We start from the raw sequence: 244,256 nt of genomic DNA, 5'->3' as shown, positions 1-244,256 counted from the left end.
AAATGCACTAATATCTTCTTAAAATTTGTTCCTAATGAAGCATAAAAATAAAATCTCCTAAAAAGGTAATTTGTGGACAGTAACACCAACCCTTATCTTTAAACTGGGCTCTTGATGTTTGTTATAAATAAACAATGACATTTTTTTGTTTAAAACCTAACATTTTCTCCGGATACTGCTTAAAATGTTGATTTATTCGAATAAGCCGCAATTTATTTATTGATGTATTTATTACTGTTCACAGCAAAATAAGATCGCTCCACTCAGACAATTATAAAACACCTTTTCTTTTATTATTTCAGTTGTTTTTGTCACAACATGTCTCTTCTTGACTTTCACATTTTAAATTACACTCATTCTGCATACAGGAATAATTTACTGGACACATTTTTTGATAGGATGTACAACAGTATAGAGGTGACACAGAAGGTAATCGTTTAGGAGCTCCGACTGCTGCATTTTTTTTTTTTTAATAATAAACGCTTTCTTTAGGATTGTCTCTGTGGAGTCGGTGAGCCTGTAGTTTGCTCCCCTCCTTTTCTGAGCTGCTCAGTTGTGGAAAAAAGCGTTCAGGTCTTCATATGGCGGCGCCCTGTCGTGGTGCAGGTGGACGTCGTGGAAAGGTGGGATGTTTTCTGAATGCGCGCCTCCGCTGCGCGCTCCCGATGGTCCAAAATGTAGGCCGTGATTAGGCCGGGATGTGGTCAGTCCGGAGTAATGCATAGAGTAATGATAGCTCCTGTCTGTGTCTGAGGACTCCTGCTGTTTCCCGGACAGGCCGCCGTTCAGGCACACCGGCGGGCTGTGCTGGCCCTCATACTCCGGGCTGTTGTAGTCTGGGGACGTCCCGCCCGGCATGTACACGGACTCATACCCGGAGCCGCTGTAGGAATGGGCCCGCATATTGAGAGCTCCGGCTCCGGGCTGGTAGTGAGGGCTAGAAAGGCGGGAGCAGCGGTAGGGGTAGGGATGCACTGAGAACGGAGAACTGGGCATGTGGAAGCGGGCTCCGTCCGCGCACTGCTCGGTCAGGAAGTTCCTGGTGTTGAGCTGCAGGCAGCCCGCCACCAGGTTGGTGGTAGGCTGGGACAGGCCCTTGCACAACATCTGCACGTAGGTCACCACATCTGGACGTTTCCCGTTGCGTAAAATCTCCCCGAGGGCTAGAATGTAATTCTTGGCCAACCGCAGAGTCTCTATTTTGGAGAGTTTCTGGGTTTTGGAGTAGCACGGCACCACTTTGCGCAAGTTGTCCAGCGCCGAGTTCAGATCGTGCATGCGCGTGCGCTCCCGCGCGTTGGCCTTTACGCGCCGCAGCTTGGAGCGCTCCATGCGCGCCGCCGTCATTTTGCGCTTCTTCGGGCCGCGCTTCTTGGGTTTATCCCCGCCGTTTTCGTCCCCGCACTCTTCTTCCTCGCCATCGTCGTCCTCGTCGTCGTCGTCCCCGGCCATCTCGGACTCTGCCCGGCTGCTGCCCTCCCGCGGCTCGTCCAAATCGTCCTCTTCGAGGTGGCACGGCTCGCGTTCCTCCTTCACCTTGCATCCGTCGCTGTCGGTGTCCTGCACCCAGTCCGCCGCCAACCGCTGGACGTCCGGCAGCACCTCGCTGAACAGACGGCTCAACATTGTGGCAGACAACCTGTAAGATACGGATACAATTCGTCAGCTGGACGATCCGTTTCTTACTTCATTTATCTTATTACAAACAAACCATCTTGTTCACATACCTGAACTGTATATGAAACTATTTGTTTTCTTTTGGGGTGCTGGTCATTTCAACTCTTAACCACTTTGTATCGTCTTGGGTGGTGTTGAACTTGACTTTTCGGTTGCTAAATTGTTTCTAGCAACAATGTGTGAACTCGTATTCATCTTGGCAACCAGCTAGAGTCATTTTCTGTAGGCATCAGGTAAAATATGTAATTCGTAACCATTTGGTATCCATTTCCGCCTCTCCTGCCTTCGTTTTCCTGCAAACAAACAGGACATTTCATAACCACGCACCTCAAAATCATTGAACATTTTTTGGAAAGGATCTCTCTATGAATCATTAAAAGAATGCCTCACACATATACTTGCATTAAACTGTTTATTATTTCCTGTAAATTTGTTTTAATGTATTTCTATTTCAAACTAGGAAGCCAATGAACGAACTGGTCGTTTCCCCTCTTGGCCATTTTCTAATTTTTGTAGTTTTGGTCCTTTATTTAACTGTTTCTTTTGCAATTTCATTCCTTTTTCTTATAAAATTGAGCTACCTTCCACACCTCTTGACGATTTACAGCAATTTTATCATTTCTACTGATTGTCTAATGTCAGGAAATTTAAATGACTCTAATAAAAATATCTACCAATAGAGATCAAAACAAGAATACATGGAAATAGATCTTCAGACAAAAATACTCAGATAGGCAAAGAAAACTAAACTGCTGTTTGGCTTGCATGCACCACCCCCAGGCCAGCAGGGGTCGACCAAGAGCACTGGACTATAAAGAAAAATTTAAAGCTTTCTAATCTGTTATTTTAATTAACAATGCGCCAGATTTTTTTTTAAATTGATGAGTAGCATTTTTCCCCCACTTAAGTCTTAAGATGTTTAAAATAAAAAAAATATATAGGGTTCTATGAATTGAAAAATGTATTAGTTGTGAGAGAAACATATTTCTCTATTATCTGTAATGTTATTAGTCATACATTAATCTCACTATAGTTCAAAGTTTCATCTGTCTTCCTGCTTGGGTTTGTGCTGGTGTCTTTACTGCTGTCTTTACAAATGTTAAAGACCTGTGTTTAGTTTGATAATTTGTGCTTCAAATTATTTTTTCTGTTGTAAAAATTGATTTGAATCAAACAGCCAAGTGTGGACAGTTTCAAAGACATGTTACTGCAGCTGATGTAGTGGGTTGTAGGTGAGAGTGGGGCCCGAACTGCAATTCTGCACGAGGCCCCATACAACCTTGGGATCGGCTCTGTCATTAGGACAGAAAAATATAAACTGATAGATAGATAGATAGATAGATAGATAGATAGATAGATAGATAGATAGATAGATAGATAGATAGATAGATAGATAGATAATAAATTTAACAATGTGGCTTATTGAGATTTTTTTTAACAATAAAAATGAGATGGTACGAAATGGTTTGTTAACAGGTACTAAACAAAACTAGATTTGTTAACATAAACGTTAACCAATTAACCCACAGGGTACAATATCAACCTCACTTGTCAATGAGTTTCGTTTCGTACCTGAAAAGTCTGGTACGAAACGACCAAAACTAAGTGCCGAAGGGAAAAGCACCTTTTATTGGCTAATTCTCGTTTGCGCCAATGGACTCCATTGTGACCTATAAGCAAAGTTAAAACGTCTTTCCTTGTTGGCTGTCAAAGTGGGTGTAAAATCCTCTCCATCCGGGCCACCAATTGACTCTCAGTCGTCCTTGAAAGTCCCGCAGAAAAAGGATTTCTAACCCGAAGAACCGGGTACAAAACGATCATCGGCTTAGCTACGAAATAATCGACCAGCACCGACTATGACGCTGCGGCCCTGTGGCTGTTGACGCACTCACGTGTGTTGTGCAAAAAGAGACGACACGTTTTAATGAGCTCTATTCTCACCAGAGGCCAAGACGAGGATTGGCCTGCCCGAAAAAGAGGAAAAAGTCAGAAAGTGTTATGAGTTTATAGCCTCAAGGTGTGTCTCCGACTTATTCCACCAATAATAATAAAACTGTAAAATAGTTTGGCTATTTTGTTCAGAAATACAGTTGGGAACGATTTAAAATATTTATGGCAAATCTTAAATCCAAACGAAGCTACGCGTCTTGATGATTTTGTCAAAGATATTGGAAATGTAATTAAACCTGACTGCTTTTCACCCCATAGGGTGTTTGTTATTCTTATTTAATGTCTCCATTCAAATTCGATAAAAGGTTAATATTTAATTGCTTTCAGCGTAAGCCTCGGACTCTCCTCGGCCTAAACCTGTGTGAGGAGACTTGTCGGGCAGCATAAGCTTATTCCCGAGGGACGCACTCGAGGTACGGATATCTGCTGCAGGAAAAGTGACATCCCTTAGAAATTCCTGCACAGCAAGGCCTCAGAATAAAACGAGATCCAAAACATTGTTTTTATTTTTTATTTTTTTGCGCATAAACGCATTCTTAGGGGATTAAACAAAAAAAGCTTTCTCGAGATTCCTCATTTGCTTAAATTATTTGTGAAATTCCAAACAAGCTCGCAAGAGATACTAAAAATATAAGGATTAGCGCATTAGAGCAACTTGAGTAGGATTATATTTATAAGCCATTTTCTAATTTGATTCTCAATATCTTAGGAAAATTAAATAAATTTTAAAGATAGGAAGGCATCTCCATTACGCACAGCATGCGGGGCAAAATGAATCCGTACACGAAGTACGTTGCTCTGATACACAGACTTGTAAGTCGGGCTCAACAGGAAAGTTGTGCATTTAAATAAAAAATTAATCCCTAAAATTCTCGGATCTTCTCAAATGTTTTTGAGCTCAGCTGTGCTTGTGGAGTCCAAGGGTGTATTTTTTTTCCCTCCCTAATCTTGTAAGCACAATGTAATTAATGCCAACCAATACCTTGTCAATTAGCCCGTGTATCTCTGTGGAGAATTCAACCCCCACGGCTCTGACGAGCGTCGTGCACGAACACACACACACACACACACACACACACACACACACACACACACACACACACACACACACACACACACACACACACGCACCCATGCAGCCACAAATAAATTACAGATCCGATGCTCATTTTCTATAAGAAAATAAAAAATGCTATTTGGGATGTATTTCTAATTGTGTTGATTTATTCAACTGCAATCTTTTCATTTAAACATGCAAGAATGCATAAAGAGCAGCTCTGAAGGGGGTTTAAATGAGTTTAGGATCTAGTCTGATTTCATCAGAGAGAAAGAGCAAACTGAGGCATTGAATTATCTTCAGGTATTTTTTTTTTTTTTTTTTTGCTTTGAGACATTAATATTCTCCGTCGCTGCAGGAGTAACAAGCACAAAGGCAGAGCAGAACAGGAGATGGTTAACCTACCTCCGCGGTGGAGCTCAGTGACGGGGCAAAGCTGGTTTGTTTACACCATCTCTCTCCGGGTGGGCATCACATCCACACGCCCTGCGCGGATTCTGCGGGGATGCTGCGTGGATGCTCTCACGCCTGTTTCCTGCCACTCCGTTTCTGTCTGGATCCTCTGCTGCCGCCGCCGCCGCCGCTGCTACTGATCTGTCTGTATCTGCTGCACAAGCCGTGCGGAGAGGGAGCCGTGTGCCACCTCAGAGGCGGGACCGGGTGGGTTACATAGCAGCTCTGATGCCAGGCCCATATGGCTGGCACGTCATTGGCAGGAACCATCACATGAGAACCGGTGATTGACATGCGGCCGCATTCACAGAGACTGCCCCCCTCCAGCTCCCCCACTCCCCCGGGGGAGAAGGACTCGCCATCTGTCACTGAGCTGAAAGGAAAAATGGAATAAGAGCGAGATGGCACAAATAAAAATGCTTCTTTTAGCCGCTATCATTGGGGAAAACGGGGTTAATCTCAAATATGGGGTGTAGGAAAACAATCCCCTTACTAGAAATAATTATAGTAAGCCTATAAAAACATTTCTGATTGATCCTGTGCAGCTACAGCAAAACAAAGAGCACCGTTAGATAGTGACAACTCCAGGGTTACTGTGGATTAATAATGTAGAATGAAAAATCAACTCACTTTTGTCTTGGGGGAGAAAAAAATTGTAAACTGTAAGATTCAAGCAATAAATTTAAAACCACAATTTTGTCCAAAAGTATGGCAGTCCATGAGAGGTAAATTTATTGCAAAGAAAAAACAAAGAACGAAAGAAATTGTCAAGATGTAGTTGAACATTTAAACAAATAAATGCTTCAATAAATATTTAGCTAAAAAGCATGCTATTAATAAATATTTTGTAACTCATAAAAACAGCAGGTGTATGGAAGTGCAAAAGTGCCACAAGTATATCACAAACTATTACATAATTGTAACAATATGGTAAACAATTACAAAATATTTTAATAAACAGTTAAACTATTGTGTCATGTAAAAAATATATAGTTTTACTGACTAAAAGTTTGGAGTAGTAAGGTGGTCCAAAAATTTCAGTAAGTCATTAAAAAGTGAAATGACAGAATTAGTTTACAAATATTTAATAAGATAAATGTATCATTAATAAATATGTGAAGTAGATGCAATTATTTCACTATGTATTCAATCATTATATTGGCACAATGCAGATTTATGGACGTCCATAAAGGTCAGAATTTCCTAAATGAAAATTAATAATTACATGACTGCCTAAAGGTGTCATTTAAACAAATGCAAATATTCAAATGAACATACAAAAATACAGATGTCATTAATAAATGTTTTGTTTTGATAAATACGTTGTATTTCTGATAAAAAAAAGTAAATACTTGTGAATATATTTGATTAGTTTGCAATTGTGAATGGTGTTTGGAGGCCTAAAAGTGCTACAATTTAATTTTTAAATTTATTTTTAAAAACAATTAAAAATATTTTAGTTCAATTTTTAACTTAATGAGCAATTTCAAACAACCAAATACGATAATTTTACTACATCCTTTGAATATGGAAGTCTGGAGGTTCAAGTGTCCCACGTTTCAATAAATCCATTTATCCATCAAAGTGAGAATCCATAATATGGAGACACACAAAACAAACAACCGTGCACAAACACCTAAATACAGTATAGAGAGACCAATTAACTGGGCATGTTGTTGGACTGTGGGGGGAAGCCAGAGTGCATGCGCTGGAGAACATGTAAACCATGCAGAAAGAAGTCAGACTGGGATCTGAACCCAGGATTAGAACCCAACTGTGTCACTGTGAAGCCATTCAAAAAAATAATATGTAAATGATTACCTTAATATGCCAGTATGCTAAAAAAATAAAAAATAAAAAACTGGAAGAAAATACAGAAGTATTTTAAAAAATGCTGCAGGTCTGTGGTGCAGTTGTTATTGATGTTGCCTTGCAGCAAAAAGGCTGTGGGTTCAGACCCTGGCCTGGGGTCACTCTGGGTACTCCAACTTCCTCTCAGTCCAAAAATCTGACTGTTAGGTTAATTACTCTAAATTGCCCTTAGGTGTGAGCATGTAATTGCTTGTCAGTGTTGGCCTTTGATTGACTGGTGACCTGTCCAGAGCCGACCCCGACTTTCATTCCCTGACGGCGGGAGACAGGCACCAGATGTGACCCTACAAGGGTAACCATGTATAGACAATGGATGGATGGACGGATAGAACATCCAATTGGATAACCAATCAAATGTTGTTGTAAATTTGACAAGTCCAAAATTTTCGCTGGTGCACCTGCAGCTGAGAAAACATGAAATAATTGAATGAAGCTTGAAAAACAACAATGTATGATTTTAGCTTATGGAATGTAATCAAGCATACATTACATATTTGCGCTACTGTATGATCTCATATGTGATTTTTTATTAATCCCCGTATCAAATAATCATCAAGTAAGACTGAGGCAGCAGTCACTTAAACCCAGTGTTTTGGGTCAATTTTGAGAGAAATTTGAAGTAAAAATCTGCAGATTCTGTGTGAATTTTACAGATTTGTGAAATACTGGAGGGATTTATTGATGTAATTTGGAGTCCATAGGGCCACATAAACAGCTATGGCGGGCCAGATTTGGCCCCCAGGCCTTGAGTTTGACACATGTGCTACACAACATCCACCTGCACCATAGACATTATTAAATAATATAAATACACAGTGTATTATAAGCCTGGCGGGTCACTAGGCTTTACTTGTGCCCCCACCAGGCTTAACATTGCTTTTTTTTAAAGTCTGCATTTTTTAAGACTTTATCGTAGGTATTCAGATATTAATCTTCCAATAACACATAATATCTAGTGATATTTTCAAAATTTCTGTTAACTTTAAACATTTTTTAACTCAAAAACACAGCAGGCTGCTGGATGAACGACTGCCGAGCGCCACAAGCTTTCTGCGGGAAACCTTCAAAAAAATCTATTCACATGTAACACATTTAGTTATTTAATTATGGATGAATTTCTTTAATTATGCAGTTTGAAATCAACATACATGAAATTTATTGTTTATAGAAATATTTTTTATTTTGGTACTTTTGGCACTTGATTAAAAAAAAATCTATCAATACATAAAATAAAAATCATGATCTTAAAGGGGAAGAAAACTCCACGATGTCCACTCAAAGGCTAAGGATGAAAAAAATATCCGGGCAGCGACTGAGATCAGAGTCAGGGTGCAATTGCCTAAACGAGTCAATTGAACTGAGCTAAGCAGAGCGTCCCGTTTGTGCTGCCAGGCTTGGCACAGGTGCCATGTGGGTGGATGGTGCCAAAGGTGGCAGAGGCACAGATTGCAGAGAGGGAGCAGAAGTCAAGGAATAAGAAAGGGAATGAATAATAAGCGAGAAAGCCAGGGGGACCGGGCTTATCATCCCCATCATATTACTGATGCACAGTTTAGTAACCAAGGAGCAAGTTCTCTCTATTTTTACTGAAAAAGACAAAATGTTGTTCCCTATCCTCTGATAAAAATGTAGCCAAGGCCAAAGTGGAACAGGTTTCACACAAATGTGAAGAATCAGCGCAGAGACTTTGCTTAGATTTATTGAATTAGCATACTTTCTTAAGGAACAAGCTCCAGTCATCGTTTGGTCTACAGTTAACCCAATAACGTTCTTTCTTCTATTAAACAGACAGAAACCAAAAATAAGCAGATGATGATTTGTATAACTGTGGGGACTGGTGGCCTTTTCTTTGGAGCCACAGAACCCATCTCCCTGTTGAAGAAATGCATGATACTGATGACACATGATGCTGCCACTACCAGTTTCACCGCAGGGAAACTGGTAGTGGGAAAGAAATATTTTCTTTGTGATATTTTTCTGTCAGCTTTCATAACTAAATAGTTGTCCTGATTTCTCCACCTGAGCTGGCGATGTCAGCAGCTCCTGCAGAGTAACTAAAAGCCGCCTGTAGTTTTCCCATACGGTTTCCATATTGATTTCTAACCACCCTCCTGTAACACTTCACAACTTTATCCCAGTAATAATAAAAATGTCCATGTCATCTCCCATTTAATTTATTGTTAAATATGAATGTTTCGTATTTGATAAACATGAAACGTTTTTATTATGGCTTATAATTGGCTTTGTTTACAAAGAACCTTTCTAGGTTGTCATTTTAGGACTTTAATATTTTTGATGTGGGTGACATCTGCTGGTAACAAGAAGCTATTACAATTTGACTGGTGAGATCTATTCATAACGATACAACATTCCCCGCAAGCGATGACTGGCGGTCGAGCGACATGCGATTTGTTTTGCTGATAATAACAAACAGCTAAGTGTTTTCGTAGCTTTATGATTCTACACTGAGGAACCTTTTAACATTTTTCAGCATCACGCCTTGCTGTTACACCAGCGTTTTTAACTATAAGTGTAAAATGAAGATACTGAGATAAACATCAACAGTAAAAAAGTAAATAACAAACCGTTGCCTTTTGGCGCCCTCTCGTGGCGACTTGCTATAAATACAAATTGACTAAAGAAATGTGCGTAGTGTCACGGTTTTTATTGCTCCTTAACAGGTTAAAGAGTTAACTATGATTATGAGAAATGCAGTTATTAGTCAATTTTTTCCCCCAATTTGATTTAAGTTTTGGAGTTTGGTGATCAGCATGACCTCCCTCTAGAATATCTGCAGCATCTTTCTGCAAATACTGACGGGTCTGAGCTTCCACATGAAGAAAAGTTAAACTAATGTTCTCTATGAGGCCTTCACAGAACAGCTGGATTGATATTATACACAGCTGGGCTTTATTGACATCAAAAAACAGCTGGAAAGAACTAGATTTTACTGAGGGGTATCAGAGTAAAAGGGGCAAAACATCACTATGTTGGTCTCTCTCACAAAATCAAAATAAAATACTTTTGAAGTTTATAAAAAAAATGTAGAAAAGCTCGCAACTGGAGTGTTATCAGTCCCTATTTGTGAAAATTTTTCTTGAAAAACAAAATAATAACTAAACATAATAATAAATGTACAGATATTTGAAGAAAAGGCATAATAATAATAATAATAATAATAATAATAATAATAATAATAATAATAATAATCGGCTCACGACATTTCTGGTTCGTCCACTTTGAATTTTGAATTTCCGACGGCAGCTGAAGGCATCACAGAGCTCGGTTTCTCCTCGTTATGTAGAACAGGTCGGCAATCACAGCGGGACAGGCATATGGTCAGAGAGTGGGAGAGGGGAGGGCAGAAAAAGCGCCAGAGAGTGAGATGAAGCTGGAGAATCTGTCACTTTCAGAGAGACTCAGATATTTTTATTCACCCGCATCTGCTTCAATTTGACCGCCGGACAGTTAACAACAAACTGCGCCGATAGTTAAATCGCTGCTGCTGCTTCTTCCGACTGGGTTTTAAAGCCGGACATTGGTGCGCTCGGCTGCGGGGAGGTGACAGGCTGGATGCCATGGACCCGCTGCTGCCCACAGACCCGGAGATGATGGAGCGAGAGGCGGACAAGGATGCGCGGAGGAAGATCCAGTTCTCGGTCCCGTCCTCCATCTCTCTGCAGCTGGATCCGCGACAGGTGGAGATGGTGAGACCCCACAGCGTGATAAACCTGTGCTTAACACCTCCAGGGACGTTTAAATGTTTAAATGTTTAAAGTGTAGATTTTGAAAGATAGTGGACCAATGTAAAGTTTACCGTGATAATATTAAATTAAACGCAATATAAGCGCATCTTAGTCAATTAAAATATCATTAAAAAGTTTCAATATTTTAGAAATTCAGTTCAAAAAGTTCACATTTTAAGTTGTAGAAGTTGTACATAAAACTGTACACATGCCAGTTTTTTATTTTATTTTACTTTTTTGATATTTGACATGTTTTCACTACAAACCAAACCAAATAGCTGGAGAAAAACAAACAAAAAAGTTGCAATAAACCTTGTATCTAATTCTTTGTTGAGGCTCAGTTCACCTTGGTCATTTGGCTCCTTTAGCTAACGTCAGATGTTGCAGAGAGGTTACAACAAATCAAAATGATCTCAAAGGTATCAGTCAGGTGAAACTGGTTCATTTAATTCAGATATGCTGGAGAAGGGATGCATCTAAATGTTGCAGAATAGCAGCTCTTGGGGAGTGGAGTTATTTCAAAGAAAACATTCAGTCCTGGCTAAAATCGCCTAAAATCTTTTGCAAAAATGTGTTGTGGCTGGATGAAGCAAAATGTAAACTTTTGGGCCACATTTCCATAACCTATGACTCCCAACTGTACACCCAAATCACTTAATCGTAGTAAAATTTAACTTTTGGCTTTGCCGAATCAGAGTCCAGGACAAATTCAGACAGAAAATCACCTGAAGACGAATGTGGACGATACATTTGGAGAACTTCTGCAAAATATAGTTAAGTCAAGGTGATACACAAGTCAAGATGGCATTTTAATAAGGGTGTGTGATTGAGTCTGCAACATTTTAATTTAATAATAGTTACAAAGTAACTCCGCGAGCAGTACTGCTACACAGCCGTTAGAAAAACAAGCACCGTTGCACAACCGTCGTCTCCTAGCAACGGCGGAGTGACGCTGACCCCCTTCCACAGCCACGTCAAACTGCGACACAACTAGTAAATAACACACACAAAAACACACAAAACAGTATTAATTTACCTCCATGTACACCACTATAGACTCATTGCACACAGAGTAAACTATTCTAAGCCAAACTTTTTCCTTCCATTCAACTTTCTGTTGTTATGGTAGGATAAAACGCCTAGTAGTTTCTTTAGCAATGACCTCAAAAGAACAAATGTGTATTTGTGACATGGAGAGGTCAGATCAAGGTCATAATGGTGGACATTTAATGATAACTTCTGTTGGTAGTTTCAGATACTTTGCTGCTTTTTTTGTTTTTGCCGACATATTCCTGGCGCATGAGACTTTTATAGAAGTTTGAGGTTAAAATGCTCTTGCATAACAAGACTTCGCCAAACTCCATTTCGCTCCACATTACCCTGTGGGCAGCAGCTCTAGGATTAAGCTGAGCTGTGCTGCCTTATAGTTTTGGAGCCTTTAAAAGTAATGAGGGTTGTCTGCCCTTCAAAAGAGTGGAGGATGAGGAGGAAGTGAGGGATAAAGCAGCCATCTGTAAAGCCGAAAATGAGATTTGTCTGAGCATAACAGAAGCAGCAGAAGCACATATGTGAAAGGAAAGAAGGTCACGTTTTTACTCATGTAAAGGGAGGAGGTGCCCTGTGTGTGTTTGTTATGTAAAAGGAGCCTTGAGCCTGAGGCTGAATCTTTCTAAATCAAGTGCAGGTGAAACATGCAGACAATTGTGAAGCGAATTGTATATTTTTCTTTTGCATCAAATAGTCCTAAGATTGCATTCTGCTGCCTGGAGCGAAACCCTTACTGGATGGAGACAGGTGCCATGTCAAAGATCCGAATAATTTTCCCCAAGTGGACGATGAGAAACTTTTCAATAAAACATCTGTTTGGAAAGCTTGTTCTTTCCTGGAATGCATAAATAAACTAATAAATCAATCATCACCAGCCACTCAAATACTTCTTGCACATCTGCTGTTTATAGCTCTCTTGTCCCCAGAGCGTCGGACTACTTTCTATGCCCCGTCTAGAGCAGAAGCGTATCATCGTTTGCTTCAGCACCCCCAGTTACAGAGGCTCGCAAAAGTGGCTTCAGTTAGTCCTCGGACTTTTTCACATGTTGTCACATTGAAACCAGAAATAACAACGTCATCTTATTGGGATTTTAAATGATAGACACAAAGTAGTGCATAGCTGAAATGTAAGGAAGTGTACCTTTTACATGAACTCTATATAAGGTCAACTGGAAATAATAACCGGCAGAACTAACCTAATTAGAAAACAGAGTCGATCTGTGTGTGATTGTTCTGTAAAGGCTAACATCAGAAAACCAAAAAACACAGTTATCCTCTCCAAAGATCGCTTAAAATTTGCCACAAGTCCTGAAGGAAGTACAGGAAACTTGGGAAGGAATTTGGCTTTTGCTCATAGAATAGAAAAGTATTACATTTTTGTTCATCTTTTTTTTTTATAGCAAAAACTAATGCTCATCACCTTGATTTTTTTTTTTAAAAAGAACAGTTACACATGGATGGTGGTGGCTGCATCATGCTGTGGGAAGCTGATCAGTGTTGAAATATGGATACAGATAAATGCAAATCAGTGCAGGAAGAACAGCAGTTAGATATGTAGAGTTAAAACTAAAACCATGTAATGAATAGGAATGAACTCATATTCATGGGTTAAAATGGTCTAATCCAAGGGTGTCAAACTCATTTTCAGTTTGGGCCAAATCAAAATCATGAATGCTCTTAAAGGGCCTGTTGTGCCAGAATGTATTGATAAAACCTGTCTACAAACTGTTACAATATCAATGAATTATTAACATTAAATAATGTTATTGAACATCTTTTCAGTCCCTCCAGGATTTCATGATTTCTTAAAGGATTTTTGTAATTAAAATCAAATATTGCAAATATTTGTGCTTATTTTTGACGGTAAATGTGACTTTTTATTACTCACTGTGTAGATCATGGATTATAATCTGACATCAGTTGTACAAATAAGACAGGTTTAACAATTTTTGAGAAAAATCCGCAATAAACTCCCAATTATGTATTAGCGCAAAAAAGTGCGGTGATTTGTTGATTTTGTGTGAATTTCCACAATAATTATCAAGAAACTGAAGGGACTGATTGATATAATTTGGCAGTAAACAGATAATATTATGTTATTTGATTGATAACATAATATTTGAACAGACTTAGTGTTTATCTACAATCTAGAGTGCGACATAAAAAGCTATGACGGGCCGGATTTGGCCCACGAACCTTGAGTTTGACACATGTGGTCTAATCAAAGTCCAGACCTGAGTTGATGACATGAATGCTGCCCATCCAATCAAAAAGAACTATAAAGATATCAGTTACCAGACTGTGATTGCAGTATTGGAGTCTGAATATTACACAGTAAATCATTTCTTTTTACTATCAGTTCATTACATGAAGTCCTATTAAAAGAAAACATTAGAAAATGTAAAAACAATTAGCATGAACACTTTTGTCAGGCACCATGTTGTTATTTGGATCCCTGATTGAAATATCTGAACCTGATCTTTGGTTCTGTTTACATTCTCACATGCATGCGGTTCAGATTCAGTTGTTTCTTTTCCCCTTGTTAGTATTCATTTAGTCTTTCTAAGCAGATATTTCCGCCAATCACTCAAGCCAGTTTTCCTTCCAAGAAAACCATTTTGGCGGTTTTTCAGCTTCACATCATAATTGTTTGCTTCTGTTTTTAGTTTTCTACATTTCTTTTTGTATCTTCTACTACATAAGTTGCTTGAACTTCTGGTTTTCCTAGTTCTACGTGTTGATATGGCTCACTACCTTGTCTTTCCCTCTGGGCTGAGAATTGCCATCACCTGTGTTTCATTAGTTTTGACTTCTGGGCCTCCGTTGTTCAGAGTTGGTTCATTAACATCATGGTTCGTTAACTCTGCTTCTCTGCTAAGTCTTGTTGTGTTACCTTAAGCTTTGGGCGTTTCGTTGATCCATCTAAGTCAGGAGTCAAACTCATTTTCTTTTTGCCCCAAATCAAGATCATGAATGTTCTTAAAGGACCGGTTGTGCCAGAATGTTTTTTTTTGTTTTTGTGATCTTTTTGGAAAATAAAAGTGTTTGTGGTAGTAATTTGGAAATATTTTCACTTATGTATGATGGTAATTGTGACCTTTCATAACTCGCTGCATCGTTATGAATTATAACTCATCATTAAGTTGTTTAGTGGAAGCAATAAATACTGCCACCTGCAGGTGGGAGTAAACTGTCATTTAGATGCAAAGTTTCATTTTTGTGAAAAATCTGCAATAATCTCACAATTATGCAATAGCCTGAAAAAATACAGGAATTTGTTGATTTTGCATGAATTTCCACTGTAATTCACAAGAACCTGGAGGGACTGACTCAGCCTAATTGATTCAATTTAGCAGTAAACCGATAAGAGCTGCTTTGAATTGATTGATAAAATAATATTTAAGCACATTGATATTCTGACGGTTCTATTTATGTGTCACTTTAGAGTCTAGAAGGCCACATAAAAAACTGTGGCGGGCCATATTTGGCCCCCGGACCTTGAGTTTGACACGTCATCTAAGAGATTGAGGCCTACCTGTACAGGTCATTTATGCTTCAAACTCCAACAGTTAGGGGCCAAAAACATTTCTGGATTGTTCTCCTGAAGCAAGTCCAGAGGTCATGGAGTACGGCCATGTTCAAGTGCATTCAAGTCACTCAACTGGATGAAGTAACATAGCAGTTCCAGGAATCTGGTCATTGTTTAACGTCTAGAAATGGAGCTCAGCAGTTTAAGCACCCCTGTGACCTTCTTATTTTCCAATATATCCCAGCTTTCTAGTAGGACAGTTAACTATTACAATATTTAGAAAAAGAAAAAGCATTAAAAGCTGAGGAAGAATCAACCAAGGATGGAGGCTACAGATTAAAAAAAGATTAGCTGAGGACTGAATTAAGGGCAAGGGCAGTTAAAGCCAAGAACTAAATTTCATCCCAGAGCTCCAAACACAAACTGACGGGAAGTTATTTAATTTACAGGAATGACAGAGTATTTGCTCAGTTATCAATTAATAAGTATGGCATTTTGCATGCAGCAGAAATTATACGAAATATTGAACAGTTTTAGCCAGAAGTTCTGGAAGTGGGAATAATGCTTAGGTTTTCATTTTAGCTGAGTCTTTGATAATTAAAGCAGGTCACATGTTCAAGGAATTTTAAAGGTAAGTAAATAAATAAATGCAAAGACTGAATACTTACAGAGCTGATCCCTTTCCTTCATTAACACTTCTAGGAATTAAGTGAGAATTGTTAATCACAAACGGAGAAAACATGACGAACCTTTCAGTCTACCAAAATGACTTCAGAGTGCAGAAAAGACCACAACCAGAGACATTATTCAACAAAATGCCTCACGCATATTCAGAAAGTTATCTTACTGGTGCAACATTACAGGTTAAATACAAATTATATGCTTTTTTTCATCTGTTCTTCAACAGGTTGCAGGCTAACTGGACTAGACACAGGATTACTAAGAGTATAAAATAAAAGCATTATATGAACCCAACAAGGGATTTATGGCTCCACCCTCTGATCTTTACGGCTAAAGGGATTGAGAATCTGTCTAAAAGCCTCTTTAGGAACCAGTTCTGACCCCACACTGCATTTATAGCTTATAAATGTTGTGATTTTAGACTCTAGAGGTTAAATGTTACTCTTAATTATTAACTAACTCTTACTTGTAGCACACAGTGTGGAAGTTTGATTTTTAGTTAACAGGAAAAGAAATAAAAACTGCAAAAAGTTTGATTAATTGTGTACAAAAACATGTAACGAAATGTCTTTGGTCCAACTGTCTTTACTTCAACCAACAACAGAATAGTGATGGTGATGCACAGCATGTCAAAACTCAAAGCAGATGGGCTAAAGCGTAGGAAGACCACACGGGGAGCCACCTCCTGTCAGATAACGACAAAAAACTGAGGCTATTTGTTCACAGACTGCAAAAAACTTTACCAATTTTCAGCTGCAACATCCAGATCATTGGGTCAGAATTGGGTGTAAACAACATGAAGTAACACTGGCTGGCTGTGTTTCCATTGAAAATGTGCGTAAAACTTTACAGTCGGAAAAAACACAAAATGTGCTGTTTCCATTAAAAAAGAAATGCAATTGAAATCACGCATTAAGACATTAAAAAACATGTCGTGCCATGATCCTTCTACCGCTTCTTGTCGTCTTCTTCGTCTATTCTGCCAGTAGTAGCATCCGATTTTTGATCGCATGACTTGTGCGATGCGAATTAAGAGATAACGTTACAGTTTTGTGAAGTACACTAATTTTGATACTGCCAAAAACCCACCTCTTTCTAGTTCCAAAACTTTACATTGAAAAATTGACATTTTTTCCGTTAAGCAAATTTATTTTCAAAATGTGAAATTGCACGATTTTAAGGCTAATGAAAATGTTGTTATTGTCTCTATAGTTCAACAATTTTTGACCAAATCCTGGATATGTCAGCAATGGATCCCATAGTCCATGCCTTGGAATCTAAAACAATCTCTTGAATAGATTTTAATTCTCAGTTTTCCCAATAAATGTTTGTACACTTATTTTATTTCGCTCAATCTTCCATTTCTTTGCTCGGAAAAAATCAGCTTCTTTACCCATAACCTTTTTTTTTGTCAGAGACTGTCTGCTGGTTGACTGTAAAGTCATCAGTCTTTTCATTGACTGTGCTGCCAGAAGATAACATTACAGTATCACGGTTTCCCCTTGAAAACTTGCTAAGCCTGGCGGTTTATTCATCCAGCGTAAAACTGCGTGTTTTTGAGTTAAACCTTTTTAAAGGTTGACAGAAAATTTGAAAATATCACTTGATAATTATGTGTTATTAAAAGATTGGAAGATTAATACCTGAAAACCAACTATAAAGTCTTAAGAAATGCAATCATTTTAAAAAGACTTAAATAAAAAAGCAATACTAAGCCTGGTGGCCCGCCAGGCTTCTAATACAGTGGGGGAAACCATGAGTATTATACGTTTTTTATTTGTCTACTGTCAATTTCTAATAATAAAAAAAAAAGCTGAACTTTTGGTTTTCATCGGGCAGAAATATTGACAGAGTTGGGCAGTTTTGGAAATCAAGAAACACATTCAGGTGTAGAAAGGAGAACACAGGAAAACCCCTGAAGGTCAGCAGGATCCGTACCATAACCTTGTTTCTGTGAGGTGATACTACATGGAAATCCAATGTGCTGAATTTCTAAAACCAAGGAAAAAATCCCACTTCCTGCTGTGTACATGTGTAAAAAAACACTTTACACAGCTCTAACCTCCCACTGGTGTTTTTGTATCTCAGATTTTCATAACAACAACATTCAGTATGAGCTTGACCTTCTGCCTCCACTTGCAACAAAGGTCTACATCTCAAAAGCTCTCAAACAGGCGCCTAGGTTCTGATTTTCACTGAGATTTCTGTCTATTTCTTTCTGTGATGCTTTTAAATCATATTCTCAAATATCAGCAGTATATTAGGTTGAAGAGATAAATTTTCCAAACGGAGGGAAGCAGAGGCAGTAGGAGGAGCCGCCCACATGTATTTTGCCTACGCTGCTGTCCTTCCTTCTGCAGGTGCTCCAATAATAAAATAATACTCATAGTAACATGCTAGAACCTGAAAAGGTATAATTACAAAAATAAATATTTCCTGAAAAGCAGAAATAATATATTTGAAAATAAAAGCCTTTAAATGTTTCCAAAGTGCAAATGTTATAGTAATAAAAGTAATGTTTTAAATGTGAAAATATTTTAAATTGAAAGCATTTCATGGATGTTGCAGCAATGCACTGAATCACTAAAGTGGGGGAAACTTTACCTGGTTTATAGAGTTTGGGGTGCCTCTGCTAGGAACTATTTTTGGACAAGTTGCTAAGAAAGCTGGATCTTTGTTCTGCACTTCATAAGTTGCATAACTTTTGTAGCCGATGACTCACGCTGCTTTGTAAATAACAAATAGCTGTTACGCATCTCATAGCAAGAAAAAAAGGACAATAAAGGTACAAATCTAAATTTCACCATTGATAAAAAAACATACAATGAAGCAAAACTTGTGTAGTGTTGGAAAGAACAAGATATTTACATTTACATTTTTCTCATCGTCTAACATTAAATCAGACAAATGTCTCCTGTTTTACATCAGGATTACCCAAGCTGGTTAATTTGTTATATGCCAGACTAAAGAACACATTTTTAGATATTTTAAAAAAATATATTTTAAAGATTGGTGTGTATTAAAATATTCGGGAGACGGCAGTAGGTTTAATTAAACATTTTTATTTAAAAAAAAAAATCACATCTGTAGATGAGTTTTAGGGTTTTACCCTTTCTAGTGAGACGTCATGGCAAAAATCCAGAAAAACATCTGTGAACCTCAACATGTCTGATCAATCCTTGGGTAGAAATGCATAAAGATCACCAAGTCATTCGTTCAAACAATTATATGCATCACGGACGACACGAGAGGCCATGGCAGCATTTAGGAAAGAAACAAGTTTAGTGTGTTGGTGTGAAACGAGATCCCCAACTCCAGAACAAAAGCAAAAGGTCCTGGTTGCAAACTCATAAAAAATGGAAATGTACGCAGCCTTACACACTGCAGTTTGATACAAGCAAATACAGACAGAAAATTCTCTTTTTGTCTTTGCAAAGATTCGACGCCGGAGGCCAACACCTGCCACTCTCTTCAAACTGACAGACCCGCCATCACCAGAGGAAGACAGCAGCTCGCGTCAGGTACCACCGAGGAGTTACAAGTCAAACCAGAGAACTTTTATATCAAACTTTAATCTTCTTTCATGATGAAGTGCCAGACTTTATTTTTTTTTGCTACTCTTTTTTTATTACACCATTACACAGTGTGGAAATTGGGTGTTTTATAAAGAAAGTGTGTAAATGACAGACAGTTTTTTTCCCCCTAAATTTAACCTACTCTCAAGTTGTAAAGATGCAAACATTTTTTAAGGAATGAACATAGCTGTTTTCAGTTGAAAAGATTGCACTAGAATATTTGAAAATCATATTTAAATAATTTTTTATATTAAAACTAGCAAGAGTTTTTCATGTAACAAATACAATCTAATGTAATTTATGCTGTTGATGTTAAAATATTGTTCTGTTGTTTCCATATGTATGCAGGGCCTTGTAAAAGTATTCACACCCCTTGAACTTTCTCTTTTTCTTGAACTTTGTCGCATTAAAAACACAAACATCAGATTTTATTTAACAGATCAACACAAAGTGAAGTGGATAAAAATAATGTTCAAAATATTTTGCACATGAAGATCTAAAAATGTGACATTTGCATTCAGCTTCTTTACTCTGACACCATTTGGTAAAATGTGGTGCAAGCATTTAACTTCAGAAAGGAGAAATAGAAAATGCATTGAAAAAGATGCTCTCTTTAAATTAAACTAAGGCTAATTTTATTTTATCTTTTGGCGTCTGAAGTGGAAAAAGGTTTAGATCACGGCATTTGTAAGAGCTGGAATTACTTATAGTTAAAAAATTGTGAAAATAATTTCAAATAAATTCCCAGAATTCAGAAAAGACTAACTGGTGGAAACTTTCAGAAGCAGCTCTAATTTCAGTGGAAATATATAATATTTAAAGTGTTTACTTAGAGAGGCTGAATACAGGCCACACTTTTCAGATAGTAATTTGTTGGGGGAAAAAAATCTGAAAATCATTCATCCGGCAGTACTTTGTGTTGGTTCTACCTCATAAAAGCCCAACTAAATACAAGTGAATTTTGTGGTTACAACGTGAAAAAAGTTAGAGAGATTTGCAAACTTTTGTAAGTGTTCATCTCCGAGAAAGTAGACCAGCTCTGCTATAAGATAAGTTGACTAACTCCTTTTAAATCCTCGTTTTAATTTCTGTTTACCTGCAAATTTAAAATATAAAAAGATTAGTAAGTAAAATGGTTAAAAAAAAAAGTTCGAGTTGCTTTCTCTGCCAGACACATCCCGACAAAACTCCAAAAATATTCTTTCTTTCTGTTGTTTTACGACAGTAACAACCTTTCTGTGTCATCTTTTCTTCTACTTTTTATTCCAGCCGTCAGTTACAAATAAAACACATCTCTGTTTTAATTTTCATTTTTTGCATGAAATACTAAAACAAGATAATGTTGGGCTGTCTTAGTCCCCTCCCCAGATGTCAATTGAAACATCTGTCTGCTGCGAACAGTGATTCTCATTCATTGCTTCCACAGTGGGTTCTGGGTGAAAATGGATCCACGAAAGCCAAACTGGTTCACATGGCAACCTACCAGCCACCCTCACTTAAAGGTAAATGCCTTTTTTTTTAATTATCTTGCAAATGTGTCCTCATTCTTTTATCACATACCACAAACATGAATGGAGAATCCAATGCTGAGTTGGAACATGTCCGTCAAAATCCAGACATTTGTATCCACAGTCTGATTTGTTGGTTTCTGTGTCGCCTATGAGTGTGGATCAGTGTGCCATGTCAGATTAGGAGCAAAAACAGCTGTGGGTCCGTTCTGGATCATCCTGGATTAGGGGCTGCAGCTGCAACATGCTCTCTTTCACATATTCAGACATGCTGCTGCTAATGCTAGCAAAAATATTTCTCTGTTTGTTCGTGGGGGAGCAAGTTTAAGTTTACTTTTAAAGTATCTAAAAGACAGCATATTGGTCTCTGTAACCTGCTGCTCTGTTGCTGGATGTTAATAATTTTGGCCAGAGATGATAAAAGAATTGGGTCATGATTTTAAATATGAAGGTACCATTTTCATGAGGTTTTTTTGCTTCTTTAATTTCCCCATAAAACTAAGAAATTGATTAAAAAAAACTTTTAAATGGACTGTGGACTTGAGGATATTAGGAAATCTTGCTCACCCAACATGAGCAGAAATACTGACAGAAATGTTGCCAGATGCAGCACTTTTACAGCAGAAGACAAATGAAAAAATACAGAATTTCTACTTTTTGCTTCCACAAAGTAGAATTAGCACTGCGGTACAGCAAGCTGTCACAGGAAGCTAGAAAGGAAGCTTAAAGGTAGATTTTGGCTCAAAAGTCTTCAAATTCTTTGAGATAAGTTTTCTTTTCTCTCTCTTTCTGTTTGGTGGCCATTTTAGCAGATAATTGATGAGCATGTATGGAGGACCAGAGTTAGAAATAAATGCAGTAATACATTTATTTGGAGAAGGTCCACAAATGCACTAAAACACTGAAACAATTTAATAATTTATTCATATATCAGTAGGACAGTTTTTCCAACCATGCTGTTGGCCCAGGTTTTGTCCCTCGGGTTTATTTCATGATCTAAGCTCTGCTGTTTTGGAAAGTACAGCTGGAGAACCAAATGAAATGACTAGCTTACCTAGTGACACTGCAAATGAAAATAAATCGTTTCATAAGACGTTAACGCTGTCAATGATGAGTAATCACTGCTGATATGGATGGCTTAATGAAGATAAGGTATTCTAACTTTAAGTTCCTCCAGCAACCCATGTAGAAATTTAAATAATCATTTTATATTTAATATGTAGGGGAGTATCGCTAAGGTCACTCCCAGCTCCCTCTGGAAAGGTCAAACTCCCTTGTGCCTGACCTGGTCAGATGAATCATGGTCTGGATTACGTCATATAGGCAGACGGTTGGTTTTGTTATTTATCTGTGACAGAAAACGGCAGCACTACCGAACAAAGACAAGTGATGTTTTAGCATTAGTTCCCTGACCATGTTAGCTAAAAAGGAAGTTTTGAGAACAGAAAAATTGTAGATAAGGAGGTCAGTGTGTTGATTCAGTCCCTAAACGATGTGATCTGCGTCTTATTGAGCAATCAAACATGGTGAATTCACCATCTTTCTTCTTCCTCTTTTGTAAGTTAAACACTTTTAGCCCAAACGTCAAAGACATTAACCCTTCCATCTGTTTGAGTTTCTGTTTTACTAATTTGTGTTTCCAGCTGTCCAGATGTTGGCGGCAGCACACCTGAAGTCTCTGGACAGAGAAGCGCCCTCTTCTGGAGAGGAAGAGGAGCAACCCGATGATGAGGAAAAGCAGCAGGCGGCATCGACTTCAAGTGGGTGGTGCACAGTTTCCCCTCTAATACTGAAGCTTTTTCTGAATAGGAAGTGATTTTCCATTTAAAACTTCTTTCACAGCGGACTTAAGAGAAAAAAGCGAACCTTCAACGGATCTTTGTGAGATGCTGGGAAGTTCAGACGCAAGAGCCGAGACCACAGAACTGGAGGAAGGAAAGGGGGAATGACAAAAAGAAGACAAACTGGCCAAGAGAGTTTGCAGAGAACGCGCCTGTGCAGCACATGCGTGGACATTTTTTGCGTGTACATATGTGCTTTTTAGGTCTGCAGGTGTGTGCATGCATGCAACAATAAAGCTGGAGGTGGAAAAAGAAAGAGCAGAGGAAACATACAATCATCTGGGAAGAATATAAATGAGCAGATATGGGTTAAAGTTTAACCCGAAACAGCCGAGAAAGCTGGAGAAATATTCCATGTCAGCATCAAAACAGGAGTAAGAATTTTAGCTGTAGTTTACTTTCTTGGCTACAAATTGTAAATTAAGATGTTAGACCACATGCACCAAAGTGCCACATAAAAATAAAACTAACATTTACATCAACTACAATAATTGCTACATATACATGTTTGGTGGTAGATTATCAGAATTTCACTCGTTTCACTCTGAAGATGCAAACTTTGTTGAATATTTGCACACAAGGTCAATGGAGGAAAGAGGATAAATAACAGATGATCGCATCTGCACAGCTGCCATCTTAATAATTATGGGAACTAATCCAACTAATCGTGATAATGTAGCCATGTTTATGTGCTGGGACATTATGAACAGGCTTTTGTAAGATGGTCACTGTAGCAAATGTGATCGAGTTGAGAAAGCACTTTTAACTGGCATCGGTAGTCTTGCACAGTTAAATAAATTACCTGGTCATTTATTAATCTTTATATAATATATTAACCTGTGTATATAACTAATGCATTCATTCTTAATAAACCTATTCAAACAGGTTGTTGCTTTAAGTGGGATTGAACAATCTGCCTGTAAAAATTACGCAATAAAATATTTTCCTTTGTGTATCTAACGGGTTAGGTGGTCCAGAATGTGTCACTTTTAAGAATGTCACATATTAATTTTAAGAGAATAAAATGGGTTGTATATTTAGTCTGGTATAATTAACTTTTGATTATCTAAAACGCATGTGTCAAACTCGAGGCCCGCGGGCCAAATGTGGCCCACCACAGCTTTTTATGTAGCCCTCTAAACTCCAATTTACATGAATAAGTCCCTCCGGTTTTTCAATAAATGTGCAAAATTCACTCAATGTTCACACAAAATCTACAAATTCCCACATTTTCTCTGATTTTTACTGCAATTGTTTCTCAAAATTAGCCAAAATCTTTGGGCTTAAGTGACTACTGCCTCAGCCTTACTTGATGTCAAATTATAGACCGCAATCGATATGGCCATTAATAAAAAGATGTGTTTAACATCACACATTAGTACAAATATCATAAAAATTCTTCACAAATATTTATGAAATAGCGGCACAAAATCTGTGATTTTGGTTGTTAAAAAACCCACAAATTCTTTTTTTTTATTTTTAATATCCAGGTTATTTTAATCCTGGATATTTTTAATATCCAGGATTTTTACGTTCAATCAGAACGTAAAAAGACTATTATTTTATTTTAAGAAACACTTATTGGGTGCTGAGACAAAAAGCTTTTTATTGATATTTTTACAGTTGAATTGGTTTTATGAATACATTCTGGCACAACTGGCCCTTTAAGAACATTCAGATTTTTGACATGGGCCAAAATGAACATGAGTTCAAAACCCCTGATCTAAAACACTTAAGTATGGCAAACCAGAAGAAATCTACAGTGAAGTAAAGATTTTATCTCAGTATGCCATGCTGCAGTCTTAGCTCTTTCTCAGATGGTTCTACAACCACTGACTTTTTGAAACATGTGAAATATTTCACGTTTTTCTGGACCAGGAACTCAGGATGCAGTAGGTCAGGAACTTATGATCCCAAAACGACATAATAATCCAAAGCCATTGTGACAATCTGAAGAAGCCTTTTGGATAAGAGGTGAAGGAAAACAAGAAGTGCAGTCACTTTCTGTCTGTCTGTATTCCAGCACTTCAGGATTGTTACGTACTGACTGTGGGTCTGTAGGTGGAACAGGAGTGATCACACCAGGAAGTACCGTAGGCTCCCATTAGTCTTCATTGTTTGAGTTTGACTTACAGGTATAAGTAGCCGTAAAGTGACATCTAGTGCTTAATTTATCCAATTGCACAACATCACACACCAGAAATGCAGATAAATTTCACCACACAGATGAGTAAAACATACTTTTTTTAAAATATTTTGCTCTAAATTATATATTTTTTAGGCTTTTCACATCATGTTATGCTTTCTCAATATAATATATAAACATATATAGAGCATATTTATATAAGCGAACAAGACAGACATTGTTGTTTTATTTTTATAAGGATATAACATAGAATAGATAGATAAAACTTTTACAAATGACAAAATGTTTTGACTACTAGAGGTTTCTGTGTCAGCTGTAGTAGCCGTATTTCACCACTAGGGGTCAGTCTTTAACTGCGTTCCTCACAGCTAAAGCCCGAGAAACTTGGAAAACATTTTTACTTTGGAGGATAAATTCTTTCTCCAATTACATTTAAACTAACTTCTCATTCAAAGAAAAAAAAAACGAGTGTGAATTTATTTGACTGCTCAACTTATATTTGACTAATAAGCAGCAAATGCCAGTGACCTCAATTAATCCTTCTTCGCCTTTACGAAAAACACCCCAGTCACATCATCGACTCCAACCCGCATATCCTGAGGCAGAGTGTAGACTTCAAGCCTGATCAGGGTGTAACCGGTTTCCCTCAAACTCTCACAGACCTGGGCTTCATTCAGGGGGACCACGGGGATCCTCACCCCTGGACCACCGAAATAATAACTCTCTCCCAGGGCTCCGATCAGCATCAGGTGGCCTCCGGGACGAAGCAGCTTCCCGATGTGACCCAGCGCCCTGGTGAAGGCGGGGAGGTCGGGGCTGACGCTCTCCAGGCAGAAGCAGGACACCAGGCAGTCGGCCCCGGTTGACGGAAGCGAGTCCGGAGCCACAGGCTGGGAACAGTGCACGTCAACCGGAAGGATGTCCGACACGACCTGACGCAGCCGGTTAGCCTTCTCAGGCCAAGCTGAGGACCTGGTAAAAACAGCGCTGAACAATCATCAACTTACATGCAATCAGGCAACAAATAGAGTGTCGTTTAAGTATTCAGACACCTTGAATGTGTTTTATCGTGATTATACGTGTTAGAGGAGAGACCCAAACTCCGTGACTCATTGTTCTACTGCTTCGAAACACTTAAGTCAAATTATTGGATCATTAGCAGGACTTTGTAAAACTTGACAGTACTAGAAGTTAAAACATGAGTTTTATTCAGGTTTTTAGCACCCCTCTCTATGTTAAAGTAGCACAATAATTAAGCTAAAAGTTACCCTATGCACACAATTCCTTGCTACTGGTAGCATCACCCTGTGAGGATGCTTTTGTTCAGTCGTATTTAGCCAAATTTTAACCACAAATTTATGGTATTTTACTATTTTATAGTTCAACTCAAAGTGGTGCATCATATTGAAGTGGAAAGAAAAAATATCCAAAGCACTTTTGTATTTGTATTCAGTCCCAAAATAAGTGTTTTGGGATACGTCTCTACCATCTTGGCACATCTAATGCCCAAAACTGTTGGCCAGGGTTATTTGTAAATTTCCTAAAGCTCAGTCCAAAAGGATGCTGAACATCTGTGAGCGCGATTTATAGTCTTAACACACATTCTCAATTGGAATGGACTTTGATTGGACCATTCCGACACATTAATATGCTTTACATACATATAAATAGCACACTTTCAGAGTTTCTCTGAGTTTGACAACCATTTTTCCCTTCAGTTCCTTACAATGCACTACTTTGTGCTGGTCTGCCGCATTTAAATTTGAGGTAGTAGTCTGTCAAAATATGCAAATCATTTCTTTTTATCAAGACACTTTCATACCGTCGGCCCTCCAGCTTGCAGACATGCTCCAGGTAGGGAGTCCAGTCCAGGCTGCATCCTCCCTCATCCTGAAGCCAGCGCCGCAGCTCCCGTCGGTTGATCTCCAAGAAATCTGTCAGGATCAGTTTGTTGAAAACTTCACAGCCACTCATCACCTGATAAAAAGTGGGACCTGATCCGATGTCCACCAGGAGTTCACCGCTCACATCCCCTGGGAGAAATGGGGAGAAGAAAAAAGAAGTAAAGTTGCAGCAGAGACGCTTTAGAGTAGCACAAAAGTTCAACATTTCTTAAACACGTCAGATATGATTTTAGGTAAGCTCTGATCAAACCGTAACAACAGGTTCACTTGAGTGTTTCCATTCGGACAAAAAAAAAATACAAAGACGCTGCACTAAAACTTTTGACAGTACACAAAAGTTACTGGTTATAGTGAGATGGTAGCACATCCGTTCTATGGAAATTACTTTATGACAAACATATTACCTTCGGTGAAAGCTCTGTGTAAACAGTCCAGTTTCCAAGGCACGATGCTGTCTTTTCTTGCAAAATCAGCGCGTGGTGGAGTGTAGTTGTACTGCAAATATGCTGCGGGATCAAATTTCTGGTAGCAGGCTGCCATAGCTGCTATGCCGTTTTCTTTCCCCTTTTCCTCCATCATGTTTCCTCACCTCTGTCTTTGCAGTAGGTCAGTGTTCAGGTGTGCTGCTGCCGCTTGAACGTTGACTTTTATACCTGCGTGTGTCGGTGTATCTGTGCTATTATGTGTGCGTATGTGCTTCGGGCCACTCTTGCAGAGATAGCGATCCTGTTTGTTTTCTTTTTGGCCAATGCTGATAGCATTTGTTCACTTGCTCTGTTTTCTGCCCTGCAGCATTGATGCCATCATATCAGGGGCTTTTCTCCAACACGACACCCATTAATGCAGTACTCTTATGGCCCTTCAGGTCCTTCTCTGCAGTCTAGGATGTACCTTCATAAGACAAATCGCTCATTTCTTTCTCAGTGAGACATTATATTTGATATTCAGGTACAATATGTAGAATAAACAGTAAGTTCTCCTTGATGCAAATACATTTGACAACACCAAACAGTGTGCATCTGTTATTTTTATTTTTTTTAAATCACTGAAAAAAGTTAAAACTTCATTGCACATGTATTTTCAAGCCATGATCTATACAGGTAGATTTTTAGAACATGTTTGAATTTGATTTCTTCTTTGTCTATCAACATGCCACATCTTGACTTGGCAATATTTGCACACGCTGCCTTGCAAATGTTCTCCAACTCTACAAGACTGAGAGGGAAAGTCTGGTCTCATCAGCTAACCAAGCAGTTTGATGAGGACTTGAAGGCCAAAGGTGTCAGATTAACATGAAAAAAGCAACATAATTTCAAAATTCAATAATATTCCATCTTGTTTTCATTTAAGGTAAGAAAATTATTTCACAGCCTCTGCTTTCTTTGTTCTGCTCAACAGAGGTTATATGTTTAAGAGAAATATATTTGAATGTCATTAGCATAACAATACAAATATTAGACCACAAAAGACCAAAACATTTCTCAAGAATGTCAAGTTTCTCATTCTTTATATCTATACTTCTAAAACAAAAAAACAAACAAAAAAAACACACTTTCTACCTTTTACATCAAGGGGAAGGACATGCCAGCCCTTCCCCTTGATGTTTGGTTTGGACAGAACTTTTCCACACACAAATGGTATTTCTCACCAGGAACAGTATGGTTGCTCTGATTTTTTTCAGTTATTATCAGTGTAACTGGTCAGTTTTACCTCATCTGGGCTGAGAATGGGGGTGTTAGTTCTGCCCCCGTGGCAGTTTTATTACAGCCTTGTTCCCACCTGCATAGTTACTTTAGGAAAAAACAAACAGTTGAGAAAATGCTCAGATTCTGTAAAACAGATACACAGCTGGCTCAAGCTAAGATTTATTATGTTTGTTTCATACTTAACTTTAAAACTACTCAATCATTTCTGATTTTTGTATTAACACGTTGCGTTGAAACATTTGCTGTAAATCTTTAATCGTCGTCTTGAATCATTGTTTTTGGAGAGTGAAGTGATTACACAACTCATGTATTCAGATTTGAGATTTGATTATTCCTAAACCATTTTGGCTGTTTTCTGATGGAATACTGTCCACAGTAAAGCACTGTTTACTGACCTTGGCCAAGAAAAAAGCCCCTGCTTCTAGCCTGGCACCTTTCAACCAGATGGCCAATACTCTTCTGGAGACAATTTTTTTCACAATGATCCGGTTTTTATGTTTTGAGTTATTCCTGCATTTTGTTATTTAGCTCCGTGTTTCTTGAGCATTTATTTTGCTCTAGTTGCATTAATTTTTTATTTCTCTATGTTAAAGAAATTATTTTTTGCTGTGTTTTTCTGTCTCCCTGGGTGCCTCAGCCCTCTGCTGCTCCTCATTCAGTAACTCTCTTCTGTTCCTGTTGCCTCTCTGGTTTCACCGTGTTGACTTGCTCTCTTCCTGACATACCACCTGCTTGATAAGTCCAAGTTTTTATTTTTAATAAATCACGCCTTGCATTCATCACTAAGCTGAATCTTGGTCCAGTTTTAATGTGGGACAAGACAGAAATTGAAATATTTCGCAATAGGAAGTATGTTTGGAGCTGTCAAATGAGGGTTCATATCTGAAGATGATGAACTGTCAAGCATAATGATCAAAGTGAGCATAGATCTGTAAGTTACCCTATTATTGAACACTAACTTATAACTCTTATTAAATCACAACCTGTGATTTAATAAGAGGTTGAAATAAGAAATTTGTTCATTTCCATGAACAAATTTGCTCCAATTTGTTCATGGAGCAAATTTAAGTACACAGTCTCAGAAAATGTATATTTCACCACTCCACTGCAAATGTATTCATCTTTATATTATGAATATTCTTCGTAAGCAGGTGTGATACATTTCTGTTTGTTCACATTCAGTGTTAAGACTGATTGTATTCAGGGGATCAGAGAACAAGTAATGATGAATATATGAACACATAATTACAGATAAATGAATGATCTCATTCTAAAGGAGGCTTAAAAACAAAGAAAATTACCAACCAATCCAGCATCAAAATGGACAAACCTGCAGGTAAACTTTGTGCAAGAAGAACGCACGACTTGGCTGCGTGCGCAGTCACACGGACGCGGACCTTCATAAACAAATGCAGTTAGTAGATTAGAAAGAGGCAGCAGAAAGGTGCAGGGCAGTTCCTTCCCATGAGTCAGATGAAGAGATAAAAGAGCAAAGAGGATCACAGAAGAACAGATAAAGGGTAAAAGCAGGGAGCAGAAAAAAGGAGCAGGGCTCATATAATGGAATAACACACATTTAACCAGAGCCAGTGGAGCCAATTTAGTTATCTGTGGTCCCAGGGGCAGTGGGTGGGGGGGGGTTCAGCTGTGTCAGTCAACCCTGCTCCGGGTTACTTTTCATGTAGCCGCAGCAGGATGGTGCAGGTACACACGAAACTTTGATCAATTTGACTTCTTCATCGCCACACAGAGGAAATGAAAGATGGCCAGTTTCTAAAAGAACTAATCAGGATGACGGGCCTGAGGTTCTGACTTTATTTTAAAGTTTATTTCAGCGAGCATAAGTGCACTTTTGAGAGGGAAAAGTTGTTTAAAACAAAAATACGGCAAGCTAGAAGTGTGAAAAGGTGGTGGAAACTTTGAGACTAAAGATTTAAGTAATCTAAACAAACTTGAGGTTCAGTGCAAAGTACTTTTGCAAACTTCATTTTTTCTGATAGAACAACACAATGTAGAACTTAACGGGGGAGTGGGGAAATACAGTTTTACAGTTTTTCTACAAAGTTTTAAGAAAGTGTTTTCGTGGATTTGCATTCAGCCTTCCTGAAGTAACATTTAGTGGAAACACCTTTCACTGCGGTTACACCAGAAGGTCTTTTGAAGATACAGAATCTGTTGAATTTAAGACTTTGACTGGACCATTCTTAAACTTTAATGTTATTTAATCTGAAGCATTGCATTGTGGCATTGCTGAGTTGTTGGGTGAACCGTTGCACCAGTCACAGGTATTTTCATCCTCCAAGAGTTTTTTTTTTTTCAATTACAAAGTAATTTTCATATTGAACTTAAATTACACACAAAAAGGTGATTTGTGTTGTACTTTATTTTAATGCACAACACACTTTTCAGATTTTACTTTTCATTTTCATTCCACCTTTTAATTGTCTTCTGCTTCGAATTGACCTTTCATACAATCCAATTATAAATACATTTCTGTTAACTTTTATATCTATAAACTCAAAACTATTGAACTTCATCACATTTTGAACATTCAAAATGTGATGCAAGTCACCATAACATCCTCTTGCATCTTGCAAGTATTGTGCACAGAAGCAGTAACTCACTGGAAAGACTGAATCATAAAGCAAAGGACAAAATTAATATCTCCATAAACAAGAACTTAATATCTTGTACTTGATCCTGTACACACCAACCCAATAAAAGTTACATTGTCAAGCAAATCTTTATTGAGTCTGAAAGACATTATTTCAATTGAATAAAGTTGATTTATATTGCACCAATTATGAAGAAATGTTATCTCAAGAGAAACAAACAGATCCAATTCATATCCAGTTACATAAACACACAACATTCAGTTGCTCTGCTTTCTGTTTCCGAGAGTACCCTAAAATATTGTTTTTCTTTTATCTGGGTGTTTTTCAAAATGCTGCTTTTTTCTCCTTTCTTTGGTTTTTTAAAATACATTCCTGCTCTTTTTACCTTGTTAATAAAACATAATTACTGATTACATAGAAATTATGAATGATGATATCATCATTCATTTCCAATAAACAGGGTTAAAACATGTAAAGAATATTTTCTAAACGGTTAGGCAACGTTCACACTGCAGCCTGAAGTGACCCAGTTCCGATTTTTTTTCACACTTCCAAATATGTGCGACCTGTATTATGTGATCGCCAGTGTGAACTGCAAACGACCTGAAAGTGTCCCGCATGCGCAGTAGAGGGCGCAATAACGTCACACATAGGGTGCTCAGCAGTGGTGGAGAAAGTACTCAAAAAATGTACTTAAGTAAAAGTACAAATACACAGACAAAAATGTACTCAAGTAAAAGTAAAACTACCACATTAACATTTGTACTTAAGTAAAAGTAAAAAAGTACTGGCATTTAAAAATACTTAAGTATTAAAAGTAAAAGTACTTGCTGAATGCATTACCTAATCCCTAATACAATATCATTAAGTGTACCGATTGTATAAAATGTGACATTTTAATGAACAATGCCACAGATAAAGCATGTTTTATTTGTGTTTACTCTGTAACATAGTTTAGACTTAGATATGTGATTCTATGCATCATAATTTCAGGGATGGAAACATCTTGTCTCCTGTCCTAACATAGCATGAACTTCACTTTTTTTGCCACTATTGGCATTTATTTTGAAAGACATCCAACAGAAAGGGGATGTAAAGAAGGTGGGTGGGGGAGGACATGCAACCAAAGAGCCAGTAGCAGAGTTGTAGTCAAGACCAGCACCCCGCGCTACGTGACACAAAAAAATTAAGTTTTACCTTCAAAATTACTTCTCAAATTGATCTGAAAAATCCACATTCCCATAAAACACCTAGATATTAAATACTTAGAGCTGAAATAAATTTAATCAGTAAAGATCCGTCCAGAAGAATCGGATCGTTCCTGAATGTCATATCAATTCCGACTTTGGTCACATCGTTGTCCCATATATGCGACACCTCAGTCAACACCTCCACACAATAATTCAGCGCAGGAGTGACAACTTTTTTTCATCGCAGATGCAACGTGTCTCAGTCAGTACAGCTAGCTTTGCTAGCAACACGTCCACATATCTTACCTTTCTTTAAGCTTTCCTTCCAAGTGACGCTAAAAGTTGGACGAAGTCCCCACCGTCTGTGAAAGCGAAGAGCTGCTTATTTTACATGTCGCCATATCTTATGATTTATGCAGCGCTATTTTAATACTGACGATCAGACAGACATCTTCTCCCGCTCAGAGGAAACCACTGCGCATGTCTGGAGCACTGCGTGCGAGTAAAGGTGGAGGCCATGGGTGACAACAGACACGTAAGTCACGTTATTGCTCGGATTTTACGGCGCCACCTTAAGACCCTGAACTTCACATGTTAACGGACAAAAAGAGCAACACGACTTGGATGTAACGAGTAACGCGACACTTTTGTAGAAATGTAGTGAAGTAGAAAGTACAGATACTTACTGTAAAATGTAGTGGAGTAAAAGTAGAAAGTATCCATTATTAAATCTACTTAAGTAAAGTACAGATACACGAAAATTGTACTTAAGTACAGTAACGAGTACTTGTACTTCGTTACTTCCCACCACTGGTGCTCAGTGATTTGCCAACCGGCATAAAGAAGAATGTTTGCGGAAGTAAACGTGGATGCTAACAGTGGAGCATAGCTTGCGATTTTGAGGTTATTGTCCAACCGGAGCCAGCATATTAACATCTTAATCCTCATTATAGTCTGCCGTGGTTGTTGTTTTTATTTCCGCTTGCGCGTATTAGGACGCAGAATAGTGACGTCTGTCGAGTATCAGTGACATTCAAATCGGATGAATTCGACCTGGACGTTCGGTCACATTTGAATCAGATACGTATCGGATATCTATGGAGCTAATTATGAGACCGTTTTAGCTCCATAAATCAGCAGCTCGGATTGTTATAGGGAGGAGTCACTGACATGTGGCGCTCTGCTCTGCTGCTCACTCATCACTGTCAGTCATGGAGAGAGAAATAAATGGTTAAAGAAGATGAAGAAGGTTTTATAGAACCTACAACAGGAACACAATTTCTATAGTGGAACTTCAGAGGTTTAAAGTAAGAAAAAAATCCTTACTTATTTGCACTTTATTCATAAAACAAGTCTTTAAAGTGTTACATCATTAATGTGTTATCTTCATTTTTAATAAACACATTTTTTATTAATTTTCATTATATGATTTCTTATTTTAAATTGCTGTATATCTGTTTATTTCTCAGATAAAAGGGAAGCTGAACATGCTGCTACAAAAGCTGAAACTGTGCTCAAAAATCTCACCACAGAGATTCCAGTTTCTCACCAAACATCTGACTCAAGGCAAGACTGCACTTCTTTACCTAATGTTGCAATCATCTGTTAAATATGTGTGAACATTATCACAGCAAAATGGGACAACAACAATCAGATAAAACACAAACAAAAAGAAAACAGCTATTTTAAATAATTACTTAATAAATCCGATTTATTAAGTTTGGTTTCTAGTTTGTCAGATATTGTTGGCTTAAGAAATTTTATATAAAATGATGATCTTGAACTTATCAGTTGCAGTCTAAAAGGTTTTAGCAGTGTATTTTCAGTATTTAAATTCTAAAAAATTCAACATTAGTCTCTGTAAAAGGATATTGTGTAATGTACATATTTCAGAATATACTGACATTTTCTGGAAGAAATACTAAGTGATGTTAAACTAGAAGATTAGAAAACATGTCTTTTTTTATGAAAATGGATAAACAGACTGGTGCAGTTACATTTAAATCATGCACTTTTATAAAAGCTCTTAAGGTTTTTGTGTCCACAGAAAGATTTCTGATAAAATGTGCCCTGGGTTTGTCCCTCGTCCACTCAGGCACCTCATTGGTGCAGAAAGATGTGTGGTGTCAGCAAAGGCTTTCTGTCTGCTTGCACTGCTGATGTGGCAGTCGCAAGGCCATTATTCCCAGTTTCCCTTGGATACAAAAAGATTTAAAACAAGACCTTCACTCTCCTAGCCTCATTTATAGAAAAGAGCGATACTATCCAGTAAAGTATTCACATTTTACAGAGTGAAGTAAAGTAACTTTAGTGATAAATTGGTAACTTTAAGGTTTTTTTTTTTAGTTTTAAATTAGTATCTTAATAAAACCAGGTCTTTCAACTTGTCATTAATGGTGATATTATGGAACAAGGCAGCTAAAATACTAGCAGAGAGCTAAGTTTCATGCCATCCTCATTGATAAAATTCAATAAATAAGCAAAAATGTTTGTATGTCTGATCTGAAAATCTCAGATTTCCTTATTGTTTACAGAATTCAGTAATAGAGTTCATGGCAGCTCGTTTGCACATCGCGGCAAACTGCGTAAGGCCAAGAGGATTGTGGTTAAACTAGGAAGCGCTGTGGTCACCCGTAACGATGAATGTGGTCTGGCTCTTGGGCGACTGGCTTCAATTGTGGAGCAGGTGAGTCTCCAGTTACTAAAGTTACATTTTTGTACTATAAAATCAGCATAAAATTCACTTTATTGTCTTTTTTTTCATCCAAAACATATATTGATACCTTATATCATATTTTGATACAATTAATACCTTCCATCTAACGATATATATTGTTAGATGGAAGGTATCAGTTGTATTTTTAACTGGTTGTATTGCTGTTCAGGTGGCCATGCTGCAGAATCAGGGCAGGGAGATGATGATCGTCACCAGTGGAGCCGTGGCTTTTGGCAAGCAGAGGTTAAGACATGAGATCCTTCTGTCTCAAAGCGTCCGACAGGCGCTACATTCAGGAAACGGTCAACATAAAGAGATGGTAAAGGAAAGACTAGGAATGTTGTGGACCGTGTTAAAGTTTAAAACTGGGATGTAATGCAAAGAAAGCTGAGGTTTTTGTTTCTCCCTGCATTCAGTGGGCAGCGCAGATCGATAGTAGCCACACAGGCTCACCCTCTAGAAGGAAACAAACGCACCCAGTGTAACACTTTCGTTCTATTGGCTGAGAGGTTGCCAGGAGACGGTGCTTTTCCGTTCCAAGCGCGTGCAGAAAATGATTTGCAAGCGAGCAGAGAGGTTAGCAAGCGGAGATTTGACAAGTTTTGAGCGTAAGGAGAAAAGTTTGAGAAAGCACAGTGAATATTTGAAAGAGAGCAGAAGTTTTGAGTACAAGTACTACTAGTTTTGAGAAGAAAGGCATGAAGTCCTGCTTTCAAACTGAAAATATAAGCACAAGTATTAAAAGTTTTGAGAACAAAAGATATGAAATCCAGCTTTCAGACTGAAAATGTGTCTTCTCGAATTATGGCAGAAAAATTCACCCATAAATCTACAATAAAATGAACTTTGCACACTAATTCTTGCTTTTACAAGATGGGTGTCATTTTGGTTGCAGTTTGTCCCAGCTCTGGAGGCCCGAGCCTGCGCTGCGGCTGGACAGAGTGGGCTGATGGCTCTGTATGAAGCCATGTTCACTCAGTACAGCACATGCACTGCACAGGTACTCATATAAACTTAATTAGTTGGCTCAAACATTTAAGAACTTTTATTTTCTTTACCCTTTCTTTCTCTTAAATCCTTTTTGTTTCCTCAGGTTCTTGTGACGAATCTGGATTTCCACGATGATGAGAAGAGGCAGAACCTCAACAGCACACTGCAGGAGCTGCTGCACATGAACATCGTTCCCATCATCAACACCAATGATGCAGTGGTACCTCCACCAGAACCCAACAGTGACCTGCAGGGGGTAAATGTACAGGCAGCATGGGGCGACCAATGGAAATGCAACCATCTGTTACCATAATACAGATGGAAAATGAACCAGTTATTAGTTTAAGTGTCAATTATTAGTTTAATACACTGGGGGAAACCCTGCTGTATGTGTTATGTGTATATATTTACATATACATATCTATGATGGAAGATTTTGTGTCTGGCCAACCGTTTCTGTCTTAATTTGTGCTAACTGTCCCTGATTAATTTAATTTAAAGTTTGCTTCTAGAGTCAAACTTAATTTAAGGTTGGATTGTTTTCATTACAAAATTCTGCTACTCCAATGAAAAGATTACTTTAGTCTTAGTTACTCATCTTTATTAGCGTGTGCTGTGCTTCTTATTGTTTGTTAGATTATTTCTAGATTCTCAGAAAACATCTGAGAGTCTAGAAATAATCTAGACTCTCAGATGAGTCTAGATTCAACTTTGAAATTCACTAGAAAGTTGAATCTAGATGATTCTGGTTCTCCAGGTTATCAGCATTAAGGACAACGACAGTCTGGCAGCGCGGCTGGCCGTGGAGATGAAGGCTGACCTGCTCATAGCGCTGTCTGACGTTGAAGGTATGAACGTCTCCGCCACAATTTGGGGTTGTAGTTAAATAATAACACAGTCTGACTTTGCAACTCTGTGTCATTTGGAAACAGCAAATACAAATCAGAATTTTCTATTTTCTATTCACCTTGATGATACATTAGAATTGGGATTTTAATCCTCTTTTGTTCTGATTGGTTGTCCCACATGAACGCATAGATCATCTTTAAAGCCTCATTTAATGCCTTAGAAATCTTTTAAATGCTGCTCTGGAAAAAGCTAAGTAAATTGTTTTTTTTTAATTAATTTAAATGTCTTCCAATTCTAATAGTGAGCTCTAAAGTTCACTTTGGTGTAAAAAATGCACATAGAAGTATTTATAAAACTTCACACTTCAATATAAGCTATTGGGGTTAGAAAGTATTGCAGAGTTGTTAAGTGAACGTGGTTTACTAGTGTGATATGCATTCATATTCTTCCCTTTTACCCTTATGCCTCTCAATAAAATCCATCTTTTCTGGTAAAATGTCTCTACTGAAACTTTATTTACCCCCTGGATTGAAATGGCAGCTCTGAGCTCTGACTGTTTCAGATTCATTGGTTTGGAAGAGTACAGTTTGAATTAGATTGTTTGTTTTTCAGGGCTGTTCAATAGCCCACCTGGAACAGACGATGCTAAACTCCTAGACATTTTCTACCCTGGAGACCAGCAGTCCATCACCTACGGGACAAAGTCCAGAGTTGGGATTGGAGGCATGGAGGCCAAGGTTTGTTACAAGTCTCTCCATCATTTGTACACATAAAATTATTGGCAGGTTATTTCTGCTTATGAGAAAATGGAAATGCTAAAAGTATTGTTTTTTCTATGAGGACTTTAAGTGACCAGTTGCATTTCAAACAAGGAAAAAAAAGTGTGGTGCTGAAAAGATCACATGGTTAATACCAAAGGTGCTCTTAATTTATCGCGTTTTATCTAACTCCTTATTTTTATCTTTCTTATGAGAAAGTAAAACTCTTTTAGCATTTGTGTAACTGTGTTGCAGGTTAAGGCAGCTCTTTGGGCGCTGCAAGGAGGCACCTCAGTGGTCATTGCAAATGGCACAAACCCCAAAGTAACCGGCCAAGTAATCACTGACATAGTGGAGGGGAAGAAAGTGGGAACCTTCTTCTCTGAGGTCAAACCTGCTGGTGTGTTTGAATAAGATCTTTTCCAAGCCAATACCTGGTTTTCTTTGAGGTTTGATCTTTTGATTCTAGTTTCATTTTTCCAATAAAAGAGTAAATAAATGCTTAGTTTGTTGCGTTAAAAATATTTGCCTCATTTGTGCAATGCAGCACATATCCATGAACATGTAGGAAATTGGGATTCCTAGTTTTGATCCAAAAGTGAATACAAAAAAAAAGAAGTTATATTTCAGCATTTGACCTGCCAGTTACCAATCAGAAATGACAACAAGAAAATGTACTCCAGTTTCTGGCAGATTTATTGGTGCATCCCGGTATCAGATCAGAGATTTTACATGACTGTCAGTCTGTCTCATCCTGGACTCTGTTCTCGGTTCCAGGTCCGTCTGTGGAGGAGCAAACAGAAATGGCCAGAAACTCAGGACGAATCCTGGCATCTCTTCATCCAGACCAGGTGATGAACGGATCTCAATCACAACATGTCATCTTGTTGTTTCTATGTGCCACTTTGCGGGTTGTAAACCTTCATTATTTGTAATTTTACTTGCTTTCCTACCTTGTCAGCTACAGAGAAACTCTGAACTTTAGCAGACAGATCTGCCCCATGCTGAGCCTGTACTCTGTCTGTGTTTTGTTATCTGCAATGTCAGAGAAGCAAGATCATCTGCCATCTAGCAGAGCTGCTGACGGAAAAGAAAGATGAAATTCTGGCTGCAAACAAGATGGACATGGAGATGGCTGTCAGCGCAGGTAACAGGACCAGAGTTTTCCATTTAGTGCCGACCAAGAGCTCACATTAAAGTAAAACTTTAAGTCTCTACATATCTGTTCTTTTTGCTGACCAAAATAATTCTAGATATACTAATTTAGAGTCATCAACAGGTTTTCATCAAATTTGTCAGGTCCTTCTGTTTTTTTTCTGCATTTATTTTATATTTTTTTTGCACCTACCAACAGGACAACATGCCTGTAGTGCTTTATATCTATTTATGTGAGCATACTACATCTGTTATTTCAGTTTTTTAACTGATGAAGCTGGTTTAAAGCAGTACAGTGACTCTACGGTTGAAAACTGAACCAGCTCTTTCAAGCCTTTTTCAGTTCATTTTGGTAAAATTATTAGTACAGGAATCGACTGAAACATCAATGTAGCTGCACTTTCACTTTGGGTTTCAGTGGGCAACAGTGTCGTAGCAGCTCTGTGAAAAAACATGGTTTGATTTGTTGGATTTTATACCAGAAAAGAAGAAATCTTTCAAAAAAACACATCTTGAGTTTCTAGCAGGTTTGATCCTTGTAAAATCCAGGGTATTTCGGTGGCATATTGTGCATAAAACATTCTGTTTGTCAGCCAAAGTGTCTGTATTGTGCCATAAAGCCGCCAAATTCAACATTTAATTTTGATGCAAAAATTTGAAAAACTTCAGCAACTTCAACAACATACCTAATCTGACCACAGTTTCCCTTTTCCCCATGATTTGACGTTTTTCCAGGACGTTTGCCTCCAGCCATGTTGAAGCGTCTCAGCCTGTCATCGGCTAAACTAAGTAGTTTAGCCGTCGGTCTGCGTCAGATCGCCACGGCGGCTCAGGACAGCGTTGGGCGTGTGGTGCGAAGAACCAGGGTGGCTCCCGGTTTAGAGCTGGAGCAGGTCACAGTTCCCATCGGGGTTCTTCTGGTCATCTTTGAAGCCCGTCCTGACTGCCTGCCGCAGGTAAAGTTATAGGACAAAGTTGAGTGTCTTAAGAAACAATGTGGAAAGACAAAAAAGGCGTGAGGTCCAGACTTGGTTCTCTGTTGCAAGCGAGCAATCTGAACTGTATTCTGATATTTTTAAAGCGACAAAGGCCTGTGTTTGGAATGTTGCACCTTTTTTCTTTATCAAGGTATCTGCTCTGGCAGTAGCCAGTGGGAATGCTCTTCTGCTGAAGGGCGGCAAAGAAGCTGCCAACACCAACCGTGTCCTGCACCAGCTCACTCAGGAAGCCCTTTCTCTGCATGGAGTCAGAGAGGCGGTACAGATGGTAAAACTGTTTCTATTCATCTATTAATGGCGTGTATAAACCCTGTGCAGTCATTATATGTAGAGGAGAGGGATTTATGGGTCCATGTCTGCCATATTCAGTGGCTAAAAATCTGAACTTTTTGTTCATGCATTTGTGTTCAGCCTTCTTCAGTCATTACTTTGTAGAACCGATTTTTGCTCCAGTTACATGCTGCATGGTTATTGTTTTGTAACCTAATCCACAACTTCATCCCTGCCCTGTCTGCTGTGTTTCTTGGTGGCAATGATGCCGTTTGTTCATTAATGTTCTCCTGTAAACCTCTGAAGCCTTCAGAGAACATCTGCGATGGTCTTTTTGCTAACTAGATTACTTCTGGATTTTATTTAGGGGTATCAGTATAGCTGAAAACAAAAGGAATACACAGTTTTTAGATTTTCATTAGTTAAAAATATACTGCTTCATTGAGATACAATGATGAGATACGACTCTTTTGTTCTGTAGCGTAATCTGACGACATTTTAAAACAGAGGAGTTGGAAAACATTTGCATGGCACTATAAACGTTCATCTTCTGGTGCTTCTTTCCAGGTGAACACTCATGAGGAAGTAGAGGATCTTTGCCGACTGGACAAGACGATTGACTTGATCGTCCCCCGAGGTTCGTCAGAGCTAGTGCGGGACATTCAGCGAGCAGCCAAGGGCATCCCAGTCCTGGGCCACAGCGAGGGAATCTGCCACGTCTACGTTGATGCAGACGCTAATGTTGATAAAGTCATAAAAATCGGTCTGTAAATCCAGCTCACAAAGTCTGAAGTTCATGTGCATGTTCCCTTTTTATTCTCACAAACTAATACTGTTTCTAACGTTACTCAGGAGTAGTAGATTCAGAGTTTAGTGCACCTGAAATGCAGTTTTCCCGTCTGTTTTTCCCGATCAGTGAGAGACTCCAAGTGTGACTACCCAGCTGCATGCAATTCAATGGAAACTTTGCTAATTCACCGAGAAATCCTCAGGACTCCAATGTTTGACAAGATAATTGAAATACTGCGCAATGAACAGGTAAGAGAAATATTATACATCCTGTGGAGAACCTGTGGGGTGAACTGAAGAAATCATAGCTTACGACTCAGGACAATCCAAAGAGGAGCATTTAAAATTGGTGATTTTGGAAAAAACATGTATTTTTGACCAGCTTTTTTTCCCCCACTTAGTAAATATACGTACATTAAAAGTTGAGGATTTTGTTGGAGGGTATTGTAAAGATAAAGATACACATATATTCCATTAAATCTCCCTTAAGTGTGTGTGTTTTTATATTTGCAAACAGAGAGGGTCTTTAGTCAGAAATCAAATTCAAAGAACTTTTCATATCTGGATGGGAACAATTCATGTTTAAATATTTGATGAATAAGTAAAATCAGTCTCTAGACATTTGTGCTTCTGTTTTTTATGTTCAACGTAGCTCACATTTGCAATATAAATGTAGCATATCCTGATTTTTTAACCTACTTTATTCCAAAATTGATCAAAAACTAACTGTGTTACTAACTAGTGAAGTAACGTTTTGTGTGGTTTTATCAGGTGAAGATTCATTCAGGCCCACGCTTTGCTTCCTACCTGACCTTCAGTCCGTCAGAAGCCAGCTCCCTACGCACCGAGTACAGTGACTTGGAGTGTTGCTTGGAGGTGGTGGACGGCCTGCAGGAGGCTGTGGAGCATATACACAAGTACGGAAGCTCCCACACTGATGTTATCGTCACAGAAAACAGTGAGTGGAGCAGTGATTTTACTGTTACGTGCATTTTACGTCAGCCTGACTGCGTAAAGCTACACTAGCTCTTCAAGAAGGGAATATTACTTTCTAGCTAATGAATAAACTCTCCCTTACATGTCACTTAATGAGCAGTGATTGTCTCTTGTTAGGATGAATGCACACATTCACTGTGTGGGTCCAACATCGGATATTCTTATGTGAATATTTTAGTTGGTTTTAACAAAAGCAGCTCTATTTTTCTTTTAGTATCAACAAACATTTCTACTTTGATGATCAACTGATGGAGAGGAGGATGAATTGCTGCCATCTAGTGGCCAAAAAAGATTCTGCACTCCAACTGAAACTTCATTGCTTTCAGTATAAAGATGATAAATTAGACTTCCAGTAAAAACTTCAAATTCATATTCATATATTGATTTGTTACTAAGAATTGTATATTTTAAATGTTTATTTCTGTTCATTTTTTTTAATATAATTCTGCATCTCAGCTAATGAAAACCCAAACTTACTTACTGATAAATCTAGAAAAACACATAAAACCAATAAAATAAATATATTTTTTATGTGAGAATAGTTCTCTTTTGAACAGTACACCCAGGAACTGTACAGTGTATGTCATCACTGATTGCTGAAACTTCACACTGGACCTAAAACAAATTGGATTCTGTGCATCGTCATATCTCCTCCAATTTGTTGGACTCTGATTTCCAAATTGTTTGCTGAGTAACAGCAGTAGCACCTCTTTTTCACCTTTCTATTCCAAAACATTACTCTTATGGTTGTGGTTGTTACTATTGCCTGTGCACACTTCTTCCTTCCACTAAACTTCCTATTTCTATGCTTAAATGCCAAACTCAATGACCAGTCACCTTCTTTAACAACAACAACAGGAATGTAAGTTGAGTAATTTAGTTTATTAGACATAAACAAACTACATCACTCTGTGTGTATGTAATATACTAACTTTAATTTAGTTACTGTAAAAACGTATTTTAAGAATATTCAAATTTATTAAGATGCACTTATGCTATAATAAACTCACGAAGAATGGATGTCTAAAAGGTTAGCTGGATCAAATCAGTCATTTATGTCACTGTCATGAGATGCTTATGGCAAATTTACAGTTAAGTTAGCTTTAAGTACTATTTCAAATTTTATTCAGTTCTACAGTTTTTGCTGCTTGCTTTCACCAAAATGAGCTTTCTGTGTTAAAACCTAATTTTCTGCAGACGTCGGGTCTACTTTTCGTTATTGTCCATATTTTTTTACTTTTCGTGATTCTCGTGATACCATGAAATGTAGCTTTATGCATGTTAGTGAATTCAGTGTTTTACCTGAAATAGGTGTGATATCTTCTGCTTAGACGTTGAAATCCAGGAAGTAGGGTTGTTTCAGCAAATGTTCTTTTTTTTTTTTCCAGAGGAGACGGCTGAGCGGTTCCTGCAGCAGCTGGACAGCGCTTGTGTTTTCTGGAATGCCAGCTCTCGTTTTGCTGATGGATATCGCTTTGGACTCGGTTGGTAACTTTTAATCTTTTACAAATTCAATCTGAAGGTTTGTTTTGAATTGTGGGAAAGATGGTTTATTTGTATTAGAATTGCAGAATTGTCGGTCTGCAATAATTTTCAGCACTTTGTTAAACTGTTTAAACATTTTTTTTTAGTTAGACATCAGATGCTTACGAATTGTAGTTTAAGAATTGTTTTGTTCTCACTTAAACCTCGAATTGCCATGAATTTAAGTGGTAATTGGCTTAAAACTGCCAAATCAGAACCTGACTTGAGCCTTTTTTAAAAATATAATTTGTGGAGAACATAATGGAAATAAAACAAGTGATGATAAAACCCAACTGTACTCTGTTATAAAAACTATCAAGAAAAACCTAAATATTAAAGAAAACTTTTTACTTATAACTGATGTGAAAGGTTGTACTAGCTCCTGAAGACATTGCCTTTCCATGTTGACTTTGAAATGTGTTTTTGTACATTTGGTTTTTTAATCATTTCTGACGCAAGTTTCAAATCTCCGCCTGGATATTTTTTGCTTTTTTTTAATTGTACACAGTTCTTCAAATGTCCTCTGACTAAATATATTTGCCCATTTCTCCATAACAACAGGAACTTTCAATATCAGGCAAGTTATTTTCACAATTTACCGTCTATTAAAAGAGAGCTCCTCAGATTAATTTCACTCCCTGCTACAGCGGGAGTGAAATTACCGTAATAACTCGATATTGGCTGGAAAGTCTCCCCTCTCAGAAACCATTGGAATATTTCAGATAGCGCAACGTGTGGCGGAATTACGGTACTGCAAATTTGGCTGGATCGTCGCCGACACGTTCGGACTGGAAGGGTTAAACTGGCAAAGAGCAGATCAGTGACCTAATATTTAAAACTGCAAAGCATTGACAAAAAGTGAACATTTCCTCCTGCAGCTGTCGTTCCATCAGTACAGTTTGTTTTGTTGCCGTTGTGTTTGTTTTGCTGTACAGGAGCAGAGGTCGGCATTAGCACGGCCCGTATTCACGCCCGGGGCCCTGTGGGCCTTGAGGGACTCCTCACCACCAAGTGGGTCCTGAGAGGCGATGGTCACACGGTGGCTGATTTCTCTGAGAGTGGCAGCATGAAGTATCTCCATGAAAACATCCCTGTTGAGCAGAATTTAACCGGACAGCAACTAGCGTTCATGTTAGCTTCGTTTTTGTGTCCTGTCTCAAAAGCTCTAATTGATGTTTTATGAGCTGCTGCACCAAAACTATTCATTTTTTGTTCACATACCGGTAATTCTCATTCAAGGGCAGAGTTTATAAATGTTTTATTTTTTCCGTTGATTCCATGACAATTTAGCAGCAGGCTAAATTACCAAAGTGCCTAAATGAAGAATAAACAAGGTTATTTTTGGAGTGCCACAAGGTTCAGTGCCTGGGCCAATTCCCTTTATTATGTTCTTCCACTTGGTAAAATCATTAAATACATTTAAATATAGCTGATGATACTTTGCTTTGTTTATTTATATATATATATTTATTCTTAATCGAAAAAGACAGTAATAAAGTGAATGAAACAGGCAAGCATTTTGTCTGGTTTAATTTTCAGACTCTGAAAATTGGTTTCAACTACACTTTTCCATGCAAATATTCTTTCACTTGCTTCGTATCCAGCTTAAAAATTCAGATCTGTGAATTTTTTTAAGCAATTTTGGAAAAATTAGACACCAGATAATTTCAGGTATGAAAAATCTGAAATAAACTGTGCAAACTGATTGTTTTTACATGTCTTTTTTTTTTTAACAAAATACTGTGACAAGGACAAATAATCGTGGATTTTTTTCACATTTATATTTTTATTTATTTGTTGTTGCCAGCTGTGCTCATTTTTGAATGTTTTGCTGCTTTCCTGCTTGTTCCTCGCGGTGCCCAGAGCCTCTGTCAGAGCTGGGAAGGCTAACTGACAAGCCTTCCTCTCTAAAGCTGCAGGGCTGAATGAGACTGCTGTTAAGTGAAGCTCTGTAACGCTTCGGCTTCTGAGCTCCTTTGTGATGTCTCCGCGATGCACGTTTAAGGTTTGGTTTTTGGTTCTTTAATGAGAGTAATGTAGAATAAAAAAAAAAGTTGAGGAGGAATATTTGGGGTTTCTTTTTCCTACTTTCTTTGATTTCCTTTTGTTCCTGCTGTTGAAGTGTTGAGGATTTTTACATGTATGCTCATTGCTGTCCTGGCTCCAGTCTTTCTACTTTTACAAAGAACACAAATTAACGCGAAGGAGGGGGTAGAGACGTCATGCTGATCAGAAAAACAGATGTCTAAAAGGGGGCCTTTTTAAAGTTGCCCATAGGGAAATTTGCGTTGCTGGAAGTGGGGCAAAGGAAGATGGAAGACAATACTACAGAGGTTTAATTATCCAGCCATCAGAAATGAAAAGAGAGACGAGGAGAACTGAGACTAATAATGGAATCACAGACTTATGTTCTGGGTTTCTTCTGTTTCTACCCCCATCTTTCTCTCTTTTCTATCATCTAAAGAATTCATTCTCCAAAATGCACTACTTACCCTTCAATCAGCTTCCTGTCATAAGTCCAAAGGGTTCAGAGATGAAGAAGAGGAGGAAACTCGGATCTCACTTTTTTTGGCCTTTTTATGTGCGAAGCGATTGAAAACATCATGACTGGAGGTAGAGAAGGAACAATGCAGGGACAATGAGGATTAGCTCTTTGGTGCATTGTGTTTTATCTTACCCAATCTGATGAATCAAAGTTAGCTGCAGCTCCAGCTCACGCAGTTTAGGTGTGAGTGTATACATTCAGTGTTTTCAGCACAAAACCCTGTGATGTATTTTGAAAAGAAATAAAAAATAAATCACGTTTTATTAGCAGTGAGATAATTTAAACAATGAGTCATAGCTTTGGTTTTGTCTCCTTAAAGTGTTTATATGATTGTATAACAAGCAAAGCAGCAGATTTTCATGTGCAGTGATTTCAAAACTTTCCCCAGCTTTACTGGAACATGTGGACAACTCACCAGACAACCAAAGAAAAAGAAACAAAGGAAACCAAATGGGAAAGTTTGTTTGTTGCAACTTTTGGATCTAAATTCACACCTGCCATAAATAATATCAAATCTGATTAATTGGTAATAAAGTTAAGCCATTCTATGAGATTTTTCCCTGACATCTCTAAAGGTATCAGACAGGACAAGGGCACCTAGAATCCATCTCATTATTTTTCTTTTTTTATCCATGAACACACAAATACTTGTCCGTACACTGTAGTTCCTCCATCCTTATTCTAATCTCCCTTAAAATTGATCTATTTACACTAAATGTCTGTGAATCACAGTCAAATTCCTTGTCAACTAATTTAATTAATATCATAAACCACTGCCTCACATCTGCTTAAACAACCTCACAGTTTCGTCTCTGGACATCCTCTGTCATCTCTAACCATCGGTGCCCTGAGAACTCGGCACAACCGTTCCCCTGCTGAACCCTGTTGACGTTTTTCTGTCCACTGGGCATTGTTGTTCGAGGATGTAAAAATAACACGATCGGCAAATCACTGCACTCCTTTAATTGAACATTACTCAAGGCCAAAACTCATATTACTTGTTTAGCTTGATCTTAAGGCACTCAAATGCTTTCCCTGCTGGGCTTCAAATTTTTTAAATCAATAATTAATGGTCAAAGTTACTTATTCATGTGTATCTTCTCCAATTACGCGGCGTCTAATTAACAATTTCAATAATTGATATTTATTTCTGAAAGGGCTCAGTATCTGGGTGTGATGAAAAATGCATGAGCGGAGGATGTGGACGGGGTTTTGTTTTTGTTCTGAGAGAGCTTCATGCTTGGGGCTAATAACAGGCCACTTTGACTCTGGCTCTTTGAGTTGGCACTGGTCTTGTGATGTTGATCTAACACGGGCAACTTTCATGGACCCGAAGCACTCACTCTGTACCATGTGATCTCATAAAGACTCCAACATGCCCATCCTCAGATACGCTTTGTCTTTAAGAGCAAACTTCAAAGAATAAGCTTCTGTTTCCTTGATAATTTCTCTCTGTTTGTGTGTAATGACACTATAGACAATTGCAAACTCTTGGTCTTCCAAGGACCTCAATGGTTACTCTTTATGTTTGCATTCATATTTGCTTTTAAAGTTTAAGAGAAGATCATCTGACAATGACAGCTGTGATGGTGAACGAAAAATAGAAAAGTCCCTCTTGTTGATTTTCATCAAGTTTTCATTTATTGTGATTTCAGTAGGACAGAAGTTTCAGGACCTGCGGGAAAAATCTTTTTCACGATGGGACAACCAAAGCGAAAATGATTAATATTCTGTGTGAGCTTTGTTTGAGCACTGAGCTGGAGAACAACTTCAATGCAAAGCGACCAAGCAAAGCCACAAGGCCACCTCAGATAAACCATCATTAAAGTGTTTGATTGCAGGTTTGGAGACCACATAGCTGAGACCACGCTCCAACAGAGCTGGCACCTGAGAAACAAAAGGGGGAAGGGTTAAAGAGTGGGGCTCAGAGGGGGTAAAAAAAGAAAAATGAACTATAAATCAGTTGATCTCTGTGACACGTCTCAGAGAGCCAAAGGTAGCGCTGGTGCTTCCCCACTCGCTGTGCCTTCTGTACTCTCCCGGACGCAAGAAGTACTGGCGCCCCCTGTAGTTGGTGTGTTCGTGCAGCATCCAGTAGCCCTCCATGACGTTGGCGGAGGAGATGTCACGGGTGTGGAAGCGCTCGTGGAGATCTGGGCAGTCTTCCACCAGCTCTAGATTTTGTCCGGCAAAGTCAGAACGCTCAAAGATCTTCATCCTGTAGTTGCCCTTGTACTGCAGAGGAAAGTGTGACAGTTTCAGTGCTGCACGATTAGAGAAAACCTGACTGCAAACAGGATAGAGTAGCTATTAATAACTCACAGGAGGCACCATGCGGCATGAGCGGATGCAGTCGTTGAACCCGGCCCAACGCTGGTAGTCGGGATACTCTCCCTTGTGCAGCATGTACTGGTAGCCGGAGTAGTTGGGCTTCTCGTAGGCCACCCAACAGCCGCTGTCGACCTTTATGGAGTTGCAGCGGCTGAAGAAGCTTTGCATCTCGGGGCAGTCGCTGCTGCACTCATAGTTACGGCCCTGGAAGTTCCTGTCTTCATAGAAGATAATCTGCATTCGAAAGAAAAGTATCACCACCGTTCTCTGAGCTCTCTCTGGTTGTTCATAAAATACCAATAAATTTGGCATTGCAGAACCGAAGGAGGCTTGGATTTGAACTCCAAGACCAGTAAAAAGTCAATGAAACATTTCATATGAAATGTATGTTGAAAACTGCAAATTCTAGAGGGTTAAACACATCAGTGCCTATCACTGACATGGTTTTTGTTTTCTATTTTTAGGATCACTAATAATGAAGAATCTGCCCCCCTGGCTGAAACGCAGTGATCTGTTCTGTCCTACCCAATGAGTGTTAGGAGCATCTCAGTACATTAAAGTATCCCCTATGACCTAATGTATTTCAGCAGTTTGAAGGAATTTAAAGCTCATACAGACTCAACACACAAATAGTGATATATCTCAAGTATGCAATTATTTCCCCTTATTTATAATGAAAACTGAAAGTTCAGTTTCCTCCGTAAATCTAAATACAGAAAATACAGAAATGTTATATTTCATATACACTCATGGGAAAAACTGCTGAACTAGAAGTTATACATGAGTCATGACACCATCCACAAACAATCAATGCAAAAAAAAAAAAACCCAGACTGTTCACAGAGTGTGCTAAGTGCATTAATGGAAAGTTGAGTGTAAGGAAAAAGTGTGGCATGTGCAATGCAACAGGGATAACTGCAGGGTTGGAGTAAGTCTGACTTTATGGTTCGAAGCCCAAATTTAAGATAAAATCACGTTTCCAAGACTTGGTAGGTATTTGGTAGGCAATACGGTATTTTCAAGAGAAAGACGAGAGTCATCAGACCACAAAACCTGTAATTAAGGCTGCAATGAAAGCAATCTGGGGTTCTTGAATACTTAAGCAGAGCCACAGACTGATCACCGCCATGCAACACATCACACTACGTCACGCAATGCACCGTAATGCCGCGTGACGCCATGAGACGCCACTGAATTGATTTAATCTTTTTAACAAAAATCTAAGTTAACTTCTGGAGTACTTTGTGAAAAAGAGAGAATGATTTAAGTCATGTCCTTTAACAAAAGGTGGATACGTTCTCTACACTGAATGGTTCTTAAATCTGTACTATTCTGAGCCAGGTTTGAAAAATCAGGTTAATTATTGAATATCTTTTTATGACTGTTAAGTTTTGAAAAGACTGGCAGTAGTACATCTAGTGCCTGAAGGAAAGTTGAACAGAAAATCAAAGAGCCAATTAAAAGGAGAATAAAAGTCTGATTCTGAACGGAAAATAAGTAGAAACTGGTATTTTGCTACTTGTTTTTGCATTTTAATTTACATTCTTTTACTTTATGTATTGATAGTTTACATTGCAGCTTTTTTTTATTCCAAATTATTGATCGGTACATAGCCGCAGTTTCATTTGTGATTATTCTAAACCACAAACTACAAATCAAGTATTTGCATTTCAGTAACTCTACCGAACTTAAAAACTCAAGCTTACCTTGCCCATTGTGACTTTGTTCAGTTAAGTTCAGACCAGATCGGGTGCAAAGCTTCTGACCGGTCCTCTTTATAGATCCTGCTGGGATCAGGCCTTTGTGAGCCTGACACAAAGCTTTGTCATGTCAGCACAGTGCGCTCTATACAAGGTAGGACACAATAGGAATGGTAAGCTGCAGCAGCTGCTTTGTCTCTCAAAGCTCTGCCTGTCTGTAGAAAAATACTGTACAACTGCATTTTTTCCCCTGAGGCCCTCAGTAAGAGTTGCAGTATCTGCATGAATGCCAGAAATGCACGATTTTGTAATTGCATAGACTTCTTCAAATAACAATACCAAAACAAAAGACATTTGTGTTTTAGAGTTGCATGTTTATTGTTCATTTGATGCTTGCATGGGTGGAGTGTTACATGTTAGTCCTCATCCTCCTGAAAGAGCCGATCATGGGGTTGAAGCCGCCCCAGTCCCCGCAGGACCTGTACATTCCTGGGCGCATGAAGTACTGCCGTCCTCTATAGTTGGGATGCTCGTAGAAGATCCAGTAGCCCTCCATGACGTTGCAGGAGTAGACGTCTCGGTGGTGGAAGCGCTCGTACACGTTGGGGCAGTCGTCCATGAACTCCATCATGTGCCCCATCATCTCGGGCCTGTTGTAGAGCCTCATCCTGTAGGATCCTCTATACTGCAAGTGAAAGACATCAGAGTTTGATTATTATGCCGTTTTAATATCCGTGAAAGGACTTTTACAAATATACCTTTAGTGTGTCAATCCGGTCTGCCATAGCTCTTTATGTGGCCCTCTAGATTCTAGACTAAACATTACGTGTGCTTAAATATTATGTTATCAATCAAATCAATGCAGTTCTTATCTGCTTGCTCCTGCTCTTGATCTATATCAATCAGTTCCTCCAGTTGCCTGAGAATTATTATGGAAATTCACGCAAAATCAACATATTGCGCTAACAATTGGGAGTTTATTACACATTTTTCTCAAAAATGATCAAAAATGTTCTTAATTGTACTAAACGGCTGCCTCAGTCTTAATTGATGTCAGATTATAGTCCACAATCTATACAGCGAGTAATAAAAGGTTGTGTTTACCGTCATAAATAGGCGCAAATATTTCCAAATTAGTACCACAAATACTTTGATTTTTATTGCAAAAATTTACAAAAAGAATCATGACATCCTGGAGGGACTGAAAAGATGCTAAATAATATTATTTAATTTTAAGAATTTGTTGATATTTTAACGATGTTTTCTGGCACAACCGGCCCTTTATGATCTTGATTTGGCCCAAAACGAAAATGAGTTTGACACCCCTGATTTAGGGGTGTGGGATGTCACTGATCTGATAAACTTACGGGGGGGAACATCTGGCAGGAGCGGATGCAGCTGTTGAAGCCCATCCAGGAGTGGTAGTCCGGGTAGTCGCCAGGGCCGAGGATGTACTGGTAGCCCATGTAGTGAGGCTTCTCGTAGGCCACCCAGTGGCCGCCGCTGACGCGCATGGAGTTGCAGCAGTTGAAGTGCCGGAAGGTGTCCATGCAGTCACTGCTGCACTCCCAGTGGCGGCCCATGTAGTTTCGGCCCTCGTAAAACACAATCTAAGGAAAGGAAGGCAAGGACGTTAACTCAAATTTATACATTTGAACTGAAATTTTATTGCTTGATGGGTGAAAAGTTGTTTATTCTGTGTATATTTTTGTATTCATTTTAGGTCAGTCTTTTACTACCTGGAAAAAACAGATTTAAGCTCCTACTTCATACCTAACCTTCCTCCATTTTATACACAAAAAACAAACCATTCATATTGCTGTTCCTAACCACTGCATACCAGTACATTTTTAAGTTGTTGAGTGTTTTTTTTTTTTTTTACAATTTCCATGAAAAGGAATGAAAAAATTCTCAAACTTCACTCATAATTAAACTTAATTGCATTTTTTTTCCAATTCTGAAATAGTTTCCATTGTTGCCAGACTACATCTTTTTACAGCTGAAGAAGTTAGATAAGACTGAAAAATTGCAAAAGTACAAAATGGCAAAGGAGAAAAATGATTGGAACCCCGTAGTTTGTAACTTTTCTCCCTTTTTTTGTTTCTGTTGCTCCAACACAGAATACATTTTTCCTTTTCTGCTTTTTTGCCCTGGTTCCTTCCTGCATGAGGAGCTCATACCTTTCCCATGGCTGAAGGGCTGTGGATGTTTTCGCACCGTAGCCCTGCGCTCACCTACAGGTCCTTTTATACTCTCCTGCTGACCATGAGGCCTTTGACGCGTCAGGGACTACTACTCTTTACTTTTTCAGATGTCGACCACTGTTTCCTTTGTGTGTGAGCCCAGGGTTAACTTACCTCCTTTCTGCTAGAGTTTACCTATAGAATTGGCAACCCCCCCCACCCCGTCGTCAAAAAGAAAAACAAAAAAATGAACAGCACACAAGTGTTATTCTGTGTTTGCATGATCCTTGTTCCACCGTGTGATGCTTCCTTTTGAAATGTCACACAAAGCTCTTTTGGTTATGTGGCCCCCCAGAAACAAAGCATTTGAGGTGCACAGGTCATTTTTTTGAGGCCCACTCACCAAACTAGGTCTGATTTTTTGCTTTAAGTTTTCCTTAGATGGGAAACTGTAAACGTTTCCAGCTTTAAATGACTACAAAGAGGCAGTTTACTGGAGTGTTCTGGATGAAAGCCTAAGTATTGCTTAGCTTCTGTTGAAGGAAAGTGGTGATGATACTTTGGGCCGAGTGAAGTTCTGCGTTGATGTAATCTGCAGTGATCCACTCCCGCTTTTCTGCTTCCATAGCCTGCAGTTGCACTGTGATGCCAGACGGGACTGGTCTGTTTGCAGATATACAGAACTTTGTGGTGTGTGAGCGCCTCTGTGATATAAAAAAAGGAGGGGGTTCGGGGCATCAGTGTGTTTGAGTCTTTGTGCAAAATGATAGATGTTTGGACTTGAGTGTTTGGCTTGTAAGTGTAGCCCAGAGCTGAAGGGGGAAAATGCCAGAAAGAGTTGCCGCCGTGCATTGTGCTCCCAAAGCCCAGCTGGTGCCAGAAAGGTCAGTCCCATCTTTTAGCCTTTCATCGTGATAAAGACCCCGCGCACCCCCACCGGCCCCATCTACACTTTACTGGCTTTTCACAGCACATAAAAACAAACACAGCCATTATGTTCCTGGGTGAAACCGCAGCTATCCTGGCTGTGTTTCCAAAGCCATATGACACTGCTTAAATGTTGAGAAACAGTGTTGATAAGCTTCATGCTCTTTTGATCACTGATCCTCCCCAAACTCCCATATGGCTTCAGCTGGTTTCATGTATGAAGTGCTGCTCTTTTCTTGTGACATAAGTAGTTCATTGATATCCTTTCATCACGCTGTGCAACGTAATTGTAGTAGATGATCAAATGGGATGTTTTGTTTTGTTTTGCGAGTTTCTGGAGCAAAGGTTTACTTTGGAATGAAATGTTCTATCAGAATCTATTAAGATATTTACATTTTTCATGTGTTCATAAATTAAGGATTTTCTTCATCGTTTTTATCAAATGTGAAATACAACTCACAAGAGGGAAACAGTATTACAAAAAAGTTGAGCTTGTTCGATGCTCTGACAGTCAGTCTGATGGATGAGGGAGATAGGCCGCTACTTAGGGCATCCAGGCCAGCAGGGGGCTCCAAAGAGCCCTAAAAATCCATAGAAATACATACTTTAATAGCTAAAACACTAAACATACCTTACTATACATAACTAGAGTAAACTGTCTTGACACAACAGCAGAAACTAACGTCCACAGTCGTCTTTACCGCTGCTTTTGAGGTTCAGCCAATCAGCGCTTAACAATGGGAATCCCGCTCTAGGATTGGCTGCATTGCAAATACCAGCCAAAGACATTGTGCCTGGGTATTTCAGCTTCCCAAACTGCATTGTAGATATGATGGTGAGGACAGTGGCAGGAGTTTATTCTGTTATGGAGTTCCATTGGCAAAATCCATAAATAACTGGTTGGTTCTCTATCCCCAAATTTGAGGGGATAGAGAAACTCTAGTCTGGGCAAAAAAATGAACTAAATCCCCTCCATTTTTTTTTTTACTGTCGGTGGTCACAACGCCGTCTAATGAGTGTTACCGCTGAGCGAGTGAAGTTTCCAGAAGCAGGAGAGTCTAGCATTCATGAATCCAAGGATGACGCTGAGAGACTGGCGCTGTACTACATCATGAATAGGAGCTTAAATAATAAAAAAGAAAAAGGGGACTGGAAAAATTACTTAAATCTTCTCATTTCCGCTGTTATTGAATTTAAGGCCGAGGGCATTCAGATGATAGACAGAAAAACCTTGAGTTAAAACAGTCTGCAAAGTGATGAGACAATATTAGTTTCTCCTCACAACAAAAAACTTAAATAAGCTTTATTTGTAACAGAAAATGCTGGGTTATTCTAATGTATTCTTTCAAATTAACTGAACTTTTTCTTTATTTCTTATCCCAGTAATGGTTTTCTCTGAATACCTTAAAGCTTACCATTGACTTTCCCCTGCAAAGTTTTTTAAACGAACAATCGAGAATGACTGATGTGACTGTTAAACAGTTAATTCAGGGAATTTTTGGTTGACCCACCTTCTGCTTTTAAAAATAAGTCAAAATGAAGTTTGTGGTGGCTGGTGGATGATGTTACCTAAATCAAATTCAGGCCCAACCCTGAGCTCTGCTACTTTCAGTTCCTCTTAAAGCTGACCTCTCCTGACCTTTAACATTTTCACAGAGAGAGGGTAAAAAAAAAAACACTAAAAGTTTGTTCAGGAGGAACCGATTGCCACATTTACCACTGTCGTTGTTGTAATTTGCATCATGGAGGAGCATCAGCTCACCCCGACTCCCACTATGCTCCTGCAGCTTCCAGGGGAAAGGGGAGCCTTGTTTCTCGGGATCTCAAGCGATCATCTTTAGCTGCGCTACAAGACGTCTCCTCCCCACCCTGAAGGGAAACTGACATCACAGAGGCCCTCGCCTGCTTTCTCAGTTCCCCTCAGGAGGAGAAGAAAGCCACCCGCTGCGGGAGCTTTCCACTCTTCATCTCAGGATGATGGAAGAGAGGGAAAGGGGTAGGGGGGAAACCGAGCAATGGGCTATTTGTAGCTCCACTGTGTCCGAGGAGCTCAATGTGAATTGGGTGTAATCGCGTGGGAGATGATGCCACGGTTAGCCTGCGGAATGGCTGCCGGTGATTGATGTGCGCCCCACGGAGAGAGGAGAAACTTTGACAAAAAGCAATCAGAGTGGAAACATCCAGCCTGCCAAAGAAAAATCCATTGGGCTGGGTGATGTGTAATTAGAATGAGGAATTCACTCAGTAAAAACCACATTTCAGGTCAGACGAGACTTCTTTCAATATAAAAGACTTCCCATTCCCTTAATCTAAATCATGCTTTCTCTGTCCCAGCTATATACAATAGGTCTCACCTCTAAAATGTTGTGCAGGGAGATAGGAGAGCAGCTGCGATTGCAGTGCCTGCAACGTGCCCTTTTACAGAACAGTCATTACAAAAAACATTATGGTACTGAGGTGTAAACAAGGGAGGCTGTGTGCGAGTTTTGCTCCTGAGAGCTGGCTAATCTGGTAGCTGAAAATGTGGTATGATGAGAAAGTGCTTTGCCAAAAAAAAAAAAAAAGAGAAAAAGCCTCCCACGCCGGGAGGAGAATGAGGACCTCTCTGTTTTGCCGAGAGATCATCCTCTCAATTCTTCCCGTCAGAAAATCTCCAGGCGACCCTCCACTTCTCTTGTCGCTGCCAGCGCGCAGGCTCTATCGGGAATGCCAGACGCGGGAGCCACTATGAGGCCGTGCCAGGCCCGGGATTTACCGCGATGCGTCTGATGTGCTCCATCTTTTTTTTTTCTTGTGGGGGGGGGGGGATAATTAAAAGAGGAAATGGTGTTGGAAGAACAGAGTGGAGACGTAGGGATTGGACGGAGCAAATGGATGCAGCTGTCAATTATGTTGAATTGTTGATGTGTGTTTTTTTTTTCACTTTCTCTTAAGTTTTTTGTTGAACAGTTTCTCATCTGGGTTTATTTTTTAAAAGTTTTGTTAAATTTGCACTCAGAACATGCCATGAGAAAATATTTCAACAAAGTACAGACCATGTTGTAAAAAAAAGTATTTAAAGAAAGTACAATCTGTAATTATTTTAAGTATATCTTATGTAAGATACCTTAAATCACATTTTTCCTTTTCTTTCTCATAGGTTATGTTGTGTGGAGATTTTGTTTAAAACAACACAGTGGCACAAGAATGGGGAAAAAACAAACAAACACAGAAAGCTACAACCCAGATAGGTTTGTGTTGCTAAACTGCTTGATCAGTGTTTGAGATTTGCACCGGCATGGGGCCGATGATGTTTAAGTACTAAATTAAAGGGCTATTTCGCTGCTTTTCTCTGAAATCTGAAATGTTTTGTCTGGCGTCTTTAGTCAAAATAAGCTTGCTTGTTAGCTTCTTAACCCTGAAACAGTTATTGCCAATTAAAGATTCATCGCACCTTGTTGCAGATTTATTTTATTCGATTGAAAGGGGCTCGTCATGCAAACTACTTCCCAGCACAACACTCCTAATAAACGGCATAATGGAAAAGCATTTTTGTATGACGAGCTGAAAGAGCAGGAACTTCTTAAAGAGACATAGACCAAATTTTAAGGCATCAAATTGCAAAGTCAGATTTCTTTTAAGTTGCATACAGAATTTTTATAACAACTCAAGTTGACATTGTTATTTGATTCTGCTGTAAAATGGCACTACGTGCCTGGAAAATATGTAATATCACTCATTTAACAAGTGATTTTTCTCATTACTTCAGTCACATTTTACAAATAGATTAGGTGGATTTTATTTAAGGTAAAACAGTAAAGACTAAATACATGTACATGCTTCAATTTTCAACTTTTCAAATGCTTAAATCACATGTCCTCTTCCTGTCACTGAAAATGAAAAACCCAAAGGGCCCTTAATACTTCATAAGACACTCTCTGCATATACAGCTGAAACAAGATATTTACATACACTGTACAAATCTGACTGTGAATCAGACACAACTAATTTCACATTTCAAGCAATTACGAACATGTTTTGGTTTGAAATGTTTGCATCAACCCCAGAACAAAAGCAAAAAGGTGTCAGTATTTGTTGTACCAACATGAGCTGGAAAGCCGCTCTCAGAGGAAGAAGCCGTCACTCCTAAAGCTAAAACGCATAAAACGCCAGATAAAAGCAAAAGACTTTAATGTCCTGTAAATTAAATCACATAAATATTTGACCATAATGGCTATTTTTATGTTGAGCAAACATAGAGGGAAGTACAGGAGGAATCATGTTGTGTTTTTGCTGCAGGAGGGACTGGTGCACTTCTAGATGACACCATGAATAAAGAGATTAATGTGGAGATGTCTATGTCAAGAGATGATCCTAAGATTAAAGCCGAATTAATTACAACAAAATAAAATGGAGGGGCCTAAACAAAATCCTGATTTTTATACCAAAGACAATTTGAGGGGTGTGAGGAAAGGTCAGAAGAAATGGGCCAGAATTTCAGCTAAGTACTTAAGAATGCTTGACCCAAGTTATGCAGTTAAAAAGGTAATGACACCAAATATTAAGGAAATCTTTGTCAAGTTTTCACTTTGAAGAAAACGATTTAAACAAATCCAAACACCTGTCATTGTTCTACCATTTGGAATAATTTTGTCATTCTTAACAGACTCAAAACAGGAATTTAATATTTTTCTACAACATATTTAAATATCTGATTATGCTAAATATGTCATGTTAGGACATTTTGCACAGTTTGGCGCCATCCAGGTGTTTTTTTTTTCTACTGCTCTGAATCTATTTCAAATTCTCCACCATGCAGCATGACCCAAACTCTGTTAAAAAAGCAGGACAACTTCTTCTTCTCTCAGCAGATGAACACCCAGGAGGGCGGAGGTGGTGGTGGTGGTGGGGAGTGATGGCTTTCAGCTGCTCTCACTCCTCATCTCCACGCTCTGTTTTGACGTGGCGCATCTCCCACACCCCGAAGCTTTAAAGGTTTAAAGAGCAACTTTTTCACCCTGTAATCCAGGTGCCTTTCAAACAAGTCACGCTGTTTACTGACACATGACAAAAAAGTTCAACCCCCTCCTCTCATCTCCGCGCTTACAAGACTGTAACTCACCCCCAGCGCTTGGTAGTCATTCCTCCAGAGCGCCCTCCCGAACAAACAGAGCCGCTGCGAGAACAGGCCCCTGCCTTTCACCCGCTCCCTAAATTCATAATAAGATCTGATGCTGTTGTTCACTTCTTCAAATTTGTCATCAAAGCAAATGTGTTCTGACAACAGCTAGTGACAAGTGCACCAGAGGAGAGGCGGCAAATCAGCTCTTTCACACCGCATATCAATTATTGATCGTGTCGCTCCCCTTCCCTCCGCGGCCCCTGCCACCCCACCAAGTAGACACCTTGTGATAATGAAACGCATCAATTTAAAAAATAAATAATAAACCAGGTTCTGCTCCATTGTTGCGAAGCCTTAAGAGCTTGATTGACTGCCTGCACATTTTCCTCGTTGGCAGTCAGGCAGATCAAAGGGAGGTTCCTCTCATTGCCCAAGGCCACTTGCAATTTATTTAGAGGAGCAGTGCTGCCGTCCCAGCAGGTAACATTATTGGGCAGGGACACTCAGGATAATCAGAGCTTTGAGGTGCCTCTCAAATCCCACCTCTGCTGCTTCCATCATGCATGCACAAAAAGTATGTGAAGGGGGTTTGCAAAAAGCCTCCTTTATTAAAGTGAATTAGGACCACATTGGGGTCCTCACACCGGAGGACCCAGCTGCTGCCACAAACTCCACTTGACCTAAATGTGTTGAGCTGCATCAGCACAGGGTGCAGAGTACAGTCTGCATCAGATTTTACTTCTCGGTTTCAGTCGTTTTTTTTTTGTTTTTTTTCCTAAGTGGTTTTAGGAAGATTTTGCATAAAAAACTTAAGCAGAATATCCAAATATTATTTCCTTGATTTGCTTTTGATTGGTTGTTGGATAATTTTGCTATCTGTAGTTTTTTTTAAACTGATTTACACAGTATTTAAAAAAAATATCAAGAAATGCTTCAGCTCTTATACAAATATTCTTTACATGATTTATTTAGTAGTCTAAAGTATGAAAATAACGCCAAGACGTATGTATTTTCATAACTTTATTGTCATTAAAATAAAACAAAACAAAAGCTGTTGATTTTAAAGCCATATTTATATCGAAGAGGCAGGTTTTATTTCAAATTTGAAAGCAATAAAGACAAATACATAATTTAAGTGTGTAGAAGTAAACTAAAGAGAACAAAAAAGCATCAGAACTAAAATCTAATTTTAGTTTTCCAGTTTTACATTTCATGTAGATTTAATTCCATGTGGCAGAATGTGGAGGAACAGCTGTGATTTTTACAATTCGGTATCGGAAATTCTTTAAACATGTTCAAGAAATTTGCACTTAAATTGATGTGACATTAATTATGTAAATATGCACACCTTTGAAACATTGAGTGGCACCTGTTTTAGTTAGTTTAAATATGACCACTTTCACACTCAGTTGAATATAATCTTAATGTCACAAAGCAGTGAAAATATTGCGCAGTTTCACAGATATTTCTTCAGTTTGGAAACCTCCAGCTCGTGTTTGACCAGGGTTTATTTTTATTTTTTATTTTAACCTGTAGGTGACTAAATACAGCCCAGGCTTCTTTTACAGGTGCTTGTGCTGCCCTCATGTGGAATGATGCCCTGGGTGATAAGCCATGTCACCAATATCAAAATCATCCAGTAGAATCATATCATCATATAGCAATTTTATGTAAAAAGCACATTTAAAAATATCATAAATACAAAAAACATGAGAATAAAAACCACAGTATGTGGACTAAAAGACAGAAAATATGTGGAAATGAACAATAGACAATAAAGTTGTAAAATAAAGTATAAATTAAATATAAGTGTATATATTAAATATAGGCCTGACATTAATTAGTCTTTGGCATCATTTGGTCTACTGGAATAAACAAAAATGATGAAAGCAAATGAAAATGTGGCATGATTGATAAAATACACACAAAAAATAAAATAAAATGAAAACAACAACAACAAAAACCTGAATATGAATACAGAAGTAAACTCACACTGGTGCATTTCAGTTTCTGACTGGTTGAAACTAAAACCAGTCAGTTTCCCAGTCGGCTCCAGGCACTAGAGGGCACTAGAAGCCAGAGCATTTTCTGTCTGCAGGGTTCCTGTTTCAAGTTCTTTCCACAACTGTTAAAGCTCCCAGCAGCTCGTACGCGCGTCTGCTTGCTTGCATATGTTTGGACGCGAGCTCGGACTCTTATGCATGTAGACACGAGCCGTACAATGGCACGATTTCACGCGGCTCAGCCTCTTTGTGTGCCACTGCCACATCTCCTGTTTGTTCTGACGCCTATCAGCGGTTCGACAAAGCTCTACCACAGGGAGGAGTTGGGGGGGGGGGAAAGAAAAAACAAATCACTAACAGGCTGACACGACCTGTGTCCCAGCAGCAGCTCTCATGCTGCTCGTCCATAACGCGCAAGTGTAGCTGCGGGCGCATGCTGTGGTGTCAGAGTTGTTGTTTTAGGTTGAGCTTGTTTCAAACAAACTTTGGTAAGCACACACACACACATGGTCGAACAAAGTACCAGACAGACAATAATCTGGTGGCTTTGTAGCAGTTTCAAATCCACAGAGTGTGTTTTTGAACTGTTTATGTAGACGCCGACTGAATGATTGGAGCAGGAACTGCAGGACTGCAGAGATGGTGGTTCCACCATAGGGTCTGGCACAGCCTGGGCCTTTGTGCAGGGCTGCTTGTTGAAAAGGTGCCGGTGCTCTGATCTATAAGCTAATGTGTGCTCATATGGCATACGTTTGTTTTCAGGCTTGCAGTGTAGGAATCTAAATTGAGCTGTCCGTTTTCTTTCACGATACTTAATGCAGAACATGTTAGATTCATGCCGTCTGCTTTCCGTTTCTACTGGGAGTCAACTGTGAAGCAATAAAGAGATGCTCAAGATTCAATCAGGTATGCTAAGATTGGTGCACAGTTGTTTTCTGTTGGAAGATGTGGTAGCGAGATGCATAAAGAGGAAGCCTTGGTAGACGTGAGCGAGGCCCTCTGAGGTGCCGCCGTCCCCGGATGGGCCCTCTGCAGCGTTCCCGGAAGACGGCGAGCGTCTGTCAGGAGGGATTCCAACCAAATTAAAAAACAATGATCCACTAAGGGAGAAACTAATGCCAGTTTCCATCATATCAAGACCCACATTCCTCACTGTTTTGCTTTTAACTTTTATTATTTTTTCCCCCCTCTCTGTGTATCAGACTTTCTTTCCTTTTCTCCCTCCGCACTGTTGTTTTCTAGTTTGTTTTCCATTCGCGCTCCTCTGGCTGTTGCCGAGCGCTACAGCCACTTTCAAAGGCTCGGCTGTCACGCGCCGCCTTTGAGTCCCGTTTGAAATTTTAACGTACATGTTGTCAGGGTGCCGTCAGGAGTGATTGACAGCTCCGTCCCAGAGCAACACCGGGCTTGGCAGGCTGGCTGTCTTTTGTCAGAGGGAGCCGAGGAGAAGCAACAAAGGAAGGGAGCAGGGAGGGGAAAAAAAGGGAGAGAAAACATACATAAATAAAACAAAACTGCTGTTATCCATCTCTCAATAAAGACCAAATTAGATTAATCTTGAGGTGGAGAAAGGCGGGCAGGAAGTTGATATTTTCCCCCAGCTTTGTTCCCTACTGTTGATGATTCACTGCTCACATAGTATCTCAACACGACATCACTGAAACAGTTTGTACTAACAGCAAATTAAAGAAAATTACAAAAAAAAGCATTTTTATATACACAGACACAGAAAAGTTGTTGGCATCCCCTGATAATGTGTATAAAACCTTTTAAGTCATCATATCGCAGTATCATTATGTCACGCTAATGAAATCTGAAAAATCCAACCTAAATAGTTTACTAATTTGATTCCACTTTGTGCTGCTGTGTTCAGTTCAGTTTTTCTCAGATGTCAGAGCTGGGAACGATGTCACACTCGAGTTCAGAGCATTTCAGCTGGAATGGATGCAGTTGGAGTCATTTGTTTTGGTAATATTTACATTAGCAATATATAATAGAAAAGGGATATTTTAGAGGACTATGTGTGCTTCTCCTTAAACCGGATGGATCTCCCCTAAAGAGTTTGAAAATACTTTTGTATTGGAAACTTTCACCACCGTCTACATGCAGTCAGCCATATTGGGAGTTAAATTCAAATTCTTCTGCGACTTCTGACTTTCCAAGCTGGAATTTGAACTTTAGAGGGTGTTCTTGTTGGTTTGCAAAAGATATTATATGACATTTCTCAGGGTTGAGGGTGACAAAGAGAAGCATGTTTGGTGATACCTCTCTATATCAGGGATCTTCTGGTCCAGTTGTGGATGACATGCAAAGAAAATCATCAAGTTTTTGTCAGGATGCTGAGGAGGAAATTGAGATCTTTGATTTAGCCATGCTGGACTAGTAATAGGTGTAAAAGTGGTGGATGGCAGCACCGGTCAGCCGGTCAATTGATTGGTTCTGATTTCCTTTTGGATGATTGACAGTTGGCCAATATTTGCAGGTAAAACCAACCTTAGTAGAAATCTTATGAACATTTTTTTTTTAAATGTGAAACTGAAAGACGAAAGGAAGTGGCATTTCAAAGTTTAGTTAATTTAGTTTGGGCAGCAAAGCTCTAAACTTTTTATTTCTATTTGAGATTAAGCAAGTGTGTACTGTTTTATTGTTAAATAAAATATGATTGAAGGTGTATTATAGCAACTGATAGTGTCAGTTATTAAAAAAAGAGAAAGATATTAACTCCAAATTCAGACCAGCAACTCAGGCATTTTAAATATCAGTGAACCGTGATTCGCCAGAAAACTGTAATCGGTGCGTCCCTGCTTTCAAACCCCAACTAGATCATTCACATTCCTCGAAAGAGGAATATGTGCAACATTTAGCTGCACATGTTCCTCTTTCGAGGAATGAGCAGCATTTGTTTTCTGCAGCATTTAGGTTTCATAGCCGAGATGGGCATGGAAGAGGCTCCTGTTTCTGCTGCGATTTGGCTTTTTGTTTCAAAATATCGAGCTGAAAAACGTCCAGAGTCAAGCCCAACATTTCTTAAAGTGGACTTCTGTTTATTCACAGGGATAACGCACCAGAACTGTCTACGAAATGATTTCGAGACATCCAGAAACAACTATTATATCTGCCTATTTTTAACAATTAATAGCACCAAATATCCTTTAATATGCATTAGTACTCACAAGGGAAACCGTCTTGGCGTTATTACAGATGGATAACATCTCTTAACATTTTCTTTATCTTCACTCTTTATGGATTACTCGCATGCATTTCATCTCTTCAATCTGAAATTTCTTTTGAATATTTTAGATACGTTCAATGGAAAAAAAATCTGCAAATAGGCAAAAAAAATTTCACGTGAGTAATTTGGAATCACGTTCGACAAAAAAATTAGCAAATAGGTTAATCTGGAAATACCTGAGGCACAGATCCATGGAGCTCCACTTGGAGCTCATCAATAAAGACAAATCATCAAGATAAATGTGGAAACGTGCAAAGAACCTCTAAATTTGAACTGAATAAGATGCAAGATTGAAAGAGGATTCAGAAACCCTTCCAGCCTTAGGTGCTTAAACTGGGAAAAATCTGAAAACCTGTACCTCTAAAGTTCAAGCGAAAACCCACAAGTTGTTTTGCACCTGTGCTCAAAACAAACAACCCTGCAAAGATATGTTGAATTTTCTATATAATTACAAATGTTCTGGATTATTTTCCTCCTGTAGATTTTATTGTATTGCAACTTTAATTCCAGACGCATCCTGCTGTCTGCTGAAGTGTCTCTGCAGCTCCCTGAATCCCGTCCTGCTCCAACCTGATCCATGGCCTCCCTCTGCAATGAGCACAAATGGAAACAGAAATACTCTCTCTGAATAATATCAGATAAATATCAAGAATAGAACTACAAGTTCATGTGGAAGTTGTGCAGAAGTTTGTTTGAACATCGTGACTGAGCGGTAATTATTGATTCAGTGAAGCACATGAAAACAAGGGCAGCTACAAGTCTCGCTACTTCGGGGAAAAAAAACCCCACACATACTAAAAAACAAGAAATCAGGGACGTTGACACCTCGGCTTTTTCGTACGAGCGTGAAAGAGCAGAATGGCATCAGCGACAAGAACCGGAAAACCACAAACACGACTCAATCCTGAAAATCTTTCCGAGCAACGTGGAAATGTAAACATGAGACGGGAGAGTAAAGAAGAAAACCCTTGAAGCAATTTTAGATCTAAAACCTAAAGAATATTCGTAGTCAAATTACTTCCTGCACAGTTCCTGTCTCTGGCAAACTACCAAAAAGATGGCGTGTAAATCGCCAGAATGAAGTGTTTTATTTCAGCAAGTCGTGTCAACGGTGATAGATGTGAATCAGAGCCATGAAAAGAGCGAGGGGTGTTGCTCATGATGGGCTTGACTGGCTTACTCTCACCTGCTGAAAGGTTAGGCTGCTCTTCTGCCGGGATCTTTTTTTTTTTTTTTTTTAAAAGAAAACATGTCTGCTGTTTGATATCTGCTTGACATTTGACAGTCTTTTTCAGACCAATCAGACTGTGTGTTTTTTTTTTTTATGTTAGCCGCCTGGAAGAACAGCAACAACAATAAAAATAATATACTATTGTCTGTTTCCTCAAGCCTTTCAAAGACAGCATTTTGCCACAGCTATCAACATCAGATACTGAGGGTTGCTGTGCTTATTTTTTTCTGTTTCTTTCATTTGTGCTCAGTTGTGTTTTCTTTTTCTTTTTTTTTTCTTTCCTTTGGCCTGACCCAGTCCACTAAGTAACCACACTGCTACCATCAGAGCAGAACTTGAGAAAAATCACTTTCCCGGTGTCGAAAAATGTCAGCCAGCCGACCTCACCGCAGCTTCGCCACGACGCCGACCTTCTCGCCTCTCCTGCTCAGAAGAACTCTGCTTTTTGTTCTCGGTGGGAGCGTTGCCGCCATATCTGTCTTTATACTTTCACAATGCATTCTACTGTAAATTATCAGCTGTATGTTATCTTGGAGGAAGAGCGAAGACGTGGAGGGAGGCAACAAAGCCGACAGTCTCTGTAGTTACATAATTCATGTCAGCCATATTCAAATAAAATTTATCCCATTGTCAATCATTGCAAGCGTGTGTGTGTGCGCGTGTGTGTGTGTGTGTGAGCACAGTGATAAATTAATAACATCCTACCCTGGGAGCATGTGAATGAGCATGTTTAGTCATTCTGTTTGACAACAGAAAGAAACGGCCTTTCCATTGGGGTTGAAATCACTTTTTTTTTCTTCAACTTTTCATAGATATTGTTTCCATCTCTAAATGTTTAAAATCTGAAGCTCTGGCAGCAAAGTGGCTCAAACACGACTTTACAGTGAAGTAACTTTTTGTTTAGCCATAAACCAGGAGATTTTTTTATTTTTTTGTGACAAGGGACAAAGTTTATTTTGGAAAAAAAATATATATTTGATGTTTTAGGTCACATCTGCTGTATTTCACTTGATCTCAAATATATTTTCATTATTTAATAACAAACAAAAATGCAAACATTTGAGGAGTTTAACTGCACAGTTTGATAAGTTGGTTTTAAGTTGACAGATTGTCCAATACAGCAAAAAGAAAGAATGAAAGAACATTTCAACCTTCATAAAGCTAATTGGCTGAAGCGCCTCAAAAGAATTTAATCTCTTCCAGCTTTTTGCAAAAATGTAAAGTGGAAAGAAACTGATACAGAATTTTTCAATTTCTTACATACAAAAATCTGAAATAGGTTTTTTGCGGTGGGCATTTCTAATCAGATCTCTGGAGTCAATGCTTTGTAAAATTCATGGCAGCAGTTACAGCTTCACGTCTTTCTCATGCGTTGTTGGTGAGACGGTTCAGGCTCCGTCACACTGGGTGGAAGTCCAGCCACAGATCTGATCTGATTGAGATCATGTTGTTCATTTGCTACATTAGTTGTTGAGAGCACTGCGAACCTCTTGACTGCTTCTCTGATGGACAGTCATGACTTGGTAAGTTTACAGTTGTGCCAAAGTCTTTCCACTTCCAGATGATGGACTTTATTGAATCTTCAGAGCTTGATGGTATTCACTAACTTTCTCTAACTAACCTCTGAGTCCTACACAGATCAAATGTCCATGTATATATTTATCTAACCACATTGCATGAAGGCTTTTACCTTCTCTTCTCCCCACAAGCCGTTTCTCCTGCCTGCACCAGACATGGATGTTTGTTTTGGTTGTATTTACCCACAATGCTCTGCGCTGTAGTTCACTTCCTGTTGTTGGAGCGGCATCTGGTCCACTTGGTGTTCACATATGCATTCAAACCACTGCAAAGTTCACTGTAACTGAGCCAAGGCCAAGGTTAGTAGGAGTTTGATTATGCACCACCCCAAACAAATCAAACTTTTTATCCAAACTATCCAGAGTTTAATTAAATTGGATTAATGCAACCAAAGTGTAGTTGGGGTCTTATTTGTGGCAAAAACACTTATTCTTCTTCCTATTCTCCTATATGTTTCACATGGGAGATAATTGGTAGCCCAGGAGGTTAAAGTTCATTCTTGAACTTTCCACTTAAGCTCAAGAAAACTCCTGTGTATCAGTACAAGCTTATAGTCTTGCATTGCTTTGGTGTAGAGAGCTTTACATAGATTATTTACTTATAGTTTTTATTGACACAAATTGTTATAAACATCCTCTTGAGGAAATGGGTAGTTTCATATGACATCATATACGGACGGCACTGGGACGTCTGTCCAAGCATCTGGCTTTGCATTTAATAAAATGTGAAAATAAAAACTTAAACATCTTGAACGTGGTTCAGAGTAGTTTATATTTATTTAAGGCGATTCTTAACCTGATGATCTTTTGCTCACGTTTGATTTTTAAAAGCAACAGCGTTGAAACAACCAGCAGAAATGACTCCTAGTTGTGGTTTCCTGCACAGAAAGCAAAATCAGGCATATGTGAAAGTTGGCCAGTACATTACTTAAAATCTCCAGTAAAATCTAAAGAAATGCCATTTATTCATCTTATTTTATAAGATGCAAAGTTTGAATAAGTTAACCAAACAGAAAGGTGGCTAGACCTGGACCAAAAGGATGTAATTCAAGATTTTTTCTGATGTTAAATATGAAACACGCGTGGGTCTGTTAGTACCAATCTGCCCCCAGAAGCTATTTGCCATTAAGAACAAACTACTGAGAAAGAATTCATCGCAACAACTGACTGAATGGATGATTAAAAAAAAAAAAAACCCGAGACACACATGCACACACTTCTCTCCTGATTTCAGCTGCAAAGTCAGCCAGCCAGGTGTTGAGTGTTTGGGAGATATTTGAAAAAAAAAAAGAAAGAAAAGAAAACCTGTCAGAGACAGAAAGGGGGAGTGACTGATTGAGACTCTTGAGCAGTTTACGAGCGAGAACAATGCGCCCCGAATAAACAAGCCCTCACATCTTGAAGCTGGAAGAAGTCTAAAATGCTGAATATTTCAAAGTGTTTTCACTTTTCAAACAATCCGAGCCTTTTTCCTCTCATCGGCACGGGAGGCATGTGTTTTCTGCATGCGTACCGGCACAGGCAGCTTCCCACCATATGCGCCCCTCTACCTACTTCGTTCTGTCCCGCTTTGCACAAACGCACCAACAGAAGCGGTGCCGCTGTCTAAACGGAGGCATGCCAAAACAACTCGCTCCCTTTTTCTGCTTCCTTTCCTTTTGAGTGGGTCCAATCTGACCCCTGTCTTGCACCAGGTGTGTATTTCCTTGATCCCGCACTCCTTCAACCCTCCCCTTCGTATTTACACCCCTGCCGCCCGCAATGAATGATTCACTTGGAGAGGCTCCCTTCCACCATCAGAAAGCTTTGCAACTATACACCATAGCCCAGCCTCTGTTCCTCTGATCTCGCTGTGTTGTGTAACGCTTGAAACACCCTTGCGTTCTCGTACTTGTTTCCTTTTTTTTCTCCACGCTCCCTCTCTTGCTCTTTTTCTGAGTTACATTCAGTATTGACTGTTTATGCTTTTTAATGTTGCAGAGAGGGCCCGGGGCTTGCGGACGGGGGAAAAGCGCTCTTCTTGACACACTTACGCCCCCGTAGTGAACTCTAGCTCCCAGCACTCTAGCAAGTACACAAACCTGCTTCTTTTTCCTCTCCCTTCTTTTTTCCTCTGCCTCTTTTCGTTCCCTGTTTCTTTCCTACATCTGGGAGTTCCTCTGAACGTCGGCACCCTGCGCTGCTCCACTCCAAAGATCACCTTATGGAAGATTAAGATGCTCGAATGCTCGAGCAAAATGTTTACACAATAACCCCCCTCGGTTGCATCAAAGAGGAGGCAGTGGAGTTGAGTGGAGTGATCTCCGGGGTGGGTTAGAGGCCAGTGGAGAGAGCAACAGTCACCTCTGAGCGGAGTAGGCCTCAGTCAAACCTGACAGAGAACAAAAGCAGTCTCTCCGTCTCGAGGTCCTGCTCGTGTCTTGCATCTGTCAGCCCACCTTCAGATCCCCTTTTAACTCATACTCTCCTTGCTTTTACCAATCAATAGGCTGAAAAATTTCCCGTGTACTCGTCATGAAGATGACTCCCATTGAAGGTGGTTAGCTTGAGCAGGCAGGTCAGAGCGATTTGACTTTTGCGTCGTCTAAGTCTTGGTACAAGACTGTCAGAACATGTCTGGTGCTTGGACGTATGAGTTGCATTCTCAACAGAAACGTGGGGGGGAAAAAATATGTTCAGCCGCAGTTATTAGCAAAAAAATGTTGGAATGAAGTTAAGATTGTATTGCAGTGGCATGAAGACATACAAATCCAACCTTTAATGCAGATACATCCACAGTGTCAAATCTGACATTTGAAACCTTTACTAATAAAGTCTCTGTTTTGTGGTTGAAACCTGACTGAAAAGTAGCAAAGAAGTCGTTTTTTTTTTACTTAAACTGGAGCAGTTGATAAATGACCTTTTACATTAGATATGGCTTCATGATTAGCAATCATCAAGACATCCAGATGAGTCTTTATTACCGTGAGAAAAGTTTAATCTAACAGAGATATTTTGAAAAAACTGTTGAAAATCTTATCAAGGCATACAATTGTGAATCTCGGGTAATTAACAGACATAAATACATAATTTAACTGTCAACAATAATAATAATAATTATAATAGCATACATGTATCACTTTTTAGGACACTCAATGACGGATAAAAATAATCTAGATGCACTAATATGGGTAAAACCACAACAGATGGTGGAAGTTGAGTCTTCTACACCTACACCGTTCATTTAAACAGGCTTTGATTAAGACCAAACCTATCAGGACGTCCCTCCTCTGAAGTTCTCAGATTTACCTTAGCTGCTTTTCTGATGTTAGCTGCCCAGTTTTTGATCATTTTCAGAGCAGAACACTCAGCTCTGACCGCAATCATTCAGCTGATAAAAAAAAAAAAAAAAAAGACGTTTCTAAACTCAGGAAATGAGCTTTTGTTGGGTGAACGCAACATACAACTTCAAAAATAAGTTGGATCAGATGTTTAGGCACTGTTAGAATGCAAAAAAAAAAAACACAAACGATATGATAACTAAAATAAAATATGCCATCAGTAGCTGTTTCGCCAGGTCTTTTCTGTTTGTCTGCTGTATGTGTTACGCTTTTTCTTTCGTCCATCCTTCTATGACTCAGCTGAGTCTCTTCTTGCAGATGTTTATGGTATTATTGTGCATTAATACAAAGGACCAGTTTTTGCTCTTTGTGACAGTCCTGCAGGCTAATCTTACAGTCTTTAATCAGCCCATGGGAACCTCATGTATCATCACTGTATTTTCTTATTTTTGTCCCTGCTGCTTTGATCTCAAGTGATTGACTCCTCACTGACATTTTTATAAGAAAAAAATAAAATGAAAAGGAAACATCATTTCCCGCTCATCTTTCAAGTCTCGTTTGTCTGCTAAAAGAGCATTTCATGGTCAGAAATCGCATGTTTTAGCGACGGCTGCAAATGGAGTCGGTTGGAAGGCTGTTTGGTGAGTGTTTAATGAAAGTCAGATCCATCGGCGCCTGACAACCAGATCCTGTAATATCGAGGCTCCGAGATAACGCGACAAATTAAACAAGCGCATCTGTTCTACGGTGCTCACAGGGGAATATACGGTTCTGTTTGAAATAAAAAAAAAGTGAGTAAAGTTCATATAACAGCTTTTATTTACTTACTCTCAAGTGCATTGGGAATTTTGTCCCTTTTACTCTGGAGCAAAACATGAAGAAATTTGATCACATTTGATACCATGCTACAGAAAGAGAGGAAATTAAAAATTAGACTTTTCAAGAAAATAACTGGGTCAGACTTTTACCGGATTAAAGTCTGGGGATTGTGCTGGGTTTGTTTAATTTCCTCTAGCAACATGATGTCGTTTTCCCTCATATTTTCAGAGAGAGCTGCGCTGTCCTACTTTGTTCCCAGCAACTTTTTGTAAGCCTACAGTTGTTGCAGTGTTTGTTTTGATGGGTAATCATAGTCGGTCGTATTTTTGAAGTAACTCATTTGCAGTGTGGCCAGACATCTTCTCTTTGTCGTAGACATCTCCGCCTGAAGACCTGATGCATGTGCGTTTTGCAGCTGCACCAATAATCCGACAACTTCTGGCTTTAATAAGTGTGAGTTAAACATGCACCCTATTTAAGATGTCCTCATTCCTGATATTACTACTTCTGTTCTCATCATGTGCCAGCAGACAGGAAACTGCAACAGAGAAGAAAAATCCTTGTATTGATGCTGCTGACTTGCTAGTGAGAAAATGTCAGAAACGAAGTTTCCGTCAATGATTTTCATATGTAGATTTGGAAAAGTTGATGGAAACTGCAAAATTTGAAGTTACTTCTTCAATTTTGCAAAAAATTGCGGTGACTTTGGGCTTTTCCAAAAGGCATTAATTAACTCATGCCGAATAAATCCTGATGTAGCAAAGATTTTCCTCACATGACTGATCAACTGTGTCCGACGTCGGCAAGCATTCGAATTGCATTACTTTCTCTATGTCTCCAGACAGCAGGTAACATTGTCAGTAATAGTTGATATGACTGAACAATTGCAACTACACATTCCTGAAAAAGCCTTTCAATTTTGCTTTTTTTTTTTTTTTTGCGACATTTTAAAAATTCGCTCAAAAGTCTCATGTCAATCGGATGGACACATAGCTGGAGTTAAGTATATTTTCCAAACTCATTTAATGCAGCATTCAGTTGAAGACACATGAGTATTTTTTAAAAAGATTTTATTGGCTCTAGTGGCCTTTATTTAATAGTTAATTGACAGGAAAGTTGGGGAAAGACATGCAGCAAAGGTTGCCAGGCCGGGAATCGAACCTGCGACGGCTGCGTTGAGGACTAAGGCCTCCATACATGGGTTGTGCTTAACCCCTGCACCACCACAGCACACCCAACGAGCATTTTTAAGCTATCGCTAACATGAACAGATTCTAATAAATCATCAGCAACCTGTGGACCACAGACATCACTAGCTTATTAATCAACTTTTCAAAGCAAAATACAAACATCAGTGGATGAGCTGTTGGAGTTGTGGTCTGTGTCAGTTGCATAAGTTGCAGACCAACCATGAAAGTGAAGTCACAAGTTGAAGTCTTAAACTCCAGTTCCCATCTTTCTCACCCTTTTCAGTCAATCAGCAAATCCGCAGAGTCATGCATGTTAAAACGTTTGAGTCTCCTGATCTTCCGTTTCTCGACTGCACCTTCTAGTAAATGATTTACGAGGTAGAAATAAAAATCTGATTGAGCTGGTTGATTTTTTTTTTTTTAAAACGCAACAGTAGATTACAGACTGACTGAATATATGACCAGATAAATGAGGTTGTACAAAGGACAAAAGAAAGAATATGTTTCTGCAGAACACGATGACGGACCAAAGACAAAAAGAGGAGCGATGCTGACTCTGACACACTACCCCCACCTGCATCCTTTACACCCCACCATCCCTTTTCAACTAAAGGAAGACATCATTATGACTTAATGACATGAGGCTGTTGGTTCTGTTCCACTGCTGGCCCCCCAAGGACTCTTTTGCCCACTGCGTAGCCGGTTCCCATCCCTCTTTGCTGCTGGCCGCGGGCCTTCAGAAGCCCCGGCTCAGGCTGCAACTCAAAGAGATGGACGCTCGCACATTATTGATTGGACACTCGATAAAAGGTCACGGGGGCCTCCCTCTGCTGTGGGGCCCAGCTCTGTGAGCTTGCTCCCCTCAATGCAGCCACACACACACACACACACACGCACACACACACACACACACACACACACACACACACACACACACACACACACACACACACACACACACACACACACACACACCACAGTGTCGCCTGCATCAGCCACCTGGGGGATAAGCAGAAATTGCAAACAAGCTAATCATTCCTTCCTCTTTCTCTTCCTTTTTCTCCCCTAACCAGCAGCTCCTGAGTGGTTCCCAAATGTCAGAATGGCTTGTATGGGATTTTTAAGGAAATTATTTATTAATTGAACTTGTTAATTAGGTCCCTGAGGCCTGCGCGCTAATTGAGAGCCACAGAGCTGGCGAGGCAAGAAAGCCGAAACAGAAGCGATGGCTTCGACAAATAGACAAACACTTGAGAACTACTAAACACACAGACACACATAACTTTACACATTTTCATAGGCGCCCATAAATTAACTAAAAAAAAATAAACAACTGTTTACTTTTTCCCCCTCCTTCTTTTTCTTCTTCTTGGGTTTCCCCTTTTCCTCGCATAATTTTGTGACCTGCCAAATGTTCTTCTTTTCTTGATGTTCCTGCGATGGAAAGAGACGCACAGCCACTGAAATCTGCCACATTGCACAAAGCATCTGTCTGCACACAGCGCCCCGCATTCATTAAGTTTGTACCAATTAGGAGCAATAGCTTATAGCGCAAACAACCATTTGTGCCTCCCACTTTGAAAAATCTTCCTAAAGTGAGCGTGTCCCTCAGTGTGCCCTTGTGTCAGCCAACTTTATCTTCACAAAGTCTCTTTTTCTTGCATAATTAGAGACGAGATCCATCTCTTTTCCCGTCTTCTCTGAGGCTCCGTCTTTGTCCCTTTCTACTCCGCTCTCGAGTGCACCTTGAGAGCGAGCGCGCTTTTGTCAAGAAATCACACCAAGGTTGTCTGAAAGACTTGCGAGATGGAGTCATAGGCGGAGGTTGGTTTGGGGACCAGAACACAGAGAGAGACGAGCTGACACCTCGACAGTTACACCTGTTTCAACAATTATCCCGCTCTCTGATAACAGATGAACTCCTCGCACGGGCGCTTCGTCGAGTTTACAAGCGAAAGTTTCCGTCGAAGGCAAAGCCGTGTGTATTCTAACTTCCAAAGCCCCAATTTCGTTAGCATTTCAACGTCAGATTGCTGGGGAGGAAAGTAAGACAGCCAGCTGACACTGAATCATATAAATAGATCTGTAAATCTTTTTAGATTTTTTTATTTTTAAAGGCAATATTGGAGCATGATATTTTCGATCAAGACTAAAAGGCACACAAAGCCTAAACGATAACCTAGCTGTGGTGCTAAAAGATAATGATGGAGAAGATTAAAAAGATTCACGTAAACAACCAGGCTGGAAGCTAAAACACAAATCTACAATGTTTTATAATATAAATATAAAATAGCATACATATACAGCTTTTTATTGTGGAAATGTACTGATTTTTTAAGTTCATTGTTTTCCTAAGTTTTTATATACAAAACCCACAAACCACACATCTTTGGGAATATGCAAACAGTCCATCGCTCGTTTCTTCTCACACTCCTGACTCTCGAATTTCTGAGTTAAGTTAAAATTCAGACAAGACAGTGAAGAAAACTCAACATGCGTTCATACAAATTGCACCCAGGAACCACGACTCTGGTCAGTTCCAGTGAGGAAAGAGCTCACGATTTATGATGAAAAGAGCAACGACTTGGATAAAAAGTGCCTAAAATGAGCTTTCTATGTCTAAGGATGGAGTGAAACTCTGTAATCCAGTTGGAGCTTTTAAAAAAGCTGCTCCAGGTATTTTTGTCTGCTCAGCTGCCGCTCGCTGAATATTTCCTCTTTTTGGCACCTTTTTCTCTAAACTTCAGAAAAATGATTGCGTAGGGAAGTCCCAATATGTCAACAGTTTATACAGAGGCCAAAAGTCGCTCGTTCTGAAACTCAATTTGAATTTCAGCAAGTGATCTTCACCATGTCTAGATGCCTAAACGCATTAAGCTGCTTGAGAAATCAAATAGGTGTATCAAAAACAAAAATACGGTCTGAGTGTCGATCCCTGTTGATCTGGGAAAACTCTTGAATGAGTCAGAATGAGTCGGAGAAGCTTTGTTTTACTTTTCTCTATAAGCAGAAAACAGCGGATAAAGTTTCATCTTCAAGGTCTTACTCCAGCTTTCCCAAGATGCAACACACAAACATTTTATCCAAGCTGCTGAAAAACTACTACAAATCAGAGATATTGATGCTCCTAGTTTTGCAGCAAATTTACAAAGTTTAGTCTGTTAGCATGTGACATTGCGCTGTCCAAACTTTAATTTATGTTGACAGAATGTTACTTCCTGATCTGAAACTTGGCTGAAGCTGCACAAATTGAAATTCTGATCATCGTAGCATGTCGAAGTGTCTGCTAAAGGTCACTTTTTGATATGAGAGGTAATTCTGAAGGCCTTTAAAATGTTCCTCCTTAACATTCATCGACATGCGTGACCCCAGCAGCTACACCACTACCATGTTGTGATTACCCGCTTAACGCTATCGCATTGTGAGAATTGCCCGCTGCCCCCTCCTGAAGTAAACTCTGCCTCTGACCTGCGTTCCCTCGCTCTGCAGGGACCGCTTTTGCTCTTCTTCAGCAGGGGAAGCCGGATGGTGGGGCACCGGGGTCAGATGCTATTGAGCGCACCATCAAATAAATGTATGAATAAATTACGGGATAAATGAATCGCTGGATGGGAATCACTGGAGAAAGCCAAAGATTTGAACTTGACCTGAGTTGTTGGAGCGGAAAAGCGGCGAAAAACTAAAAACCACGACCGCGTTTGAGTTTGGGAAAACTCTGCATTTTTTTGTTTTCTGTGTAGGCCGCTGTAACTTTAAAGCCAGTTTAACAACGACAGTTTCTTATGCTTTTGATTTTAATTTAAAGTAAAGAAACTAACAAGTCATTTTGACCTTTTCGAATGAAAATAGAACAAACATATTGGAGCCAGGAAGGACAGACAACACAGCTCTCTTTAACCATCGGAGCTTTGAACTTGTGAAGGCTAAAGGCTGCTGCGTGTGACACTGAGGAGGAAAGGCTGCGCTTTCGCTCGCACAGCTTGCCCCATGTGTTGATCAGGGATGTATGTTGTTGATGCGTACATGTGACAGGCAGCGGCACATTGTGGCGCATCAGAGATCAAAAACGACTTTGCTCTTGTGGAATTCTGCTTGGTGGTGGAAAAGTCATGAAAGATGTTTACTGTTCAGGACTGACAGCTGAAGCAAAGTCCAACAATTCAATGAGAGGAAAGTTTGGAACCCCAGTTTGTACCAGTTGGGTTTGTAAATTGTTCAAGTTCCCTCTTTGGTTTTGTGCAGAGAGGGAATCATGATAAAAACGCTATAAAAATAATTTTTTTTATTGCAGTGGTATAATTTCCACACAGGAAGAGAAACACAATTAGCATTACCACTAAAAATTCCAAATAAAATTAAATTGAAGCAGTTTATTCTTAATATTTTAAACTTAATCTGAGTGTCTAGGAACTTTTAATCCATGACTTTCTGTTTCCACGGGGTATACATATGATGTGACACGTACGTCCTTTGAAGGACCACAAAGACCGGAAGTTAGCGGCTATGAAATTTGACGACCTGGCGTTCAGATTTATTACGACCTTTATCTTTGCAGATGTCTTGTCGCTTAGCAACCGTGATGATGCTAAACACAAAGCTAGCAAAAACGGAGTTTCAGATCTCTCTGATTTTTTTCATTAGTTGTTGTAAATTATGTCCTTCTTTCTAAAAAAATATAGTAGAAACATGATGAGAAAAGGCCTAACAACATAACTTGTTTTGATGTCTGAGCCGTGAAATTTGAATTTCTTATAAACCACTTCATCCGCCATTGTTTCAAGAACAACAATGAATCTTGGGAGAGGGTGGGCTGTGAATGATCTACTATCCCAATTACTGTCCAAACTTCACCGTTTGAGAGCTGCAACAACAGCACCTTTGGGTTTACCGACAACTTTTAAGCGGCATGAATGATGTCAGAAGAAAGTCTTTTCTTCACTCCTTAAAGTCGAATGTGACTTTAACTGGAGCCATGTGCTTTGTGAAGAGAGGAATAAGGAGGAAAATAAACTCACACAAATTATTAAGTAAGGTGGAGGATCTGTGCTGCTGTGGATGGGTTACATTGCATAATAATTGTTAAAAAACAATTATTTCTTAATGTGTTTTCCCCTTTTATACCAACATTTAGCTACTTTAACAAACTGTGGAGGACTTATTACTTTAGACCTACCTTTAGCATTATAATTTAATATCAGAGCAAGAAAATCCTGTTAGTTTACAACAAACTTAGAAAGTACAAGAATCAAACAAGGAGAAGCAACATCTACCTTTACAAATCTAGAACTCCACGTAGAATAACTTAGTTTTAAACCTCACTAATTTTACCAAACATGGAGAACCAACATTTAGTTTTATCAGAACAAGAATCCAGAGAAACCCCTTCTAGTTTATACATTATGAACCACTTGGGGAACCAACGTGTGGTTTTTACCTTTCTGTCTTTCTTTTGGTTTGTTGTTTTGTTTGTGTGTCCTTTGAACTGCCTTGCTCCTGAAAATGTGTTAAATTGTCTTACCTAAATAATTTACTCAAACACGCATGTCGTTAATGTCTTACATTTTCGTGTCCGTTTACAGATGTGTTTGTCTATGTGAAATATCACTTTAATAAAATCTAATTTGCTAGATAAGGAAACAGGCATGTTAGAATCATAGAAAAAAATAGCAGAGTTTCACCAAACTTCCTCCCAAATTCTGTTTTTATTCTGCCGTTTCTGTCCACAGACTTTGAACTTCTTCCTTCTACTGTACAATGGAGACACATAAAGAAGCTTTGGGACTGTGCTTTCAGTTGTATGATCTTAAAAAAGAAACGATTTTAATGTTTAGATCTCCAAAATACTAAAAATAGCAGGTCATGCTGTTGTGCTTTAGAACAACAATGGCCATGTTGTCTTTCCAGCGTCCACCCAAAGCAGCTTTAAAGCCGTGTCCTGTCTGTGTCTGAGTGTTTAGCTGATGAAAATCCACCCCCAGCCTCGTCCCTCCGCACCTCAAGGCCCCGCTGTCCCAGTCCCCCCCCCCCACCCCACAGACGCCGGCTCTGATCGATCTCCGGCTGTTATTGACATGACACCTGCCGAGCCGGGGCTTTAAGCCATCGAAAACCGATGTGGCACATCAAAAATGGGACTTCGGCTTTCATGTTTGTAAACAGTATTGATTTGCATAATAACCTTAAAAATGAGTTCCCCCAGATTAGGCAAGGACAAACCTGTTTCAGCGTTTGTTATGACGCCTCCAGCGTGTGCCTAATTAGAGAAAGAGGAGGCAGAGGCTGTGATCGGCTCCAAAAGCAGGCTGTGATCGGCTTGACAAGTTCGGTGCATCGCTGTCAACACCTTTTGGTTTGCCGCTGTTAATGAAAGCCATTTTCTATTAAATAGTGAAAAAAAAATAAATAAATGAAAATACAAAAAAACAGACCTCTAGACTTCTTGGCAGACAAAAGCGCTGATGCGTCACTTTTACACGAATGCAAATTACGGCTGCGTGTCACCATCATTTATTCATGAGGGGGGCCTTCTATCTCTTGGCGCCGTTACCTGCGCCACGGAAGTGCTCTTTCCTCCGCCGTGTCACGGTGCTGAGAGAGATGTCAGACTCCAGAAGTGACAAGAAGACAGAAACAACAGGAGGAGCTCTTACTTCACCAGACAAGTCCAGTTTAAAAGCTCTGAATTATGGATCCTGGTGGCTGAGAAAATCAGAGGTACACATGTCAGCTTGAATATCTCATTTTAATATGAGAAAATAAGCATTGGATAGCTTTAGAAACGTCCAAATGTCAGTACTTTTCATCAAGAATATTTTAAATTGTACCTATGATTTTGTAATTTTTTTGGTGTACTTTAATACTTTTCTCTCTCCAGTGCTGCAAGCATCACAACAAACGCCGCTGCAAGACAAAGATGAAGGCGGCTTCCATTTCAACTCCCAGTTGTGGACATTTTTCGTATAATTCGCTGCAACATCCACTCCTGCAACAAGAATCCCCCGGTGTAAATGCAAAAGATTAAAAAAGAAAAAAGTTTATGGATAAATTAAAGGCCTGCTGCTGTCTGACAAGCCTTTAAATCTAGGACAGTCATCCCAAGGAGGAATGCACACACTCATCGTGGAGACATGAAAGTCGAGTTTTTAACTGTGCTACAAGGGAAATGGCGATGGCAGGCCATTAGTTGGATGCCATTCTTGCAGCCTGTGAAGATTTACAGTATTAGGCGGCTGTGCATGTTTGAAAAACGTCGTACTGGTTTTTATACAATAAGCCAGACATCTGGATGCACAAATTCATAATATCAGGAAAGATTTTTTCCCAAAAACGTGCAAAATAAAAGTTTCTATTGCGTAAAAACTACATGAAAATGATCCAAATTGTGCTTCAACACAACAAGAAGCAGCATTTTAGAACAAGCAACTCGCATTAAAACACAAATTTTAATTCATCTAATGTGACAAGCAAACATGAAGTAATCTGTAAGAAAAAATATACATGGGTTTTGCAATTTTTCACAAAAAAAAATCCTTAAAAGGTGGATTTCAATTTTACTTTGACCCCTAAATAAAAACCCAATGTAACAGAATGCCTCAGAGGTTTGTTCAAGAGTAAACAGCATCGTAAAAACCAAGGAGCAAATCAGGTTTAGGTTGTAGAACAAAATCCCAAACTTCTAACATCTCATGGATAACTTTTAAATCCATAATCAGAAAACAGAAAGGCTGTAGCAGGACTTTAATCTGAGTCAAAAGGACTATTATAACTCTGGAAGAGCTGCAGAGATCCACAGCTCAGGTGGGAGATCCAACAAACAGGAGAAATATTAATCTGACGACCAAACCAGTTAAAAGAAAGTCATGAGAAGTAATCTTTGCTGTTTGCCACAATCCTAGGAGAAAACATGAGTCAGTGGTGGAGCGACCCAAAACATATTCATCTAATTCAGAATTTGCTGTCTTTCTAGTCTGACTTAACTGTTTGGCGAAGAAGAATAGGCAAAACATTCATAATCCAGATGTGAAAAGCTGGTGTAGATAAAGCAATAGGTGGTTCTGCAAATTACTGACTGCTTCTGCTTGAGGCATTTTCCTTTCAAATTCACATTTCTGCACATTTATTTTTGTTGATTTACTACACATGACCTTTAAAAAACACACAGGGGTTTTGCGGTTTTGTTTCACGTAAGACATAATTGTTCTTTTGGGCAACAATCATGATAACAGTGACCCCAAACTGAAAAACCGATCCTTAAATTTCACAAAACAAGAAGTAAAGCCTGAAAGCTGAGTAGTTGTTCTTGTGGATTGCAAACTGTTTTATAGTTTATGCTGCAGCACCTCTGTTTAGTTTTACATGCATGAGGGAATTACTGAAAGACAACAACCCCAATCAAGAGCCACTGTCTGCTTGACGGTCCTGACCACGCTGACCCAAATGGTTCTTCCAGACTCCAGCTTAAGTAAACTGCACCACATGTGGAGGCTTATTTCCCCAAGTGTTGACACTGGGATCTGAAAGAATTAGTATTCTGCAAGGTAAATGTTTTCCTGCGAGGGCTCCGTTCCTGTGACAGCTTACAGATGTTCCAGCCATGCGGAGAACTGGAGGCTTTTCCCACCACGACGCAAATGAAGAAAGCATGTCGAAGTTCTTCGCCCCAGCCAAGCTTTAAAAGTGATCTACAACTCACACTCAGGTGCACTTTGCAAAGTATACTGTCTCCTTCACTGCCCTGGGTTTCAACTGACACAGATGCTGCTTAATGCTGCATGTTGCCTCTGCGCACATTTCTCGAGTTGGCCGCTCTCCAGTGACAGATGTACTGGCAGCAGCAACAGTGGAAACAGAGCTATGAGAGAGAGAGAGAGAATGTGCAAAAAAGAAAAACCGTGCTGAATGCATTATAAGAACGCTCATAAACTCATATCTCTGACCAGATTGTGCTTGTGGTGGAAAAAGTGTTTCCTCTTTTCAACTTTTCTCTCTATCACACACACACCACTCAGCTGTAAAAGCAAACCAAGTCAATCGTGTTTACAAGGAGAAGCGTAAAACTGCAGACTGCTGCTCCCTCTCGCCGCCTTGGCCTTGACTCCCATTTACTGGTGTAACAAACCATCAGGCAGGGGGAGGAAGGTGGGAGGGGCGGGGGCGGGGGGGACGCCGTTATCAGCGGGCCAGATAAACACCCCAGCCTCCTCTCCCCCCACCCGAGAGGTAGCGCTGATAGAGAGGCAGCCATGCCGCTGGGCAAATAGAAAGATCCTATCTGCCTCCGTGCTCTGAGCCGGCCCAATCAGCCCAAGCAGAAGCAGCGAGGCTTTTGCTCAAACGAGGGGAAGATGTGTGGGGAGACGAGACCGGATCGTCGGCCATGTCTGCTCCTCTTTGGAGACTTTTTCCAGAGCAGGAGTTGGATCTTTCGCCTACTTAGAAATGTCTGAGAGGAGGGAGACCTCTGGCCGAGCGGAGGGGCTCTGTGGGGCTCGGCGATGCTGATCGAGGAGGGTGGAGGAGGAATCTGAGCTTTTCTAGAATCCAGTTCTGATCAGGCACATTGTAGGACCAAACCTGGCATGTTAATACATTTTCTAGGGAGTGGCATTGATTTAATGCTCAATATTAACAACTCTGGGTCAAGAAGATGCAATATTGATCCTCTGAACTTCTTACTGCCAGTCTAAGGTAAATACTCATGTGATTACTTATACAGACTGAACTGATTTAAAACGCTGGAGAAAGGAACTTGGGCTTGAGCAATTCACTTAGTTAAAACCAGAGACCTAGATGGATTTTAATAACACCTTATGCATCTGACCAACAAAAAGTAGCACAGGATGACAAGGTTTTAGAACTTGTGTCAAACCCGAGGCCCAGGGGCCAAATCTGGCCCACCGTAGCTTTATGTGTGGTCCTCTAGACTCCAAATTACATCAGTAAGTTCCTCCAGTTTTTTCTCTAAATTCACACAAAATCAACAGATCCTCACATTTTTTCGGATTTTAGTCATGTGATAAAATGTCCTCTTCAAAGTTTTGCGTGAAGTCCAGTGGTAGGAAAAACAGACACCCCACATCCAGTCTTACTAAGTGATAGGTACTTTTTCTCGAACCTACATAAAAAGACCACAGACAACGTATATGAATTTTATAGACAAGCTTTTGCAAAAGGAGAACTTTTCATCAACAACCTCATCAGCCGTTCACAGAAAGTTCTGATCTGCTTTCACGTGAGCTCCTTCTTTTATTGTCAAAGAAAAACAGTCACAGGGGGCAGTCAGGAAAACAACAGAGGTCGTAAAACATTTAACCTAAACAAACTAGCAACTCAGTTCCAGGTGTGATATCTGATCTACGGTCTGAGCCCAGTTCAGCTCTAGGTCAAACTGTCAACAAGGAGGGAGGATAAACAAGAGACAAAATACGACTGCTCACAGGCAGTTAGGAGGTATTCTGGTTGATAAGAATTAAGGTCTGGGAAACAAAGAGTTAACTGTTTCACATGGAGATGAAACAGACAGTTGCGACCTCCAGGTCAGTTTATACACACATAAGGAAGAGAACACTTTAAACTCAAAATCACAATAATACTGATTAACATTAGACTGAATATGAACTAAAGTAATAATGATAATACCAAAAAATATCTAACATTCCCCCCTTTTTATCATTTTACTATGTGTGTAAACTTTATGCAAAAGCCAAGCATAGAAAAGAAAAGAAAAGAAAAAGAACCAATAAATGCAAAAGTTTTTTTTTTCTTTCTAATCTAAACACAGAAAATACACAACGAATAAATGTGAAATAACGAAATAAATGAAAAATAAAAGAAACAAAAAATCAAATGCAGGTCTCTACAACCACTTGTTGTAGGAGTCATTCAGCAAATGAATTCATCTGTTTATTGATTACAGAACTTCATCACTGTTCAGAAAACCATCAGAACTTGAAACAAGTCATCTTCAGTTGTCTCATAAGATGCCTTTGCCAGCTGATAGTTGATAACAGTTGTGTTAATTGTTTTAAACATCATGCTTCGAAGTCATGGAAAAATGCAACCTATGAACAGGCAAAAAAGAATCAAAACACCCAGAATAGGTGTTTCAAGCTTCACCAGTAAATTCCACCATGGTCTGGAAGTGAGCCAAGAAAGAAAATCAAAAGGAGATGATCCTTGTGTTCCACTTTCTATGTAATGTTTAAATTCTTCCAGTTCCTGTTTCATCAAGCACAAAAGTGCAGTCGTTTCAGACCCCTCCCTGAGAGGCTGTGAGGAAGTCCAGGAAAACACGGTTTTGCATAACCATGTTTCTCAGTTCAGTCAGTTCTTTCATGGTACCATTGGCCAGCTGGTATGTGATGTTAATTAGTCGCAGTAATCCGTACCTGTTTATCTCAACGTGGTCCCGAATCTCTCCTAGACCAACCCATGGAAACAGGCTTTGCATGAATTTTTCTCCGCCGTTCCAAATCCTGAATTCCCATGGAACTCCAGTATGTGTTGTGAGGCCTCCCCATCTTTTGACCTCTGACATAACTGTTCGTTTGGAGCGGGTGTGTGGATCATTCTGTGCTTTCCTGATGAACGCAATCGGGTTGATTAGAGGTACCACAGCACACAGTCCTCCCCAATTTTTCGGCAAGAACATGTATGCTTCATTCCCGCATATGAAGTACCAGTCTGCCAACATCCGTGAGCCATAATCTCCTGGCACTATGGCGCTACACAGTGTTGTCACTTGTCTCCTCTTTGTCTTATGCGTGGTGTTGAAACTCCTTTCCTGAAGCAGGTTGTCACAGTCTGGGTTATCCTTCCAGACTTTGCAGTGTGGAGTCGCCCTTTGACCCCTGCAGGCTGTGCAGTCGATGAAATCCTGTGTCGGTTCGCAGTAGGTGTAAACTCTGTTACACAAGTTCCAGGGCAACGTCCCTAGAACAACATGTCCATTATTATAAACACAGTTCCTCAGAGATCCTGCTTTGGCTCCTGCTAACGAAATGATCTCTGGTATTTTCCATATAGTTTGTTGAGATGACGGAAAAGGAAGTACATCGTCTGCGAGTGAACAATTTAAAGATTGAAACAGTCCTTGCACAGCCTCTCCCATCCGGAGGTCAGCTGAATAGTCCTTCTCACGTGGTCTGTCTCCTCTTAGGGGTGGGATGCGGCGCGGTCTGGTGCTTAGAACATAGAGACACATCTGTTTGTCGTCAGTAATGTTACCTGGTCGGAGACCTGAGCTGTGTATGGAAACCGGCAGCTGCGCACACACGTAGCAGTTCACAGCATGTCCCTCATAAGCGGTTCTGTTCATCAGTTTCCACCACAGATTGGTACTGTAGTCATGCGGGTGGAACTCAGGCTCGCTTCCTTCTCCAAACATCAGACATGCTGCAGTCACAGCGCAGTAGAAGATCCATCTGGCATATGGAGTCTCCATTGCTGCTCGGCGTACAGAGATGTTAGAACCCCCAAACTAAAGGAGTGAGAATCTTAGCGTTTCTTCACCGGGTTTGAGACGAACTACACTAAAAAGTAGAACCCCTTTGCAGTCCGGCCTTCCTCTCTACTCCGAATTAGGGGTTCAACACTCTTTGCAGCTTGCAGTGACTGAGATGTATCCAGCTGGGTCTTTCAGCAATCTTTACAGCTGTTGGTGTGGTCATCAGCACCTGGAACGGTCCTTCCCACCGTGGACTCGCTCAGTTCTTTCGTTTGATGACCTTTATGTAGACCCAGTCGCCTTGCTCGATTGGAGCGGCCTCCTGTACAGGAAGAGAATCATAAGGCAGTAACTTTGCTCTGGACACTTCCTTCAGTTTAAGAGTCCTGATCATATAATCTGCTAATGTCTGATCTTCATCAGCTTTTTGTATTCTGGAGCAAACAGAGGCAATCTGTAAGCTCTCCCATGAATTATTTCAGAAGGTGTTAGACCATCAGCTGTCGGGGTGATTCTCATATAGAGCTTCACTAAATCTAAACATTCTGTGGAATACCGTGTGTTGGGATATAGTTTTGCAGATAGCCTTAGCTACCATCAAAGCATCCTCATGCTTTGCTGGAACTATTTCAACCCATTTAGAAAAAGCATCAATCATCATCTAACAGTATTTGTTAACTCAAAAGTTCATAACAAAAAAATTTTATGTAAGAATTTAGTAGTTATATAGTATTACCTCACCATTTTCCCGTTTCCCCCCTTTTTACACATGGCATTGCCCATGTGTCACAATCACTTAAGCTTCTAATAAAGTCTTTGGGAGGATTAGTAGTTAATGCAGGTGAACTCATAGGTTTATAGAAGATATTTTAGCAGACACGTATTTTAAGTGCAGGGTTATATTGTGGTTTTTCTTTGTTAAACTCTAAATTAAATTTTTCAATTAAATTCAACGAAATATTTCATAATATTTCAACACTGCAATATCAATTTTTTTTCAACACGTAGAGATGTTTAATTTAGTTCCAAACTAGTAAATAAAACATTTGAAAATCATTATTAGCTTAGGATCTCTAATACATTTTTCTAATTGGTGTAATTTAGTTGCATAGCTCTATCAGTTTTTTTGTTTAACTTTTAATGATTATAATTTTTCTTCTTCATAGTTTCCCAACCTATGGCCCGTGGGCCCTAAGAGGATCACTGGTCCTTCTGTTAAGGACTGAGTTAACGGGTACAAAATGAACGATTGTATCTAACATTGTACCTAAAAACCTCTAAAATGTTCCTTTCTGGGTAGATTATTCCTATATGCAAACAGAATTAGTGAGCACATTCTTATATCACAGTGGTGTGTGTATAACTTATCTCGCATTTCTCCACTGTCTCACTTCTCGCTTCCCCCTCCTGCTGTTGGCGTCGCTGCAGCTGGTCCTCCCCCCGCCTCTCCTCCAGCTCCCTGTCAGTCCAACTGGCTCTGGTGTTGGATAAGTTGTCCAGATCGTCCCTTAGTGAATGTCCAGGTTGTCCACCAATGAATTTAGTTCCAGTCCAAACGTCCAGCAGGACTCCATACAGTAGTTTGCTGCATGGCAGTTCCCAGATGTCCAAGAATCAGGATCAGCGGACATCTTAGTGCCTTCAGGTGGCAGAAATCATTGTTTTCTTTTTCGCTTCTTTATCAATTGTCATTGGCTGGTGATGAAGGAGGGACATCATCTGATCTGGCAGGACAGGTTTGAGTTGAGGTCGGAGGTCAGACTCACCGCAGCAAGGCTCAGACAGAGGAAAAAGAAAGAAGCAAATAAGAATCCATTAGGGTTTGTTTGGCTTTCTGTGTCTTTTTTCTTTTTACAAACATTTTCCATATAACTTTTCTCTTGTGATCGTATAGTGTTTAGCCGCTTATTACCCAACTTTTTAGGGACTCATAAATCCTTTCCTTATTCAAACACATATAAACATGAAACATGTTAAAAGTTGTAGTCTCTTTTAACCTGTACAATATTAACCTTTAAAATATAGAATGTAAGTTTATGTTAACTTCATCTGAGTCACATCTCACCAGAGAACAATGGATTTCTCTAAATTTGTCGATCTTAGTGCTGCAGACTGTGAGGTCAGCGGGCAGCCCTCCTCTCAAAAAGGCCTAAGAGAGTCAAGAGGCTGGAATAATGTCCAGGTCGGTACCTTACTCTGACCTCTGACCCCTCCAGTTATACAGCCAAAGGATCATTTCACCAAGTCGGTGTTATAATCTGATCACGACACAATATATTAAACACTGTTCTCTGGGGAGAATTTTATTATTTAATTTTATTTTTCAGCTTCTCCTCCTTCAGGAAAGTCATAATTCCACTTTTAGCATACAAGGAAGTTGTTCCCATGTTTTTATTTCAGTGAGACGTCTCTCAACTGATTTTTCTTTGAAAGTGTAGGAACACTAAAAAACAAAACAAAACAAACAAACAAACAAACAAACAAAACAAACAAACACCAGTGTTTCCTAAAAGTAATTATTTCTGACTTGTGAGGCTTAAACCTAATTTTTAGTAACATTAAATATTATTTTGCATGCACTGGTTTCATACCGAAATTCAATTTCTTTTATTTATTTATCTTTTACTTAACGTGTAACAAGCTGCACATGTGTCCACCATTTCATCAATTTTGTCTGGTGGTGTGACTTTTTGGGGTGTGGTAGAGTCTGATCATGCTGAGGATTTCTCCTGTTTGTGGTCCCCTCACTTTTGCTTCTCCTGCTTCTACCCCATTTCCACTTATCGGGGTCTTCTGTTACAGGCGTTATTCCTTCTACCCTTTTCCGGCCTCTTTCAAGGTCCAGGGTGCAAAAACATATAAGTTTTGTGCACCTTCCTCTAATGAGGGGTACAGTCGTGTTGCTGGGACTGCAGCGGCTGAGACTGGGGCAGACGGAGCTGCTGCAGCAACGGGGGAAGGGTTGGTTGCAGGAGCTTGTGCTCACCGCACCACTACATCATTCTGTGTGCTTAGAATGACTTTATTATCTTTTGGTCTAACAAATAGGTTTTTTGCTTCTACAAATTTTTGTCTTTAACCTTTTTAATTTGTTCTTTCCGATTTATGGCTTCTTTTAACCATAATTTAGCACATCTCAGCTCATCCTCCTTTTTAGCCTTCTTTATTCCCTTTTTTCTTGTTACACTACTCTCCAAAATTCCCACAATTGTTTGCCATTGATCAATTTTTAGTTTTCCATCTATTTTATATTTCTTTTTCCATTTTTTCATGTGTACAATGCTACCAGGAAATCTGGACAGCATGTATTTCTCATCCCCATCGGGGCCCTCAACAAGTGAGGAATTACAAGAATTTGCATTTCCCATTATTCAACTTACTTGCAATTTGAGCTTTTATTTATTTAAATTTAGTCCAGGTTCGTTGACTCCTAGGGAGTCCTATGAACTGGAGATCTTTTCAGTAGGCCAGCAATTAAAAATACCTTGTTGTGGTATTCTCCACTTCAACTCTTTTGAGTGGGAGAATCTCGCCTTTGCATCCACAAGAGGTTTGCTGCTTACAACCCTACTGTATTATATGAGGTAAAATACTGAGCAGTATTTAAACCTCCAATCACTCTTTCACGCACACACACATCAAAGCAGCAAGCAAACAGCAATATCAGCACAGTAATAACAGAACAGTAATAATAAGCTTCCTATCTACGTGAGGACTTACCCTTATGGGGTCTCCTCGAATAGAGTTTTAGCAGAGCGACATCATACAAGGATACTCAAACCTCAGAGTTTTAGCAGAGCGACATCATACAAGGATTCTCAAACCTCAGAGTTTTAGCAGAGCGACATCATACAAGGATACTCAAACCTCAGAGTTTTAGCAGAGCGACATCATACAAGGATACTCAAACCTCAGAGTTTTAGCAGAGCGACATCATACAAGGATACTCAAACCTCTAAAATAGTCATTTTAAAATTCACCTACGTTTCTGTAGTTTTCGGGTTGTCCAGTCGGATCTCGTCACTCCGCCGTTGGCAGACAAAGTCGGACCTACGTCGCTGGCCCAGCAAAGAATTTTGCTTCCTGGGTCTTTCTTTCCAGGTCCAGTTGACTCTGGCCGTGCACGGATTCAGCGCGTCTTCCTCTGCCTGTCAGCGGGCGGGGAGAGATCCCGGATTTCGGCACCAAATGATAGGTACTTTTTCTCGAACCTACATAAAAAGACCACAGACAACGTATATGAATTTTATAGACAAGCTTTTGCAAAAGGAGAACTTTTCATCAACAACCTCATCAGCCGTTCACAGAAAGTTCTGATCTGCTTTCACGTGAGCTCCTTCTTTTATTGTCAAAGAAAAACAGTCACAGGGGGCAGTCAGGAAAACAACAGAGGTCGTAAAACATTTAACCTAAACAAACTAGCAACTCAGTTCCAGGTGTGATATCTGATCTACGGTCTGAGCCCAGTTCAGCTCTAGGTCAAACTGTCAACAAGGAGGGAGGATAAACAAGAGACAAAATACGACTGCTCACAGGCAGTTAGGAGGTATTCTGGTTGATAAGAATTAAGGTCTGGGAAACAAAGAGTTAACTGTTTCACATGGAGATGAAACAGACAGTTGCGACCTCCAGGTCAGTTTATACACACATAAGGAAGAGAACACTTTAAACTCAAAATCACAATAATACTGATTAACATTAGACTGAATATGAACTAAAGTAATAATGATAATACCAAAAAATATCTAACACTAAGCTTGAGCTTCTTTTCACAGAAAGATAAACGAGGATTTCAGCTATTAAGCAGACAGAGACCCCACTGACTCACATCTGTAGCTGTAAAGAAAGTTGATTACACAAAGTGTGATTCAGGGAGGCTGGATGCAAATTCATGACGCACTTTTCAGATTTCTATTTGTAAAAACAATTGAAAATCATCCATTTAACACGTTTTCACCTTTTTTTTTTGTTGCTCCATGGCATAGAATAGGTGACAAAACGTGAAAAAGTTGGTGTGAGTACTTTTGCAAGGTGTGTTCTTCTTTATTACATTAAATGTGAATGAGGCATTTAAATACACACCTGTCGAAGTGCATTTCTTTTTTTGATACAAAGTGCTGTGGAAGAGTTTGGGAATTTGAAGACAGTGATCTATATTTAAAATCTAACCAGGTAGCTAGAAATAAATGTGAGTAATGTGAGTTTCCTTGGAAACAAAAAAAAAAGAATACACTTATCTCTATTTCTCAAAGATTATTATTACTCGAAGACTTCATTATTTGCAGCAGAAATCACAATGCATCCTTACACTTGATCCACCATCACTTTAGTTTCCTTTCAGGTTGAAAGAACCACCAATGAACGTTTCTCACTTTTTCTTTTATCCGCTGACTATCTATTAGATCCTCTCAACACCAGAGGAAGAAACTGACTAGTCATTTCATCTCTTCTTTGTCTGCTTAGGAAATATCAACTCCAGCCTTTTTTTCTTCTTCTTCTTCATTTCTTTTTCAGAGGGCCATTAGCGTCCTATGATTCCCTTTAAAAGAGCCTTTCTATCATTCCATTCAGCTGGCGCTGAAGTGAGTTTTGAAAAGGGTGGGCACTTACTTACTGAAGTTGCAGCGACTGTGCTTGTGTCAAACATTTCAGGCGCTCCTTCCACCACCTCACAGTTTGACACGCGGTCGCAGCGATAGGCCGGGGAGCCTCTGCGACGAACAGGGAGGCACGTCTTCTGGAAGCAGAGAGGAGGGCTCCGGAGGGGTGAAGAGGCTACAGCTGCCATTCCTCATCTTAATGACATGCTGGGATACAGATGCACCTACAAATGTGGGGTAAAAGAGGAAAGATGTATAGCTTGGCCCCTGCTAGCGTCAAAAATAAAAAAGAAGAAGAAGAAAACACGCAGGAAGTGAGTGTCGGATGCTCTGTGCACGCGTGACATTCAAAGTGAATCCCATAAACATTTGCATTTGTACAGAGACGTGCATGCTCTCACCGCACATGAATATGTATCCCTTTACATTAGAAGGCGAGTACACATGGATGGTGCACACCTTCTTGCAGCGAGCAGCGCCTGTGACAGATGTACACAAGGCTTGTTGCCAGGAAGAAAGCCCTTTCATTTTTCCTTTTAATTCTCTCCATATTTTGGCATGCCTGTCTCTGTACGCACTGTGGCCATGTCACCAAAGCCGTTTCTTTTCGCTGTTTTCTTTCTTTCTTTTTTTTTTTCTTCCTCTTGCCTCTTTATCGTCATGAAGTTGAACTCATTTGTGCCAGGAGAGATTAGAAGAGAACCGGGCAAAGCGAAGGCAGAGATGTTTTTGTCATTAATGAGCTAACTCTTTGTTATGCGCCGGGCTAAGGGGGTCTAATGATGACGTTTATACCAAGAGGAAGAAGCTGAGTCTCTAGAGTCCACACACACACACACACACACACACGCACACACACACACACAGTCTGAAATCACTGGCTTTGGTGCAACTCTTTAACTCTGCTCAGTTATGCAGATGAGCCTGCCGTACGCCGACGCTGGTCGTCACTTTAATGATGACGTGGGTAAACAGACATAGCTCCCCCTCCAACACCATCCGAGTTACTGATTTTTTATTTTTTTACCTGTAAAAAAGTTAATTGTCTTTGCCACTAAAGAGCTATGAGCTGTCACGCCTCTGACAAAGACATGAAGAGGAAAGAAAGACAAGAGAGAAAGAGAGAGAGAGAGAAAGGGTTTTATTTTTGTCTCCTCAGCCTTATGGCTAAGAATCTCCAAAGATACAAATCATGATGTTTTGATGCAGGATGATGGGCAGATCAACCTCTCCTGGCAGGGCCCACTTTGGAGGTTTTCTGTCTGTTCTCCATTTCAACCACCGGGTGGCAGAAGAGCACAAGGAACACGCCAAGTGTTTGAAATGACTCTGCTCCACTCACCAAGTAAAGAAGACCAAGGACAGGACTGTGTGTGTTTTTTCTTCTTCTTTTAACCCCAAACAGCTTGGAAATTGTTGTTAAAGTTACAGTAAAAAGCGCAGAGATGGTTTATGATCAAATGCTTCCAGCCGGTTTGTTATTAAACAAGTTCTTTTATTTATCTTAAAAGGCTTTTTGAGGGGGGAAAAAATGATAAATTGTAATAATGAGCTAAATTCAACTGAAAGCGTTGAGGATTGGAAATATATTATATCCGTTTTAAATAATCCATAGCTTTCGATCATTATTCAGACTGCTTGAGCATAAATTAAACATTTCTATACATTAAATAGAAAGGCAATCCAAAAACAGCGGGCAGCAAAAACAATATTCATGACAGTCAGGGATTTACTTTGGCATAATGCACGTTTAGTCAAACTGCATTCTACTAATTATTATGCATTTTGCACACTTGCATTGCATTCATTTTAGAAGTTCAACTTTCAAAGAGCCATGAACATTTCTTTTGATCCCAAATGGAAAAATAAGTACAGTAGCTAAACCAGGAAAGTATATTTTTACACTCTAAAATATAAGCTTTGACCAAGTATGCTTTAAATCTTGGAAATAAATCAACTTTCTACATGCTTTCTATTTCTGAACGTTTCTGTTACGTGTTCAGACATAAAAGGCTAGGAAAATATTGCACACCTTTAAAACAATCTATTGCATTCAGTTATATCCAGATCATTAGCACAAGCATAGATTTTACATTTCAGAACTTTAAAGGGGAAAATGGGTGGAAAAATTGTTCTAACAGCTTTTAAAAACAAGATTTGCATATTTAAACAACATGCATGAAAGATTTTTTTTTTTAAAGAAAACTATTTATTGTTCCAAGTTGAAAAGGATGTAAGGAGATGTACAGTTATTACAGAAAAGTGAACATTAATACAATGAAAAAACACTTTGATCAAACATACTTTCAAGTTATATATATATATAAAAAGTCTTCACAATATGTATTATTATTATTATTATTATTATTATTATTATTATTATTATTATTATTATTATTATTATTATCATTATTATTATTAGCATTATTATTATTATTATTATTATTATTATTATTATTATTATTATTATTATTATTATTATTATTATTATTGCTAATTATATAGCTTTGCATTTAGGTACATTTAAATTCAAATACAGGCAGGAAAAGATGGTTAGTAAAATAATCTTTCTGTGAGTTCAGATCTCTGTAACAATTAATGGAAAATTTAGACAAAGTATATAAACTACACACTACAAAGACACCTAACTCACTAAAGATAAGTCACTTAGTTAATACTTAGTTAATAACTTAAATTGCACTACTTTTTTAAAGCATTTGAGAAAATAGAACATTTATGTTTAAAATCGACAGGGGAAAGAAATAAATCTTTTACTCATTTGCTGCAAAATTTCAGTTTGTACTCATCGCTTGCTAATATCTTTTATCTTAAAATTAGATTTTGTCTGGGAAAGAATTAACTGGAATAAAACTAAACGGAGCTAAGGCAGACAGCCAATGATGTATCGAGTAATTAAATTCACATGAAAGACGGAATGAAAACAGCAGACAGTTAAGTCTGGCTTCAGAAAATGTTTAGACACATTTTATCTTTTAGTGCAAATTTGGGCAAAATTAAATTTGCACAATAGATAGTTTACATTTCATACCAGCTACACCTATATTTATAAGAGAAGTGACCCAAGAAAGTACTTTCTGTTACAGATTTCTCACACACAAAGATTTCGAAGCCAACCTGAGTTATTGCAGAGTAAAATAATCTGGCCCCATGTGAGAATCTATTTACCCCCTTGATAAATCATGAATTAAATATAATTTATGTGTCTTGTTTAATTTTCAGGCATTGCAATGTTTTTATTTCTTACTGCCCTCCAGTAGAATTAAGAAATCAGTCAAGTAGCACCTTTCTAACGACGTGAAGTAGGCTAAGATATCTAAAAATGAAACATTTCAAGCCCCGATTTAGACAAGCAAAGTATAAAGTTTATTATTTGACATGCACAAGCAGCATAAACAAATGAAAAACATCTTCATTAGTACATAAGTTAGTACAGAAAAGTACACATCTTTTCTAACTTTGAACACATAAAATAAATAAAAAAATAAATAAAAGCAAGACAAAAGAAATTGTTGCATAATCCGGCCGTCAGATACATTGTCTTCGTGGCTTTTAATTTACAGTGTAGCCTTTAGGTAGGCACAAATCAACCGGCGTATCAATGTCAGAACATTATTCAGAAAACAATTCCCCTTTTTTCGTCTTTTTTTTCTGCTTCTTTATCTCTCTGCTGATTGCACGCTAGATGCCCTGAGCACTTGTGACTGAAGACAAATTAACTTGGGAATGATTGTCACATCAAAGTCTCTCTCGGCGCGGTTCGTTTAAGACTCTGGGCGCTGAGACCAAAGTTTGGATCATAGTGTGGCAGCAAAAAATAGAAACGGGAGGTTTTTGCTTTGCTTCTATGTTTTGTTTTGTTCCACTTTTGTTGTTCTTATTTGCCCAGAACTGAATTCTAGTAGTCACCAGAAATTCCCCACTGTTAGACATTCATTCTTGCATAGCCAAGGATCAAGGTTGCGTACTTCACCCATGCTGTGCAAAGATACTGTCTTTTTTTTTTTTTTTGAGTTTGGGCAGAATCAACTCCAGGGAAACTGTCAACTACCTGCCTCATTTCAGCTCATACTGTGGACACATAAAACCATATATTATTCTTAGCTGGCAACACATGATACCATACATGCACCCAGATTTGTATTACACCACTAGCCGCACAACAAAACAAGCGTCCCCCCCGCCCAGCACTCCCTTTAGAAAACAGCCCTCCAGGGAACAAATACTAAGCGAAAACATGTAACTGCACTTGACAAACTGCGCTGGAGAATGGTGGCCATTGTGAGTGTTTATTGGACGCCATCTTTCCCTGTGATGTGAGAGATAGGGTAGTAGTGGTGGTGGTGGGCGGGTGTGTGTGGGGGGGGGGTCCGTGCCTTGTTTCTACAGCGGTGCATCCAGCAGCACTCAGCGGGAGGTTTGAGCTCCCCTTCTCTCTGCCGGTGCCACCGCCAGCCGTCTCTGCCGAGGCGGTGTGCTAATCATTTAAACAGCCCAATCAAAGGCAATCTGATGTTTCACACAAGGGAGGGAGGGAAAAAAAAAGGAAGGGAGGAAAGTGATTATCAGTGTTTGCGAGAGGCAGCCGGAGTGATTGAGCTGAAGGGGGACTTTGATTTTTAGGGCCTGCAGTTGTTTTTGCACGACGGCGTTGAAGAATGTGGCGAGCTGTCAGAGCATGACAGGTAACTTTTAGTGCTATTATTATTATCATTATTTTACACACACACACAAAAAATCCTAAAAATTCCTCATGCTAAGCCAACAAGCAACCCGGCTCCTGAAAAGTGTTATGTTTACTTCTAGGATTTTCTGTAAGAAATATAAAATTTGAGACTAAATACAGTATTGAAAAGAAACTGTTATTTCAGTTCAGCTGCTTTCACATAGGAGTCTGGATTAAAAGTGATTCACACACTTTCACAGCAAGCGCACACACACACACACACACACACACACACACACACTGGCAGCACAGTGGAGATGAATCACCTTGGCTTGTCAAGAGGTTGGTTAATAGACACATTTGATGTCACTGAAAGCCCACTGGTGTTTAAAGGGGTTTTGTTAGTGTGTTGATATCACCTCCTGTGCATAAAGCTCCACTTAAAACAATAAATAGCAATGAGCGCATCCGAAGCCCCTGCAGTTTTAAACTATATCCCTTTGATATGGGATACCTATTACTGTTGGCTTTATCTAATGGATTGGATTCCCACACCTCGTTCCGACAGCGTTTCAAAGCGCCGAAGCCTTCAAATGTAATGTGTTATCAGCACATTAGCTGCTCTAAAACCTCCATCAGTGCTTGGTGGATCTGCAGGGAATGGCACAGCGCAGTCAGGAAAGAGGGCAGCGGCCTTTCAACTCCGCTCACCGTGTCTGCCGAATTCATTCAACATCTTAAACTCAGAATTTATTCAAGTTTGTTTAAATTTAACCCTTCTGCAGTAGGTCACATTTTGGTGTTTGCAATTGTTTTAGTAAGTTATTTAGTTGCTGTTTTTTGTTGTTGTTGTTATTTTAGAGGAGACTGATTGTTTAAATTAGTTTTGCATGAAAATAAGGAAAAGAGAATGACATTACAGGCAAGACATACATAAAATGAAGAATAACTAAATTGAAGCGTCACACAACAAGAAGAAAACATTAACTGAATGCCGTATAGTACCATAAGAATTAATTAATAAAATCTTTGACCCATGGGAAGATTACAAAGTACAAACCAATTTCTGTTCTTCGTTGTGCTGGAGGTAAGTGGGCTAGAATAGACTGTGATCAAATGGTGACACAAATATAAAGGATGGCCTTTAGATTAAATAAAAGTAGCCGAAGAACTGAGCCTTGAGGAACCCCACACAGTACCAAACACTTTCTGTTTACCAAAAGTATAAAAGACTTCAATGTGAAAAGAGAAAAGGAAATAAGCAAATTGAGTTGAATGGACACACATCTTTCAGATCAGACATACCTGGTAAAAACCCCCCAAAAAGTTTAACGTTAATAAGACAATTATATTCTCCACTTACATTGCAAGTGTAAAACACCCATAACTGCTACAAACTGTACAATTCAGATCCGTTTTTTTCATTATAGCTGATTACATCTTCAGAAATCACAAGACCAGAACAATTTCCAGACATTTGACTTTTTCTGACTCTAAAGTCAGATAAACTCCCAACAGATTAGATTATATCCAATTGGTGAAGCAGTAACTTCAACATTTTCTGAGAAGATGATTTTCTGAGTGTATTGTGCTGATGAGGTGATTTCACACTAAGTTGATAAGTCACAGTTGTTTGAGTTTACAAAAAAAAAAAACACAAACAAAATATTCCCTGTAACATTGTTTTTTTCATCTTAAGAGTTTAACAGGATATTTTAACTTTAATCCAGTCACAGCACACTGTAAGTGATGCATAAGTTCTGGTCACTCATCTGTTGATACGTACACATTCAGGTTTGTGGGAAAATTATAAAAGATGTTCTTTTTTTTCATAAAGAGAGACCACAGTTCAGTGAGCCTTAAATTTCAATCTAATTCAGTTGTATTTGTTCATTTTACTATAGAGATTTTCCAGCAATGTTTTAATGCAAAAACTGGAGCTTTACATAAACCTTTAAAAAACTTCCACACATGCAGACCGGAAACATTTTTGACTTCAGAAAAGATGGGATGTATCAAAAATTAAATTGCTAATGCATACAATTAAAAATTATGCTTTTATTTGAAAATGAAAAGTGACAGATGAGGACTGGATTTTACAAATTAAACTTGATTTGCACTTAAGTAGCAAAAACAAAAATTACAGATTTCACTTATAGTCTAAAGATTTAAGAATTGACTGAAAGGAGGAGTGGGACATGAGCATATTTAGGATCATAACCCATAACCATAATTTGACTAAATGGTTAATTTTGTCCCATCTGAGCCTACAACTGTTAGCTCTAGCAAAGTCAACAGCCAGACCACTGACCTATAACCAGTTAGCAAAAAGTTTTTAAGGTAAAAAAAAGAAAAGCTTAGCTGTGATTTGTGATTTTTATGAGTCCTCTTTAACGACAAAAGTTTCTCCTGCGTCGTTACCTTTATATATGAACAGAACCACCATTGTGTTTTCCTAAAAAACATCTAACTTCTGCTCTCATTTTAATATCTAAGATGAGAGCCACCATATGTGAAGCATATCACTCTTTAAAAACAACATTGTGACTCACTACATTAAAATATTTTATTTTTGGTGACCGCACTGGAAGTGCTGACGCTCTTCCAATGCTGTTCAGAACCAGAACATAAACTACAACGTCTCTTTTTCTACAAGCGGTTGTTCACCACCGGCAGAAAACTTTTGCAGCTCTGGTAGGTTGCGGGTCGGACTCCCTAAGTCCTGCTTTTAGACCACACAAATATTAACCTTGTGAACCGACTTTGGGACTTTTTTCTTCAATGCACTTTTCTGCAACATCTTTTATTTTTGCATTTTTTTATGCATATAACTAATATGACCATGTAAATCAATTATATCTACTGGTTAAAAGCACATTTGCTCACCGTCCATGGTTTGTGATTTAATTCAATTTCAAAAGTTACCACAAAACTTCAATAATTTACTGAGATATGCTTGGAATGTGCCTAAATATATATATCTGACCTATTTTTACTCCTATAGGTCCTTGTCTGTTCTTCTGCTCTGAAATAGGACAGAGGAGAAATGTCCCGCCACACTCCACGTTTAGCACCACCCATGGGTTTTAGTTGACCTCTGTGAAACTTTGATTCACGCTGGAAAGCCCAAATTAAACTAACGCTCTAATGGTTGGGTTGCTCAACAATTACACTTGTGTCGTTAGACAGAAAAGGCTCCTTTTTCTCCTTCCATAATGTGCAAACCCCCCTGAAATTACACATTGTGCGTGAATGTATGTGCCGTATATGTTTAACGTCGTGCTGGAGTTGTCATTAGGAATTATGCAGTGCATGATAACAGGGTGAGTCGCTGCATGCTGTAGAACATGTCTGTGTGCGCTTCTCTCATTGGGCTGCAGCAGGGAAAAAAAAGCATGCAGTGCAGCAGCGGCTGGCGGCCCCTAAATGGCTCCTTAAGGGCCAGTCAGGGCAGCGACTGTTTGTTTATTTAGATCCTAACTTGCAATTACGTCTGCGTCAAGAAAAGACACATTTGGCTGCGCTCGCCAGCCAGTTGTCAGCGGAGGCTCGGTGTCCCTCCTGATTGCTGTTGTGCGCTGCAGCCCTGCCACTAGTGTGGCTCCGCTGCTGGGAAAGGAAAAGAAAACCTCACCAGCAGCTCATTTAAGGAACCCAGTCCTCTCAAAGTGTGATTTCTTTTTTAATTTTTCTTTTTTTCTTTCTGGTTTTGATTTCTCAGGAATAAAAAGGCAGGGATGTGAGTTAAGTTTGAGCCAGGAAAAGCGAAGAGACGGTAACTGCGCACACTGCAGAAGCAAACCAAAGCGAATGTAATTAAAGCCTACGGTTGGCATGTTGCTATCTTTGAGCAGAAACAGTCTAGAAACGAGACGATCCTTTGTCCAGGTCGAGGAGGAGGAGGATTTCTGCTTATCCTACAAACTTGGATATGGAAATGACCCCCCACCAGCAAATATGCTCTCTGTTTTTTATTCCCTCATTTGGCATTCATAAGCAGTTGTGACGACCTCATCAGTTAGACAGAGCTGACTCCAAGACGGAGATGACAAAACCACAGACCTCAAAATGAGAAGAGCAGGAAGACAGAGGCTCGACTTCACAGGGGAGCGTGCAAACTGAACCAAATCCTCCCTCTCTGTCTCTTCCTCTCTTCTTCCCGCTCCTTTCTTCGCTCGCTAGTTTAAAGTTGTCCTGCCTTTTATTTTGAGAAATATTAATTTGGTAGAAGAAGTGGCGTCGCATCTGAAACGCAACACAAAGAAAGAAAAAAGAGAGGGCGAGAGGGAGAAAAAAGTGTGTGTGTGTGTGTGTGTGTGTGTGTGTGTGGAGGGGGAACAGAGGAGAAGTGGGGAGAGAGGGTGAAAAATACAAAAAAAAAAAAAAAGAGGCGCAATGCGTGCAGATTTCTCTCGCTTGACGTTTTGCTGAAGTTTGTACGCCACTTGAGCCCGCCGTTTCCCTCGCTAATGATACCAGCGGAGCCTCTCTGGGGAATGGCGTCCGTCGCACGCCTGGCTTTCACATTTCCAAGGCACCAGGTATTTTGGGATACGGAAAGCGGGGACTCTGAGGCACATCATTCCAGGAGCTCATCTGGTTCTTCCTCTCTCTCTCTCTCTCCAATCGGCTTCACCCCATCGTTTCCTCTCTCTTTTCTTTTTCTCTTTCTGTTGTACTTTTGCATACGCAGACATTCTCTGTCTCACTCTAGTTTTCTGTCTTTCTTCTTCCCTCCCTCTCTCTTTCTCTTACTTTTTTTTGATTTGCGAAGAATGATTTCAAGTGTGGAGAAGAAAAAAAAATGCATGCACAGGAGAGAATGGGGATGGGAATGGGGGGGGGGTCTTTTTATTAACTTATTCATTGTATGTGAAATCAAGAAGCTTTTTTTCCTCCCCCCTTTCCTCTCTCTCTCTCTCTTCCTCTTGGTTAAAGCAAATGAATGTTTAAAGAGGTAATTTACTGGGCCCTGGCAGGATCCACATTGTGTATTACACAAACAGGCGGCAACAAAAGGAAATTCTAATCTAGACAGTAACGCTGCAACGCGGAGGAGCCTCGGCGGGGCGTCGAGATGAATTATACAACAATCTGTGTTCTTCCTCGTTTAATTTAAAGGTCTGTTTTCAAGGCTATCGCAGGCTTCCACTTCAGAGGAGAGGAGAGGCCCTCTGAGGTCGAGCTCGTATTGACAAATATCAAGATGGAAGGAGAAGAGAGGCGCCCAAAACGCAGATGAGCTAATGTAAAGCAAGGAGTAAGAACATCTTGTTGACCATGAAACATAAGGAGCCTGGACGAGGAGGCGGGAGAAACACGAAAGCCGACGCGTCTAAAGGTTCTTTTTAAATGAAATTGTTGGTTTGATGGCGCCGCATGGCTTTCAGGGTCTGTTTCTCGCAGATGCACGGGGAAAAAAGGTGCTGTCACAGCTCCTCGGCCTTTGACCTGCGAGCCTTTGTCAGCAGAGGAGGAAGCGGCACACATTCATACAGCGGATATTAAAACTCTGCACAGCCCTGTTCCTTTGGGTGCAAAAAGATGAGACCAAGATAAATATTTTTATTCATCTTTAATGTGATATTTTCCCTGTACAATACGATGCAGGAAGCAAATTGTAATGTTGAAGAATGAAAAAGATAAAAGTAAAATAATGTGGCTGCACAAATGAGCACCGGATGTTGTAATGACAGATTTGACTATTGCTCAAAATGATCGACTATTAAAACTCCTGACATTTTCCGAATTGCATCTCATTGTCAAAAGGTATGAGTCAGGAGAAGGCTACAAAGGCTTTTTCAACAGTTTGGATATATCATGAAAGATATAGGAAAAGTCATCAAGTGGTTAAAATATGGCAGGAAATTCACATTACAAAAAAAAAAAGTCCAAAATATTAAAAAAAGATGGGAAGGAAGGAAGGTCAGGCAGACAGTGATGTATCGTGGTAAAACATAACACTGGATGGAAGCAGCTGAAGATCTCCAAATAAACAGTCGGTGTTTATTTTTTTTCTTCTTTTTTTGTTGGTATTGTTCAAGTTCATGTTTTGTTACATCTGGAAATCAAGCAGTTTGTCTTCAGAGGCCTTAATCAGATCCAAATACCAGTCAAAACTTTCAGACTTCTGCAAAACATTTGAACAAGAGGAAGCTTATTTTTCAGCACAAAAACGACCCAAAGCATACATCTAAATCAACAAAATGATGGTTTCTCTAGGGGAAGACTGACATTTTGGAATGGTGTAGTCCGAGCTCAAGCCTGAATTTATTTGGGAATCTTTAGGGGGATCTGAAGAGGGCTGCACTCACTATAACACAGATATGAAGTGTAGGCAAAAGCAAAAAGTGATTCAACAAAATATTAGCTTGAGGGTAAAAAATATTTATGCAGCCACATTGTTAACATTTTTATTTATTATTCCCACCAAAAGATTTTCTGTTTTTTCTATTCTTTGTTTTGCTTTGGTTGGACAAGTGACAGGTTGTGTTAAAAGTGAAAAAGATTAAATGATTTATCAGAATCTTGCATTTTTACATCACACCAACCTGCCATTTTAGCAGAGGTGTGCAAACTTTTATATCTGCCATAAATTTTTAGACGCGTGGCTTCCAGAAATGTTATGTGATTTATTTATTTTTGTTTGTTTCTTGCATAAGAGCGATTGTGCCAGGTACCTCTCGCTGCTCTTATTTTTAACTTCCACTGATGCTGTTTTAAATAACTCTGACTGATGTCTGCCTGAACCTTTGAACGACCAACATTGGGAGAAAAAAAGCCCCCTGCTGGACACATTTTTCCTCTTTTTCTCTCCCTCTCTGTAATGTTCCGCCTTCTGCTTATTTTTTCTTTGAGGAGCGCGTCAGGTGGTGATAAAATTGCCCAGCCACCCCAGAATCACCTCTTGTCACCTCTGATTTCCTCCTGCAGCCCCCTCGTCTCCTAGTCTATCATATCTCGGACTTTGCCTTGGCCCCTTTCCTGTGGCTCAAGATGAGTTTGACCTCTAACCTTTTCAGCAGACAGCTCAATCAGCTTTTTATGGCACCTGTCATCAGAAAGGAAAGGGAAAGGAAACAGAGCAGCGCATATCACTTGCAGATAAAAAAACCCCCAACACGTTGGCACTCACTACTTTTGTTTTCCCCTGTTTCTGATCGGGGATCTCTAATAATCCCGGTGCCTCTGCGGCTTTTCCCTGTTCTACTCGCGGCTTATAAAATTTAAAACTAAAGAGGCTGACGTGAAGGAGCATGAAAATAAAACGGGAATCAGCTCTGATGCAATTCTGGGCCGAACCACCGGCGATGTTTGCTCCCCTGCGTCCTCTGAACTCCACCGTCGGTTTAACCTCCCGGGGATGAAGAGCCAGCAATCAGAGCGCTCAGAGGAAGTTAGCGGCCTCCTCTCTCCAGAGGCCGGCGCTTCCTCTTGATTTTTGCCGCTGTTTTGTCGAGAAAAGACAAGGAAGGTAAAGATAAAATATATACATATATATCATACACCCCTGCAATGCTGTGCGTGTGTGGGCTTCATATAACTCCAAAACTGCGTCATCAGCACAAAGATAACACTCTCCGGGTGTGTGTGTGTGTGTGTGTGTGTGTGTGTGTGTGTGTGTGTGTGTGTGTGTGTGTGTGTGTGTATTTTAGGCAAGGTGCCTGCCCTGGAGCTAGATAATGTGAACAGAAGCAGATGGGGAAACTTAAACGCACTCCCACTAGGGTACAGCAGAGCTGGCACAAAGTGAGAAGAGGTCTTAGAACATCTCCCAGCCCGAGTGGATGCCAGCACTCTCGCTAGCACTGAGACTGGATGACAAAGGCAGCGAGGAAGAGAGCGAGCGAGGAGCAGAGAATCACACTGTGTTGTGTGTGTTTGCCATTGTGTGTTTTCTGCAGTACCTTTTCCTCTTTTTTTTTTCGTTCTCTTTGCATATTTATTCTTCCACAAAAGTGTCGGCCCAAAACTGTCCTTCTGTTTTGTCTCTGCTGGAGCAGAGAGACAAAACTAAAAAAAATAAAAAAAAGTCTATTATTTATCTGGAATATTAGAAACACCAAAAAGAGTGCAATGTGTGTGTGTGGAGGTCAAACAGATCCAAGAAAGCAAACGGAAATAATAATGCAAGTTATTATTCTGAAAGAGCATATATCATAGGTTTTACTGCGTTTTATTTTCAGTTGTGTTAAAGCCTTGTACCTCACAACACTTAGTGGGATTTTTATGTTGAGAAATATGTAGAAAAGAAAAGCTTGGAGGAAGAAAAACATGAAGAAAGCAGGCAGGTTTCTGAGAAATGAAGAGTGATAAAGTCACAATCAATCCATAACATGTTTACTCAAGTAAAAAGCAAGAAATGTGAGTGTTGGATCAGTAAAAAAAATGTTTGTGGTTATTTGTTCAGGGAGCCAAAACAACCTCAAAATATTGGGGACCTAACAAACTGAAACAAAATCAAAGGGTAGAAGTGGTGAAAGGAAGCAGTTAAAAGTCTCACTTTTCTCCCAACAACCAATCTATGTTTTATTTGTCAGATATCATTCACTTCGGTAAATACGTAGAGTCTTTCAAATTTTACTTTTCTACTAGCTTGAAAATGCTAATCGAAGGCCTTATTAGCTTTCTACTAGCTAATAGAAAGCTAATGTGGCAAGTCAAAAGTCCTCAAAACATCCTCCAATTTCCACAAAGAATGTTCTAAAATGTTTCAGATTCATCTCATAAAATGATCCTAGAAAATGGACTTACAAATTTAAATTCATGACAAAACAAAATATTTAGTTTTTTTCTTTGCCGTAGTGGGAAATGTGTCATGTCCCTTCAGGTCTGGTTGTTATTTCCTTTGATTCTGACATTTCAATTGTTTATACTCCTGGTGGTTGAGGGGAATTACACTTTTTTTCATCTCTTCAATTTCAAGACTTTTACCCACTTGTTTTTTTTTTTTTTTTTTTTTTTTTTTGCAGAGAGGATATCTGTGGAAAGTCAAAGTGATCACTAAATCCTATTGTATTACCAAAAAATAACAACCCACCAATTTACCATATTTCTAGTTAGAAAGCTTTATTTTTTGCTGTGGATTTTCATCCATTTAATGGTGTAAAATAATCTGTCTACTTAAAGAAACAATAGAAAGGGCCATTAGTTTACTGATGTTTAATATTTGTAATTACTCATCTTTGCAAGAAGTACAACTGAATTTATTCCTGCATATGTTTTTAGTCATCAGGGACTTAACTGGAATAGAAGAAATCCTTTACATGCACGCACACTTACTGAATATTTCCATCAATTAATTTGTAAGACAAAAAGCTCCTACGTAGACTTTAAACAAAATTAGCACAAGGGAAGCCTTTCATTGGATAGAATTGAACAGATAAAATATAGAAAAGTTCCAACGAAGGTTGACATTACACTGAGATCCTCACCTGTTTGAAATGTTGCAGTTATTTTGGTCTCCTTTGAAAATTACAGCTTAATTTCATATTTGCAGAATACATAACATCTAAAAAAAAACACACACACTAAGTGAAACAAAATACATTTCTCCTTTCGTCTTACTTTCAAAAGACAGATATGAGTAAATCTGGCTTTGTGTACTGTACAGCCAATGAGAAGCATGTGTTTTCATCACATCATACTCCTCGTTGCTCTTTGGAAGCTTTGTTACTGTCAAAATAACAATGCATCACTAAGAACAAGAAGTCTGATGTGGTTTCTATGATGTGCAGATCCAAGTTAATAGATGGTTTGCGGTGGTTTGTTTTCGTACGTTGATAGCAAAACAGCTGTCTCTACATTAGTGATGCAAAGACAAAATCTGAGAAAAGTTTTTAGAGTTTCGAATGTTTTGAGGTTTGAAAGTCCTAAATCACTCTGACTTCGCCTGCTCAGCAGTTACGGCTCAACCTTTTGTCAAGCGTTTTACTTCGCAAAACGTCTGAGTCACTTGGGACCAATCTGTTAGGCTCCTAAATCATCTGTGGATCTCCACACACGGGGTAAAGAGGAGGCCAATGAGGCAGCTCACAATGAGATGCACATGTTGCTGCCTGCTGGGTGGGAGCTGGAAAGGTCAGAAGGGGGCTGTAGGTTAATAATGAGGTGAACTTGATCTTCTCAAGTCCTAGAGATGAATTGATGCTGTTTTCCTCCAACAGAGGGAAGATAGATACATATCACAACGCAGTTAAACCAGGAAAATGATGATGGAGGCTCTGGACTGCCAGTTCAGAAAAGGTTTGTGAAAAGGACAGAGGTATTAATCGTGATGAAGGTAACTTTATTCACAAAGAGAATTAAAGAGAGTTAAAGAAGGCCTTTTAAGGATATAAAAATTGTTACTTGTGTGGATTTTATAATACTTCTTTGGGCAACCATTCCTCAAGTCCCACATTCCAAGTGTATATATTACTTTGACAAGTACTGCATAATCCACCTTAGCATTGCTGAAGGACACACTTTAAGAAGGAAAGTACACCAAAATACACAAATCTATGAGTGGACTTAGTCTTCAGATTATCCAGATATTTATCAAGTAGATAATCAGTGGCATGTTCTGGATTAACAGGGTCATCATTTGGGTCTTCAAGTCTCTGGTGCTAGCATCTCGCTACCAAAGCACACCTTTAGTGGTCCTGTTGGTGTTTCAAAGAGTGAGGGCTGCTTTGGCGGCAAAAGGAGCGACTAACACAGGATTAGCAATGGTGCGTTCACAACAAATGCGCGTCAAAAATGCAGCCAATGCTTAAAGTTTGACTCGTGTGCACTTTGAATGCAGACGCTTGACATTTTTGCTCTGCACCTAGCGTTTTGCACATCAGGCACATCTGGTTTACATTCAAAGTTTATGTGGAGGTGAGTTGAGGACGTCAGACCCGTCAGAGGTTGCGTTCACATTGCAGCCTGAAGTGACCCAATTCCGTTTTTTTGTCAAATCAGATTTTCTTTTTTTTTTTTGCCGTGGCCGTTCACACTTCCAAATATGCGGAACCTGTATGTGTTCTCCACTTTGAACTGCAATTGTCCTGAAAGTGTCCCGCATGCACAGTAGAGGGCGCAATAGCGTCAGCGTTCTCAGTGTTTTGCCAACCGCCGTAAAAGAAGAAGTGCTCAGTGTTTGAGGAAGTAAACATGGAGGCTAACGGTGGAGCTTAGTTTAGATATTTGAAGTTGTTGTCCAAAGCAGCATATTAACAACTTAATCCTCATTATAGTCCGTCATGGTTGTTGTTTTTCTTCCCACTTGCACGTATCAGGACGCAGAATAGTGAGATTTATTGAGAATCAGTGACGTTCAGTTCGGATGAAGGCGACCTGAACGTTAGGTCGCATTTGAATTGGATACGTATCGGATACGGATCACACTCGAAAAAGAATCCCGACCTGTGCTGTTCACACTGCCATGAAAAGATCGGATACAGGTCACATTACGTCAAAAAAGTTGGAATTGGGTCACTTCAGGCTGCAGTGTGAACGCACCCCTGGACGTTACATCGCATTTGAATATCGAAGGGGTCTGGGCTGCATTCGAAAAGAATCCGACTTGTGTTGTTCAGACTCTCATGAAAAGATCAGATACAGGTCGCATTGCATCAAAAAAATCAGAGTTGCAGTGTGAACGCAGCCATAGATTTGAATGCAAACCAGACGTGCCTGACGCTCAAAATGCATTTGCTGTGAACGCACCATAACGTGTTAAAATGTTATGATTGGTATGTAGTTTCTACACCAAGCTCTAGGTCACCTCCAATAGGACATGTGCAGGAAACCTTTAACAGATGGTTTTTGGGGTTTTATTCATATGTAAACTACACAGAGATGAATGGAATCAATAAATAATTGTATTGAAAACAATGACTGGATTCACAGCTTCATCCGGGACGAATTTGTGAGAGAAGAGAAAAAGTGAGGGTCTTTGCAGTTCTTCAGGATGAGGTAATTGAGACAGGCAAGTGAGTAAATGCTGACAGGTGAGTGCTGAGTGTACACTGGAATCCAGGCTCTGGCAGGGGATGACAGTGGAAGAGGAGAGTTGTCTAGATGAGAACTGGACTTCTGTTAGGTGATCTCAGGGAGTCGCTTACCAGCGGTGAGAAGTTCACCGAAGAAAAGTGTGGCGGGTAACAGGAAAATATCTCAGAATTCATAAAGAGGCTTGGGATTTCACTTAACATTTACACTCTGGTGTTTCATGGGCTTTGGTCTTATAACCAGGGCTCTTGATTAGGAAAGCTGGCAACCCATTTACCTGATCAGCCTTGTCACACACAAAACCCCCCAACACTCAGAATCATGATATCTAGAGCATTAAGAGTTATTTTTACAGAAACTATGGAACCAAGCCCAACATTATAATCATTTGGAGTAATTTGGTCAGTAGGCCGCAGATGGAAAGGTTCTCCTATATCACGTATTTTCTCTATTTGATAATAATGTTCTGACTATGGCTGGAGACTCAAAGCCTTTGCAGCATCTTTTCTCGGTAGACCTCTCTCTCCAGACTGATAGATGTTTATTTTTGTATCTTTTAGCCTACTTCATGTTGTCCCATTTTGTATAGGTATTATTTTTTTTCATTCTACAGGTCAGACAGTAAGCAGATTTTGGATAATTACATTCAGTTCAGGTTTAAATGTAAGGGGCTAACTATTCACAAGTTGGTTTGAATAGCTGTTATACTCAAAACAACTAATTATGTAAAAACTAAATTTCGTATTTTTGTCTTTTACTCAATATTTGAGATGCAAGTATGACAAAGCAAAAACTGAAGAAATCTGTCAAGAAGCAAATCTATTTTTTTTACAGTGCTTTCATTTTGTACAGTGAAATTGGCAGAATGACAAAAGTGTCTCTGCTGTCTGGTTCTAGATAAACATTTACAACTTTGTCAAAAGTTTTTCTGAAAACCTGAAGGCTCTGTTTGCTCCCTAAAGAAACATAACATGTCTTCTAAAACAAGTGAAATCAAAGTGAAAATGTTTTATATATATTGTTTTTAGCACTTTAAGAAGTTTTTGTATGAACATCTGTTGCTGCTGTTATTCCTGAATTTACCCCTTTTCTATCCTTTCTATTTTATTCTAAAATAAGTGATCTGAAATTCAATCATTACTCATCAGCTTGTAAAATTTGTGAAAATAAAAAAATTGAACACAAGATAATTTATATCTATGTTCATGTCTATAGCGAAGAATGAATGAAAGGATGCAGGAATGAATCAAACACAAATCAGATTGAAACTGAATTAAAACTCCTACATTTTCAAAACAAACATTACTTCTTTTGTGAATGTTTTCATCTACCCCCCTTTTCAAAATGTTGATTGTTTCCCATCCTGTATGTTTGGTAGCTGAACAGAAAACAGCTCAGTTTTTCTCTACGCAGCAGAGTTTAGGTTAGGAAGATTACCTTTTGCCACTTCAAAGCCACTCAGCTGTTTCAGCATCTGCTTTATGGGATAAAACTAAAATTGCCTCTGTGCAAATATGTGCATTCACCTGTCAGTATTCTTTAAATGTTTCTTCTGGAGCTGTCAGTTTTATGATAACTTCTCTAAGATTTAAGCTACAATAAGTTGCTGAGACTAACTGGATTCTTTTCGGTGCCATTTTGGGGGCAGTGCATGTCTAAATGTAAAAAATGGATTTTGTCAGTGGCTACAAAACCGTTTAAGTTTCAGAAGTCTTTTGGGAAATCAAGCAAGGATAACGCTCAGGTCAGATCTTGTTTGAGATCTTGTGCACTGAGTTAACTGAGAATTAACAAATTTAAAGAAACAAATTCATTAGTGAAGGTAATTTATACGGGAAGTTCCTCCGTACCACCAGAGATGGCTAACCTGAACTCAACTGACACTTTACACTTTCTAAAATATAAAACTGAAGCTAATAACATCTTGGTTTTAATAAGTAAAAGGAAAACTGGAAAATGTTTAGGATAGAATGACAAAATAACAGCTACAATCAAATATTCTCTGGCTGTTTGTTTACACATAAGCTAGCATTAGCACATTAGCAACATTAGCGCAATATATATTTTTTATTTCAGTTTGCCAATAAATCACCTTTTTATTTCTTCAGTCAGAGAGTTAGTTTGTAGCAAAAATGCCAACTTGCAATATAACCCCTCAGAGCAATTTAAGTAAAAATCAGAAGTAAAAGCAAAAATAAAATGAAAATATTACAGGTGAAATCTATGAGACTACTTATTCAAAAACAAAAAAAAAAAAAATAGACACGAATTCAAAATAATGGCTAAATAGACTGAGTGATACCATCTCTCTTAATGAGGTTAAAACTTATTTACATTTTTATATCAGCAATTCTTAGCTACCATTGTAAATGTTGCACTTTTGTCCCAAATGTTTCTAACTAGCCAAGTATGTTAGCATATCTAAAAGCAGTTTTACATTCATCCAATGTGCACAAATAAAGAGCATTTAATGAGACATGATAAACTGCCTCCGTAACACTCATGTTGTCCTGCTGCATTGGGATAATACAAGTAACTGTTGCAGTGTTACATAGAGTTTCGTCTTTTCTCACTTTCTGCGTATTCAATCATCACTTGACCATTTTGGCACCAGTATTTAAAGCGTACTATCGCTCTTCAGCGCCCTCTAGTGGTCAAAAAAGCTGCACTATGCAGCAGCTTTTTCAGCTGAGTTACATTTTTGACCGGTGAAAGTGAATGAACAAATTTTACTCAAAGTGTAAGTAAAGCATTAAGATAGATAACCATATATTCACTATTTTCAAATTCCTCTTAAAATATTTCAGTTGCTTTTTGATATTTATAGGCTCAGTTGCAAAGAAACTTCTCAGACGTAACAGTTTTTGGTTCTGTGCATGCTAAGCGATAGCACTGTATCGCTACTTTCTATTAAAGCCTCTTAATGCCTTTCGGGTTTGGATTGGGAATTGCCTTTGCGTCTCCCTGTCTATAGAAGACACACATGCAGGCGCAAATAAAATATTTGTTTATGTATGATATTTGTTTATCATACATAAACAAATATTCCACCCACCCCCTTGTAGAAACACTCAGATTTGATTGATGAGGAAATAGATGGCAAATTGCAGTGTCCATCCTGATGGATGACATCATTTGGCCCAATGTGCTGATCACGAATGGCTCGTCCACCTCGCCTCCCTTTTCCTCCGCTCTCCTTTTGCTTCCGATTGATCAGTGGAGGTTTAGCACATCAGTTTTCTTTGAATTTAACGCATGAGGAGGGAAAGCAGTTGACGAGGCTCTTTACTGCCCATCCTAGTCCCCTGCCACCCTCCCCTCCTGCGTGCTCCACAATCTATCTTTATCTAGAAGGGGGTTCAGGCGATGACAGATCCAGTGGTGCTCTGTTTGTTTATCCACGTATGCAGACAATCACTCTGTGTTAAATGGTCCGTCTGCTTTTAGACGGATTATTGTTTACACATGCTCAATTATAGGGGTTGTCTGACTGGAGAGTTATTGAGGGGCAGAAACGAAGAAAGATGGGCAGTGATTGTCAGCCCTTGATGTCTTCTGTCAGTGTTTGTTCTTGTCATCAGACTTGAACAACCTGCATGTTTCCAAAAGAGTTTTAAGGTCTGCTCAAACACCAGGTGTTAACACAGGAGACAAATATGGAAATAAATGGGAAAAGTCTTTACTTCTGCCACATGATGATGAGAATCTCTTTACAATGTGTAAAAAAAAAGTTTGGAGAAGACATCTGTGCACATTTTTGAATCAGAATTTCTGTGTGCGAGTGTTGCTTTTCCAAATCTTGTTCTGCCAGAAGCTTATTTTCTGGAAGCCATTCATGCACCACCTCATATTCAAATAGTCTGACAGATTGAAGAAAAAAAAAAAATAGACAGAGAGAAAGAGAGAGAGAGGTAGAGAGAGAGAGAGAGAGAGATAGCTTTGGGTAGGAAAGCTGGGGGGCGGGTGGAGATGTCTTGATTGATGGGGCCAATGGCAAGCGGCTGTGGATGAGTTTATGAGCCAGAGCAAATCTGAATATTGAGAACATGGACATCATGTCACGCCGGACATATTAAGAGTTATTTGACAATACGTTATGTTGGAGATCTGTCACGCAAAAAAGATGAGCGGACCCTCGCCCGTGAGGCTGAAATTACAGTCTGCCGCACAGCGAGGAGGAACTCCCACTTTGTCAACCCTCTGTGGCAACAAGGCCCACCGACTGGGGGGATAAAACTTATTTAGAGCTTAATCCACTGTCAGCTTGGTGTCTCGGGTTCTTACTTTGTTATTTTAGGTCTAACTTTTAAAGCATTTCTTTGAATCATAAATATGACTTTTTTTTTGTCTTTGGTTTGAGTTTATCACAAATGACAGCAGAAAATGACTGTTTTAATCTGGGGTGAAACTCTATTCTGGCATGTAATGCACTGTGGTTTGCCACTGAATGGAAATAATCTTTCTTATGTCAGCCAAGATCCATGCCCAGGCTATTTTACACTTGGAAACGACATGGTGTGAACAAATGGCCTCCACCTGCAGCTACTGTGTCAGGACTACCCGTCTTGGCTCTTGGCTGCTGCTAATCTTAGCTTCCTAAACGGAGCACTGCCATGTTTTGACCCTGAAGGCATCTTCATCTGGTTACGAGATCGCTGTAACGGGGCTGATATACATTTCACCTGGTCTTTAACTCAGCAGAGTATTCATGCAGCTCATTTGTTTAGGAATCTTCTTTGTCGAGAAAAGTCGAGCTCATCCCACTTCCCCATGCTGGAGATTTTAGTTTAATAATAACAATAAATAAAGTTATCTTTAAAACTGATTATACAGGTGACATCAAGACCCAACAGTAGAGTCAGATGGTAATAAAATTAATCTGGTTGTGTGTGTTGTTATTGTGTCCTGCTTTAATTCTACTTTTTTCTATTTAATCATAAAAAATCATAGTCAGACAGAAGGAGAGTTATGAAACAGGAAAAGCAGGTTTCCTGGAAAAAGAGGAAGTTTCCAGCCTGCAGTGATTAAAATAGTTCAGACTGCTCATTTTGGGCACTAAAGGTTTAAAGAATAAAATCTAGACGTTTTGAGAAATTGAATAAAACCCAGAGTAAAATACTTAAATTAATAATGATAACTTATGATTAAGCCGATAATTAATATTGGTTTAACCGGTGGTTGATGTTGGTTTGATTATAAGAATATTTACACTTACTCTTATACTTATTGAAATACTTACAGGTGAAAGAAGTAACTGTAACATGGTGTCAAATGATTAGAATAATGAATTATTATTGGTTTCTTTTCAGAAATGTCTGTAATAACTCACATCATGATTATAATAAGAGTAACTAATAAGTAATGGTTATTATAATATTATAAGTGAATGCTAAATCAGAGAAACTAAAAGGTTATAAATGTGATTTTGACATTGAACTGGAAATGGTGTAAAATGTGTAACTGTAACTAAAGGTCACTGATGTTGTGTTAGAGGTAGATGGTAGGTGAAGGGTCAGGTGGAAAGAGGAACTGATGGGAGAGCGGAGGTGTCCAACGCCTTATTGCTAAACTTCAACTTTCCTAAGAGAAGGTTAGACACAAGAGGACTGTTGAGCAACTTGGGACATTAGAACAGACATCAGGTCATGTCCAAAGATGGTGATGAATATGAGATTATCGGTCCAAGCAGTCAGCCAATGAAACAGGCACAGCAACAAAGTTAGCCAATGCAAATGCACCAAAAGGGTGGATAAACCCTTTATAAGGTGAAGGCAAAAGAGGAGTCTTTGGTTGGATCCTTCAGGCAGCTTCGAGCCAAGATCGAGATGGACAAAGAACTCTGCAGCTGAAGAAGAGCCGGGGCCACAGAACCGAAGACTGTTCTGCACATGGGGACCAACCCGTTAGCCCCGCAACATGTGGCTTCAAATCGCACTTTTCTCACCAGCTGGGTTCGAGACCCCAAAGACAAAGACCAAGGCAAAGATGAAGATAAAGAACAAAGGCAAAGAACAAAGGCAAAGAGGAAGAACTGGTGTGTTCCTTCCATGAGACCAGCTCGTCTACATCTCGAGAGACCAGAAAGATCGTGAGACGAGGAGAAAGGAGCTACAGAGCTGCAAGACAAGAAGGAGAGGGCCGCTACGAGCATGAGGAAGTCACCCTGAGGCCCGAGACCTGCCGCTCTGACTCAGTACTCTTCCTGTACTGGGAGCCTCCTGCTGCTGCAACGCCTTTTTCATCATCAGGCCAGTTCTGGGGTTCAAAATGCCAAACTCCGTCCGTCTCTTTCAAAGTTTTTCTTTTTTAGTTCACAGTGTCAGCATTAGGGAAAGATAGGCTAGATTATTGATTTTACTTATTTGATTATTTCTGCTACTGATTTAAGCTGTACTGACCCTTGCAAAATTGCCTTACTAATAAAATAATTAGCATTAAGAAAATCTAAAAGATGTTGTGGACATTCAGTTAATGAGTCACCTTAAAGTTCTTTGATGGTTGTAAAATAGCTATGAAGTTTGATTCTGGGAGGAGAAGGTGGAAAATGTTTTATAGGTTGCTTTTAGCCAAAACTAAAACAACACCCTTGGGACTCGCCCGAGTCACTAAAACCAACCTGGTTCAATAACAAGTGCAAGTTGTAATAAGAGAAAGAGTGACCGTTAACAGGTGTGCTCTGTGAAACTAGCTGATTCTGGGCTGCTTTATCTGGCTAATTCACAGAGTGAAAAAGGGTGGGACATCTGGATGGAGGTCGTTAGAAACCAGGCTAGTCTTTCTCGCACCCAGCTTAAACAGAGTTTACTTCAGTTCTGGGTAGGGTAAATCCCGGCAGATTTAGGAAACTCAATTCACCCGTTAGACGGAGAGCTGGGAGCAACATCTCCCTCCTCTCAGAAGAGGAAGTAGAGAGAGAGAAGGGGGGGGGGGGGTGCTGTGCAACAACAAGGTGGCGCCCAACGTGGGGCCACGCCCCTTGAGAAGAGGTGGGGCACCGCCCCTTGAGAAGAGGTGGGGCACCGCCCCTTGAGAAGAGGTGGGCCCATTTCAATTGAGTAGGAAGGACCTACGTTAACCAAGTCAGTAAAAACAGAGAGGCGAGTATCTGAATAGCTCACTTGGAGGCTAGCTCTTAAGGAATAGAGTTAGTGGTGACTGATCCGGCTGTCAGTCACAACCCTCGCAGTAACTGTATGGCATGCAGGTGAGGGAGAGCTTCTGCTGAGGATAGATTCGAATATCCGGACGAGGAGCCAGTAGCCAATAGCCTAAACCCATCCCTGCTTGAAGGCTAAAGAGAGGCTTTGGGGGAAAGGCAACTCGAACACAAAGAAAAGCAGGAGAGAAGATGAAGATTGATCCCTGTCTAAATCCCTGTTCCAGTCAGCCCCAGTGAGAGTGATTCTGTATGGAGAGGGATTTGAGACATGGACTCGAGTGAATCAAAGGAAGGTTGTCTTTGTTGGAATCGAGAAGTGGGACAGTTCTCCCAGAGGAAGGGAGGTCCCAGAAGAGTACGGGGACGAGGTCGTGCGGAGCGTGCATGGGGCCCTAGGACATGCAGGCGTGCGATCCACCCGTAAGGAGCTGGAAGAGCATGAACTTTGGATCCCACTGAAACAAGTCCAACGCGTGCTGAGGGACTGTGAAGTGTGTGGAAAATACAACGCAGGTCGCCGAGGGCAGCGGATGGAAGGGTTGTTCATCAAAGAGCACATTACCCAGGGCTTCAGTCTGCATGGATGTAGCAGACCCCATGGATAACAGAAAAGAGAGGTCAGGAGTACCTCTTGGTGCTGATGGACATGATGTAACAGTGACAGCTGTAGAAGAGTAGGTCTTCCCCTGCAGAGAAACTCCGTTCACGTCACGGAAAGCAGGAGGGCGGAGGCGCTTCTCCTTTTGGCCCAGAGAGGGAAAGGGGAAGTTGCGGTTTGCAGTGTCATTGAAAACAGGGCAGAAAGTTTGGATTAAAGCTCAAGATCACCCTGCAACAATGGTGATCAAGCTGAAATTCAATGGAATGGATTGTGTGAAGCAAGTACTGCACTGCAAAACAGTACTATTAATGAGGAAAGGGGTCCACAAGGTCAGTGCTCAAGCCAGTTCATAGCTAAAGCGAACCAGAACATTGCAAGAATCAAGCAACATGCCATCCTGTGTTAGATTTTCCACTATTACAGGATGATTGCCATTCAAAGAACAACTTCAAGGCTTTGACTGGGAGGGCCCTGAAGAAATTGGATTATGCTAAAGAAGAACTCCTGTCACAAACGGATGGATTAAAATGGAAAAGGGACTGAAGTCGTGAGGAAGGAGTGGCATCATAGAGAACCACAAAGATCATCCTGCAACAAAGCATTGAACACCTGGAAGGGGAAGGGTCAACAGTTTCCTCCCAGGACCTGAACAACTTCTGATGCCTCGACAACTCCAGTACCCCTTAACGACCTCCAGCGACGGAAAAGGATTACGATTGTGGATAAAGCGTCATGCTGCTCATGCTTTTTGCTTTGTTCTGCTGAACTTCCAGATTTTTTTTTTTTGTGAGGTTTCTGCCTCAGCCCGTCAGCTCATCAACCTGTCCCTAAGGATATTCCACATCCTGAAGAACCGACAGTTCATCCAGCTGAGGATCAGAGCGACCTGGGTTCTCTTCGACATTCGTCACTTCCTGGGAGGCATCAAAACTCCGAGGAGGGGGTGTCAAAGAGCAGTGGAGTTTTGAGACTCTGCATCTTCACATCACAAGCTGCTGTGGCCTTGGTGACGACTGAGGATCTGCATCTTCACATCACAAGCTGCTGAGTCCTTTGTGACGACTGAGGATCTGCATCTTCACATCCCAGAGGACCATCTTCTCTTTCCAGGGGATGACGACGCAGACCTGAAGGAGGGTGTTGGGTTCCCAGCATGTGAAAGGTCCGACCTCGAGGAGGGGGTGTCGAGAAAAGTCGAGCTCATCCCACTTCCCCATGCTGGAGATTTTAGTTTAATAATAACAATAAATAAAGTTATCTTTAAAACTGATTATACAGGTGACATCAAGACCCAACAGTAGAGTCAGATGGTAATAAAATTAATCTGGTTGTGTGTGTTGTTATTGTGTCCTGCTTTAATTCTACTTTTTTCTATTTAATCATAAAAAATCATAGTCAGACAGAAGGAGAGTTATGAAACAGGAAAAGCAGGTTTCCTGGAAAAAGAGGAAGTTTCCAGCCTGCAGTGATTAAAATAGTTCAGACTGCTCATTTTGGGCACTAAAGGTTTAAAGAATAAAATCTAGACGTTTTGAGAAATTGAATAAAACCCAGAGTAAAATACTTAAATTAATAATGATAACTTATGATTAAGCCGATAATTAATATTGGTTTAACCGGTGGTTGATGTTGGTTTGATTATAAGAATATTTACACTTACTCTTATACTTATTGAAATACTTACAGGTGAAAGAAGTAACTGTAACATGGTGTCAAATGATTAGAATAATGAATTATTATTGGTTTCTTTTCAGAAATGTCTGTAATAACTCACATCATGATTATAATAAGAGTAACTAATAAGTAATGGTTATTATAATATTATAAGTGAATGCTAAATCAGAGAAACTAAAAGGTTATAAATGTGATTTTGACATTGAACTGGAAATGGTGTAAAATGTGTAACTGTAACTAAAGGTCACTGATGTTGTGTTAGAGGTAGATGGTAGGTGAAGGGTCAGGTGGAAAGAGGAACTGATGGGAGAGCGGAGGTGTCCAACGCCTTATTGCTAAACTTCAACTTTCCTAAGAGAAGGTTAGACACAAGAGGACTGTTGAGCAACTTGGGACATTAGAACAGACATCAGGTCATGTCCAAAGATGGTGATGAATATGAGATTATCGGTCCAAGCAGTCAGCCAATGAAACAGGCACAGCAACAAAGTTAGCCAATGCAAATGCACCAAAAGGGTGGATAAACCCTTTATAAGGTGAAGGCAAAAGAGGAGTCTTTGGTTGGATCCTTCAGGCAGCTTCGAGCCAAGATCGAGATGGACAAAGAACTCTGCAGCTGAAGAAGAGCCGGGGCCACAGAACCGAAGACTGTTCTGCACATGGGGACCAACCCGTTAGCCCCGCAACATGTGGCTTCAAATCGCACTTTTCTCAGCTGGGTTCGAGACCCCAAAGACAAAGCCAAAGACAAAGACCAAGGCAAAGATGAAGATAAAGACAAAGATAAAGAACAAAGGCAAAGAGGAAGAACTGGTGTGTTCCTTCCGTGAGACCAGCTCGTCTACATCTCGAAGGACCAGAAAGATCGTGAGACGAGGAGAAAGGAGCTACAGAGCTGCAAGACAAGAAGGAGAGGGCCGCTACGAGCATGAGGAAGTCACCCTGAGGCCCAAGATCTGCCGCTCTGACTCAGTACTCTTCCTGTACTGGGAGCCTCCTGCTGCTGCAACACCTTTTTCATCATCAGGCCAGTTCTGGGGTTCAAAATGCCAAACTCCGTCCGTCTCTCTCAAAGTTTTTCTTTTTTAGTTCACAGTGTCAGCATTAGGGAAAGATAGGCTAGATTATTGATTTTACTTATTTGATTATTTCTGCTACTGATTTAAGCTGTACTGACCCTTGCAAAATTGCCTTACTAATAAAATAATTAGCATTAAGAAAATCTAAAAGATGTTGTGGACATTCAGTTAATGAGTCACCTTAAAGTTCTTTGATGGTTGTAAAATAGCTATGAAGTTTGATTCTGGGAGGAGAAGGTGGAAAATGTTTTATAGGTTGCTTTTAGCCAAAACTAAAACAACACCCTTGGGACTCGCCCGAGTCACTAAAACCAACCTGGTTCAATAACAAGTGCAAGTTGTAATAAGAGAAAGAGCGACCGTTAACAGGTGTGCTCTGTGAAACTAGCTGATTCTGGGCTGCTCTATCTGGCTAATTCACAGAGTGAAAAAGGGTGGGACATCTGGATGGAGGTCGTTAGAAACCAGGCTAGTCTTTCTCGCACCCAGCTTAAACAGAGTTTACTTCAGTTCTGGGTAGGGTAAATCCCGGCAGATTTAGGAAACTCAATTCACCCGTTAGACGGAGAGCTGGGAGCAACATCTCCCTCCTCTCAGAAGAGGAAGTAGAGAGAGAGAAGGGGGGGGGGGGGTGCTGTGCAACAACATCTTACATGGTGTCAATTTGTTGGTTGTTGCAGAATTTCAATGCGCTAATGACGTTTTTATTTACAGTCCTTGACCTTTTTCGTGTTTTGTCATGCAACAACCAAACATTTTAAATGCATTTCGTTTAAGTTTTACGATCGATCAACACAAATTAGAAAGTAGCTGTAATGTAGAAGGAAAATAATGTATTATTTCAAACGTAGTTTACAAGCAAAAAGGTATGATGTGAATTTGTATTCAGCCACCTTTACTCCAATACCCTTGAGAAAAATGTAGTGCAACCAGCAGCTGCTAAATCTGCTTTATTTGTAAATATAATGCACATTTGTGCAATTTATTCACAATATGAACCCAGTTTAAATGGCTAATGTACGCAAACACTTCAGATCCCCTCCAAAACGCTTATAACTGCTTAGTTTAATAGTTCACATGACAAATATACTTCAATATGCAATAATATAGTCAGTGGGAATCATTTAGGGTCTACTGCAGAATCTATTATCTACAATTTTCCTTATATGGTATCTACTGTTGGGAGTACAGCCAATCAGTGCCAAGGAAAATAAAAGCCGCTCCTGGATTGGCTGCCTTATAAACGCCATCCAATAATGTGCCAAGACGCATTGCATCAAGGTATTTAAAGCTCTGCAAATTGTATTTTCTTTCAAATATTTTTGATAAATTTTATTTAAAAAAATGGGCGACAAAACTGGAAATGGGCGAGGGTCTGCTGTGTTCCACAAATTTGATCTAATTGGGAGAGTAGCAAAAAGGAAAGGCATTGTACAGACTAAACTTTCCCACTGTGAAACATGGTAGTGGCAGCATGAGGCTTTGTGAATGTGTTTCTTCTGCACAGACATGGAAGCACATTCCAGCTGTAATAAAAGCACAGAACCAACTCAAGGAAACAAATGCTTTAACTTTACTTGTTAGATTTTTATTTTGTGTAAGAAATTATAAAAGCGTACATCCTTTTACTTCACAATTCTGCACAGTTTGCAACAGTCTGCTACAAAAAACTTTAGTTTGTGCTGTGAAAACGCTTGTAAACCCCACCTCTAGTGCGTTTCATTTTGAACTCTCGTTGCGCGGACTCAACATGGCAACACAAGCAGAAGTAACTCCAAGGTATTAATCGGATATTCATTTAGATGTGAGCCCTGTTCCTTCAAATGGTGGAGGAAATAAATCATTGGCCCTTTAATAATAATCAATGCCTAATCCCCCACAAACACACACACACACACACACACGCACACACACACTCTCCTCATGCATCATCTGCTTTTGTGTTTCCGTGTAGATGTGTGTACGCTGTTTCTATGTGTGCTCGGTGAGCCATGTTTTTTCCTCTGGGGGTGTCTTTGGTTGACCCCCCTACTCGACCCCTCTTTCTCTAAGGACAGCCAGCTAAGAACCAAGCAACATATCAAAGAGCTGAGGGGGGGGCACAGCCCGGCCACTGGGTTTCTGGCAAAATCATCTCAATAAATAAATATCACAAGACAACGCTGGAGGGAAAACCTTTGATGTGAGGGTGGGGGGGTTGAGCCCCATTCTCTCTTTTCTTGCTCACTCTTTTGCAACCTCAACGCAGGCGCTTCTCCTCTGGTGTCTTCGCTCACCACCAAACCATCACCGCTTGCTCTGACAAAACGGCTCATGTGTGCGTCTCGCTCGATTGGACAGAGGTAGTTTGCACCAGAATATTTCATAGAAAGCTTTATATTTTCTCCTACGTTGTTCTGAAGCTCAGGTAAGAAACAAATGACCATCAGTAAGAAGAAGATCTAAAAAGTAAGATAAATTTGTAAGTCATAAGTTTGTGATTATTCATGAGATTATTATTCATAGGAATGTTTTTTTTTTTTTTAAACAAGTCAAGGAAATTTGTAAGAGCTGATGGAAAGATGAATTAGGCTAAAGTCGTGGAAGAAAACCTTTTAGAGGATCTAATAAAACCTTTATGTTTTTTGGTAATTATAAACCACAGAAAATAAAAATCGCATCTGGGATACCTCAGGGCTCTGCTCTAGGGTCACTTTTAATCAAAATTTATCTGAAGCCACCTTGTTTAAATCATGGAGCATGAGAACTTCTACAATATAAATGGTAACGGCATACAACTCTGGATTTCTGTTTCACCATTTAACCACAGTCCACTGCAGGCAGTGAGTCAATTTGTGCAAAATACCCATGAAACAGAAGTTTCTTCAACTTAATGAAGAACCAAACAAAGTCTATTATTACGACTAGCCAAAATACAACTCTGGAAAAAATTGAGAGATCACTTAAAATGATCAGTTCCTCTGATTTTACTCTTTATAGGTATATGTTTGAATAAAATGAACATTGTTCTTTTATTCTATGAACTGCTGACAACATATCTCTGAAATTACAAGCAGAAAATGAGAAATGGTCAAAAATAACAAAAAAGATGCAGTGCTTTCAGTCGTCAAATAATGCAAAGAAAACAAGTTCATGTTCATTTAGAAACAACATTATTAAACTTTTAACTCAGGAAGAATTTAGAAATAAATACTTGGTGGAATAACCATGAGGTTTTCAATGGGGTTCAGTACATATTGTTTCCAGAGATGTATAGGTTTTCCTATCAAAGAAGGACAAAAAAACAAAAACAAATGCATGTTTTTATTTCCTGTAGGTTTAATTATTGTAATGATGCTTGTTCTGGTTTCTCATGCAGCTCTAGTTTATCTAAAATCTGGAAGCAGGTCTCTTAAGCGCTTAGTGATCTTAGACCTTAGTGCATTTCAGAATTACTGATACAAACTGAGGTAGAACCCTCAGGACATCAGACATTGTATATCCAGTGTTTCCAGGACAAAAGGTAAACAAATGGACACCACATTTAGTTTCTATATTCCTTGCTAAAAATCTGAGACATGCAGAAAATGTTGTCTGAAAACATTAATGACGTTTATCCACAAAGAGTATCATTTTATTAGTCTTTAATTGCTAAACTTTGTCATTTTAATGTTTTATTATTTTTATTTTAAATGATGAACATGTTATGTTACTTTCTTCCTGTAAAGTACTTTGAGTTATTCTGGTTATGGACAGTAGTGCTCTGCAACAGTTTTGTTCCAACAAGACAAAAACTCTAATGCAATTTTGTTAGTATTGCCCCGTAAAACTTCATACCTTTTTTTTTTTATTAAGAATCTTTGCAAAGGTGCAAACATTTCAGTCTCTTGATGTACCAAAGTGAGACATTTCACAAATTTTCTGCATCTCTCATTGCAGAAAAAAGGTGGTTCTAAAAAGTACTGACTCATGGGATTTGAATAAAAATGCACATCATGCAAAAATCTGTTGTGAAAAAATGTTCCTTTTCACTTTAAAAGTGTGAACTAGTATGTGTTGGTCTACCATTGAAACATTTTGGGGAAAATACTGTCGTTTGAGATTATAAAAATGTTATAATCAATTCTTTTGTTACATATTGTGTATAAAGCTTTACATGTTCATATGAATATGTCAGATTAATCAATTTGGTCTACTGAATGAGAAAATGTAATGCTGCATTGGACACTTGATAGCCCAACACTCTGACACAACAGGGTGGACAAGGTGAAGGCGGATGAAATGTGGGTAGATTGAGCTCTGAAATGGGTAAATAATCATTTCTCTCACTATTGAGAGGCACTGAGTGGAATGTGGATTCGAGTGTTTGCGATGGGTCACGTTAGACGAGATGAGGGTTAAACTGCGTATCTCAGGGGAGCACGCTCTCGAGTGTTGACCAGCCCAAATTAATTTTCAACAAGCCTCTTCAGGGCAACAATAAAGATAGATTACTCTAGCAAACACAGCGCCTTATGTGCTTTAGGTTCAGTGGAAGGATGAATGGCCTCTTAATAAGCCTCCGACTCAGACTACAGCGTAATGCTGTTGCTGTTACAGTTTTTGTAGTTGTTATGTGCATGCACATCCACTTTAGCATCTAACATAAAAGTATGTTGACAGAAAATCTTTTTTGCACCCAACTACTTTTACCGGTGGCACTCAGCACAGTCATTATTTCCAAAGTCTTATCCTCACATGGATTTAAATGTGCCTGTGTAGTTGACGTGCCTCAGCTGAAGAAGTCAAACAGCCGAGTTAAACAAGAGGCCTCATTGTTAATTTGAGCATCCTGGCTTATTAGTTTGGTTTTGATCTGTCGGAGGCGGCTGGGTGTCATCCCATCGCTTGTTTTCTCTCTCCCACTTTGAATGGTACAAGTGACAAAAGGCCTCCCACACACAGTAGCTGGCGCAGTGTGATCGCTGCATGCTGAGACACAGGGAGGTGTCAGCGCTAATCTCCTTTAAAATGGCTCTCTTGTCTTACATCCCATGCTCACAGCATCGCCTCAGCTCTGTAATTGTGTCTACTCGATGAGACTTGCCGTCCCACTTTCACGCCACTTTTGTTTCAAGCGTTTGAGCGTGCTCCACTGAAGTTACGTTGCATTGCACTTGACTGAGGAGCTGAAATTCAGTGAAATGTTTTTACCTGCTCGTCTCAGCCGTATCGGTGCGCTTTCTAATCTCCCATTACTAAAAGATGGAGTAGGAAGTACAACAACAAAATCTGATCCCATTGTAAGCCCAAGGATGAAACCACATAGTTAGGAAATATGCTAAAGAAAAGTGGCTGAGATTTACAATTTTTTAAAGTTTATGAATTCTAATTGACAACCAAGTCATTTCCTGGTTTTATATTTGGTATCCTGCAGGAAAAATGTTGGAGAAAGATTCCAGATTTTATTTTATGGTAGTGTTCAGTTCTTTGTTTGGTTATCTAAAAAGAGAAAAACATCTACACCATTTTAAATTTTCCTTTTTACACTCATATTATAGGTGCATTAGGTTAAGCTACCATAGCAACCAATTAAAACAGTGTACTGCTAGCACTAGCCAAAACACTAATGTCTATGCTAACATTATTTGCATATTGTTACCATAAAAGCTGCCATATAGTAACTGTATTTAGCTATTTTTAGCTAACATGCTGGTATAATACGTATATATGAATGTTAGCAATTTTTGCTAAAGGCTAACTTAAGTTCTAAACTGGTTCTTTTATAGAAACCAGTTTAAAGCTGGCTCTTTCTCCAGCTCTGGTTAAGAACTGGAATCACGTTGGTGGAAAAAATTAAATTGTCCAGTTAAAGCCTAACTGGACAAACTAGTATCCAATGTCAAACTTAAGGCAACATCCTCACTGACACTGGTACAAATTTTGGTACAAAGCACTGGTACAAATTCATTTATCTGCAAAAAGACCACCATCAGTTTTTAAAAACTGCCAACTTTGAAGTTGTGGCTCATTAAACTATCAAAATTCTCTTTTGCTAACCTCCTGTGACAGCTAGCTGTGCCGCAGTGCTAATGCTAAGTTGTGCATAAACTGGAGGAGCAAAAGTGGAGAATTGATTTCAACTGGCATTTTTTATTTGTGTCCTACTCTTTAACAACAGACAAAGTGTTGTTATCCACCTTGTTTACGATTCAGGGTAATGTTTCTGCTTCGGCCTGTGATACTTCTGTTGATATAAACTGCTATGTTCTGCAGTCGCCACATGAGAGGGCTGCAGATCTAGTCAACCCCTACTTTCAGTGAGGATGTTATCTTTGTAGATTAGTGGCAGAGTGTCAAAAACTCTTGCTAATGCCACGATTTTACCATCATAGAAAGATGCAAGTATTATGGATTAATTTTATTTTAGGCAACCCCAAGAAAAGCTCTTCCTTTTAACAATCCAAATTAACTTCAATTTCTCTCTCACTGGTGGTATAAATAGCAGCCCTTATTTTATTTTTTTACCTACTTCTGAAACACTGACCCAATTGATTTATTTAAGCGGTGTTTTTTCCTAAATACAAAACACTTAAGATTCGGTCATCTTTCAAAAACAGTTGTTGCCGGTGTTTTCTCACAGTGGCAGTCGCCCTCCTGTGAAGACAATCTGGGTCTGCTTACACATTATTTATGTGCTGGAAGGAAAACTGCTTAGTGATTACATTTTTTTCTGCAACCAAAATAATCTGATTTTAATTAAAGTTTGCTTAGTGCACATTGGGAAACCAAGTGACTGTGTGACTGCAAACACACTCTGGCTAAAAATGAATGTGACTAATCAGTTATTTAGCAGTTTTATGGCATGCTTAGATTAACTTTGTTGGACTTCATGTCTCTTCAGCCTCTTAAATACATCCCGCTGTATTGATAGCAACTGTTACACGATAGAAAAGGTCAGAGTTAGTTCAGCCGCGTTGGAAGAAGGAGAGACGGTGGAGGGGTGTTTGATGAGGAGGTTATGAAGCGATGCAACCACATGGCTTTATTTTGTCTGGAATTTTCTGCCCTTAATCCCGCGGTACTCAGCTTAGCTGCTGTGTTTTCTGCTGGATTCCCTCAAATATAAAAGAAGAGCCAAAACTGAGGTAGCTTTCCCAAGGTCACAGCTTTTATGGCGAGAAACAGATGATACATCTGGACTTGATTACAGGCGGCTGGAAAGCGCTTCCCCATTGCTCCTGCTATCTGCTGAGGGAAACGGGATCCGGCTTTGCAGGGGAGGTGTTACATCTTTCGTCATGTTTTGGGGGCTTTTGCCTTTCCTCCTCTTTCTTTCCTCTTTTGTTAGTTGAACAACTTCATCTTCATCCTTTTTATCTGCCACTGAAGAGCTGTGTATTTATGCAAAAATCTGAGTTTTGGTATGCTCGTCAGGACTGAAGCAAAGACTGAAGCATTCGTCAGTTGTTTTACTTCAAGTCTGCCTTGCTTGGATTATTCCCCCATGTTTCCCCCTTTTTCCCCACTTTGCTCAGAAAGTTTCTTCTTCCTCTCCCATGCCTCGCTGTTGCCCCGGAAAAGTCAGAACTCTCCCTGTCTCGCCCTCAGGACAGAGAGCACCTAGCCACATGCCTTGTAGGCTCGCCAGGAGCTCAGCGCCTCTGAACTGACTGATTGCCACTCTGGAAAAAAAAAATAGACATAGAAAAACCTCCCACACTGCGGTTGCCATTGTGACATTTGCTGCCACACGTGCAAAGAAATAGAAAATCAAAGGTTTTCCACACCTTCATCAAGCCCTGCACTCCATCTTTCATGCACTGCGCTCTTTTCCTGCTGTACATTTTGCAGAAGGCATCAAATAGATAAATTTTGATTGTGTATTAGAGTCAGTGCACTGGTCTGTGTGGCTAAGAGGAAAAATCAATGTGGTCCAAAGTGGGAGCTCAGGCTCGATGTGTTGGTTTCTATTAAAGATAATCTCTTCATTACTGCAAATACAGCGGGGAAAGTAAGTATTGAACACATCAACATTTTTATCGGTAGATCGTTTTTAACCTCATGGACCTATTGACATAAAGTAGATGTCAGAAGCAACTCAAGTACTCGACACATGAATAAATTGAAACAAATAAGTCCATAGATTATCTGCGATTCACTTGGATGTCACAGGGAATTAAGATCGAACAAATAAAGAAAGCAAGACGCAATAAGCCACAGGAAGCAAAAGAAATAAAATGCAATACTTGCCCCTACGGTGCAAATCAATATGAGCTGGAGTAGACTGAACTTTAAAAAAAAAAGCTCATTACAAAGATCTTATGATGGGTAAAACTAAAGTGCTCACTTCAGACCTTTGTACGTTTGTTGTTGCAAAACATAGCGATGGCACTGAGATATATTTCAAACTTGTGAATGTTCCAGTGAGCAACGTCCCTCATGCAAGTCCCAAAACTGCTGGCAAGAAACTGCAGAAACGCCTGAAAGTAGCAGGAACAGGCATTTAAAAGAAAAAGCAGTATTTGTGTCCATTGTCACTGCATAAGACTCCACTGCTGAAGAAAAATAGCATGTTGAAGCTTGTTTAAACTTATATGCAGAAGATTTGGAAAAATCAATGGAAGCTGTTGCACATAAGACCACATTTGTAACTGAAGGAACAATAAGATTAATTAGACAATGACCCCAAATACCCATCCAGGGAATATTTAATTGGTTTCAAGAAAAAATGGAAAATAAATCGACTTGAATTGCAAATGGGTCAATTCTGATTCAATTCAGACAGTCTCTTAAAGTGAAGATCATCAAAAAAGGCTTTTGTGCTTTTAAATTGTACAAAAGCTAGTCCCTTTGCCGTTCTACTGTATTAAAAATAGCTTAATTCATTAACTAATTTGTTTTGATTACTTTGTGTTTTTGTTTTATTTGGGTTGTTGGACCATTAGATACGTTTTTCTGTGAAGTCCACATGAACACAACTCAATCTCTGCTCTATGTGAATTGTATATTTATCATTTTCTCGCGTTACAAATTTATGACCACAAACATTATCAGCCAGTGTAATAATCTGTTTCTTTGTTGGGAGGATGCTTTTGAAATTTACTGATCTAAACTAATGCAAAGATGTTTAAAAAGATTGCTATATGCTGTTGTTGTTTTTTTTTTTTGTGCAAAGTATCCTTGGCTTTTTTCATGCAAATGACACAAGGAACCACATTTCTGTCTTCATTTGATTTGCCATTGCTGGACCTTAAACCACATCAAGCAACAACGGGGATCCATTATTAATACCTGGCAGCTAAAGTTGCATCACCTTGAGACTTCCGAAGGTGAATAACAGCATAGTAGCACAACTGGGTGTTTTTTTCTTCTATTTCATTTCTTTATTTATTTCTGTTTCCCTCTAGTGAGATGTCACTTCAAAAACAGCCCGACCAAGGAATGTTATTATGCTGAGAGAATGTCAGCCAGTTACAATAGGCTGCTTAATGAGGTAGTGTGGCAAACTTTCAGGCAGGCCATAATATGAATTATTTGTCATTGGCCCTGTGTGTGCATGTGTGTGTCTTTTGGAAAGGGCCCGGTGTAAAGTGGGATGAAGGCAGGCCTTGATGGAGAGATGTGGCACTAGCCTGGGGGCTCGCTCCACTGTGAGGGTAGTTAGCTTACTGCACACCGCCATCATTAGGGACTAGGGAGCTTGTGCTGGGAAGGTGCAACGCAAGCCTGCATTCAGGCAGTAGCACAGAAACGCAACACCTGTAAATACACGGCTCTTCCTCTCTGCACTTCTGTTTGTCCTGGACTCAAAGTATTTCTGCTTTTTAGTCCCTGCATATGAAGCTGAAATTCAGATCTTAACAGGGAAGGGAGAAAGCAGTGATTTGCTTACACAGTGGTTTGGAAAAAAAAAAACTTACCTTTTGACCTTTTTTTTATGTTTTATCATGTCACCACAGACTCTGCTGTATTTAATAAGGTCTTTATGAGTTGCATGCTGCAGTTACAGCTCTACTTCAGCTTGATTTATGAATTTAATTCTCAGTTCTGCATCGCTTTTGCTTTATTTTGCATGTTAGCAGACTGTCATGTTTAATGAAGTCCTGTTTGATGATTGTTTTACTCATCTCTGTACTTTTCCTGAGGAGTTCAGTTCAAATGTCTCTATATTTCTATTTTGGCCGCGTTCACACTGCAGCCTGAAGTGACCCAATTCTGATTTCTTTGGTGTAATACGACTTGTATCTGATCTTTTTATGACAGTCTGAACAACACAGGTCGGATTATTTTTTAATGTGACCCTGTTCGCTTGGATATCCGATACGTATCCGATTCAAATGTGACCGAACGTCCAGGTTGAATTCATCCGACCTGAACGTCACTGATACTCGACAAACGTCACTATTCTGCGTCCTGATACGTCCAAGTGGGAAGAATAACAACAGCCACGGCGTATGATAATAAGGACTAAGTTAATAATTTGCTGGCTGTGGTAGGACAACAACTTCAAAATTGTAAGCTAAGCTCCACCGTTAGCATCCATGTTTACTTCCGCAAACACTGAGCACTTCTTCTTCTTTATGGCGGTTGGTGAAAAGCTGAGTATGTGAAGTCATTGCGCCCTCTACTGCGCATGCAGGACCCTTTTCAGGTCGTTGGTTCACACAGGTGATCACGTACAAGTCGCTTATATTTGGAAGTGTGAACGGCCACGGCAAAAAAAAAAAAAAAAAAAAGCAGATTTGACTAAAACTCGTAACTGGATCACTTCAAGCTGCAGTGTGAACGTAGCCTTTCTGTCTACCTAATATGCACTGAGTGCAGTATTTACCCTGTTACAGATCACTTCTTTTTTTTTCTTTGTTGTATCTTTCAGGTCATCAAATTAACTTTATCTCAAACAAACAACTCGAGTGATTACAAAAAGAAGTTTTCAAACGGTCATTTATTAGTGGAAAAGAGCAATTCAAATGAATTTGACCCTACCTTCTCTGAAGCAAGTGAGGTCTGCAGTTCTTGAGATGTAGTTCTGGGTTCTTTAGGCTCTATTGGAGTAATTTTGGTCGATCAGTGGTTCACCACTGCTCCATGTTTTACTGCCAGTGGATTAAAGTTCTCACTATGGTCCACTGGAGTAAAACAAAAAACGTTAGAAGTTAATGTGTAACCCATTTCAACTGGGTCAACCATAATGTGTTCATATTGCGCTTTTAGTAAGAAAAGTTCAATTTTAGTGATTTTTCAGTTTTACAGGCAGTAATCATAGCTACTGAAAATGAACAATGTTATAAATCACAGTTAAAGATTTAACAAGCAGAGCAATATGTTATTCCCTCTTATGGCCACGTTAGTTTAAATAGTTTTAATAATATGTTTTTTAAAGCTTTTTCAACCTCCTTTAATTGTGTTTTGATTTCCATTCAGTTTTTGAAGGCTAAGTAAAGAGTCTGAATATGTAAAGTTGTGGCTGTATAAATCCTATTGTGGATGAATGTCTTATGTATTTTTATATATAATTATTCTCTTCTTAGTGGTAATTTCTAGGTTCTTTTTTACCAGAATGTTTGTAGTGGAGCAATCATAGTTTGGCTCTTACCTTTAATGGAGCCAAAATTTTTACTATGAAAGGTGACTTTGTTGGCCCAAACACTGTGAATTAGTCCTTAAGAATGAAATTGTACTGAATACTTTGTGTAGATGCTCTGGTTTATATTTGGATGAAAATGTGCTCTTTTTTTTTTTTTTGGAGTGAAGAGAAAATCTCTAAAAATGCCCTTTTATTCATATTGTTTTCTTCTTTGGTTTTGTAGGACATATACTTCTGTTAGAGCAGAATGATGTTTTTTTCTAAAAAAAAATAAGTTTTTTAAAGTAGCTGATGTTTCAAACAGTAACAGAAAGTGCAAAATTAAACATTTCTAAAACTATTCTTTCTTGCTTTCTGGAAACCATCAGGTTTTTCCCCTTGTTTTGGTAAAGTATTTTATTTTTATACAAACTCTTACAGGTTACATTTCCTATTTAATGATTACAGATAGTTTGAATTTTCTGAAGGTGAAGTTGAGAAAAAAAATCACTGTTGAGTACATTAAACTACAAAATGCCTGAATGGAGTGGATTTATTTTAGCGAGTTTTTCAATACTATGTTAGGTGCCATGTTTGTTTCTAAGTCTGATTACTTGCTGGTCATTCTTGGTTATTGTGGTGAATTATGTGGGTTTAAGTAGCTGAACAGATTCAATTATAAAAAAACATATTGAAATGTAACATTTTTAGGAGATACCATTATGGTTGCAAAATATAAAGTTAAAGGCGCCTTGAGGACTTAAGGCTTTACGCGGTTCAGTATTCACCAGTTTTTCTGTGAAATTTAATTTCAAATTGTTGGCAAAAAAATCCATCTATTACTGGATTTTTTTTTTGTTTTTAGCAGAGTGCATCTAAATTATTCCATGAAAATGTAGCTTGGAAACCTGGAATACGTACAGGCAATGCTACTTCACTTGCTATTGGCATATTTTCCAAGATGCTGACTGGATGTTCTCCCAAGAGAGGAAATAGGACAGGCTGGATAAATCAGCATACGTAGTTTATACGCTGGATAAATCAGCATTTGACGGCATATTTGGTGTTTGAACTTTTAAAATGGTCATTTATAAGCGTTTTTAACCCTTTATGTTCTAAATTTAAAATGTCCGCCTGGATATTTTTTGCTTATTTTAATTGTACCCAGTTCTTTAAATGTCCTGTAAATATATTTGCCCAATTATCCATAACTAGAACAATTTCACTCCCTGCTACGGCGGGGGTGAAATTACTGTAATAAGTGCAACGTCTCTCCTTTCAGAAACCGTTGGAATTTTTCAGATAGCGCAACGTGTGGCGGGATTAACAGTACTGCAAATTTACCTGGATCGTGCTCCGTTTAGGACTTAAAGGGAGGTTTCAAGTTTTCACAGATTTTAGCTACTTGCGGCTGGCAGTGACCCCTAACCCCTGCAAATACTGGGGCGTTCACTGTACCAGAATGGCAAGTAAGTGTACTGCCATATTCAGCAAATAGAGGATGTCTCTTTACTTTTTTTTTTTTTAACAATAAAAACAGTATCTTTTCTAGGTTGATTCAATGTGAATCCTTGGAGCAAACTTTGACCGAGTAGTTTGGTCAAAGTCCATAAACCGATCGGTTTATGGACTTATTTATGGGATCCAGGTAATGTAGAAAAAAAATCTTTACATTACATTTACATCCTCAGAAACACGTTCAAGAACAGCACAGAGGCCACTGACTCTGCAGTCATTCCCAAACAATTACTCAAGTGCTTTTAGAGCCATTAATTTCGATTGCTGTGTTCAATTCAGGCTTCCTGAGAGAGCGGCGTATTAAAGTGCATGGGGAATGAAAGAAGATTTGCTCTTCCCTGATGAGGGTCACAGCAGGGCTGCAGTGCACTGGAATTGGTTTCAGCATATTCTTTTGAACTAACCATCCAATTCGGGCCTTTTTTAAAATTTTATCCGCCAGGAGCTTTATAAGGACTCATTTTTTCCCCCCCATAAAGATAGCCGACACTAAAAAGCACCTTTAAGACACATGTCTGAGCAGAGAAACTGAAGAGCACCACCATTTTTTCCCCCTTCTAACTTTATGTGAAACCCTAATTGAGAAGAAAAGACAGGCATCATTATGGAAAAGGTACATCCGTATCAGTAGAGCCACATGGAAATGTTTCATTTTGTTTCTTACGAGCTGAGACGGAGGGAGTTTTTGCCATGTTCTTTAGCCTGTTCTTCAGCCTTTCTTCTTCCGCTGTGATCTGGGTCAGGGGCTCACATCTCACTTTTTAAATAACATCCAAAACAAGATCTTTTGCTTCTTGTTTCGTGTAAACCGAGAGATATGTTTAATGTTTTGCAATGTTTTTCTGATTTGTATTTTTGCCTGAAGCCATGGCCTTCAACGTTGTTCCTCCATGCCACACTGACATCAAAAACATGTCGTTTCTTCTCTTCGGTATGCAAAGTCTCCCCATATAACAGAGCCACCTGGCACCCTACAACCTCATAAGGTGACTTATTGTTTAGAGATAAATGCAGCACTTTAAAACTTCATAAAAATGATCTTGTTTATTCTTTCAAATGAACTTCTGGTTTGGTTTATTTTACACTTTTGATCTTCTCTCTGTAACTCATGACTATGGCCAAACAAAATATGCATATTGTTGTTTAGCAACATTATGTTACAGTGAACCTCTGTGTATTTGCGGTTAAGTATTCACACATTTTTCTGTGGAGCACGTTGCAAAATATTCACAGAGAATTTGCCTAATCGTTAAGAGGGCTTTAAAAATATAAATATTAAATCATTTTATTACACTTTTTTTTGTTTAATAAGAAGAATTTTTTGTTTTATTAAAGGTTGTCTTCAAAAGGGATTTTTGGGTCACAGAAGTGTCATCGGAACGCACATTTTAATTTAACAAATATATACAACTGTGCACATACTAGTAATCTCTTTTTAATCAAGCTTTAATAATATTTGAATCCAGAGCTTCTGCAGTGGCAATGTTGAGAAACTTACTGTACTACAGTGCTGAACTGTCACCTGGCACAGTGTGCACTTATCCCACACATTCTTTTTGTTGAAGTCATACTTTATGAGTAAAGGTTTCTCCCCGGTCCCCTGAGCTGTTTGGTTCTGCAACAGTCTGTTCTTGGCCTTGTTCATTTTTTCATTACACATGCTGCCTTCATGTTCCCCTTCAACATCCCCCTCCAAAGTTTTACCACTCAGCTAAAGTCTTGCTGGATAAACTCCCAGCTGTCTCTGTCCTGTTTACTTGGATGGCTTTAAAAAAAAAAGTTTAATTTCTTGAAAACTTTAATAGCAGGAAAAACTGATGATTCTTGCTATCCTGAAGAGTATGTACACAGATGTGCAACTTAAGAGATTAGACTACTTTCACACTGCAGCCTGAAGTGACTCAATTGCGATTTTTTTTTTGTCAAATCAGATATTTATTTATTTATTTATGTATTTATTTATTTTTGCCGTCATTGTTCAGCGCTTCTGTGCTCTCTGGTATGAACTGCAAATGACCTGAAAGTGTCCCGCATGCGCAGTAGAGGGCGCAATGACGTCACATAGAGCGTGCTCAGTGTTTGCAGAAGTAAACATGGACGCTAACGGTTGATCATAGGTTCTGATTTTGAAATTGTTATCCGACCGGAGCCAGCAAATTAACAACTTAATCCTCATTATAGTCCGCCATGATTGTTGTTTTTCTTGACGCTTGCACGTATCAGGACGCAGAATAGTGACGTCCGTTACATTTTCAGTTGATGTGGTTCACTTTCACAATACGCTGTCAAACAAACCAAAACCTATGAAGAAACTGTTCACCTCCGCGCCTGTGGTGGCGCTACACCAAGAACCACTGAAGAGAAAAGACATATGAAGAAGACAACTTATTTCCTCACAAAATGCAAGCAAAAATGGGATAGTGTCGGATTTCAGCGGTTGTAAGATTTCACTTTTGTCTTGGCAAAAGAACATGATCCATTAGTCACACTTGTGCAAGACTCACAGGATTGTTTTGGTTATATTTACCCAGAATGCCCTGCGCTGTAGTCTGCTTCCTGGTTTTGGAGCGGTCACCGGTACACTTAGCATTCAAATATGTATGCGAACAGAACCAGAGCTGAGATCAAGGTTTTAACGCGGCCCAGAGTTTAGTTGTTCGGTTCATATTGGAGTTGCACATTCACACCCCTTCAAAGAAAGTTGGACTTTTTCAAAAAACAAATTGGAGTTTGATTAAAGTGAACTTAGCAGGGCTGCCGTGTGAATGTACCCTATGCGTGCAGTAATTTAGATAGATAACATGAGGCAGACGTTTGTTTTTAAAGAAGAGGGACTGTGTAAATCATTCAGTGATTCTTGAGAATAGGGACAAAATGGGTTTTAATTTTCCCATATTTTTTTTTATTATTTCTCAACCTTATGTATGCAAATATGACAAATAATGTTTAGAAAATATGAAGATGCTAAGGTACAGGCTCCCATTTGCGAATTTCTTTTAAAAAATTACATTTTTAATCGACCTGACCCAGAACTTTGTCATCACCATCTGACAAAAATAAATCTAAAATGATTTTTAAAATACCCCATTAGTGATATTTTTACTCAATTTACAGACAAATGCTTCTCAAGAAATAAAATAAATATTATTTAAAACAAAAAACAAGAAAAAGTCCATCTGATGGAGTTGACAGTGCATGACGGAGTTGACAGAACTGAAGGTGGTGACAAACTAGTGAGTAAAATGAAAAACGTGGTACATGTGAAGTAATGCAATTCATGTAAAATACATTAAAATGAATTAGTTGCACAATTAAGTGAGATTTGACAACAATTTCACTGAAAGAGTCAGAAAAACTCTGACGGAGTTGACATCTGACGGAGTTGACGAAATGCCAAACTACCTCAATTTATATGATGTTATTCTGAAGGAGGCCATATTGTAGCTTGTCAGGTCCATTAAATCTTTACAGTTTACCAAAATTAAGCTTTTATTTCGCAAAATTTAATCAAAGTTTTGTAAATTGTCAGTTATGGAGTTGACACATCATGGTTGTGACAAACAACTTAGGAATAAAACAGAAGAAAAAACTAAAGAATAACTTAAGCTAACCGGAGCTAACTAGCCCTCCTAGCAAAGGAAAAGACAACGTCATGGGGTCCTCAGAAGTTCTGGTGCCCCCCAATAATGCCTGATTTTTTTACATTCTTTTCATTTCTGACGGTGTTGACAAAAACTAGGGACAAATTTCAACGGAGTTGGAAAATATCTAAAAATTATTTTTAATTCAATTTATCGATACTTTTATAATTATTTATATGTCTACTTATACTTAATTGTCATAATATATAATTTTAGTATTTATTTAATTATTTTAAACTATTATATTGTATTGAGTTCTGCTCCTGGACAAGGGCTTTTACAGGCATCATCCACCGACTACAATGTTTAAAATAAAAAAATATTCAGCAAAAAAAAGAAAAATATACATTGTTGTGCTCACATGACCCAGGTTAGTTTAGTTAGATATTTGAAAAAAATATATTTTGTGTATATTTTATTCAAATTTCATGCTTTATCCATAGGACCTGTTTTGTCCCTATTCTCAAGAATCACTGCATTGCAAAAATTGTTGCTATATTTAGTCAAATATAATAAAGGTAGATTCATTAAGTTTAAATGAATCTGGACTGGTGTAGTTCTATTCACTATGGAATTAAAGAGAATGCAGAAAGCATGGCTAATAAAAGACACATTTTTTGTGCAGTATATATATTTTTATAATTAAAAATGATAACCACAAGTGTCCACAGCTGAGTGTGGAGCAGCCCGTATGAGATTTAGCTCATCTTAGTCTGAGGTTTTGGTTCTGGCTCTCAACCAGAAAAAGGCTGAGAACCAACCTGGGGGTCAGTTTCTGCTTTAAGTGAAGGAGTTTAATCATCTTGGTGTATTGTTCACAAGTGACGGCAGTATGAAGCGGGAGATGGACAGAGGACTTGGGGCTTCATCTGCAGTGAAATCAGTGCTGCTCTGGTCTGTTGTGGTGTAGAAACAGTTGAGCAAAAGCATAGAAGCTCTCGATTTATTGGTCCGTCTACGTTCTGACCCTCACCTGTGGTCATGAGATGTGGATCATAACCCAGAAAACGACATGGCTGGTAGAAGTTACTGAAATGTGCTGCAGGATGGCTGCTGGGTTCCTTCCTTTGGTTTTTCAGGCACATCCCACTTGGAGGAAGATCCAGAACTCGATGGATGGACTATAAACCCATCTGACTTTGGGATTCCTAAGAATAATCTGCAGGAAGTTGATGGAGTTTCATCCAAGACCCATTGACCCAGTCTCAGATGAGACGACGGATTTGTGGGTAAGTCTTGATCTGCATCAACAACCTGTGCTGGTGGGCCAAATTTGTAAAATTCTTGGAGTTAGTAGCTTAATAAAATAGAGACTTCAGATACAGATTGTTGTTAATGAGTGACCAACTAGTTGGAAACTCAAAATTCAGATTTTTTTTATCTTTCTGCTTAATATTTCTTATGTTTTTGATTTTCTTTTTTCTCCCGCTTAAATGTTACCAATCATTAAAACAAAATTTATGATCAGACAAAAATTACGTTCATAAATACTATTCAAAACAATGAAGCCATGGCCTAGTTACTGCCAGACATGCAGAAACAAGGAATCATTTAAACAGAACCTGTGTGAAAAAAATGAAGTTGGCTAAACAATCTCAAAAGGCTAAACATCATCCCCTTATCTAAAGAAATTCAAGAAGAAGATTCTGACATCAATCTGGAAATGGTCATAAGGGGAAGCCAAAGTGGGAAATATTAGCCACTGATGGAGAAAACATAGAAACATGGAGCAGTGGTGAACCTCACTAGTGCCTGATCTACCAAAATTACTCCCATGAGCAAATTGATCACTTATCCAATAAGTCACAAAATAACTCAAAACATCTCAAGGACTGCAGTGGTCCATGTTCAAGCATCAGCAGTAAGAGAGTGACTGGCAAAAACAACATCCATGGGAGAGTTTCAAGGTATAAACACAAAGCTCCTTCTCACACTTGCCAAAGAGGTCTTGATTGCCTCAGCATTTTGGACTGTGTTCTTCCAGTTACATCAGGTCTAAAGCTAAAAGTATTCCAGAACACAAGTCATCGGAGATCGTATGACGGGCTGCATTGCTGCTCTTAATACCTAGATGTCCTGATGTAATTGCTGGAACTATGACTTCTGCTCTCCAGCAGAAAATCCTGATGTCCAGTTTGCGACCTCAAGTTCAAGTTCACTTGGGTTATGCAGCAGAATGACGATCCTAAGCACACCAGCAAATCCATCTTTGAATTGCAAAGACTTAAACCCTACAAGTGAGATGCAGCTGCATTACTTTAAACTGTTTGAAAATCCTCCAACATGGCCGCCCACCCAGTAACCGCCAAAGTTTGAGACCAGACACCCAACGACCGGCAGGTCAAAGACGACGGAGGGAACGAATAAGAAGAAAACGCAGGTGTGCACATACTAAGTTGCTTTTATTAATACAGAACTGCATGCTACAGAGACTGTACAGCATAAACATTTATTCATTACAAAAAACATGGTTTTAGAACCATTTAAAATAACAGGAAAAAAACAAACAAACAAAAAGATAAGAGCATAAAATAGAACAGGAACATCACAGCCGTTAAGGAAACATTCAAACTATTTATCATTAGCATCTTAATAAACCAGAGAAGAAATCGACAGATTACAGTCGCGTCATGTCAACTACAATGGCACCGAGTGGATGATTCTCTTGTAGCTTTTTTACAGCCTCTTGCAACATCAACATGCCTATTTTTTCTATCTACCTATATGTAGTAGTGTACTTAAAAGTGGCAGTTTGTGTATTTTTTTGTATTTAATAGTTTTTTATGAACCTCCTAATATACATAATTTTGGCCCTCGTGGGTTTATACAGTATGATGTCCGTCTTTTTATTAAGTTTAAATTTTAATATTTGACAATTTGCTACCAAACACATTTGTTATAGCAACATTTATACTACATACATAGCAATTCTATGTAACGTCACAGCAAAGAATGGTATCAAAATAAAAATAAAAACAAACAACGAAACGAAACAAAAAAAAAAAATTCCTACAGCGTGTTTTTTTTTTCCTTTTTCTTTTAAAACTGGGGGATGTGGGGGCTGAGGGCAAATTATCACAAAAAATTTGGCACGGAAAAATCTGTACACGAATCTACAGTCTGAGAGATGTGACTGTGCAATAAAAAAGAAGGGCTTTAAAACACTTTTTCCACTGAAGACACGGTACCCACTGCCTGATTTCAAGTTTTCTTTTCTTCCTTTGCGTGTAAAATGGCTTATATAGACGCGGTTCTGGAAATGAAGTTGTGCATACTTCTTGTTTATGAGATCTACACAGAACAAGTGAAATCTGGGTGCTTTCAGCAAGGGGGGAAAAAAACCATAACAAAAGCTTTGTATTTTTTTTTTTCTTATTTTAAATCCTCCTTGTAAAAATGGATCATTCATATAGTTGTTTAGCTTAAGAAAAAATCATTTGTACAATGTATCAAGAAACAAAAAAATAGGGTCAAAAAGAGACACAACAAGATACAACAAGCAATCTCTAAAGCAATAAATACTACTGGTCCTAGCGTTGTGACATTTTTGAATTTTATAACCCTTGACCCCTCCCCACCCGATCCCCACCCTCCCCCCGTCGAACCCGCCCAAACTTGCCTGACTCCGCCCCAAAAGGTAAACAAGAAAAAAAAAAAAAAAAAAAAGACAACGCAGTGGAAGAATGCATATTTAACACAGTAATCACCCCTCCCCTCCCCGATATTCTGTACATTTAAACAACAAGTAACATCACAATTAAAATTGTTCCCCAGAGAGGCGTAGCCGCTAGCCCCCGCACCCCTCTGAGAGTTCGAACAGATATTGAATGATTGGTTCGCAGGCTCGTATTTAATACAAATAAAGAAGAAGAACCAACTCTTTCAGGAAAAAGGGCTTGTCGAATAACCTAGCCTACCTATTTTATATTTGTCTGTAAAACGTTTCGAAAGTGAAGTAGATTAGTTTTCTTCCTGTTTGCACTGTTTTATCGCTACAAAAGAAACAACCCAGACAAAAGAAACAAAATTCATAAAAATTTTGGCAGATTCACAAAGCTATACTACAGCTCATTGTACTTTATAATAATTAGATTTTTTTTGATAATGAGGGGTCAAATATTGACCAATGAACTTCAATAAAACAAAAAAAAAAACACAACTAAAAATTTCAAAGCCTTTGTGGCAAAGAAAAAAAGACAAAATTGACTGAAAGTGAAATAGAGCAAAGAGAAAACCTAGAAAGTGTGTGTGAGAAGAAGGAAGGTAGATTATTCTATAGACTTGGTCACTAGCGACAGAGGCTGGGGGGCCGTTGAGGGGAGAAGCGAGTGGGAATGACACAGCGAAGCTGACGGCCGGATCATGGCGGACGCCACGGAGGAGCCCGGCTGCCGCGAGGACGAGACGTCACTGTGCTCCAGAGCGCCGTTGTGGGAGGAGGCGCCGCCGGGCGTCTTGCTGGCGGCGGCCGCCGAATTTTCCAGCTGAACCAAAGATGGCGGTGGGGGCCCAGCCAGGAGGTGCGGGTGGTGGAGTGGCTGATGGGCCGGTTTCATAGTCAGTGAGAGAGGTTGCATTTGTTCAGTGTGAGGTTTGGACTCTTTCGGAGAGGGGGAGGGAACCACGGAGGAGGGAGAGGATGGGGGGGAGTCTAGTAAGCTTCCGTCCGTAGAGGGAGGACTGGCACAGCTGCCTTCACCTTGGATGTAGCGAATGCACTTTTTTTTTCTCCTGAGGGACAAGGTGAGAGAAAGACACTTTCAGAATCGTCGGACTCTGTGTTCCTCCAGCACTGAAGCTCACTTAAATGCACCTCAGCATCACTGAGTTCACCAAACCATATTTGGTGAAATGCGACTAATGCTGTGGTGTACTTGAGAGGCTTCATACACTTTAAGCTAAGGAAAGGTGGTAGAAATACTACACCATCGAAAACAGACATTTAGGAAAGATTACGTAGCAGGAAGCAGGAAGGAAGTGAAAAACACAAACAGGAAGGATGAACGAAGATTAAAGGTGACCAGGTTTGCTCCCTGAATTTAGCATAAACCCTTTTTCACCTAGCCCCCAAACTACACATCAGTATCCATACAATCAAGAACAAGATTGAATGCGATCTTTTAATTTGGGGAAAATGTTTTATGACTTAAGACTAAAAAAAAAAACAATGGATGAAGCTGGTTGGCAATTACATATAGGGATTGTTTGCTGTAATCCAGTGGCGGCACCGCTAACGGAAAAGTTAGTTACGCTAACGCTTCTGTCCATAGAGGAACGACTGCCTTCACCTTGTGTCCTCCTCAGAGGAACAAGGCGGGAGAAAAACATTTTCAGGACATTTTCAGTTCCACAAATGCTAAGGCACGACACCAACACGGTATCTACCGGAAGCTAATGCTAAGGCGCTAACTTCAATTCAAAACGTCTCTGCCCTTCAAAGACTACAACCATTTAGCGCCAATGTAATTTTGACATTATAAATTGCATATTCTATAATGCTCTTAGACATTGTATTTGTGTTTACAACTTGTTCTCTCCTGTCTGTGTTTTATTTTGTTCCTGTTTCTTGTTTGAGGAAACAGAACTGCTGAGTAAATGGTCTCCAACCACTTCAAAATAAGAGCATGAATAGAAACGTCTATTTGAATTCTTAACAGTCCAAAATTTCAACACAGATGTTCAATTTTATACAAAACAGCCACGTAAATTAGCGCTTAAGAATTTATCTAAAAAAAAAAAAATTATAGAAAGCTAAGTGCTAACAGTTTTCAAAGTTAGCAACGCTAAACAGAAAATTAGCTCTGCTGCTAGTACATTAGCGGTTATGTAGGGTTATAAAAAGCATATGAGTGATGATCTTTTAAATCTAATATTCCTTTACATTTTTTTTTATAATATTTTGATAACTACGTTCATTCTGGTGAGCAAAAAACTCCTTATTACCAGTTGAGAGTAAGACCAGGAACCTGGGTTTGGCTTTAAACTGGATTAGCCTCTTATCTAGTCTTCGTCTTAAAGGATCCACTCACCAAAGATACAACCGAAAAAAGTCGACACTATCCTCGCTGCCCTAAATCTGGCCTACAGACACAAATACGAGTTTAGGGGTCAAGGCATCGTGTTTAGATTCCTGCCCGAGGTCGGGAACCCTCCCCCCTCCTTGTCGAGTCCCGAGGCCACGGCGGTACCGCTACGTGGAAAGCGATGTCTAAAACAACGAAGTGAGGGGGAGTCGAGAGAGTTTGGACTGCTGTATTTATCTGTGGTGGCTCTCTTGTGAAGACTGTGCTCAGATTTGGTTCAGGGGGGGGGAAATCTCAGCCCACCTCATCTTTACGCTGACCCTGACAGTGACCCCTCTCCCTCAGCTCTTATCTCTATCCCAGAAGCTACGGGGCGTTTTTAAGTCTTACCGGCAACAACACAGAAGGTAAAAACAGGCCGAGGTGTTTTAAAATCCAGCCGTTTGTTTAAATCACATCTTGTAATTCTGAGGAGGAAATATATATTTGTTTTATTGAATGCAGAGAGCAAACCCTGGGAATGAGAAAAAAAAAAGATTACACACAGAAACCTTGACCACATGCTGAGTGAAAGACAGGCATGCAAGTAAACGGTGAGGATGGGCTTTTAGGAGCAGTCCGCACTGAAACCGCAGCTCTAGATGGGGCAGAACATCGACCGTAAATAAAAAAAACGTATCGTTTTGCTCCTACGAACACACAACGCTCTCTGTAACTGTCTGTCAAACTGCAACAAATGAGCTAATATCCATTTTTTAACAGACGTATTGATTTATAGTATGTGCCTGTGTATGCTATTGATTCTCTTTGTCTCTCGGGAAATTACATGAGATGCATCTTTTAGGAAATGGAGCCCAGAGAGAACTTTTAACCTCTCTGACTGGATCCCAGCACTTCCTCGGTCCCTCGACCTCGCGATTGCTGCTGCTCTTTCAACAGTAATGCCAGATGTTTGATAACCTGCGAGTCGGATTGAAGGGGATTACAACGGCCCCGGGGAGAGGATGGAGGTGGGAGAGTGGGATGCATGGACAGACTGGTACATAAATACATTTCTAAGACTAACTTGGGTTTGGGTGCACTGTCTCATTTATTTTAAAACAGAAAAGCAACAATTACATTTGAATTTTGCTGTTTTTTTTTTTTTGTAGAATATTTGCTAAAAAAAATTATAAAAAAATTTATATAAAAATGTTTATTTTTTTTATAAATATTTGTAAAAATAATATATTTTAACATATAGAAATATATATAAAAACATGCTAAATTTAGTAATATTTTTTAGTATTCATAGTGAAGAATAGCTAATTTATGTTCAGTTCTTACAGTAATATAAGAATATACAAGCTTATATTAGCTGGTTCATTAGCTAGTCTGGATGTTTCTCTGTGAAAATATATCCAAAAAGATAAATTTGTGTTTTTTTTTCAAGCAAAAAATAAAAAAAACCGAGGAGTGTTTTTTCTGCTAGTTAACCTGCAGTTGTCAGCAACAGGTAGGGGAGGGGTACCGTGCTAATCTATCTGCCTTACAGCAGAAGAAATCTGTTAGTGCCTTTCCATGTCACCTCATTCAAAATGTATGAACTGTAGAAATATAAACATGTATGGATTATGGAAGATTATTTGACATTTTTGCAATTATCAAGTATTCATAAACAAAATAAAATTGTTTTTCATTGTTACTGGGTAACCTGGCATTTCCTTCCTTTCTTGTAAGCTAGAGAGGTCTTTTTTTCAGCCAGCTGATGAGAAGTGTGCAGCAGCAGGTGGGAAATGGAGAGCTCTGGGTTGTGTTCCAACATTACTGATAATTTTAGTGATTTTAAAAGTAACTTTTCAAATAAAATCTTGATGCTGTTAATTTCCCCCGTCCCTGAAGGATCCAGGGACTTTTTAGACGGCTGACCAGCACAGCGCAGCAATAGGTGAGGGAGGGGCTCTAAGGTCTGGCCTTTGTCAATCATACAGAAACAATTATTAATTTTTTTTTTTTAAACCCGGCGTGACGGTGACGAGCTCACGGCTAGGTTTGAGCAAAAAAACGGAGAATTCGCCTTTCGTTTCACGGACTCCATTTTAATCCCGAGCCCATCCGTTCGAATGAGGAAAACAAGGAGGATGAAACACTGCGATGACCGTGGTGCAAGCGGGGAGACACAGAGAAGGGTCGTTACTTAGCAGAAACAAATACCTACCATGAAAATATCCCCAATTCAAAGACTGCTTGTGTCAGAACAGAAAGACAACAGGTAGGGACTAAGTAAGGGTTATTGAAGAGGAGTTTGGAGGAAGAAGAGGTGGAGAAGGAGGAGGAGGAAGAGGAGGAAGAGGGCACAGAAAAGAGTGTCACTGAACAGGCCCTCAGAGGAAAGCAGGGCTAAATTTGTAAGCATTACATTGCCAATTAGAACAAACACGACAGTTAAGAAGGGAGGGTGTCATCAAATGCTTGGGCAGAAAATGAATTTCAACCATAATTTATGGAATCACCGCAAATTAGACAAAAAAAAAAAATCCTTGATGCTGCGTTCAGATAAAGTCGGTTGTGAAATTCATTTTCTGCCTCTGGGCTTGAACTGAGTTCAACAAGAAAAAAAAAAAAGAAAAAAAAAAGTAGCTGAGCAGGAATTTTATAGGAGCAGGAAAAAAAAAAGAGATTTCCATCTGTCAGCACGTGTTTTAGGAAGACATTGGAGCCAATTAACGAAGGAGGAAGATGCTCAGCGCGGATGTCTTCCTCTCGGTTGGACTACAGCAGTTATACCTGCATGGTTTGCACCATAAACTCAGCTGGTCAAGCCCGAACAAGGCACGACACTTCTTTGGGGTATTTGCATCTGTTAGCCAAAGAGGTAGACACAAACAGACAAAAAAGGAACAAAAAAGGAACAAAAAAAGAAAATGTACATGTCATTACACAGACAAAAAAAAACATAGCCAGGGCTTAGATTTAGGCTGGCAACACTAGGATAACCTCCATTTGGACCAAACTATTGGACTTCAGATCCTCCAAGCCTCGACCTGCCAGTTTTTGGCTTACAATGTGTTCTGCAGTAACCTCCCCGCACCCCTCCCCCTTTGAGTATTTATTTGTACGTTCATGCAAACACATCATTCGTCCGAAACAAACACTCACGTTATTCCCCCAAACAGGAAGCAAGAACCCCGAGAGAGAGAAAGAGACCGGCAGGGCGTGGCTGGAGGAAGCTGGGTGGGTCACAATAGCCCGGCGGGACAGACAGGGAGGAAGGCGCAGAGGGAAATAAAACGAGCAGCGAGAGAGCAAGAGGAGGCATTCCCAGCGTTCACACGTCCCCAGCCTTCACCTTGGCCCTGGCCAGTGCAAGCACACACCATACACACCTGCACGGGCCACACCAGTTATTCTGTTGGTCGAGCCCAAAGCGCGCTCGACACTTCTTAGGAGCGCTCAGGTCTGATGCCACAACAGGGAAGGGGAAGCCAGCAGAGGAGGAGGAGGAAGAAGAGAACCGAAACCAGTAAAACAAGAGAGTCAGGAGAAAGGAGAAAAAAAAAAAAAAAGACAGAAAACCGGTGAATCTGTGAAGCTACGCAGTGGCTCCAAAACCCCACAAGGCCATTATCAAATATGCATAAAGTCAATTACATTGTACCAGAAATTAGTAGAATCCAAAAGCATGCAAGCTATCAAGTCATATTACAGAAGCAATCCCTTCAAAAGTCGTAAAACGTAAACTCTGAGGGAAGTTAAAGCAGATTTTAGGATAGGTCTTAGATTAAAAAGGATAAAAACAAAAATAAATGCAGGTTGGATTAATTTGCTGTTAGATGCTACCAGTTTTAATCTGCAGGTGGCAAAACTAGACAGTGGGAGCAGTGAGACTTGGCTCCAGCCAGGGGAAGGATTAACAACAGGCTGGATCTTCAACAGAGAAGCTCATCTTTAGACCTGGAATCAAACAGTTTGACCGGTTTCAAAAAAGCAAAAGCAGCACAAAGTCACAAAGGGTCTATCCATCCATAAAGCAGGCATGGAGTGATCTAAAACCCAAAAATCCTTCTTACTACTGCCAAATAATACATTCGTTACTGCAATTCTAACAATCCTGCATATATTGAAGCAGAAATATTCAATAAAATACCTTTGGAATATTACATATTTTTGTCATTCAGCCCTTTACTTGCATATTAATGAGAGTACATCAAGCTGACATTAGCTGATTAATTAGTTTAGCTGTTTACACAAGTATCCAGCATGAACAGAAATAGTTTTAAAAACTGGTGAGTTATCTGCAACCAGAAATATTTCCAAACAGCTGATTATTTTTTAAAAGGTAGTTTCTTGTGCAAATGAGAGAACGCGCTTGATTTTTTGGATGATTCTCTTTTCCTGGACATCCAGAATTGTTTTTGTGGTACTAATTTGGAAATATTTGCGATACTTGGGCTTATTTATGACGGTAAATGCAACTTTTTATTACTCGTATAGATTATGGACTATAATTCGACATAAATTAAGACTGAGGCAGTTGTTTGGTACAAATAAGAAAGTTTTTGACAAGTTTTGAGAAAAAATTTGCAATAACTTCCCAATTATTAGCGCAAAAAAAATGTGGGGATTTGTTGATTTTGCATGAATTTCCACGATAAATCTCAAGAAACTGGAGGGACTGATTGATATAATTTGGCAGTAAATAGATAAAAACTGCATTGATTTGATTGGTAACATAATATTTAAGCACATTTAGTGTTCAGTCTGGAAACTAGAGGGCCACATAAAAAGCTACGGCGGGCCGGATTTGGCACACGGGCCTCGAGTTTGACACATGTAGAAGTATTTGGGATAATTAAAACTGCACTCTTTAAAAACTTGACGCCTATAACAAGTCCGAGCCCATTTTCAACTTTCTGAGTCATAGAAGTACAACGCTGTTTGATTCCAGGCCATGTCTGAGTCGATACGTCTTATAAAAACAGGGAGAAGGCCAAACTCATGCTGGCCTGTCGGAAAGGCAAAAAGGCAGCTAACAAAAGCATATAGATTAAGGAGGTTTACCCTGATGTCCCAAGCCTTTACTTCACAATAATAATCTATCACTTCCTCAAGCACACTGCATTGTGATTTAGCCAAAAAATAGAAACATATGGAGATACAGCCTAGCTTAAAGAACATCGACATTTTAGGAAAAGAAAGCAGCAAACAAAGCAATAAATTAAAAAAAGCATATTTCAGAATGAAGAATTTAAGGTAAAACCCGTCCCATACACATACATTGATTTTAAAAAAGAAAAATAATCAAAGAAACAGTTAGTAATTTGATACTTAAAATGACATTAGCACCTGTAATCGGAGGGAGTGAAAGGCAAGGATTTGGAAAATATTCTCTGTGTTCTGAAAAAAAAAAGAACAGATAGAGAGGCCTTCAAGAAGAAATCCGTCACCAAAACGAGCGCAAAATACATTGATAACAAGTCGGCACAGCGTCCTCACAATATGAATCAGAAGAGTAGAGATGGATATAAGAAATAAAATAAAATAAATAAATCACAGAATTAGCAAACCTCCTTAATTTTAAGATGTAAGTGATTTGTTTTTATTTAAAAGAAGAGCATGCATGGAAGCAAGCATGAAGCACACACACATGCATGGTTCTGGGACACACGCACACACACACGCACTCAGACAACAAGGCACAGTAGTGCAGTCGATCTGCAGGGCAAAGGCAATATAAAATTATAAAAACAGGGCCAAGCACACAACTCTGCCAAAGTTAATGGCTTTCAAAATGCTTCAAGTTCTTAAAAAACACATATCAAAATACCAGGGGGCTAAGAGCCCAAGCAGGGTGGGTGAGGGGGTGTAGTGGGGGACTACAGGGGGTCATGCATATTCAGTTGTTATTAGCTAGGGAGAGCTGGGGAAAATGGGGGGGGGGGGAAGAGGAGGGAGGGGGTTTACAAGCAACTCTACCATTTAAACATTGCACTGGGTAGCATAACTATACCGAGAAAAAAAGAAAAAAAGGCAGGCACAATATATATATATATATAAAAACATAACAGGAAAAAAAAACAAAAACAAGCTTGACTTTTATCTTGCAAGATGTCACATCTGCCTGACACATGATGGGGTTCTTCTAATATAAGAGATAATTGCAGCTCACTTACCATTGCTCTCTGCTTGCTGCTTTTCCCTTTTTCTCTTCTTCCTTTTCCCCTGTTGGTTAGCCGCCAAAAAAATAGAAAGAAAAAAAGAGATAGACACCGACAGGAACCTTAGTTATTATATAGCAGAATGCCCAAAACATGAAACAGAGAATAGGACTCATCTTTGTGTTTACTTATTTATTCATTCACTCTTTCTCTGCTGTTTATTCCCCTTTCTTGCTCTCTCTCTCTCTCTGCTGTTTTTGCCCTCCGGTTTGTAACAGCCACTGCAGGCCAGACAAAAATCTCCCCCTCTCTCTGTTTGCTGTCTGTTTCTCCTCTTTTCTTCTTGTAATCTTGTTCCCCCCACCCCCATATTTTCTTCTGTTAAAAGCTAGACATTTTGACACGCTTCTGCTTAGCCAGACAGATTTCTCTACAGCTGCTGGAAGGAGATTGCCCTGGTCAGCAGCATGCAGAAACTGAATAATCTGGCACTTATGTGTCAGAACAAAATGTCCAAGCTGCAAAACATCCACCATCCAAACACACAGTTTTGTTAACTGCATACTGTGACCCGAAAAGATATCTGTTTTTTTTTTTTTTTTGATAAATAAAATAATCCAACTGCAAATAATCATGATTATAAACTCAGAAAGACGCTTGTGATACATTTGAGTCCAACTTTCCTCAGATGCTTCAGTTATAATACACGTCCACTCTGATCAGTGGGCATGCCACACCAGTAGGTGGCGATAAGTTCCACCTTAACAACATAAAAATAGACAGGAAGCACATCCTAGAGATGGCGTGAGAACCTACTGGAAACCACAGTGTCTTGTTTCTCATGAGGTGTTGGGACAAGTTGAGGGAGTTACACAGAGCTCCAAACAAGCAGCAAACAAGACATTTACGTTACTGAATCTCAAAACATGCATTCGTTGTTGGTGTAAGAATTCACTTTAGAGACACTATAGGGAAAAAAAACAACACAATAAAAGGTGTAGAGGTTAAAAAAATAAAATGTATTGCAGCTTATGGTAACTTGCACCATTTATTCCCACTTTTCAAAGTGTAAAACAGGAGCTTTTTGATGAGTTGCTGCAGATATTGTCACAAATCTAAGGCCTACGTCACACATGCTTGGATATCTGGGAAAACAAATATATTTTTAAGCATTTTGGCTTTTCATTCACATGAAAACCTGTTTTTATTTGACTACACATGGCTATTTATAAAAATTCTGACCAGAGTAGAGATTTGAGAAAACTTCATATTTGTGTTTGCATGTGGAAACGGAGACGTATGGTCTGCGCATTATGTGCCGCATTACAGTCTGCGGCACATAATGCGCCAATTTATTTACATACTTGATTTTACACTATTCCCAACTGATGTTCGAAGTTGACTTTGTTATGTTAACTTTGTAGTCTAATAAACTGTTTTAAAGTAGTTCAACCTACATATCTTTGTACACAAATGAACAGGAAGTTGTGGCTGTTTTGAAGCAATCTGATTGGCTGACAAGTCTTAGCTTAGTGCTACGCTGCCCCCTATGAGTTTGGCATCTTTAAAACAATGCTCTGGAGCGGATTTGTCGGGGTTCATGTCGATGAACACTTTTCTGAAACTGATTCTTTATTATTTTTTTTAAAAGATGAGGCAGAGATATTTGTATAAATACGCGGACACACATGGACTAATAAAGAATCCATGATGAATGAACAAACTAATGCAAGGATGGATGGACAGATGGATAAACAAATGCCATATAAATGGATGGAAATAGATTTTTTTTGTGCTAGCCCTTACTTATCCATACTTTGGAAATCCTTAAATTAAATTTTTTCCAGGTTGTGTCAGAACTCTGGTGTTCTTAAGAACAGACCAAAAGATTCACCAACAGGAAAAACCCACTGAATATTTGACACATTTATCACACAGCTGACAATTAGACTCCACCATGTAATAACAGGCTACACTTTAATAAGTCTGTCACATTTTAGAAACACACAAGAAGAATCTGAGGTCCTAAGCGTGTAAGAGGGAAAAGCAAAGAAACACTCTTCCTGTGAAACCAAAACAAATCAAAGGGGAGAAAGAAGAGGCCGTTACGACTTGTAAACCTAAAAACTTACATAGTTGTCTCGTGCTGACCAGCCGGGGTACAGCTGCATGTGGAGCTGTCGCTCTTTCCTGGCCAGCTCGTAGTACTTGGCCTGCTCCTCCCGTGATAAGGCGTGCCACTGCGCATTGACAAACACGTCAGGAATTTTCATAACCGACCGCACTTCAACATTCAGGTACGACTGAGTCGCACTTTTTAACCCCATTCCCCACGCCGGAACGTTTTCGAGACTTACCCTTCGCCCCAGGATCTGGTTGATAGCAGCGCTTTCTTTCAGTGTGCACTCCGCCACCACCTTGGCCCTCATCTCCTTCATGTAGAGCATGAAGGCGTTCAGAGGCTTCTTTATGTGGACCTGCTTCTTCTTCTCCTCCTCCTTTTTAGCGTCCGACTGTTTCCTAAAAAGCGGGGGTAGAAGAGGACGGGCGGAGTGAGACGGGCGCGTTGCCACGCGGGGAGAGTCGAGGACGCGGGGCGGGCTACTCACGAGCTGTTGAGTGAGCTAATGTCGCTGTGGGAGGATTCCTGCTTGACGTTGGGCGTGACGATGGCCGGGTGAGGGATGCCCGTGGTGTGCAAACTGTGGTGGGGGGGCACCATGTGTGGGGGGAATCTGGAGGACAGAAGACTGTGTAAATCGTCAGAATGGACACGGATGAAATGAGGAGATGGAGCACAAACAGCACAATGCAGATGTGGCTAAAACTGAACTTGTTTTTAAATCTTAAGATTACACAGCGTTTAGTCACTGTCATTAAAATGGAACAGAGGACAACAAAGACACAATGATATTTTAAAAGCTAGTTAAATAAAATTCAATAATAATAAAAACAAACATTTATGTATGTATATTGTTAGGTTTTTATATGACTGACCAACACAAAATAGTGGATATTTATGAAGGGGAAGTAAAATGAAGAATGTTTTTGCAAATGAAAGTGATAGAGACCCTCAGGGAGGACAATCCATCAGCAAACTTTATTACAAATAACCAGAGGTCAAATGTCATTTAAATGTTGGAGAAGTAAAAAAGACTCCATTGCCACCATCAAGCACAGCGATGGCTACATCATGATGTGGGAATGCTTTTTTTTTTTTTTTCAGTGCAATCACAAAAAAAAACACCTCGTGAGTGCTCAGAAAGACCTGAGCAGGACAATAAAACAAGAGTTTTTCATGTGTTAGAATGGCCTAGTCAAAGTCCAATTAACAATCCATGCTAAGTCTTGGAAATTGATTGCTCCTAATCCAATCTGACAAAGAAGAACAGCCAAAATGTCTGTGGATGTGCAAGACAAAAAAAAACTTGGAGCTGTAATTTCATACAGAGCTGATTCTCCAAAACATTAATTTGGGGAGTTTACAAATGCATGCCACACTTTTCAGATTACGCACTGCTTTGTGTCGGTCCATCCAATAAAATCCCAATAACCACACTGAAGTTTGTGATTGCTGAGGTGACGTGAAGTTTGTGGTTGAAACGGGACAAAATGTAGAAACGTGCGAGAAGCACAAAAACCTCCGTACTGAAAGAGAAAAGCCTAAATTCTGGATGGCAAATCTGTAGCCATTATCTCCTGCCGAGCCAATCCTGCAGAGTAGGAGAAACGCTCTAGTTATCGCTCCAGATTTTGGGTCTCCATCTGCGTTCTGCAAATTCAGCACCGTCAGCACCGCTGCCATCTTTATCTACCTCACTCTCCCACCATGGTTTCGTAATCTCCAACTGGTCCGCCACACAGAAACTCTTGTTTAAGAAACGATTTAACAGCCCGGATCCAGCCACACAGAGAGTGTGTGGAGCTAATTATCTGAGCATGTGTGCATGTATATTTATATATATATAAATATTTTTATATCTTCATGTGTACGTTTAAAGGCCTCCACGTGACCAAACAAATTTAAGAGAAGGATGAAGGAGAAAACGAAGGAGTAACTCTTTTATTTTTTTGTTAAAGCAGCTCATTATCCGACTGTGTCTGGCTGCATGGCTCCGAGCCAGAATATAATGATGAGGATAAACTCGCCAGGAACAACTAGTTTCTGTTGGAGGCCATCTCAGGGGAGTACCACAGCTACTACCCCACCTCCTCCTCCCATCAAACTCTTTTCCTCCATTTCTCCTTTCCCCCTCTCCTCCCTTCATCCCTGACACGCCGGTGTTTGTGCCGTGTCATCGGCTGATGGGGAGCGCGGCGGCGGTGGCGACGGCGGCGGCTGCACGGCGCCCATCATTAGGGCCCGCGTTTGCTCCGCTCCCTCCGTTTTCCTTTCTCTCCCTCCTTCGCTCTCTGTGCACTTGTTAAAATTTCCTCTGTTCTTCTTCTCTACTCCTCCTTGTCCCCTCGCTGCCTCCACCCTTCTCCCCTCCACCCCGCAGCCACCGCGTGGCCCAGGTTATGGTTTAAACATGACGGCCATCCCTTTGAAGCGTCCGGGGCATTATCATCGTCGTCGTCATCATCACCAAGGCTCATCAGCAGCGAGCGGCAGCCTGGACCAATTTAAGCAACATACAGCGGCAGTGGAGACCCCCACCTGCCCAGCAACCCTGGGGCTTCTACGTCTCAATCTGAAAAGGTAAGAATGGCTGTCGGGAGAGGGGGTGGAGGCGGGGTAAATGGGGGATTGGGTCACCGGCGCGGTGAGGCCGAGCGTTAGCTTAATTGCCGGTAGCCCCCTGCGCTTGTTTAATGTATAATGATGTGGCCGTTCCGCGGGAAAGAGAGGAAGGAAGCGGCATGACAGGAGGACATATCAAAGGGCCAGGCTTGATCACAAGGGACCAAATGGTCTTCACATCCACCCACCTGTCCCACATACATCCAACACACACACACACACACACACACATACACACACAGCAACACAATAAGGGGGAACATGCTTTGGCTGCAACCCCATTATTAAAATAATGCATCAGATTTGCTCCTCTCTACTTCTCTGATTCCTTTCAAACCAGAATGGATCGTTTTACTTGTCAGCGCCGTTCCCTCAATCCCAACTCCTGACTGACCTAACAGGGTTCGTACACTTTTCCCACAGTAAAATTCAAGCACTCTTAAGGTATTTGTATAATTACAATAACTTGTGATAGGCAATAAATCGGCCCAGAAGGTATTGCGATAAACCGTAATACTGTCATTTTGACACCATTTTCAACTGATACAATAAAGCAAGTGCATCCTCTCAACGTTCAATAAGCTACCATATAACAGTTAAACTGCAAGACAACTGAAACAACAAATAAAATGGATACCGAAGTATCTGAGACAAAAGCACCAGACTGAAGACTGTTGTCATCCAGTCCAGACACAAGAAAAAAAACAAAATTGTCTTGCTCGTTTTAATTTATCATGCAACTAATTGATTTATTGCTTACTGTGACAGGCCTAAATGTAAGTTTTCAAACTTTTCCAGCGCCGCACTTTGGAGAAAAAAGCAGTGCTAATGAACTAAAGCAGTGAGTTTTAATTCCATATTATGCAATATTATTTAGTACTATTATTAACAATGTCTTGTGATAATATTCTACATTATGCCACAGGGAGAAGGTCCACTAAAATATGAGAACATTTTGTTTTGAAACGTCTTGCTTACACACACCTTATACATCTGACTAGTCCGAGAAAGTTATAAAAAAAATCTGTAAAAAATATTCTCGCCAAGTTTTCTTTCACTTAGCAAATAGAAATAATTTTGGTGATTCTAACTTGCCTAAAACAACAAGAAAGAAAACTGTAGGCCTTTTATTATGTTTTAATATCTGGTTTCATCTGTAAATGACCAAATTTAGGATTTTTATCAAATGCCAGAGTGTGTTTTATTACCATATTGTGCAGTTTGAATATCAAGCACTTTCAAGGACTTTATACAGAAATCAGGCACTTTCCAAACCTTAAAAACTTCAATCATTTTGAGTTTCTTCCAGCACCAGTGTGAACCCTGTGAAGAGCTGGGCTTTGGCTCATCTTCGCTCTGCTTCCAGTCAGCGGCGCTCGCTGCAGACAGACGGAGCTGCCTCAACACGCTGACCGTTTTGCTTTGCTTTGAACAAAACCAACTAGCTGAAGGCTACGTATGAAAGGAGGTTTGATACAATTAAGCCGATTGTTTTGGATGTTTTGGTCTCCTCTGGTGAGGAGTTTTTTTTTTTTCTCTTCGTTTTTGGAAGGGTGGAGCGATGGGCTTTAACTCTTCCCCTCCTTCTGCAGAGAACTCCCAGAGCTCTCCATCTATTCAGTTATACTAATTCAATTAGGGGCCTCATCACAGGGGCATTAGCTCTTCCCCCATGGCCAGGCCCCCTCCCCCTCTCCCACACACCCAGTCAGTATATTCAATTAGCTGCACTGGAAATAAGATGATCGCATAGTAGGGGCTGTCATTAAGGGAGCAAATTAGCAGTCGCTTAAAGCTCGGGTTGGCCGGGATGCTGCTGCCAGATGCCAACGTCCGACCAGGGTTGCCATCCGACGGACTGACTGTCTGTCTGCACCTGAAACTTGTTGGGCAAAGAAGACTGAGAGGGAAATCAGTGGACTGGTTGGCTTCCTAAGCACATGGCCGGACAGATTTATAGAGGAGTGGCAAAAGCAAATGAGGTGGATTAGCAGTGCATGCTAACAATGCTACTTTGAAATATCTCTGCTGGCCAGACAATCGAGCTGTTAGCATCAGGAGACTGTCAGTCAGAGGCCTCTTCAGACTGCTACTGGAGATTCTTCCTGCCCACAGCATCACCATCCACAACGACTCTTTGACGGTTTAATTTACGACCACATTTAATTTCCCTTTGAAATAAATACAGTATTTTTTAATTGAACCGAATTGAATAAATTGGAATAATTGGTTGAATTCTTACAGCCAGCTGACAACCAGTGCACAGCAAGAGACGGGAGAGGGGCAGCTCTGCATTGATTTGTGAGTGAGACAAAAGTACAGAAGCCTTCCTCTGTGTTCGGCAACAAGTTGGGGAGGGGCAGCTGTTTTTACTTTGAATTATATCGAAAAGATAAAGACATTATTCGTGTACCTTGTAAGTGAGTAAAAACCAGCTGCAGTGTGCAGCAACAGGCGGAGGAGGGGAGGGGTGACGCTGTTACTGCGGCACTTTCAGCAGCATCTCAGTAAAAAGTAGGAACGGTTTTACTCATCATTTTTATGATTTTTCAAGCTGTAGCTTTACAAAAAAATAAATAAAAAAAAACTGTGTATATGTTAATTCTGGCCCCTGCCTAAAAGAGGCCATGCTTTCTCAGCTGCTGGCTCTTTGCATACATGATCCATCACTGTCACAGAGGACTAAACAAGCCGCCCCTCAGGAGCTGCTTTTCCAATCGGGCTGTAATTAAACTCAAGCTCGGCTTGAGACGAGCAGCGACCAGAGGAGCCTGAAGAATCCGACCCAACGTAGAGGAAATGCATTCCTCACCAGTAAAAGCACCAGCACATGTGTTCAAGATGACAAAAACACACACACACACACACACACACACATACACACAAACTCATCTCCTCTCGCTGGAGCCCTGATGTCCACAGCGGCACTTGAACTAGACCCTAATGGGGCGGACGGAGGCGACCGGAGCTTCACATGGTGGTGTCACCTTCAAAGTGCTGCTGTTTGTTTATCTGTTTGGCTGCTTCAACTCGCAGCAAGGACATGCCCCCTCCGTTTCATTTCTGCTCTGCCTGACATGCGGCGGGGGTAAACGTTCTTCAGGGGCCTCATTAGAAAATGATAAATATAATTAATATTTGAGCATGCAAGCTGGAGCCCCTTTCCTGCACTGGAGAATTGGCCTTTTGAACACGCTGATGTTGAGCGCGAGCGTCTCCTTAAGGGAGACGTTTCTGGAAGACGTGCGCAGATAAGACGCAGACAGATGAGTGAGGAGGAAGTGAGCGTGAAGGTGTTGGCGCACTTTGGGTCTAACTCACCTTGACATGGATGCGTTGACGGTGAGCGCAGTTGGGTAGGGGTGTCTGAACCCCCCTGTCGTGATTGGATAAACAGGTTGACCTTGCCTGGGAAGAGGGGAAGAGAAGAAGAAAGCGGATAAGGTAAAGGAATAAGGTTGATGGAAGACGGGACGCCAAAGCCCCACCGCGGGCCTCTTTATTCTCATTTGATCAGGACAAAAATCGAGGGGATTGCAGAGCGCAGATCAAAGCGAGGGAAAACTCCGAACAATTTGAATGCCACAAATCTTGATAGCGGTGGCTAATTAAATTTCATAACCCTTTGCTCGGAGTCGACAGAGTGGGGCCCCGTTCCTCCCCGAGCTGGAACTAGGTGTTTTGTTGTGATAATTAAAGACGAAGCGCGGGTCCCTTTAATGGAGCCATCACGCTAATTGAGGTCTACACATCCAAAGACAAACAATAATGAATGTAAATTTATACCAAAATAAAGTGCAGCAAATCAAAGGGCGCCACGACTGCGCTCAGGGCTTCTCTCAGTATTTAGATCGCGGTGAGAAAACATTAAATTAACAGAGCTTAATTTGTAGCCTTTTGTCATATTAACAAGTGTTGACAAGAGTTACCAGGGGAGAGCCTCTGTGAGGAATTGTGGGTAAAACACAGGCAATCACAGCTCATTGCTCTAATTGGAGAAAACGCAGACATGCAAAACAGGATTTGACAGAAAAATGGAAAGTTGAGCTCGGTGAGAGTCTAAGGAAGCAGGTCCAGGAGAGATTGCGTTGGAAAATCAACTCTGGGTTTCAAAGAGGAAAACCACTTTCAGTAATGATCATAAGGGATTTAATTGTTTCCAGCGTACTGTACTGTTAACTCATAAGCCAGATGGGAAAAACAAGCTGCCCCCCAAATAATGGTATTAAAGTAACTGGATAATTTATCAATTTATCAAAGGAGACAACTAAAAAAAGTTCAACCTTTAATTCCAACACATTTTTTTATATTTTAAATATTTAAAATAATTTTTAATACAATACCCCCAATGAGTCCCCCAATGTTGCTGAGACTTTTTTTTTAATTGATCATATATTCTAGACCTTCTCCTTCTCTGGGGTTAAAATATACTACTTCTCAAAATGGGAAAGGCAAGAAAACATAGTACACAAGTAAAGCAGATGTGTAACGAAAACACGACTAGCTACTCTGGTCTGAACTTACAAATAAAACAGCTGACAAACTTTGTTTTGGTCCTTCATTGCCACCATAGCTGAATGACAAACCACAACGTTCTCAAGCAGAAGTCCTCAAATTATGGTTTCATTTTAGTGCAGCTTTTTAAAGACATGCGGTGGAACATAGAGTTCTGTCATTTAGCTTTGCACATTAACACTGGGGAGGAGCAGAACTTTTATAAATGTGCTATTACGCCCCTACTTCACAGTAAAAGTCTAGGTTTTCCAAATGTAAGACTTCTAAAGACCACGATGAATACAATTTAAGACCTGTATTGTGCCAAAACTTTACAAAATAATTTAAATTTGCAATAAATTTGCACTTATTCACTTCAGGGTTTTCCCCAGTGCATTATAAGCCTGGCGGGTCACCAGGCTTTATTTGTTCCCCCACCAGGCTAAGCATTGCTTATTTTTTTTTAGTCTTTTTTAAAATGTTTGCAATTTTAAGACTTTATAGTTGGTGGTCAGGTGTTAATATTTCAATAAAGTGATACTTTCAAATTTCCTGTCAACTTTTAAACATTTTTAACTCAAAAACACAATGGCTGCTGGATGACTGACTGCCCCAGCATTCAACCACCAGGCTTATTAAGTTTTCTGGAAACTTTGCATTTCAACTAAAAATCTGTTGTGCTCTGCAAGAACACTGTAAATGGATCACCACCAGGTCTTTCATCTGCATAATTATCAAATGGTTTGCAAGGCACAAAATCAACCCTAAGGTACTAAAACCTAGAGGAAACTGGAGATAAGCACACTAAAACAATGATTTACAAACATGGGATTAAAAGTACTCAAATTAAAGGTAGAGTGGCATCATGCCAGATCAATACATTTTATTTGGGGGTGCCAACAAATTTGTCAACCATCATAAAGGTGTGATCGCTTTTAGACTTTCACAAAACTCAAACGAAAGATAGAAGAAAGAGTAATAATAAAAGGAGTTGCTTACTGTGGTACTAACCATCCTAGCGGATGGGGGATCTGGCCAACAGTGCCAGGTGACAACGGGTAATAAGGAGATATGTCTGGAGGATGAGGAGGCCTCGGGATTCCTGTGGAAGGAAGAGAAGATGACAGGGAGGGGAGAGGAGGTGGACAGACAAGACGAGGACAAGGAGACAGAACCAAATCTTTGTCAGTGCTCAAATTCAGTCTTTGTTGAGTTTCACATCACAGCAGAGCAAGATGGGAGGAAGACGAGGAGGAGGGAGGCAGAGAGAGGGAGGAAGGGGGCTTGTTGCTCGTGTGTACACAGCGCTAAAAATCACACTTGCTGATCAAAGGCCTTTGAGGGAGGCGGCACAATGTGTTGGAAGAGGCAAGGGTGTAGAGGAGTGAGGAGAAAACACCGACGAGGTTCTTGTCACATTTTGTCTGGCAAAGCAGGAGATTAATGATATAAAATGACGGAGGTTTAGAAGTTAACAAAACAAAGAGAGGGAATTAAAAAGCTGTCTCTGTGATCAGAGAGCTGCCAATAACGGTAAAGCCAGCTGACTTTATGGATTGCTACCTGATGCATGCATCAGAAACGCAACAGCAGACATTAGATTAGATGCTACCTATGTCACTATCGCTGCCGTCCTGAAGATCTCCCAGATATGCCCCCCGAAAAACAGCTGATTTTCGTTTCGTTTGCCATCCTCCCCGCTGACAAACACCGACAAAGACGTCCAATTTTTATTTTTTATTTTTGTCGGGACGGCTTGCCGAAACAATCTCAGCATCCTTTTACTTTTCCGTGGCAGCTGACAGGGGAAGAAACGGCATCGACAAGCTGCCCTGAACGAACAAAATAATAATAAGAAAAAGGAAAAGAGAAAAGGTCCCGAGTACAGCCGAGCGTAAAAATAACTCCCTTTCTCTTTGCAGAAACTTCAATCGAAGAATACTGGAGTTCTGCAAAAGCTCAAATCAGAAACGGGGAAATTTATGCGGCTGACGGTGTGACATTTCTACACAGCTGGTGTTGCTTCAGGTATTCAAGGTGGCTGCAGATTAGGCGCAGGTTTCTGTTTAAACTTTGCACTTTTCTTACTGATGCACAATGTGATGAGTTTGCATGTGGCTGGGAGACTAAATCTTTCCAGGAATACCATTTTTGCAAAGGCGAGTCCCATTGAGTGGAAAAACCCGGAGAGCATTATCCCATCATCGAGCAATATAACTCATTAATTAATTAAACACTGCGGCCAATTAAGCTGCCCCATTAACCACTACATTAAACAGCAGCTGGCACATTATTTCTCCTTTGTAAGGGGGCAATCATAATAAGGGAACATTATTACCTAAAACATGGGCCCAATCCGCCAGAGACCACAGAAAAAGCACAAAATTATTCACCGCACTGAAAAGCACATTAACCAAGAAGAATGGGCTGAATGATAGTTAACAGAATTAAGTGCTGGGTCAAGATGCTCTCGGAAATGAATGAAATTACCTAAAAAATGTGCTCTGGATGTTTGTGGGAGATGCTACAGCGGTGCAGAGAAAAACGTTGAATTCAGCACTTGATCTGCAGAATCAACAGGCTGTCAAGCACTAAAAAAAAAAAAAAAAAAAAAAAAAATGGAAAGTCCGACAGGCTCGGATTATATCGATGAAAGCTTGAGGAAAAGGCTTAAAAAGCGCTTGAACTTCCTGGAATCTTCGAAGATCGCAGGTCTCCGTTTTTATCTGAGCTCAAGCCACCTAGGCCGCCTCGCATTGAGCAATCGGATTTGCGGTAATGCGAGTTCGAGGCTGTTTGCCGAATTCCCTGATTTACGAGGCGCTTTACGAGCCACAGCTCAGGTCGTTGTCCTCGAGTAAGAGAAGAAACCGAGCCACCGAGCGCTGGAGCTCAGTCAGAGGCAGACTGGAGCTGAACAAAGAACCTGAACTGTTTTCTAAATGTTTATATGCAGATTTCTGGAGAGTTCTCAAAGATGCTCTGGATTTCACTCGCTACTGGAGACACTTTTCAAACACATTGAGCTGAATTTTAGGTGAGCTTTGGGCAGAAATCACAACACATGCAGTTTTACAAAAGTATTCATCTACCTTGAACGTTTTTCATATGTGTTACATCAGAGGAAAACATATGGTGCATAACAGTGAAGTTGAAGTGAAAATATGTTTCCAACATTTTTCTCAGATAGAGAAATGGCAGAAATTTATATTCCATCCAGTTTATTCTTATAACCATGAATAAAATCAAATCAGAAGACACCAAACTCATAAAATAGTCAACTTGTGCTTTGGATTTAGATATGTACTTTGACTAGGCCATAACAACACTGAAAAAATGTGCTGATCTAAACCATTCCACTGTAGCTCTGGATGCATGTCGGGGTTAATGGCGGCTCCAACAAGTTCCCACAGAACACCCGCTAACATGTTTTATGGTGTGTTCAGGGTGACGTTAGCCTTTTGGCAGCAAGAGGGCCAAAAAAAATTGTGTTTAGTGTCCCATTGACAGATTTTCCCACCAGAGCTACGTGTCCCTGCAGCTCCTCCAGAGCTACGTGTCCCTGCAGCTCCTCCAGAGCTACCAAAGGCTGTTTCTCTGAATTATGTTAACTCTTATCAGAACAACTGCATTTACACTGAATTTTATTCAGGTTTGAAGCTGAAAAAAGCGCATGCCGCACTTTTCAGATTCATACTTGTAGAACAATTTGAAAGTGACATGTCGTTTATTTTTTTTTTTCCAACTTCAAAATTATGCACAACTTTACATTTAAATACATAATTGGTGGTCAAATGTGAGAAAAACATCAAGAGGTGTGAATATCTCCCCCCAAAAATTTACTTCAGATTCTGATTTTGTCCCCCCCCCCCACCATAAATATTTATGGAGTGAAAGAAACACCAGCTGGGGGCTTACCTGTTTTGGGATCCACGTCTGTCTGTAGGTGAGGTGGGGGGTTCCCCGGTGTGAAGTGCTCATTGCTGTAGGTGATCAGAGGCGTGAGGGGGTGCACATGGTGCGGGTGCTGTACCACTGGAACCTTATTAGACTGACAGAAAGAAGGATGTGCAGGAGCACAAAAAGAAAGAAGAGAGACAGAGAGAGAGAAAAGAGAAGAGACAGGGGTGTCAATATTTAGGTTTAAAACTGAGGGCGACAGCTAAAGAGTCGCAACTCGATCTGAAAGACAAGGGGGGGAACAAAATCGGATCAAATTCTGGTTACTCTCAAGGTGCCAAAACCGCCAAACCACAGCAAAAATAGCATGGTTTGTAATTAAAAACACTTCTGCAGCATCAACCCTGGAATTCGGTAACACAATCTAAGAGGTTTGTGGGCTTGCCAGTTCCTATTTGGGCGTCATATTGGATAAAACACTTTTAAACCACCGCTGCAGTGAAGTAATCGATCATCTGTAAACCACGAAATCAAGGCAGCGGGAGTAAATCTGCAGCCATTAGCAGCTCCAGTCCAGCTCCAATATGCTTCCCCCCCCTACTTTATTTACTCCCTGAGGGCCTCAGTCATGGAGAGTGTGGTTAGTAGTGTAATTTTTTTTTTTGCCAAATTAGTTTTAGCTATGTAATCTACTCTTTGTGCTCCTAAGTGGAGCAGACCCCCGATTTTTTTTTTTTTCAATTACCCATAGATTACAGTGGAGCTTTAGGGGTCTGGTGTTAACAGCAGCTCGGGCCCTCTCTGTCGGGCCGGGCGAGGCCGGGACGGGGACTGACACGCACAGTCCCCCTGAACATGAGATAACCAGATTAGAACCGCGCCGCAAGATTAGGCAGCTCTCGCCTCTTTACCCACACATCCTTACCCTGCCCTCAGCAGCCAAAGAAGCAGCACTAATCAGGCTTATCATAACATGGATGATATGTTCAGGAGGGGCGAGAGGAGTAAGACACCAAGCAGCTTCTCAGTGTGTGTGTGTGTGTGTGTGTGTGTGCGTGTGTGTGTGTGTGTTCGGTCTCTTCTCTCGCAGGCCACACACCCTCATTAGTGACTTTAAACCGTGCAAGAGAGAAAGAAGGCTCCACTGTGGCACATTTCCACCAGACTTTGAAAAACATTAATGGGTCTAGATGCCGGCGGGGGGGGGGGGGGTTACACGCTTAAGATGCGCAGTTGCCCCAGCGCTCGTCGACAATACAAATGTAAGAGCTCGCGGGCCGAGGGCAGGACAGAAAAATGTGTGCGGAGCTTAACGCCGCAAAACTAATCATGCAGTTGGAGGAGGCAGCCATCGCTGATACAGCAACAGTCCATCCAAAACCCAAACTCCTAATTCTGTCCTGGTAGTTCAGTCTAGAACTAGTATAGAGCTCTCTTTCCACAGTGGCAATGATAGAGGGGTGGGGAGAGAGAGAGAGAGGGGGGGGGAGGGGGGGCAGTGGTTGCTGTTCCCTATTGCCGTGGTCCCAATGAAAGATTAATGAACCTCAGCAGAACTCCAGGGAGGCACAGAGACTCCTGGGACTCATTCACAGCCCAGAGCTGAAAAGGCTAGGGAGGGGAGAGGGAGGCAGGACGGACGGGAGGGATGTGTTTGTGTGTCGAGGAGGGGCAGCGGGGAGGGGGCAGAAATAGGTGGCATGAGATTCCTTAAAAAGAAACCAAGACTCATTTGGAACCCAAATCTGATCTGTACATTCACAGCCACGACAAAAAAAAGGAATAAAAGTGAAGAAACGATCAGGACGCAGCTCAAGAGTTAGCAGGTCAACGGAAGAAGACGCTCCGTCCCCACAACCCCTCACCTCCTAACCTCCACCTCCCCCCAACCCCCACCTCGAGTAATGATGTGAAAGAATGTTGTGAGTTCCTTAACGCTCTGCGTTAAAAAGCTTTAGTAGCCATTTATACAAGTTCCTTTGTCCAGGGACAACAGCCATTGAGGCGAGGGTTCAAAATGGCCATCCAGTGAGAGCAAGTCCAGAGGGTGTGCGATGGGGCTGAAAGGGAAGCTGGAGGCCGCACTATTTACATCACAGTTGCTCACAGAGTTGAGGTAAGCCCCTTTTATCCCCCCACCCCCACCCCCACCCCTGAGAATGATGCAAAAACCAATATATTCCAGTCAGCAGCTGGAAATCGAAGCAGAGTTTCAATACAGAGATAATTTGGTAAGTCGGGTGTAATGCTTTTGGAAAAGTTTCCAACAATACAGTCAAAAAAATCAATTGTTGCATCTGCGTTGACTTGACTGAGTGTTGCAATATTAAACCTGCTAAGGTATTCCTTGTCAAAGTGAAATCTGTTTCACAAAGAGCTGTCCAGTTGCTACAAGCACAACTTTTATCTTGCAATGTGCATAACAGCAGTGCTTACACCTGGACACCGTGTTGTGTCATTATTGAGGCTAGTAGTTCTTGAGGTTCTCTCTCTGATGAAGCAAGATGAAGGCTTCTCATCAGACTGGCTTTCAAAACTCCTAGGAAAGTGGTGAAAAACCCTCCACTACTTTTAAATAATATATTTGGAATTATTTTGGGTATTAAAAAAAGAAGACAAAGTACAAATGGTTTGCAAGCACTGTGGCTAACCATCAGTTCATGATGACGCTAACATTAGCTCCCATTTCATTGCTTGCAGTAGAAGCAAAAAGTTTAGTTACTTCAGCTTTTTTACGTCAGCTTTTTTTTTTTTTCTTTTAGCTAGGATTGCATTTTATCATCTTTAGCTGGAGTGACCAAACAATGCAAGAACAATAAATGATGCTAAAATTAGCATCTGCCCCCTAATGCCTACAAAAAAGGTATATCTGTTTTTAGCAACTCTGGACTGCATTACATCTGGTTTAAAATCTAAAAAAATATAGGCTGATTAAATATTGCAGGAATACTGCAACTACCTAGTCATTAACCACTAACTACGCTGCATCTGCTCCCTAGCTTTCTACTGATTGTAAACTCTTACACTTCAGTTTTTAGAAACCTTGGACTGCATTATGTTTCTTCTTTAAAATCTTAAAATCATAAAGCGATTAACTATTGTAAGAAAACCATTGGCTAACTATAAACCCCTAACTATGCTAATGCTAGCATCTTCTTTATAGCTAACTGTTCACCCTGAACCATAAGGGTCATTTAGCAGTTTTTTAACAGTTTGGACTGTCTTCAGATGAAAATCTGAAATATTTTAATCCATGAAAAAGTGTGAAACTTTAGTGAGAATTAGTGGCTAACCATTAGCCACTAACGTCATTGTGCGTCATAGCTTTTTACTAAACTAAAGGGTCAATTTAATGTCGTTTTGGTTAATGTAGACTGCATTTGTTTATCATTCATTAATGATTGAATGTTTTTAGACTAATCCAAATTGAACTGGTTTATATGGAAGAGGATTTCCAAAAGGATTACTTTAATTTTAGGCTTTCTTAAAAGACCTTTTCATCAGATTTCTGACTTTCTTTCAGAATTCAGAAGAGTAATAATTCTGACTTTAATAGCTGAATTCTGATTTTCTTTTTCTTTCAGTGGGCCTGAAAGAAAAAAATCATAATGGCATAAATAAATAATATTGTTCAATGTTGATTTAATGATGTCACTTTGACTAGGGCACATTTTCTGCTCTTTTCCTCCCTAACACAGTATTTATGTTACAATCTTGTACATACTGTACAGTGTATTATTCTTGTTTTTGTTTCTACATGTTTTATTACTGTTATCTTTGTGATAATCTACATGCCTACATCAGGGGCTGCGCATTGTTTGCATTCAGTTTTTGAAAGGATGAAACTTAAAAAATTATAGCCTACCACACTTTACATCCAAACGACTTTGCTCATATAAAAGTGTTTTTAAAACACAGTTGGAGACTTTTATCCATTTGTGAAAACATGAACAGGGAGCATTTTCAGTATTGCTTCACCATTGACTCAGACTTCGATGATCATAAAAATCACAATATGATCAAAAAATAACCTGAACGATTTTAACTTTTGTTTGTATTTGTTTTTTTTGTTTTTTTATTGGGATTCTTGGTTTTCCTCAGAAATATTGCTAAAATCATGGGCTGCATTTATTGCTACAAACTTTGCTCTAGCAGCCGGCGGTCGCTGTGGGAAGCAGCAACTCCAGCACCTGTCCTGCACGACCACAGCAGGACAATATACGAGCTCATCTCGCACAGAAGGACACAAAAGCAGGCGACGTGGGAGACTGGACTCTTCTTTTTGCTCCACAAAAGCCAGGAGGAAAAGAAAAGAAATAAATAAAAACACTTCCTGCTCCTGCCACCCCTGCTGACTTGCATCTTCCCAGCATCTCTCTTCTTATGACAAACAAACACAGATTTTCAAGCCTCAGGAAAAGGATACTAGATTCAAAAGTCCCAAAAACTACATTTTAAAGGTACGATGCTTATCCTTTTTTTTTCCAACTAACTGAATTTATGACAACACAACACATCTGCACACATGAAAAGCAGCCTGAATCAACAAAACATGTCCCCCATTCCTGTACGAGAAAAGAGGAAACAGAGAAAAGCCTTTTGAAAGTGGACGAATGCTTCAAGTTCTCCCTCTGTGGGGGTGAAAGTGGGGGAGCAGAACAAGGCAGATAGAGGAGAAAAAGTGACAGCAGGACGGAGAAAGACAAAGAGAGGGAGCACAAGAGGTGGAGGCTGGACAGGAAAAAGCTGTTGGCCTTGCATTTCCGCCTGGTGGCACCTCGCAGGGCCAATTTGAGACCTAAATGTGAAGGTGGCGACCTTGTGAGCCCCTGTGGGGGTCTGGAGCCCCCTGTCCTTCTGCTTTATGTCATGATATGATGAGTTGTCACAACAGCTTGCGGGGCGCTAATGAGCTGTAGTGAGGCCAGGGCAGGGGAAGGGAAGGGAAGAGCGGACAGAGATGTGAGGATGACAGCGATGTGATGGATTAGAGAGCCTCTGAATTCCTAAAGCAAGCAAAAAAAAAAAAACGTCTGCAGTGCTTTTCCCCAGATCCAAGTGACACAACACGGTAAAAAAACCCCAAAAAAATCATACACACACAAACAAAAGCAATGCTGAGGAATGTGCTTAATTTAGTGCATCTCTTCAAGCTTGAAGTTGATTCAAGCAAAAGTAAAAGTAAAAGGAAGTCTCAGCAATCATCTGCTTTCACTCATCGTCAGTTTCTGTTATCGCTGTTATCCTCTGGGAGGCTTAGAAAGCCCCCTCCACGGAAACAGATCTTCATCTCCAAATACACACCCCGCACCCCCAAAATCACGACAACAAGCACAAACAGACAAGTACTTCAGGATTTGGCTCAGATACAAGCCAACGTAGTAAACAGTGTTCCTACAAACTGATCACTTTCCAAATGCACATTCCCAGAGTTCTCTTCACTTTTAGGGCAAGTTTTTATTATAAAATTGAGATGCACCAATAAATCCATGGTCAGTATCTTAACTGCAGGTCAAATTGCTGTTTATTGAATGAATCAAAAGTAACAACTAGCATCATTTTTGGCTCACATTGACAAATATGTACTTTGTTTCATTTGTAAAAATCCAATAAAGATTAGAAACATATGCTTTGGATGAAACTGGATATGATGTAATTCATCGATTTGCTGTTGGAATCAAATCTACTACCTTTATCAAACAGCTTGAAGCATGTTTGTCCACCTTTTGAGTCTCAAAGAAAACCAGAAATCTGCATCCATCAGGGAAAGTCAAGGAAGGAAGGTTTAGAATAACAGGATATTTTCTTACTACTACTGTCTATTACTTATTGAGACCTGGAAAACACATAAGACATTTTCCAAACTTTCCAAACTCCCAGAAATCCGGGTTAAAGTAAAACTGAACATGAAAGCCCTTGGGCAACTTCTCGCATGTCCGAACCGAAACCCGACTGTCTTTATTCCACAACATTCAGAACCTGTAACTGTTATTACGTCGGGACGTTTAAAAAGACCGAAAAAATACGAAGAAGTCGACCAGTTCTTTCGCAGGGAAGATGCATCTCAGAGGGCCAAGGAGCTCTGGAGACCAGAGTTATATTTAAAAGTTAATCTATTCACTTTGCTGCAGTGACACGCCGACTGCTTGATCAGAGCGCCGAACAAAAATATTATGTGGGCCAGAGCCTTTGCTCCCCTTTCCTCCTGCTTGCTCTCGCTCTCTCTCTCTTTCCGCCAGCACTTCAAGTCGTTCGTCACCATTTATTTGCGCTTCCCATCTTTGATAGTCGGGACATCAAATAGAATCGCAGAAAGGACATGCTCAGATATGTCAGGGATAAATAAAATCAAATAGCTTAAATATGGAGTGCTATTTGGCAGAACTGTTGTATTCTGTGAAGACAAATCGCCTCTTAGACAAGCATGTGTGTTAAAGCAGCTTCCTCTCCCCCCCCACTCATCCCTTTCAGGGTAAACAGGCTCTTGAACTCCCCATACCTGAGTTGAAGGGGGCTTCTCTAAGAGGTGATGTTGCATCACGGTGTTAAGAGCCAGACTGAATTCTGCCTTTTGAAATGCAATCAGCCCCTCAGAATTTCATCTGAAAGCCAAGCAATTAGGAATCTGAATTGGGAGGCGACATTAACAAAGGGATATGTTAATCTGCGAGGAAATTGAAATCTTACTTTACATTTTATGGTTAAGGCATGAGCTGGATCAAATAATTTTTTTTTTTTGTCGAGTAAATATGGTTTCCCTTTGAGATGATCATGTCTCGGCGATGCACCTTTTTGTTTACTCCGAATGTCTTCTTTACGATATTTGTTTGATCTTGACAAAACTGTTTTTGAATTTGGGTGTTCCTATAAAATTAAATAAGAAATAAGCAAGAGCCAGTCTGAGATTCCCGCTGTATGCAAACAGAGACTCAGTGTAAAAATAAATGTAGAATAAAATGATCTATTTGCTTTTATTAGAAACAGAAACACTACATTAATTTGCTATTTTGCAAAATAAAATGCATATATTATTACAATTATAACAATTAATTGTTATCTTGATTTTGGCTTCAGCAAAAATGTGAACATTTAGTGGATGTTATGGATATATTTCCAAATGCCAAATTTTACATTCTTATAAATGAGGCAAAAGTGCAATAGCCTCCTTTCAGCCAGTTGGGCAGCAGTGCACAGCAACAAGTAGGGGAAGGGCATTGCTCCATGCAGCTGGAGAAGATTCTAGTCCAAACAAAAAGACCTTAAGCCATAGGAACAATTTAGTGGTTTTGAAACGGCAACTTTTCAAAACTTTTTGTAGATTTTTGAAACATTAATAGACCTTAGAAGTAATTGTTGTTATTCTACTTATGTTTTTACAGTAATAACACAATTTAATGGCGAGGATAAGCAGGAAGCCTTAAAATAAATGTATTTTGTATAACGGCTGAATAATCTCACAGAGAGATTTGTAGATTTTTTTCTTTACCTCCTTTACATGCTCATCAGTTTACATGGTGGAAAGATGAACCTTGGTGATTTGTTTATCACGGTTAAAACTGTTTTAAAATGATCGTTGGCCAGTCTGACTGTAGGTGTTCGCAGCTTTAGGTGAGGAGTTCATTTGTTTTAATTTCCTGTTTTACTTCGATGTCATGTTTTCTTGTGTTTCCCATTCTGAAGAACGGTGGAGAGGAAACGGGCCTCTGCTGTGTCATGTTTACGTCCCAGGGAAACAGGAAGTCCTCAAAAGTCTGACCAACTTTAAATAAAAGTTACTCAAAAAATGTTTTAGTTCAATTTAATTTGTATGAACCATCATGGCATCAATAAATGTAGTAGCAGGGATTTAAACAAAAGATAATAATAAAGTAGATTCAATTGAACTGAACTGAATCTTTCTTGGTCTTTGTTTTGCCTTCTTCGTCTCAGTTCCAGGTGTTTTAAATGTTTAAATTATGTATTTGATTGTAGAAAAGGAAAAGGCAGTGAGTTGTTTGGTTTCCCGTCTGACTTGAATGGTATGTTTCCTTGCCTTTCCCATTTTGAAGAGCGGTTAATTGAACCGAGCTTCTGGCTCCTGTCATATTTATTTATGATTTTTTAAAAATGTCCTCTATTTAACCAGGTAAACCCCGTTGAGATCCAGATCTCATTTTCAAGAGGGACCTATTTACAGACACTTTCTCTCCCCACCCACTACAAACGCATTTTAGTTAAAGGTTTGGCTTTATTTTTTTTTCTCTAAATATTTCACTGTAAGGTTACGCTGCTGCAGCAAAGGATGTTTCTGCTTCCAGTAAAAACAGGAGGGGGCCGAACGGGGCGCACAGTCATATATGCACAGACGATTGTTTGACCCCGACCCCCGCACAAACAGCACAAAGTTGTCCAAACGCCGCTCAGAGCCTTGAGAAACAGCAGAGACGGTGAGGAAGCCGGGGAGCAGAGGCGCGTTACTCACCCAGCTGCTCAGATTGAGGTGCCAGCAGCCCACCTGCTGCAGGAGCGAGAGCCCGGGGCCCAACGCTCCTGCCTTGGCTCCCGCCTCCTCCGGCCTGACTCCATCCCGCGGGTACATGACCCCCTCTGTCCCACCCCTCCTTTGACTGCCCCTTCCTCCTCCTTTTTTCCTCTTTTGGATGCTTTATTCTTCTTCTTCTTTTGTCTGTTTGCACACGTGTGTTTAGAGTCCCGGCTGTGTTTGGTGACGCAGCCAGCTGACCAGCGAACGCCCTGGATTTGCACACCAGGCTGTGCGCATCTCAACCACGCAGGCCTCGGTTCCGCAAAGTTTCAAAGCCACCACGGAAACCGGCGGTCTCTTCTCCTTCTTCTTCTTTGTCGGGGTAAGTTTTGATGTCGGCGACAAAAAAAAATAATAAAAAAAACCGAAAAACGACGACAGAGAGGAAAAGGAATCGCCCTATAACGCCAGGTTTCCACGAGCAGGGAAAACTCACTCACGAAACGGCAAAAAAAATTAACACTAATCCCCGTTGTGTGACGGGTGTGTGTCTGCGTGTCTCAGGACTGTGTCTGCGTGAGTTAGTGTGTGGGCTCTGCGGCGCCTCCAGGATGCCCAGAGACGAACTGGCAGCTTGAAACAGCTTTGGCTACGAGGAAAAGCGAGCAAAAGCAAGAGATCGAAACAAAGAGGAAAGAGCAGGAGAGAGGAAAGAGAGAGGAGAAAAAAAAAGGAACAAGACACAACAACATCCACAAAGGGAGGGCAGGCTCAGCAAAGTGTGGCCAACAGTCACTTCGTCTGTGTGATGCTGACAGTCCAGACTTCATGCCCACTTTTCAGGAGGGAAGCAAGTCTTCACTCTGACACCAACCTGGCACTTTTCATTGCACTCGTTTTAGGTTTTTCTCCTTTTGCGCTCTCCCCGTTTTACAAACAATACCTTAGAGTGGAGACCAATTGTTCTGTTAACATTCAGACGCCCCCCTCGCTAAACTCCATTCAAGGTTCCTGTGAACAAGGCCTCCAGCCCCTCCTTGCTGTCCACCTCTCCTTCCTCCGCTACAAAACATTCAGTAACTTCAACAGGTAAAGGAAATAATAAGAAAAGTATTTGGAGAAGTCAGGGTGATTTTTTTTTTTTTTTACATAAAAATGTTTTCAAATAAATAAAAATTACTTTTTTTTATTTAAAAAGATGGCCAACAAAAAGAAAAATTAAATTGCCGTCCCTTTAAATATTTATTTTGAATAACGAACATTTATGCATAATGTCCAAAAAAAAAAATAATAATAATTTCCTGATTACAATTATTTATTTTAACTAAAAATGACAAAATAATATTAATAATTGCAAAATTCATAGCAATTTTTACATTATTCAGTTATCTCCACTTGTCACTCTTTAATAACCTCTAAGAGCTTAAATCTAAATAATGACCGTAACAAATTAAATATTTATTGAATAAGTAATTTCTCCCCCCTGAGCACAAGTAACTTTTCATATATTTTTTAAAATAATTGAAAGGATTGTGTTGATTAAAAGTTATACTAAAAGAATCTATACAATAAACTGTTTAACTGTGGCTACGTTTACATTTCTACAGCATTCTTAGCTTAAAGTTGGCACCTTAAAACTTTTTTCCTCTAATTGAATCCCACTTTCTTCCCGTTTTTTCCTCTTTTTCTGCAGCCTCTCCATCCCTGTTAGGACCCTGCGCTTCTCTTGGCCTGCAGCTAGCAGTCATGAGGCCCTCAGGAGCCAAAACAAAAGCCCCCGAGAATGTTCTTTACACAACTCGGACAATAGCGCCGGGGCTTCGGCTTGACAAGTAAAAGAGCTCCGACAAGGCGGCGGCTAATTGCCTGCCCTCCCTCCATTCAGCCGCCCCGCCATGCTCCTGCCATCTCCTTTTGTCCCACGTGTGCGCTCCAAAGTAAACTGCCACCTCGCCGGCGAGTGATGGACAGCTCACAATCACTCGGCCACAATGGCGTCGACGCCGCGGCGCGAGAGAAACGTGGACATTAAAAAAAAAAAAAAAAAGAGAGAGAGAGAGAAAGAAAGCGGGGAAGAAGAAGGGAAAAAAAACGCATTGCGTTCCTAAAAGCGGTTTTAGGAATGTAAATGAGTTGAGCAACATTAAAAAGAAAGTTTTGAAAAAGCTGCGAAATGGATTCAACTATGAAATAAATCCATGTTTTCACAAATAAGAAAAAAAAAACACTAATTCAACATCAAAGTCCATGCTTTTGTATTTTGTAAATTACTATAAAAATTGACAAAAAATTACAATTTTTAAAAATATTATTTCTCAATGCGTTTAAAGACAAATTATTTAAGAAAAGCCTGCAAAATTACATCCAGTCTGATTGGTTAATATCGAAAGAAGCAAAGGAATGGAGCAGTAAATGGTACATTTAAACGTTAAAATAATACAAACTGAAATTTCCCTCAGTTTAAGCAATAAAATTAATAATTAGTGTCTGTTTAACAAAAAAAAAAAAATAGTACAATAAATAAATGAGATTTAGTTTTGATGTCTTGCAATAATACGCTGTCAGGCTGTCAGCACAAAGCAATCAAACAGTACCTTTCATTATCCAAATTGTCAATCTGTCACTTAGCAGCATAAGTGTTATAAATTGCCAAACAAACGGCAGGAAAAAAAATAAGTTTGCAAGCAAAATCCAATCAGGACATAACATTTAAAGTCAAACAGGCGGCGGAAAGTGAAAAACCACGGCGATTAAAATGTTAAAAAGCCTTACCATTTAAAAGAGCTGTATTTGGGATGCTGCTCGGTTCCTGGTTAAAACAAGCATGCTGGCACTCATGGTAGTGCACAGACTTCAAGCAGACTCCCACCACCATGTCAGCCACTAATCCACTGGGGGGCAGCACCTCATCTACGGCAGCCCCCTTCGCTAAAGCCCCGATGGATTACGCCGATAAGACGGCGGTCGGAGGAACCGGGACGAGAGCCGAGGCACGCAGGAGCGGCTCCTGACCGTCCCAGAGCGGTGGAAGAGGGGACCGGGGCCCCGAGCCGGCTGCTCACTCTCAGCCTCCCCATGCATTCAAACACGCGCTCTTCTCCGCGTCTGACCAGGACTCCCCTCTCACCCCCTCGCCCATCTTCATATCCCCCCCTAATAAGCTCTTTTGTGTCCATCTCGCTTTCTTTGAAAAGTTGAAAGAACAACAACAACAACAAAAAAAAAGAGGCAGCGAGAGAAAAGGGCTTTTCTCTCAGCGGCTCGGCAGACATAAAGGTGCTGGAGTGCCGGTCTATAGGAGTTGCCCTAACTTGGCTAAACTCGAGCAGCGGGGTGTCTCTCGTCATGTCATTAATCCTCCCCAAAAAAACTAGCCACGCTCCATTCACCGCCAGTCACACCGGATTAAATGCTAAATAAGGAAAAAAGAAAAACAAAACACAAACAGCAAAAAAAAAAAAAAGGTATCCCGAGAGGAGAAAGCATCCCGATCCGGGGCGAAGTTGAAGCCACGTCGAATGTGACAAATGCGACAGATTTTTTTTTTTTATTCAAGAAGCAAGCAAAAGTATATATAAAAAAAGAACACACACACAAAAAAAACATTTGTCCGTACAAGATGATGATGGAAGAGAAGCTCCTGCACCTCCGGACTCTAAAGTCAGACGAAAAGGGAACCAACAGCAGCTAAAATAACAGCAAAAGGCACAAATAAGGAGATAAAGCCGAAGCACGGATTTAAGAAGAGCCGGCATAAGAAAATTCAACCCGGTCCAAATGATGGCTTGAAGAGAGGAAGCCCACTCTTAAAGCCGTGATCCGACCATCCACTATACCACCGCTGTGAGCCTTTTAACCACAGCAAGAAAAAAATTACTATTGATCTTCAAATGGCGATAATTGAAAAGATCAAAAAGATTAAACAAAAAGAAAAGAAAAAAAATTGAGATTGCGCTGACTTACCATGTTGTGCTCCCCTTTTTTTAGTTGCCGAGTTTTTCGTTTAAATGTAGGGGGGGAAAAAAGGAAAAAAAAAAAAAAGAGGAAAAAATATTTGCTCAAAGATGCAGCATTGGCGGTGTCAGATTTTTTGCAGCAGCCTCTTGATCGTATTACTTCCACAGTCCTGGTTTCCAATGCGTCTGAACTTTTTCCCTTTCTCTTTTATTTTGTTTGTGGTACCTAGCCTTTTTTCCCCCCTGCTTAAGACTTTAAAAGCCTTCGGCTCAGCAAAGCAGCGCAAATTATCTTCCCACCTTGCTCAGCTCTGATGCTTTGGCCGCCAACTTCGGAAAGGCCCTTTACTACTGCATCAAAATTAGCATTGTCAAAGCAGTTAATGAATATTAATATTGTATTTGTCATTGGAGCTGGCCCATTGCTGAACTCCAAGTCATCCATCAGGGACAAGATTAAGCACACAATTATTTCTGACTGACAGGGACCAAATCTGCAAGGTTTTTTTTTTTTTCCCCTTCTTCTTTTCTTTTTCTCCTCCAACAATTTAAAGAAAAAGACACAACATCATCTTAAGGTACCTCCCATGAGACAAGACAAGATTAATACACTTTTAATGAAGCGAGATTTCATGGTGGACGAACAGCAGGAGCATCCAGAAAATAGAAAAAGGAGATTGTTACATTTTTTTTGTCTCTATTCTATTCATTTTAAAAGAAGGGGATGTTGTGAAATTACAGCAAATTTTGGATTAAATTTCAAACATGAAAAGAAGATTCCCTTTTTTTCCCCCCTTCATCTTTTAGGGGAAAATGAGCACATCCCTTATCTGGGATCGCATTTTTATTATTTTTTTTCCACCTTTGTCGGAGCACGGAGATGAATAAAAGAATAAGACGTACGAGTGTGAGCTGCGCAGCGAACATCGCCGGCGCTAAATTTAACATGAAACATTCATTAAAATCCCGGGACCTCCGGCGCTCTGTCTCGGCAGAGCCCAGCGGAGAGCCGACCGCTGAGGACCACACACACACACACACACACACACACACACACACACTCGGAGGCAGCGCCTGCATCAGCAGCATCCGCCGCAGCAGCACAGCAGCGCTTCAGCTGCATCCCGGAGAATCCTCTCTGTCAAACACGCCGGTTTTACTGTTCCACAAAGTCTCATCCAACACGCCACAAAGCAGGATTTAAAAGTGCTTCTAAATCACATCTGTCAATTTTCCAGGACATTTTTAAGACAGAAAAATCCAACAAACCTGCATCCCACTCTGTGCACAAGTCCTTAATCATAAAGGCTTTTAAGCCATCTAATACCTGATTGTTTTTTTTTTTTCTTCAATTAAACTCAACCTTTTGGTTTTTTCCACCCTCCAAAAAAAAAAAAAAAAAAAAATCCATGATTATTTTGCATTGTTTCCTGATTTACGGTTAATTTAAAAACTCGTTTCCAGTTTCCAGCTCTCGAAAAGAACTCGAACTTAAATTTAGAGCAAACAAAAACCAACAAAAAAAAAAAGCACCAACAGAATTGCGCACACACATACAAAGAAATAGCAGATGTGGGGCACAGCGACGCCAGCAGCTCGATAAACCGGCCCGAATGCGAGGAGGTCAAGCTGCGGGCTTCACCTCGGAGCGCCGGGCTCCTGCCGACCACCCTGCTGACCACCCTGCCGGCTCCCTAATACCATTAGCAACCCTTAGATGAACATATTAAATTGGTCTTTTGTTCTGACGGTGCAGGTCTGGCCGCAGCCAGCCGCTGGTTTCACGGCATCGAATGCAGATGGTGCTGCTTTATGTTTTTTTTTTTCTTCTTCACTGAAATGAAAAGCTCTTAAAGAAACTGTTCCGTTCTCACAAACTGTTCCAATTGTCAAAAGCCGTCGGCTATATTTTTCCCCCATTGTTTGTTTGCTAAAACTTAAAAAAAAATAAAAATAAAAAAAAATCAGGTTGGTGTTAATCAGAATGTTTTAGTTTTACGGTTATAGCTAAAAACATCAAGAGAGACGCCAAATTAAACCATTTGAGCTGTTAGAGAAAACTTAAAAATTTACAATTACACTTTAAATGAAAACAAAAAATTCTACCAATTAAGTAACTTTTAATTAAAAAGTTTGTTGCTAAAATTGTAAAAAAAAATATAATAAATTGATAAACACTGCCTAAAATAAATTAAAAAAAAAAACTAAAGTGCAGAGCTTTCTAATAAAATTCCACTAAATGAATCCTACAAATCCTTTTTATTTAAACTTTTTTTTTTAAATATAAAAGTTTGTTCACTGTTTTTGTGGTTTTAGAAACAGGCAAGAGAAAAACCCCAGAGTGTTTTATTTTGAGTAGAGAGCCTGAGCCGGCTGCAGCGTGGGTGAAGGAGGAGACGGGAGCGAGCAAAGCAGCTCGGCGGCCCAGCGTGATCACATCAGCGCCGGTATCAAATTAACTCTCCGACTTTGAAATTTATTGATCTGCTATTAAGACACTAGTGAACTTGATGAAGTGAGTGCTGTAGGTGACTCGGAGGACTTCAAAGTCTTGCGCCCACCACATAAAACAAGCCACTTTGATCCCCGCTCCGCTCCTCGGATCTGGAGAGGGAGCATCAGAGGAACCCCCAATTCCACTCCTGTTTCTTTTTCCTTCCTCCGAGCTCGGGCTCCGACTCCCTGCTCCCCCACCATCACCACCACCATCTTCTTCTTCTATCCCCCTACCAGCAGCACCACCACGCCTGCCCGATGCCCCCCGAGAAACCGGGCAAAGCGTCGGCAAGTCGGGTGCAGCTTCAGATTCACAGGGACACAAAAGAAACCAGCACACCTGCATGGAAAGAAAAAAAAAACAATGCAACACTATGTGGAAATACTAGCATGAGGCGACGGGCTTCGCCTGTTGGCGTTAAAAAAAATAAACAAGAAAAACAATGAGCCGGCGATAAGATGGAGCTTCTTCATGCCAAATACGGCTTGTAATAAGGCGATGAGACAGACAATGCAGAGTGGGAGATAGCAGCACTACTGTGTGATAAATGCATCCCCCCTTTGCTTAAGGCAAACCTTCATTCTGCATTTAATGCTATGTGCTATATATTTATTTATTTATATAAAATGTCTTAGTGCCACTGGGTGGAGGTAGTAGCTTATATTTTCAACAGAAAGGAACAGCAACTTAAATTATTATGGGTTTGACAATTAAATACATTATTATTATTATTATTATTTTATGTGCAACAAAACATCCAGCACAGACAGAAGAGAGAGGCAGAAAGTCAGGTTTTACCCTCCACTCAGCTGCTAACTTTGCAGGACAGAGGGAAAAAAAGAAGAAGAAAAAAAAAACAAAAAAAAAACAAACAGGGACGGCTAAATTAATCATCGGCAGGACGGTGTTTGCGCTCAGGCTCCAGCGCTCAAAGGCAGGGAAGAGTGCGTGTGTCTGCGCAGGAAGAGTGGCGAGGATAAGCTGCGTCTGTTTAATTAAGAGGGGGTAAAACAGATGATAAATGCGAGACAGTTAAACATTTAATGTGTGCTTATCTCCCCCCCCCCTTTAACTTCTTCATTTATTTAGTTGGGAGCGATTCAGAGTGGGTGGCGCTGAAGGGTGGAATTAAGACGCCGCAGAAGTCAGGGAGCAGCCGCATCCTGACAAATGATTTGACGTTTTTCAGTTTAACAGCATAAAAAAAAAAAAAAAAAAGGAATTAGATTAAAAAATCAGCTTAAAAGTCATTGTATATTTCTGTTATACACAATTTCAAGCAGGTTGTGTTTTATTTTAGTGTGTGAATTAAAAAAAATAAAAATCTATCACGGGCCTTGTTTCTTCTTCATTTCACATGACGAAGACTTAATGTTTTTTCTGCTTGATCCCCGTTGTGTATCTCGCGCTGATGCACATTGCCTAGAGTCAATGTCAAATCTCGACTCCAAAAGTCCCACAAAAAAAAATAAAAAATTGCGAATGAACAGCGCCCGCGGCGCACACATTCCCTTTACTCAACCCGCTTGCAATAGCTCCCCCAAAGTTATGGCTTCCAACGTGACGGTGTTGGATTGAAACGCAAACAAGATAATTTCATTTCGTATAGTTGTGTAAAAACAGCGTGTGTTTGCGGCATATTTACAATGAGAGGGGAGAAAAAGAGCTAAATATGGTCAGATTAGAAGAGGGGCTGGGGAGGAGGTGAAGCTAAAAGTAGAGAAGCAAAAAACAGACAGAGGGAAGAAAAAGAAGAAAAGGAGGAGGAAGAGCTGGTGGAGAGCGAGGGAGAGAGAAAGTGTGTGTGAGAGAGAGAGAGAGAGAGAGAGAGAGAGAGAGAGAGAGAGAGAGAGAGAGAGAGAAAAAAGCCCTGTGCCAAAAGCATATATAAGAGAAACCTTCACCAATTAGTGGGGAGAAACGGGAGAGGGAGCTGCCGCGGCGTCGGCACTCAAAGAGCCAGGCCTCGCGGCGAAGCTGTCATGTCGGCAGGATTGATCAACAGGCCTGCTATTTCTAATGGCATGTTGTCATGAAGCTGCAGCCATGGGGAGCCACCTGCCTCAGTCCTCCTCGCGCAGCACTCGGTGCATGTGCATAGGTGTGTGTGCGTGTGCTCGTACGCGCATGTGTGTTTACATGCATGGGAAGATGGGGTTGGAGCTATTGCAGCAGCCATACCTATTCTGTGCCCATATATCTTTTACTAACAATTTGAGAAGAGCCTGGAATCCTCCTCCCACTCTCTGGCAGTCTACCTCAGATTCTCCTGAAGGCGGAAGAGAAATGTGCCATCTTGGATTGTTCTTTATTCTCACTCAGCAGAGCTGCGCTGCAGTAAAACCCAACACAGTGATAACATCATGTATGCTAACTGGAACGTCTGCAGCGGTTTAACAGTCTTAATTAGTGTTACTCATGTAATCATTGTTAATGTGGGGATGATGGCAGTAAAGGTAGAAGCATAATCATCAATACTATTACTACTAGTAGGATGAGTAGTACTAGAAGTAGTAATAACGGTATCATACTGATTTTTATATTATTACTACTATTATTATTAGTAGTAGTAGCAGTACTATAATATAACTGTCATCATACTCACTATTAGAAATGGAAGTAGTAGTAGTAGTGGTGTCATTAATGTCATCATCATCATCATCATCATCATTACCATTATTGTTAGCAGTATAATAATGTTATTGTTAATAGTACAACTACTTAAAAATAGTAGTAGATATTATTATTATTATTATTATTATTATTATTAGTATTATTAGTAGTAGTGATGGTAACGTAATTAAAATCATCATTACTACCATATTAGTAGTAGTGTCATCACTATTTTATTATTATTATTATTATTATTATTATTATTATTAGTAGCAGTAGTAGTGGTAAAATGGTATTAATATAACTATGATTAATAATAATAATACTATATTGGTAGAAGTAGTATTAGTAGTAGTAGTAATGGCATGTGGTATTTTTAATCAATACCAGTTATTATAAACATTAATATAATTAGAAAGACATAATTAGCCATTATTAATAATAGTTAACGCTATTAACTACTTATTAGTATTAGTAATATTATTTTTGATATTATGTCATTATTATTGTAGACTTTATTCATTGTCAGCTTATGCCACCTGACTCTTCAAAAAGCAGTGCTTTTGATTAAAATGTAATCTATTAAATAATTAAAAGCTTGAAAATAAACAGAAATGAAAATTCACTGCTAAATAGCAAGACCTGAAAAAACAGCGGTAACAATAATAAAGTCCTTATTATTACGGAAAAAGAAAACAGACAAATAAAAGAAGAGTCACGTTATCCGTGATTGTCCTCGACACACGAACAGCGAACTGCTCTCGTGGCTAAACAAGCTCAGACTCGGCAACAATAAAAAAGTCAAATAAAAGTTACAGAACTTGAGAGTTCAAGGTACTGCGGGCTACTTGGAGAGCGTGTCACGTACGGTTAACCTTTTTATCGGGCACGCCTGTGGTCTCATCAGTCGATGAAATTCTTCGCCCGCGGCGGCTGGCTTAGCCGAGGGACACGGACCAATAGAACGGTTTTTTTTCATCGTGTTAGCATTTCAAATGGCGAGTGGAGGGTGGAGAGGAGGGCATCTGGAGGGGCGGCGGGGAAAGACGCTCGAACCGATCGTTGCCAGTGGAATTAATTGCCTATTCCGAGAATAATGTCCCTTAGCCGTGATCCTCGGAGGGCCGTACGCTAGCAAAGGGCACTTTTTTTCTGTTGTTTTTTTTTTGTTTGGCGTCTTCAAAAAGAAGAGCGCTTAGAGGTGCTGGACGTATTGGGGGGGTTTTGGAGGGCGGAGGGTTTAGCTCAGTCCCCTTTATGTAGGGGAGAAATAATCAGAAGCACTGAACCAAAGTCAACTAATCCATTTCCCAATTAAATATCGCCGAAAATAATGACGCCAAAGATTAATATAAACCGATATATAAATATAAGAAAATGAGGGATAGTTTTATCAAACCTTCATATATTTTGGCTAATAAGGTGATAAACCATGTACATCTGGCTCTCAGCCAACATTCGATAAATGGCTCAAGATGGCGCGACCCCGGTGGCGCTTCTATCCTTTTATTTAAGGGGATTTAAGTTCAGGCTCGGCTACACATTGGCCAAGCATATGCAATGACCCTAACTGATATCGGTGCATCTTTTGGCCTCATCTTAATCTAACCTCTATAAAGCTTGGGCAGCTTTTCAGACTCAAAACAGCATAAAAAACAAGTATTGTTTGGATCCGGGGGGAAGAGGCTGCCCCGGGAGAAGCCTCCACAGAAAAGCCGGACCCACACCGAGGCGGGAGCCCTCTGGAAAAACAGCTGCTCATGCACTCCAATCACTAGGAAAAGAAAAACAAAACTCGACTGCTTCGAAGGACGAGAAAACATTTTATTGGAGCATTTGTGAACGCGCCGTCCCTGGGTATCACCCTCTACGGGGCCCCGTTCGCACCCCGGTGTCGATTTCATCCCTCGGCAGATGGAACGGGCGAATTCGCAGCGGTTCCCCCCCGTTTATACGCCTCTCCTTTCGCTCATTGTGAATTCAGTCGACGAAGTCAATCTTATTAACTTCCGCGCCAGTTCACACATGACATTTTCTTCAATTTTCTCGGAGACATCAAAAACATCAATTAGCAGCTCGAAAATGGGAAAGAGCGAATGACGGAGTCCGATAACGCCGGCTCATTTGAAGCCGAGGGTAAATCTATTCTCCAGTTTTGAATGTGTTCATTACAATTGCGTTTTTTCAAAGAAGACCTCCAAATAGCAAAGAAATTTAATTTATCTCCCAGAAATGTCCAGAAATTGTTTTTTCCCATTTCTTTCTTTATGTTTTTTTTTTTTTTTAATCCCGTGTCTATCTCTCAGCCACAGTGGGCGACACAAAGCATTATGGTGCTGCATTTTCCTTTTCTCATTAGAACAGATCACAACTCCCACAGAAGTTGAAACCCTATACGGTAACCTCTGGTGTAACCCAGAAAAATTATTTTAAAAGGGAGTCCCAACATTTTCTTTAGCAAAGAAGAAAAGAGTGCGATAAAGTAGCGCTCCCATGACCTCTGGTTTTAACAGAAATACCAGACACTGATAAATGTAGTGTCTATTTTTACCCAATGAGGGGAGCTATTATCAGATTAAAGCAATAAAATGCTTTAAAGGCTCCCACACCCCATGTCTATTTGAAGATATAGAAGAATTATGGAATATTTTAAAGGCATTATTAGATTTTGTTTATTTTCCAAACAACTGGTGTATTACACTGATTAATTATGATCAGTTCAGTAATTTGATAATTCACTCATTATGAACGTCATTATGTTAATTTAAAATGAAATAATACAATTTAAATAGGTTACATATACGTTTTTGCTTCCGTTATATATATTTGTTTCTGAATCATATATTGGGATTTACTTTTCTGTTTAAAAAAAAATAAATATTCACAGCGTCATTGATCATTTCCTGCTGCTCTCCATCACTGTGGCATCAAAACGTGAAACACAAACCTACGCATTAATGAAGCTCTCTCATGGTTCACCTCTTTTTGATGAACATGTAACTCAATAAACCTCGACCGGCAACCTTTAAGTAAAAGGGCTATTTTCTGCCGATATCCAAACATTGTCAGACGGCTTCCTCGTGCTTGAGTTACAGCTCCGAAAGGCGGCGAACAAAAGGAAACTTTAGCGGCTGGTGGAAAGACACTCGTAATGCAACTGGGGGCGAGTGGAGAGAGAGGGAGGTGGGGGGTGAGGAGGGGGGTGCAGTCGAACACAGAACAGCGAGGATCACATTCCTCCGACCCATTGATTTCTGATCTTTTGACATTATTTAGTTGCTTTTTATTTTCTTGCGCGTCTTGTAGTCCATGTCACAAAAGACAGAAATGTCCAAACAAGCGATGTCGGGGATATCTACTATCTGTCAAAGGAGCAGGCTTTTCCCGGCATTAAAAGCGGCCGAATGCTCTGACGCAGTGCCGAGAATCGGCGGGATGAAAATATCACTCTTTATAATGGGGGCTAATCAGATTTCGGCTTTTGCCTTCAAGCTAAAAGGAGATGGAAACGTGCAGAGCGGTATGGCTGTAACCAATACACTTCTGGTTCATCCCCACCCTGACCTCGACACAAAAGGCCCCACACTTGTAGTCTTACATCTGAGCTGCTTTGTGCAAAAAAGAAAAAAGAGGAAAAAAAAAAACAGGTCTAGCAAGCAAAAACCATATAGAGTTTTTGGTCTAATTTCTCATCTAAGCAGAAAATCCAGAAGGGACAAATCGGGGCAACGCTAAATGCACGAAAAGATGAGGCGCTGCATCTGTAACGCTGCTGTCGGCTGAACGTGGAACACACAGCAGCGATCAGTTCCATTAAACGAGGATTTGATCATCTCCCCTCCCGTGCGCTTTCGCAGCCCCGCTTCAGATTAGATCGCTGTGAAAACGGTCAAATGGTGCATTTATCTCTCTGTAATTATTTTGATGCAGATGACAGAGATTGGCTGGCCGGACGAGCGCGCGCACAGTGTGAGCCGCACACGTCTGCAACGGAAAGAGCTGAATGAATTGCCCCCTCGACGCCATTAATCCATTAGAAAGCTTCAACAAAGGCCTGGAAGTAATGTGCAGGGTAAAACAACAACAACAACAACAAAAGACGTTTGTGCACATGAAATTACTCTGCTGTAATCCTTATGTTATGGCTAATATTGATGCTCATATATGGGGGTGACAGAAATGGACTTTCAATGAGACTCAAAGTGAAAACCTCAGGCAACAACTGGATGTGATGAGCTGGGCTCTCACGTGCCAAATACACCAGCGCTGCACATTTGGTGGCAGAGAAGAAACCATTTTCATCCTCCCTCCTGTCCCAGTTCCAAAGCTTCCCAGAAGACACTGTAGCCACAGCAAATATTCCTTGGAGTTTCCGAACAACAACAACAGAAAGAAAGTTTCCCTTGACCAGAACATCTGTAGAGAACTTCAGATTCCTCTCATTCACGCTGTGACCTTGCGTTCAACTGTCCCAATTTTGCAGTTTGACTTTAGGAGCCGCTGCATACAAACCAGAGCTGATTATATATTCCAAATTACATGACAATGTCTGCGTGATCTCTCCGCTCGTGCCGCTGTTCCCTATAATCACATCGGCTTTCAACTTCACACAAGTTGGGGCTGTGTTCCCGGATTACTGGCCCTTCATATCTACCTTTTCCAATTACTTTTAAGAGTTTCGGATGGACAAATTTGCGCTTTCATGTCCCGTGTAGGCAGATGAGTTACTGCTTCTGGCCATGAAAGGAGAGCTTTTAATGAGCTGAGGTGAGGTTAATTGGTTCGCTTAAGATCCAGCGAGTTGTGTGCTTCTATAGGAAAATTAGGTCTGTTTCCCGGAGTTTGGCTGGACGTGTTTATTAACAAACACTTCAGCCCAATTTCCGTTCAGAGACGAAAAGGGGAGAAGCAGCAAAGGATGGTTTTGTCTGAACTGTACGTTTAGCTCTTTGCTGTCATTCAGCATTTCCGATGCTAATTTTAAAATTAGTCTTTTAAATTTAATTACAGGAAAAAGGAAAAGAAAAAAAAAAGAAAAAAGTTAGTCGAGACAAACCAATCAGGTTACCGGACAGATTTGTGACTTTGCTGATTCTGATCATGATCACTTTCCTGATTTTAGTCCTGATTAAATGTGAACAGACAAACTATAAAGAAAAAGTGTTTTCACAGAACTTCTCTTTATGTTGATGCATTTACTCACTGATAAAAGGTTTCAGCTTTGATGCATTTAGTGTATCGCAAAAAAAACCCCAAAAAAAACCAAAACATTATTTTATTACTTGACCACCTTACGACTGATCAGAGGCGATCAACGAGAAATTAGCCAATATGGTTAGCATCTCAACAGTTGAAACAGTATCTGAACTTTGACCCCAAATATCAGAGGAGCTGAAAAGGAGGTTTCATGGACACAGTAAAGGACCAAACAGCAGAGAGAGAAGCAGGAAGTTCAAATCCTCTCATTGTGATCCTTTCTCATCCTCGTACTACATGTTTCTGTAGGTTATAAGACAAATAAGACTTTAAAATGATTCCTGTTGCAAAAAATAGTCAAGCTGACTGTTTAAAAGTAAAACTAGTAATCTAGTTCTTTTTCGCTGGATGGCCCTCCGAACAGACAGCCCTGATAATTAATCAGCCAACATTAGCTTGGTACACGTGTGTTTTTCTAGCAAAACAGGGGAACTTAAAGGTTTTTGTTCTATATTTTCATCCAAGTCTTCATATCAAAATCACAATTTCTATAAATAAACGTTATAGATAACATTATCCAACTACAATGGATCGATATGCAACATTATTTTTGACGCCAACAGTATATTTATGTTTTGTATGCAACAAAAAATGTGTCATAAAGTGCTTACACCTTTTTTTTTAAAAAAACCAAGACGCAGATGAATATTTTTTTTTACTTTAAAGTGACTCCCAAATACAAACCTGATTCTTCCTGTTGATTTTATTTTACACCAATGTGCCAAACCATTGTCTGGTGTGAATTTTGCTGCAGCCTCTCAATCAGCTCCCTGCAGGCGACCGCTCCACTTCCCCCGTGCACAAATCATCTGCAAACGACTGGGCCTTCCACTTGCCATTAGGAGCTACATGATGTGGAGCTGCTCCGACTAAAAGACCTTGTAATCAACAATGGTGTAAATGTGTTAAGTTCAACGTCTCGTACGGCGGGGGGGTTCAATGGTCCTGACAGTGTAATTACGGGTTGCTGCCACAACGCAGCGGCCGGCACGCTCGACGCTAATTCAATCCATCTTCATTTCCAACAGCAACGCCCCCCCTCGCCATTGATGGATAGTTATCATTAGAGAGTGACAAAGCGCTGAAACGAGCGAGGCGTGTGCATGTGAGCGTGTGTGTGTTCGGTGGACGAACAGTAGCGGTGGTTTACACGGCGGCAGGAGAGGTGGGAACGAGGATGAGGAGGGGGGAGAAAGTTTGGGTCGGGCAGCGGTTCGGCATCCTTCACACAAAGACACACCGACTATCTGAATGCGCACAAGCAGTTTGGCTCGCCGTGACCCCGACACACAGAGAGGCTACGGCTCAACTCAGCAGCCTTTTATAGCATGCTGCTCGCTCTGCTGACACACACACACACACACACACACACACACACACACACACACACACACACACACACACACACACACACGCAAATACACGCAGACAGACACAAACACAAGTCTAGGGCAGCAAAACACAAAACCACAGGCTGGGACTGAGGCTGACTGGCTTGCTCCTCTATATTTTCAGTCTATATATTCAGCCTCTCTGTCTTAATTATGTGCTCCTAAAAGAACGGGCCCTTCCAGCCTTTTGGAGGCCCTGCTGGATCATTACATGACTTTTAAACTCCAGACGAAAACACACAATATGACTTATTCTTCATTTCCCTGCATGAAAATTATACAGTTTAGGACATTTTCTGCATCGAAATTGTCTCCGGAACAAACCGGGTCTGTAAAACGAGGAAATAGGGAACACGCATATGGGAGTAGAAGTAAAAGAAAAGAAGAAAACAAGGGGATTTCAGAGTGGCGCCGTTTCACAGGTTCGGTCTAATCTTGTTTGAATCGATTGCGGTCGGCGACCCGGCAAAGGCCCATGTGGCGGCAGCCTGCTCCGCCAGGCTTTCAAAGAGAGCCGCTGTCACTGTGGCCCCCCACCCGTCAACCAGGAGGTGGTGCTACTGGGATGAAGTAGCACCATCTTTTTTTTTTTTTTTGCTTAGGCAGCTGAAAAGCAGAAAAGAGATGTGTTTGGTGGAGATTAAATAATAACTGGGATTTAAAAGGCTCCTCTGACACCGAGAGTTGTAGATGCTTCCTAGAAAAGACGCTCTGTTTTCCAGTCTGAGTAGATATAGCAGATTTCATTTAGAAGATGCTGCCTCTGGTAAAGAAGCATCTTCCCAATGAGTGGTTATGCTCTGACGTATGCTGCCAAGGATGGCTTGACATTGTATTTATTTAGAGACTCAATTAATCAATCGGCCCTGGATGGGAATCGTCCAATTTTCCTTTTATCAAGCCCTAATTGCCAAGATTCAGATAATGTAAAATATTTTCCTATCCTAACTTTAAGAACTCTGGTTGATGCATCTGTAGGTCAAAAATACTCTTCAGCATGTATAGGCAATATGCAAAAGAAAAAAAAGAATGTCATGAAAGATTTTACTAATTTAATTTATCAAAGTAAAAATGATCTAGACCCACAGTTTGTTTTTCTTTTCCATTTCAGACATAAAATACACAAAAAAGACAGGAAAAAAAGAGTTTTTAAATCCTAAAGTTTTGTTCTGTCCTTCATAATCATGACGAAGACTCATCACTGGAAATAAAATGTCATCTCTAAAGAAGAAAATGTAGCAATGGAAAGTTTAGTAGAAGGAAAAATAAATGTAAAAAAAAAAAAGGCAGCAACTACCTTGAAAGGATTGTGACGCACACTCTCAAGGTTGGGAGATATTCACCATGTTGCAAGTGTTAGGAAGAAAGTGCTGAGTGTGTAAATTCCACTTGACATACTTTTTTCGCCTTACGAAATATTGTAATTTTCTGATTAACTGAATTGTGGATTTTCATCAATTAATCATCAAAGTTAACAGAAATAAGTGTTTGTTTAAACTGAATTGCTAAAATAAATGATATTTTGCTATTCAGATCTACTGACATACTTTTTAGTCTAACAACAATCAGATAGAGATTAGGGGCGTATCGGTGGGTGTATACATATGGATAATCTTAATACTTTTTTGTTTTCCGGTAGATTCAAAGCTACTCCTCCTATCAAGCCCTATCAGCTCACAACATATTTTTCCTCATTTATCTGTTACTGACCTTAGAGAAAAAACATTCAGAATTGGTCAAATGTAAATCGAGCATGTCACACCTCAGAGAAAACCAGAAATAATCCAAACCAGGACGGTCAGTGGATCTCTATTTCAAGAGATCTCAAAATCTAATGAGCTAAATATAACTTGAGTCTAGGTCACAAACCTGAGGTTCCATCTTTGATTATGACCCTAAGAATATCATGTAGGTCCTCCCTTCCATCAGTCCTACAGACTTTGGGAAGTCAGTGAGAAGTGGTGAGGTTTAAGGCTCTGCTCACAGGAAATCACGAGTAAAAAATAAAATCACAGCGTGCATGAAATATTGTAAAAAAAAAAAAAAAGCAGTAAAATGATTGAAATATTACTCTGTTAGCATAACTTCCAAATTAAAAAGGCTTTTCTTTACATTTCTACAACTGCTGCCCAGTTTGCATATATGATGGGCATATGCATACGCGCGCTGCAGATCTTTACAGTTTTCCTGCAGAAACTTGCAGGCATGAGCTCGGCGGCCAACGTGCCGCAGAAAACTGCCAGGCCCGCTTGCAGACCCTGCAGTTTGTTTAGCAACACTCCTTTTGACGACGCCCGAAGGGTGCAATTAAGCCCAATTAGAGGCTGTCGGTTTTATTAAGAGGCACAGACTGGCCAGGCTTGGGGGCAGTGTGGGGTAGAGGAGGGAGCGAAGGAGGAGGGGGGGAGGAGAGTCTGCAGCACCGATGTACTGCTGCTGCTGCAGAGGAACTAGGCAAATAAATAAACTTTAAGCCAACCAATCAGATGTTAAACCTGAATGGAGTCGGGTTGAGCAGGTAACCCTGATGATGGCACGATGAGAAAAGCACTTTTAGTGATCAGAGATCGTGTGGGGATCAATGGATGACAACAGCAGCTCGTCCATAAATACTCTGCGGCTACAGTGAATGCAGACATGTGTGGATACAGATGTCACAAAGCATTTTCGGAAGGGGACCGGTTGGGGGGAGGCGCGAAGGGTGTGGGGGGGGGGGGGGGGGGCTCAGTGGTAGTTATGCGATTCTGCCCTGACACATCAGTGTGATAGTGAAAAGAGCAATACAGCTGGCTGGGAACAAAAAAACGGCAGCATCGCTTTCATCAGCGAATCAGAAAAAGAAAAAAAAAAAAAAAAACACGCAAATGAATGTATCATTTCCCCCCCCCCACCCCACACTCCTCACAATTCCTTTTCCGTCGACCCCTCGACAGGGATGTTTACAGATAGCTATCATTCGCCCCCTCGTTTTCACATTTGCGCTTGGACACGTTTCAAAAGCCCGGGCCCTTTTCATCTCCCCGCTCGCTGTGAGGAAATTTGCTCCTTAATGGCTTTCAAAACAGGAAGCGCAGACAATATAAAAAATAAAAAGGAGAAGAAGTGAGGAGAATGCTTTGCTCTCTCTCTCTCTCTCCCCCCCCCTCCCCCCCCACCACAACCACCACCCCCATCCACCCTCAACGCCAGCCGCCGCCAGCCGTCACATCCTTCCCGAATGTGAGCGCCGCCGCCGCCGCTGCTGCTGCTGCCGCCGTGCCAAGGTGCCAACTGTGCCAGTCACACTGACCTCCATCTGCAGGCAACTCGATACCATCTCTTCAAACCGCCGCGCGCTCTCGCTGAATGGGGCTCGCTCAGTCGCAGTGAAGCCTGAATGCCATTCAAAGCTGCGGCTCGGAATTGTGTTTCAAGTTTGTGCGCTATTGTATCCTTTGTTCACAGCTGCTGTGTAGGGGAAGGAAAGGAAAAAAAAAATCCTTTATCACTAAAATGAATACTAAAACGGTTGTACTGGAGGAATGCACAGAGGAATACATTACCACCAATGTGCAAATTATTCCACTATCAGGCAAATTAGAGCCGATTTTTTTTTTCTCTCTCCCGCAAGACTTTATCAATGACCCTTGCAAGGAGAAGAAGGGGGGAAGGCCGAGCTGCTGCGGACCGGCTCAAATTGCTTCTAAAAGACGGTTGTCTTGCCAAGTACTATGTGTACTATTTTAGCTGTATATGTAGGTGTCTGTTTACTCATGTTGTATTCATAATTCCGCCTCCTGCAGGGCATCCGTGTCCACCGAGTGCCCTTGAACATGCCATGAGTAGTCTTTCTGCGCCTCGACTAAAAAGAGACCTGAAAGACAGCTACACACGCTTCCGCACAGTTGGATAAAACAAACCTTAACCACACAACTCAACCTCACCAAAGAACCAGATTTTTTTTTTTTTCAAAAGATGTTCTGAAGAGTGTTTTTTTTCTTCTCTCCCCTCGTCTTTGCTTTTTGCTCTCCCTGGGTAAAACAAATGCATCATTTTCCAGTTTAAAAAAAAAAAAAAAAAAGAAAAATCTTTACTCCCTCTTCTCCCTCCCATTGTGCTGTTTCCGTGTATGGAAGTGCTCCCTCCCATTGATTTTCTCCCAGCCGAGGCCCTACCCTACACGAGCTGCTTCCTCTGCGGTGTCATCTCCTTGTGCCTCTCTGCTTTTAACTGCGTTTTACTCCTGTGGCTCGCTGTACACCTGCCAGACTGGCAGTGGTGAGTGAACTGCCAAGAACGCTCAAAAGTTTTTGATACTGATTTGGCTTTTTGTTTTTGATGCAGATAATGAGGATAAAACCTACAGCTGCTGGAAGCCTGTTGAATCAAGTGGTAATGTCGATGAGAAGAATGCATCAGGAACTATTTCCCACTTTAGAGATTTGTGTCACACTTTGCGGTTTGCATTTAGGCTAAAACGTTTCTCCCACCTGAGCTGCAAATCTCTGCAGCTCCTCCAGAGTTAACATGGCTGCTTTTCTGATTAACTCTCTTCATCAATGTAATAATATTCTCTAATAAATAGCTAAAGTCTTGTGTGTGAGCTTAAATCACACACATTTACTTGTATCAGATTAAAAGGGGATGAACACAAATGCACACCACACTTTTCAGCTTTTTTGGGGGGGTTTTAGTGGTGGCCTTTAAGAACCACGCATCAGACTTTAATGTCTGTAACATAAAATCTAGGGCTGCAACTAACAATTATTTTAGTAATCAATTATTATGACGATTAATTGATTAAAAATCAAATAAAAAACTAGAACAATGTGCAGAATTTTCATCCTTTTCTATACAATATCAGAAAAACTTTAAAAGATGCCCATAATTTCAATAATTTTTTTAAAATAGCAAAATAAACATCAAAATTGCCTGCAATGCAAAAACTGCTTTCCTTTAATGAATGATTGATCATTTGTAGCAAAGAACGCCTCTGCATATAAAAAAAATAAAAATCTTCAAACATCCAGATGTGGAAATCACAACCCTTTCTGTTTGACTTATCATTATAGTGCAGGACAAATCAGGTTATTATTTTTTAGATTAACTTTGTAATAAATATATAAAAATGATCTATTTAAATTTTGTCTACAGGTACCAATAGGAAATTTTTTTTTTTTTAAGAATATGATCCAATAGTTATGGGTAGGACATACTCAAAGAAAACATTTTTTTTTTTTTATCTTAAATGATGAAAGTGTGAAGTTTTTGTATATTTTTGACATGAGCATGTTGTTTTTTTCAGCAAATTGCCATTTTATGACTCTGCTTACTCCACTTGACAATTAATCAATTGCAAAATTTGTTTATTTCAAGAATCGATTCATCGTAATTAATCCGATTAATCATTTCAGTAATAATAAAATCCCAATTTAAATGTGTGAGGAAAAATAAAAAGGTTCAAATACTTGTGGGGATGCTTCAGCAGGCCACTGTGCATGCCTTTTTCAGATCTGTTTCATGCATGAAGCCTCTCGGCATAAAAAAAACCATATACTGTGGAGTGATATACGATAGGAGTATTTAAAGGCATCCGTTTATTCTTGACGGGACTCGATATTCCAGGGAGTTTAAGGGAATATTTTCCAGCCTGTGCAGCCTTTGCTCTACCAGCCACCCACTCACCCCCACTGTGATGCGTGCCTGCGTCCACTGGGGGCTACAATTAGCCCATCAAACTCATTCCACACCACCTCTCCGATCCCCTTTCTCTCACCCTCCAAAAGCCCGGGCTCCTCGGAAGAGACAGGCAACTTGTAAGACTGGGGGAGGTAAGCCTTTGAAGTGCCAAGTTTTTGCAGAAGCCTCGCTTTTTTTACCCCCCCTCATATCGAGGCTGAGGCGATAGAACAATTAAAGTATCTGGAGCGGCGGGTTGACTCCGCGCTTCATGCATGCCTCAGCTCCGGCCCCTCGGAGGTAAAGGGGTGGCAGGGCCAGTGACACGCACGTTTAGATGTATTTTTATGCCAAAGCCGTAAATCTGTCTCGGCGTACGCGCCTGGCTTCTGATTGGCTGGACACGTTTCTGTCTGCGTCTGTCAGTTACGAGCTTTTAAATCTGGAGCAGCAGTGCAGTATTTCACAACTCCGCCTGGCCTCTGGCCCTGGATTTAACTTCAGCGGTTCGTATAAATAAGTCAGACTTGACTAGTTAACAATTCTCATTATCCGCCAGGGGTTTGAGTGATTTAGAATGCAGAAACAGAGATGTATTAGTGCGAGTTTTCTGTTGGGATCAGAGGCAAAGGACAGACGAAAGTTACATTTTGTGCTCAGATAATGTTCAGAAATTTCCCCCGACTTGGCCTGCATGCCGGGAGCCAACATGTCGTCTCCTGACTCTAAGCTGAACAAACTCAGGGCCCTGGGATCCGATGGGGGCTGCTGTGTGTTGTTGTGCAAAGACAAAGCTCCTCTTTCTGGCTCTGCTCCGGTGGGGCTCGGTGGCAGCAGGCCAGGTAATTACACAGCACTGTCTTAAGAATCCATGGAGAAAGGCCTGCTATCGTTCACATTTGCACAAACCCCCCTCCTCCCCACCCATCAATTATGTGTATTCACTGAGTATACAGCTCCACCTGCACACACACTTAATTTTAAACAACGATTACATTACGCCAGGCAGGATTACAGTGATTCCAAACCGCATGGCGGCTCTGCCTCTGGCACCAGAGGTCAGCGTTTGAGTAGAGCGACACCGGCCACAGACTGAACAGGTGTGTAACTTATGCAGATGCGCAGCTCCAACATGTGGTCTGCATTAGTTGCTGCCGCTGCTGCAGCCCGAAGCAAAGGTTTCCCTCCGGAGCGGGAGTCGAGTCCAAAGTGTCATTCCGGATTAGCAATCGACTCGCTGCTGAATCCCCTCCAGTCAGGAAGAGGACATTTCCTCGAATCGGAATACTTTCACGTGTTTCATGAGCACATTTCACGACCTTCCAGATAATGTAGACCCCCTTTTACAGGACAAAGTCAATGCCGATATTTCTGATGAGACACAGATTAGCTTAGAGATATTTATCTCTCTAAGATAAACTGACTGGATGGATGGATGCATGGATGGATAAACAAGTCGTTGGACGGATGCATCAACCCAGCGATGGATGGGTGACAAACCCATCTCCCATCCACTGATAAACCAATCACTGGAAGGGTGGATGAAATGGTAAATAAACAAATCGTCAGATGGATAAACCAAACATTGGGTGGACAGACGGATGGATAGATGACATGAAAGATAAACCAATCATTGGCTGGGTGGATGGATGGATGATGGATGATTGGACGGACAGACAGAAAGAACCATCAGAGCAGCAGCAGGCTGCTGCTGCTTCTATAATCTGCAGTGAAAGGAAACGGTGAGTCAAGTGTTTTCTGTTTTATTGACAATTGCAGGTTTAAACATGTGCTGACTCAGCAGCGTTTAAGCACTTGTATCCCCCAACGTTGAACATAATTCCTTTAATTTGTCCAAGGTAAACGTGAAGGCACGCAATGATCTTCGCTTCTCTTTCAGTAATCTTATAAAGCGCTTAAGACGTCCAAACACAAAAGTACATAAAAGAATCGTGACCGACTCTGCAGCCCAGTCTGAAGGCTGACTATCCCTTTAAAAAGCACAGATCTCGTATTATCTACAGAGCTGATTTTATCGGCTCTCATTATAACTTCATTTACAACTTCTTTTAAGTCAGTTAGCTGCAGGAGAACAAAACCAAGACTACTTCATAAGGGCATTGATGTTTTTGAATGAGTGAATGTAAGGCTGGAGCACGGCAACAAGGGTGAGCCTCTTTCTTCTGACAAAAGCACAAAGAGACGGAGGCGCGAGATGGCACCAAGGCAAGTAAATTGCACCAACAAAACAAAAAAAAAAGAGGGAAGTCATGCTTCAACAGAGTGGGAGGTGGTCTCTCCCTCTCTCTCCCTTCTATCTTGCTGGTTATTCCACACTTTTTCCAGAGAAAGGATAAAAAAAATGCCATGGATTCCAGTGAATGCCAGTGAGACTCAAGCGAGCTATTCATGCTGCCAGTTGATTTAGGCATGCCTCGCTACACACCAATCAGCCCCAGCCCCGGCCTCGCCAGCCAGCCAGCCAGCCAGCCAGCCACTCACTCACTCACTCGTCTGCCACTCTATCGCAAGATGGAGACAGCGCCAAAAAGTTCCAATTAAAATATCCGTTTGTGAAGTCTGCGCAGGAAAAAAAAAAAAGAAAAAAAAGAATGGCGTAGGAGAAAATACAACAAAAGCTGCCAAAATCCTGCGGACAAGCCTCATACTTAGGAGCTGCTTCTGTCTGCACTAACTAAATAAGTAAGAGGAGAGTGTGTGGATGTAAGACGGGGCGCCTTGTTATGGAGAAAAGGGGCATGTTGCAGATGGAAAGGCGACGCCATTCCCCTTCAAAAAAAAACAAACTTTATCGGCTGGGTCGATAAAGTGCGCACGCCGATCCATCGCCTGGCCGTCGTTTAATGAGCCGGAGAGGAGGAGGAGGAAGTGCGGCGTCCACAGAATCCCGCCGCCGTCTCTCTTCTTTTCTTCAAATCTCACACGCGGCTGTCACGCAGCCGGTCTGGCCGTGCTGTTTATCTCACTCCAGGAGGATGTTAACAAGACAAATGAATGAATAAAATACACAAATAATGTGTTTAGGTAATGTTAATAATGCATGAAATGGAAGCTGCTTTGTGACAGTCGTGCTGCATTCAGGATTCCTTATCCCCCGAAGTTTGATGACAGGCTTGTTTATTCCCTGTCTTGGCGGCAGATTTCCCAGGCGATGCGTGGCCATAGATGCGGGCGTCTACGGCACCATTTTGCTGATGAGGGAAGTTAGAAAAAAAACACAGTGCTCTGACAAATTTAGACTTTTCTAGGCTCATATGTTGTCACTGCTGAGCCATTCTCCAGCATGAACCTTCATCTCAACAGTCATGCTTTTCCTTGTTTTGTTTCATAACTGATTCCACTTTTCTGTCCCTATTCAATACATGTATATATTCCCATTGCTTATAAAAATCTAAAACTGAATCTGTTCAGCCCCTTTACACTTACACCCTTTAGTAAAATCCAGTCCAACCATCCATCTCAAAAAATATATTATTTAAAAACAGTAGGTCTGTCAAGGTTTTCCTAGAGATCATCACTAAGACCAAAGAACATGGCGGTCAGGGAGAAACTTCTGAAGAAGTTTCAAACAAATTACAGCTGTATGATGTCAGGGGAAACAGAGAAACTTCAACACGGTTGCTGACTTTTCCAATGATCATAATTTCTAAATGAGAAGTAGGAAAAAAAATAAACTGAGACACGGTTGGAGGTTCACCATCCAGCAAGGCTTCGACCTCCAACCGAGTCAGAGCTGCAATGGCTGCAACAATCATGTGTTGGGGTGGTCCAGTCAAAGTCTTGACCTAAATCCAATTGAGAGTCAGTAGCAAGACTTTAAGATTGATGCTAACAGATTCTTTGGAATGCCTTGTCTTTATATAAAAAAAAAAGCTGGCTTAACAATAACACTGAGGCATGTGCGCACCTGCAGTGGTACGCAAGAAAAGTCAAGGAAGTGTCCCAAAAAACAAAACAGGAGGAGGGGAAAGTCGGTCCAAGAAACTGTCTGGGTTAGAAAATAAGGATCATATCCAATTCTTTTCCTGGACCAACACTTGAAATAAGAAACAGGTCCAAGAACTCTGGACTGCACAGACTAGTGAGACGACAACACAAACGTCAAAAAACAGAGTCAACCAAATCCAGGTAAAGTTCAGGAGAGTCTTTGCTTATACTGAAGAGGGAAATCAAATAAACCGGGAGGCTGCAGCCGTTCCGACTTCTCCAAACCGACAAACTGTTTGGAATACACAAGGACGGTGCTTAACGACTCAGAAAGCAGACACCCCATGTTTACCCCCACACACTCCAAAGAAAAGACCCTGTCCTATCATCAGGCGGGTGGGGACAGAAAACCTGAATTCGAGGCGGCTTAAGTGCTCTCTGGAATCACTCAGCATTCCCCTCCCTTCCCGGTCCGGTCCGCAGAGCAGAAATTTGACTGCGACGGCGTAGCCATCCATAACAATAAATTGTCCTTTGGGGAATTTTGGCGGGGCTCCGTGTTTTCCCTCCCATCTTTTTACCCCGCTGTAGTCCCAGCGTGCTGTTCCAGTTCCAAAAAGCTGTCTCCGTCACTCTCAATCACAAGCAGCTTGTCTGTATGCAAAAAACAGACGCTTTTCCGAAGGCTTCAGTCAGAGGTAGACACGAAGAAGCGCACGGATCTGAAACTTGCAAAGGAAGAGGTCTGCTACTTGTTTGGCCTGGGCTTCATGTGGGTCGTTTACTGACTAATAACGTAGTGCATGGGAAAGGTTAGTCGGGAATAATTTTTAGGGGTCTGGAACATTTATAGTTTCCAAATTCCATACTTTTCCAAAGTCAAATCTCCAGGGTCCCATGTGCTTGTTAAAAGCATTAATATAAAAAAACGTTTAGTAAGCAAGGAAGGAAGATGGGGAGGGAAGAAGGAAGGTAGGAAGGAACAGACTTTATACTTCCAATTTAAAATGTTTCGGACAAGATTAGCATTTCCCACGGAGGAGAAAAGGTGAGTTTTGCCAAGTAAGCTGTGAAGTGTTATTAAAAGATGGTTTTACTTAAATTAAATACTAAATTGGGATAGTTAAAGTGTTTAATAATGCGCTTCAAGTTTCCAGATTTCCTGGAAGGATGTGCTAAATTATTAAAGGGCCAAACCTCTACCAGCTATTCACAAACTGATATTTGGCATTAAGGTTTAAAGAAGATTTTCCCTCTGACCGATCCTTTTACTGAGATGTCAGATTCTGTCTGCCACATTGTGCTGCACCCTGCAGGACAGCTGGCTGAGGAAGGCTGTTAAACTTTTCACTCACATGAAATAAAAATACTGATTTCCAGTCAGTATTTAATTAATGCCATCTTAAGTCTACAGATGGAGAGCTGTGGATGTTGTCGTTAAGCAGCTGATTGATGGGTGGCAGCCAGAGCAGATAGCCCTACTAACTAATCAGCAAATATCAGGTGCATGCAACACATTTTTAATTAAGTCTATATCAAAATCAAAATAAATAAATGTTTGGATTACATTTCGTAAACTATACTGTTTGCAACAATATAAATAACAGTTTTTCTGTTATGAATAAAAATAAAGCTCTATCATGTTCTACATTTTTGTTTTGAATCTTTATTGAAGGTCATCCTTCTTGTGATATTTCCTTTTGTTTATTTCAATCAGTGGCTGCAAACTGTTCTTATTCGCGGTGAAAGCTGTTCAACAACAAACATGGACCTGTGAACTAATTTGAAATCCTTTGTTTAACTCAATCAAGCAGACTGGATTCAATGCATCTACGGCCCGAAACACGCGGGACACCGATGTACGAATCTGCAGCCAGAAACTCCCTAAAACCCTCGGAGCACAGCTGGAGAATCAGTTCAACCTGTTCCCTCCCAAACTTCCTGGAAAAAAAAAGGCAGATTTTTTCTGATGAGTAACAGGGAGGGTTAGTCACTCGAACGGGACAGAAAAAAAAATGGCTTCGACAAACAGCAGGATTTTAAATTCGCTCCGCAACTTCCAGCTGGAATCTCCTCCTTCTGCTACGTAATTTCCCTCCTCTTTGTGGCTCAACCTCAGCCTCCCACCCCTCATCCCTTTACATGCTACAGCTGGGAAGAAAGGGGGGTGGAGGAGAGGGGAAATAAGGTCAAGGATCATCTTACTCCTTATACTCTAACCTCCCTCCTCTCTCCCTCACTCAAAACTTCATTCCATCACTGCAGCTCCCCCCCCCCCCCGTTTTACCCCACCCTTTCCCGTGCCCTCGGCCCGGTGCTAATTGGTAAATCTGTTGAACCATGCCATCTCCAACAATGAGGCACCTGGAGCTCTGTCAAAACAAGTTCCCCTGCGCAAACGGCCTCCAGTGTTAATGCAGCGGCGTGCCGAGCTGCACAGTCTGCTGTCGCCCTGCAGAATGCAGATCAAGCCGTTCGGGGGAATTTGTCAGAGATGAGCACGCTCTGACAGCCGACGGTGGGAGTGGTTCGTTAGGAATAAAGATTAATCATCAGCAGTGTATCTGACTCTTGATCCTGGTTCTTTGTGCAAGACAGCAATTAGAAAAATCTTACTAAGACTGATGAGTTTTTTTTTTGTTTGTTTTGTTTTGTTTGTTTGTTTTCAAAGCCTCCACAGGTCAGCTCTCTTTGTTAAAAGGGAAACATCATCGTCTCGCTTCACCCTGACAAGCCGTCATCCAAGACTCGAGTCACACCTTAGGCTCAAGGACGCTGCGTCCACACCAGCGCAGACAAAGGTGTGTTTGTAAGACACACACACACACGCACACGCACACGCACACGCACACGCACACACACACACACACACACACACACACACGCCGAAAGACAGACCGGCGCACCCAAAGTTGATCCTGCCAGACCTTGTCAAACAAGTTTTAGCAGAGACGGAGGGAGGGAACCGAAGCATCAAGTCGACACGAGGAAAAGATTGTTTTTTTTCTGTCTATCAAATGTGATTTACCGTCTTTCTTGACTGGTTTTTCTTTCATTTATTTAGTGTTATTTACAGGCAACAAAGGCCCCGGCAGAGTGTGCATAATCAACAAGCAATTGATTAGTCAAACAATTGGAGTGAGCCCTCCAGAAGGCCGCAGTGGCCTCAGAGGAGATTAAGCCTCCTCTCTTCTGGGTTTTGGTAATGCCTGGCCTATTTCTGGCTTCACAGTGCCTGACTGAGGCGAATCCAAACAAGGCTTACTGAAGTCCCTCAGCATGTCAGCGTGGCGGCACTAAAAACAACAGCTAACCTTACCTTGGGGCTCCGCTTTTTGATTACTTTGAGGGGTTTTAAATAGATGCAGGGAAAACAGGAACCAGAGAGGGACATTCAGAGTCCAACACGGTTATCTGGACTCTAAATCTTCAACCAGTGGATGTAAACACTCCAGTTTAGTGCGTCTTTGTGTGAGGAAAACTCTGTTAGTCAGTTTGTGTGAGGATACAGGGCCGTTTTTGAAAGCGGCTGCATAAAAAAAATAAATTAATAAAAAACAGGTTTTTGTAAAAAGCTTTGTCCTATAAAAGGATGTCAATAAGAAATGGTTAAGACATGACAGAAACCAAACAAAGACAAAAACAGTTTGTTTTCCACCTGCTGTCACATTACAGCCACAGACTTCAGCGCATTGCACTGGGATTTTACGAGACAGACCAACAAAAGCTGGTGCATGAATCAATGAATCACATGATAAAGGAAATAAGATTGATAATTACTATTTCCATGATTGTGTTTCTCATGTCTCTCTTTCTACGACAGACCGGATGACAAAGGTCCTGCCCCTTTGTTGAAGGACAATTTTATTACAGTATCTATTTTATTTATTGCTTCAGCTGTTTTGTTTATTTATTTTGTGGATTTAAAATGTCTTCCATTTATAGTGTTAAGCATTCATTAGAAATGAAAGTTGAATAATATATGACAGGGTTTACTGCATTACTGTCCCGTCATTATACCAATTATATCATCATCATTATTTCCATTGCATTGCTTGAAAATGTTCTCAACACAACAGTATCGTTTGTTGCAATAACTTCTGGAATAATTTATTGCCCAGTGAAATTTGTGACCATGACAGGCGTCGTTGTGAAGTAAAGTCAATGGGATGCATCTTTAACTTTTTGGAAAAAAGTTGAGGCTTTACAGATTGACCATTCACTGAGAGAACATCTTTTCAGATTGGACAGAGAGCATCTTGAAACAGATTTTCAACCTGATTTAGATCTGGACTTTGACTGGGCCATACTAACATAAGTATATGCTTTGATCTACACCATCTCATAGTAACTTTGGCTGATCGTCCGCTAGACTCTCCAGTCTTCTGCAGTCTGTGTTCCTTCGTAATGATGTTTGTTCACTAATGTTCTCTAGAAAAACAACCGAGGCCGTCTCAGAACAGATACAATTACACACAGCTGAACACGTTTAGTGTCTTATTTGGACCAACTGTTTCCACCGGTTCTTGTTTTAAGGTATCAAAGTGAAAGGGGCAAAATAAAACCATGACGCACTTTTTTGTGTGTTGGTCTAAAAAAAATCCCAATTAAATTCAGCGAAGTAATGTGACAAAAAGTGGAAAAGTTCAAATGATAAAAAAAATACATTTGAAAGGCCAAATAAAGCAATAAATGCCTTAACATCCAATGAAACATCAATACAGTTATATACATTAATAAATGCATTATCAGCACCATTCATCATACATAAACATTTGAGTTCTGATTTCACATAATAAGGCATTGCAGACATTCAGTAGCATATAAACAGCAAATCAGCAGCAATGAATGATTATGATTGTCATTATCACGATTTAAGGTTCTTTTCATTCACTACTTTTGCCATTTTAAATAATCAATAAATAATCAGTTGGTAATTTGAGTGCATAATCAGTCAAATGAAAAAAAAATAAAGCATATTATTTTTGGAATTCAAAGGTCTCTCACCAAATGAAATTGGTGAAGGCTCAGATCTGACTGTCCGGGGAATTCCCAGCAGAAGGGCCCCTGAAAGGCAAAGACGGACGTTCCCAAGTCACACAATTATATCAGCTCTCCATCTCTCCTTTTTATTTCTCTCTCTCTCACACACACACACGCACACATACACACAGGCGCGCACACACAGCTCTGCATACAAACTCAGCAGAAGGTTTTATGCAAAAAGAAACATGTTCGCATTGGAAAAAAATAAAAAGCTGCATCCCCTGGCTGTTTTACTAATTTAAGCTACCACCTCGCCCATGCTGGCTCAGCTCTCGATGGGCTCCGTTAGAACTGGTTTTACACAGGGAAAACGGGAGTGTGCTGGCTCTCAACTGGTTTTACAGTTGCCTGGTTGTTAAAACAACGCTGCGCTTTGCTGAAACACTTCACCTCCTCTGTGTGAACAAGGATCCCTCAGCTGCACTAGCTGGTCAGATTCTGACCAGCTAGTGCAGAATCTGACCAGCTTCTCAAAGCTTCTTTAATCCCAATTGCATGATGACTTTTCACATACCAGTTCAGAACATGCATAAAAGAAATAGATGTTTCAATTTAGCAGAGGGATATCTGAGCTTTAACTGTCCTGTAGCTAAAAGGAAAAGATGAAATTACAAACAAATGACAGAGGACAGGAGAGGAGGAAAAGAAGGTTGAGACTGAAAACAAAAGAAGGGATAAACTAGTGAAAGTCAAACAACATGCAAAGGGAAGCAACGGGGCTTTTTAGTTTACTGAAGGGCTCTGGTACCCAACAGCTACTGTGCACTCAGATCACTGGGTTTTCCTTCTACTCGTGTTGACCCTCGGGCCAGCGAGATAGCTCCTCATAAAAGCTAGTCAGTAAACACTGCGGTTTACTGGCGCGTGCACGCGAGCAAATATCCATTATGCCGTTAAAGTGTGTCCAACACAGACTCCCACATGCCCAACCCTCAGCAAGGGTTAGCTTAAGTTCATGGGGGGTTATTTAGCAGTCAGCAAGGAGAAACAACAATAACGCTAAAACACACCGCTTGCGTCCGGCTCTTCGCGGTACGATCCGATTGTTCCCATACATACGGACTCCGACTCGAGTGTCCATCACAGGACCACCGGACTCGTGAGATTGAGCATTCAGGCATGTTCCGGCAATCCCACCGGAATTAAAAGCTTCTCAAACAAGATCACTTTTTCCTTTTTTTTGTATTTCTGAGCTCCTATCAGGGGCAAGTTCACTGCTCTTTAGGCTAGCAATAAGTTTTAGTTTGTCTCACTTCCTGTCTCACTCATAACCTGCGGTCAACTTGCCACGCACTTTCGACCAAAACAGACCCCAAGTCTTTCTTGGCTGGGCAGTCGGAGTAAATCTTTATCTCTGAGGCCTAAAAAAGGCTAACAGATTATCAGGTGTCTTCACCTGATAATCTGTTAGGTGTCAGGTGTCTTCACACCTGATAATCTGGTAGACAACTAAGGAGCACCATCAGATTTTAGCTATTTCTCTTTTCTCTTTGGCAGATGAGCCATTTTTCCCGCTAATGCTAGACTTGCCATTTGTTTTGGTTGTATTTACCCAGAATGCCCTGCGTTATTTTTAACTTTCTGCTTCTTGAGTAATTTCCAGTCCGCTTGGCAGTCTTATATACATTCGGACGGCACCAGAGTTTACCTCAACTGAACCGAGACCTAGCTTAAAACACATGCATGCCACATTTTTCCAATTCTTATTTGTAAACAAAGTCGGAACACATTATTGTCTTTCCATTCACCATAATGCAACACTTTGGACTGTTCTGTCACATAAATGGGTTGGCGATAAAATGTAAAAAAAATATGAAGAGTACGGATACTCTGTCGAGCATTTTAGAATATTCTAAGATTCTCTTTAAAGTCAAAGGAGAAGAAAAAAAAAACAATCTGCAGTCGGTTGTTGTGGGATTGCCGCAAAGTGAGCCAACACTGAGCGGATTGTCTGTGGGAACGAGCCGCCATCCAGACTACTGGACAGATACAATGACCGAGGTGCTCTCATTCTCATTGTCACGGTTCCCGGGGCTGACGCCACGTCTCGTCCAGGCCGATGACGCAAGCGTGGCCCTCTCCAGCAAGCGCCCGAAGCCGGAGGAGGCAACAACGCCGAAACAAACTGGTCGATAAGAATAAAAATGTTATATAAAATATGCACACGCACACAAAAAGACCCTCTATCATCACATAATCCTGCATGCTAAGTGTATTTCTGGTTTCAAAATTGGAGACAACCATAAATAAATTCGTGGGATGTGAGCCTTCTTGTGCAGCAGGGGATGGATGGAGGGATGCATGCACAAACAGAAGACAAAAAAGAAGGGAGGTGGTTACTTGGATGAAGGCTTAAAATGCAGCAGGAAAGAACAGCTAAAGGTCAGCAGAAGTTAAGGACAGAAAGAGCCTCTAAGGTAAAGGCGGCGGAGTCGGGACGGGTGCGTGGGTGGCGCCTGTTGACCATGGGGGTCGCTCATTAACAACAGCGAAGGCTGGGCCTCCCAGAGTCCCTTGCAATTGTCTGGCCAGCCCAGGTGTATGGGGTATTCAGACCACAGGAAGCCCCCCTTTTCATCCCCTGCTACTCAAGGATGGATAGAGAAGTGGTCCCAGAAGGTGAATGTGATCCTGCCTCTTTTTTTATTTTTTTTTTTTCCCTCCCAGAGTCGGAGTTCTTTGACCCGCTACAGGAATCCACAGTCATTGTGATGAGTCTATTCTGAATGTTTAACCAGGACGCTGCTCTGTTTTTCAGCCTCTCTCTCCTGCACTGCAAGAAAACACAAAATCTCACCAAGGATTTCTTGTCCTGTTTCCTGTGCCAATATCTTATTTCACTGGAGACAAAACTAGCTTATAAGTAACTTTTTAGCAAGATACAGCAGCTTGTTTTAAGTAAATAATTCCTTAACAGTAATTTAGAAAAGGAGTATTTCCACTGTCATATTACTTTACAATCAACAAGACATTTTTCCCATCTTTTAAGTGAAATGATCTACTAGAGGAAGGAATTATTTACATAAAACAAGCTCCTATATATCTTGCCGAAAAGTTACTTGTAGGTTAGTATACTTGGATTGAGACACACACTAGGCCAAAAACACTTGGTAAGATTTTGTGTTTTTGCAGTGTGCACACATTCCTCAGGAAAACAGGTTTGTCTGAATGGAAATAAAGTGGAGGTTGTCGAGGCTCAGGCGGGAGGTCCGGCACACCGTAAAAACGAACGGATTCCATCACTTCCTCCATACTAATTACAATACACTTCGAGCAAACACCCTCTCTCTCTCTTTCTCTTTCTCTACATCCCTCCAAAGCCTATGCTTCACTACCTCTGACACACACACACACACGCAGACACGCACACACAGACACACACAGTAAGGTGCAGTTGGGAAATGGTTAACACTCCAGCCGTCCCCTGCTGCCAGTGAAAGCCCACAAAACAATGGAGACATTGTTTGGCCAGGGCTAGACTCTAGACTCCAAGGCTGTGCATGCGTGCGCGTGCGTGTGTGTGTGTGTGTAGGAGAGGGAGAAATCAGTGTGTATCCTCTTAAAGCAGGGGATGTCTTTCCCTCTCAAAGCTTAAAATACGAATTAAGTTGCTTTCATACTTTTTCTTTAAGCTAAGGCAGGATCTAAAAAATCAAACCAACTTTGATCACATGACTGAGACGAGATCCTCCTTCACCTCCCCCCCTCTGGTCACATGACATCATGACATCACCAACACAAGCCTGGACTCCTGCTGAGGCCGCCGCTGTGTTATTGTTGATGATATCAACACACGCAGCCCAAGTTTGTAGATTTACTAAACACTCTGATTTGGCTCATTGTCTCGCTGAGTTCGTGCTATACAGACTCGCCTCACTGCAAAAGTATTCAGACCCTCTTGGACTTTTCCACATTCTGAACTGCAAAATAAAGTCCTTTATTATGATTTCATGTGATAGAACAGCATTACATGCCTTTGTCTTCAGGCCTTTCTTACTCAAACGCCTATATGGAATTTCATGTCAGCATAAATCTAGCTGTTTTGTTTCTGGCCTCACAGGTTTATTACAGCATGGTGTCTGCATGTCTCAGCAAACCAAATTTAAGACTATTTAAGACTTTTTAAGACCTTTTTTAATGCCCTCTTGAATGAAATTTAAGACAAAAAACTATAAATGCACGAGATGCTTGGGAGATCCTTCTGTAACACAATCAAGCAAAGAAGAAACTGAGATTTCTGGGATGTTTGTGGCTCTTCTCTACAGCCTTAACCCTGACAGTGCCAAACTTACCAAAACGTATATATATATATACATATATATATATATATATATATATATTATTTTTTGCACCAAGTCCCGTATGGGACGACAACAGTGGCGAAAGTGAACATCGTCCAGCCAAATGGAGATAAATTTGTATTTACCCATGAAAGGCGCAAAAAAAGAGGGAGGTAGCTAGCTAGTATCAGTAGCTTCAACCACATCAAGCCACAGAAAATGTCTGACAAAATGTAATACCTGTGATAAAGGTATTTAAGGTCAACATACATTTTTGAAATGAATTTAAGACATTTTAAGTTCTTAATTTTAGACAGACAAAATTAAGACTTTTTAAGGATGCGCAGATGCTCTGTACAGAAATGGCATCATGAACACCATGAACACATCACGCAGGTTCAGGGATGAAGTTGCTGAGAACCAGAATTAGATTCTAGAACAATATCCTAATCTTGGATCCTCTCATTGAGCCATGGACGCTCCAATATTAAAATTCAGGCCAACGCCGGTAGAAATACTGCCGATATTATATCATACAAAGTATATTTCCCTACTCTTTCAAATGACCACTACTCTGACATTATTCTTTACTTCAGCTAAATATATCCACAATCCCGCACTGGATCATTATCAGTATTTTCCCCAAAAAACACCACAATGACATTTGTTATTTATACTCTCCACAAATCTGGCAAGATGAACCACTGTTGGAAACAGTAGCAGATGGTGGTGGCAGCATTATCTCTTGCAGGGATAGCCAAACCTTAAGCAACCAGCAACTTCGCAGCCCAAAACAGACACACCCCAAAAGACTAACTGCACCAGAAGGTGATTCTATAAAATACGTACTACAAATGTATGCCACACTTTTCAGATTTCACAATGTGGATTGAGTCCAGTGTTATATATTTTTTTAAAGAACTAAACCTCAGAGGCCATAAAAGAACAGCTACATTTATATTAATTAAATTAGATACAGGTGAGTTTTATTTAATACTTGGTGCAATCAGTCCCCCTCTCTTTAGGGGTATCGGAGTGATACCCCTAAATGAAAATATTATTTCCACGTGTTTTCACAGTCTTGTGTTGTTTCTATCACATTAAATCAAGTGTTTGGTAAAAATGAGAAAATGTGAAAACTATTAAGTAGTATGAATACTTTTGTGAATTATTAAGCTTTCCTTTGGACTAAATATGAAAAGCTGATGCAGTTTTCAACATTTATCAACCTAATTTATGTTTCAAACGCATTGAAAAAGGGTTTACTGGTGTACAGCGTCATGTCAACGCATGAATAAATACTCAGCACTGTTGATCTTTCCCCATAGGAGCTGCGTGACGGACAAAAATTGTTTTGCGGGCTCAACCTCCACACCTGCACATCAGTAGGTGGATAAAATATTGAATGATTTTCAGCCAATGGCACAAAAGTTCAGCAGCGGCAGGTCTTAAGGCTGCCTGCAGGGCGGTCGCGCACTTCAAAAAGGATCCAGCTCGGCCTCCTCCGAGGGGCACGGCAAGCCGGGGCATCCAGCGTGCCCTCGGGGAGAACAGCCATGATGAGGTCACTTCCTCCTCTCTCTCTCTCTAAGCTGATCCTCCATCGTTCCCAAAACTGAGCTTTCCACACAGAGATGAAAACATTTGACTTCATATTTATTCCTCGTCTACGTCCGCCTTCGCTTCTGTTTATTAATGTTCCAGCTGTCTTATCGCTACCTGTGCAGCCTGCTCATGCTTCAGGCAGACGGAGGTCAAGGCACCTGAACGATTCGTTGCATTCGCAAACAAAATGGAGCTACAGTTGGCGGCCAAATCCACAGATAAGAGCATCATGCACCCCGAACAGTGAGACCTTTTTTTTTTTTTTTTTTTTTTTTTTGAGTGGCACCTGCAAGATTCAACATGAGGTTGTCATTACGATTCACGGCAGCTGTCCTGCAGCTAATCTTTCCTTTTCTATATGTACGACAGCATGCATGATGCAAACGAGGGAAACATTGAAGCCCACTTCCCGCCTCAGCCAGAGGTGGATGCTGGAGCAGCTCGGGAGGAGCAGCCAACAATACGGGCAGCATTTCACATTCGGTTTCATCACTTCTACTAACAGGCAGTTGTGCGCCGCCTGTACAGCACGGCAGCAACGCCTCTGATCTTAACCAGCCTGCGCATCAAACGCATCGCACAGAAGTGGGTAATAGGAGCGCAGACATTACAATAGTTTTTTTTTTTTTGGTATTGATCAGTGTCATTATTTATTCAGGGTTATCTGTTTCACTGCTTTTGATTTGTTTATGTCTGTTTGGTAGTAAGGCCAAACAGAAGAGTTTCTACTGAAGAGAAAAAGAAAAGATGCCAATTTAACATCAAGCAGTTTTTCCTTCCACTCAACTTTCCATTAATATACTTGGATGCAACATACAGAAAACCTAGCTTCTTTAGCAGTGACCTTGTGATTTGTGTGTTATCTGTTGATTTCAAAATTACCACCGAGGAAGTTTCCTTACCATTAAAGGGAAAGATCTGAATACGCAGAAAGATAACCAGAAATTTCCTTCCTGAAACTTTCTGCACATATGAGCTCATTATAAATATGGCTGCTCTAATTTTTTTGAAAGCAGAATGAGGATGAAATGAACACATCACATATCCTAAAAGTCAGAGCAATAGTATAAAACAGATTTAATGACATCATCATGTGAGCTGGGACTTTTGTTTTTCCCCCAACATCTCCAGAAATAACAAGGGTAAAAGGTATAAAACCACCAGCAACAACACAGAGAACAACAAGACGCTTTGTCTGAGTTCCTCTTCCTTCTCCTTGAATAACGCTGTCATCGCCATCTCCTTCTCATCTTTAAACACAACTTTTGACAACATTTCTGTTTCAAGTATGCGTCGTTTCCCTATTTTAAGACGTGCTTCCTTAAATAGCAGGCGAAATACCAACAGAGGCCTCGATTTGCCGGCTTTTCGAGAAGGAATTTATAACAGACCATAAAAGAGGCTGTAATGATCGAATGTCAAATGTGACTCAGAGGGGACAGCGTGTCTCAATAGTGTAATCTGTGCGATAAAAACCACCACATCCTCCAGTGTGCGGCTCCAGAGCTGTAACGACAAATTAACGGCACGCTGGACGAAGAACGGGTCACGGGTTACCGCATGAGGGGTGCTTTGACAAGTTCTGTGCCATGGAAATTTTCATTTTCTTACATAAAAACAAAATAACACACAAAAAAAAACATAAAATAAAACAGCAGCCGGAATTGCTCCGAGGCATTAATGGCCACATCAGATCTACTTCTCTATCCCCACACATATTGATTTTCCTCGCTCTCGCCAACCACGTGGCCACAAGCGTATGCCCTCCTTACGTTAAAACTTTTCTACCGAACTCTTGTAAACTTTCAGCCTTAAACTAAGCTGCCGATTTTAGTGTTGGCAGATATCGACATGCCTGAGGTACATGCTGTTATTTGCATGTATCGTCAGGGCAACCCTCCAATGCCATGGACAGCGTGATCAATGATGGAGCAAAGCAACGCCCCCGCTTCCCTCACAGACAAGTGTTTTGCAGTCCAGCATTTGTTTATTCCCATTAAACCGCAATCAATTGTCCATAAAAATCCAGCTAATTGCAATCCTGACCTGAGAGTTATCATTCCAAGAGATTACAGACAGACATGGCTGGTTCAAAGAACAACAGGTGCGTCCGCCACGGAGTCTCCGCCGCTGCCACTCACCTCGTGATCAACCAGTCCACAACCACAAAGCCTTTCAGTGTCCACATGTGCACTTTTAGGAGAATTAGTGTGGCTTGGGTGTGTTAGTGGCTGTGATTTAGGCGAAACAAACACAAGTGTCCAGTCAAAAACAGACGAAGAAGGAGGGAGGGGGAAGCTTTTTCTTAGATGGTGAAAAAGGACCGAGCGGAGGATTTACTTACGACAATGTGTGCCGGTGACGGGGACCTGGCATCTTTAAGTGCTTGTCTACTCTGAAGACCTCCTGGTTGAACATCTAGAAGGGGCCATTTCATCTGTAGGTACTGAATGGCAGAAAGGAAACAGAATGGAAAGAAAGAAAACAAAACATGTTAACAATGCAAAAAAAGGGGGAGCGGAAGAGGGAGAAGGGGGAGGCAAAACCAAAAAGTAGTAGGACAAAACAAAAGGGGGAGACATTTCTCGACAAGTGCACAGGGGTGTGAAAACTCAAAAATATGGAGACGCAAATAAAAACTTTAAGGCAGATGGAGGCGATGAGAATGGCCTGAAGCATGCATCTAAGAGTCGAGCAGGAGTGCACACAGAAGCTCTGTAGACTAAATAATGTATATCATTTTCTTTCAGAAATACAAAGCACATACTTTTACAGAGAAAAAGTGTAGAAAAACAACAAAAAAAATTAATTTACACCTAAGTGGCAGACTGGTGAGTTTAAGTATGTCTGAGTCACTCTGAGCTAAATTAAAGCAACGTCTTTTGGTTTCTTTTCCACGCCTTTGTGGTGACCTCATGTCATCAGTGTGACGGGTTTTACTGGAAATCATAAAACGAGGCAAAGCGTGGTCCCTCACCACGCTCCTGTGAGGCTGAACCACCTGACTGCCCCCATAAATGATTGACCTGGCCTCAATCTGAAGTCAGAATGTCTGCCATCGCCCCTCCCCACCCTGTTTCTCTAAAGACGCCTACACCAAGGGAGGAAATAAAATGAAACGAAACACAGATAAGCAGGAACAAGGGTCATGAGAAGCATCTGTCGGTAGTAATAACTGCTAGAACAATCTACAGCTGATGGCACCTTTTAATTGAATATGAATGTTTATTGAAATGAAATGTTATTTCTCACACTGAAGTAATCCGAATTGATTTTTAGCCACCGAAGGTCTGGTGTTGACTTTGCTACAACATGACGAGTCAAACTTTGCTTTTCAATGGCACAGCCACCTAACCTGAGGAAAAAAGGTCAAAGTGACCGTGTATAAAAAGCTACAGAGAAACAAGCTACCTGGGGCAAAAATAACAAATACTTAGATCTTTTAAGTATTTATTTGACCCAGCACAAAGAACGTGTGAAAAAAAACTTAAATGAACTTAAAAAAGGTACAAAATGTCGATTTCAGCGTTGATGTTCTTAGTTCCACGCATGGAGTTTGAAATTAGTGGGGAAGATGCACCTCAACAATGTGCAGTTTTAGACAATAAGAAAGCTTTTGCTGTTACTCTGAATGGAAAAAAAAAAAAAATTGCCATCCGTTTTCTATCAACAGCAATGCACCAGCTGCAAAACAGCCCCAAATCAGGAAGTATCCACCAGAACGAGTTTGCACCAGTCATCTTTGACATCGTTCTCGTCACCGAGGCTAAACAGATCAAAATTGTCTCACCTAACCCATATTATTTTTCTCTGTTATGAATTTAGAGTCTTGACGTGGTACAGCTTAAGATTTTAGTCAAACTAGAAGGAGTTGATTTTAGAGCAATTGCTTCTTTCTTGGCCAACACCGTTACAATCCGTGGCGTTGTAATGCTTGGTTTATTGTGGATAATGACAGTGGATTGGAAGCAGTATTCGGTTAAAAATAGCTCAAAAGTGTTTGCCCAATTTATGTACCCAAATTCCATTTTAGATCTTTAATGAATTCCTTAGATTTCCCCTTTGTCTTAAGTAGAATGGATGCCCATTCAGAAATACAATAACTGAAGTTATGGGCCATAAACATCCGCAATTAGGCGGAATCTGCAAATAATTGAGACCCCCCTCTGAAACCACATATTTTAACAGTTAAAACAACACTTTAATATGCATTAAACTACCACACTACTACAGAAGCTAACATTAACAGTTTTCCTTTTCTTCACTCTTGGATGGTACAGCCAATCAGCACTAAGAAAAATAAATGGAAATGTGGATCGGCTATCTTGCAAACACCAGCTAATTGCGTATGAGGCATCATTGTGCCAAGGTGTTTCAGCTTCCCAAACTGCATTTTCTTTCGAAAACATTACATGTGCCCTACAAAATTATCCAATAATAATTTAGAGTTATGCTCCACGGATAAATATGTGAATACTGAACTGCAAATAGGCGTTGGTCCACCGTACTTGTTAAACCAATGAGTGTTGGCAAACAAATTAATTTCATGCTGGGACAGTGAAACTGGCAGTTGCAGTAAAACATGATTACTAATAAGTTAATCAACCTTTACTGGTTATGAGAAATACCTCCAGCACTTCTTACTAAAAGATTTAACTGAATGCATGTTTATTTGAGTAAACACATTTATTATGATGATTTTGATTGGAGAAAATCTGAAATTCTTTAATGTTATTATTCATGTAGTCTAATCATTCCCATCTTGCAAAAACACAAAAATTAAATAAATCAACGATAGCCCAAAATGAATATTCAAGCCAGAACTGCAGCTTTTTAAATTAAAGTAAAGCGCTGACTCATTTTTAGAATCCAGAGTATGCTGGTAGAAAAGAGAATAAGATTAAGGTCATTAGCAACCAAATGAAGAAACATGACCAATCACTGCTGTCAGGTAATTAATGCAGTAGGGCAGCAGGCCCGTGTTGTAACCTCTGTGCCACAGATACTCATTAAAAAATTTCAAGACAATGCAACTAAAGAGCTGTGACAGGCCTGAACTCTGAGCTGCGTCTGTAACGCTGGTCAGACACAAACTTTTGGATATGATCAAAAAAAAATCTGAAGGGTTCTTTCTTCTCTTCCTATCATTTCAAAACCGTTTTGTGACTTGCCAAGGTGTTGCGGTAATGACTTGAGTAGCTTCTGTTACATTTCGCCATAATTATTGTAACCCGGGATCACATGTTGGCACTCGGCGACAAAAAAGTTTAATAAATTGTCGTCCATTCCTCACGCGATCAATGAGGTGCAAGGGGGAAGCAGGGCTTAATTATCCGGGGACATTTGGTTTCTTTGTGTTGCCATCTTTGCAAAGGTGGTCACTACTTTATACGAGTGTGTTCCACTTTGCGTGTGTGTGTGTGTGTGTCAGAGCTGGCTGGAGAGCGAGTGTGTCACGACCCTTTCTGAGACTGTGTTTAAATCAGTGGTAATTAGCCAAGAGTTCACTGTGGGGTGCCTGCCAGTGGAAGACGCTGGAGGGAGTTATTGACTGCGTGTCCTCAGTTACAGCCCTGGCGCGGAGAAAACTGCCTGCTGCCGGGTCGCTCTCCAGCATCGTTTATGACCCAAAGACGACTTTTACTGCACCAGAACTGTTTATGCTTGTTTGTATGTCTGTATGAGTGGAAAAAGGAAAACTTGTAAAAGCTCCTGTGGGTTTTTCATTAACCACTCCCCCTTTTACCCACACTAGGCAATAATTGCTAAGAGTAAAAGAGGAGGGCGACTTTTTTACAGCAAAAAAAAAAAAGAACAGGAAGAGGAGAACGACAGAGTTATTATATATGAGGTAATTCAGCACGGCAGAGATGCACTGACATATCACCCTCTCACTGGAATCAGACTATTTTTACACTTAGCGAAAACTGGTCAGCGATTGGTCGATCAGGACTTTTAAAGTCTTATTTTTGTTTTTTCTATTCAGTAATCGAGCTAGTCTTACTGAGAAGGAGACTCGGAGTTAGCCGTTTTACATTCACTGAGGTAATTACATATGTAGCACACATACATTCAAGATAGGAAAGTTATTTTCTAGAGTTGTTATGGTCCTAGGCTTTATGAGGCTCTTCCTCTGTGCAGGTGTTACTGACCTGCTGATCCAGAGCACAGTATTTAAGGACTCCTGACGCGTGTGCTCCCAGACCTCATCTCCTCTCATCATGCACATTTACCTTTGTTTTCGCAACTCACAACTCCCATGCACACAACACATCCAAGCATTTGCATTACACCACTGATACTGTCACCCACCTTCCATTGTAGTTTTTCTTAATATTATTATCCATATTAAATATTCACTTTCCGCACCTTTAACCATGGTCTCCTGTTTTTGTTATGATCCTAAGCCAGTTTCAACAAATTGGGGGCTCATCCGGGAAGCACTACAGCAAAGCAGTTAACCAGATTAACCAGTTTCTCTGGATAATCTTCAGAAAGACTTGAGTCTAACTATATGCTGTGTAACATCCTCAATAGGAAATGCTGGAAATCTTTTGGACATCTTAAAAGCATATATTTATAAAGCTAACCCAGTTAGCCACGCTAACCATGCCAGACACCAATACAAGATGCTAAAAACAGATAAAAGCCTCAACTCTTGTAACAATTTTGTCCTTGTTTTGAAGTCCAGCTCAATTGACGAGTTGCGTAATACAAACTGCTCTCCCTAATGTCTGGCATCTCCTTATTTTACATAAATATTTTGACTAAAATCAACATTAGGAAGTCAGAGCTTTAAGAAATCCCTGACAGGAAACAAACCACATCTCTGATCAGTGCAACTCCATAATTCACATGTAGCAAAAGTTTTACAATGTCATGTTAACGTGCTGACAGATGCAGATCCTGAAACACTGCTTCACCTGGGAGAAGAGGTGAGGAAGGAGTGTGAAGGTGACCCCCAGACACCTCCTCAGTGTTAGACCAATTGATAAGTGAGAGGAAGGATGTCGGAGCCTAGATAAGTGGCTCCACCTCAGCCTTAATATTGCAAATGTTCTCACACACTAGGGTTTTATAGGCATGTCGAGGAAGACGGAACCTTGGCAAGCACTGTGTACTTCCAGATCAACCCCCTCCTGGCTCCCACCCACCCGTCTGGCCTGCTAACGGACGCACTGGCTGGGCTCGAGTAAGGCCGCGACCTCTGACCCCCTCCCTCTGCTTCCCCACTCAGCGACCTGAAAATTCTCCTGCTATGAGAGGGGGCCCCCCATGTAACTCAAGAGCCATTCCAAAGTGACAAATTGCTCCGGAGTTCCAGGATAACTCTCTCTCTCCCCGCCCCCAACTCCACCCATACACAGACGCTAACCAGCCCAAACCCAATCTCTCCCCCCCCAACAGGCCTCCCCACCCAACGAGAGCCAACCAGTAGCTATGCTTTCACAGCGCCGCTTCTTCCTTCTCCCCTCTCCTTTTCAGACTTGCCTCTCGAGGTTGTTCTCTTTCGCCCATGCCCTGCAGCCCCTCCTTGCCTGGCCAGCCTCACAATGGGAGCTGAATGACTCAATTGTCTCTTATGAAGTGAAAGACAACGAAGTCCTTTAAATCCTTACACAGGGATGAACTCACCCCCACCGTCCCAGTTCTCCCATCATTTTCAGTTAAAGGCATATTTAATAAAACTCAAACTCCTCGTCTTGTCTTTGACCCAAACCCAAATGAATGCTCTTCCCAATACGGCCTCAAACAAAAGGTCAAGCTGAAAGACTTTTCTGGAGAACCAATTCCCTCTACAGTCAGTGCAGCTTTGCTGAACTTGCAATTTATGTTTCACCAGATTTCCTTTTTCATGCCGGACCCATCTACAGCTCACTGCCACTGGCATGTTATGAGCCACAGTGTGTTAACTCAGACCAACACTGTCTGGCATCACAGTGAAAACAAGCCAGGCCTCTTGTCCTGGTCACTAGCAGAGGGGGAGGCTGGATAGGGAGCAAAGCAAGGCCATCACTTCACCTATACACATACCAGTTTGTATCAAACTGGCACTGAAACAATTCAATTACCTCCTAAAGTATTTGCCTGTCTGTCTGATAATAACTCACTGCTACAATTTCTGAAAAAAAATACAATATAAGAGTTAACACCTCTTTTTCGAAAAATAACCAAAGTTCATTACAACCGATCTCTTTGTGCAAAATTCAGTACTCAGTCATTCATAATGAGAATGAGCATGTAATCATGCTCATCCATTAACATAAGCACTGTATTTTAAATATTGTAGTGCTCATGTCACATGTTGAAGTGAATGAATTTGTAAAAGGACTGCAGTGTTCTAACTTTTTAAACAGGAAGCTCTAAGCCTTTTTAAAGGCAGTCTCAGGTATTTCCAGATGTCAACTATTCAATTTAAAGTACTTGCTGTTGGTGAAAGCATTGGCAGACTTAAATTGCTGAGCGTTTTAATAGTAGGCAATCTGATAAAATCACATCTACTTTTCCAGTACTGAACCCACCGATCACAGATTAAAGCTGAGGGAGTAAAAACGTTCACACCCAGTTTTCTAATTTCTGGCGAATGCAGTGGCCACAAGATCTTCTCAGCCTGTTTGTTGTCCCCAACCAGCTTCTTTCCAATCAAGCCCCCATCTGATGTGCTTATCACATGCTGCCTGACGGGCAGGAGCGGCAGCCGCTGCATGGCTTGTTCGCTTTTGTTTTGGATTAGGAGCAAAGAGGGCTTCAGACCAATCAAACAAACTGAGGTCCAAATGTGCCAATGTGGCTGGCAAACACTGGTCTCCTCTCCAGCGGGTGGCCAGTGGAAGAACGATGAGCACCAGTGGGGACTCGCAGTCATGTGAGGATGGAGCGGAAAGAGTTATAGAAAAAGCAGACAGCAGCTTTGGTTTAGAGTCAGCATATGGATGCTGGGTGTTGCTCCAGAGAGGCCAGGGGATCTTCTGGCCATCTGTGGCTACCCCTCCATGTCATTCACACAACATAGCTTTATACATTCAGAATAACCCCCCTTTATCTCCACCCTAACACACTCGACATGCACATTTACTTACTCACACCTGAACAACAGAACACACCCATATTTGACAAACTCCTGGCCAAATGGCCCAGCTGGAGAGCCCCATAGAGATTGGATTGACAGCTTGCAGATTACACCAATCAAACTGCTACTATAAAGAGCTTTATTTAAGTCTGGAAATGATCAAGGCTTGTAAGATGAGCCCATTCAAAAGCTCAGTAAGTAAACAGCTAAGAGCTTAAAAGATTAGTCTATCCAGTTTGACTACAATTTTATCCCTTGAAAAATGAGAGCTGAGCATATTGTCTCGATCTGCAGCAGATAATGCTTATGGTCTTTGTTGTCACGCACAGGTGCAACTGAATAAGCAAAAGCATTCTTAAGCAAATAAAGTAAACAGAAGAAGGTGAAAGTAATTATTTTTCAAATGAGGTAGAGAATCCTTTTTGTTAAAAGTTTGAATGTGTTGCAAAAGTATGACCAGCCTGTCAACTTTTATGCGGTTGGTCACACGCCAATCACAAACTCGATATGGGAATTTATGTAACAGACACAAATTAACGAATAATTGTGAAGTGGAAGGAAAACGATGGTTTACTTTCACGATGTTGTACAAATAAAAAGCCCCCTGAAAAGTAAGACATGGATTTGTACTCAGCCCCGTTCCTTCTGACACCCCTAAATACAAACACAGACAGTGATCCGAAATATGCAACCAGTGGTACCAATGGAGTGTCTCAGATTGTACCAAATTCATAAATCACAATGGCTCAGCCAAAGACCAGACATGAATTCAATTAAAAATCTGTGCCAAGACATGAAAGTGTCTTGGCACATGGGGAGTGTTTATGTTTACAAACACTCTCCATCTAATCTACCTGGCCTAAAGCTGTTTGGCAAAAAGAAATTGTTAAAACGTTCAACGAACAATAAACACTTGCAGCTGTAATTGGAGCCAAATGTGGTTCTCCAAAGTATTAACTTAGATGGGCTAAATATACATAGATCCCACACTTTTCAGATTTTTGTTTGTAAACAACGCGAAAAACATTGGAACATTTTCCATCTACTTCATAATTCTGCAATACTTTGTGTTGCTCTGTTACAAGAAAACCTATAAAATATATCAAAGTTTGTGGTTGTAACATGACCACAAGAGTTCAAGGGGTATGAACACACAGTTGGGTCTCATGCAGGATTTGTCTTTACAAGAGTGAAGCAAATAAAAGCAGTGAAAGAATTCCTTGATAAAACTGAGAGAAAGTTAGCCAACACTAGAGGGCCCATCACGGATCCTTTGGTTCTACTAATGCACATTTTATGAGTAAATATTAAAGGGGGGAAAAAAAACTGCCCCACCTGCTCTGATAGCCAGAGGCATTTTGCAACCAGGAAAATAAAAGTGAAATGTGGGAAGGCCTGGGGTTTGCTTGCCCTGGGGCGGGAAGGGGGTCCGCTGGGTCCGTATTTACTCCAAAGCCAGAACCGCTTGGGGGTTCCACCGGCTCTGGCAGTGCTGGGGCTGCCGACCTGAACCGAAACCTCACCTCCAACCTCCTTTGCCGGCAATCTCCATCTCAACCCCAAACTCCCTTTCTCTTCTTTTTTTTCCCCCCAAACAGAAAAAACGAACTTGATGCTTTCATAGAAGCATGTATTTTCGCGAGGGTGGGTGGATGGGGTGGTGGGGGCACATGTGACCTTTCTTTTCCCTTCCACCAGACCCAGAGTTTGCATGCCCTCTAAAATGAAGCTGGAGAGGCAGGTTTGTGCAACTGCTATTGTTAAAAATATATCAGAGCGTTGTGCAGCCTTTGAGGGAAAACAGAAGTAGTACCGTATTTTTCGCACTATAAGGCGCGCCTTCAGTGAATGGCCTTTTTTAAAACTTTTTTCATATGTAAGGCGCATAGAATAGGCACTACAGTTAGGGTTGCCATCCGTCCTGTATTGAACCTATAAGGGACGTGATTTGTTCCGTACTCTACAAATGTGGATGTGTAATAGTAAAGAAGTGGTCCCTGAGTACTTTATATAGTAGGCTGCCCCAGTCATTGTTTCACTCACGATGTTGGTGTTACGATATTTTGCCCAACGGCTTTTTGGGTAACACAGACCAACCGACACGATGCCGCCGCAGTCTCTGTCTCTTGCTGGTGCCTTGGTAACCCTAGTCGAAGCACCCCCAGAGGGACCTCTGATGAATGTCTAAAGCCACTTTGTTGACATAAAGAATGTCAACAAGACCGTCTGACTCCGGTCAGCGAGGAGAGCTTTCCCGACTGGGCCTGGGCATGGCCGGACGATGGTCACCCTTCTCCGTTCGCACACAGTATGTTCGTGGAGAACGTGGTGCTAAATGACCTGCAGACGACCTGATTCTACAGTCGGTAGATAGATAGATCATTCAAACTTTATTAACAAACCAGCGTTCTGACAACTATCCCAGCATGCACCGCGCGCTTCTTCTTCTTCTACGGGTGAAAATGAAGTCGGCAGCTGCTTACCGTAGTTGCTAGACCTGTTGTGGCTCAATATTGATCCATATATAAGGTGCATCGGGTTATAAGGCGCACTGTCAGCTTTTGAGGAAATTGAAGGTTTTTAGGTACGTCGTATAGTGCGGAAAATTCGGTACTTAGGTTTTAACTTATATGTTTCAGTGTTGTCCTTTCGACATGTTTCCATGGACACTTGACTTTTATCAAGCCTGTCCTGGTAGTTAGTTTTGCTCTCTTGAACACCGGTCCATGTGATAAGCAAGGCTCCACTCTGACACTGTTTACTTAGCAGGTGTGGGCAAATGTGCTGTTCAAACACCAGCTGATTGACCGAGACGTTTCAAAGGATTGCACAAGGCAAGGCGACACACTTCTTTATGACAAATGTTTACCAAAAATGGGCTCTTGCTCTTTTTTGACATTAGATGCATGTAAGCATAAAGGACATAAAAGGCCCAAACCCCAGAATGCACCAACTTCCCAACAGGTTCAGAAAGAAAACAGGATTCTATGTCTGACTTTTGCACTGCTCTGTCTTTACCACTGTCCAGAGTCATTAAGAGTTCCTCTTGGTTGCTCTATAAATAATGGCATGGGCGGTGGGGGCTGGAGGTCTGTGGGGGGCTGGTAAAGGCCAGAGTTGGTTGGTCTTCCACCAGTCTTGCTAATGAACAGTCAGTCTGAAGCATCATGAGCTGCAGCAGAATGACATTTCCTTCAGGTGTTTCTCTTGTTACCCAGAGTTACAGTCACAGATCTGTTCTGAGTGGCACAGATACTAATAAAGGCTGAGCTCTGTGGTGCTTTCAATAGCTTCCACGATGGCTGGGACAACAAATGGCCAAACATACTCCTTAACTGAGTTGTCTTAAAATGCTTAAGGTGGTAATCGAAATGAAGTAACAGAGTTGACAGGTCCATATCAAATATTTTTGTGAAGAGCTTATTTTCGTCTATTTAAGGGCCACCTTTAATATTCTCTGATTAAAACGTAGATAATAAAAACAAAATATGGAGTTAAAACAGTGCCACATCCTATGTGGAAGGGATAAACTTCATTCGACAAAAATTATGGAATAGAGACGGTTTTTACTGTTGATGACAATTTCCTGTTTTGTTCTGGATTTGCCAAATCTGATACAATCTTTGTTTGAGCAGAGTAAACATTTGTTTCAGGGATCATAATTGGCGTAATTGGCGTAGTAAATTTCCAACCAGTCTTTCATGGGACATTGCATATCGACAATGCTTCGATTTGTAGCCACAATTGATCAGATGATCACCAGTCGGAGCCAGTCAAGAGGAAAACTAACCAATTTCAGTTACTGGCCAATTATCACTTATTGCATCACCTATCTGGACGTTTGACTCCAGATAGGTCAGAAAGAAATGGAACACAGAAATGTTCACTCTCTCACAAAACGCATCACAAAGTAAATATGGCGTCCATTTAAATAGCTTCTTAAATCTTGTTCTTAGCTAACATTGAGAATTCTTCAATCAACATCCCCACCAAAGAGCGATTCCAGCTAAACCTCAAAGCACTGTTTTGTTTGGATTACTACAAAGAAAAATTTTGACTTTCGGCATTTCAAATCGGTCAGCTAAAAATTGTCTGATTTGGGTCACCAGTCAATGTCTCACAGCATCTCTGCTATTATTGCCCAAAACTATTCCACTACTGTGACTACTACATCCCAAACGTAATCAACTAATGCTTGCATGCCAATAATACCAGTGAAACCCTTCTGAGATCGAGCCCTCTACACAGTGAAGACCAATATTGAGGTGAACAGGAGTGTTTCCAGCCCAAGGTGTGTCAGAGACCCCCCGAGGAACGGTGATTGGGAAGAAAAAAGGTTGGGAAACCCATACACTTACTACACACTTACCTTTGTTTGCAAGAAAAAGGCTCAGGGGTGTACAGAGGAGAACTAAAAAATTGTGAACAGCAGCTGAGCTGCGCTGAAGGAGAAGGAGTAAAGCCGACTGCAGCGCCCACATTCTGCCGGAGAGCGCTGCGTTTGCTATTGTGCTAGAGGAGAGCTGAACGCTGCCCTTGATGTTGGGTGTCTGGTTTTGTTCCGCGAGAGTTCACAATGAATTAGTTAAACGGCAGACTGGATATAAGGAAGCTACGAAACATGCCTCAGAGGGAGAGAATGTGTACACACACAGTGGTAGGCTTAACAAAGACTTCCGATATTCTGAGAGCACTGCGCGCTATCACACAATTCCACCTACGCGAATTCATCAATCAGAAAGCAGCACGTCGAAGGAATCACACGCATATACCAGCAGACAATTAATATGAAGAGGAGAATCATATGAAACAGCTGGGTTTTTTTTTTTTTAGCCTCGTTCATGTGTGCATGTACGCCTTGAAGCAGTTCAGCCTCCATATTCATGAGGCCCACTCCCTCAGCATACGTACAACGCAAGATTTTAATGGTTTCAACCCAATAAAACCAACCTAAACCAAACAACTCGGATAATTCGTCTTCAAGCTATCTGTTTTCTGTCGGATTAGCTTGTTAGGGTATTTACAGTGATGCTGCAAAAAGATCGCACAGAAGCAATTACATGCTCACTCACACAGTGGGGTAGCGCTGCTTTGCCACGGCAGCTTAATGAATAAATAAGTAATAAGGACTTGGTTATTGGAGCTCATTAAAATGGCTGATGCTCCCAAGACGGAAAAAAAGACCTGAAGAGGGTCAGGTGAGGGTGGTGGTGCAACTAGGGCTAGGTCACCCCCGCCACTACCAAAACCCACCCAACCCATAGATGACCTGACCACGAAGCCCCCCACTCTCACCTCCAAATCAACTCAGTGGCTGTTTTGCACATCTTCATGAATCTGCACACACACAGCTGCAACCACATGCTCAGAAACACACACGCACCTCTCATAGCTAATTACCACTTAGCTCAATCACGTGGTGATCCGGCCATAAGAGCCCCTCATCCCCCCTCCCTCCTGCCTCAACACAAACAGCAGCACACATGCCAATTATTGATGAATCTTTAATATGCCGTTTTGCAAAGTCTACATCTCATTTCCTTCCACTAAGCAGACGATTACACATCCAGGAGAGGCTTTGGTGTCTCGCGCATTACGCTAAAAATATTGAGTGAGAACAGATTATCTGCAGCATCATTGCAAGTCTGGAATAAAGTGGTTTGCATCATTTGTAGAAGACAGCTAACTTCTTTTTCCCCCCACTTTTTTTAAATTTCAAAAAAGCGCTCCCTGCTCTCTTGCATCGCCCGGCTAGGTCTACATAAAAAAAAATAAAAAAAAAACCAGACAAAAATCCCACGCCGCGATAACGTGTCAATAATGAGCCGAGGCCATCTATTGATCAGCTTAATTTTGCATCTATTAGCTGGGGAACGGCTTGCTCCGGGGGCGAGGGAAGCCGGGCGCTAACACGCACCGACAGGCTGGATGGAGATCATTACAACTGATGTTCACACACACGCTGTGATTGACATGGAGATAAGGCAGGAGAGAGACCGGGCTCGCACGCCTCCCCGCACACTAAGCTAATGATACGCCGAATGTGTGCTCGGGGTGCGTGCAGCGATGTCTGCCTATCTAGAGAGAGAGAGAGAGAAGGAGTGGAGGGGGGGGAGGAGAGGAGAAAAGACGAGAAGAAAGACAGGCCACACGCCTTTGCTAATTGGCACAGTCAGACGGCGACGATCATGAAGGATACAAGGAAAAAAAAACATTTAGTGGCGTACCTCGGCTTTCTAGATCACCTCATCAAGTCGGTGTCATTTAAATACAGTTGATAACATCCTCAGAAAAACACGGCTTTGACCTGAATTCCTCAGCTTCGTCTCACTTTCTTCATTTAGAGAGTCGGTAAGAGGAACTCGGCTGAGTTGTTCATTATGAAAATCGTTTGTTTTTCCTCATTGCAAGCGTTATATGTCAAAACAGCATCACAGCAGCTGGAAAAAGCCACAGAACTAACCCCAGCTCTTCTACGAATGTACCGTCTTGGAACATTTATACATAAAGCGGAGTTTAAAGGTCCAATTATCGATGCTCTTTGTCAAAAATCCATTGAGCTAATAGGGATTTTCACTTTCAAATGCCAGTTTATGTTTAGTGCATGTACTTTTAGCACATTGTATTTACTCCAGCTACACAACATTGACATCTAAAAAAAAGTCACCTTCAATTTAAGTACATTCATGTAGCAGCAGGAAAAAGACCCACATTAACACATAACTGTTAAAAAAAGAAAATAAATTCAAGATGCAACCATTTTTGCACTTCTTAATTCTTATGTCAATTGTAGCACAACTATTTCTTTTAATACTCTCCTGTTTTAGGATGATCAAAACCTAGAAACTTTCTATCAGCAATCCATTTCTTGTTGTTCCTGGGGAGAGAATCAATACGGCCACACAAAGGCCAATTTCTAATTGTCACTTTTCAAAATGGAGAACACAAGAGAACATGCCATTCAGGACAGTTCAAGGTATGTTGACCTTTATAAGTCAGGATATGGCTGCAGAAAAAGGATTGCTTCCCTAAACTCTCTCACATTTAACGACAGTAGGCCAAACCAGGAGCTTCTCCTGTCACAACGCTGAGTAAGGAGGACGGTAAGGGAGGCGTGTGTGAACTGCAGCAAAGGGTGGCATCCTGGGGTCAGCAAATCTCCATTAGGACAAAATATTTTAGGGCTCTTGCACACAATCAATATCTGATTATTTCCAGCTTGACCAGCCCAGTTTTGTTGATCAGAAGCTCAGAAACACGCAAAAAGCAACATGCTTAAGCACTAACAGGTTGCGCTAACAACACCACTTTTTGAGGTATAACTTGTGTTCACAAAGTGTACACAAGGTACACATGGTATTTTTTCTGGAGAGACATGCTGACTATTAATTCAGGCAGCGACAACACAGACCGAGACTCAGGGATTAATTAGTAAAACCCTGTTTTATGGCGACAGCTCTTTTATGCAAAGCGTGATGTTGCCTCTGCTCCTAAAACAAATAAATAATGACCGATTTGAATAAACGCTCTTAAGGATATGTTGGAAACAGCAAAACGTGATATCGGCAGGTCTGAAGTCGACCATAAATCTTTGCTCGGTGCATTTCTAAAACGGATGCACCTTTATCGGGATGCCAGTACGTGTGGTAGACGCTGTATGCCTCTCTCTAAAAGCCTAAGCTCACCGTTTAGGTAATCTTGAGTAAGAATAGCTGAATAGGAACCTTTATTCAACCGAATTAACCTGAGAGAAAGGCTGAAAAAGAACGACTAACTCTCATTATTCTCAGGATAACAACTGGGCTCCAGACAAGTCCGCATTCGACAGCGATTTGTCCGAGGATTGACTCCCAACGTGTGATTTTGTGCAGCTCTCTTAAGACCTCCCACACTCTAAACTACCTTGTGAAACAGGTTTGCTTTCCGAGTCGTGTCTTTGTTTAATACGGAGTGGACGTAAGTTACAGGACGCTAATAGACTTCCAACAGAATAAAGGTTAGGGATTTTCTAAGATATCCAATTATCAGACATGAAAATCAAGCAGCCCAAAAATCCAGGGTAAAAACAACGTCCAACAATGAAGCCAAATAGAAATCTGTGCCTTAAAGCAGTTACCCTTTGCTGACCTTTGCACCTTTGCTCCAGTAAGATAACTGGCTCTGCATGAATGCAACAAGCTGCTAATCCTGCATGATAGCCACACAGAAGGGGCGCGTTTTCCCTAAAAGAAGACACATCTGAGTATTTTGTGTACACCATTGGTCCACCTGAATTTTTATGGGGTTGGGATCTTGTTTTATGTTGGATAGCTATGGAAGCGAGGTCAGAGGAACAAAAAAAAACAAAAAAAAAAAACCCTCGGCTACAAACTGTGTGTTTTTGTCAGCTGAGGGATGCAGCGAAGGGATCGAGGGAGCAACGGGAGGAGGGAGGTGAGGTATGGGGGGAGGAGAAGAGAGGAGGAAAAAAAAAAGCCCTCAGCTAAGCCATCAAGTTGAACATTGAACTTCACAGTAGTAGCTGCCTTTCTATGCCTCTCCTTTTGATGTTACCTCCAAAGCAAAGGATCAAAGGCTTGGAGTGTGGCGTGGGGAAGTCCCAAGCTCTTAGCCTGCCAGCCTGTTATATATGCAAAAGTCTACGCCAAAAGAGAGGGAGTCTGGCAAAGAGGAAGAGACGGAGAACACGAGGTGCAGGAAGCTTGCATGGAATGTGGCTAATGCTGCGTTTTGTGTCTAATGAATGACACGACGGTGACGCAATCCGGCAGCTCGTTACAGTCATGACGTAGACGGGAATAAAGTGCACACACACAAGTTTTAGAGAAACTGGGTGGAGCAGTGGGTGTCGGGAGTGTTTGTTGCACCTTTACAACACACACAAACGCCCCAACACCACCACCACCACCCCGACGTTCCACTTTACACCCAACCCCCGGCGACCCTCCAACATCAAGAGGTTGAGAGACTGTGTCGTCTTGACATGAGTGTACTGTAAGGTGCGCAGTTAAAGCGACGTCTACAGTAAACACACAGAGCACATGAAACCCCGGCTGTGTCTCACTGGAGCGGAGACACACACCGTGGGCTCAGCTGGGCCAAAGAGCAGAGGTGTGTTGAAACTGACAAACCTCCACGAGACAAACACACTCCACACACACACACGCATACACACACGAAAACACACCCTTTCCCCAAGGCTGTGGGATTAAGAGGTCCAGCTGGCTGACAGCAAGCCCTTCCTTCCCACGTATCACGTCGATCTCGCTCCCCACTCCTCTCTCTCTCTCTCTCTTGCTCGCCCGCGCTCTCGTACACACACACACACACACACACACACACACACACACACCCTCAGCCTCCCTCCCATACCCCGTAACCCCGGTCAACCCGCACACCTAACAACATGGCAGCAGGACACACCAGAACATGCCACTTTTTAACCGAAGTTTTCCTCGAGCACATAGGTGAAAATGTCTCAGTTGGTGCTTCAGTGCATGTTCAACCATTGCAAACAAATTGAATGGAAAGCATCGTTTTAATTTCTTGCAACTGTTTCTCAATTGGACTTAACTCTAGACCTTGACTAGACCCTTCTAACTAGAGGTAAAGCTTTCTGGCCAATCACCAATCTTTTTAAAACCCTGATCTGCCAATTCTGGAGTGACTATTGTTAACCACACATGTATAGACGTGACGCGGTAGTCGGTCTGTCAGTCAGCCCTCTCTCCTGGCAAAGCAAAAGGAGACTGTTGCTAATTTTTGACCCTTGCAGAAATAGATAAGATTGGTGGGCAAGACTGGCTTCACATGTACTGTAAGTATCAAGCGATTACTGATCTCACACATTTAAAGAAATCTGGGTCGATTTATCAGTGCACCCTCACTTCTAACAAATGAAAATGCCAAGATCAACACATTCTACTGTAACCCTTACCATACAGGAAGTGCTGACATCCAGCTAGTTAGCAATTTTTCACTCCATCTCTTTGGCAACTCTGCTTCAACCTTTAACCCGTTGTCTTCATGATTCTCTAACGAATCCCTGAGCTCTTCACACACTTGCACTGAGCTTAGCTTACACAGAATACTAAGGATTTACTAAAAGCTATTGGTTGCACTAAAATTTAATAAAGAGCATCACAGTAAAGGGGGCCGGATACAACTGCGCTTCAGAGGTTTATATAGAAGAGAATAATTAAAAGCAATATGAAGGACATCCAGAATTTGCAGGGGTTAGGAACCACAGCTGCTGCAAATAGCTAAATACTTGACTCCGTTTAGAAGCATTTATAACTGCCCAAACACCAAATATGCCTTATTATGCATTATTACGCACAGTGAGAACCATCTTAGCACTATCACAGAGACTACCGTCCACAGTGATCCTTATTTCTGCTCTTGGGGGGACAGCCAATCACCAAGGAAATTGACTGGCTAACAGATACACGAAGATCGTTATCAAGTATGTAAGTTACTTCAGTTATCCAAGTTGCATTTTCTGTCAAATAGCTTAGATATATGCTACAAAATCTGTGAAATATCTGGAGTAAGGTTTCTCAGAAAAAATTAGCAAATGCTGAACCAGTAGGCAGAGATTCACTGTACATCATTTTACTGCCATGTCCTGCATCATCTTGATCCATCACATATAACTATAATAAAAAAACATTCAAGTTTCAGGTTATAGCATAAAAGCTCAAGGCAAATGTGTACTTTTGCAAGACAAAACTGGTGTTTGCATCAGTTAACACAGGGAGCAAACAGAAGACCAATAGGGAAGTGAACACCAAACAACTTTACTACATGAGTGACTTATTTCCATAAACTCGCTTTATAAGCCAAAGTTTGCAGAGGGAGGTGGGAGTCTGAAAATCTGAAAAACCAAATGCTGCTGGCAAGTGAAAGCCAAAGCTGCTCAGTTGATTTAGTGACTCGCAGGGACCCTCGTATTTTAGTGTGTAGAATTTCCGAACTAAAAATATCAGAACATCTCATATTCACTCTCACCAGTCGAGGCATCTCGGCCCCAACGGTTGTGTCCACTTATACTGACAGGGAAATCCGAGATTAATAGATCCACAAATGAAAAACTCCTCACCTTCTATAACACTTTAAGAGCCAGAGTAAGCGGCAGGCTTTATTCGCTTAAAATAAAAGGTAAGTTGGGAACCAGCAAGGTTGTACTTGGACTGATTACACCCAGAAGATCCAGAAATTGGATGTTTGGCTAGTAAGTACAGAAAAACCGTAGGAAATACCACTGACAAGGGCGTATTGCTACCACAGATGGGGTTTGGAATGGTATAGGAGGTAAGAAAAAGAAATAAAAACAGACAGGGCAGCAGCATAAGGACAGAATAAGAATTAGGGAGTGAGAAATGTAGAAAGCAGAGCGCAAGAGAAGGAAGACGGGGGGAAGAAAATTCACAATGATGACACGTAAGTGCAAAGAGCGATTAAGGATTTACTTTCAAAAGGACTCCCATTGATCTTTTTTGATAGACCCGCAATAAATCAAACCAGATTGACTCGCATGAGAACCAAGCCTAATCCTTTAGTCAGATCCAGGAGAACTCCAACCAAACCAGCTGTTAATTTAGGCTTTACAAGATAAAGCGAGAGAAATCCAACCTGATGTACCCTAGGGCAGAGGCTTACATCATCTCTGTAAAGCAATCAACTTATTGCCAGTTTGGAGAGGTAATCAGAGCACATACTGAGAGGGAGAAAAAGGGAGAGGGGAGGGATGGCTGGCCAGAGGGAAGTGGAAAAAGAAAGGAAGACAAGAGCTGGCTGAAGAGGCTAAAAAAAAAAACAGATGTGCATTGATATATGGCAGAAAATGATCTATTTTTCTGGATAATGAGCAGATAAGCAGAGCTTTGAATAACTGCAAACAAAGTGTTTACCCAGCTGAACTCAGTTCATCGACCAGGTTTGAAAGTGAAACAGAAACTTGCAAACAGAATCTGTCCTAGCTGGGAGTGGAAGACGGATTCAGTCCCCCATCCCGCCCTCAACGTCACCCTATAATTTCCCTGGAGGCCAGCCCAGACCTCGTCCCCATCCCCAGCGGCCAGTGCCACCCTAGCCGGGTCCTACCAGTCGTACTGTGGCGGCACCAATGTAAACCATAGTAATTAAATTGCTTATTTTTGTCTGGTGGGGCAAAGAAAAAAAAGGACTTTTTTTCCCCTTCTGAGCTGTAAGCTAGAGAGTACTGAAAAAAAACAAAAAACATCCAGGCTTCACAGAGTAAATCATGTTGATGTCTCTCTTTCAGGTGCATTGGGATTTTTTTTGTATGGTCGATACGGCTCATTGCCCAGGGCGGCACAGCTTAGGGGCAATTGACCCAAAGAAATCAAAACAAAAAGCAAATACCTGTCAGTTGCCATCAAACAAATTTTCTATTGTTTTTTGCATGTTTAGCTATGCGCAAAGGGAAGAATGAGTGTCAGTAGCTGAACACTGTTGGTGGCCAATGACAGTATGGTGGTATCTAATTCACAACTTTAAAGTCATCTCTGAATTAAACCACTATTTCAATTTCTTTAAGAAATTTGGACAACATTTAATCTCTAGCAAAACTCTAAAATACAAAGAACAAGCATAGCTTAAACCTGTTTGTGATAAAATATCTAAAAAAAAAGGGCATTTTGACTATATAGAATGGTCAAGCCTGAGCCAAATTATTGATTACAGACTATGTGTGTTTGAGCAACAAGAACCACTTCCAGGAACCTGGGCAGTTTTCTGGAGCTGTTACTTATTTCCACTGCATTTACAGGAATAAAAACAAATTGCCAAGCTAAATCTGTGTCCTCCAGTAAACACCGTGTAAGGAAGGCAGCACGTATCAGGAACTTTTGAATGAAGTTGCATGAAAGGAAAAGTGCTAAATATTGTGAACTGGTTCAATTTTTCTGTTACTTTTAGCTGTAAGATAGAGAATAAATCGCTGATGTCTGAAAAGAGGGAGTAAATCCATCAATTTAAGTAATATTTCAAGTGCTGAAATGGTTTATGTTCTGCAGAACAGTTTACGTTAGGAAAAGATGTGGTGCATTTATTGGGGGTTGTTATATCAGAAAGGGCTCACTGAGAGTGCAATTCAAGCAAGAATCACTGCAGTTCAGTTGCATCTAGTCTCTCTGTGTGTGTGTGTGTGTGTGTGTAGACTGCACGTCAACGCGGTACTACAGAGGTTTTACTTCCTCTTCTCAGCATGGTGTGTGTGAAACCGCATTAGGTTGCGTAGAGGATAAAGCACAAAAACCGCACATCAACATCCACTGAGTTCAACACACGCTGACTCAAAGACTCATTAGCTCCCCTATCTTCCCCTTGTCTTTAATGTCTTGTGCACAGCGCAAAACAACCAGATCGGGACCGAAATCCAATCATGTCAGGCTCACGTGAGAGCTGAGGAGAAACAGGCCCTGGAGTCTCTGGACTCTGTCCAAGGGAAACCAAACCTCAGGAGCTCAGCAAACCACACATAAAATCAGCAGTCTCTATCCAGCCTACCATGACCCCAGCAGCACACACAGAAACACACAAACACACACTCTTTGACCCAAGTCTATACTCTCCCGGTTACAGTGCCTGCACACAGGGATCATGCCGACCTAAGCGGGGAGACTCTGGAGTTACCAAATTGAGCGAGGCTTGGCGACTTGGGCTTTGACGTGGGCTCGTTGGTGTGTGTATGCATGCAGGAGACAACCATTCTGCCACTTAAGCTCAGCTCACATCAGCCTGTGCTATCTTTAGCAGCTGGGGTTAAACTTTTAAAACGGCACAACAACTCTCACCCCACCTCCCACCGAGCCAGAGTTCCCCTCACTTCAAGCAAGACAGCCTGGCTCTTTGGCAGCGGCTGCCCACTGGCCACAAGGTCACACGATTAATTACACAGAAAGTGGTAATCTCACCAGACAGATGGCAAGCAGGCCGCAGCTCAATTACTTTATGCCCAATTGAATCATTACTTACGTTATTTACCAAAATGTGGCACAGTGAAAAACACCGCAAAAACAGGATTTGGGATGAGTCAGGCAGGGGGTGGGAGGGTTGGGACAGAGAGGCAGATGTACTTCCCAAGCAACTGTGACTCGGATCAAAAAGCGTGAAGACTACAAGCGTGACTCTGTTAGCTTTTGGGAAAAATTGGAAGTTTAATGCAGCGGTGCTGAGTGCCAGAAAAAACAGATCTTTTCTTTTCTGAAAACCAGAACTGGTACAGAACATCGGCCCATGTGGAAACAGCCAGCTCCCGGCAGCTCCGCTGAGGAAACCGCATGACAAGGGCAATTTAAAATGTTAGGAAAGTGTCTGTTTCTTAAAAGAGGGTCAGGGAAAGAAGAGAGGGAGAGAAAGAGACAAAAAGGCAGGGTTCTGGTTTTCCAGAGTTTTCTTTTCCTCTTAAGGGCGACCAGTTCAACGTTGGGAAAGAAACCCTGCAGGCTCGCCTCTTTTCCTGAAAAGCCATGAACGGCAAGTGCGAGCAGTCTCATCTCTACATCCACCCCAGTTCCCTGTAGATGCCTTCCTCTTCGCTCATCGTTTCTTCGCTCATCCTGCCAACGGCTTCTGTGAACAATTAGAGGTTGAGTTTCCCAGCGTTTATGACCGCAGCATCGCTATCTCTGGCCAGGAAGCTCAGCTGGCTCACAGCGAGAGACAAGATTCCCCCTCAAGTTCAGGTCTGACGTTAAGCGGGGCGTCTGCCGGCCTGTTTATGATTTACCACAGCCACAGACCTAAATGATGGTAAAATGAGTGTGCTGACTTGACTCGTAAATGTCAAAACGTGAAAGATCTCTGAATGGGAGACGACTAGCTAGTATTTCTCTGACAATCGTCAGTTGTCAGAGAAATACTATACAACAAATGAATGTTGCAAAACACAGAAGTTTTCAAAGACGTGCAAATAAAAGTAGTCCACTTTTGCTTAAAATGAGCTTTGAAAATTTCCGCTGCATGGGAGCGAAGGGTTGGGAGTTCATTCCTATCAGGAACACAGATGCAGCATGTATATGCCTTGATCCCAATCGGAAAGTCCCGACTCAATACCTGAAATTCTATCACAATATCCCTGCTACTTATGTACAGGTGGGAAATTTTTCAAAGCTCACTGAAGCAAAGGGGTAAAAACTTGTGGCGTTTATCTTGTAGAACTGCTGATTATAACAAATCTGAAAGTCCTCTTCTGACTGGGAACAGTTTAGAGGCCCGTTTTCCCGATTGTAAAATGATATCCAGGATCACTGAGAGCACTTCCAAGATTTTTTCCCCCTGTCTGAGTCAGGGTGAGGAATTCCACTGGCTAATAGATGGTAGACAGCAGTTGTTCTCCCATGGGGTGTGAGAGGGGCGGCAGTAAGCACTTGGGAAGAAACTCCTAGGCAAATCTGGAGAATACGATGCCAAGATCTGCAAATTTGCAGCTCAAGATCTTGGATATTGAAGAATTCATGTTTATCTCAAAAGGTGGTGGTAGGGGGAAAGTTGTGAATCTTGTCTGAGAAGAACTTTCAAACTATATAACCTTTAAACAGAGAGAAGGACACTGGTTTCCTGCTTCGTTGATCAGTTGTGCTTTTGATCAGTTTTGGAAAAAAAACAATCTAATCAATGAAACAGATTTTAGATGCTTACACATAAATACTGAGAGATTTATATCACTGCAGTGACAAAAAGTAGGGTCATCTACTGCCATTTGTCAATGCAGAGACAGATGAATGAATGTGTTTTATTGAATTCCTTCTGTCCAAGGATTCTTGCTGATGTCGTTTGCCAGTGGTCCACACATAACCATGGACCGTGCAATCTTCTCCCCCAGCTGCTGTGCGGCAGGCATGGGTGGCACCTGTCTTTAAAAAGCCTTGGCATTCACGCCGACTCCGGTTTCTTGAGGACGACTGCCTCGCAGTCAGGTGACACATGCTAACGTGCACTTTCCCTGACACGGATCACAATCCGACCAACTAAACAGAGAGGCACTCGAGCACGATGGCAGCCACTTAAACAGCTTTGGCTTTGCAGTGAGGGAGGTCATATTCTCTCACTTCTCTCTCTCTCTCTCTCTCTCTCTCTCCCACTTTCTGTCTGATAGAGAAACCCTGCCCACGATTCAGGCTGCGGCTTGAAGCTGTAAACCAAAGCTTCCCTCAACGCCTCGCACCCGCCCGGCTACGCTCTAACCACTGTTTTTGCATACCACTCAGCTTGTGTAACCATTCAGTGGGTTTTGCACCACCAAAACAATGGCTGTTTAACAGACCAGGCAGGCTAAAGTGATCTAATGTCAGTGTGCCGCGATCTTTAACAGATACATGGAACCTTAGTAAAAACCACTCAAAGCATTAAGAATCAAATTTAGGGCATTCAATGTCAGTGTTATTTACCACTTAGTGAATCAAAGCTGGAAGCTGAAATTGCTTGGGTCATTTAACTTGGGGTGGTGGTGATGGTGGCGAGATGGGAGGTTGCTGACAGGACCTGATTGAGCTCTTGGTATGGCAAAACACTCTGGCACTCACTCTGCAGCCCAGCAGACCACAGCCACGTTTCCGCACCTCATTTGCAAAGCAATTCCACTTCCCTCCCACTCGGTGCGCTCAGTGAATCTTTTTGTCATTTCCACAAGCAAGCTCCATTGGCCTTGTCCGCTGAGACGCCAAGCATCATGGAGTTGGGAAGAGAGTGCAGCCGGGTCTCAAGGAGACTGCTCCGCATCCTGAGAGCATCTTCACTTGAAGCCCCCTCCTCCCCTCTATCTTACTGGTCCAACACACACTCATCCATTCCCCTGCCTGACTAATGTGCCCTGACACTCGTACATCACCCATAAATTGGCCAAATGAATTAACCACGGCCCCTGCTTAGCTTTACGGGCTTTAAATTGATTTTCTCCTTTCCAGGTCTGTCCAATAATTGCATTTATCCATCTTGTTGAAGCCAAGTTTACACACCCGCACAAAGATCATGCCAATCCCCCGGATACATTTTCCGCTCTGGTGGCAAGAGTGTGAGAGATTTGTCATTGGATCATAACAGGTAATTCAAACAACAATTAGCCTGACACCGCCACCGTACGTCAATGTCTGGACCCTTGCTGGACAGGCCCTCGCTAAGAGCAATAAGATGCTTTCCATCTCTTCATTTGTCTACGTGTTACCCTCCTCATCTGTCTCAGAGTAACGAACAGAGCCCTGTAATACTTCTTTTATCTACCATCCAAGCCTCCAGGTTAAAACAGCAAACACCCACAGCAGGGAAGAAAGTAGCAGCTACAAGGTCCAGTTATTCACAGACTGATTCAGACCAGAAGAAGCAGAGCTGTGAGCATCAGTGGGGGTCATCTCCACACTTGTGAGTGTTTGAACAGAAGTGCATTAGACACTGGAAGAGGGGGTAAAGGGGCAATGGACAATTCAGCTATGTAAACATGCAGCAACTTCCTTCCCTCCAGTCCTTCAGGCCTTGCACTGAGACAAGTCACTGTTCAAATAGCACACACAGCATTCCTGTGCCTGGGCCCCGGCCAGCTGCTGCATCCTAACTGCAGGATGGCCCGCCCGCCTGAGCAGAGACAGACACAGGCCTTACACCGGCAAGGGTCATCCACAACAAACAAAGAGCTTTTATACACATCCAAGCCTAGATTCATCTCCTGGAAAACGCTCCCGAGGGCCTGGGACGCTAACTGCTGGTAATTGCTGACCGATACGGTCCGGTGGACCTCCCAAGGAAGAGAGATTAGCGAAAATCATCCCAACCCTGAAGGATCCTTCCTGAAACAGCTTGATTCCGTGTATAATGACAAAGCTGGAAATTTATCTTTATTGTTATTTGAAATATGCAAAGCAAGGCAGACAATAAAGATAGAGGAAGCAGTAAAGAGGAGATAAAAAAGTCTCCTGGTTCTAAAGTGCATGGTGACGTGCATCACATGACACAAAGGCCATGTCTGTTTAGCGATGCTAGTCTCCACCCTTAACTTTCATTATAACTGCTGCACGAAACTTGACCTTTGGCTTACTTACCAAGGGACAGTAAACACCTTTATGCGAGAAAGCGGATTCATAAAGGGTCTAAAATAAAAACAATACAACGGACTACTTTAGAATTTTTAACCAACCTAAAAATCAACAAAAACAAAACAAAAAAAAAATTAAATCTAAAAATCTAAACTGATCAAACAATCAATATGTTTTATTTTTGTTTCTCATTTACACCCCCTACACACTTCTTGGCAGCAACAAACTGCATCAGGATAGTTTCACTGAAAATTTCACCGGAACTAAGGATATTATTTTTTCAGTAAATCACAGGCCCCACAATTACTTGCACCCATACCATTTCCAGTTAAATAAATATGGCTTTGTAATTTATACTAAAATCGTGACTTTAATAAGTGATGTATGAATCTCAGTTTTACTGGCGTGTATATTCGAAGCCAGAGGCAAGTTTTGCTTAGCCATTCTTCAAAATGTGAAAGATGCCAAAACTCAGTCTTCAAAGTTAACAAAAATGGTAAAGCGCTGAACAAAAAATTAGCTCCGCTATTAGCGCTAGTGTGCTTACCACCACTGTTAAAATGTATTTTAAAATTTACATAAACATTATCATCAGGGACTCTAATAACTATAGAGTCAGACTTCTTGTAGATCCCAATATTCAGAGATCCCAATTGGTTACTTTGGTGTTTTTCATGCCAAACCTGAGGTTTGAATAAAGGGACGGTTAGTGGGGAACTTGCTGGAATAAGACTTTTATTCCACTCAGGATCAGGACTCATCTTTCAGAAACCAGAATGTAAAACATTCACTCTGATGTACGCCTGAGCCAAAGCATGTAAATTTAAGTTCTGGAAATATGTGCTGGACCAATCTGTGTTTAATGTTTAACACAGAGATCTAGCAAATCAGCTCTCATTCATCCAGGCTTGGTTTTTTATTATGGGGTGGCTCCAATCGCAGTTTTCCTCATTCTGGACACAGGCTGAGCTGCCAACTGCGGGTCATTATTCCAATCAAACAGCAATTTCAGGGTGGCCAGATTCCATTGTTTTCCGCCTCAGCAGTGCCACATTCCCTGTTGCCTATGTGTTTGTCTGCCAGTCCACTTGGTTGGTTTTCCACCTGCGAGTCCATCTCTGTGCATCCCTTCAGGCCGGACGGCAAGGGCCACTCATCTCACCTCGGGACAGTTGTCCAAACAAGACGCTCCTTTCACTCCTGACCCCTCGGGGGAGAATGGCAATTGACAATTCACTTCCACTAGTCAATTTGTTCACTTTCGGAGTTGACCCTGAGCGCTGCTGTCACGCTGGCCTCTAACCGCGGAGGACTGAATACACAATGAGCGGGTGCGGGTGACAACAGCCATGGTAAAAATCTAAATTATATAATTATATTCCAAAGTAAGACTTCAAAAGTGGGCATGAAAGGAGAGGAAATAAATCGAAAGAAATGGTTTAAATTTTTTATTAGCAGTCGCCTTGTTCAATGCTGCGTTCTAAAACCCAACAAACCAAACTCAGCATGTGCGGACGTGACAGCCTCTTCACATGACATGTTATTTAGTGCTGTACACAAGTTGACAGCTGTCTCTTTATAAGAGGCGCTTTATTATTGTGTGTAAATAGGTTTCTAACAGCTGGTTAAAGAGCTCACATGGGAATTTACTCTTAATCTGTTTTCCATTGGAATTGGTTCATCAACCAGGAAGGGGAGGGGAGGGGGTGTGAGAAGAGAAATCCAGCGCAGTTCCACATTGCTAGGGTAAAGGGGGGTTCATTTTATTAGCCTTGTGCATTTTCAAGTAATCTTGCCAACATTTTTTCTGTTCCAAATCCTGACATAATCCTCAGATTAGTAGATGAAATTATTTCTGCTTGCACCCTTAAAGCTTTACCCTCACCTTTTGCAGCCAGCACCAGATCCACAACTTTTTTTTTTTTTTAATAAAAATAATACCACAGCTAAACAAGCGGACGCTCACCTCATTAGCGGACTCCCCTCTTCCTTCCAAAAACCCCACGCACGCAACCGCGCTCTCGCTCCTCGGAGCTTATCTGGCCACAATTAAAAGTTTAATTAGTGAGATTAAAAATACATCGACTGGAATTTTATCACCTTAAACTCTGGCCATTATGTGTTTAGCACACGCTTTTGCCTCCTTCCCCATCTGAGCCATTTGTGAGGAGATTATCTGCATGCTGAAAATCCCCTGGCTGCTTTAAGAGCGGAGATATAAACTGGATACAAAAGAAAACAGTTTTCATAATATGTTGCAGACCCTGTGCGGCCAAAGAGACGGTGAATAAACACAATGGCTTGCTAAACTATTCACAGCCCTTGAATTTTTTTCACATTTGTCATGCTACAACCACAAATCTCCAGGCATTTCACTAGACTTTATGTGATAGATCTGCACAATGTGGTGTACAGTTGTGAAAAAAAGAGGAAGAAAAAAAAACATGGCTTTCACATTTTTAACCATACAAATCTGAAAAGTGTGGCATGATTTGCATTCAGCCACTGTAAGTCAGTGCTGTGCACTCCGATTACTTTGTAGGATCTTTGTAGGAGAATATTTCGTTGCCTAACAATTATTGCCATTAATGCCCAACCAACTACGACCATCATCAACTGCAACCTCAGGCCACAGGTCAGTTTCTATTCCCCCCACAGAATGATGCTTCCACAACCATCTTTCACTTTCAATTTGTCAATTTGACTTGATCGCTTTTTCTTGATGTCCTCCACATGGCTTTTGGCGAGCTGCAAGGTAACATCTGAAGGAAAAGTGTTGCACCTTTATCGGCAGCAGGACGAAGGGAGAATGAATATAAATACATGCCACACTTTTCAGATTTTGAACAATTTTCTATCTGCTTGTTTATGCTGGTCCACCACATACAATTAATGTAAGATTTTGTTTGCAACAAACAAAGTTATTAGTTAAAAATGCTTCCAATTTTATGTACAAATTCTTATTAGTTTGTAAGGTAAGAGGATAATTTGGCTTCACAGAACCAAAAAAAAAAAAAAAAAACGGCAGATAAAAACAAGTGGCGAGGGTATTAAAAGATGAAATAAGCATGAATGAGATTCTTCCTCCTCGATATTATGTTCCAGGGCATTTTTACCGCATCCATAACAGGCTGGTGTACCACAGGTGTTCCCTGCACACTGGCACAGCTAGTCATTATCTGGCCCAATGTGATCATTAAGAGCTGAGATGGCAGCGTGGCACCTCCTCCCCGTGTGCGCAGACACATGCATAATCTGGGGGAAAAAAAATAAATCTCCAAAGAAGACTCAAGGATTCTTTATCAGTTGTTGTAATAAAAATAGCTAGGAGGAGGAGGAAGAGGGAAGGTGGGGGGGGGGGCTTCCTTTCTCAGTGAAATTCATGTCAGTGCCGGTGCACTTTGACCCCTTCCAAACACACTGTGCAGTCCAAACAGAAGGCCTACGCTACCGGAATTCCTCCAGCATCGCGGCGGACCCCCCACCCCACCCCGCACCCGGAGCTTTTAAGGCTGCGTTTATTCTGACGATGACGGCGGTGCGAAACAGAAACGTGGAAGCAAAGCGGGAAGTGCAGGAGGGCCGGTAAGGAGGTGGGGGGGGGGGGGGTACATTCAAAGGCAGAAGCCACACACATGAACACATGCTCGGTCGTCAAATGATGATTGAAAACTGAACTCTCCTGTTCCAATCCCTCCTCTTTCCCGTTTTCTCCTCCTTCGCACACAGGAAGATAAATGTGAAGCCCAGGGGCACTATTGTTTGGACATCTAACCAGGAACTGTCGCTGCTCTCATTGCCCTGGCATTAACAGCAATTATGCGGTCCATTCAGGCGGCTTTTGTGTGTCCGACCCCCGAACCCGCCCCCCCACCCACCCACCCATCCCCAACCGTGGGCCCTTCACTCACACACGCAGAGGCCTAACACACATTTCCCGCTTTTCTCCGCTCCCTCCCACTCCTCTGCTGGTGAACTCATTTGGCTACTGGACCCATTATGAATGAACTTACAGAACCATTCAGGCAGGCAAAAGAACGCACATAGAGAAAGTATTTCTGGACTCGTGTCTGAGCTGAAAGAATGCTTCACTTGAAAGCTGTAAACACGAAGTCAGATGCACGCTTTCTGAAAAACAGCATTTTTCTTTTCTGTGAAAAAAAAAAAAAATATATATATATATATAAAGAAAAGTCAGGGTGATAATCTCCCGAAACCAGGTCTAATCCAAACCCCACCCATAGCCTTTCTGTCTAAAAGAAGTAAATCAATAGTCATTACCTTTATCTTTTCTGTAGATGTTGTGCTGCAGCAGTGCCAATAAAAAATATAAAATCTTCAACAATCACTTCAGTTCATCTTATCGCTGTTTTCTGCAAGTTTGCAAAAAGTTAGGCTGATTGGTGCCTAATAAAGCCAAATATGTTTAAGATTTTACATCAGCCGTCGACAACCATTCTTATAAGTCAGCCAAAAACCTTGCTACGCAGATGCCAAAGTAAAAAAAAAAATTATTATATATAAGTGCTGTGGAATTAAATATTGGTGTTTAAAAACTGTTGTTTTCTGACAGGAGGAGGAGCAGGACTTGTCTGAGTAATAAAGACGTATGAACGACTCCATGTGACGCTATGTTTGATGAGGAGAGAGAGACATGAAAAGATAAGCAGAGACATGAGGATGGATACCTGGTTGTAGGAGCTGAAGCACTCAGGGAGGAATAAAAACAACCCAGATTGAGCTGAAAACATAATCTCTTTAAATGTTTTGCACCAGTAAAATTAGCAGCGCAGTTTATGTTGGAGTTTTCTTTGGGGGAAGAAGCAAGCACTGATGGATCAGTCTATTTTATTTTTTACGTTTTAGCAAAGTGCAGTTCCGACTACATGTCTTTTTTTTATGCTGAAAAATGAAATTCGGAGGATATAGAGCTGATAGTTGTGGCACTTTTTTTTTTTTTTTATTGGAAATTCGTAATTCCTTTCTGTAGCTAAAATTTAAAATGACCTACATTTTTTCGGAATCTTGATGTGGGATGAGCCACTGGAAAATTTGCTTCGGAAGTGACGTGAGCTTAATGTGAAAAGTCTCAGAAGCACTGGGATCAACAGGGGCATTGGCATTATTGTTTTTAGCTGAATTTCTTAAAAAAAAAAAAAAACTTAAAAAAAAAATGTAGCTAGCACAACAACATTTGAAGAATATTGGTAGTTTGTACATGTTATTCTGTAAAAACAGGTTTTTGAACAACTTAATTCATCTGTGAACCTAAATGACACAGGTAACCATTAGGGAACAATCTTGTTCCAATGAAAACTTACTTTTGATTCAGTCCAGTTCAGTAATGCCTTATAAAATGTAGCAGTCAGTATTACAACAAACGTAAAGAGGCCTCTGATTGAAGACTCGCTATATGACAACCCCACGACTGTCCTGACATGCTAACAGCTCAATATGAGGGCAGCAGAGTTCATATTCCACAGTAACATGTCATGGATGAAACTATCAGTTGTTGGCTGGCTCTGCTAATCCACCTCATCTGCTTTTGCCACTCCTCTTTCATTCTCTATCTGGCCGTTTGGTTAGAAAGCCGATCAGAGAGATGTTGGAGTAGGGGATATGACGCTTGCCCGTTTGAACTTCCTCCTTCTCTCTCTGCTCTGTGATCCTAAACGTTTCTATATCCTCTTCACTCTATTTACTCCTATACGGCACCAGTTTCTGCTTATTTTCCATTCAGAGATAATCTACAAAAAGACGTAAAATAACCTACTCTGGATGAGGTAAAGCGAACATGTCTGGTTTGTATTTTTTAAGGTATTGCTTAAGAAGATGGTTTGAACGGACTGGCAACACCTGCACAGGTATCAGAGCCTCCTAATAACAATCCACAGTCCTCCAAGTATGTACGATTTTTAAAGACCACCTTCACCATTTATTCAAAACACACATTTTCTTGAGGCAAAAAATAAAACTAAAGATAGATGTGCTGTCAGAGCTTCTGTGCTCTTGGATGTAAACGTGTCGGGATTGTTTTAGACCCCATGCAGCTGGATACGAATTGGGCATGAGGTGAAATAATTTGACTCAACATCTGTTGTAATTCGGTGTAACACAAATAAAGCGAGTTGGAACTGCTGACTAACGAGAAGCGAGAAATAAACACAACACCTGTACACAGATTTAGCCGGTCGCTACATGCTCACGTATGCACACAGAATCGCTTCGTTTCCATGTTCGATGGAGCACCCACCCCCCACTCGACCCCCACCCCGAGCGCCGAGGGCCACGGCAATCCTACCCTATATTTAACAGATGACACAAGTTGCATTCCAGATGTACAGTGCTATCTTTGTGTTTCGCTCTATAGAAATTCACCGAAGAGGCAAAGGAGAAAGCAGAAGAGGAAGAGGGTTATGCTCACTCTTACCAGGGGGGAGAGAGGGAGAGAGACCCCAGTGCACAGCTGCTTAACTAACTAATGCCTTCCACTCTCTCTCCACCCCCCCCTTCCTCCCTCACTCAGATACAGAAAAGCAGAGCAGGCTCACTGACAGAAACGAGGAGAGATACAAAAAGGTGAAAATGGATTTGTTCATTTAAAGAATAATTCGTTTGACCAGCCTGCTCTCTGTGTTAATGAGTAACAGGCGTAATCTGTCACACCGCAGTCAAAATTAGGGCTCAGATTAGCAGCTATTGCATTAAAAACCCTGAAGTCAGTGATTTAATTTAAAAGAAAAGAAAAGAAAAAAAACAAAAAAACAGGAGGTTCAAACCAGACTTGAGTGCAGCTGCTACACCCAAACGCGGCTCGCAGTGCCACCAGGGAGCCACTGCTCCCTTCGCACTAGTTTAAAATCTGATGAGAAACACACCCCGCCAGGTTTTTTTTGTGCCTCCGTGTTGTTTTGAGCAGCGAGACAGATCAACGACGTGCTGACATCATCGGCATTAGACAATTAAAGCCCCACTTATATTTTATATTTTACACACACACACGCACACACACACACACACACACACACGTCCTCTGTAAATATTTACAGCACAAATATTTTTTTTTTCCATTCATTCACCAGGCGCTAACAAAACCTCACTGTACTGACCCCCCCCACCCCCCCGCCCTCCCCGCTCCAGCCCTCCTCGCCGTCCCTACATCTGCGATTCATTGACTTTACAATTTACCACATGTCGAGATGGGAGAGGTCGAGCCTCGAACTGAATCACGGCGCAAATATGCGAATGATTTATTGTTTTTCAAAAAAAAAAATAAAATAAAAAAATAAAATAAAAACCCTGGCCGATTTAGAGCAACACCACTTCTTTTCTTTTTTTTTTTTTATATTCCACAGCCTTACTCCTATTGGCAGACCATGAACAATTACAGTTTGGACTAATTAAGCTCCGAGAATGTTGCTGCACACCGCTAATGTCAAGCAGACCCCAATTTCAGTTTAATGGTGCCAAACTTTGCTTCCCAGCTCCCTCCCACTTCCAGCTCTCCAACTTAACTCCTTAAATCCAAAGCAGATTGTACTTTTTTTATGGGTGTTTATTAAGTCGAAGAAAATAAATAAAAAATAAGGACCTTTTTTTTTTTTTCTCCTCTTATGCTCGCACAGAATGAAGAGAGAAGGAGACAGAGGGAGGAGGAGAGAGAGAGGGAGAGAGAGGAGGTGGGGGTGAATCGGAGAGCGGGAGCCGCTTCCGCCATACTTTGTAAACAAAAGTGATTTGCAAGACAAAAGGAGCGCAACCTTCCGAGTAAATTCTGCAGCTCGGAGGGGAGGGAGAAAAAAAAAAAAAAAACCCAGCAGCAACGTTGTGCCATAAAAAAAAAAAAAAAAAAACAGCCCCGCGGACACCAATTAGGCCCGATTAACATGTAAAGCCAATTTGATAAGGTGTGGGCCCTATCCTCTCAAATCCGCATTAAAACCCATCTTTTCCTCCTCGTCGCGGCCAAAAACTCCATTCACACCAGCCAAACACACATAATCCATATGATATGCCATTGTTATGCTTATGTTGCTCACGTGTTGTTGGAAAGATACGGTCTGCTGTCACTTTATTACAGATAAGGCCACACCAATACGGTCTGGCACAAAAAGGAGGTGTTGCATTCACTTAGAATTATGTTATTTCCTACTGGATGAAAATTAGTGAGGGTGAGTTGGAGTCTAGTTAGTGAAAAAAAAAAAAAGAAAGGAAAAAAGAAACAAAGCAAAGGAAGCCTTTTTACCACCTTCAGCAAGAGTCTTTTTTTTTTTTTCATTTCAGGTAGCGTTTTCATCCCCCCTCTCCCACAAGTCTGCCCAACCTCCTACTTGTTCTTTTATAAACTAATCGTAATTACATGTCGAAACTCAAAACCCCCGCCAAATGTCTCAGCGGGCACGGAGAAATACGGAGGGCCAGGAGTGGCGGTAAATATCTTAACATTCACAAGTCCAAGAGGCACTTAAAAGAAAAAAAAATGCGGGGCGGATTTAAGGCTCGAAGCAGGAGAGCTGGCCGCCCAGATCCCCCCCAATTCTTCCCTCCCTCGGCCTCAGCGTCTCCAGACCTGTTGAGGTGTGATGTTAGCCCACAGCACCGGAGTTAACCCGCCAGCTTCTTCTTCTTCTTCTTTTTTTTTTTTATGTTCTCCCCTACAAGCCCCTGCGTTAGCAACGGCAGGAAACAAAAGGTGAACGCAAAAGGAGATGGAAAACCGGGGGTTGAACTTGGCAGGCCACTTCCCCAATTCAACCTGCACCCAGTGATTCAGCAGGCCTTTGTGTGGGGGGTTTTAGGGAGGAGGGGGCAGACCGCTGGGAGGAGGAGACGAGAGGAGGAGAGCTTTTAAAGCCCGGGCACAGCTTCATGTCAAATTGCTTAAATGATACTAAATTGTGAGCCTCCTCGGATTTAGGTGGTAGGAAAAACAAATTCTCGCCGGTTATGGCTCCCAGAGGTCAGGCGGCCTCATGCAGGAATCGTTTTTTTTCCCCCACCTCTTGGGTCACGCAAACACAGAAATAACACAAACAATTTGAGATGTCTGAACAGATTAGGAGAAATGCAATTTGATGGACGTGGAGGAGGAAATATTTTCAATTTCCAATTTAAACATCTGTTTAAATCATTTCAATTATATTCAGCAGACACACATCGCTGAGGAAACCGAAAGGGAACAGATGTGGAGGAAAAATCCGAGAATCAAAGGCTTCGTATGACAAGACAGTCTCATTCTAATAACACCGGCAGCAGTCATATTCGGAGCCTAACGTGACATGTTAGGGAGGAAGACAGCTAATCAATGTCCAGGTGAATTATTTATCCCGGCTTTAAATTTAATAGATTTATATTACAGCCACCGCCGACTTCAAAAGCTCCAGCAGCTCGGACACACAGGGCGCCGCAGTAGGAGCCCGAGAAAAAAAAAAATATTCAGGTGCGTTCGTTGTGATTATCGGTTTTAATGTTGTGTCGCTGCGTGCAAATAAGCACTTCCTCGTCTTAGTTTTGCTATGATGACACGGGTAATAAATCACAGCGCAACAATTTAAAACAAACACAAAAACAAACACACCCTTCCTTTTGTCAGATCGGTGTGAAAATGGGAGATTCATGGGCTGGATGAGCAGAGCAAAGGTGGATCGCGTCTCAGAGGAGCATCTCTTTAGACGCATTGCAAAATGTGCTCTTTTATCTAACTGTTGCATGATGGCAGCAAGCGCTCGCCAGGCTGCAGGACACATTGCTGTAATATTCATAAAGAAAAAAAAAAAAAAAAAAAAGCTGCTCTATTGAAACAAGGAAGTCCTTCACTTTAAAATCAGCCCCGACGCTGTGAATGCGAGTTTGTGTCAGAGCCTGATGATGAGAGTAACGAGTGACTAATTCCACATACCAGCCAGCAGCATTATCGAGGCTGACAAAATGTGCTCTCCTGTGCGGAAGACACTAACACTCACACACACACACATACACGCACATGCACACACACCATCACATAAAAAGATATGAAGACATAGTGGGCAGCCTCACGTGAGACCACGGGCAGAAACTGTGTCAAGCACAAAAGAAGGCATGATGTGCCAAGGTGCGAGTTCATTTTTCAAGGCGTGCACAAAAAAAACAAAAAAAAAAACATGGAGGTAACGAATATCAGTTGAGTAGTTGTGGGTCAAATTTCCTAGAGCCTGGTCTTTGCCTTAACCTTGTAGAAAGAGATAACAGGTTCCTAAAGCACCGCCACGCTTAAAAAAAATAAAAAAAATAAAAATAAAAAAAATAAGAGAAGAAGAAATTATGCTGCTCATGGCTTGTCTTTGGCCTCATGGGACCAGCTGAGCTAAATGAGTGAGGGTGCATAATTACAACAGGGCTGATTGTGTCAAAATAAATAACATGAATTTGTTTGGTAACAGAGCTTTAAATGATTCTGGGTTTAAAAAAAAAAAAATGGAAAAGAAAAAAGGCAGCAGATTCCTTTTGGGAAGCAAAAGCGGTAGCATGCAAAACGGAGCAATCACTCGTGTTAAATAAATCACAACCTAAACAGTAAGTTTGCATTTAATACCAATACATTACACATTGATTTTTTTTTTTTTTTTGCAAAATGCAAGCATGCAACTTAAAAAAAAAATATCCATGCAAATCCCTTTCAAAAGCTTATTTGCATATTTGTTGCTTTTAAAAAAAAACAGTTCAGTGTGTTAGCGAGCCGGTGTAAAAGTGCAGCTCCCTGTAGTGTTAGTGGGGAAATAAAAAAAGGGCATTTTTGATGAGGCCATGCAAACACAAATCAGTTGCATTATTTAGGAGGAAGGGGGTGGGGGGATCACGCACTTTTAACCTAATTTTAATACAACACGGCCAAATATTGTTATTAAAAATAAATAGAAAATTACAATATATTTAATTGAACAAAAATTTTCACTCAATTTCCCCTACCATTTATGATTTCAATTTATTTTTTTAATTCATTAGCATAGTTAGCATGTTAGCTTCCATGTTCAAGAGCGCGGTGCTGTACACTTCAGGAGGAGTTGGAAAACTTGGCTTCCACAATTTTTGCCCCCCCTTTTTTTCAGCTTTTTCTGGGTGACAACACTGCTTTGGAGCCTCGGTGTGTGTGTGTGTGTGTGTGTGTGTGTGAAAGAGAGAGAGAGTGTGAGGAAGAGTGTGTGAGGAGTGTGTGTGCAGATATCCAGCTGGTAAAATAAGTGAACTTACTGTGCGTGCTGTTGGAGAAAGTGATCCGTTGGGGAGGTAGGGGCTGGTGAGATCGGGGATCATTATAAACGGATAGCCCGGGTACGGTGGGCTCTTGAACAGCCCTCCATCTTGCCTTTTCGCAGCTAACATGGCGGGGGGTGGAGGGGAGAAGAGGAAAACTTTTAATAAACTGGCCTTGGAATGTGTGTTTTTTTTAATCGTTGGAAATTGTATTTGAGGAAGAAGGCTGCAGGAGACTCCTTCCTCTGTTAAAAACACACAATGTCATGGTTGAGGAAAAAAACAGATAGGAGATTAAAGGAAGAAACTCACCCTCTTCTAAACTTTCCCTTGTTTTGTCTCTGAAAGTTTCAGATCTAGGCGGAGGCCGTCTTTCCGCCTTGAAATGCAACGAAACACAAGGACTGCGTTAAAGTTATAGGGGGCTTTCATGGTGAACTCTATCAAAGTGTGCTAAGAAATGTAGGCCACCCCCTCAAACATGTAATGCGAACTTAACGGAGCCGATCGATCCGAACTTACCTCCGAGTCCGAAGAGCTGTTCTGATTCGTTTCCGACTCGTTTACGAGCGAAGATTTGACGTCTGCTAAATCCCTTTCTGCCGAGGAGTTCTCCGAGATTTTCTCCTCCTGCTCCCCTTCGTCTTTGAACGAAATCATCTCATCGTTTGCGCCCAGATCGTCCCCTCCACCGCCGTTGAGCTGCGGCATTTTTCCCCCGAGCAGAAGAATCGTTCTCGGGTCGAAAAAAACCACCAAAAAGTTTCAAACCCTTGATCTCTGCGAGCTCGAAAGTCCGAGAGTTTAAGTTTTTGGGGGGTTTTCTTTTTAAAAGAGAGGGTCTTCGTATTGGCGTTTTCCAAAAGCTCTGGTATATAAAACTCAAAAACACAAGGGGGGGAAAAAGAAGGGGGAAAAATGTTGGCAGAAAAATGGGGAAGCCGGAGAAGGAGCCGAGCCGCTCGGATTGAGTGAGTTGAAGTTGGTCGGAGTGGTTTTCAGTTCAAAGGCGGCGCTGATTGACAGATAGAGAGGGATGGAAATAGAGAGAGTCTGGATTCGGGATTATTGACAGGGAGAAACACACAAGAAACTAATGAGATTCAAACAGGGAGGGACTTGAAGTGACGTTTTCATAAATAGGAGGAAAAAAAAGAGGGAGAGAGAGAGGGAGAGGAGAGGGAGTGCTGGTTGGAGGAAGCCGGCTGCAGCGAAAAAGCATGTGAGGAGTGAAAATGCCAGTTTGGGAGTAGGACAGTAATGGTAAAATAGCAGGAAGATATAGGAGTTGCTTGCAAATGTGGATTAAACGCACATATGGGCGGTCTCTCAGCGCGAAAAAAGGAAGCAATGAAAAGAAGTCACTTTTATGGAGCTCCAAAAGTGCCATAATTATATAAGGAGAAAGAATAAATAAAAGATTTATTCCTGAAATGTCAGTTTTTGAAATGGACAAGATGGTTCACCACGCAGGGTGGCATGCCATGAGGGGCGGCACAAGCCTGCCTTCCTTCCCCAAAACTTAAAGCAACAACAGTCAACCCCATTGACAAAAACTCTTTGAAGGAATGTTATGAAAGAAACATTTACTCAAGTCATCAAGATACACAGGAAGAGTTTGTTAAAATAAGCAAGACATTTTTTTATTTGTAGCTCTGATTAAAAAAAGAGGCTGACTTCATGTTGGGTTTAGGATAAGAATTCAAGAGATTTTTTTTTTTAGTTTGACCTGCCAAGATTTACGTGTAAATTTTCATAGTTCTACATAAAACCAATATGAAGGAAATGCCCCAATTTCTTGATCACAAGAAAGTTGTGATCCCCCTTTGTTTACACTGTAAAAAAATATTTTCTACTTACGACACTATAATTGGTATGTGATTTAAATCCAGAAGAAACTGGACAATAACAATATAGATATCGAAAGGTACCACAAATTTAAAATAAATAAATCAATGACTACCTTAATATGCCATTAATCATTTAACAAAATAGATCATTTATTAAAAGTACATAATGCAGTACATATTTTGATTATAAAACATGTATTTTATTTTGAAAATAATGTGTGGTTATTGCATGTTTATTGATTTGATGGTTATCAAATGAAATATGGAGCTCCAAAAGTGGAACAGTGCAATCAAAATAAATTATTCACTGATTATTTACTTTGAAAAAAAAAAGGCAGATAACAAAGACATATATTTAACATGGTACATATATCCACTTTAATTACAGGTCATTATTCTTTTAAGTCATTCACAGTTGTGTGTAATAACGCTTACAG

The 244,256-nt window shown here is 40.6% G+C and overlaps 7 protein-coding genes, 2 long non-coding RNA genes and 1 pseudogene across 14 annotated transcripts; 3 read left to right on the top strand and 7 right to left on the bottom strand.

Moving 5' to 3' along the window:
* Positions 1-383: 383 nt before the first annotated feature.
* On the bottom strand, positions 384-1,626 carry LOC106920903 (neurogenic differentiation factor 2 pseudogene; annotated as a pseudogene).
* Positions 1,627-10,326: 8,700 nt separating this feature from the next.
* On the top strand, positions 10,327-23,761 carry LOC106920905 (protein phosphatase 1 regulatory subunit 1B-like). The gene is made up of 5 exons (XM_014992218.2): positions 10,327-10,716; positions 19,450-19,533; positions 21,014-21,089; positions 22,739-22,855; positions 22,938-23,761. Exons 1-5 carry the CDS (start codon positions 10,588-10,590, stop codon positions 23,042-23,044), a joined length of 513 nt encoding a protein of 170 aa, XP_014847704.2. The 5' UTR covers positions 10,327-10,587; the 3' UTR covers positions 23,045-23,761.
* A 756-nt stretch (positions 23,762-24,517) lies between these two features.
* On the bottom strand, positions 24,518-27,812 carry pnmt (phenylethanolamine N-methyltransferase). The gene is made up of 3 exons (XM_014992220.2): positions 27,391-27,812; positions 26,905-27,115; positions 24,518-26,054 (listed from the first exon to the last, which is right to left on the bottom strand). Exons 1-3 carry the CDS (start codon positions 27,563-27,565, stop codon positions 25,616-25,618), a joined length of 825 nt encoding a protein of 274 aa, XP_014847706.2. The 5' UTR covers positions 27,566-27,812; the 3' UTR covers positions 24,518-25,615.
* Positions 27,813-33,984: 6,172 nt separating this feature from the next.
* On the top strand, positions 33,985-45,003 carry aldh18a1 (aldehyde dehydrogenase 18 family, member A1). The gene is made up of 17 exons (XM_014992222.2): positions 33,985-34,063; positions 35,032-35,183; positions 35,383-35,532; positions 36,109-36,213; positions 36,307-36,459; positions 36,961-37,051; positions 37,665-37,789; positions 38,066-38,210; positions 38,588-38,661; positions 38,858-38,957; positions 39,701-39,921; positions 40,094-40,231; positions 40,801-40,996; positions 41,150-41,271; positions 41,794-41,980; positions 43,407-43,502; positions 44,478-45,003. The coding sequence occupies exons 1-17, from the start codon at positions 33,985-33,987 to the stop codon at positions 44,723-44,725; spliced, it is 2,382 nt and encodes a 793-aa protein (XP_014847708.2). The 3' UTR covers positions 44,726-45,003.
* A 2,699-nt stretch (positions 45,004-47,702) lies between these two features.
* Positions 47,703-50,160, bottom strand: crygmx (crystallin, gamma MX). Its single transcript, XM_014992223.2, has 3 exons — positions 50,125-50,160; positions 48,410-48,652; positions 47,703-48,322 (listed from the first exon to the last, which is right to left on the bottom strand). Exons 1-3 carry the CDS (start codon positions 50,131-50,133, stop codon positions 48,047-48,049), a joined length of 528 nt encoding a protein of 175 aa, XP_014847709.1. The 5' UTR covers positions 50,134-50,160; the 3' UTR covers positions 47,703-48,046.
* A 311-nt stretch (positions 50,161-50,471) lies between these two features.
* On the bottom strand, positions 50,472-52,650 carry crygmxl2 (crystallin, gamma MX, like 2). Its single transcript, XM_014992224.2, has 3 exons — positions 52,299-52,650; positions 51,486-51,728; positions 50,472-50,803 (listed from the first exon to the last, which is right to left on the bottom strand). Exons 1-3 carry the CDS (start codon positions 52,305-52,307, stop codon positions 50,528-50,530), a joined length of 528 nt encoding a protein of 175 aa, XP_014847710.1. The 5' UTR covers positions 52,308-52,650; the 3' UTR covers positions 50,472-50,527.
* Positions 52,651-81,844: 29,194 nt separating this feature from the next.
* On the bottom strand, positions 81,845-85,148 carry LOC148153716 (uncharacterized). The gene has a single exon (XM_088016538.1). It carries the CDS (start codon positions 84,141-84,143, stop codon positions 82,950-82,952), a length of 1,194 nt encoding a protein of 397 aa, XP_087872664.1. The 5' UTR covers positions 84,144-85,148; the 3' UTR covers positions 81,845-82,949.
* A 25,994-nt stretch (positions 85,149-111,142) lies between these two features.
* LOC148153715 (uncharacterized) lies at positions 111,143-116,638 on the top strand. Its single transcript, XR_015766367.1, has 2 exons — positions 111,143-113,370; positions 113,421-116,638. It is a non-coding gene; the product is annotated as an uncharacterized LOC148153715 (long non-coding RNA).
* A 19,353-nt stretch (positions 116,639-135,991) lies between these two features.
* tcf7l2 (transcription factor 7 like 2) lies at positions 135,992-243,285 on the bottom strand. 6 transcript variants are annotated; one of them, XM_088016410.1, is made up of 15 exons: positions 242,492-243,285; positions 242,282-242,348; positions 241,967-242,091; positions 205,965-206,066; positions 197,697-197,756; positions 158,925-159,057; positions 156,006-156,108; positions 153,834-153,920; positions 148,378-148,518; positions 148,126-148,288; positions 147,901-148,008; positions 145,784-145,832; positions 144,957-145,007; positions 142,398-142,470; positions 135,992-138,339 (listed from the first exon to the last, which is right to left on the bottom strand). In XM_088016410.1, exons 1-15 carry the CDS (start codon positions 242,678-242,680, stop codon positions 137,877-137,879), a joined length of 1,914 nt encoding a protein of 637 aa, XP_087872536.1. In that variant the 5' UTR covers positions 242,681-243,285; the 3' UTR covers positions 135,992-137,876. The 6 variants fall into 6 exon arrangements, with proteins under 6 accessions (XP_087872536.1, XP_087872537.1, XP_087872538.1 ...); XM_088016411.1 differs by having other exon boundaries at positions 148,378-148,503; XM_088016412.1 differs by lacking the exon at positions 197,697-197,756 and having other exon boundaries at positions 242,492-243,284.
* Positions 197,837-201,931, bottom strand: LOC148153714 (uncharacterized). The gene is made up of 2 exons (XR_015766339.1): positions 199,164-201,931; positions 197,837-199,131 (listed from the first exon to the last, which is right to left on the bottom strand). It is a non-coding gene; the product is annotated as an uncharacterized LOC148153714 (long non-coding RNA).
* Positions 243,286-244,256: the final 971 nt, after the last annotated feature.

The sequence above is a fragment of the Poecilia mexicana genome, unplaced genomic scaffold (assembly GCF_051168715.1).
Source record: "Poecilia mexicana isolate PSO_F unplaced genomic scaffold, ASM5116871v1 scaffold_19, whole genome shotgun sequence".
NCBI lineage: Eukaryota > Metazoa > Chordata > Actinopteri > Cyprinodontiformes > Poeciliidae > Poecilia > Poecilia mexicana.
Note: the sequence above shows the minus strand (reverse complement) of the source record. Positions and strands in the feature narration are given on the sequence as shown.

Bases quoted from the DNA above. Each gene is read 5' to 3' on its own strand.
- LOC148153716 (XM_088016538.1), bottom strand. From the start codon at position 84,143: ATGGAGACTCCATATGCCAGATGGATCTTCTACTGCGCTGTGACTGCA.
- aldh18a1 (XM_014992222.2), top strand. From the start codon at position 33,985: ATGCTGCTACAAAAGCTGAAACTGTGCTCAAAAATCTCACCACAGAGA. The intron at 34,064-35,031 runs GCAAGACTGCAC...TATTGTTTACAG, and splicing joins CACCAAACATCTGACTCAAG to AATTCAGTAATAGAGTTCAT. The intron at 37,790-38,065 runs GTTTGTTACAAG...ACTGTGTTGCAG, and splicing joins TTGGAGGCATGGAGGCCAAG to GTTAAGGCAGCTCTTTGGGC.
- pnmt (XM_014992220.2), bottom strand. From the start codon at position 27,565: ATGATGGAGGAAAAGGGGAAAGAAAACGGCATAGCAGCTATGGCAGCC. The intron at 27,116-27,390 runs GTAATATGTTTG...CATTTCTCCCAG, and splicing joins ACACAGAGCTTTCACCGAAG to GGGATGTGAGCGGTGAACTC. The intron at 26,055-26,904 runs GTATGAAAGTGT...TGTTTTTACCAG, and splicing joins TGCAAGCTGGAGGGCCGACG to GTCCTCAGCTTGGCCTGAGA.
- tcf7l2 (XM_088016410.1), bottom strand. From the start codon at position 242,680: ATGCCGCAGCTCAACGGCGGTGGAGGGGACGATCTGGGCGCAAACGAT. The intron at 206,067-241,966 runs GTAAGTTCACTT...TCTGCCATTCAG, and splicing joins TTTCTCCAACAGCACGCACA to TACCTACAGATGAAATGGCC. The intron at 138,340-142,397 runs GTATAACTGCTG...CTTGTCCCTCAG, and splicing joins TTATGGTGCAAACCATGCAG to GAGAAAAAAAAAGTGCATTC.
- LOC106920905 (XM_014992218.2), top strand. From the start codon at position 10,588: ATGGACCCGCTGCTGCCCACAGACCCGGAGATGATGGAGCGAGAGGCG. The intron at 10,717-19,449 runs GTGAGACCCCAC...GTCTTTGCAAAG, and splicing joins ATCCGCGACAGGTGGAGATG to ATTCGACGCCGGAGGCCAAC. The intron at 22,856-22,937 runs GTGGGTGGTGCA...CTTCTTTCACAG, and splicing joins GCAGGCGGCATCGACTTCAA to CGGACTTAAGAGAAAAAAGC.
- crygmxl2 (XM_014992224.2), bottom strand. The intron at 50,804-51,485 runs GTAAGTTTATCA...TTTCACTTGCAG, and splicing joins CCTGCCAGATGTTCCCCCCC to TATAGAGGATCCTACAGGAT.
- crygmx (XM_014992223.2), bottom strand. The intron at 48,323-48,409 runs GTGAGTTATTAA...TTTCCTCTGCAG, and splicing joins CATGCCGCATGGTGCCTCCT to TACAAGGGCAACTACAGGAT.